At 43.0% G+C, this 205,494-nt stretch overlaps 1 protein-coding gene and 1 long non-coding RNA gene across 2 annotated transcripts; both read left to right on the top strand.

Annotated features, from left to right (window-relative positions):
• Positions 1 to 11,697: 11,697 nt before the first annotated feature.
• On the top strand, positions 11,698 to 143,419 carry TMTC1 (transmembrane O-mannosyltransferase targeting cadherins 1). Its single transcript, XM_029963566.1, has 19 exons — positions 11,698 to 11,877; positions 13,552 to 13,625; positions 14,683 to 14,859; positions 16,869 to 17,075; positions 55,331 to 55,412; positions 56,374 to 56,477; positions 67,882 to 68,071; positions 81,921 to 82,042; positions 96,219 to 96,383; positions 104,489 to 104,602; positions 120,465 to 120,608; positions 127,488 to 127,596; positions 132,427 to 132,529; positions 135,413 to 135,548; positions 136,300 to 136,444; positions 136,565 to 136,702; positions 137,087 to 137,209; positions 138,388 to 138,465; positions 139,218 to 143,419. The coding sequence occupies exons 1-19, from the start codon at positions 11,722 to 11,724 to the stop codon at positions 139,356 to 139,358; spliced, it is 2,508 nt and encodes an 835-aa protein (XP_029819426.1). The 5' UTR covers positions 11,698 to 11,721; the 3' UTR covers positions 139,359 to 143,419.
• A 39,979-nt stretch (positions 143,420 to 183,398) lies between these two features.
• LOC108641032 lies at positions 183,399 to 190,276 on the top strand. The gene is made up of 3 exons (XR_001921689.1): positions 183,399 to 183,491; positions 187,079 to 187,138; positions 190,156 to 190,276. It is a non-coding gene; the product is annotated as an uncharacterized LOC108641032 (long non-coding RNA).
• The last annotated feature ends 15,218 nt before the right edge of the window (positions 190,277 to 205,494 follow it).

Below are 205,494 nucleotides of genomic sequence, written 5' to 3'. Positions count from 1 at the left end.
GTGGGAGCCCGCCGCTCTCCCGGCAAGTGCCCCGCTTCCCTGGTGGTTTGGGAACAGGTGGCGCCTCTTCCCCGGGCTGCCGGGGGGATAAAAGTGAAAGCAGAGCGTTTTGGAAAGCGCTATTGACTGAGAAAGGTGTTCACATAATATCTTCGTGAGTTCCTCCTCTGCTTTATCTCCAGTACTTTTTCTCCGCAATTGAGTGATCGCGGCAGAAACTTCCCGCGTTCTGTTTTGAAGCAGACTCGTAGTCATCCCTACCTTTCTTCTTACCGCTAAGCGAGGGGTTCAGCCTCGCGGGCACCGCGCCGTTCTGTGCATCCCTCCTGGCAGCTCCCAGCCTCTCGTGTCAGTCGCGGAGTTCCCCGGCAGCCTCGCTGCTTCAGATGTTTCCTGTGTACCGGGCAGAGTTGTTGAGGAGGAGTTTCGGTTTTATAAGAATGAAGAGAAATTGAACAGCAACAAAGAGACAGTTACCATCGCTAATCCTAGAAAGAAAACCCTTGCTTGCCTCTCTCCACGAGGAAAAGAATTTGTTGCAGATCAGTTTAGCTACAATCCATACAGTTTGTCATTCTTTCCATTAGGTTTTTCTCTTTTTAATTTATTCTGATGAAGCCTTAATGATGGTGAATATTTAGCACGTGTTAGTATTTAAAAATGATACCTGTGTTTGCAGGGAGCTGTGCTGAAGAACTGGTGTAGTTGGGTAATGTTTAGTACTCTGGTCCTGTTTGCAGGTGGTCAGTAGATGCTCTTTACAAACTATGGTAGGCATAAGGAATAAACTATGTGGACAGTAGCAAGTATGCCAGGAGGGTGTGTTACTTGATCCTGGTTGACTCTGCTAATTGAGCAGTTCTTTAAAAGATCTGATATATAAATAGAATTTCACAAACTACGTGGAAATCACATGTGTCTGTGAAGCAAGAGTGGTTTTCGGGAATGAGACATTCCTTTGGGATTCCCAGGGAACACTTGCTGTCCTTCTGTTGTAAAGGTGGGCTTGGAGCCAAGAGCTATTGGTCTGGGGAAGCAGAGCTGGATGGGCACAGGGTGGCATATCCCTGATAAAGTAAAGCTGAACAGCACAAACGCTTTTAGACTGGATTGTTTAGAACAGGTTTTGTGCCTTCTCCTTGAGGGGTGTCTCAGCACGTTTCTGTAAGGAACGATGTGGGTGTAGGTTGCCACGGGCAGAGCTGTCTTTGTGCACACTGAGTGCCTTCTCCAGCATCTATCCAGCCAAACTGCTGAAGTTGGCGATCTGTCTAATTAATCCATTCGTCAAACAGTACATCTGGGGGTAATGTGAGATGCGAGCGAACCTGTGTGTGTCACCGCTGACCGCATGGCATGCAGTATTAGTGCTGGACTTGGCCTCCTAGGTCAGGTTGCAGGATCGAGGTTATGTTATGCTAATGAGCAAAAGAGTCTTCAAGTTTAATAATGGAATGCTTTCGTTCTGATTTGTCTGTATTTGAACTGGTTTTGCCTTTGCTGTTGAAAGGTGTGTGCATGTCTCAAAAAAGGATGAAGTGCTGTCTCTGTCTAGTCCTTTTTGGAAGGGAAGTGAGACTAATTTTGTGAGCGAGATTTCATCCTTAATGCTTATAATAACCATACAGCAAAGACATTGGGTCAAAGGCAGAATCATTTGTTCCCCATTTGGCATTGCATTTGGAATAGCGAAGGAATTGTTTATCTTCCCTGGCTGCAGAGGAAGATTATTTCCACAGTGTCCCAATTATCCTTTCAGCCATACCAGTTTCCACATTCTTCCCATTTAATTTCTACCAGTAGGGTGTCAGAGTGAGATGTTAAGAACTGGGTGGAGTGGATCCTCCAAACCTAGCGCTTCCAAAGAAGCCTCAGGGAGCTTTTGCCAAGAGGTACTGAGCCTGTGGTTGAGCCATGCTCTGCCTGCCTGAGCCATCCACCCCTGCCTTGCCCAGCAGGAGGTTGCTGGCTGCTCTCTCTCCTCCTGCAGAAGGAAAAAGGATTTTTACCCTGATGCTTGTAGAATGCTCAACAAAAATTGACTCCTAACTGAATGGAAAGGAATGTTGCTAATACTTTAGTTAGAATTTACTGCATCCACTTAGGATACTTGAGAAAACTCTGTGATGTGCTTTGCAGGATCTTGCTGAGGGAGGGGAGAAGGGACCAAAGTATTCTTGTATCTTTACTTTTTTAATTCACTTGTTTTATTTAATTTATTTCATTGTTGTACTACCTTGGTCAAATCCAAGGCATTTTAGTAGCAGCATGAATCTTTATACCTGCCTAGTGGCTCTGCTTCTCCTGCATGAAACTTTAATCTGTAAAGGCTTGTTTTGCATCTTGCTGTACTAAGATTAAAGAATCTGGGAGATCTCCAAACCGCATGCACAGAACAGATGTGAAGGGTGGGCTGAAATTTATATCTACAGATCCATCAATCTACAGAAACTTAGTCTCTTTTCTGCCTTTTGTGGCTGTGAAAGTAAGAGGAAGGACTCATGATGCCCTGTGGACTTTTCATTAGGCTGAACATAGCCTATGTATAAGCTACGTGTTCCTGAAATGATCTCAATTAAAAAAATTTATCACCCATCTGTCAGAAAAATCTGAAGCAGACATTGCTGAAATTGTGTAACAGTAGTTCAGTGTCCCTGATGAATTGGAAGTCATAAGTGACAGTCCTCATTCCAGTAGACGAATGCTCTGGAGCCAAACGGTGAAAAGAGCTCAAGTATTTGACATCATTCACACTGTATCTGACAGTATGAATGATCAGAGGAAAATAAGAGTGGTCTCTGTTACTGGAACCATTAAGCAAAACTTAAAATATTCATAGAACTGCTGCATTGTTTCGTGTAGGTTAGCATCAGAAGGGGGAAAAAAAGCCCGCATATGAACTGTTGAATTAAATAATGCTTGCCTTGTGTCTTTGAACTTCTCTTACCTTTTCTCTTGACTTGTATAAAGTAAAGGAGTGTTAAAACTAGTTGGTTCAGAAGCATTCCTATTACACCTGGGTAACTGTTAGGTGACAGGTCCAGCACAACTCCTCATCTGCACAGGAGGTGAGATGGTAGGCAATGGTTTTGCTTAGTCCTTAGGGAAAACTTACTTCATACTCTCTAGTTGCTGTCACTCAGAGGTGTTCACCTGCAGATATTTTCTTCTCCAAGCAGTGATTCAGTATAGTTCTTTCTAAAGAAGGTGACTTTTTTTGGACTTAGGATATACTATTTCTTGGTGTCTTCCTTATAGAATGTTAAGATGAAGGGTAGGAAAAAAAATAGAACTGCCAGTTCTGTAATTCACTCAGGATTTTATATTTAAACTGGGTGCTTTCTGTCTTACACCTTGTCTCCACTAACAGAAGTTCACTGAATCATTTATTCCCTCAGTAGCACTTAAGTTACTCCTTGGTTCCAGTGGTTTTGCAAAAATGTTTCTCAGCTGTTGAAGCAGAAGGTGCAATCCTCAGTGCTGTCTCACTCCCTCTTTCTCTTTTTGTCTGCCAGATCCCCATTTTGGTAGATTGTTCAACCCAGAAACAAACAGGTGATGAAGATTTGGTGTAGTCAGCAGCACAGTGGACTTGGCCTGAAGGTGTCCAGTGGTAGGGAATGGGGAGAGTGAAGCTTTTTGAAGCCCCCACGGATGCCAAGATTTAAAGACTTTAAATCAGATTTGAGCCTCCTGGTTTGCAGGTGGTTGAGAAGTGAAGGCCCTGCCCGCTCAACCTCGTTGGTGGTGCCAAGGCAGATGCTGGTGAGGGAGGTGCCTCAAGTAACAGTTCACCAGGGACAAAAGAGAATGGTAGTGACAGGTCTAGGACATGTAGCCATGACAAAAACTTGGGAGGATGGCATTGGGCAGAGAAGCACAGCAAATACCTGGTCTTCCTAGGAGGAGAAAGTGACTGTTCACATGGAATATGCTTGGCTCTGTGGGAAGGGTGTAAGAGTTATCTACTCCAGCTGCTGCTGGGTGACTCTGGTGGTTGAGGAGGAGAGGAGCTGTGGGAGATGAGCTGCAAAAGGGAATGCAGCTCTCCCACCAGGAAAGATGTGCACAATTTGTGCACAGAGCTATCCTACTAGTATTTCAGATGAGGAAAAAAGATGGGGGAAAAGATAAATTAAAAAGTCTGGGCTGTGTTCAGGTGCTGACTGCAGAATGGATAACACTCCAGATCTGCCCATCAAGGCTGCTGTCCAGTGATGGCTTGGGTATGTACCTTGCTGGGAAGTAAATGGGACCCTTCAGCAGCAGTTCAGTATTCTTGGTGGGCACCAAGAGCCTAATGTAAGACTACCAGTGGCTTCAGATCAAAGCCTTAAGTGACTGTAAGCTTGAGTTAGATGTGAATACATACCCAAAGAGAGAACTGATTCAATAATTCACTGCCAGCCTTCTGATCTATCTAGTTGTTTACAGCTGATCCTTCTGTTTTTTCAGCTGTATCAGTGGCATGAGTTTCAAGGACAGGGAGCTTAAGAAAACCCAAACAACCTGGGGAAGGAAAAAAGACCTTAGGTTTTCTTTGTTCTTGATTTAATGCTGTATTACAGTTTGACATCGCAGGGTAATATAGTGGAGCTATAATGTGTCAGGTTAAATACACAGTGCACAAGTATTTTCTTCACTCTGTACATCACAATGTTTAAGATTGTGCCAGTATTTCTCTTGTACAGCTTAGTCTTCTATTTCGACCCAAGCTGTGGCAATCACTCTCCACATCGATACTGTGATACCTGCCATGAAATTGATGTAGTACTGGTGTAGCCACACGGGGTGAGGTGCAGTTTGTAAAGAGAAGCAGATGCTTTTATTAGACTAGTTGTGTTGTAGTTGGAATATACCGACACATCTCTAAGCATGTAAGCTTTTCTTTTGACTCAGAGCAGAATGCCTTGCTGCCATTTCAGGTTTCTCCCAAAGCTTGGTGCCTCAAAGCTTAGGGGTTTTTTTCCAGGTGCACAGAAGTCTCCTACACAAATGAAATTTTCATAGCAGGTGTCTGATTCCTTTGGTTGCAGGTTGGGACTGTGTTTCTCTAGGGTTGCTTGCACTCCCTGGAAGGAGGACAAGACTGCTGGGGAGGGTCAGGGGAAGCTCCCTGCCCAGGGATGGGGGGCACAGGCCTGGCTGAGGGTCCATGCTGTCACGCTGCTTGCAGCCAAGCCCAGAGATGAGGATCTGCCCAGTAGGAGAGGTGTGTACAAAAAATTTAGGACTTCTGCCTAGTTACATTTTCTCACTCCTCAATAAAATTTACCTGTCTCTTGAATTAAAAGCCTTTTATGAGGGGAAGAGTTCACTAATTCTCCTGAATGACTTGGCTGAGGTGAGTTCAGCCACGGTTATTTTTGCTGCTTGCTTCAGGGGTGTTTTGTCTCTATTTAACACCTACCAGTTCCTGGGGATTTTCTCTCATTGGGCATTCTATTCCTCTTGCACCAATGTCACCCTTAATTTTCTTTGGTCATCTTTTACCTAAAAGGCTCAGCTTTCGACCAACCTTCTTACCCACAGGAGCATCCCTGTCAATACTCTTTAGAGTCCATGAAAATAAAGTGCTCTGGCTGCTGCTGGTGAGCTAAAGGCATTTCTCTGCATTTGCTTGCTCTGTTTCTGACTGCTTTCCTGGCCTTTCTCATTTATTGTCTCACGGATTTAAAGAAAGAAAGGGAAAAGAAAAAGGGCTGTTCTCTTTTCACTCACTATGCTTGGTTTTGTTTTGTTTCTCTTTGCTTCTGTATATTAAAACGGCAATTCCTTCATAGTCTGCAGCTTATTTCAAACTAATTTCAAATTTGGTGGAAATCTATTATACCTGGTTTGAAAAACTGTCTTTAGGCCTAATAACTTCATACTAGATTTCTGTTAGTGTTGCTTTCTGTTGTTGATGAGTGACTGTGCTAGCTTGGTTCTTAATCACGTCTCATCTCTCCCTGCACTGGGAAGAGGACTGCCTGACTGATGGCTGCTGAAGAGTTTCACGAGATGTGAGTTTCCGTCAGTGCATTGCTCTTGCTGAGATACTGATCGAGAATAATTTTGAAGACAAAACTTCCTTTTGTTCAGTATCTGGATAAAATGACACCTGGTTTGTCAGTTTGTAACTTGCTGTCATCTGTTTGTTTGGGTTTTTTTTAAGTTTTCCAAGTTTGTGGAGGCAGATCTAAAGTCGTGTGAATGATGCTCTCGTTATTCTTAACACAGGGATGATCATCACACCGCACTTTCTAGGGTTTCACTAGGAATTTTTGCCTTGGCATATTTGCTGCTTTCGAGGTGCTGCTTCTTCCCAGTCTAATTGTGATTTCTATTTTCTTTTCCTAACTCTGCTGGAAAGCAGTAACCTGCTTTGAATGCCAACACTTAACTAGTGCTCTTGTAAGTGATGACTGCTGTGCTCTAAGGGAGTTGCTGTAGCTTGGGAATTGATACCTCCTCTGTCTTCTCACCCGCCATTATAGCAAATCAAGGAACAAACCATTTAAGCCTTATTGTCCATTTAATTCTGAGGCATTGTACTGTACTATGGAAAGATTATCAGCACAAATCAGCACAAAGTGCTGTTGCACTGTGGTGGAAACTCTGCCCTGCTTGTGCTGGCTGTTGCACTAACACTTCTGCAAAGGCGCTTATTTTCTGTTTACTGCTACAGGTTTTTCATTAATCTTTTAGCTGTTTCCACAAAGAGCTTTAACCATTATTGCCACTGATGCAGCTGCACCTCTTTTGGAGTGCAAATGCTCATTTTCCTGGCACGCAGTACATGCATCTGTGGAGTTTATAAAGAGATTTCACCATACACTGAAATTGGGTATTACTTTGCATAAAGTTTGCCATATATAACACACAATTTCAACAGGAAAAGAAGATCACAGGAAACTTAATGCATTCTTATGTTAAGATTAATTTATATAAATCTACATGTGAGCTTTCCTTTATAAAAACTGTAGGAGTTTTATGAGGTGTAGGATGCTCTGAGACTTTCCATTAAGTGTTACTTGCTATAACAAATTACCATTATTATCCTGTGGATTTCTGTTTCATAACATGTTGTGTTTCTCTGTTAGTCTTTTGAAAATCATAAAACAGATTAAACTAAACAAGAGCTGCCCAGGGATAATAACAAAGTCTATAAAAAGAGAAACTTGCCAATTATAGTTTACAATATTATTAAATCATAAGAGGCCTTAAAAAGGGTTGAATGAGTCTTCGTGTGTACAAGTGGATGAAAAGCACTATATTAGAGCCCAGGAGTGCTGGTGATTATATACAGTCACTGCATATTTTTGGGATTTGTCTCTTGCATCATAGACCCCTCTGGTTCTGGGTCTGTGAGGATGAAGTCACTGAGTCCCACTCTATTTCCAGGCCCTCTCTATACGGAATTGCTTACCCAGATGTGTCCCTGTCTGATGACTTATCTAGAGGAGGTGTGAATTCCTGTGGCTTGAGGGTAGCATGGTCCCTGCTCTACAAATGCCATTCTTTGGGGTGGCTGTGCCAGTGGGATGGAGGGCTGGTGGTTAACTGTGGGTTCTGGTAGATGTCACTTTTCTTTTAAGAACCAGAATGATTTACCACTTCTGGAGAGCTGTTTTACAGGCTCTACTCAGTGAACCTTCAACAGCTGTGAAAGTCTCTTTCTGAGAGTGGAACTGTGTAATTCCTTTTCCTAGAATGGATGGTGAAGGAACGGAAAAGCTACTGTAGGTGGCAAAGCAAACTATGCTGCTGTTCCTGGAAAACATCCATTAGCCTTAACAAAATCAAGGGATTTTTATGTTAGATATATTTCTTATTTTGGTATACCTCCTGCTTGGGCAGGTAGTTTTGGCAGTGCTCTGTGTTGGGTGTGACATGCTGAACCACACATGCTGCAACACTTGGACACAAAGACAAGTGTTGGGATGAGAGTCTTGGCTTGTGTACATGTTTCAGTGCAGACTTCTCTCCCTGGTGAGGCTTGCAATTGATGCTGAGATTTCTGCTATCAGTTTTTATTTTGGTTGCAGCCTGGCTGATGCTCATCAGATCTTTTGGAAGATACCTGTCAATGTCACCTAGCATGGAGAGGCTGCTCTTTGGTATATGTGCTCTTCTCCTCTTTTCTCTTGTGCCTCTTGAGGGCCTTTGTGTCTGAACTGCCATTTGCCATTTCCCAGGAGGCTAAGTGCACTCTTTGACTCCAGGGCCTCTTCCAGCAGAGGTGTTGAAGCAATGAAAAACTCTTCTTCATGTATTTTGTGGGTGGCTCCCTTGAGGAAAGACCTCCTTGTCTGAGATGGTTGTGTCTCCTCTTTCAGATGCCTCTATTTCAAGGAGCACTATCACTTGCTCTATTCAGCCCCAGATCTTTAGAATGCTGTTTGCAAACAGGTCTCTGGTTTGACAAGCAATCAGTTCAAAAAGCCTGGCCAGCCCAGCCCAAAGCATCTGCTCTCCTAGCTGTGTGCTCTACCAAGCCTGTAACACATACCTTACAAGCTCAGACAGATGTTATGATCTTCATGCAGAAGTGGCTAAGGTCTTCCAGCCCACATGATCTGAATTTCCCCATTTCTGGGCCAGTTTAAATACGGAAATACAAGGACAATACCACCCTCACCCCCTCCAACAGAGTACGGTTGTTGCTTGCCAGAACTTTTGTTCATGAACATTATGTTGGAGAAAGACCGTTTCTTCCTTAATTTTGAGATTCATATCTCTGTTTTACTTCCTTTGTTTACTGAGCTGTGTGTTGTGTATAATTGCTACATGCTGCTGCCAGTAAACAAAGACAAGGGTATTAAAGTTTAAGAAGGGAGAAGTAATTTTTTGTTTACCCATCCTCTCCAGGTCCCTTGGCTAGAAGTTGCTCCATAGTTCCTCTGCCATGGAAAGCCAAATTTGCTCCACTGCAGGCTGCCCTTTTTTTCCCCATGGGTATGTGAGTGTACTGGGGAGTTCTTGTGACTTGAATTAGAGCTGTTTGGAGACCCAGATTTGCTCACCCATTTGACGTACAATAAATTCAACCACTGCTAATGTTTCAACATCATTCTGCTGGGACTGTTTCAAGACGAAAGAATGTTTCCTTTGTTGCCGTGTGGCCTAATTTCTTATGACAAAGAGCTTTGGCAGCAAAAAAACACTGGTGTGAATATAGCACCTGCACACACTCATGTTTAGTGTTCATGGACCACCAAAGATGGTGTTTAAACCATACACTGAAGTATGCTTGCAGTCTGATTTCGGTGTTTATTGGAAGGCTTATCTGAATAACACGGTATCGTTATGTCTGTGTTTTGTTCTGCTTTTATTTAGTTTATACAAAAAATACACTGGGGAACAGCCAAGCTGCTCAGCTGATGCTCTTACAGAGCTGTTTTCAATAATTTACATCAGGTAACTCACAGCTTACAAGCCTCATTGACTTGATGTGTTCACCCTAAGAAGGGGCATGAGGAACACACCCTGCCTTTGGGATAGGGAACCTGATGGGGGGCAGGAAGATTCCTTCCCTGTAAGGTTCTGCCTCTCCTGCCAGTAGAACTGTTTTGCAGGATGGGAAGTGATCAGGTGTGTTCCATGAAGACTAATGATAGATTTTTTCAAGGGTGTTGTCAGATGTCATGGGTTTAGTGATTAGTTTTCACAACTTGGCCAAATAAATAAATAAATGAGAATCTCTCACATTTTTGTCTATAGGTTCATATCACCTGATAGCCTGAGCACTTTGTCTTCACCGTCCTCACCTGCTGCACCTGCTTACTCCAGAAATCAGGTTACCAGAGCACACTTTGGCATTTGAGGGAGAACGATGGCGACAACTGTGCTCCGGCTGATTTACAGCCAGAAATGATTCACTGTTATAAAGAGCGTGTCCTGCAGGTGATCCCTGACATTGTGCACATCTGCAGGTGTCTCTGAGCAGGATCTTTGGCTCCTTTGGGACGGGGGGGCGCTGTACTGCCCCTTGTTCCCCTCTGTGCACTGAAAGCAAGGTTTAAGCCTGGGGGTTCCTGCTGCTGCAGTGTATTTGCAGCTGAAACTCTGGCTGGATGTCTGTTACTGCCATTCGTTGTGGTTTGTCATTCAGCGCTGGTAGAAATGAGGGAAAGTGATGGATGTTGCTGCCCTGAAGTGGCTTGCAGGAGAAATGGGATAAAAAAAGAAAAAGCCCCAACTCTTCATGTATTCTTGAACCACATAGTCTGATGCCTTGTCAAAATGTAACTGCATCAACCCATACTTCAAAGGGAAAGGTCAAGTCATTCTAAAAACCTCACTTTTTCCCAAACTTTCTGAGTTTCAGCTGTTGCCTCCACAAACACTCCAGTGGGAGCACAGCAGGAATGCACAAGTAAGGCTCCTGGTTCTGGTCAAGTTAGATTGGCCTGGAAAATGCAACCCAGGACAGCTAGCACTCTGTTGCTTATGAATAAGGAATGTAGAGAGTTATTTATAAAAAACATATGTTGTCTGGCCGTCGCAGACCTCTCCACACCTCCTCTGTCTCACAAAAAAAACTAAGGTGTTTGCACAGTAGCAACAGCTCAGTGGCTTTGCTGTTGCGTCGTGTATGTCATGGGAGACCTGGAGTCTCTGAGTAACGACAGGAAGGATTATTGACCCTATAGCATGTTTACATCTACATGCAAAATATTTAGATCGAGTTGTCTTTTCCCTGGGTATCTTGTAGTTTGTTTTTTTTTTAAATGCCCTTTAGCATTAGTTAAGGGGCATTTTCCCGAATTCCTTGTTCATATATGGAGTTTTCCCTAGCCATAGACTCCATGTGTGTGTGTGTATATATGTGTGAGTATATAATATGTGTCCAAATGTACAGATGCTGTTAATACTAGAGAGAATTATCTGCAACTGCATCTAAGTCAAACTTGTCAGCAGCTGTTAAGCAAGCTGGCTGTAAAAAACAGTGACCAGAAAAATGTGTTAATACATGCTGTCAAACAAATGTCATAACAGCTTGTTACATTTTATTTTTTGTTGTGATCGACACAAATAATGAACCCTAATTGTCTCATGGAATCTAGGGTCATGTTAGCTATCTTATCTTTACTGTCAATGTCCTTATAAAAATGATGGTCACTCTTAGATGAGCTTCTTTATGTAGTCCCCAAGTCAGTAAAGCATTTAAATAAATGCTTAAACTTCATTATGTGGAAGTATTCTGGAAGTTAAATGGGAATAAATGCCCCTGTAATGCTACGCAGATGCTCCAGTGCCTTACCAATCCCTGGCTGTTCCCAAGCACAAACATCTATTCCATAGTAGAAAATAACTACCTGTGTTGTAAAGCTGCCACATGTCCAACAGGACTGCAGAAGGTGCCAACAGGGAAATAGGACTAGTGCCATATTTCTGATGTTGGCCGGGGTTATTTGCTGCTAAGGAAGCACAGGCATTGTCTCACTACAGTAAACTGTGCTGGGAGGGCACAAGCCTCTCCTATCTCTGTGTAAAGAAGGTTGCCAAATGCAACAACATATTATAATAATTGGGGAAGTGATTTCTCTTTAATCAGATAAACCAGGAGTTTAGAGCAATTTTTCAGTAATTAGTTGAGTAGCATATATGTTACAAGACTGCAAATCGGGCAATAGGCATATTTTAGACTGTTTGAAAGACGTCCTACTATTACAAGACCTCTCCAATCTAGTAACGGTTTTGTTTCCTTACAGATTAAACATATTGCTGGCTGGTATGAACCCCTTCTATTTCCACGCAGTGAATGTAATTTTACACTGTCTGGTGACTGTTGTGCTGATGTACACTTGTGACAAAGCTGTGTTCAAGGACTGTCGACTTGCTTTTGTCACGGCGCTGTTCTTTGCTGTGCATCCCATTCACACCGAGGCTGTAAGTATGTGGCACAAAAGCTAAAAATAAACTCATTCTTTAAAATTTTAATTTTTTTTAAGGAAACCTCTGAGTCATACAAAATATGGTACTTGTGATTTTTGCTGTGGAGGAGCAGAAGTGAGAATGTACTATATTTAAAGTAATTTGCAGGAGTCATTAAGAAAAACGTGTATTCATACTTGCAGTCTTTCTGCTCTGGCACTAAATTCTAAATGATGGTCCTAATCAGCAATGGTGGGAATAAATGGACAGTCATGAGTCTTCTGAAACCAAAGACCTCAGTGAGGCCGTGCTCTCCTGCTGGGACATTGTTACATACCTTCAGTCATCTCCTGTAGTCATCAATTTAAGGGAGAAAAAGTGAAGGGAGCATTATTCTGGAGGAGCTCGCTCAGATAGAGGTGATCTGACCCATGGATTAATTTATATTGATTTCAGTTAAAAGCCAGGAGTATCATCTTAGGAAAAAACACAACTTGTTAGCTTAATGAACGTCGGGATAAGTTTACGGAGCAACGACTCATATTTTCTGTTCTTACAAGGAAACGTTTTAAGGCATAGTCATTCTAAAACTGCAGTCTATTAACATGAGGAGACACTCCTGCAGCTAAAATGAGTCTTGCTGCCTTTGAGAAGGAAAGGCAATGTCCAGCTATCCGCACTTAAAAAAAGGAATGCACTGGTTAGCTGAGATCCCACTGACATCACCTGCTCTCATTACAAGCCTTTGTAAACGAGTGAGGGGGAATGAGTGAGGGCTGCTGCACCGAGAACTTTTGAGGAGAGATTACCTTAATAACAGAAAGCCACAAGCTTTACAGTTACTCCTTGTGCTGTGTTGTGTGAACTAATCAGCTAGGCTGCTTTTGATAATACAGCTTTTATACCATAAGGGAGGTTTTAGAAGAGGCACTATTTGAATTTATTTTTGTCTGGGTCAGAACTTTAAAAGGTTAAAATAAATGCCAGAGCGCTGGATATGGCTTAATTATATAATCTCAAAAGGGGCGAAATTTCAAAGGGCCTTTTATTCGCTTTATGGGTGATTTTTAGATCTTTATGAAATAGGATATTGAAATAATTGTAAAAAAGAGTGTTTATACATTCTTCTTCATTATTCCCTTTTTTACGAAAAGATTTGGTTAATTAATATGTAGAAAAATCTCCCATAAACTCAGACTGTTCATAAAGAGAATAAATTATATATCACTGTATCCCTTTTTGGTGATAAAGTTCATTCAAATATTATTTATTAATTCATTCCTATATAATAAATCTTTTCCAAAGAGTTGCTGTTTCAGTAGTCTTTTTCTTTAACAAATATCAGTTCTTGGAATTGGATGCATTTCTCATCTGAGCCTTATTATACAAAATTAAAACTGATTCCTAACATTGGCATTCTCTATGCAACTTTATTAATATTTTAATAAGAAAGTAAGGAATGACTTAACTGTTGGCTTACTCATTTGTTTTACCAAGTGAGAAATGCAGCAGGCAAAACTGGACATATCCTACACTCTCCAAGTAACATTTTGCTGTAGTGAGGGAGGATAACACTGAAAGATAAAAAGCTTAAAATAGTAGCAGTTAGCATGGATTGTTGAGGCAGTCACTGAGTGTTCATGCCTTTTTATCTATGTGTTTTTACACCTGTGTGTCTTTTCCTTTCAGGTAACAGGTATAGTAGGCAGAGCAGATGTCCTGGCCTGTCTACTCTTTCTGTTGGCTTTTCTCTCCTATAATAGGTATGTGGTAACATTGTGAGATTCTCTAGTCTGAGGAGGGGACCAAAGGGAAACCTGTCAGGTTTTGGTTGTTGTTGGCTGAGGTACTTCCCCCAGCACTGCTGCATGGAAGTGTCCTGGCCCCTGCTTTCACTACAGTGATGCTTATGAGAACAAATAAACATAAACCCAGAAGTCAGCATTTGTAGTTCCCTTTTCCATTGACATTACAGCTGACCATACACCAGAGGATGGTGTGTAGAGCTAAAAATTATAAAGAAATGTTTTCAACAGAAGACAAATTGCCTGAATGTAGAGTGAAGAACAGACAAATGCTTGCCTACCCTTGAAATACATGCTATGACTGTAGGACTCTGAAATACCTGGTCTGGGAGAGATTGTGTCTAGACCATTAGTCATCCTTTTCAGATGAAAACTTGGCACTGTTTGCTGGTCTGTGTTCTAAAACTGTGACTGAACAAGTATAGATACAGAAATAGCTTACTTGGGTGGGGTTTCTGTGCCTTTTGCATTGTTTACGTTTAGAAATAACATTGTTTGCATTTGCAAATCTGCCTGTTGATTTCAGTTCTTTCTTACCTTCTCCCCTCTGACACAGACTTGCTGCCCTGTCTGTTAATGATTAGGACACATCTTTAATTCAGGGGATGTGGGTGGAATGGAGGAATCTTTGCTTGCCTAGTGCTCTTTGTCACATAAGGAAAATTAAGCATGTATGTTGTAGATGACAGAAAGCAGGTGTTTTTCTGCCCTCACTGTCTTTGTACTTACTCTGCCTTCCTCTGACTGTTTCAAGTCCATTTTATTTTTCTACTAGTCTTTTTTTCCCCCTCTTGTGCACCAAGAATTCGAGCAGCTCCATTATTTGTGTTTTACTTTCCTGTTCTGTGTCTAAACCTTTCTTCACTCATCAGCAAACAGTGTAGATTGTTCATGTCTTAACATGTTCATGTCAGCATCTCAGGAAATTACGGAAGTGTCTCAGTATTTGTGTGAATGTAGTAAACATGAAAATAACAGAGAAGTTGAGATAGTTTATGTCAATTCTATTTTTCAGGAGTGTGGATCAGCTTTATGTTGGGGAACATTTCCCTCCCACTGCCTCCCCATTCTTTTTGCTGCTTAGTTTATTCCTTGGGACGTGTGCAATGCTGGTGAAAGAAACTGGAGTCACTGTGTTTGGTGTGTGCTTGGTTTATGACTTCTTTTCCCTCTCCTACAATGGACTCAAACTGTAAGTAACCTGTTGTGCTCACTGTGCTTTTCAAGTGTTTCCACCTGTGAGTCCAAAGTATATATTATTATATATAGCACTGGGGAAGATGGACTTGCCCTGCTGAATTAAATGGCACACATCTGACAAATTTGGAGGCACCAAGGTTTCATTCTGTGGGTTTTTTTGGGTTTTTTTGAGGGGGAGGATGTTTGTTTTCTCTTTTTGTTTGTTGCTCTCTTGTGGCCTGAATAACTTCTTCTGGATAGATAGACCAGATGTGAAGAACTGATCCCTAAAATGCTCTGGCAAGACTAACATTTATTTTTTCTGTGGGAGTTCTGACTGAAGCATCAACATTTTTAGATATCTCTGGCTTAACTCCTTTCATTAGCAATGCCTGCTTGACTGTTCAATCACAGTGTCATGGGTTTAGAAATATTGTATGATGATTAGTAGTAAAATCAGGTTTGATTTTTTTTCTGTCCTTGCAGAACAGAAGAAGGGGGAAGATATCCATCCAGTTCAGGAATGGTTGGAATAATTAGCAGCCCTCAGCAGTTGCTGGAGAAAAATTAAAAACTTTGAAGTTTATACCCCTCACCCACTCAGTGTCACAAATAACTATGCTATTCGCTATCTCCATTAGAAGTCAGAAGTCCTTTGTTTTATAGACACTGAATTTTTTATCTGTTTCTCTGCCAGAACATCTCTGGTGCAGATCTGTCAATGAGTGAATGTAAGAGTTTACTGCCGCTGAGAATGGGAGGTCTTGTTCCTGCTATAACTTCTTGTGTTCCCACCGGTGCTGCCCCGTCAGCTCTGGAACCTGCACGTCCTTGCGTGTGCTCGTGTATCTGGGTTATAAAAAACCCAGGACACCATAAAAAAGGATACTGAAATCATGTTTTCTGCCACAGTGAATTGAATCAGCTCCTAGAGGTGTTTGGGGAATGCCAGAGTTGGCACAATGCGAGAGCAGCAAATGTAGGGAGGAGAAGGACTCTGTTCTTTCAGGACCATCTGGCTTCCCTCCCATTTCAACCCTTTCTCTAGATCCTAACAGGGTATAGACCATGTTTTAGGCTCCCGTGCCCTCCCTCTGGCCCCTCTAGCAGCAGTAGCAATCAGAGGGCAGGTATGATGGATCAGCAAAGGATTTCTCCTCTTTTGACTGCATAAGTAATTCATAATGGCGGGCAAGTAGCCAGGGAGATTTCTGGGGACTGGCAGCCAGCACGCTTGTTAACACTTGCATTTACAGTCTGACAGGCGTGTTCCAGGAGCTGCCTGGGTAAAGGGAACACAACTGTTAATTAATTGGTAGAAAATCTGTGCCTTCCCCCTTCCCTCAGTCTCCCCCTTCCAACAGGTTCACATTCCAGTGCCCTCTTCAAGTTATTTCTTTGCTTTAATGGCATCCAATTGCCCAGATGTGGCACTTACATAGCTTGTAGGAATGAAGTTCTGTAGTCCAGATGTGCTACATTTTCATATCTGCTCTGGTTCTGTGTATTGTGCACTCATTTGTTGTTTGTGCTGCTCAGGACATCTTTCCTGCATTTGACTTTAAGGGACAGCAGAAAACAAACAACCTTCTATGTGCTGCTCAAACTCAGCCCCTGCTCCTTCCTCCAACCTGTACAGATTTGTTTTCTGTTTAAAAGAGGTGGAACATCAATTATTTTCTGAAGCAAAAAATTAGGAAGGGCATCATATTCTTCCTCACAGTGCTTCCCATCTTACCAGAGTTTCAGAGAACAGCTTGATACAGGACTGCTCCTCTTCTGTTGCTGTTAAGTCTCTTCCTCTAGATCCAGTTTGGAGCTAATAAATCCTGCCTTCCCAGCATGCAAAGTCTTTGTCTTTTGGATTAAATAAAATGTCACCTCTTGTAGTTAGATATCTTGTTGTGCTGATTTCATAATGTTCAACCTTTTGATAAGTAAAAGTGGGAAAAGGAAAATCCTTAAATCCTTTTCTTTCCCCTTCCCCTTCTTGTTTTCCCTTTTCTCTGCATGTGTGATCAGGAGAAATGGAGGGATCCACCAGAGACCTGCCCGGCAGCCCGTGGCTTCTCCCTCTGCCCCGCTGCAGGTCCCCCTGGCCAGCCGGGAGAATGGGAAGCATCGCTTTGCTCACCGGGGCACCTGGAGCTCCTGCCATCCGGCGTCATCTGAGGAGCAGCGGAGCGGTGGCCTTTCTGTGCCCAGCAGAGCCATGTGGGCCATTCGGAGGTACTGCTGATCCTGCAGCTGATCCTACCTTAAAATGTCAAGTCACTTTGGTTTAGCCGATTTTATCCTGAAATGCGCTGCAATATTTCTTATGCTACCGGGGAAGGAAGAGAGGAGAAGGTAGAAGGAATGTCCAGGAAAGAAAGAGGAGAGTATCCAAGGACTTTCCGTGTCTAGGAACTCTCTGTCCTAATATGGTACTGGCAGGCAATGCTTTTCTTCCCAGCTTCTCCATGGAGAAAGCAAAAACTGTCATGTTGTTTTGAATGTGAAGAGGGAGGAGTATGCACATGTATACAATAATGCTTGAAGTGAGGTGAGTGCAGTGCAAGTAGCTTATTAAGGGATATTGCTGTGTATCTATATGTATGTTTGTGGATATAATTTCTGCACGTGTACACATACTTGTAGAATATGTCCATATTTATATATATATATATGAAAGCAGAGGTGATGTTTACTTCTGCTTTATGCCTTAGAATGTGCATGTAACAGTGAGAGCTGGGCTCAGGTAATAACAGAAGGATTTTCCACTGGTCTCGTCCAGCAGTTCTTGGCATCTTCTTTGGGAAGGAAGGACTCCAGGGCCATGCTCTGGCACAAGAATAGCACTTGATTCCTTTATTCCTGTGAAACGGAGTTAGCAAGAAGCATTTAAAGGGATATGACGCAGCAGCCACCCCATGGATCTGTGCCAGCATGTGAGGGTTTTTTTTCCTTTTAGCTTTGACCTTTGTACAATATCCCTGGTAGCCCTTGCCCAGCTTGCCCTTTGTTGCTGACTTTTGGTTCTAGCTATAAAGCACTCACAGTGTGATATAATTTGGAGACCTGTAATAATGTGTTGCCCTGCACTGCCTATTCCTTGGAGAAAGTGTTTTGTTCTTTATATAGATCAGGAATTACCTGCTGCGGTTCTCCCCATGTAGAACTCCTGAAACCTGGGAAAGGGAATGTTTTATTCCCATGTAACACCCCTTAGTATGCATTTCAGTAGGAGCTGTTTGTTTGTTGTTGGTTTTGTTTGTTTTAATTAATCTGGTTGCTGCATCAGTACTGATGGCATATAGGCGTTACAGGAGATCTGTCACTTCTCAAATCAGAGTGTTTCCTTCACCTGTATTTCAGATGTCCAACCCACTTTGGAGCTTCTGTCCTGCAGATATTTTTCCTGATTGGTGTGACCTGGGGATGGTTGGGTTTTTAGTTTTGTTTTTAACAAATAATGGCACAATGACACAATAATGGCAAGGAAGTAAAGACTTTTTGGAATGGGTAAGTGGTAGCTGCTCTGGCACAGAGGCTCTTCTGGATGTTGGGAACAGCTTTAAAGTTGTTTGTTTCTTCTGCTATATCCACAAATGAGTAGCAAAATTTGAAAGTGTGAGTGACCCTGGTGCCTTCTGATGTTCCAGACCAGAGTGGGCTGTCTAGAAGCCTCATTTAACATCTTGTCTCTGAAGTTTAAGACCTGGTGGGAAGGAGTAACCTGAGCACAATGCTGAAGTTGTGATCCCTCCACATTTCTCTCAGTGATTTTGTTCTCTTTGATACTTATATTTGTCTCTGTTTTCCCTGGTGTATACTATGATAGAATTGTTTAGGTTGGAAAAGACCTCTAGAATTATCGAGTCCAACTGTTACCCCAGTATTGCCAGGACAAACCCTAAACCATGTCCCCAAGTGCCACCTCTACACATCTTTTAAGCACCTCCAACGATGGTGACTCCACTGCTTCATTGGGCAGCCTGTTGACAACCCTTTCAGAGAAGAATTTTTTCCTAATATGCAATTTAAAACTTCCCTGGCACAACTTGAGGCCATTTCTTCTTGTCCTATTGCTTGTTAGTTGGGAGAATAGACTGACACCTACAATGGAGGGGGGTATCAAGTCAAAACCATCTCCTGTCTTGCTTCATCTTCTTGTTCCTTGCTTCTTTTACTCCTGTTTCTTCCTTTCTTCCTGCTGCTCCTTTCTCCCATCCTTTGCTTTGTACTTTTTTAAGATACCCTCCTCTGCCCCAGCTTTTGGGAAGGTCCCTTTCTCACACCAAGGGGAAAGCCTCTGGTTTTCCAGCCTCTTCAGGAGAGGGCGCAGAAGTTGTGTTGGAGAGACTGCACATGTGGGATGGCTTCAGAGAGAACTCATCCACGCTGCCAGTTGGCATTTGCTTTTCGGCAGCTGCCTCTTCAAGTGTTGTGAAGGGTGTCTGCACATGGCAAATCAAGCTTGGCATGTACATAGCTGCTTTCTTTTTAAAAAGGGGCTCTCATGGTGTAAGCTGCTCAGCTTCTTTTCTCAAGTGACTGACTGTGTACAACACACTTGCAACGACTTGTTGTGTGATGCTTTGTTGTGGAATGCCCAAAGTAGAGCTGGCTTGGTCCCAGTGGCTGAGAGGGAAACCTGCTGCCACACGTGTGTGAGAGTGGTGCTTGAGAGCCCTGTGAGAAAGCCTCATTGGGTTAATGGATACGACTTTGGAAGAAACTTCGCTAAAACACTGTTGGCAACCACTGGTTTTTCCCTTGCTCTGAATTCCTGCTTCCTCTGAAGGCAGAGTAATGCTGGCTAACTTCTTGCTGTATGGAATGACAGCCTCGTAGAGCCTAGGCAATTTGACCAGTGCCTGCTTGTCTGATGTCAGTGTTCACTGGTCACTGACAAATAAGTGTGCTGCTACAGCATTTGTAATTTCAAGTGATCTCAATTCTCACCACATGGACAGTGCTTGTGGTAGTGTGGAACAGTAAGGTTAAGTGTATCGCAGCTCACTGTCCACTATCTGTGGATCACTAAGCTATCATGTGACTGTGGTCTTCTTACTGAACTCTTTTCTGAGTCCTCGCAGGACAGATTAAAATAGTTGAAATACTTTCTGTACACAGTCTTTCTTCAGTGCTCTTGGCATATTATATGATAAGAAGTAGGAAGCACTCTTGCTGTAGATGAAAAAAGAAGAAAAAAAATGAAGTCACTCTCAAGTCTGTAAGATTAATGACACAATTTTTCCTTGTAATTCACATTTGTCTGACTTGTGTAGGTCTTTTTCCTTGGCAAAAGAGAGGGAGGGAAAGTTTTAAATATTTCAAAAGCTCCAAAGCTGGAGGGCAGGTTTGGCACAGTGAATTAGCTTCAAGTACCTTATTTAATACACCAGATTACTAATTGTAAGGTCTTAATTAGAATAAAATAGTAGTACACTGATTAATCTATACTTTTAAGTACTTATAAAGTGATCAATTTGGTTTCTATTTAATAATAATTTATTGTACACCTTACTAGAACTAACTGAAAAATGCAGGAAGATGTAATGGAGGAGTTAAGGGAATCAGTCTAATTAGCTGTAACTGGAGCTGGTTATGTAAATTCTTGGTGCAGAGAGGTTTTTGTTTTTTATTGTCACTTGCTCTTATCTTCAGCTATCCGGTGAATATGTGGGTTGCAGTCCTGGCTGCCTTGGGGAGTAAGGAATGAGTTAATCTGGATGAAATTGTAGGTTTTATCCCCACAATTCATTGCAATTTTGGGGAATGCTGGCATGTGCTACTGAAAGGAGGTAACTAGAATCTCTTTTGGGTTTGATCAACCTCCATGGGTTTTAAAATCTGAAAGAAGGTTGTGACCATATATGCCCTCCCATATGACAGAAATGGAGAAGGGCAGATGAGAACTTTCACATCAGGCTTGTACTTGTTTGGGATAAGGCCTCAGTGCTTTCACTGTGATGGTGCAATGTAAATATATGGGCCCTGTCAAAAAGCAGTATCAATACCAACACCTCATTGCTCACCACAGCAATACTCTGTCAGATCCATGATCACATTTGATAAGGATTATATATATGCATAAAAACCAAACTGTCACAGTGCCTTGTGGGAGTTGTGTCCATTGTTATTGTCACATTCTCTTTTTCATGATTTGTTGAACTCACTGAAAACGGAGATCTATTTTTTGACCTTTTCAGTTTTTTTAGTTAGTTGTAGTCCTGTCATGTCATATGTGCCTCACACTCAGCATTGCTAAATGCTGTCCAACCTATGAACACCCTCGTAGCACCTAATCACTCTGAGCATTTTGAGCTTTGCAAATGAGCCTGTGGTGGGCTCACAGTCTAAGCTTCTTGAAAAACAAGACTTCACAATAACTTGCATACTTTTGAAACTGAAATACGTTTCTCTTTGGTGTCCTATAAGCTCGTTTTTGTTGCATCTGCTTGCTGTTGGTGACTTAGCTGGAGAGACTCTTCCCTTGGAACGGACAATAGACGGTTTTTTAATGTTTTCTATGTATATGAACTGTTGCATTAGTTTTTTAAGGGTTACTTTTATGTATTTATTTTACTTGAAATTTTTTTGCTAGGTTACAGAAGAAGCAAGTGTACTTGGAGCTGTGCCCAACAGTATCACTTTAAATCTCTGTGTGTGTGCAAAAGAGAGTGAGGGAGCTCACTGCTCGTTAGCTCTGTGGGATCCAGGCTCAAGACCCCATTGATCCAAAATTCAATGAAATCCTTAAGGCTATAGCAGGGATAAATATTATCTGATCATTAAACCAGCAGCTAAACAACTAAACTGTTGTTTCCTTTTACAGTAGCAAGGGAAGAACAATATAAATGCTGTACAGAACGTGGTGCATTCCAGGGATGGCTGTGCTGGCCCAAGGATTGATAGACTATGAGGGAAAATATGTTGAGGTCATAATGTATCTTCCCTGAGTCCCTGCACAGCGTGCGTGGTCAGTGTTTGAGCTGAAACAGATGCTGTTCTTCGGGATGAAGGAAGAGCAAAGGGAGAGGGGCGGGAAAGCACTGGCACACAACATGTGACTACGTAGCAGTTCCCTGGTGCTGACTTGGCTTTTCCTCGCTGGGTGCTTCTATTTACAAGTCTTTTGCAGCAATGATTTTTAAATTTTTTTTTTAAACTAATGTGATAATTCATTTCTGCTTTAACATGAAGTTGCTGTTCAAAAAGCAGAAGCCTCAGCTGCATTTCTAATGCTTTCCCTTGCCACACAGTGTAGTGCTACATCCTAGATTTGTAACTGATATGGGCAGAGTAGTGTGACCAGTTTCCCAGATGTGGGATTTCATGTGTGCTAACTTTACTTTTTCTTGAATTTGTTAGAGGGTGTTTTATAGGAAGGTGTGGCTGAGGATATGAAGCTGCCTGGGTTATAGAAGTGCAAGGAAGACACTTTATGTTAAATGTGGTACAAGTTGTTTAAACTTTGGTAAATTGTTCATAGTTGCACTTACACGCTCTGGAAGTCAGTGGCGGTCGTGTTCATATGCAAAGCACAGCAGTAAAAAGCATTGTGTGCCTCTGAGTAAACAGTAAGGTAACTATTGTTTTATACATTTGCTCCTGACCAAAAGAAAAGCCTGGATGCTTGTCACTGGCCTGAAAAGTCTGTGCTGTGCAAGAGCAAAATAGCAAGGAAGTGATAAAAGGCTTTGCAAACGCAACAGCAATAGCTGGTGGAGAAATTCCAGGACAGTGTGGTATTCAGCCTGTGCTGAAAAAGGTTTGGGACCCTAGCAGTCAAAATGATTTTCTTCTCTAGGAAAGCAAAATGCCTAATCTGGAACATTAAACAGTGGAGTCATCCAGGGCTTTTCCCTTCCTCTTTTCTTGGTGGTCTCCTGAGAGTTGTGAGGTTTCAAAAATAAAGGATCAAGCTTCTAGTCCGTGATGCTCTGTGCAAAAGGAGAGAAAAGGAAGTGCTGAATTGTCACTGGCCTGGACTGATTTATTTTCCTTTTTTTTAATTGATATTTAAAACTGAACTGAGAATAGGACAACATAAACGAGTCTGAGCAATAGCTCTATCTACTGCTGTGTCCATGTCCTGTCTTGTTTAGGAAATGTTGAATGAATCTTCCTGAATTCCATGAACTTGCCTGCAGTCAGTGATGATACTTATTGTCATGCACAGATGACACTTGAGGCCACCAGAAGGCTCTGCTAAAGTCTAGAAACATGTGAGAGGTGGGTGCCCCTGTGCTTACAGCCTTGCATTCAGCCAAGGATTTACACGCTCTGGCCTGCAATTGTTGTCCAGAGAACCCTTGTGTAATCTTGGGAAAATAATTACATTTCTCTGCTCCCATGGTGTGTGCTGGAAGATGAGGTGCAGTAATACATGCTCCTTTCCCACTTCCATTTGTGTGATATGGTTGTTGTTTTAAGACTTCTCCCCCCCCTCCAAAAAAAAAGAAAAAAAAGGGAAACAAAGCCAAGGACTATCTCTTATGCATACTTGTGGCATTATGTGTCTTAATCTTTGAAATCTGCAAGTGCAGTTTCAGTGCAAGTAACTGAACTCATTGCTGGCTGACTAAAGTTTACTTAAAAACAGCACTGCTTTGGTATGGTGATGACTAACATCATGTTGCATGCACACACAAAAAGAAATGTTTAGACCTCATTATGCTGCACCAGGTAAGAAAGACCTGATTTAATTTTGGCCTCCTTGTGGGTGAATATTGTGATAGTCGTTAATTGCACTATCACATAGCAAATTTTTTGCTGCATGTTCCCTGCTTGATTCATTGCCCAGAATGGATGGTGCTCACTTAATGAGTAACCATTCAGTATTTTGTTTCTTCCTTGTCCAAAGCATGGCCCCATGCCCTATTTACTTCGAGTTATTCAAGTTCTGCTCTTGATACAGATTTACAGCTTCTAGATAATTTCTCTGTATACAGACTACTGAGTGCTGGTATTTCTTTGCAGTTTGTTGCTTCAGTCTGTAATCTTTTAAAGTACTTTTGACATAGTTTCTGGATGTGTAACTTCCTTACTATTCAGAACAAGTAAAGTGAATAGCCAGAAATTTTGTAGTCGGGTATTAACAGTTGGGTTGAAACCTTTGGATCTATCTCATCAACATCTGCCACTTGAGCAAGTAGACTAGCTGGTGGCAGCAGTAGATTGTGCTCTGTAGCGGTCAGTATTAAGAGATGAGGGACCTTTTCCTTTAGATATTTCCTCGCAGAGGAACATCATGTCCTCTTATGTTCCCTTCCAGTCTTGGAGAGGAACGAACCCCAGCATTGCAGTTTCTTCTGGCAGCCCCTTCCTCTCTCCCCAGTTTGTTGTCCTGCCTCATCTATTCCAGCCAGCCCTCATCTCTTCCCTTGCTTGCTTCTCCTTACTCATTTAATTGCTTCCAATCTTTGCTCCTCAGGTTTTGCCTTTTGGATCTTGCTGCTTTCCTCAAAAGCTACCGTGATAAAATCTGACTCCCAAGGTCCCTCCCATACTCCTGGCCCATAAGTGCTTGCCCAGCCAATTCAAGGGCCCCAACCTATGCCTTTGTACTGCCTGTTGCATCATTTATGTGCTCCCCACAGCTCCTATTTCTCCAGTTCAGTCTTCTGCTTGTAGGAGCTTTGTCCATCGAGGGAACGAGGGAACGAGATCCCTCTGGGCTTTTCCAGCTATCACCACTTGCTGTCTGTGCTTGTCTCCTCCTCCCCCCTTCTGCATGGGTTTCTGCTCCTTGGGCTGCCCAGTTTTTTTGACCTCATTTATCCAGCTTTGGGGTTTGGCTCTCCTCTGCCCTATAGCTGACTCAGGAGTTTTCCCTGTGCTTGCTACTTGGGTTTGAGGAGGACAGAGCTTGGAGAGCCAGGCAGAAACCAGGAACCTGCTCTACTCTGGAGCTTGAGGTGGTGTGGAACCACAGTTGCTCTCATTCTTTGAGGATGGAAAAACAGGCACTTGTACAAGCACTTGTTTGCACAGAAGAGGCTTAGTTTTAAATTGACACCTTTTATTGGATCTGTATTTCATCCATTGTTCTGGATAGGGTTGGGGTTTTTTTTTGTCTTGCAGTACAGAAAAACACCTCTCTCCCTCTTTTTAAATCCTTCTGAGAAAGAAGTGGAAAGTAAATAATATCCCCCAGACAGTGACAGTACCAAGAGAGCCTATTTTTGGTAAACAACAAATATACTGAAGTAGTTTGGCTTCATGTAGATTGAATGTCAGAAAAAAGGGACACGACTGAATCTGATGTTATTTTTCTTAGCTGTTGATGTCCCAACATGTTTTAATTTTTTTTGTTGCTTTTTTTGGGGAGGGTTTTTTAGGGAAGATTTTTTAATCTTTTAAAAATCTTTTAGACTTTCATTTAGTTTGTGAAAATCCGTTTTTGTGAATTCATGAGTGGAAACTGTGCCTGGGACAGAACCATGCTGCGCAAAATGGAATTGGGAGGAAAAGTTAGCGACTGGTTTTGTGGTTTTTTTGGGTTTTTTCCTGCATTTTCTGGAAGATGCTGATGGCTTATTCATTCGTGTGCAGAGGGAAAGGGGGTCTTTTTCTCTCATTAGCGGGAGTTGCGGTTTAAGCCCTGAAGTCGCAGTCACTTCATTGTATGTCGGCCTCTTCTGTTCCCTGTGCTGCTAATTGGAAATCCCCAATTTGTAGGTGCAGTCTGTGTGTCCCAGAGCTGACTCACAGGAGTCTCTGTTCATTCCCTTTACTTCACAGGACTGCCTTTCTATTCACAGTTCATGGCAGTCTCATTAAACCAGCGTTTGAAATAGCAGTGTGCCCATGTTCATTGGCTTTCTCTGAGAGCTCTGTAAACCAGTGTCAAGGAATTAACAGCAGCTGAGAAACAAGAAAAAACCCTAATGGCTTGCCAGGTCATTTTCCTTGCAGTAAATCTAGGTTAGTTTGACACAGAATTTCAGTCACCCAGGAAATAAAAAAAAAAAACAACAACCACAACACCTGAAGATAGATGATACCCATATTGTTGCAGGTATTTCCCTGGATAGCTAATCTGTTTGAACAATTTCTCTCTTACACTTTGACTCCCAGGCACATTTTTGGACATCTACTGGAAACTTTGAGGCTGTTCTCAGGAGTGAAGGATTCAGCTGTAACTGCCTACCTCATTAATGACTGATGCTTTCCAAGCTGATCCATGTCTCCTCTGTGAACCTGGCAATCACAGCATGTATTAAGTGAAGGACAGCAGGCTCTCAGGACTAAGTTATGTGGCTTTAGGTGTTCAAAGGCTGATAAAAGCAATTATTTGCTCAAAACCATGCGGATGCTAATCTCATCAAATGAGACTTCAGGTAGATGGCTTCAGTTCTGTGATGAGTGTTACTTTGATTTTTTTTTTTAATGTGAAGTAGCTGTTGAGATTTAATATTTGGTTAAAAAAGACCAAATCTACTAGCATGTTTAATGTTTCTCCCATCCTCCCTGTATGCTTTCCAAGATGAACAGATTCTTCTCTGACTAGAAATTTAATCTTCAACTTAATCTAAAGAAGAGTAGTAAATCCTCTTTCACATTTCTAATGCAGTTATCCCAATATTCTTTTCCAACTAGTGCATTAGAAACCTTAATCCTCTACTTGGCTTGGAAATGCTGGAACACACGTTTCTCTCCTGACTGCAGATCTTTGAAGTGCAGATTTTCTGTTTCTATTCTTTTAAGCAATTTCCAGAATGTGAATATCCAGGAAACTGCAGCGCAGAAGGGACTCTTGTAAATGCATTCCACATTCCCAAACATCCGTGCTGAAACTCAGATACTGTCCAAAGTAAGCCGTGAAAGACAAGGTTTGTGCTTGGGCTGTTGGAATGCTGCTGTTCAGTGTTTGCTTTCCAGGTCTGATAGGTCTCACAGCATCTGGTGATACTCTGCTTTGCCTTTTGAATTCTCATGCCCTGCCACAACTGGTCACGGAGTGACTTCAATGATAATCTTCCACTGAAATATGTTGTGGTTTGTATTTTTATTTATTTTTAACCTCCTTTCTTAAAGTTTGGTTTGGTTGTCTTAAGAAAGTATCATTCTTTTGCTGTGTGGATAATGCAGTTGATCCCTCTGTTTAAAGCTTTGCTTGGCAGCATGTTTGCTGTAGCTCCTCTGTTCAGGCTGGGGGCTGAAAGTCTGTTCAAATCTCTCCTTTTGTGATCTGTGAAGTCCCTTGGTTTTGCAAATGAACTCTAGAGTAAGGAAATATTAAATGTAAAATCAGTACTTTGAAACTAACTATGATTGCACTTTGGCTGTAGTAGTACAAAAAGCATGGAATAAAATAGTTTCATTTAATCTATGAAAGATGCCAGCAAACCCTCTGGGTGTTCATTTTAGCAGAGAAAAATTAGCAGGAAAAACTTGAGAAGAAAGTTTTCCATGGGTGCAAGGACTTCATTGATGGTTCAAAACGAAATTCAGGGAAAGAGTAGTTATCAGTTAGGGGTGGGAGAGGGAACATTACTGTTATTTCTCTGCCATAAAGTGCAATTTTATCTAATCACACAAAACAATTACACATACTGTTCTTACAAGACCATATTAGGAATTCCTGTAGAAGACAAAGCTGCTGTAATATGATGGTCTTGCTTCTCTTGGAATATTTTGACATGAGTTAATTTAATTGCATTTGCTGTAATCTCTGCCTAATCTCGTGGCAGCAGCTTGTATCACTGCTGCAGTCCCTGTGAGTTGTCTGTAAATGTTTGAAGCAGAGATGTTTCTTTTGTGTTCTGGTAGTAAGCTCAATTCATTTGTTGTTGTTGTTTTCCCTCTTCTCCCCTGTTCTCTGCACTGTTCATTATGTCACACATTTATTTCAGCAGATGAATTTCTTAGTCTACAAATGTTTTTGGTACACTTTCTAAAATTTTCATTTTAGAAAACTGTCGCCTGGTCTGTGATCTAAATGGCTGCTAATGCTGATCTTTCTAATCAATCTCTTATGATCAGCATTCCTTTGCTGATCTTGGCTGACATACTGTGGATTCACTATGATGACCCTGCTTATGATCCTGAATGGTGTCTCCATCATGGAATTACTCAGTGTGGAAAACCAAATTCCTTCATTCATTGCTGGTGTAAGCTTTCAGAAATGATGGATAGCTTTCCACCCAGAAAGCATTTGTTCATGCATTTAGTCTAGTGCTATGCATTAATATAAATAGAGGAATTTTTGCATGATATTTCTTTGGGGAAACAAACCCGAAGAACTCCTTTTACTTTCAATTAGGACTTGTCCATTAAACTCATATCAGTATATTTAACATAATAGAAGAACATTGTGGGAACACCATATCAAACCATTGGTCCATCTAGCTCTGGTATCAGTTTTCTGGCTGTGGTCATTACTAGATGCTTACAGAGAAGAAAAGAATGGGAACAGGGCCAGTACAGGGTTATCTCTCCTCACTGTGCCTGCTGAACGTGTGCCAGTCAGTGATTTAGAGTCTGTGGATCTCAGTGCTGTATCTAGAGCACTGTGTTTAAGACTCTCCATGGACCTGTCCTCTGTGGAGTTGCCTAATTTCCTTTTTAGAACCCTTCTCTCCTCCGACTTTGAGGGCATCTCGTCGCAATGAGTTCTGTGATTTTAATTACACACCTTATGAAGGAATCTTTTTGTTTCCTTGAAAACCGATAATTTCATTGGGAGCCCTTTGACTTTGTGTGATAAGAAGTAGAAAGTAATTTCTCTGGTTCACTTCCCCAAGCCCTTCATAATTTTATAGTATTTCTGTGTGTACTCCCTTTCCAGGGTGGAGAGCCCTGTTCTCTTGACTGTCTCCTCACGCAAACACCATTCCACGTGTCTGATGAGCCTTATTACCCTTTCGTGTACCTCTTCAATCTCTGTTGGATCCTCTGGGAATTGGGCAGAGGAAGGGGAGGTCTCAGAATAACATGCAGTACTCCAGATGCTGGGACTTGAGTTTTTATTCAGAGTATTATTGCTTGTTGTTTCTGTTATAAATGTGCTATTCAAAAGTTGCATTTTTTTCAGTGCTGATTTATGGCATCACACTTTTTTTTTCCTTTATTGTTTATTATTTTGCTCTGACTGCAGTATGTTTAGGTAATATGTACAGTAAAAATTTGAATGGAAAATCTGAGTATGTTTTATTACTGTGTTTTGAATTCTGTGTACTGGCTTTGGCTGAGGAGCATCCTCCAACTGCCTGGCCTGTTCCCCATTAGAGGGGAAAGGCTGGAGCAAGATGCTGAACTAAGCTAAGATGGGCCTGGATAATTTTGGGGCCAGAGATGACACCACTGAAATCTGTAGCTGCTGTATCTGGGGCTCAGTTACCTAGATATGGGTTTACAATATATCCTCCCCAGAGTCCTCTTCATTGCTTTTCCTTGGCTTCAGCAGTTTTCTTTTCTCCCCTGCAGTGTAGTTACAGTGCAGGGGAGCTGCAGCTGCTCTCTTAGCTGCCTGGGAACCAGGGTGTGCATGTCACAGAATGGGTAAGGCTGGAAGGGACCAGTGGTCAGTCACCTGCCCAGTAATGAAGTTCTTCCTCCTGTTCAGCTGAAACTTCCTTTGCATCAGTTTCTGCCTGTTGCCTCTTGTCCTATTACTCAGCAGCACCAAGAAGAGTATGGCTCCATCCTCTTGACAACCTCCCTTCAGATACTAACAGACATTGATATTCCCTCTCAGTCTTCTCTTCTTGAGGCTGAACAGGCCCAGCTCAGTCTTTCCTCATAAGAGGGATGCTCCAGCCCCCTCATCATCTTTGTTGCCCTCCACTGGACCCATTCCAGGAGCTTCGTGTCTCTCTTGTACTGGGGAACCCAGAACTGGACAGAGCACTCCAGATGTGGCCTCACCAGGGCTGAGTAGAGGGGCGGGATCACCTCTTGTCTATGCTCTGTCAGCTATAGAAGCGTTACCTCTATAAACCAAGGGGCAGAAAGTCTGAACATTTACCCAAATTCACAGACATAAAATCTGACATAAAGTAATCCATGACACAATCCAGGATTTCCCAAGTCTTAAGCAGATCTACCTCAACAAAAGTCTTCCTTCCACTAAATTGACAATTTCTTTCCTAAAATTTTCTGAAAGGATAGAGCCCCCCCTATCCTCCTCCGCTTTCCTAAAGCTGAAAACTTCAGCATTTGGATTTTTTTGAGTATGAAGCTCCAGACAGTGTGAATCATGATAGCTGCTGTCCCAGGGCTTTCATGTCACTATTTGTTGCATTATTTACTTTGATCTGATTTGGCCCCTTGACTCCATCAAAAGCGCCTTTCAATGCGAATTAATTAAGAGAACTGTATTTTCTTCTTTCAATTGCCTTTAAAAGAGAAATGCTCCCAGATGGCATTAGGGAAAGAGGGAGGTGGTTTTTTTTCTCTGCGTAAGCCTTGCTTTTGTCATGGACCAAAGGCTTTCTCTGCCCTCCCTTACACTTTGGGAGTCTGTTTTTATGGATTGAAGGTGCTTTTTCCCAGGAGTTTGGAAATACCAGAACCGAATGAGACCCCCTCAGTGGCATCCCAGCCCAAATGAGCAGCTTTCACATAACAAAGATGACTTTAATATTGCAGCAGAACACTCAGTTAATTATGAGGTGTGAATAAGGAATATGTTTCACAGTGCCTTGGCAATTTTCTGAGTTCACTGATCCGTAAACAAGATTATTCCCTAATAGTCCTCCATCTCTGCCATTATTACACAAGGATGTTCAACTTTAAATTAAATTAAAAATTATCATCGTTAAAGTTTGTTGAGCCATGGCTAATCTTTTGAAAATGTTTCCAGGATTAACTATTTTAAATTTGCTTGGTTATTTGCGAAAGAGAGAATTTTTTGTCATTCTTGCTATGCCATTTTTATAAAGACCACGCTGTAGCAACCCTCAGCTGGGAAATGTGAATTAGACCCGTTTTTCTTCCTTACTTTTCAAAGTCCCCGACACTTCAGGCAGCTGATGTTTTGGGGAGAAGCTGCTTAAAGGTACATGGTAGTTTTTTTTATAGTCCTTTGAGCTGCTGCTAACCCAAGAGCAAGGAACTAAATTTGATTCCCGACTGCCAGCTGTCCAGCCTGGCTGTGTCACTGGCCCTCAGCCAGTTTGTATGGGATGGAAGTGGCACAGGCTATTGGCACAGAACTGTCATGCATTTGCGATCTCTCGGGGTTGTGCAGAGCCACAACTCCTTGAAGACATTTTTACCATTACTCGAGTGTCATTGTAGATTTTTAAGGTCAAGAGGGACCATTTGTGGTCATCTAATTTGAGCTGGAGCGTGGTGCGAGAGACAGAGCTTTGTCTAAGAATTACTGTATGAAGCCTGCGTTTCTCTGTGAGCTGTGTGGCACATCTGTCAGCCGCCCTGACTTTAAAGACTTGACGTGATGGTATATGTGAAATATCCTAAGGTGGATGGTTGCAGCGGTTAAAAATGTGCCTATTTCTAGTCTGATTTATCTAATTTCAGCTTCCAAGCGCTGCATCTCATTATGTCTTTTTCCAGTAGATTAAACAGGGCTCTCCTTGCTGAAAGTTGTGCAGTCTCTGATCGTTGTTTTATCGTCCTTCCAGGCAGACTGAAAGGCTGGGCTTCCTCAGGGTATGTCTACTCAGCAGTTGCTGTTGTGATGCAGTTTATGTATTTGGATCTGAACAATCTCAGATTAGATAGTTGGGTCCTGCTAATGATATGTCTGCACTGGCATGGAGATCAGAGTGGGTGAAGCAAGCTTTCTAAGCGTTTGCCAAGCTTTGTTTGTTTTTTTTTTTTCATTTTTCCCACTGGATGTCATGCTAAACTGCTTCAAAACAGTAAAATACAGTCAAGTTTTGCAGCACAAAATTGACATATTGCAAAAGCCAGTGCTTTGCTGAGTAAAAACAAGTAGATTAGAGTAAAATTAGTGTATCTTTGATAGTAAATCCCTACGGAGCAAGAACAAGGTCTTCCCATGTGTTTGTTGTGTTTCTAGCACAACAGAGTTTCAATCTTAATTGGAAAATTAGTCATATGAGGAGGTGCACTTGATAGTGCATCTGCACACACAGATGACATTTGGATGGTGTGTGCTCCCGATCTTACGAGCATTGCCACGCATCAGCGAACGCAAGTGCTCGGAGTCTGGAGTTGACATTTTGTCTGGAAAGGCTGTGAGCGAACACGTGGTCTTTGAAATGCTGCACTGAGCCCCCGTTCACAGTGGTGAAGTTGGGGAAAAGAAAATGGAGAAAATTTGGAACGATCGTCATTTTTAACTCAAAATTTTTTCTCACAATGTGGTTCCTAGGAGGTTTTATATTGAATTTAGTTGTAGAAGCAAGAAAATATATAGCTTGATATCTTTATTTCACACTCAATATGTTTTATCATCAGGAAGTATAATTTCAGTGGGGGAAAATGCCTTCTGCTGAGTTGCTGGCAGCCTTACCTAGAATGCGTAGGAAGCTGTCAGGAAAGCAGGGATGTCGGGTGTTGACCTATGCCGGTGATGCTTCATTTGTGAGATTCAGTTAGATTAAAGCTCAAAGTAATATGATTAATTTGGCTTCAGGTTCAGTGTTTTAAGAATGCATAAGACGAAACATCAGCATTGTGCCTTTATACCAGCTGAGACCATGACCCAGCTGGCAGACTACTCTGTGGGTACCATTATCTTTTACATAACAAGTTTCATATTCTCATATTTGATTTTTTTAAGCATCTGTCATTACTTCTCCAGAAACCCCTTGCAAATTAAAGGTGCATCTTGCATAACTGAAGAGCAATTATTGTTCCATTACCAAGTAATGAAGTGCACACTTGTACGGAAAGAATGATGACTCCAAATTTGATAAAGTCCAGTAAGATTGCCAGTATAATTTCTGGAAGTGTTTTCTACCTTCAAAGCTTATGTTTTAGTAGGTGGCAGATCTTATGTTCTTTAAAAATCTATTAAGGAAGAAAACAGATGAAAAAGGGAGCTGTTTCCATATCAAAATCAAGGCAGATGTTTTGACAAAAGACATCTCCCTGCCATGGCCCAGAGTTTGGGGTTACTGACATTGAGTTAGTGTAGAGGTTCAGTGTGTTATTTGGCCCCTGGTAATTCTGTCAGGACATGAAGGAGGCTTCAGGGGAGGCAGGAGTCTTGGGAATTCAGTATGGTGTGGTTATCCCCCCAGTTACATTTGAAGAAGACTTTAGTTTTCATAGAATCATTGAGGTTGGAAAGGACCGCTAAGATCATGGAGGCCAACAGCACCACTCTGTTTACCATTAAACCATATCCCCAAGTGCTATAGCTACATGTCTTTCAAACCCTTCCAGGATTGGTGGTTCTACCACTTCCCTGGGCAGCCCATTCCAATGCCTGACCACACTTTTAGTGAAGAATTTTTTCCTACTATCCAATCTAAACCTCCTCTGTTGAAACTTTATGCCATTTCCTCTTGACCTGTGGTTTGTTACCTGAGAGAAGACATCAACCCCCAGTTCACTACAACCTCCTTTCAGCACTGCAGGGGGTTGTTGTGGCTCGAGTGCAGGACCTGCCACTTTGACTTGCTGACCCTCATACCATTGACTTTGGCCAATCAATCCAGCCTGTCCAGATCACTCTGCAGGGCCTTCCTGCCCTGCATCAGATCAACACTCCCACCCAACTTGGTGTCGTTTGCAAACTCACTGAGGGTGCACTTGATCCCCTTGTCCAGATTGTGAATAAAAGATATTTAACAGGACTGGCCTGGACACTGAGCCCTGGGGAGCATCACGGGTGACAGGCCACCAGTTGGATGGATCTTCTTTCCCCACTGCTCTCTGGGCCTGGCCATCCAGACAGTTTTTTAGCCAGCAAACAGTGCACCTGTTCAAGCCGTGAGCAGCCATCTTCTCCAGAGGAATGCTCCAGGGAGATGGTATCAAAGGATTTGCTAAAGCCTTTTCAACTGGATAACATTGCAGGGCTCTTGAGCGAGTCCAGATGGTGCTTCCAGGGCCTGCTTTTGAGATGTGGCATTCCCAGCGCAATCACTTGCAGCGGTAATGCTCTCTGCCAATTAGGAATTGTCTTCTTTTGGGCTCCCCAAACATTGAGGTACTTAAGCAGGAAATTATTTTGAATGTCTAGTCCTCATGTTTAATGCTTTTTTGAGTAGAGCTTAGTGTGATGATCACGATCTGCTAATCCCTCTAGCAGAGCCCTCCGGTAAGTGGGACACATAATCACAGTGATTACTGGGTCATTGCCGCCGAACAGCTGGTGTCGATCGCTGTAGTTCTGTTCTAGTTTTGTTCGTGTTCAGCACAGAAGAGGTTTCCACATCTCCTGTATCCTCGTGATAAGACTCAGGCCCCTGCAAGCTTAGTGAATGGGGTGGCCTACAGAGCAGATCTCACCAGCTTGCTAAGCCGGCCTGTGAGATTCTTCTCACCTTCTTAAACTAGGCTGAGTGAATTTTAGATCATTGATTTTAAAGGTCTTTTCCAATCTGTTAGTGCTTGTTTTCTTAGGTTGCTTCTCTGATGGGAGTTGCTGTGGCTTTAGCAAGAAGAGAGATACACTCTCTGGTTCAGTAAAAGAAAAAAAACCCCAAACCTAAAGAAACCAACACAATCCAGAAGATAGTCTGCAAATGGTCATTTCTGTCAAAGGACCATCAGATGATAAGGGACTGCTTGGCTTATCAGACATAGAACCTCTGTTATCGTGCATGGCCAGTTATCTAATCCCTTTCATAGACTAGCTCAGTGCTGCCTGTGTCCAGTCAGATTGTCTCCAAGGCTCCCCTTGAAAGGCTACTCTACAGAGTGCAAGTTTGCCTGGGAAGCTTTCGTTTCCTTGCCTAAATGCCTCGATGGCCAATTTTTGCCCACTTAACCCTTGTGTTTGTATATCACTTTTGTCTTCCTTCCTTTTCCTGCCTGTGTGTTAAGGTGTGAGCACACAAAACTAAAGGGACTGTCAAGTGAGGTACAAAACTGGGGTTAAAGTCTGAGAATCCAGAATGAACTCATTATTTCCTGGGGAGGGGAGACAGAGGATTGCCATTGCCATTACTAAATAACATAATAACCTTCTTACTGGCATTGTCTAGGCAGGCTTTGTGTAGTGACAATGGCTGAGACACTCCAGAGAAGCTGCCTTTACTTTTGCCAAGGAAAAACCTATGTTTGGAGTGCTTGTTTTTATTTTTATTTATTTACTTTGGTCAAGTGCCATGAGAATATCAGCAGTTTCAGAAACTTAAGCTTTTCATTCTGTCTTGCAGCCATTTTGAGAAAGCAAAGAACAAAAAACATCAGCAACTGCAAATGTGAGGGGTGAAAAAAATACCACCAGTGTACCCACCAGATATGTTTAAGATCCTTTTATAGGAGAGTGAAGCAGTAGAGAACCTCCTGCTTTATCTTGGCAACTGGCAAGCAGGAAAAATGAAGCTGAACTCTTTTGGATAGTGGCTTGTGCTTATGCCCTGTTGTACCCTACTGCGAAACACGTCTAAGTAAGGTGAGAACTGAAACTTAAAACTGGATCAAAAGTTTAGATATCAACATGTTCCTGACAAGTTATTGAAGAAACTTGCTGCTTCTTGCTTTCTTCTGGACTCCCAGAGGCGTTAGTTCTCATTCTGTCAGGCCTTTTGGAGACCCCAGTTCCCTTTTCATGAGTGTGTTGGATAGACGTCCTTTGCCATGCCAATGGGGTACTTCTTGCCCGTTGTACCAGAGCCTGAATGATTGTGAAAATAATTTAACCTGTAAGCAGAGATAATATGAATCATAGTTTAAGAAAAGGATGATTGTCTTTCTTTTCCTGGTAGTGTATTTCTACTTCTCAGAGGGATGTCTGGCTTTTTTGCTATCTTTGCCATGGATTTCCATCCACAAAGTCCAATAGAAAGACTGCCTTTTAATGGGCAATAGTGGTTTGCTCCTTTTTGGCCGTACAGTCTAAACAGGATGCTGAATCTCTGTGGGAGGGGTGTGCACCTCTATAATCTCTGTCCCCTTCGGAAGATGTGTAGACATGGTCATCCCCACACCTGGCACAACCACAGGCTGACTTTTCTTCAGCCATTGGGTGAAGCTGGGGTCTTCCCTTGGCTGCATCTGGCCTCTATGGACACATGAGACAATACAGTAGCTGCTGTTTGATGGGTTGTAGTTTAGGTTGGTGTTGGGTGAGGGAGGTCCTCTATGGGCTGGGTTGTTCTGTCTGTCAGCTGTTGAGCATCAGCTTCAGATGAATGGCTCTCCAACTCTTCACTAAGCAGCACCCATCACTCAGCAATGGTACCAACTCCTTTTTAGCTAATGCAAAAAAAAAAACTAGAGAGGAAATAACTAACTTGGAGCTGCATATAGTAGGGATCTGAAGTGTTTCTGGTTCAGAGGAGACAAAATAAACTTTCTGCATGAGCTTGGATGTGTGGTGCTCAGCTCCCTCACCATTCTCTGGCAGCAGTGTGATATGAAGGCATTTGACACCTTTCAGTATTGGCATCAGGAAGAGACTCATTCTTCTTAACACCTCCTAGCAGTTGGGTAACTAATTTCCTGAGAGCAGAGGAAGGAATGTTGTCCTCCCCTCTCCCTGGCAGGCTCTGGGAGGTGAATTCCTTTGTTTTGGAAACAAATTTGTTCTGAAAACAAATGTTCTGTAACAAAAATAGACTGTGTGTTAACCAGTCTCTAGTTCTGATGTGAAGACTGAACGTTTCTGTTGCAAAGTGGTGTCAAGCAGTAGATGACAATGCAGGGATGCCACACTATCTGCTCTGAGTAACAGCATGGTATCAGTTGTGTACCGGGGTACAAAGAGCTGAAAACGTATGAGTGTAAGGAGTTTCAGATTTCTTCTTTAGTCTTCTGGTTTTCTGGTTCAGTAAAATCTATTATATGGAGCTATTAATGTTAAGAAACAGAGCCTAAACAGCTCTGCTCCCCACTTTCACCTGCTTTACTCCTCCCTCCTGCCTCGTGCTGTCCTTGCTCTGGGTGCCTCAGGTGGATAGGACCTTTGCTCAGGATGTGTGAGAGCCTTTTGGATAGAGACCTACTGCAGTGTGTGATGAATTACAATGTTCCCTGACCTGCTGCCTTTGGGAAAGCATCGTCGTTCTCCTGCTGAACTCTCAGCTTTTCAGGTTGTCCTTTCTGTCTGCAGGAGTAGTGACCAGTTCCCAGTCCCCAAGAAGCTGCTTTTGTTTGTTATTTTTAAGGGAAATAACAATTACAAAAGCAGCAATTTACCTCTGATGTGATCGAGCTGCCTTTATTTTCCTTTCTAGCCCTGCCATGTTGGTAAGGATATATTAATGGTTTTCCTAACCTTAGTTGACTTTGATGGAATGGTGTTTATGTATTATAAGGTAATGAATGTGTACAATTCAATAGAAATTAAATTGTCCCTTTAGTTCTACTTTTCTTTTGTCCACAAAATTGTTAAGCAAATGGACGTATATTTATGGATTAGGTACCATCTTCCCAGAAGACAGTAAGAAATTAATACATACAGACCATGTTGCAAATTGCATTTAAATAGCTATTGCCTTCATTTTCTCACACTTGAGTGGGAAATCATGCTGCAGAGAGAAATAATGACTGTGTGATAAATCTCAAAAGAAGTATAGATGAGGCGTCCTTGTAATGAGAGACGATAATTAGCAACTGCTTTGTTTCGGATGGTGCAGATTTGTGTGGCAATTATGTAGGTGTGGTGAGAAAGCAGAGGAGGGCTGGGTTTAAAAAAACTGACTCTTGAATCCCCATTTTCAATCTCAGCCAACTTAATATTGCATAATAGGAGCACAGTCTAGTACAAGCAGTGCCAAGAGATAAAATGCTGGATTTTACTCTTCCTCCCCCACCTTCCTGCCCTCCCAGCATCCCCTCTGCTGTTCTCTGCAGCATGCTTTCTCTGAGATGCTTGGTATGTTGTCAAATCTTTTTGTCCTTTTTTTTTTTTTTGGTAGTGGTGTTTTCCTTGCTGTGAAATAAAAGATCCCGCCTTACCTCCCTTCTTCTTGCTGCCTGAGTTTTAATTAATGTTTTTGCAAAGCGTGTTAAGATCCTTGGATAGCAGTGTGGTTTTGGCAGTGGTTCAGTCTCCTGGAGAAAAGCGTATACCTTAGAGTCTAGGAAAAAAAAAAACCTAACAGGTTTTTAGTGTTAGAAATAGACAGGTTAAAAAAACCCAACTTAGTGGGGTAAAAAAATTGCTTTTATTAAACTCATGTAATCTCAGGTTTTAGTCGCATAACAGTGTGGGGTTTTTTTAGTAAATGGTGTGGGGTGTCTTTCCTCTTGGAGTTGGGAGTCATCCCTATTGAAATCTTAGGAACAATGTTCGTGGTTTATTTCCAACACACTATTTCCTTACACAGCCTTACTGTTCTCTATTCTCATGATAGAAATTAAAAGGAAACTTAGAAATGTGTCAGCTGTTGTCTTAACAAAGATGGAACCCATCCTTTTTTTAAGCAGTTAAAGGAATGGAAACCACAAAACCCTCTGGATTGCTGTCAGTCCACAGTGGGGTAAACATCCTGAACCTGTCCTACATAAAGTATGCCAGGTCTTTCTCAGTCTCCAATATTAATGCTTTGAAGCAGGTTTCCATTTCAGGTTGTTACCGCAGTGCTGAGATGTAAATCAGCAACAGGATAAAACTGGTGAAATCGTCACCCATTTCTCAGTGTTGATCCAAACGTAAGAATGGTGTTTGCAGTGTGTTACAGGGAGACTGTGGTGTCCCAGAGTCTCCAACAACCAAGGCTCTTGCAGTGCCCCAGCAGCATGAGCTGCTGAGTAAGAGTGGGTATGCATGCCACAGATGCTGCAGAGTCTGACAAATTCCCTGTGACTGCACGGATGGAGAAGTCCTGAAGAAACACCGATTAAGAGGGTTTTCTGGGGTTTTTTTAATGTTGTTTTTTATATGGGTTTTTTGTTGAAGCTATCATTCTGATAAGAGTGTTGGTTTGGGGATTTTTTTGGCATGATTGGCTTAAGTGGCTGCTTACAAAATACGATTAAGGAAACAAGTGTTATGAATGTTAGGAGTCACATCTGCAGTTCCTGTAAAATGGTTAGCTTCATTTTGGGAACAGTTCTACATTTTCCACATGCTTGTTCCGAAAAGTGGCCATGAAGCAGCTTGAGGACATCTGGAAGGCTGGATAACTGGTACTTCTGCAAAATACAGGGAAGCTATTTGGGATGGAAAGCTGTTTGTTACAAAAAGTTTACTTGCTGGTAAAGATGCATTATACCAAGCGCACTCCCTAGGTCCTTTTTTTTGAAAGCACAAGAATTTTTGTGTCCTCTGTCCTCCCATTTAATTTCCAGTGGTGGTGATGTTGCCATTTTTTCTGTGCTAGGCATTGCTGTGGATTTTTCCATTTAATCCACTCTGCCACTCTGGAGGTGAAGTCCTTGAAACTTTGATGGGAAGTATAACCATGACTGTGATACATTCCTGGAGAGCATTGGATGAGTACTGTGGTAGGCTCTGGGGTGGACAGCTTGCTTACATACAAAGAGACAGAGGTGATAGTTACCAAAATATGTCTCTGAGGAGAAGCCCAGCAGCGTGGCTCTGATGGACTTGACAGTGATTGAGGGATGGAGGCTCTGGTGGGATTCAGTACCTGTGGGGCAGTCAGATACTCCCCTCTCAGTCCCGAGGTGTGTGGTCCCAAAGAACCCGTCTGAGTTCAGCATCTTGGGAACTGTTTGGTCTCTGGATTTTGGCTGAAGCAGATGACTGAGGTATGACTGCATTGACACAGACAACCTGCAAGCCGTAAAGCAACTATTTCTACCTTGTTTTTCCAGAGTTGCCTCTGCCAAAGTTCTGTAAGACTGGCTGGCACTTGGGGCTCTGGATAAACTCTCCTCTGGCCTTCTCATTATTGATTTTAAGCATGTGTTCCCATATCAACGTTATTTGTAGTCATTTTTTTCCCTGTCAAGAGGCAGCCTTGTCTGTGTGCTGGTATTATGAGGTGACAGCAGCTTTTCCTTTTATGAATCTGTCTCTTTGATTGACCCACAGAGCAACAAAGGGAAAGCTAGCTCTTTACCTTTTGAGGCTCAGCAACATATTTTTCCATCAAAGCTGGCATCAGTTGCTGGAAACTCAAAGGCAGGGGTGCCAAGAAGGTGGAAGTATCCTGCACTCTTGTGCACAAGAAATACCAGACCCAAAAGGTGGTTTTTCTCCATTAGTAGCTCTTCATTATTTTTGTCAGAGCCTGAGCCATGTTTGGACAGTGAGTGGTTTGAGGGAACGTAGTCCATGGGAGGTGAGCTCTCTCTGTAGCCGATGGAGAGGAAGAGGGTCTCCAGGAGGTGACTCAGAGGGAAGGATGGCTCTGCATCCCCCATTCACTGCTGATCAAAAAAGGTGCATGGGGTGTTCGTTTCCCCTAACAAAAGTTACCCTTTCTGAATACCCCCTCTGCTGCCACTGTTCTTGCAGGGGTTTCTAACAGCTTTCACTAGGATTTTAGTGTGTGGCTTGGAGTGCTTTGTTTAGTGAGAGTAGACTGATCTGTCAAATTGCCAGTGCACGCTGTGCGAGGCAGAGCAAAGAGGACAGGAGAGGGATCATCCCTTCCTGGGTGGGGGTTGATGATCCTGAGCAGGCTTGTGCTTGCACAACCATTGTAAATCCTGAGCAGTGGGTTGATTAGCACCAGGAATGCTGGCAGGACACTGATGAATAGCACCCGGTGGCATTGTCCCATTCTTTATCAAGTGCTGGCTCTCTACCAAAAGTTGTTCTAAAAAATAATAATAAAGAAGGGGAAAGAAGTTATGATTCCTGCTGTGAAGTCAGCAAGAGCCAGCTGTTGACAGAAGTGAAAGTGTGATGGAGTCTGAAGGGTTTCAACTTCCGTTACCGTAACTTGGTGGATGCTGATATTATTTTTATCAGATCTGGCCTTGCAGAGTCAGGAAGACAGATCAGTTAGAGAGAAAGAGAAATTGAAATAAATGAGGTATCTGGCATGATTGATATTTTAAGTGAGCTTGTGTGTGATTGGGGCATGGTTGCTGAGGCAAGGAGCGTGATATGGTATAGTACAGTCCTTATTCTGGATATATTTCCAGAGGGACATATGCAGGATCCCAGTTACATGTTTGAAAGGCTTCCACAAACACCAATGTTTGCATCAGTTCAAAACCACACAGTCAGCTGTAAGCCTTGCTCTGTGCCCTGGCCACAGGAGAAAGGCATGGAGAGCCTCTGTGCAGGAGTGGTCTTGTAACATCTGCTGGAGGTGGCTGCTGATGTCCAGGCAGATGAACAGGCAGTGGGGGCAGCCTTGGGTTTGCAGTGTTCCAGCCAGCACAGGAGCTTCCAAAATCAGTGTGCAGCCTGTGCCAGCAAAGAACCAAAGCAGAGTGTGGCCTGCTGACCTTGGAGGAAGGAGGGAACAAGAATAAGCTCCTGTTGACTCCCAGCAGGGTGAAAAAACCAAACAAACACAAAACACTCCCACGTGGACATCCTATAAAGCTTTGCTTAGGTGAAATTGCTTTTTATTAACCCTAACCATCTACACAAAAAAAACGCAACCAAAATGCAAAAGGAAAAGCAAAAAAAAGCATTTCTCAGTGAACAACATGTTTTGTTTCTATTTTGGCCATTGTCTAAATAAGAAATGTAGAAAAAGAGCTACATTCAATAACAGTCACACTTTTCCCAGGGATGGAATAGAAAGAGGAGGCTATTAAGATGCTGCTCCTTGTCTCCACCAGCCTGGATTGCTGAAGGCTGGTCAATGCAACTCCACGTATTTTTCTTGTGGAGCTTACAAAAGTGCAGTGTGGGTCTGGCAAAGGTATTTGCAAATCTGGCTTGAAATAACCAAGAAGTTTCAACTCAAACACTCCCTTCCTCTGCAAGCATTTTAGAAATGTTACTGCTTCCCTGTGAAGCTATCAGTATGGCACATGTAATAGCTAAGCCCGTGTAATAAAACAGGAAAACCAAAAGAAAGCCAAAAGAATCAACCCCTGTTCTCTTTGGGAAGTGGTATTTCACTCAGCAGCAAAAGCCACCTTTTGAGCTGGAGCAGAGCGGGGTCAGTTCAGTGCTTTTCTGGGGAAGTCTGAATTTGCACCTGACTGCTTGCATGCCGTGGTCAAGGTGGAGCTCAGGGTGACTCCCATGGTCAGTGGAGCTCAGGGTGATCAGGAAGCTCAGGGGAACTCAAGTGTTGCCTCTGGTCCCTGTTTTGATTTTGCTCATTTGTGTAAGGTATTACTTAATCCATATTTTTCTATGGATGCACTAACTTCTGTTCCCACTCTGTATTCCTCCTTCCTCCTTCTGTTCCCATCTTTACGTTAACAGCTTGAGAATAAATCGGGAACTTCATGTGGTACCTACAGCACTCCTGGCTGACCTTCAGAAGTTTTTCCTTTTTTTCCCTTTCAATATGTTCATAAGGAAGCCAAATCATTTAAACTATCTGGAAGATCCCTGAACTGCTACAGTTCTATAATATTCTATAATCATTTTCCTCCCAGCTTATAAAACTGGCTCTTTCCAGTTTACTGCCAGGCCCTTTCATTGCAGATTGAAAAAATAAAGGTCTCGGAGGGCTGTCTGCTTCTCAAGTCTGTGAGAGATCGATCGGATCAATTTGCCTCTGTGTGTTTCGATGTCTCTGTCCTAATTCTGGAGACAGCTGCTCTGGTGTGCTGTCAGGTGGCTGTTTGCGAAAGGAGGGACTCCTGAATCTACCTAGGGCACTTAAACAAGCTCATTAGAGTTAAAAAACCCCAAGTAAACAAAAAAGGGAGCAGTGTGTTATTGCTCTGTAATAGGTACCGGTAAATTGGGCAGAATTTTTCGTTTTCCTTGAGGTGAGCAGCCCATGGGGTAACGCAGTGTGTATGGTTTGGTCAAGAATTTAAACTCTTGCAGATAATTTATAGTGATTTTTGTAATGTGAGTTTTATTAAGTTGCCTGAAGCACAGAATATTCAGCAAGGCTTTGCCTTGTTTCACTCCATCCATCTTGTAAAATCTGTTTCTTACCGGCCCTTGTGAAAAGTGCCCTTTTCTGTCTTCTCCATCATAGCCCTGAGCTATCAATTCAAGGAAACAAACCTGAAGCAGACAAAATAGCTTCGCTCAAGCAAAGTGCACTTGGGTGAGCTGATGCTTTCTGTGGAGGAAGCCTTGACAGGCAGCAGCCGCTTAGGTGAACTCCACGCTACTGCTTCCCCCCTCCCCAGAAAACACCACGGCAGCCCCCTGCTCCAGGCAGGGCAGGTTAGAGACTCCTCACCAGGGAGGGGAAGCTCTGAGCCAGGGCTGGTGTCTGGACCGTAGGTGCCCCCTGTGCTGAGCACCACCAGAGGGGCGTGATGGCCAAATTTAATAGCAAGTGCTGCTGGTTTGGAGGTTGCGCCTTTCTTATCCATGTGGATCCACAAGGCAGGTGTGATTTGAAATCTTGTGCTTGCTCTCAGAGTGGCTGTACTCTTCCAAAACACCTGGCTTGTTCCATCCAAGGGAGATGGCAGTGCACAGGCTCCCCATGCCCTTGGCTGGCCTGCGGCGTCTCCATGGAGCTGTCCCTGGTGTCCCCCCAGCATGGCTTCTGACTCTTTGCTCTTGGTGAGGATGTTGTTCTCTGTATTAGTTTCTGATACAATCAAACAGAGAGTGCTAGAACTGTACAATTGTTTGGCATTATTCTTACTCTCTTATTTTTCTCAGAATAACCTTCTTTCTTCAGGGTCTGAGGGCAAGAGTTTTACATGGTTAATTCAGGAATGTTTTTCTTCCCATCCGTTTCATCACTTAAAAAAACTTCAAAAGTAAACCAGGAAGCATAAGAAAGAAGGACAGTATTCTGGAATAAGTAAAGTGTTACTGTTTCACAAGATTTTTCCTACTGAGACATATTTTGGCAAAAGGCCCTTTTGCTTGTGTATAAGTAATACATATACGTGCAACCTCAAAGTTTTTTCAATGACTTACAAACAACAGTCTGTGTTGATACTTCCCATTTTTGAATTATGTTTTAAAAATCTTCCCTTTGTTTTCACTCCCCAGTTTAGGTTCCTGTGATTTGTTTTTGTTTGGCTTGTGGGTATATTGGATGCTTTACTTGTTTAATTGCATTTTAACCACAAGAGCGCATGTGATTGGCACTTGGAATAAGTCTCTGTTTCTCTGGGAATGTTTGTGGAATAGCAATTCTGATTGCTGCTTTGCGGATGTTACATTTAATCAATAACTCAAATACAGAAATAACGGCAGCTCTCTGTCTTCAGTCTTGGTTGCCAACATTACCCATGCTGGCTGGTACTTTTGGTTTTTCAACAAGGGCTACTTATTGTGTTTAATAATAGGATCAGATATATGCAGTGCAAATATTGAAGGGTATCAAGAAAAGAAAAAGAATTGATTAGTTTATTGCAAATACCTGTTTTCTGTGAGTAAATCTATGCAAGACTCTCTAGGTCAGTTTTGTTGCAGCGCTGCGTGTCCTGGGGCTTCTTTGCAAGTGATTTTTGGGAGAAAAGGTTCTCCTCCTTTAGCTGCAATGAGACTTCTGCTGTGCTGCAGAGCAGAGTCTGTGCTGCTGGTCTTCCACAGCAACTCTTCTGGTGGCCTTTGAGGTCCAGGTCCTGGTTGTGTCCACTGTACAGCAGTGGTCCTGCAAGAGCCACCACCATCCCTTAGGAATGAGTGGATGTGTTTGTGGTAGCACAGATACAGCTTTTGACCTTCACCCTCCTCCATGACCTTGTTGTCTGCACAGCTCTGTCATTTTGACCAGATCCCATCGCTGTTTGAAGTCCAGACAAACACAAACTGTGGGTCCTCTGAGGGTCCTACAACCTTTCCCATGATGTGTGGCTCCTTCAGGGCCTGCCTGCCCATACCCTTGCACTCTCCTTTTTGCTGGCTTGTGGGACAGCTGCAGTGCCAGAGGACGCGGTGCCAGAGCAGGTATCCCTTCAGCACTGCGGAGCTGCATTGCACAGTAGGGCTGTGGAAGGGACATTTGTTACCAATTGACCTTGTTAAAGTGATCTTGGTTATGGTCTACCAGAATGACCCAGAACACGGCTCGATTGGAGGGGAGCAAAGCCTTGAACAAAATTCCCGATGTGTTTCCATGGGTTTCCCTGTAGCCGAGCGGGTGACGTGCTTTTAGCCTGGGGTGCCTGGGGCAGAGAGGCTCTCAGTTAGGTGGAAAGGTGTGGTTACTCAGTGTCAGCTCCAGCCCCACCCTTTAAAAGTTTGATGTGGCTGGGGGTGTGTTACAGGCTGTGGGAAAATCCTCAAGGCAGAAGCTGCTCATATTTTTGGCTGAGTGCAATATCCCATAAACGTTCATGTGAGAAACTGTGCAGGATCTTTCATGCTTGCCAGGCTTTTAAATATCAGAATTTAAGCCTACTTCCGTGGAGATGGAGACTACAAAATTATGTTGTTTTCTTGCTACTGCTTATTTTTTGGAACTTGCCAATGCAGTTCAAAGCAAATATCTTAGTGACTTAAAGAAGACTGAAACATTTGTGGTTTTATTTTTCTGGCAGTAGATGAGACTGAATTGTGGTCGAAATAGGATAAAATGTAATTATTTTTTCTAATTCTGCCAAGTTCCAGAATTATTTTTTTATTGATGTGCTTTTGGCTTTTAGCATTTATTATCTGTTTAGATGAGATATAAAGAATAGCTTTGCAGAGGAAATCCATTTAAAGTAAGCCACTAATCTTTACTGGCTATTGCAGATTTTAATTTTTATTTTTTATGGATGAACCCTATCATAACTGAACCACAAGTGCCTGTGATGAAAGAGCTGGTCCATTTTTAATTTGAAGAATTTAAGGATTTGTAGATGTTTACATGGAAAAGTAACAGAGATAAAAGTTGTTGGAACTGTAGTGCTTGGTATTTCATGCCAACAGTAATAGCACAGGCACGATTTACTTACAGGGCTGCTGACAAAAGAAGTAATTTGCTGCCAATTTTCAAATTGTTTTCTTTCAGATTCTCTGTGTGTTGCAGTATAACTTTGGCATTGAGTTGCATTTGATTGCAAACATCAAAAAGTTTCTCTGAAGGGATATCAGCTCTGAAGAATGTTATTTTGATTCTTCACTATATTGCTAACAGACTCATGTCATTCATATTTAAAAAGAACAAGCTATTTTTGAGGATGTTAAAAATAACAGACCATTTTCTAAGGGAAAAGAGTGAGGAAGGCTGGGGTTTTTTTACTATTTATTTTGTCTTCAGAGATGGCTGTGACATATTTACAGATTGCGTTATTTAATCTGGCAGAAGCAAAGGGACATTGTAGAGCAAATGTCAAATTAAGAGTTTTCCAGAAAGGAAGTATCTTCTTCCTGAAGTGTTTAGCACTAACATGTAGTTAACTGTGTTTTAAGTAGGTGGAGGATGGGTTTCAATTTGAAGGAAAAGCTTGTGGCAAAGGGACCAAGCTTCAGTTTGAGGATGATGCAATTGAATTTAGTGTCTCTGCCACTTGTGGCTTGTAACAGAAATTCTGGATCCAAACAAGGACCATCTCTTACCTATCTATTGGGAATTTGGGAAGATTCTGCTATAAATGATTAGGTTATAGCCTTATTTAATTTAGTGGGCATCTTCAGAAGAAACCATGTGACCTTTTCCATCTTCCTTAATGCTTCAATAAGAAAACCATTGCTGTTGCAGTAGCACGTTTTTCACAGTACTTGCTCTCTCCCACTCTTGTAAAGTCTGTGCCAACATGGTCCTTTAGTCCACTTGGACCTCACTGTCTTAAGGCAGAGACAGCCAGGGGAGGAGGAGGAGGAAAGATGATTATCAAAAGCATGAATGTTCCTGCCTGAATTTTGCCTTTCACTTCTTTTTTTTTATTTTCTCATTTTCACTTGCTGTTTTTTAATCTATGTCCATAAATTGGTTATTGGACATTAGTGCTGGTGAACTCCCCAAACATACCCTGTTTGACTGTCCTGAAGGTCCACAGTCCCCCTCCCCCATCACAGCAATGTGATAACTGCTGCTCTTTTCATCCTCTTATCTCAAAGTCAAGGATTCAAATTGTAGATGCCTGACTTTTTTCCCCCTCCCCAGTTAAGTGCAAAATGTGGATTTAAATTGAATTTTAAGTGTAGTTTCAGATTACAAATAAATTACGTAAGAATTAAAAAAAACTCCTAACAAATAGGTTTTGGAATAAAGCAATGCTCTTCAGGCTACATTTACAGTAGGTTTGGGTGCTTATTTTCTCCCTGCATTTCTTTGCAAATTGTGCCCATGTTTCCCTCTGAAAACAGACTTTTGCTTACCACTTCTATTTGATTTACCAGAAATGCTCACAACTAAAATGTTATGTGTCTCTCCAAGCATTGCAGAAAGGATTTTTTCGAGCCAACCCTAAATGATGATTTATGAAGTATAACTCAGTTGAGCAATATATTTAAGGAAAAAACCCAACAACCCACAACTGAGAATTTGCCCTGATTGAGAACAGGTTCGCCTGTAAAAGTTCTCTTTCTTCTCCTCCTTCCTCAAGTCAAACTCTGTACCGGTAGAATGTTTTTAATTCCTTAAAAAGTTGTTTCAGGTTTGGGATTGGGACCAGTTGACCCTTGCCTACCCCTACACTTCTTATCAGTGCCTATCCCATTTTTAGAGTTGATGTGTGGAGGAGAAAGGAGGGTCACCAAAAATAGTGACAGTCTCACAGACAGTAATTTCTGTGCCCTTTTTCTGCTATTTTTTGTTGTTGATTTTTTTTTAAGTTTGCTCACTGGCATCCTTGTCAAAGACAAGCAAAAAGTTAGTCTTAATTCCCTAATTACACATACATAATTTTAAAGCCACCCTGGTTCCTTCTGTAAATTAGCAGACTAGTGGGATCAGTGTGTATTTAGTCACGTGAAACACTTTACAGAGAACACCAAGGCAGGGCAGCACACCTCCACATCTTTTATGGCTTGTTTGTAAATTTTTACTAGGACACTTGCTTCCCTGGGACGCCTCAATAATTTACAGCCATGATAACAGAGCCTTGTGCATGAGTGGAGGATAACCTCCTTCCTTCTCAACATAAAAGCTGCTGAGTAAGCTATTTTTTTGTGATTAGGGAGTGTGTTTTAGATACCTCACAGACCTCGTGCTCCCTGCCTGTGCAAGCAGCCTCCTCACCTAGTCTGGCCATGCAGAGTGAGTGTGGTCTGTGGATGTTGTGCTGTGTCTTGGGGACGGCTGTATTCGAGTGCTGCCTGATCTCTCCTGTGCAGCTGAAAAGGCAGCAGTCAGCCTGTAGGAGTCCTGGCTGTCCTCTGTGGTTTTGGGTCCATCTGCTTGTTCTAGGCTGGTTCGTCAACAGCACGGCTGCTTTCACAAGTGGAGCTGCTCTGGGGAAAGCAGGGGTTTTCCTCCTTCCTGTGCTGCAGTCCAGCTCCTGAGTGCTCACTGGGGACACCAGTGAATGGAGCTCCAGTGGCAGCAGATTTTTTGGATACTGCTGCTAGATCTCTGACAGCAGGAGAGGTCTGAATATCTCCATGTAACTCTATCTTTCTCCTCCTGGCTCATCTTTTTCCCTGTCCCTTTCCTCTTTGGGCCTACCTTCCTTTCTTGTCCCTTTATATCCCGTCTCTTCCTTGTAATACATGCTCAGGTAGCCTTCTCTTCAGACACAAATTTTCAGCCCTCTACAGTCCAAGCAAATGGTCTCCTCCAGGCTGGATACAGGCATTGCAGGAGAGTCTCCTATCAATGGCTTTGCAGGAGCAATGCAAAGAGAATCTGATGCTGTTCCTTCTGGAAGGTGTTTGGTAGGGCTGGAGACCCTGGAGAATTGCTACAGATCTCTAGTGAGTGTTGCAAACGGAGTTCTTTTCCCAGTGGCTTGTCACATGCCCAGAAGCAGAGTCAGTTGTCACTGAAATCAACAACAGCAGCATCTCTGCAGTCCCTCTACTAAACCTCAAATCCCTGCTCCAAAGTACAGAACCACTGAAGCTTTCCCAGTGAAGTGGTTGCACAATGTTGTTGATATGGACCAATCTCTCTAATTGCTTTTTCAGGAACAGCCTAACTATTTTACCGGATACTTTCGAGGAAGAACAGAGTTTCAGCTTGACACAAGCTCCTGGAATGCAAAATTTTCAGCCTGAATGAATAAAGCTTGTCAAAAGCACAAACAGCTGAAAATACGGATTTGTAGTTGAATGTGGGGAGCAGCCAAAGCTGCTATCAGTGCTGCTTATAATGCAGTTACTTGAAATACCCCTACACCAGCCCTTCACTGGGCTAGGACAGGGAATAATGAGCCTAGTGGAAGATTTCAATGCCTCAGGTGTGTGTGATGTGAGGGAAATAAAATGGCTGAAATCGATGGAAGCTTTAAATTGCAGGCACAGTGCTTTGGTTTCCTGAGATCTGGCAGAAGGTGACCATGCTTTGATGAAGTCTTATTTTTCCTGTTAGCCCTCCTCCACCTTGTCTCCTTGTCATGTCTGTGGAATGTCTGGTATGAAGAGAAACTCTTTTTCATCTTCTTGGTCACATCTTTGATCCGTTAAGTGCATTTTGCTACTTTCCTTTTTTCTCTTTCTATTCCTGATCCTTTACTGTGCCTCTCTCTCCTCCTTTCCCTGTTCCTCCCAGTTTTCTTCCTCTACTTTCATCCCACACAGAATGAGGTATGTATTACCTAAGAGAATAAGGAAAAGCCATGAGTTGGATCACCACCTCTGCTGTATATGCCAGTGCAGTTATGCCCTGCTTTTGCTTTCCCCAAAAATCCAGTAAACGGCAATAACTCCAAATATGGTCACAACTGAAAATGTACACAAAGAGCACATGACATTATCAGTGCAAATCAGTTAAAACATTTGTGACTTTTCATAAAATCTCTTCACGGCTCCCAAAAGAGTCTGTAAAACTGCTTCTGTTTGTGTGTGTTTACGCATCTGGGTCTGTGTGGGCAGTGGTAGCTGGGCTTCATAGCTCTCTTGGGAGATAAGGAGCAAAGATGCCACACACATGCTGTGAGGAATGTCAAGACTACTCATAAAGAAGGAAGCAGGAGGGCTTTTCTTCTTCCTTGCAAAACCTGTAGTTATGACTGGTATTTTATTTCCCTGCACTGACAGGTATTTTAAGCAAGTTAAATATCCAGACGTGTCTGGAATATATTGATTTTTCTTTTTTTTTTTTTTTACTTCAATTTTTTTACTCCATGATGGATTTTCATTCCTATTTTCTCCTTGGGATTTCACATACGTTTGCCCTTCAATGGTTGTCCTCAAGGAGAATGTAGGCTGAGCTAGGTGGAAAAGATATTTCTCCAATATAAGATGCAGCTGGCTGGACAGATGATAGGGAAGTCCTCTTTAAGAAGAAAAGGTAAGGTGGTCTCTATAGACAGAGTGTGGCTCCTGTAAAACTTGCTCATTCTCACCAGGAGAGTCTGTCAAACTGGTTTGGAATTAGGTGTGCATCTATCCATGACCTAAAGCTTTGACATGCACTTAAAATAACCCCCTCTGAGTTTAAAAATGTCTTGATTAGAGATGTCTTACTGTTATCAATAATTGAGAATAAGAGAACAGCCTTGCTTCTATGCTCATCCTTCCAATATCTTCTTTTATTATTAGGGTTTTGAAAGTGCTAGTTCAAAACTCTGGTGGTTGCTGGGAACTGGATCTGTTTCCTGAGAAGAATATAAATGGGAGCAATGATCCTCTCACAGTGGTGGGACCTGACCAAAACATGCTCTTGAAATGCCAAAGCTGATTCTACTGCATACTTATCATGGTGTTTTAGGTGTTCCTAATTGGGAGCATCTATCATAGATCTTAATTGCCTTCAAAGAGAACACAAAGCAAGTTCATGTTTTACACCAAAGCTGAGTCAGCTGCAGTGTGGGATAAATGTGTTGCCCATAGTGGTCTGCAATAGCTCACGCAGCCATGGCAATGAACAGCAGCAGAAGTGCTGCTCCACACTGTTCTGTAAACTCTGGATGCCTCCAATGGTACAGGCAAATTAAAAAAGCTGCCTGCTTCTTGGAGACGTTTGTTTTGATTAACACAGAGTCCATATGGTACCAGCAAAGTTTATGTTCCTGTAAAATGCATGGTATTGAATTTTACTAGGCCACCTACCCTGCTGTCTTCAATTATAAAACCTCGCAGTGCCCTGATGATGTAACTGATTTCAGGATGAGCCGTGCTTTTCAGGAAGCAGGAGCTGCCAAATATCTGTCCTGGCCTCCACTCGAACTTCACGAGAGAAGTCCCTGCATTATTAAGCTTTTCTTGGATTTATTGTTTGTTGTGATTCTGGTTGCTTTGGGGAGTATTCCTGAAAGGCTTTTAAAAGACAGCAAGTAGGCAATTACATGCTGGTTTACTTTGTGGGAAGGCTGGCACAAAGCAGAAGTGGAACCTCTGCCCAAATGGGCTCTTTTCGTACTCATTTAACGAAGCTGGCAGTCTGGATTTTCTCCTCAAATTTTATAAGTTTCTTAGGAAAATCTTGAAGAACCACACCTTGAAATGTTCACCTACTCTGGAGGTAGCATTTTCCTGTGTGGTGCTACTATCAGTACACTTTCCCTACCTGTGTCCCACACCCATTCTCCTGTGGGAATGAAGGCATGTGTGTGTCCTGGCACTGGGAGCTACACTGTGCTGGTTGGGGTGGAGCAGGTGATAGGGAGTGGTTCCCATGAACAGAGGGATGTTTGGCAGCCTAGAGAGGTTGTCAAATGCATGGAAATCTGACCTGTAAGTGACTTTTTACAAGGCAGCTGTTTAAAAAGGGTATAAAACAGTTTAGATGTTATAATGGTGATTTCTTTGCTTCTCCTGGCTAAAGGCAAATTAAGAACTTTTGCTGATCTTAAGGTTGCCTGAGCAAAGTTCAGTGTAACCTTAGATGTATTTGCAAGCTGCAATTTTACATGTAAAAAGCTACTTCATTATACTTGTTGTGTGTCACTGACATATAGCAAACTTCCTCATCCAGGTCCTGTTTGCAGTTCATTTTATTTTAAGACACAAACTGAGTGTTGTTCTTTGCCTGCACCAGACACGAGATGTTGTAATAGTTACCTTCCCTGACACAAGTAGTAGCTCTGTTAAGATGCTCTGGAAAACCACGTGGTTCTCATAAAGCTTTGAGGCATTGAGCATAACCTGTCCGTTTATGCCACTCCCACAGATCAATCTGATGGGTGGAGAGCAGGATTACTGAGCAATGAACCATGCTATCTTTTGGGATTTCCAGACAGACTTCAGGACAGCAGCCTTCTCAAAATGGAAGAGCTTAACTTCTTACCTGAATTATTGTGGAAAAAAAATTTCTTAACTGAAGCTGCGAAGTAGCAAAAGCATTTGGAGGAAGGATCAGAAAGCTCAGAGCTCTCTGAACTCTTCCTTCACCAGTTACCCACTGGTTCCATTCTGGTTCCTTCTTGTTGCTCCTTATCTCCTCTCTAGCACAGAGTGGTGATTTGCAGTTAGTGTCAATGCAGGTTTTTCTTTTTTCCTGGAGTTGTTACTGCTCCACAACATAAACTGAGAGGGCCCGTCAGGGTTTTCTGAAATGCTTTCAAAAGGCCTGCTCTGCAGTGGCCAGAGCTCCACTGCAATCTGATTGAACATTTCAGATAAACTTTGAGTTGCAGATAAGGATGTGGACCTGTTGGAGTGAGTCCAGAGGGAGGCCATGAAGATGGTCAGAGGGCTGGAGTGAGCACCTCTACTATGAAGACAGACTGAGGGAGTTTGGGTTCTTCAGGCTGGAGAACAGGGGACTCTGGGAGACCTTAGAGCACCTTCCAGTAGCTAAAGGGGGTCTATGAAATAGTTGGAGAGGGACTTTTTACAAGGGCATGTAGTCATAGGACAAGGACCTTTAGATTGAAGGAGGGACGGTTTAGATTAGATATTAGGAAGAAATTCTTTACTGTGAGGGTGGTGAGACACTGCAACAGGCTGGCCAGAGAAGTTGTGGATGCCACATCCCTGGAAATGTTCAAAGCTAGGTTGGATGGGGCTTTGAGCAACGTGATTCTAGTGGAAGGTGTCCTGTGGCAGGGAGGACAGGAACTTTGGATGATCTTTAGACAGATCATCTTTAAGCTGCCCTCAAACCCAAACCATTCTATGATTCTGTGACAGACTCATATCTTGAAACTGTGCTTGGTAGCCTGCATGGTCTTAGGCTTTCTGCAAGGAAGGTACAATATGTGGGCAGCATTTAGTTCCTCATAGGCAAACAAAAGAATTCAAAATCAAGACTTTTAAAGAGTAAGTATTCCTTCACCGTACTGCAAAGGATGAATGAGCAACAAGTGATGCAGTTTCTCAAGGATGAAGTTGTCAGACTCCTTGACACTGATAAAAGTGCTCCTTTGTCTCTAACTGAAGCCTTGGTGAAAGAGTTGAACTGTTCTAGTTGATCTTTTCCCAGAATAATTCCACCTAAAGCAAATATTTGTAATGGAAAATTCCTGCCTAAAGTGTTGCAGTGAGATAAAACTATGAGTGAGGTTCTTGAAAAGAGTCACACAGCGTGATAAATAGAGGGCTCTCCTCTCTCCACACATACAAATGTAAACAAAGTGCAACCAAGCACTTCTGTTCCTGCTGCAAATCATGAGGTGGTTGAGTTTCATAAAAGGTTCCAGTAGGGAACAAAAGACTGGGGTTTGGTCCAAATGCTATTAAAGTCAGTGAGAGGCTTTCCCTTTGGTTCCAGTGGGCTTTGGAGTAGGGCCATGGTGAACACTTGAAGGCCAACCTGACCTTTCATGGGGAGAGGAAGCTGAAGGCTTAGTTTCATCTCACTTGTACTTGCTGGAGCCTGATTAAAATCAGTGGGAGCTCGAGAAACTTTGCACTTTGAGGCGTTCAACCCTTGAAGATTAGTCTGACATTTAAGTCAGGTTTGGTGCTTAAATGTCAACATTTGACAATAAGTAGACACCAAAGACTGAAAGTCATCTGGTTTGCTTTACATTGTATGGTTTAGTTGCCTAGTTTTAAACATGACACTTACAGAAAGTTTTCTGAGGAGAGTTACTTTGTAGAGAGGACCCAGATGTACTTGTTTCCTCTTTTTAAATGCTGCCTCTGTGTCTTGCTGGCTTTACCCTGGTGCTTTTTTCTGCAGTATAATCTTTTTTTCATCTCACCATGGTGACCAGGCTTGCAAACTTCCTACTATAGAAAATTTGAACAAAAAGCCAGATATTAAAGGCTCTTGGCTGCATCAGGAAATGCTTCAATCTTGTTTTTTTCAAAGACTTGAAGGGTGGAAGCAATCAGATGATAGACTGTCTTGAGGAATTTGGAGAGGAAATAAGATACGTTTTACATGCCTAGATGTTCACAGGAGAAACATATGATGATTTCATGCTTGGAAAGGTAACTTGCTTGAAGGTGTTGCAATACAAGCTGCAGTTTTTGTAAATCATTTAAATAGAGTATCCTGGTACTGATTGTATGTTCCACAGAAGAATGTGTAATGTCTTCCTTCTGAATTTATTTTGTTTACTTGATATTTATAACTTCTTAAAATAACTTGTCATTTTTTCAATAGTTTTCTAGCTCCTATATGCCTAAAATATTCCTGTTGTCTCTTCTGTATTTCTTTTTGTCATTGTTTTATTACAATAACGATGCATCTGTAAGGTTCAATAGAAATGGAATTATCATGGAATTAATGTCATGGGTATGGCACTGTTTGTTATATTAAGAAAGCTCCTTAGACTTTGGCAAGTGCTTCTACTCTATATTAAAATAAATGTGTAGTTTTGGCTTCAGATACAGTTTAATTTTACTCATTGAGAAACAGGAAGGGTTTTATGAACATTCCTACAACAGTAAGCCACCTGTGTGTTTGTCTCTGTGCAATTAATTATCATACCACTTTGTCAGCAGACATATAATGAAACTTAGGCATGCAGAATACATTCCAAAAAAGTGCTTAAAATCAGTTCTCCCAGATAGTTATTTTCATCTCTAGGGACTGAGCGGAGAGCTGGGAACAAGGAGTTTTTGCATTTTAATCACGGTCTAAAATTGAATTGTTCTGTTTGGGTGACCTTTTAAAAATGTGTCTCGGTGTAGTCTTCTGGGAGTCTGAAGACAGCAATCTTACTGAGACACACATGGGATTTTTCTGAGGATTAAGGAGTTAATTGAAGATTTGAAGAAAAAAACCCCAAACCAACAAACAGACCCAAACCAGATTTTGATGGGAAAACTGCAGTGTATTATAGTGTGTATTACCTGAACTAGTCATTGTGTTTTACTTAAGTTATGTGGAAAGATCTTTGAAGAGTTGATGTCATTACTGCATCATTAGTTTAGGTTGGTTAAAATAATGTACAGTTTTTTCTCCATTTGAAAAACGAGTTATGGTTTCAAAAGCATTACAACAAATATTTGTTTCCTCATATTTCAGCTACCTGACTGCAAATAACAACCAGAATTTCTTGTATACCGCAAGGCCTTTTTTGAAGAGAGCTGCTTTGGTGATAAGCTATGTAAGTATGAATGGACTTGACCATGTATTTCTGTGTATTTGACAAGAATGAACAATGTGTAGTGGTATCCCAAAAGACTCAGAAACTCAAATGGTAGATCTTGATACAAAGTTAGTCTTGGAAATCAGCCTAGAAAATTTCAGCTGGTCAGAAACAAGAATATTACTGTGTTTTCAGTTCAAATTTTTTTTTGATTTACAGTGGTTGCCCTTACAACCATGTAATCACCTGCAAGTATTTCCTACCCTAAATACAGGGGACTCTCTGACACTGGACTGCCTTGTCAGTGGCATGCTGCTAATGCCAGTGCAGGGCTCAGTAAGAGTCATAAGGAAAAATTTTCCTGCAAATACCTGCTGCTTGATGGGCAGGGCTTGACATGTTGCAGGGGAGAAGACAAGCCCCACTGTGGGGGTGTGCTGAGTGTACAGCTCCCTGTGCTGCTCTAGGAGCTGGATCCCCTTGCTTGTCCTTTGATAAGGGTTACCAGAAAGGTGGAGGAGTGCCAGCTCACAGAAATCCTTCCAGGAATTAGGAGTACACATCATGAGAAGCACCAATGGAGCTTGTCCTTACACCTGTGCCAACATGAATGAATGATAAGAGCTTTTAAGAACATCAGCCATGATTTTCCCCTCTGTATTTAGGTAGAGGTCAATAGCAAAACTCTGCAGTCTGTGCTGCAGCAGGGTGACGGATTTGTCCTTCAAAATGCTGCCTTTGTGGTGGGTAGCCGAGATGTGCCAGTTGCTGTCAGTAAAGCAGACATGGAAGAGGGATACACAACATCACAGTGTGCTGTCTGTGCTGAGGGTTCGCAGGTTTGTCACCCTGCATAGGGGGGCAGACTTGAATTTTGCCCAAACTGCTGAGCTGCCTCGCTTTGCAGCGCAAAAATATTTGCTAGAGGCCTTAGTTCTTCTTAGTAGTGCATTGCTAACAGAGATGTTCTTCTTTGAAGGTGATTCTCCTGTTGTATTTCCGCCTCTGGATAATGGGAGGATCCATGCCGATGTTTTCAGAGCAGGACAATCCAGCTTCATTCTCACCGTATTTCCTGACGAGGTACAGTGCCAGTGACCAGACAGAAGTTTTCAAAAATGTAGTCTTGATGTTATTTTTTTCCTGCACTAAAATGGTTTACAAATGGCAATTGAGAAGACTTGTTTTGTTGTCTACTCCTTAATTGTTCTGTCTAGAATAGAAAGCAACCAAAGCACGCTCCTGGTCCTGCAGAGTTATATTAGAGATGCTTTCTTACTGAACTATGTGCACTTATTTTTATGCAAAGCTCAAAAAATGTAGTTTAATTGCCTGAGCACAGGACTGGAAAGCCCAGTGTCTGAAGTCTAATCCTAAACCTTAGATCTGGATGCTCCTGAGATACGGGATGCAAGCATTCAGAGTTTTGGCTTCAGCTGAAGTTTGTGTAAAAAAGGGATGACCATGGCTGTTGGTGGAATATCAGTGACTGATCAGTGAAGGTGGAAGGGCCATGTGCGTAAATGTTTGCTCTGGTTGGCTACTGGATCCTTCTGGAGGAATTTCCTGAAGTCTCAAATGAAAATGGGAGCAGTCCTCCTCTGTACCACTTTCTGACCTTTCTGACTCCTCATTCCAACAGTGGAATTGCAGCTGAGACACAGACTAAGATCAATCCTTATTCAACATCTGCTGCAGATTCGGGCGGGATCTCATTTGGGGATCTTTATGATAATGTGGCAACAGCTCCTTTTACCATCAAGGCTAAAAGTGCTTCCGGGAAGCACTTTGTCTGATTTGGAAAGCTCTGATGTGTTTGCAGTGTTTCTGGTGGAGTCATTAATATCAGACTCGGTGCAGCCCAGTCTGAAGGATTTGCTGCTGTCCCTTTTTCATATATTTGTGCTGAGATGGGGGTCATCAAGTCATAAATGGTCCTGGCTTGATTTCAGTTACCTGTTCTGTGCTGCATGTGTCTTTTGCATGTTTGTCTCTTTACATCTTGTAGTGACAGGGGAAGGTTTTTTTAAACCCAAAAGCTAAGTCATTCTTGAGGGATGAAAAAGTGACTATTTTTACCACTGGCACTGTGAATTTTATTAATAGCCTTGGGAAAAACAAGTCAGAGTGCTACTGGCTGAGGTCCTCCCTTGGCATCAGCAGCAGTCCTGGCTTCATCTACAGTCCAGCAACACCTACCTGCTCCAAACCTAATTAAGGAAATCCATGCCAGTAAAAAACAGTATTACTATTCTGAAGGGATTCTAAAACCCTGTAGATATCCCACTTCTTCCACTTCTGCTGAGCTTGTTCTTAATCCTCATTTTAGCCAATTTACCCAGAAACCTATATCTTCCATTCAGGAAACCCATCCTTCCAGCAGGCCTCAATGTCAGTCCTGCAGGTAGACAGAGATGCAGATGTCTCTGAACTGACAGCCCATGATGCACCCACTGACCACAGCCCTTATCTTGGCAACAAACCTTTTTCTTCCTCACCTCCTCTTTCAGACTCGACCTGTAACTTTACCTGAGACTTTATCATGCCATGGTCAGAGCTGAGCTATTGCTGCAGAACTGACATTGTGCCAGTCATCCTAAGTGCAGGGCTGGGATGTCAGATGGAGCTAGCAGGATTGAAGTGGCACAGGTGTGGTGTCGAGGAAGGTGATTCTGCCCCTCTGCTCTGTTTTTGTGAGACCCCTCCTGGCATGCTGTGTCCAGTTCTGGGATCTTTATCACAGAAAGACATGGACCTGTTGGAGTGAGTCCAGAGGAGGGCCATGAAAATGATTAGTGGGATGGAAAACCTCTGCTATCAGGAAAGGCTGAGAAAGTTGGGGTTGTTCAGCCTGGAGAAGAGAAGGATCTGGGGGGACCTTCAAGCATCTTCCAGTACCTAAACGGGGCTTAAAAGAAAGAAAGACAGACACAAACCTTTTAGCATGGCCTGTTGCAATAGGACAAGGGGTAATGGTTTTAAGCTGAAGGAGGATCGATTTAGAGTAGCTTTAAGGAAGAAATTCTTTATGATGAGTGTGGTGAGGCTCTGGAACAGGTTGTACAGAGAGGTGGTAGGTGCCACATCTCTAGATACACACAAGGTCAGGTTGGATGGGGCTTTAAGCAACCTAATCTAGTTGCAGATTTCCCTGCTTATCGCAGAAGGGTTGGACTGGATGGCCTTTAAAGGTGTTTTCCATCCCAAACTATTTGATGATTCCATGATCTGTGTGTCTGGCCAGCAGGATGGTGAGTCTGAGATGCAGGGTTGGTGTCCAGCTTAGGTGCAAGGAAGAGGGTGGCTGAAGAGATAATACTGTTTTTAAAGCCTGGCATTTCCACAGGGTGGAAATAAGACGTGGTATTAGCTGAGTAAACTGCTTGAGGGTGGTTTGGAAGTGATATAACTTACTGGCCCTGGTATTAGGAGTGACATTAGGTTAGGGTCTAGGACATCAGGTCTCGAGGATATTCAACATCCAAGTAGGTGCTAGTGTGTGTGATTGCTGCTCAACTGGTGGATCCCAGAGAGTTTGTGCTTATGGTTCAGCCTCAGAGAAGCTCCTAAACAGTATGTACTTCAACTGTGGACATCTACAGTAGCAGCAACATATGAGGAGCCATTGTGAGAAGCTTTTAACGAGGTTTTGAAGGCAGTAATTGGGATACAGCACTGAATTTAAAACCAGGATGTTATTTGCAATTTGGGTTGAGTTTGGAAGAAGAGAGTGGAAGAGCTAAGTTTGGTGCCAAGATCAGAAGGGAGAAGCCCTGTGAAACTAAAAGAAAGATCAGGTTTGGGTGGTGATGTCGAGGTGATTGCTAACACCGTAATTGTAGTTGAAGCAAGGGTTAGTGCTCAGGCAGCGGGTAGGTTGTTTTGTAACTCTGAAGATCATGCAGGTCACAAATGGGAGTTTCTGTTTTCAAGGAGTTGTCTTTGTTTGCACTGAACTGGAAATGTGGTTTTTGTGCATGTCTCCTCAGGGTAAATGTTATGGTTTTCAACAGAGTTGAACATTATTGTAAGACTTGGCCAGTTCTGTTGGACTAGGAGGAAGGCTGATAACAGTGGAATAAAAAAGGAAAACAGTAGTTTGGAAATGTGTGGCAGTCTTTGTGAAATGCATAAAGTTAGATCTGGAGTTGGGGGTTTGGCTGACACAGGATGAACCCAAAGGAGTATTGTTAACTTTTGTGAGGTTTATGTGTCAGCTGGTGAGGCGTCCCAAGGCTGGCAAGGGTTATTGGGACCAACATTAGGGGTAGGTGTAAGTTGTGGGTTTGAAAAAATAGTGAGTCATGAGGTCAGAGGGGAGCATAGAGAGCTTAGGGTGTATCAAATGAATCTAAGAGGAGACAGGCTCAAAGCAAGCCAAGGAGGTAGCTTGCAAGAGGTAGTTGAGTTGGGGAGCTTCTTCCTGCAGGACACTGGGAATGTGCTGAAAGTTTATGCAGGCTCAAAGAGAGATTTGCCAAGTTGAAAAAAGAAATCCATGCTACTAAATGTGCAGAAACCACATCCAACTGGGAGACATCATGCTAGCTAGAGATGGAGAGAAAAAAATTGTCATCTTCTTACATACTTTGCTTGGCATTAACTTTTGGTCACTGCTGGAGGGAGGATCCTGGTCTGGATAGATCTTTGGTGTGGCTTAGTTTGGCCTTAGAACATGCCTATATGTTCTGTGTAACCTGTCTCCAATCTTGGACAACACAAATGTATAAATCAAAGTGGACAGATAATGATTTATTTAACAACTGAAAGGCTAAATATGCTGAAAGAGTGACAGTTTTTCAGTCTTTAAAAACAGTCATTTGTCCATCATGTTTGCTAAATTACTGTCCTTAAAATTACAAGTGATATTCCCAAAACTTAGTGACATAAATGAAAGCCACATTTCCATGGCCTTCAGTGTGTTGCTTGGCAAAGGGGACCTGAGAAGATGAGATGTGTCCACCATTCCCTTTCTCAGCAGAGGCAGAAATGAAGGTATTGGGAATCCTGCTATTCGTAAGCCCTGCCATTAAAGCCTGTCCACACAGGCTGTTGTACACTGCAGGAAGGATGTACCTTCTCCAGTAGCCTACCTTAAAGAACACAGATTTTCATCTCAAAATCTGCTATGGGTAGGCGATATTTGAAATAGGAAAACCAATCCCAAACCTCTGTTCAAACGTTCTTGCTTGTATTAGACAGAATCTGGGGAAGAATGTAATTAGAAAGGTTTGGAGAATTACCCAGCTTTGGGTAAACACTGTACCGAAGTGCAGCTCAGGAGTTAGGAGGGTGTTGAACAGTGGGCTGACATGCTTCAAACGTTTTGCACAGTGTTTCTTTCTTCTGCCATTCTGGAGGGGAAAGAAGTAGGAGGCCTCTGGATAAACAGATTGTATTACTAACACTGTGGTGTGACAAAGGAAAAGTCCATTGTGCAGCATGTCTTAAGGTGTGTGAAACAGATTAAATGTTACCTGTAATTTCAAACTAAAAGTATGTTTTTTTTTTAAAAACCTACGTCTTTGGGAGTCAAGTTGTATTAATCTTTGCTGGCATTTGCCTTGTGACCTCCGTAGGCTGATCACTGAGCATGAAGCAGGTTTTATGTGGTGTTTCCTTAAATAGTTAATGCATTTCTACTAGGACTGCCTTGAGATAGAATTGTCCTATGGTTGAACTGCTCTCTCTGTAAGCTGGCTTTCTATATTTCTTTGCTGTTTCAATCAGGTAAATGAGAATTCAGTGCCGCAGAAAGCTGAAGAAGTACTTATACATAAAAACTGGCACATAATCCTTTTCACAGAGATTTGTGACTGTTTTCTGAGCGATGCATTTAATCATCCCAGTTGTAACTTCAAAGGGAATGAACTACCAAGAGGCAGACCGTGGACCTGTGCTGGAAAAATTGGTCCCTGTGCCAGCCAGTTCTGCCAAGGTAACGGAAGTCAAGCATAGCAGCTACTCTGGTATGGGGTTGTCACTGACCTTAGACTAGGAGCTGGTATTAAAATAGACCCCTGTGACATATCAGCTCTTAATCAGCCAGACTTGCACATGCTACTTGAGTGGTGGTCAAGTTCTGCTTGTTATGCCAGTGCTTTCTATCGTGTGCCCAAAGGTGCTTAACTTCAGCCCTACATGTAATCTCTGCAGGCACCCAGCATTCACTTCTAGGCAAAAGGGAGAACAACAGTATTGATAAGAATTGCTCTCGTGCCTTCCCAGGGGCCAGACAGGCCATACATTAAGTGCAAATATTTCAAGGGGGCTGGGGATAGGGAAGAACCTGTCCGGAAGATGATGCTCCAAAGCAAAGGCGACCCTACAGAGAAAATGGCTTTCCCAGAGCCACGTGAAAGATTTCAGCATCTCTCTCAGTTGAGTTTTCTTGGCTTGATGAATAGACCCTGATAGGTAGTGCTGCTCTGGAAATCAGTCTGATGGGCATTTTAATGGGTCATAGTGCTTGCTGCAAGTGCTGGTTACACAAAAAGCCTTTCCTACCAAAAAGCCGGCATATGGAATAGAGAGGGTGCAGCCAAAGCAGAGGCCATTGACTCCTATAGGCCATGCATTTTGCTTTCCAAAATACTTCCATACAGAAGGGGAAGGTTCTGAGGCAGTCTCTGAGGCAAAGCAGCGTGCCCAGGACATCCCTTTGGTTCCCATCAGTATGGGAACGCCCTGGAATACAATGGCCCATTTCCAGAAAGATTATCACAGTGGGTTTATGAGGTCTGGCTTTTAATTTCCTGAGGATCAGCCACCAGCATTTCAGTGGCTGTCTAGAGGACCCTCCATCTGCTGCTGCCTCTTCAGAAGCAGTTGCCCACCGGTGGCTGGGGGATTTGGGCTGTGTGACTTCTGGAGCGTGCTGCTGTCAGTGACGAGCAGAGGATCAGGTCTGATGGCAAGACGTGCCCTCACCCACAGCTCATGGGGGTTTGCAGAGGGAAAACAATATGAGATCAGTCCCAGGTTTTCCAGCATTGAGACCCTGACAGCAGGCTCGGGTTTCACTGGAAACTCACAGGCTCTTTGAAAGTCTTTACTCTTCAAGAATTCGATATTTTTCAGATTGTTAGACCCAGAGTTGAAACAACTGATAGAGAGCCATTCACCAGATTAAAGCTCTTGAGGCTGTGTAGCTACAGAAGACAACATAGGCTGCTTTTCTTCCTGTGCCCCTGGTTCCCCCAAGCCCCCCGTGCAGAAGAGTTACCTTGCTATTTATCAAGCTGCAGCTGTCTGTTTATCCCTGTCTTTGTCTTTCCTATTCCTATCTCCTGCTGACTGGCATCTCTTTTTCCCCTAAATGCAAAAGGTTTGATGAAAGGGAATACATAGGTACTTCCTTCAGTTACAAGTATTTTCTGTGTAGCTTATAGTCACATTTGGATGTTAAATGGAAGTAGTCTGTTGCTTGTTTGTATAGTCTTACTCCACCGTCACCAAGTGAGCTGGATAGATGGAGTGGGAATTTTTTTCTTCTAAGGCTCCGAAAAGCAAATGTTTAGGCTGACAATATACAGAGCAGGAAAATAAACTCATATGGGAAGGCATGACTGGACTGACAGTTCCCCAGGGGAAGTGCAAATATATACAATTTTAAGATTATATCCCTAAATGCCACCACCTGGTTATAATTGCAGCCACATGTGCCCTAGGAGGACATTATTGTGAAGTGACTTGTTAAACACACTTGGGTTTAGGGCTTCGTAGAGGATGAAGAGAGCCTTGGGCTGCAATCAATTCAGCTGTTAATACAAGAGAGAAAGAAGCTTTCCCTAATAAGAAAGCTTTTCTTACCCTTAATAGTGAACTGAAACCTCCCAGAGTGCCTGGCAACGTGGAGGTCTTCTCAGAAGAGCATAACCAAGGTCTGTGACTTCTGAAAGGGCAACAGCTATCTTCCTGCTGCTGTTTCAGATCCCCATCTGCTTTGTACATCCCCTTCTTTTTCCAAATACTAGTTAAGTGCACTGTTACCACCTGTCTTCTAGATAGGCCCATTTTTTTTTTGCAACCAGGAGAATGCTTTGCCTTTGCCTTCATAAAACTCCCAGTGCTGGAAAATATTCCACTTGCAAATGGATGCTTCCCACTGGGTCTTTGGGATTAGGGTTGTCTGTCAGGAATAGGACAGTTGTCCCAGAACTGGGTAGGCAGTAGGTTACACTGTTGTATGCACCTAGAAAAAATAGGATCACTGCCCCGACTTTTCCATGCAGCTTTGGTGGGACATGGTTGGACCTTTGTGATCACTTGTGTAGCACAGTTTTGAAAAGAAATCTGTAATCTTAGTCCCTGGAAGCTGGGGGGAAAAGCTTTAAATGCTCCAAAATCAGAAAACAAATGAAATGCCTCATAAATTTCTATAAATCTTGTGGTTTTTTCCCTAGTCTCACAATCTTTGTGGTCTAATTGCCTGGGTTTGGCAGTGCTGAGACGAGAGCTTTTCCAAGCTCAGCAAAAGGTCTGTTAGACAATTCCTCAAGTATTTTCCTGTCATATTGTTTATGGCTTTAAGTAGTATCTTTTACTTTCATTTTTGCAGCAGAAACAATAAGTTCAGATAGTTCTGCAACAGGTTCTAGGTATGAGTCATCAAAGCTCGCAACAGTACATTTAAACTAAAAAATTTAAAACTAAACAAACCAGATTGCCATGACAACTCCAGCTACCTACAGGAGGAGCTGTGTTTTTCTGAGCATGCCAGAGATAGTGAGAAGTGTAAAGGAACACTTGATACCTGCTCTAACTTGGATTTCCATGTTCAATTTGCAAATAAAAAATATATGCCGCAATGCAAATGCTTTTCCCCAGCCTGGGGAAAAACTGCCTGCTAAGAGGCAAATTCTTCCTGTCACCTCACTAATAATACTCTGTTTTGCATGGGATTAGCTGAGAGAGCAGGAGATGTTATAGGCAGGGATTTTTCTCCCTTAGAATTCCAGCAGACATGAGCAGCAATATAGAGAAGATCATTAATTTAAAATGTAATTCACTCAGTCAACTAATTAAAAGAAAACACTTTTGTCGCCATTTGCAGGTAGGCTGCTGAAATGTAATTAGCTCCTGGAATGATTTCATGAATCTTCAAGACTTTTAAAAATTTGCAAATTATTTCCTAGAGACGCCAGCTTTGGTGAGAGGTTTCTTCCAAAGTTTCTCCTGTGTTTATCTTTCTCTCGTGTTTATCTTTCTCCCGTGTTTATCTTTCTCCCTAGTTAGCCTTGTGACATGAGAACCGCATAGATGTAAAGGAATATCATGTGCTTTTGAGAGCCATAAATAAAAAGCAGCACTGAATTGTCAGTAACTATTATTAGCATCGTGTTATTTTTCTGTTCTAGTACATAGAATAGCAATAGTTTGTAGTGCTTTATTTTATGCAGCCATCCATCATGTTCAAGGACAGGTTACCAATGCTGAAAGCATAGCCAAACTTTTGCTGGAATCAGAGCTCACTCAAGGCTTTCTTGCAGCTTCCAAATGCCTCCTAAAATCAGGCAGTGCCTTCATGGATCTTACCACCATGTCTGCTAACAGCACGTGCATGTTCAATGAGGGTGCTCAGGCTTGGAAACGAGATATGGCCAAGGGTTCTCCACAAGGGTGTCTGGAGAGGTGAACCACTTGACTGTACTTCGATGTTAATGACTGTCACAGGCTTTAAAATACTTCACTGCTGCTGGAAGAGCATATTAAAAGACTACTTATTGCCATAGTGGAACAGAGCGATTGTCCATCTCCTTTGGGACCCACCTCTGGCAGCAAGTTGTGCACATGGTTCCCAAGGAAGACTGAAACCTCACAAGCACTTGAAAATAGACATTTGTTTACAAATTTCTCCTGATCAGTGTGGGTCCTGAAGAGGGACTTCTCATCTTCAACAGCAGCTTGTCCTAACCTTCCAGCAGAAATGCATTAATGCACACTGCTTTGGCTACCCTGAGTTCCTCTTAGATTGTTAAACTGACTCAATTTGTTGTGGTGGCAAACTGTGTTTATTTATTCTGTGCTGTGCAAGGATTTATCAGCTCCTGCCTTATCAGTGAAGATGCAGAAAAGCAACTAGTCTGTCTTTAACTGCAGTGCTGCAGTTTGCAAAGATCCCAAATGTCTTCTCATTCCTTCCTACCCAGCAACCCATCTGAGTAAGTAGGGGAGGGTTTCTGGTGTGTGCTGTGGTTTACGTACAATCTTCCATCCATATTGTGAAGCTTACTGAGAATATTAATATGCCACATCTTAAAAGGACACTCACTGCAAAAACTGGGCTCTCCTAAAGCATCAAGTGCAAAACTAACTCAACGCTTCTGAAAATCCTGTTCAATATATGCACTTGTAGTAACAGTATCGTATGTCATGACGTTATTCAGATTGACCTAAATAGACATGCTTTTTCTTTTAAAAGTAAAGCTAGAACTGGATCTCAGTTTGGCTTTTAAGCTGTAAATAAGTGCTGGCAGCCTTTTCTGAACTGATGCTGTGTTGAGGCTGATAGAGAAGTCTGTTTATGGCTGAGCAGAGGTGGGTCAGGCCACACATAACATAACAAGTGAATGCCTTGGCCTGATTAAACCCAACCAGATTTTGTGTTGCTGTGTTCCTCTGTAATGTGGTCCAGAAGAGATTGGATTGGTGACTGGAAAACACATTTGTTTCTTCAGAAAGAGTGAACAATCAAAATTGCAAGAAGAGTTTGAGTGAAATTAGTTCATGTTTTTGAGGGATGCTTTCTTAAATAGAAACTGGCTTTCTAATTGCTACCTCTGTTAAGAGAGAAAATGGATTTTGTTCTCACTTTTACCCTTGTTTAGTACCTCAGGATGGGGAAGGTGAGGAAAATGGAGGGATGGAAGAGAAGTTTACGACATGGCTGAAAACCTTAAAAACGTGGAAATATTCTACTTTCCACCAGAATTGGGAGCTTAGAAAGATTTGTGGGAAAATAAGAATGTGCCTCTTTGACTGTTTGCAATGAAACATTATTCCAACTCTGTAAGCCTCCCTGCTTTTGGGTCACTGTGCTGCTGGAGTCGTTTGTTTTTCGGATGAGAAGAGAAACTGATATCCCAGCAGTTTGTAGTTATTTAAAAACATTTTCACAGAAATTTAGGACCCAACACCCACCTGGGAATTTCCATCCTGCCTGCCTGGAGTCACATTTAGCTTCAGTGTCTTACTATTCTGCCACAAATGTAATATAATGTTATAAGTGCTATTGTAAGGGGCTACATTTTGACCCCAAAGAGGCATGTTTGTAAATGGCAAGTGAAACAATCCTCTGTCTACATGGCTTGACATCTCTGCCATCCTTTGTTATCATTTTAATAAAGCTGCTGAGGTACCATGGCAACTGGATGTGATAACAACTGCCAAAGCAGGCTCAGATGGAAGAAATCCTATGCAGAATAGAATATATTTTTATTTTATTTTTTTTTTTTAGTATTTGCCATTTTTGATGCTGTGCACAATGTGGATTTTCTCTTTGTGAGCCAAGGAAGAGTTTGTCTATTCAAAGGCTGTTGCAACTTTGCTTGGTTGATTTCATGATTGCTGGAATAATCTCCAGTCTCTTGCACTCAAAAGTATTTCAACTTCAGATGCACTTTTTGGCAAGTAGATGCCAAGAAGCAAAATCGTGGGGGGGAGAGGGATGTGGGTTTGATTTTTATTTTTTTCTTGTTTTCTTTAGCCCAGTCACACACATGCTGTTCTTGTTCAGTCTTCTGAAAGCCCTACATACTTCCCATTGGGCAGCATGCTCCCCATTTCCATTCCCCATTAATTTCCTCTCTATTGAGACTTAACAATTATTGGAGATTGCAACAATTTGAAAGGTTCCCTACTTCTTTATATTTCTGCAGCACATCTCATGCAATCTGTCCCCAGCCCTAATAAGCTGTGGTGGGATCAGCCAAAAATTACCTCTGCCTCCTTTCTTATGTATTTTCTCTCTGTGCCTCGGTTTGCAAAGAGAAAAGAGAGGAGAGTCTTTCTTTAGTTGCTCAATGTTGTGCATATAGAAGAAATCCTAAAGTTTAAGTCAAACCCAGCTAGAAGGATCTTTTGTATTGCAGCAGTGATGTAGTGAACAGTGTAAAAATTCAATACATGTGTGTACCTGCTTAGTTACTATTCATTTATTCTTGAAGCTGGCAGAAAGTCACTTCAAAAGTCCAACATTCAAATGGGAGATGAAGGTCTGTTAGTTTTCCAAAGGCTAGTGCATAGAAACTGTGTAAATATTGCTGATCTTATGTTATTTCTTAAAACAGTCTGTTAAAGTGCCTCTTGCCTATGTTGGCATCTCCTTGTTGACAGAGAGGTGTGGTGTCGCCTGTGTGTGCAGAGTGTTGCTGGCTGGTTGTTTTGTTTTTTTCTCCTCCCACACAGTATGTGGCAATTGCCAAAGGAAAATGTTTCCTGTGTTGGCAGTCATTCCATGTATTACATTACCTGTTTTCATTTGCAGGTTTTTAACTTATTCCTACCTTCTGGCCTTCAATGCGTGGCTTCTGCTGGCCCCAATCACCCTGTGCTACGACTGGCAGGTCGGCAGCATCCCTCTGGTCGAGTCCATCTGGGATGCAAGGAACTTAGCCACAGTGTTCCTGGTGCTGGTGCTGGCATTACTCAGCCTACACTGCATTGCTGCATTCAAGGTAACACCAAAACACATGCAGTGCAACATTTAAAAAAATAAAGATCTTTTGTTTCCTAATCTTATGGTTTTCATACTGCAGGTCAGCAACACAGCTTATCAGATCAGAGGTCTCCATGTCTCCTTTAGACACATCACCCCCAAAGGCCTCCAGGCTTCCTGATGCAACATTCATCCGGACATGTGTCTTTTTTGCTTCAGAGATGTTTTTAGGTGCTTGCGATTCCAGGTCTTCCATGCTTGCTGATGATTCTCATTTTCTCTTGCGGTCTTCGGTGCACTCTCCCATGACTGCATGATATGTCCAGAGAAGAGCAACAAGGCTGGTGAAGGGACTCGAGCACAAGTCCTGTGAGGAGAGGCTGAGGGAGCTGGGCTTGTTCAGCCTGGAGAAGAGGAGGCTCAGGGGAGACCTCATCACTCTCTACAACTCCCTGAAAGGAGGTTGTAGCCGGGTGGGGGTTGGTCTCTTCTGCCAGGCAACTATCAGCAAGACAAGAGGGCATGGTCTTAAGCTGTGCCAGGGGAGGTTTAGGTTAGATAATAGGAAGAAATTCTTTACAGAGAGGGTAATCAGGCATTGGAATGGGTTGCCCAGGGAAGTGGTGGATTCTCCATCCCTGGAGGTTTTTAAGATGACTGGATGTGGCATTTAGTGCCATGGTCTGGTAACCACAGTGGTGTTGGATCAAGGATTGGACTTGATGATCTCGGAGGTCTCTTCCAACCCAACTGATTCTATGATTCTATTCTATGATTCTATGATCTTCAGATGAAATGGTTGGTTAAGCACAAGTTTTCCTCTGGAATGCATTGGATTAAGATGAAAGAAACTTACCATTAATAACTGATGCAGGCAAGCTTAACAGATGAGAATATCTTTCTAGTTGAATGTCTCGGTCTCTAATTGGTCTGATTTGAGGGCAAAACTTGGCCCTGAATCCTGCATTCGATTACTGTTAATGATCCAAACCCCACTGAAGTTGTTAAGCATCTCTGCCTCTCCCATAGTCATTAGGCTTTTTGTCACTTACTTCAAACAGGGCTGGGAACTGTCATCTGCAGAGCCATTTGAAAATAAAATCAATTCTTGTATTTGCACTTCTGCTATGCTTCTAAAACCTAAACGTTGGATACATCTCGATGAGAAGATTTTTTTGTCAGCGGAGTAATGGAATGTGGGAAATCTGAAATGATCTGGAAATTGTTCTTTAGCGTAAATAAATAGTTGGTAAGCCATACTTTACAATTCAGCATCTCAGAGGCACCATTAATTGTATTGCAGACATGGAAGTGAGATTGTACTAGCCTTGTCAGAGATCAGATATGCACTTATATGGAAAGGGGGTTTTTTTGTGGATCATAGGAACTTACAAGCTGTTCCTCCTTCAGCTGTGTTGTGGAAGCTTCTTTAAGAAAGGTGTTGGTAGTCATTTTGGAAATAGTACAAAAGTTTCTCTCTTAAATATATGTATCACTGAAAAGCATAGTAGAAGAGTGACAGGTTTTTAATACCTATGTTATGCTGAAATGCACTGGTCATGTACATGCTTCCGTCTACCCTGGCAGTCTTCCTTGTGCTCCTGATAAGAGAAAGAAAATGAACCAAACAGTTTGAGGCTGCAGAGTCATTAATTTAGATAATACATTGGCGGATGCTGTGTAGGAAATATGGGAAAATACCCTATTAGGTATTCACTAGTTCTACCTGCAGGTTGTACATCATCTCGTATTCCTCCTGCTTTCATTATTCACTGCTAGCGATATTCAGAACTGTTTGTATTATACCTAATCCTATTCCCAGGAAAGTTAATGATAAAATTCTCATTAGCCCAGTACTGAAGACTTCTGAAAAATCTTACTCCATGTTCTTTGAAGCTTCATTTCATTTTTATTTCTTCTCCTGTTGTCAGAATTTGAACTATGTGTAAGAATAATATTGTTGGTTCGCTTGGAAAAAATATTTCAGAATTATCTGAAGACATTTTGTGTTACTTTATTTTGGGTAAAATAATAATCCAAAAGGATTCCTTTGGGTAAATGAGTCATTTGTCTTCTGTCAAACTGCAAAACAAAATACTTCAAAACATTTTGTGTATTAAATGTCTAGCTTTTATAATATTTTTATTATTTATTTTTTAAATCAAAACAAATCAATCTGGATTTAGAAATACCACTGTTTGATTTGAAACTACAACTTGTAATTTTTTGTGAGAAGTTCAGTTTTGCTCTTGACCACTGTTAATATTACTAAACAATATGAATTTCACTCTTTGGACATTTACTTACTGGATGCTTTGAAATTCATCTTACAAATTTCTTTGTGTTTATTCTTGAAAACCCCAAACACTGAATCAGTTGGATCTGAAGCAATCTGCTTTTGTATCTAGTTCAGTAAAACTAGAACCATCTTGACAGTCTCTGGTTGCAGCCTCCAACAAACCCACTGTGAACATGGAACTGGTAATGATTCCTGGGGATCACCTTGGACGTGCTTCCCCCAACCCTAGGTATAGAATCATAGAATCACATAATGGTTTGGTTGAGAGAGACCTTAAAGATCATCTAGTTCCAACCCCCCTGCCAGGGGCAGGGACACCTTCCACTAGACCAGGTTGCTCAGAGCTCCATCCAACCTGGCCTTGAACACTTCCAGGGATGGAGCATATTTATGCATATAATTAGAGGTATAATTGGAGAGAGCTGAAATATTTTGCTTTTCAGGAAATTCTAGATTTCTGATTTCTGAAGCTTTTTTCTGTTTTATTTTTAACAACTCACATAGTCACCCAGTTGTGATACTGCCTTTAAGTTGTATGAAAATTGTATGAAGATTGTGTTGTGCTGAGTAGTGTGCATTACTGAGGAAAGCAAACAGCAGGAAGTGCCCTTTTTCCTGGAAATAAATTATCCTGTTCGTCTTCAAACACTCCCTTTTACAATGGAGAGAGGGAAGTTCAGGACACATGAACTGCAGGCAAAACTGATTATATTAGGCTCTTAAGAAAGCACTTTTCTAGGTGCAACAGCAGTGGCCTTTTATATGACATTGCTTTCCTCGAGAAGGACCATCTTTCAGTTAAGCCCCAGACAGGCTATTTCTCTGTATTTTACAGCTTGTAGGCAGCACAAGACACATCTGTTGATTTTTCCCACTTCATAAAGTGTAAGATGTTCTGCTTTCTTTTAAAGCAAACACACAGAACTTTCTTAGAAGCCATTTTTCTCTCCTTTTTCATTGCAAACTCCAGCCTGGAAGAGATAGCTTGGAATTTTCCAAGGAATTATTTTCGAGTGAACAGATATGCAGTTTGTATGCCTTTTGTCTGAGAGTGTAGGTGTGCAGGGGTAAGAGAGGACAAAACCTCATTCATTCTCATTGGTACTGTCACTTTCCTTTCTGTGGCATGGAGAATGGAAGTGCTAGAAATTGTTTTGGCAGCAGTGAGGACATTTGTCCAGTGAACTCTGAACTGATTGTCTGTGGCAAGAGATGATGCGTGTGCATCCACAACACAAGCTCACAGGAGACTTGCAGAATGGATTGCATGGACTGTAATTAGGGAATACATGGATTGGATTTCTGCCGTTGGTGCCATTGAATTTTAAACAGGGCTAATTTGTTGTTGCTGTTTTGATTAGGGTAATAACTCTTGTTGGCATGTATGTGTAGGGCTGATAAAGGATGTCTAAGGCATGAAGCTTTCTTGTTCAGTTTCATTTTGTGAGCATTGTTATACCTCTGAAGGAGAAGAAACAGTGGAAGATTTCTGTCCATAGGTGCTTTTCTTGGAGCATGTCTGTTACTAGATACTGAAAACTGCAGAAATGCAGAAGGCAGCTCTCCAGTTTGTTTGGAGAGACAAGCATCCCTTCTTATCCTCCACGTGCACTTTCACTGTTGGCCTCCACCTTACTTAATGAGGAAGTCGCTTGAAAAAATTACTTTCTTAATATCTTGTATAGAATTTCCATTCTCTGGATCACTTCTTCTGTGTAGTGCGAATCCCTCTTGCCTTTTGGCCAGAGAGCTCCCTGTGAGCAGCTCCCCAAGTAGGACTTGTTGCCCTGCACAGTGTTGAGGTGCACAGCCATGCCTGTGTCTTGCTGCATCCATCCCTATCACATGTCACAATTAATGCCCATCTTCACGTGGTCTGGTGGGAGTAAAAAAAAAAAGGCCAGCTCCTTGTTGCATCTCCCACTGGGGGAGGAAAGGACCTTGCTGTCACCTCTGGCCAAGATTTTTCCATAGTGACTAATGTGGCAAAGTGGCAGTCCACCATTAAGCAGCTCTTTGAAACCTTTTGGGACTTGATTTTTCACCATGCAGATGCCCAGCATGCTCTGCAAATTGGCCTCTCTGGAGCTTTTTTAGCCAAGGTACCAGGAGTCACTGGTTTGTCTCAAAATCCTCAGGTTCTGTTCAGCTCTTTGCAGTGAATTTCCTCACACAGGCTTCAAGTAGTGTGCTGGGGATGTGACAAAGGCTGGGGATGTTATTGCAAACACCTGCACCCCGGAGATATATTAATAGCTGGGAAAAGAGAATGACATTTATTTATCATTCATTTTCAAAGACAGCCACAGCTGCGAGGAATGGATGTGGTCAGACTTCCAGCTTTGGGACTAGATGGGTTACAAAGGCACCAGGAAATGACTGACTCTCTTATTGCGTGTCAAGCATGCCAGTTGCAAGGTCAGAGAAATAATCTGGTGCTTCAAATGGCCACTGGCCTACCCAGGGGCCCACAGGGCTGCCTTCCTATCCTGGAAGAAGCGGCGAGCACCTGGAGAACTGAAGGGAGGACAACAATTCTTGGCATTATCATCAGGGTGACAGTTATTTCTTTGACATGTCATAATAGCTCAACGAGCATGAAAGGAAGACCCTTCAGGTGCCACTCTGCATGGCATTTTTAGGTCGCTGCTTAATTAGCAGTGTGATTAAAATGCAACTTGTCCTGTAGTTGTAGCCGTGAATGTGTATGTACAGAGTACATGATGGATGGGATTCCACTTTCCATTGGTACCTCATACGTGGAGGGCTGATAGTGGGATACCTCACGTGTGTGTGCCATGGGCTAGTTCAGAGCCAGCTGACCTGGAAAACTAATTTGAAACAGTAGCTTTTGTACCTGACCACTTTGGGGGAACGTATCGTGCCTCATATTGCTTGGCCATCATGCATCTGTGCTCATGACCAGCACTGTGGAGGGACCTCATGGTGGTTCACAGCACCTTGTACCTGTTCAGCAGGAACACATGATGATGTGCAGCAGTCTCATGTCTGAGGAGGGAGTGCTGCTTACGTTTCACGTCAATTAAATGATATGTCTAATGTCCTCTAGGATATACCTTTTCAAAGAACACACTCTTCTGCTCTGTGTGATGTGGCCACATATGGTACAGGAAGTTGTGATGGTTTTCAGGTTATGTTCATTAAATGCGACTGAGATACATATTATCCTGATCTTTCATATTCTACAGTTGGTAGTTTTTTACTTTGAGTCTAATTTTAAAGGTATTGCTGCCTCTTTAAATTTCCCTGCATAGTGCTTCTTAGCCAAGACAAGGCATTTTATACCAAATTATGATGACTTTAATTCGTGCTGTAATTGGCATCATACTGCCATTTTTCTGGTAGATTATATGTATGAATATCATCTGAGTATATTCTTCAGTCACTTGAAGGCTAAATTTCTTAGCTGACAATGTTCAATTCCATCAAGGAGAGGAATTCATTTGTATCTCTTCTTTGTGTGCGTGTTTCTGTTGTTTTTGCTAGCATCACTGTGTGTATTCTGTTATGCTATTTACTTTACCCTGCACTCTTGAGGCCCTTGCCTCATTTCCCAGGTTGGCATTTCATTAATAAATCACAGCTTATGGACCTTTCTGGGGAACAATTGCCTTTTATAATATTCTACAGTAGTACCAGCATAGTTAGAAAGTATGCCTAGCAAAATTTATATGCCACAACACTTCCAGAACAATACCTACGTCAAAGGCACAGCAAGGTGAATAAGGCTATTCACTGATGGAGTCTATCTGACGAGCTGGAAACCACAGTCATTTTCATAAAAGGTCCATTTAAAATAAATCCTGCTTTCATTTTCCTGAGGGCCACTTGAATTCCTTCCACAGAGAGAGAGAAGGTCAGGGCTGATGTTCTTAATCCTTAGCAGTGAGTTTTTTCTATGCTGCTTCTGTTGTTAATATTTGCTGCAGGGAGAGAGTAATAAGCCAGAAAGACTCTGTTTAGTGAAAGCTGGGGGAAGGGGAGGAGCCCCTTGCGGGCACCCCGAGTGCCTCTGTGGCTGCATTTCTGCTCTGTCAACTGCTGCAAACGGATCAGCTGTGTGCAGGTCCCTGGTGGGGCTGGAAGAAACAGGAAAGCCTTCCCAGGGTGCTTGTTGTGCCAGCTGACAGCCTCAAGTGAAAGGAAAATCCTTCCTTAGTATGTTTGTGACTGCTATTCTGTATTAAAAAAGCAAACACAAGAACTATCAAAACACCTTGCTCTTTTTCTTAGTAGATATTTGAAATAATGGGTTTGGAGTGTGATACACTCGTGAGTAATTATAACCATAGCTGTAGTACTTCTGATTTGGCTCACCATGAATATATTCAGCATCTCACCAAACAGGCTCTTAACACCTGCAGGAGTTTGTCACGCTAGGAGGGTCATTTTCATAGGGGCAGGTAGTTCTGCCATTTTCAGTATATTAACACTGAAATACTCCTTTTATTCTACCATTTTCTTCTTCTGATTTGAGTTAATGTTTCAAGGCCCACTCAGAGCTGAAAGGTTTGGAGTGGCACAGTAATAGGGGTGAGTAGGAGAGGGTAGGTGAAATGAGGACCAAGAAATTTATAGCTGGGGGAGGTAATGGTGCTCATCGTGGCAATTTGGCCTTAGTAAAACATTAGGGTGCCAAGCTATTGTGGCATAGTTGTTAGAATCCTCTTGTTCCTTGTTCCCTTCTTAAGAGCAAACTTGCCAAGAACAGAGTTGCTTTTCCAAAGATCATTCTTTTATGTACTGCAAGCAGTTTGCATTAAATTTTGCCTGTTTTGTTTTCCCCACTTGGTGAAGCAGCCTGCAGTCATAGAATGAAAGGGAAGAGGGAAAAACCACCAGAAGGTCAAAAGCATTATTTGAATTCCTGGAGCAATTTGTTGATTTTCTTATTTCCTTTTGGAATGTTTCACTTCTCTTTCAAAGATGTGTGTGCTCCTTCATCTTGCTCAAATTGGCTTGTCAAGTGGAATTAGAGGTTGCAGAGATTAAGGACTGGGAAAATGAGCTTATATCTTTAGGGAGTTTTAGAAACCTGGGTTAAAAAGACTGTAAACACACAGCTAAATGGATGGGTAGCTGACGTCTACAGGGGAAAAGAAAATAATAGATATCAAAATTTTACTATAAGACACTAAAGTAAAAAGTGAAATATTGTAGAATATACTTCTGTACCCTGCTGTTGGTTATGGGAGTGGGAAAGGACTATTTTCTGCTTTTATTCTATAATTGAAAGACTGATTTCCAGAGCTGTTGAGTGTCCACAGCTCCCATTGATGTAAACTTTTTAGGCACTTTCAGCACTTCTGAAAAAAATGCTGTTTTACCTAGTGGTACAGACCAGGACTTGATTCCTTCTGGAATTGGAAAGATCTTGTTATGGTGGTCTGACATACGTGCCAAGGATTCCTCTTCATATAATCCTGGGTTAGGAAGACGTGCTGCTTTCAAGGGTTTTTATTCAGATCCTGGCTGGTGTGTGTTTGCCTGTACACCAGTTCCTGAACAGGTGCTGCAGCTGGTGAACTGGAAAGTAGGTTTTGTTGTTGCCAAATACTTGAAATAGTATCAGTGTGTCAGGTAGTTAATAAGCAAACAGAAGTGACGGTCAAAATAGTGTTGTAAATCTCCACGGCTCTGGACTATCTGTGAAGTATAAAATGTGATTAATTCTAGTCAGTAGTAACTGTGAGTGATTTCTATCAAAACTAGATGATCACCAAGGAAAATTGAGTTATTTTAGGAAGTCGGTGACTTGATAAGCCTGGCATTCAAGCAGCTGGTGCTACTGAAGATGCTGATTTTTTAATTTTTTTAAATGAGATGAAAGAATAAAACTGATAAATTGTAGTGATTACAGAATTTGTGGCTCTATTTGTAGGAGCAAGCTGATTAAACCAGATGTCTGAGCCAGATTTGAAGCTGGGAAGTTACCTTTGCCTTACCAAATGTTTGAGTTTTTCAGACCATCTGTTGACACCTGACTTTTGGCATCATTCACTTAGAAATAGTGGCACAGGCAGCAGAGTGAAACAGCCTCAGCTCCACAGTGCCCACCTGTTTGGTCACAGAAGATAAAGATGTGCATATCTCATCCTGATTTCTGCTGGTGACCTAAAGGAGACCATACTGATGGTACATGGAGGATGGTACAGCTGTGCCATGACCTGTCTGTGCCTGCACCAGTGAGGTTGGATTGGGAGCACCCAGTGCTTGCTTCTGGGAGCTTTACAACCACAGGGAAATTTTTTTTTTCCTGTGAAGAAATGAATCCCTGGGGTTGATTCCTGATTAGCTTATGCTTTCTTTTTATCATCATGAATGCAGAGTGAATTTGATGTGCATCCTACACCATCCCTTTTATCTTTAATACTGTAGATGTGGAAAGTGCAAGAGTAGATGTTTGCAGATCCTGACCTCTTGCCAGGTGAGACACTGCCAGTGGTTTGATGCAGGCTGGTGAGGAGTTGTGTTGCCAAGCTACTTGTGGCTTCATGAGAGAGTGGTACAGCAGGAATACATGAACTAGGTTTATGTGCTGTCTGCACTAAGGGCTTGCACAAATGGCTGTTAGGAATAAACTGAAGAAGTGTCATCCTCTGTCTGTGGTCTACAGACCATCACATAGCCTCTTTGAATCTCTGAGTCTCTTTTGATGGATAATGCACTTACCTCCTAGGCCTGCAAGCATTTGAAAATGAGGAATAGCAATCATTGCTTTTATACAGCCATGCACTCCCAACTTTCCTGGATGCCAGCTTTTCTGTGCATGCAGTTAGATGTTCCAAGCACAACATCTCACTGGCTGCAATGGCCATCCAGAGCTGACTCTCTGAGGGTGATTGATGCATTTGGTAGAAGGAAGTCTTTATTCCATGGAGCTGTTGGTTCTAAATGGTGAAGAGGTGGCACTTGCCTCATTCTCAAAATAAACCGTTAGAGGAAGAAATTAAACCCATTTGATTGCTACCTTCCCATCAAACAGGCAAGCATGTATAAACACTTTTGGAAATACTCAGAGGTAGAACAGAATGGAATTTGCTTAGGTTTGTTTGCCCAGCTGCTGTCTTCCCTGAGGTGCAACTTAATCCAGCCAGAAGGAATGCTGTCCTCATGGCTCTGCTTTCCAATGCCTCGGCCCTTGGAGGTGCCAGGGGATGTGAACATCAGTCCTGTCATCACAGTCTAGACTTAATGGATCTGGGACGATGGATCTGGCACCTCAGACGATGTTTTCTCAAGGGAAGAAGTAAGGAATTTACAGTGGGCTTATGCAGGTCCACAGTTAGGACAGATATGTTGAAGTAATCTTTGCACCTCCTGCACTCATACTTTGAGGGCTCTGACTTGTAGAAGACTTGTGATTTAGCCATAGTCAGCAAATACTTATTTATGGCTCAGGAATGTCTTCTATGTAATATGGAAGGACTTCTTTCAGTTGTGAAATCAAGGGTTTCTTCGTTTTCTCCCAAGTTGCCAAGGAAGCAATTTTTGAGATTTATTGCTGTATTGATGATGTTTGACCTTGGAGTGATTCTTTGATATTTTGTTTGAGATAGTGTGACACTTTACTTGAGAGAAGTAGTGTTCTTTAGTTCTTTGATAAGTCTATGAAAAGTAATTTAAAAGGCTCTTTTCTTGATTGATTTTTGGTTTGGTTCATTGGTTTGTTGTTGGGTTTTTTTTGGTTACAGTATATTGAAGGCTTAATTGTAATGAGTTAGATGTGAATTTGAAAACTCCTCCCTCCCACCAAGCTATTTACTATAAGAAATGCTATTTTGATTTGAAGTCAGCTTGTCCTTAACAGGAGGAATTGTTCTAAGGTTAATTCAAAGGTGTTCATTGATTATTTTTTTTCCCTCCCAGAGAGAGACCTCTCTGACAGAAAGATAAGTTTTGTATTTCCAAAAGAAAGCACTTCCTTTAAGATAAAGGAATTGTCTCTCTGTAAAAGGAATGAAGTGATCTGTAATTTCTAGTCCTAGCTTTTTTTGTCCAAAGGAAAAAGGAAGACAAACAAAATTGCCTATTACTCTTTAAAAGCTTTTACTACTGCTCTGGGTACCTGAAAGATGCTGATTCTGACACCTTTAGCTCAGCTGTTTCAGGTGGGCTCATATGACCAAAGTAGTTAAACCAAATATATGGTCCCAATATTTCTTTTATTTCCTTGCCTGGAAAATGTAACAGGCTACATACAGATTGAGTCTGTTCTATATAAAAGACACGTGAAAAGCATCTCCTCTGGCTTGAGTTGCATGGGAGATCCTGCTGTCCTCTGTTCCTGCAACCCTACAGTACCACTCCCTGACAATCTTGTGCCATTCTGTCCTGCTTACTTACTTATTTATAAATCTGTCAGTCCCTCCAGGGAAAAGGGGAATAGAAGGGGAATCCTAAGTAAATTTGTTGGGAAAAAGGATAAAGGAGAATATGGTATCTTATGACTTGTGCTGTTAGCTTTTAGCTGTCTACAGTTATCACCCCTGGCACATACAATCCTTTCAACACACTGTGGTTGCGTTTCTGTCCTTTCTTCTGTTTTCCCTGAGCTGCCCAGGTTGGCAGATGTTAGCCCTTGCTGGAAAGGCAGGGACAGGTAGCTCTGCTGTGCCCTGGCAAGGCTGGGATAGAAGAATGTGCAGCTCTCTGGTCAGGGCAAAGGCCAGTTTTGTCAGTATCTAACTGGTCAGTAGAAACTGTTTAGGGAAGTGAGAGATGAGATCTGGCCGTGAACAGGGGAGCTTTGTCCTCCAGTATGAATTCCAAACTGTGGGCAGCCAGTCATTTGGAAGTTGCTTGAGCCAGAGGCTGCATCCAGACTGTGTTGCTGATGGCCACAGATGAGTTTCACATGCCCACCAACCACACCTATTTGTCCTGCCCTGCCTGGAGGCTCTCCCCAGCCTCTCCTCCCAGGCAGGACCAGCCACAGGGCCAGGATGTCATACACGAAGTCCCTGGACAAATTTTGGAGATGTTACTATCTGAGCAGAGGAGAGAAGCCCAGAGTGAGCTCTGGGATGACCACAGCAGTTTGACCTGTTGGCTCACAGGCAGGACCACGCGTAGCACAAAACCAGCTGCAGCTTGGCCTTCGAGGACCAGCTCTTCACAAAAGCCTCTGCCTCAATGGAAGGCTTCAGAAAGGCCACTGCCAGTTATTTTTTGTTTCAGAAATCAGTAGCACCGTGGAGGGTTCTGCTGCTTCATGAGGCTGGTTTGTGAGTGCTGGTCTGCTGTCTTTGAGCCCTGCCCAAGGGACTGAGCTGGCAGCCCTCAATGGCGTTAACCCAGAGTTGTGACGTGTTGTGCAGACAAAAAGGGCATCCAGTACTGTTTTTTCCTTCAGCTGAGCTAATTCTCACATTTTCCTCTTTCCCATTTGATGTACAAGTTTTGTCTTTCTCTAGCATTCAGTTTCCTTTGCTTATCTACAGTGTTGCAGCCTTGAGTAACACCATGTCCTTCCTAGAGATTTTTAACTAGAGGTTGTTTTCCCAATTATTGATTTAATGAACAATAACTGGAGAAGTATTCGATAACTGGTTTATTTGAAAGCAAGTTCATATCTTGGTGGCAGAGAACATTTTATGCCTTAGCAGTGCACTCCCTTTGGCCCAACATACCTTCTTGTGCCTCTGGGTCTTTGTGGCTAAACCCCTGGGGTAGAGTAGTGGCAGAAAATGGGCACCATAATTAAGTCAGACAAGGTGGGAAGGAAGTGCCAAATGGCAGGAGAAAATGGAGTATATTTCCAGAGCTGAATAGGAGGAAAGTTGGAGTTGAGCTGAGGACTGATAATTTGCATTCAGAGTTGAGAAATAATTTTTAATCCTTTTTTTTTCTGTTCGATTTTCTATTGTAATTAGAAGCCAAAATGACCATTACTGGGCAGCTCTGCTCATCAGCTTTATGGATTGGTGTCAGCTTCAGCTCTGAGAACAATATATTTTAGGTGCTCTTGTGACTGCATGTAGGCACTAGTAACTGTGATTCCAAGACACTGAAAAAGTGGATACTAGAAGCACCACAGGTAATTGTGGTGCTGTTTAAAGCAGATATTGATAAAGAAGTCTGGGGACATCAATTCTAGTCCTCTCTCTGTCTCATCTTTCCTCTTTGAGACGGGAAACTAGTGCACTTTTTTGTGATCCTAGGGTTCAGCTCCTCTAAAGCAACATCAGAGCCTCCTGACTTGGACCTGTGCATTTGGTACCCATAGAAAATGTTCATTGTCTTTCCCATAGAATAGAATGAATATATTTTAATAGTAAGGCTTCTGAATTTCAGCCACTGTCTAGACCAGTGGTAACTGGTGTTGCAGTCTGTAGCTTTGCAAAAGCAAGACAGGTTGTACTGCTTGGCCCAGCATCATTGATTGGTCTCCCTTTCTCTGCTCAAAAATCTTGTTCAGCGATCCTAAATTTAGCTCCCTCCAGCAGAGAAGTCAATTTACTCTCCAAAGTTGAGAAATTGCCCACAACAATTAGAAAGTACCGCAACCATTAAGTGATTCTGGTTGCATCTGTTTCTAAGCGTGACAAAGCTCCTTCATCGGGCGGCTGATGAGGAGCGGTATCGCGGGGCATGAAAGCACAGATGTCTGCCTGAGTGACTGAGCAGGCCTAAAGCTACACTTCTGTTAGCCTGATGTCATTCTTTGACAACATCAGAAGAAAGCAAGAGCTGTTTCGCCCTCTTGTTGTGGAGCTAAATCTGAAATTCAACTCGCCCAAGGAGGCTTGGGTCTCTCCATGGTGGGATCAGTGGCCGCTGCTGATCGCGGCATCCTGAGACACTTGTGTTGGCCACACAGATCACAGTTGTTTTGAATTGCATGTGGTAATTTGATTTCTGTTCAAAGAGTGAACTAACATTGAAGTGAGCACAAGTGAAGGGCATTAACTGAGCTCAAGTGAAAAACATTAATTTTAGCATACAGCATGTCTCAGATTTCTGACTCTGTGTGAGTATGGAGACCTTGTGTGCAAAAGTATCATTTCAAGTTTAGATATTTCCTTGAAAGGGATAAAATGACTGCATTAATGTGTCATTTGGGGCTAGTTTTCTTTACACAAAATGTGGCTGACTGAACGGTTTTTTCTCTGTTATAAACATTTAGGATTGAACACAGCACTCTGTGTGTATGTGATATGCATTTGTGTATTTACATACAGTCACATTGCTATAGACATGCTAATGTATATATTTACACTGTTCTATACTTATATATTACCATTGTGGATTATATCCTCAGTACTGGCTATGCCATGCATATGGGAGAGCTGACCTTGGAAAAGATACCAAGGGTAATAATAGACACTGTGGGTAGTGTTTGTGCACTTTCTGGGCATATTAAATGCACAAACAGTGCATAAATATCAAAGAACAGTGTTTTGGAATAATTTCTTTTAAATGCAAAACATATCAAACGTTAATCTAAGTTGCTTTTTTTATGACTCCCAAAAGGAAAGGGGAAAGTTAGTGGTGAATTAAGTGGATTTTTTTTAGTTGATTCTTGTTTCATTTTGTATTATTGCAGAAACTGGAACACAAAGAAGTTTTGGTTGGCTTATTGTTCCTGGTTTTCCCTTTCATCCCAGCCAGCAACCTCTTCTTCAGGGTGGGATTTGTTGTGGCAGAGCGAGTCCTTTACATGCCAAGGTAACTATTGCAATTGAATTTGTTTCTGATGAGACCACTATCTCATTTTCTAAAAGCAGGCATAATTGCTTCTTCACTTTTAAATACTTCAAACATTATACTGCTAGTTAGTGTATTCTCTGCCTTTTAGTTTTGGTGTGATAGCATGAGAGATTTTACAATCAGCTGAGAGCAGATTGCTTGGCAGGAGCAAAGCTACCTAAAATCCCTTCTTTTTTTTTTTGAAACATGGATTTTTTTTTGGTATACTTGTCACAACTCAATACAGAGATGAGGTAGTCTTTCTTGGGCATTGTCCCCGAAGATTTTCTTTCTTGGTAGCATTATCAAATTAAATTGTTTGATGTCTTTACTTAAGGACAGTAGCTGAAAAGTTAACCTGTGATATTGTTATTGTGGTATTGTTCAGCTTTCCCACTACATTAGGTGGTCAGGAGCCTATTGCTTAAAAGGCTGCTGGCTTCAGTTGTGGAATAGGAGCATGAACTCCTGCTTGTAAGCTATTGACTGCATATCTAAGAGTGGAGGATTTGCAGCTGTTGAACAGGGTGAGGAAAATCCAACCATGTCTCCATTCCTTGGCCAGTGCCCTAAAATTTCCCACAGCTTTCAGCCTCTAACAATTCAGCAGTCTGGTTGCTTCCAGTTGCATTTACTCAAGGACAACTTTGAGGTGTTACTTCTGACATCTCCAAAGTATCCAGACCAGAGGATGCAGTGGCAGTCAGAGGCCATGCATCCAAGAGGCACCAGACCATTGCCCATTTCACAGAAACACAGACTGGTTGAGGTTGGAAAGGACCTCGGGATCTGACAGAAATCCCGTGTGCAAGCAGATCCCGTTGCCTGGGACATGTACAAACAGCTCTGAGTATGTCCAAAGAGGGAGACTCCACAGCCTCTCTGAGCAACATCTGCCACTGCAGTTTGTTCCATCCATGATCATAAACGGATGCTGCATCTTGGGTGCTGCAAGTCAGAAAGCCAACTTCTACCCTTGGATGCAGAGGGCCAACATGAGTTATATCTAATGGGAACTGCCACTGTGGAGCTGTTGACCAGCACAAGTACCCCATTTCACTCTGGATTTGTGACAACTGAAACAAAAGTTTTATTCCACAAGATGTTTAAATTGTATTCCTCAGAAATTGTGGATCCAAACGTCCTAAGAAAAATGCTTATAGATGGTCTTTTGCAAAACTGTATATATTCTGATTGTCGTTGGTATAAGCACTACCACAAAAGGGCTGCTCACTAGTGTAAAACTCAGGCTGTGTAGGAGCTATTACATTTATTACAAGCTTCTTATGCAGTTAGGCTGTATTCCTGTGCCTCTATATACTGACATCCTTTTTAGGTCAAATCCTGCTGACTTTATTCACATCACTAGCCCTTCCTTTGTTTGCTGGGAGTGTACCTGAAAGTATAGTGAGTGAAAGTTGTCCCTCAGAGTTAGTTTGCAGATGATACCCTCAACTAATGGATCTTGCATCATTTCAAATTAACTTGGAAATCAGATTGCTTTAAATTCATGTAACAGAAAATGAGGAAACACATGAAAGCGCAAGGCTATTAAGGAAACAGTCAGCTGAGCACAGGGCTGTGTTGAGTGGTTGCTTTTCTGAATCTCAAAAGAACAACTGCGGGGAAATACTTCAGCTGTCAGCAGTTCCTTGTCCTCCTCCAGATGAGACTGCTGATATAATGAGAGGAGGGGCAATGAAGAAGAAAAAAGGGTATGTTTGCACAGAGAAAATTAATCAGCGTTAACATGTGTGCATATAGTTTGTATAATGCTTTTCATTTCCCTGAGGGCTTTGCAAATATATGATCTACAAAGTAGGTAATTGATAGTTGCTACTTTTTTTTTCTTTTTTCCAGTTAGGAAAACTGAGGCAGCAGGATTAAATGATTACTCTGGAGTAATTCTGTGTCAGAGTCCCTGAATCTCATACTTTACTCGGATCACTCCTGTCCTGCTTTGCAATATTTGGTTTTTGCTCTTAGCTCAGGCTGGCAGATACCTGGCATGAAAAGGGAAGGCAAACCCTGGCAGTGGATGGGAGAGGTGGGCAGTTTCCAGCCAAAGGATCTGGAGAGAGCTGAGCATCCTCCAGGTGCAAAATGGCATGAGTGATGGGGGGGACTTCTGTGAACATTCATGACTATGGCAGCACAAAAATAATGTGATTTTGTTTTGTTTGGTTTTTCCCCTTGGGAACATGGCAGTTTAGTAACGCTGGCTTTGGGAAGTGCTTGTATTCTTTATTTAGAACAGCCTTTAACAATTTTCTCATATTACATCTTGAAAAGGGATTTTCCTATCCTTCACCATTCCTTCTCTAAAACTCAGCAAATCAGAGGTTGTCATTCAGCTTTATTTACACAAAAGTCCTCAGTCAGATGGAGAGGACTCTGTGATTTATGTTTTTGGGCTTATGCTGGAAGGTGCTTTTCTATCTCTGTTTCGAGTAATAGCCTTTTATTAATATTTATGGATGTGACACGGGTATTATGGATGTGACAGTTGTCTATGTGTGTCACAGCCTTAAATCCTAGTTCAGTATTTCTCAGTCGTTACCTGGGGAAAATGTCAATCATTTTCTTTTCAATAAAAGTTAAGTAAGGACCCAAGAATTTATGTAAAAGATGTAAATAGAAAGAAGCAAGAAGTAAGCCTTTTACTTGATGTGTAATTATATGGCTGGGTCTTGTCTTCTGGGGATTGATGGGTATTTGGAACAATTCCTCTTCTGTATGCTGCCCTGCCTCGGGGGAGAGACATATAAGCTATGCCAAAATGGTTCAATGTTTTCTTTAATTGAGTTTAGCTAAACAGAAATATTTGGAGAAAATATTTCTTGTATTTATTTTTCATTTCAGGGTTACAAGCACTTACTTGTTTAAATCAGGAATTTTTAATAATAGTATTGCTTTAGCTTGAAAAATTTAATTGGAAAACAACTTGTTGTCTTTTAACTTTAAAATTTTTCTGTTGTTGTTTTATTGCCCATAAGAGGGGAAGGCTTGTTTTCAGGAGGGCAAGGGGTGTGAAATACTTGCCTTGGGAGTGGTGGACAGGATACAACTCTCTACAATTTTTCAAAGAGGCATCACAATAAATAGCTAGATCAGTGAAAGTCTTAAACCAGAGGTTTTCCCGTCTTCAAAGTGTCCATGTTAACTCCGCTCAGAACACCACAGGCAGCCTAATTGTTTGAAAATCCAGAACAACTGTGCATCCAGTTATTGTGAGCAATTTGTCTGTACTTACACAGGAGCACCAGCTCTTCCTCTGTGTAGCCCTTCACCATGCAGAAACAAGGAGAGGCAATGCAAACTCTTGGGCTGTCTAGGAGCTGCATCCCTCCTGATGGACCAACAGAGCTGAGCTTGCTCTCACCTTGTGGGATCACACCTTGCCTACCACAGCAATTTCTGTGTTTTCTTCATCTTCCACTGCTAGCCTGATAGCAGTGGCTCCTGGCTGAGCTGCTGTATCATAACTGGACAGCATAAACTGTTTTCCCAACCTCATGTGAACCAACAAATCAACCAAAACATTGCTACATGGGTTATTTCCAATTTGCTGACAGCAATAGGCAATCCAGTGGTACCTGCACCATTGTTATGGCAACTCGTTTGTGGTAGGTAATGCAGTGAGTGGGTTGCAGAGTGCACAGTTACTCTTTCCTAGCACAGGCAATTATGGGTTGCTGTCATTTTTTTTACCAGCTCCTCTCTATATCAAGAGTTGATGTTGCAACCTTAATTGTCAATAGCAGAAGATGAGATCACTGCTATATACAGGATAGCATTTGCTTCACCATCCATCTCAAAATCTGCAAGAAAGCCAGTATTCAGGAAAAAAGCACACTTGTATTTTTCAGTAACTCAACACATCATGTTAAAGCTTTCCCCACGCCATAGCAGAGACCATATGAATTTTTGCCTTTGCATGGAGCATGTTTTCAATTCTTTGTGATAATGCATTTTTACCAGTTAGTGTAATTCTGTACATTATTAACTTTTGTGATTGGAGATTAGAAAAATAATGTGGTAGGTAATGGAATTGTCTGTAACTTTTATGAACCCTGTAATTCCTGAGCAGAAGTCCCCATTGCTTACAAGGCAGCCAGTTGAGGATGGGATTTACTGCTGCTTTTTTTTGTTGGGAGCATGTTATGTTCTCTACATTATTGTCCTTTTCTTAAAGACCAGCTGTGCAATGGAGTGGTGATGTATTTTCAGTTTCCTTTGCTGCTCTTTCTGAGTGGCTTTCTCTTTGCCAATCTTTACTGTTATTTGAAGCTACAAGTTCACCAGGAGCTGAATTTCTGCTTGCCTTTCAGAATTCCTTCAGTATTAGATCAGATCCTGTAAGGGATCATCTGATTTACAGAAGAAGCTTCTCTTTTCAATTGGAGTCAAACACTGACCCCAGCAAAGTCAGCAGTGAAAGTCCCATTGGCTCCATGGAGCCTGTTTATCTTCTCCCTGATCTCAATTCAGCAACATAATTAAGCTTTTTACCAGTTTTCAAGTTAAGTCCACGATTCATTTGGGATTTGTATATGGAATGTAAGCTACACCTGTTCCATTTACTTAAAACAAACATGATTTCATCTATGTACTCTGTTGCTGCTGTTCTTGCAAGGGCCATGGAGCAGCTGAAGTTCAAAAGCAGTGGATTGGATTATATTCCCTGTAATTCAGCTATGGACCTGAGGGCATTGGGAGTGAAAGGGTGGGAATTATGTGAAGGCAATCAGACCCCAGACCCAGCTGAGTCCCTCTTTACTGTGAGGGGGTGCCTGTTCCTGCCCCAGGGTATCAATTTGAGCAGCAGTCTGGAAAATGGCTCGTGGCTGGAGGTGAGGTGGTCAGGACTTGAGCTGACAGAAGTGATTCTGGTTCTGCTTCCCCATCTATGAAACAGAGATAATAACTCCACTCTGCCTTTCAGAAGGGGGCAAAGAGAGTTCTCATTAATTAATGAGAAATAACTCCTTATAGGAAGGCTAAATGCTATGAGCAGCTACCATGCAGATGCATATCCAAACTTTGCTTCTAGTTTTGGAAGGCTTGCCCGATCCCTATTGAACATTTCAAGGAGAAATCAAAGCAGCCATCCCCTGTTAATGCAGGCAAGAAATGCTGAGATGCTAGTGCCATATATTTTGGCAAAAGGCAGTAAAGTTGTAGGAATAAAAACTGAACTTATTCTGCAAAGCAGAAAAAGATTAGCTCATGGCACATTTGGTCTAGACTGTGATATTGCGTTATTTTAACTAAATTTGAAACATGCTTTTGAGAAATGTGTTGCCTTTCGGACAGGTACAATCGATTCAGGGGAAGGCTAAATTTGTGTGGAGTTATGGACATTAGTGGCTATACTGGAAAGATTTCTGGTTTTGCTGTGATAGATTAAGTTAAAGGAAAACCTTCAAATTCATTTATTCTGCTATTGAAAATTATACAGATAGCTAAAGATTGATTTTAAAAATAATAAATTAAGTTAATGTCATCTCGTAGAAGTATTCTACTTGGTCATGTTGATTAAAAGAAGAGTTCTTATTTACAAGGGCCTTAAGAAGATGCCTTGTGAAATTAAATAGAAAATACTCTTACATGGAGTTTTTAGAGATTTCTGATGGAATTGAATTAAAAATTATGTCCCTACTACAGAATTCCAGAAGTTATTACAGAATTTAAATTAAAACTGTATCATACAGACCCTTCCCCATTAAAGCATATAAGATTTAGGGAAATTTCTGTGGAATTCCCATGGCATTGTGTAGGATTTTTCCTACACAATGTTTTCTTTCCATAATTCATATAGTAATGAAAAACCTCAAAGGTTTCTGTATTACCTGTAAATATTTCAGATAGAAATCTGTTGGAAGTGAAATCTTGGACTCAAAGACTCTGATGAAGGGGGCTTGTTTATCACGTGACTTTTTGGAAGGAAAGGAAGGGAAATGTGTCCAAATGCTGGAATAGCCATTCAAGGGTTAGCGGAATCATTAATTTCTAGTGCATATTTTCTCTCTAATAAGGAAGAGTTCCTGCATTTCCTCTAATTACATCACATTCTGCCTAGAGGACCACATTGCTTCTGGAGGTAAATCATTTTGATGACTTAGCTGATCACGTCTAAGTGTCTTTAATACAGGCCTGCATAGCTTTTAATTTAGAGCCAATGACAAAGTCTTAACACTAACTCATAAGGTACCCTTCCAAATTAGCTGTATTCTGCCAGTGCTTGTGGTTCTCTCTGTCTTTGTATTACAACCTGCAGCCTATTCCAGGAAAAGCCTGCTTAATTGCAGTGAAAATTTGACATTCTATTCAGCAGACTCAGTAGTAAGTTAAGTACACTGCCAGCTCCTTGGTGTCACACTGATATTTCTGAGCTGTAAAGCTGGTTTTTTTCCAATGGGATTTTTTTTTGTATGTTAAATATTATACCTTGATGGTGTTCCTTAAGTTTTTTAAAACCTCTAGTAACCAAGAAAAACTTTATCAATTCCAGGTCATCATTACCAAGAGATAGGCAATTTGTCCCCAAAACTCAGTACCAGTGAATGCTGCTAATTGTCTGCATGTGACAGAGACACATCCTGCATCCTCTTTGCCTTTGGACATTTAGTCTAAAACCTGACTGTTAAAACAGGTTTTTCACTGGTAGTACTATCTGATTGAGAAAGTTTTGGTACAACATTTTCCCATGAAAAATATGACATTTCACTTAATGCAAAACTTTTTGCCAAGGTTTGCGGACTATAATGAAACTTTAGGTAAAAAGGTTGGAAACCAAAAGATTTCTCCAGGCCAAGATGGAGTTTACAGTCAAAAGGAGATGAACAACAGAAATGGACAGTTGGGTAGAGTGGCCCAGAATTGCCTCTTTGGGGACACACAACGCTCATCTGAGAGCTGGGACATCAGGGTTCATCTGCCACACACCAGCATTCCTTCAGGACTGTTGGTGCTGATCTACACCGTGCTGGACCACTCCATGGTGGCAGTTTAATGTAGACCAGTTCTAGGCCCATGATTGCACTCTTGTCCAATTAGCCAGCTTGTGACTTAGACTAGCCTTGTACCAGCTGTGAGGGAAAGTCTTGATCTAGCAGTAAGTTTGGCAGTGCAAAGTAAACTTTTTAAAAATTCTGGAAAACATTTGCAGCTGTGGAGTGTGGTTATTTCAGATCAGCACACAGGCTTTCATGGCTGGGGAATTTTGTGCACCCCAAGCTCAAAACTCTGCATGTGCACCCACTGCTCCCCCAGCTCTGGGCCTCACCTGGCACAGTGTTTTGAACACAGGTGATCCAATTTGCAGGGAGTGCACCAGCTTCTGAGCTTCTGGCTTTTGTGTGTGACTCAGGAAATGTTTTTGTTTGTTGAAAGGTTGGACTTTATGACCTTGGAGGTCTTTTCCAAATTTAATGATTCTATGATTTTATGACTCAAGTGCAAGCTAGCATGCACATACAAATACACTTTTTTTCTAGATGGAAAGGATTTTTTTTTTTTTAAAGTGCAGATTTTATCCTGGCCCAAACAGCTCCAGCTTTGAAAAACTTGACATTTTTCATAAAACAGCATCTTTGCTACTCTGCCAGCACAGCTCATCGCTGGAGCTGCATGCCTGAGACTGCTTTTTGGGGCAGAAAGAGCCACCCTGGCCATGCTTATTTTTGCCAGTGCTCCTTTCCACATCTGACTGCTCTGGTGAGGCAGGAGCAGCCCACAGGGCATGCCAAGCGTGCTTTTTGCAATCAATTACTCTCCATTAGAGAAGTGTGAGCAGAGCCCATGAGTTTAACAGGGATGAACTGCCTTTTCCCCTGCAGCAACAGCCCTGCCTGCAAGCTGCATTTCAGCTGACTTTGGCTCTTCCTCTCAGTGTGTTTCCTCTGCTCAGGCTGCAGAGCTGGAATGGCTGGGACTAGGAGCACATAAAGCGTGTTGTGCCAGGTAATATATGTGTGGGACTGGGGCTCGGAAGCTTGTGGGGAGCTATAAAACTGAGAGAATAAAATGTTTGTGTTCAGCATTTGGACCTGGCAGCAGACAGGCTGCGCTCGACTCTGAAGGGCAGCAGCAGGGTATGTATTTAGTCATGAACACAAGGGTTAAACTTGCTTCAGAGCAGCTTCAAAGTGAGGGTTGGTTTTTATGGAGGGAAAGGGAGTCATCTTAAATAAGTGCTGGAAATCAAGAAGGAGTTTTGCAGCCCAGAAAGAGCCTCCGGGGTGAAATGTCAAAGCCAAGTGCATTTTCTGGTCTCAGTATAATTTTGAGATAATCCCTTTTGTTGCATTAGCAGCCCCTGAACAGGGCAGTGTTTCTTCCATGGTTGTTGACAGGCTGCTTAGAGGCAAATCTTTTCCAAACTGATAGGTATGCATCTATGCACCTGGATTCTTCTCTGGGCTGAGCTCTGAAATCTGCAGTGTGATGAGATCAGTGGATTTACTCTGAGTTTACATGTGTGTAGTTGAGATTAAATCAGTTTTAAATAACCCACAAACAACTACTTCGCAAGTTTTGATATTCACAAAATTACCATTAAGAACTGTAAGGAAGGCATCTTTTCTGCATAGTTTCTCCCACCTGTTTTGACTCCTGAGGTTACAGCTCTATCTGTCTGAGTTAGAAAAGGCTGGAGCTGCACTGCTGGTTTACAGGCCTGTTCCCTCAGAACTGCAGCTCTCAACCTGTTCTGCCCATGCAGTCCTCCATGGAGTGGAAACCTGCGCTGTGCAAAGTCACAACTTGGAAAATACAATAGAATGCCTGACTAGAACATGGTTTTTCAGGAGCTTTGTGCAGCAGTATGTCTCCAAGCAATTTATGGAGGGGGTAAGATGGTTTCTGATGCAGGCAGATTGCTGTAGCAGAACATCCTGATAATCTTGGGCTACAGCACTAGCAACACATGTCTTTAATTAGATGCCATCACCAAGAGCCAAATGCAGTGAGAACTGTTCCTGACTTTTAGTAAAACGTGAGAGAAACGTGATCCACAGAGTGAGAGCAGAACTGTGTGTAAGCATTGTCAGTAACAGCCTTGCCTTGGGAAAGGAGCCATAATGGCCAAAGGAAAAGTTGAATTTGTAATCTAATTACCCAAGTGTTTGCAAATATTAAATATCTGCTGGTTTGGCTCTAGTTTTAATTGGGTGATACATGTAGAGTCCCACGGAAAATGGGGTCTGTGTGCCACCTCGTTGCCATCTGCTTGTGCCTCCTATCACTTTGCTTCTTTGCAGGTGGAACAATATTAACCCAAAGAAATTACAGACAAAAATCTGTCATTGTACAGCTCCCTGTGTGCAATCTGCCAAAAAACACATGGCAGTGGCGCAGAGGGTTTCCCTGCTGCGTGCATCCCTGCCCTCACTGCAATTCAGGGCATGCCTAAGGTACCACTTTAGTACCTCAGGAGCCTGAAACGTGAGGAAGCATGAAACCATTGGCCTGCTGACCCATCTGTGCAGCTTTCCTGCTGCATCATTGAATTTCTGAAGCCACAGGTTCTCCCTTAATAAGTGTGCTCATTGTGAGCTCACAGAAAAAAATATTATCATGTTCACCTGCTGGGCTGTTCCTCAGGTCCTGCATTGCAGGACCCTCAGACCAAGCTTGCATGGACTTTTCGCAGTGAGGAACAGTTGCTGTAGCAGGTTGTTGCTTATCCTATGGAAGAAAAGAAAAGGGCAAAAAAAAAGCTTAGCAGTTTTACAGTAATCCAGTGGAAAATAGACTTAAAAGAAGAAAAGTGGGTTGGGGATTTTGCTTGTTTCCCATTGTTTTGGTTTTGCTACAAAGTATTTCAGAAAAGTGCTTGCATGACAATGCCAAGACAGAAGCCCTTCAGGAGAAATGGTTCCCTCCCTAGGAAATGCTAGAGTTAACTAAAAAACCAAACAAACCCCAAACCCACAACCTTGCAGCCTCAATACATATGCAGATAGCTACAAAGATGTCTGGAATGTAGTACTTAAGGACAGGTTTTTCGAGTGGCAAACAGGTCTTTGATGAAAGGTCCTTTTGAGACATTTTCATTTTTTCCTGTAAATGTCTGCAAGTAAAAACTGCTTTCCTGGTGAGCCAGCGGTAAGGTTTGATATGCAGTTGACTCCCTATCACCCTGAGAAAAAAAAAAGATGACATATTTGAAATGTTCTTTGTGTTTGTGGGTGATGGCAGGGTCATGGCAGAATTAACCACATAGGAAACATTACCTGGCAAGTTTCCTTCTTGAATTAACTGCAGCCTCACCTGTGTGGCCCTTTCCACCAGGGTACCACAGCTTGGGCAGCTGCTGACTTGCTGACACTCAGAGCAGCTTCCAAGGGCTTACCTGAAGCCTGATGAGGTGGGGATCAAGGGAAGTGGGATGAACTTGCATCTGGGGGGTGAAACATGATGGTGGAGGGTGCTCTCCAGTGACTGTCAGGGAATGTTGCTGCTGCAGCAGCTCCATCTTTGCAAGCTTGGTGCTTCACTGGTTCAAAACTACATGGTCTCTGTACTAAACCTAATTTCTGTACTGGAACTGCTGAGTCTAGTGTGAAACACGTGTGTTTTAAGGTATGAGGGATTATGTGGTTTTGGAACTAGGAAACAATAGTAATATAATTATGGGATATTTTTTGACAGAGGCTATAATACATTGGTGTAGACATTTGTTTTGTTTAGAGCAGACCATGAGATCTGGAGGAGTCTGGATTTGCCCTGATTTCATCATAGCTATTTGGCCTTAAGGTAGAAATGTAAAAAGAGATGCAAAAATTACTAAGGATTATGGCTTTGGGGGTGTTGCAGGGAATTGTTTTGCAAACTGTTTGTGGCATGGAATCACAAATGCACATTCTTTCCTGGCAGCAAAGGACATGTGAGTGCTTTCTGTGCTTCTGGAAGTCCTTGGCCTGCAAAAGACCTGTAGTCAGGAATGTAACATCTGCCCTCGGCCAGGGGATGGGCTTGAACTGACCATGTCATTAAAAAGGCCATGCAAAAAGATGGGGCTCCACCTGACATCTGCACTGAAAGGTCCTAGCACGGGTGTGTCCTCCCCACCCTTTCCTTGATGATCTGTGACAGGAAATGGTCTGAAGTTTTAAGCCAAACTCACCAGGTTCTGAAAATGAAAATATTCATCTAGTTCATGCTATCTGATCCTTCCCCTTCTTTTCCTTTCTTTTGGGTTCCCGTGCACTTTACAGTGCAGGGATATCGACTGTAGGATAGTTAGACTCTAATTGTGGCAGAATTCAGTCCTAACTCAGTCCTAACATTATCAAAGTTATCTCTCTCTTATTGAATTGTAAATCATGCTTCAGCCTTGCCCTTTAACCTTACAAGTGGCAGCTTTGTGGTTTGAAATGCTGGTGCTTTATGAGCTACACATTCCCACTCAGCAGCCATTTGGGAACCCATTCTCCTCTGTTTGGACTGTATGTTTGGACTTACTGCTGAACCCTATAGTCTTGTTGCCTTGCTGAGTGTGCAGCCTGCTTTTGGGTTACTTACCTGTTTATCTGTTGATTACCTGTGCTCTGTTGAGCAAGATATCTTGGTTTCCATGGCATACTCCCCGTGTTATGGGTAAGAGTCCTGGACTGCAGCTTCACTGCCGTGTTTGCCAGTTCCCTTTCAACAGAGCAAATCACTTTATTGCCATGTTACAGGTTCCTGCTCCCTAAGAGAAAGGTTGCAGCAGACCTCCCTTACAAAGTGCTTTAGGAGGCTCTGATGGGAAGTGCTATGTGGAGCTGGGCACTGCTACAAACCTGCACTGTGTCACTGCCAGGGCAGCTGGGATGGGAGCTGCCATCTGAACTGAACTCTTCTCCTCACCATCTCTCTGTAACTGTTCTGGCAATGCACTGCAGATGTTGGAGAACAACCCCTGGAAGCAGCACCTTTCCCAGTGGCTGTGTAAGGTGTAACGTGATGCTGGCTGTGCCTCAGACAAGCAGACTGAGTACTGCTGCTACGGCAGGAATTCCCAACAGCTGGGACAGGATTTGACATAAATACCAAGACATTGACGTTTGCATTTTTTGTTTTCTGGGTGTGTTCACAATTCTGTACAAAGGGCCTGTTCTTGAATATGTGAAGGTGTAGGGAAATTACTTTGAAAATGGTCTTGTGGTAAAGCAATTAAATAATATTTATGTCAGATAATTAATTCCAAGGGAAGGATAAAATTGCAGAAAGGCAAAATAACAGAGTGAAAACTTGTCTGCAGTCTTTTTGAGGCATTTTTTTGTTGGAAAGGGAAGGATTATTACAGAGATCAGCTTTTCAGAGGTTTTAAAGTAGGGTTCAATAGGTATGAAGGCTGGAATGTTTGGCACCAGCATCTCTGTTTGTAGCTCTAAATGCTTGCAGTTAATGTAGGTGCAATAAACATATATGTGTAAAAGAGTTAGTGGAAAAAAACAGTGCAAGTGACACAGAAATGTGTTGCAGTGAAGTGCAAGCATACTTAAGTGAAGAAAATATATAGATAACCACTTCTGAAAAATGGGAGAACTCAAAAACAACAATGAAGGAGTTTTGAATGATCACCAGATCTGATGTTGTCTCTGGATTTGCCCCCTATGTCTATACTTCTCTGTGTTCCATAAGGGACCTGTACTGTGCCAGTGACAATGCTGGTGTATCACAGTACATACTTTTTTCCTCAGTGAAAGGAAGAATTCTTGTCCCTCTCCATCCTTAGGAAGACTAAACAATAGCAATGTGCCCTTCTCTCCTAGAGGGCAGAAAAACTATGCTAAGAAGCAGGCACACAGCTCCTCAAATATGGAACGTTTTCCCGATTTCCACATTGACTTTCACCATATCGTGTGCTTCCTTGCAAGGTCACCTCTGATGGGGGAATTGTGTTCTTAGTTTTTCTTACCTCGTAACCTCGTAGCAGTCTCACAGGGAAATTGCTCAGATGTTTAAGTACAGGCCAGGAAAGACTATGGATCTCTGACTGGAGTGTGGGTGGGTGTAATTATCTCTCTGCCTCCTGCCTACCTTCATTCAAGTGTAGGATTCAGCTGGGGTTCAAGGTGTGCTGGTTTGGGGAGGGGTGCTCTTTTGTCCCTATATATAGATCGTCCCCAAGTGTTATTCCAGAGCCTTCTGCTCCTTTTTTTATCAGGGGGAGCTCCCTGGGCTAAGATAGGTTTTAACTCTAACACTAAATCAGGTGCTAAGTAATTTGAAGAGTTGTAGATAAGCTAATGAAATTCGTTGAGCAACAGAAATTGAAATTCCTTTTAAAAAATGCCAAGTAGAATTAGTGGCTTACTAAGTATGGCAACCGAAAGCACTGGATTTCCAACTCAGAGGGGCATCACTGGAAGAATTAGCATAACTCTTGAATTCAGGTAAATAATTATGGAATTTATTTAAAGTTATACAGGAATAAGACTTCAGTCCAAATGTGGTTTGTAAAAATGCTGCTGTAGTTATTCCCGGAGAGCCATGGAAGTGCCTGGGGGCTGGGTACTGGAGAACACTCGTGTGTTGATTCTTGGAAGGGCAGTAAGGAAGGTCTGCTAGGGCATCTCAGCTGGGCTGGGCACTAGAAGGGATGGGCTGGCCTTCATGCAGAAGGGGAAGACCCAGATGGACTCCTGCCTTTTGACATGGTCTCTGTCACCCGCTCCTGCTGCGGCACTGACTACAACACTTGCTCCCCTGCCTCAGCTTCGCAATCTGTAGACTGGAATTAAAAGCTGCCACCACTGGGATTGTTTAGAGACTTCCCTCTGTTAAAATGCTTTTCATTTCCACACTGCTCCAGTAGTGCTCAGTATTACTGTTATTACATGATGCTTTCTTAGCTCGCTGTTCAGAAAAGCAGCTGCCTTCCGCGGGCTGGTGTAAGCTGCCATTACGCTGGGTGGTATTATGTACGCTACTGTACTTCTGGCATCCGGGTCTATCATTTAGATTAATTTGGAAATTGCGTAGTAACTTGAGGAAATCTGCTGTTGAATTGAAGTTTATTAGCCCAGAAAAATATCATTAGTCCAAAAGCCCCTGTAATTGCATAATAAACGCGATACTGAATGTTGTTGCGTATAAAACAGACTCCTGAAATATAACTTTTGGTACATTTTCCCTTTCCTTTTTTTTTTTTTTTTCCCAGTATGGGGTACTGCATCCTTTTTGTCCACGGTCTAAAAAAGCTGTCTACATGGTTAAATAAATGGAGAATTACTGTTCTGACCCTCTTTGCTTTACTGCTGCTGCTCTTCACTTGGAAGACGGTGAAACAGAACGAAATCTGGCTGTCACGAGAATCCCTTTTCAGGTATGACTGACCACGAGAGAATACTTACATTTTTATATTGTTTAAAATAAGTTTGTTGCATGGAATAGTTTTCTTTACCACAAGTCCTGCTACTGATGCATCAATATAATTAATATTTTTATTATCATAAGATAACACCTACTTTCTGTTTTTTTCGTAGTTGTACAGAAACTGGTGTCAGCACTTCATATGCTTATGCACAAACTTTGGTTCTGAAAATCACATTTTTAATACATGCTGGTTTTAAATAATTTTGATTCTGTAGATTTAACAATAGTGCAACACTTTTCTTTTTAAAGACATAGCAAAAGTTTGTTGCAACCCTCCAGAACACCATAGTAACGCTACTGAATATATTGAATTTTCTATAGCAATGTTCTAATGACAAAAATGAAATGCCATGAAGTACTGAACCTAATGTACCATATTTCATTTTATTTGATTACTCTTTGCCAAACAGCTCTCTTTACAACCTCATTTATGTATTTTCTTGCACTGAAACAGACTGTTTCATTTTGTGTTTTGCTAGAAAATGTACTGCATTTGCCTCCAGCTGCTTTCAGCAGTTGTCTAATTGTGAAGTAATTGCAGAAACACAGGTGATCTGCACATGGGTTGCTTAGCTTTATTTTCTAACTTATTAGCCAGAGCAAAGTTTAATTTATGCAGCACTGAAAGTATGAAATTTTTTTTATGTGTAACCTTTGGTCTTCAGGAAACACTACTGAAGTCATTGGAGCTCTGTAAGTGGGACTTTTTCAAAAAAATCTGGAATAGAGGTTTCTTCCCTCTGCCACGATTCACTACTTGTCTCCCTGAAACACTCTTTGCTGTTCAAACAGCAGCCATGGTGACCAATCTGGGCTCACACAGCAATCCACATGAGACGCACCTCCAGTCCAAACCTTCTGGCTAACAGTGGCCACTTGGAGGAAAGTGGGATGATTTCCAAGTTGGACAACCCTCTTACTGAAAGGGAGACAGGAATATGACAGTTTCATGTGCTGATTTGCAGGCATCATATGGTATTGTGTGTTGCATATGGCCATGGTCACCCATGTTTAACAAGGATGAGGTCAAACTGGAGCAGATGACAGGAGGACATCTCCTCCTGCTAAGGAGCACTCTTGGGATGATATGGGGTGCCAGGGGCTCTGTCGTAGAAGACAAGGGTAAGATTTTGTTTGCTTAGTTGGGTGCAAATGGATTTCTGTCCTTCCTACTGCCATTCAAAGCAGGGTGACCATCCACAGCCAGTTCAAATTCCAAAGCCATGCTTCAATGCAGCACTGAACTGGGGCTAACACGCCTTGCCTCAAGGGAGGGATCTGGGGTAGCTCAGGGGCTTGGGTTGAGCAGGCTCACTCTTCAGCTCAGGTCTTTTGGGGACACTTGCAGGAGAGAGATCTGCCCTGGTCTTTTGAGAAGACAACGACATTGTAGATGCTGGGTCACCTCATATTTTGGCTTGCCCCTGAGAGCAATCAGCAGCAGCTTCTGAGAAAAGCAATGTAAGAACAGGGCCAGCAACAATGACGCTTCTCTCCAGTTCTTTCCCAGCTTGCAGTAATCTGCAGTTTAAAGACTTCCTGAGTCAGGAGTTACTTGCTATTTTTGCTTTTAACAGCCACTGATGGACTTTTCTTCCATAATGTCTCTGACTGCTTTTTCAAATCTATTTATAGTTTTGGCTTCTACAGCATCCTGTGCGCTGGGCTCTGTCGTTAAATTACACAGTGTGCACACGAAGATTTCCCTTCTGTGTGCTCTGAGCCTTCCGCCTGATTATCTGGTTTGTTGTCCCCTAGTTCTGGTGTGTACTCTGAATGAGTAGTGAGTAACTATCAGCTTGTCACTTAGGATAAAGGCACTTCTGTGCCTTCAACCCCCATGTCCTCACCTAAGGCTGTCTCCTTTTCATGCTAGAATCTGCTGGATTTGAACTCTCCTCATATGGAAGCTGTGCATTTCTGATCCCTCTTGTCAGTCTTCGCTGGATACTTTCAAACTCTCATCCATCCTTTTGAGAAGGAGACCAGAATCTCCTTTCAAGAGATATGTGCAGCACAGAAACGTAGGAATGCTTTCTTGTTTGTATTCTCTTCTCCTACTAAATCCTGATCTTCTATTTGCCTTGGGTGATAATTTCACAGCACTGTCCATACAAACCTCCAAGACACCTATTGTGATTGGAAATATTTGATTTATAGACATCAGTCTGTGTACACACTCTCTGATACTTGTGTCTGTACCAGAATTGCATTTCATGTGCCGTCTTCTTGCCCAGGCTTCAATACTGTGGGATCCTTCTGCGACAAAGTGTAGTTAGTTTTAATTACTGTGGTGTGATTCATGTCGGTGTCACCAGCAAACATGTTGCCTCCCTGTTTGCTCCCTTTTCAAGATCCTTTGTGAACATGGGAAGCAGCTGAGATGCCATCACATGTCCCTGGAGAGCCCTGCTTGCAGTCTTCTCCAGTTGTAAAACCTGTTCTCATGCTCTTTCCTTGCTGTCTTCCAGTTAGGTATTGTTTCAGGAGTGGACCTTCCCTCTTACCCCATGATGCCTTGAAGAAATTGGAAGTCTTCAAGTGAGGCATTTTATCAAAAAAACCCTCTTTGAACATTTAAGTGCACAACATTGATGTTTTTGATTTTGATTGACTTGGGCTATATTTAAATATTCATAAAAGCTTTCTATAGTTTCAGTACCAGGTACCTGTTGAATCTATCAAAGAACAACAGATCCGCCCAACAAATTTCTTTCTGCAATATACAAGGCTAATTCTTCCCTGTTGGACTGTAGTTACCCAGAAGTTTGCTAAAACTAGGCTTAATTATGGGTTTTCCCAAATAACCTGGAGTGGAAATCAGACTTGCTGCTCTGTTTTCCCCCCAAGATCCCTTCCCTGGAGCCAAATGATATCATGTTCATCACCTCCCATTCCTCTAGCACCAGTCTCATTTAAATTACAGGCTACCTACCGCAGCTAGTAGCTCCATGCTTGATTTCCTTTGGATGCATACTACCAGGCCCAATGGATTTATAACTGTTCTTGGTGTTGATTTGTTTAAAAGCCTCTTTTACTGCCACTTCAGTTTCAGACAGTGCTTCAGTCTTGCTCCTGTGAGGAAAGGCTCCTGTGTGGCAACCTCCTTCGGTTTCCCTGTAGTGAGCACTGGTGCAGAGAATCCATTTAGCTTTTCTGCTGTAGTCTTTTCTTCTTCAAGCACTACTTTTAGACCTCCATCATCTATTTGCCTTAGGGGATCTTTGGCAGGTTTCCTCTGTCTTATGTATTCCATTATTAGCTTTGATGGCTTTAGCAAGTTTTTCTTTAAATCTCCCTTGGTCTGCCTAATTATGGTTTATGTTAACTGGCTGACGTTTATGCTCTTTTTTTCCTTTTTCATTCTTTAGCTCTGTGTTCACTTTTTAAATGGTGTTTTTCATTTCTCATTTCTCACAGCTTTATTTACTGTTCTGTTTACCCTTATTGGCCTTTTTGTTGTCCTTTTAAGATCTTCTTTGATAGGAGTTACACATCTCTCCGAGTCTCTATTGTGGTAGGACACTTCTTGTTGATGGGAAGGAAATGCAAAAGAAGAATGGTATAGCAAGAAGATAATGTCACCCCAGGAGTAAGAGATCTCCTCTTTGGGGCAGAAGGAGGAGGCTGTATATAGCTGATGAGTAGAGGAGGGAGAAGTGGGCGGAGACGCATGAAACAGGAGTAGATTTAAATGGACAGAAGCGGAAGAGGAGATAAGGAACAGTAAAAGAGGTATGAGGGAAAATAATAACAAAACAGAGCAAATCTGTAGATGTGGGAAAGGAGACATAAATCAACCTACTTGGTAGTCTCTGTGTGTTGAAGTTGTTTTTTTTTCAAGAAGTATGTGCTGAGAGAATCTTTACTCACATTCCTAGTTCTTCATTCCTCTTTCTGTTCTGCTTTAATTAATTACTGCTTTTTCCCTCCACTTAGTTTTTTTCCTTCACCTCTACTTTTCATTCCTCCATTTGCTTGGATGTATTTCTTCAGAGTCAATCTGTCTTGATTCCCTTCGCTGGGGCCTGTTCTGTTAAATATGCTTTTCCTGTGCTGGTCCAGGAGATGTTTTTGTACTCAGTGTGTTACTAGTTTTGTGATTGTACCCCACTCTGTCCCTTTCTTAAGACTTGCCCTGATTTGACATTGTGTGGCAGCACTGTTGCCACTCTCAATCTCTAGCCCAGAGACCAAGTTTTCTGGATACAGAAATCCTGCCAGGTCCTGTCTGAAAGCAGTAGTATGGGGAAGGATGCTGATGTCTCAGGAAATGATGCGTCTCCACATAGGTGCACAAGCATATGTACAAGGGCTAAACAAGAAGCAAATAAACCACAAGTATAAAAAGTGGCTAAATATGTAGAGATCTAAATATTTGAGACGTATTATTCTAAGACATCTCCAGAAGCCCCAAGCAATTTTTCTTACTGTATTGGCAGGTGGGCAGAGAGGACTTATTTGTTAATTATTTAAGGGACTACCCTATTGAGTGAATGCACAGGCTAGAAGGTCAGTCTCCACAGACTCCAGCTGCGGTCAGTGTTAATGTCTGAAGCCAAGGAAAGGGAGGTGAGGGCTGTGGGCTGACCTCTGTGTCCACTATACTGACCTTTTCAAGGTTTGTCGAGCTGCCATGTTTCCTGTTGCTCCTGGAAAGTATCTGCACGCACTGCTCACGTTTGTGACAGAACCTGGAAACACGCCAGGCTCGCTTGTAACCAGCAAAGGAACTGTATAAAAGTGACACTTTCTTAGTCACCAGTTCTCCTTCCCAAGCCAGGTCTGGTGACTTCAGTAATTTACAAAAACTGCCCCAGCCCCGAATGTGACATAAACTGCTGTGTTTTGTTAATTCTGAAAGCTCACTCAGCTGAGGAGAGCAAGTCCCAGTGCATTTTGGACATCTTCTATAGGACAGTTTAATATGGCCCAACATCGATATCTGTGAAATCAATAAAAGGGTAGGAGGCCAAGGAAAGTGATTGTGTCATCCAGAGAATAATTTGCTATAGAAAACATTTATGGATGATAATGATTCCCAAAGCAGAGGAGATCCCATCGGTTTTCCAGGGCTCCTGCTGAGGCAGGAGTGGCCTCATTTCCCTGCAAAATGAGCACTTTTCATATGGAAATCACAGAAAATCAGTGAAGCCTCTGCCTGCACCCAGTCACTTTGAAGAGCAGAACATGCACTTAGGAAAACATCAGAGGGGATCACAGGAGACTTTTCCCAACCGAAGTGGAATTTGGATAATGCTGGTATTTGAGGTTGGAAAGTATCAGTGGTATTTTTTTTCTCTGATTTATGGCTAATAGGTTTTTACCTTTCCATGGAGAGGAAGTGTTACGTAAAAAGGTTTGCCTATTGTTTATTTTTCTTTTATGTCACTTACTGCTGTCGTAGAAGTCAAAAGGGAAGGAAATCCTCTGGAGAAGTGATGTCCCATCTCAGTGGGCTTGTTTCTGGCTGGAGCCAGATCAGTGCCATGGGTTTTCAGAAAGGCATGTGTGTGCTGGGCTGGGGAACAGGGAAATAGGAGGGTTTGGAAAAGCACGTTGGAAAGTTATATTGGAATTGTGAGAGACTGGGGGCTTGTGGGAAGAGAAATGGAAAAAACATAGTGTTCTACTTTGTTATTTATACTCCACCCTTTCCTTCTTGGCTTTCACTGTGGACATTATTGTTTCCTCTGTCAATGAGCAAACAGTGTTCTTAACTGGTCAAGAGTCAGTTAGCAGGAGTGTTTGCCTAAACTCTCCTGAAAATTCCCCTCTGGGTCCGACACTGTATTTGCTGCTACCTCCCACAGTGCAGAGACTCCAAGCAGCCTCAGTCATTGCTATGTGCATTTGCAAAATGAAACACCCCCCTCCCCGCCTGTGCAAGGAGAATAAATAGGTCAGGGAGTGTGATGCAGAAGACAGCATCTTAAGAACCCAAACCCACTTCTGCCTTTCCTATGTCACCCCCACCACCAGCAGAAGCACGCAGATGAAAGAAGCTTTATTAGTGATGTTTTAATAAGTGGGACCAGCAGAATTAAAAATAAATTCTACTTAAAGGGAAACAGTCCAGAATTAAAATATTCAAACATATGCATCTTACTGTTAAAGCTGTATCTCATTAGAACTGAAGTGCTTGTGCATATGCAATGTACTCCTCACTGTTAACTCAGTCTGCTCTGTTTCAGCAGAGGCTGTAGCAGAGCCAGCAACTCATTTCATGTAGCTCTGAGAGAGCAGCAGTTTTGAGTGCTGTGTCTCTGCCTGTAATGCTGGCATTGATGTAATGAAACCCTCTTTGTATAAGAATTAATATTCCAGTAATGCCCAGAGGTTGTAAGCTTGTAGTTAATAGCTCCCAAGGCCAGTGAAAATTAACACAGCCATAGCAGTCACACATTACTTGCTGCTGGTGCAGTATATCTTTGTGAAAACTAATATAGAAAATCATTCTCTTAAGAATAGCATCAATTAACTGATTTAATTCAACGATTAGTCACAAAATGTCTTATTCCTGTAGTGCTCCCAGTAAGTAATTTGGAAATACCTGACGATTAGGAAGCCAAATGCAAGGTGTATTGTTAATTTCAGCAGGCAAACCGGGGCTGTGATGGGTGGAACTCCATAAGGCTGCTGTGGGCAAAGCTTTGGAAGCTCTCACAAGTGGGCCTTAGCGATGCTTGATACCACTGGCTGCTAATAACCAAAGGGATTTGCCACTGCAATTCCTCAGCACCTTTTACAATGAAATCCCTGGCAAAGGGTTTCTGCAGCTCTGGGTGCGTTCTTTCCATGGGAGAGGGTGTGCACCCTGCTGTAGGGGCTGTGTGTGACCCTGTCTCATTATGATTAACTTCCATGCTCACCGAAGTTAAACAGGCGAGACAGACAAGGCAAAGCAACAAGACTTGGGAATTTTCTAATCCTTGCTTTTCCTACCTGAAGTAGCAGGGTTAGAGATGCTGAGTGTTGAAAAGCGAGCAGCTGGCAGGAATCTGCTTGTGAGCAAGAAACACCTCTTTGTCTGCTTTTACATGAACAAATTTATCCGTCCTTATTTCCTGTTACCTCAGAGAGCCCCCATTTATGTGCTGGAAAGGATTTCCCCATTAAACAGAGGACTGACTTCTCTGGATTCTTGCAGGGGAAATGTTTCCATGGTGTACATGCTCCTGTGATTTCTTTCTCTCTTTAACCTTGAAACAGCATTTCCTCTAGCTGTGCAAGGTGTACCTTGCTTTCTGTGCTCTCAATTAAGTAAATAAGCATATGCTTGCTCTTCTTCTTTTGTCTTTGTGCTCTCATTATTAATTCCAAATGTTGAGTTCAGTCTACATGTGTCAGGGGAGATGAAGGGGAGGGATGGGGTGACTGTGCAGCCAGATATCCTTGGTCATATATTTTAATGCCAGAGTGTTAGGACTTGCCCCGTAGGGGTGAGAGTCCCATTAGCCCTCACCTCCCAGCCATACTCTGCTCAGTGCTAAGTGGTGCATAAGTGCTGGCTGGCTATTGGACTATGCCATGCCTCCCCTCTAGTGGCTGATGCATATGGAAAAGATACCTTCTTTTTGGTATCTGCAGCTGGCATGTTTAAATCAAGATTTTCGTAAGGGGCTTCATGACACTCAAGTTTTAACAGGGACCCTGTTATTAGAAGGTACTACATGCTTTCCCTCTAAATATTAGCTTTTTTGGGGGGGAGGGAGATTGTCTTTCAGTTGAATAATTCAGATTTTAAAATACAACAGCGTCTGGCCACGGGGAGTGTTGCAGTGTTGGTGCTAGAGGTGCCTGTGGTGACAGCAGCCAGGAGAAGTTGAATTGCTGCCACGTATTTATGTCTGCCCGGGGCACTCGCTATACCAGCGCGGGGGACAAGCTTGGGTTATAACATGAGTTGTGTTGACAAAAGTGCACAGGAGGTGACAAGGTGCTCAAATTATGAGCAAGGTTTTCAGGGAAAGGGACCATGAGAAGAAGGTGGGCCTAGGGGAAGGTGGGGTAACGTGGCTGCTAACACTGTGCTGCTTCTGTTCCTCTCCGCAGCTCAGGAGTGAAGACCCTGCCCCACAATGCCAAGGTGCACTACAACTATGCCAATTTTCTGAAGGACCAGGGCCGTAACATCGAGGCGATCTACCACTACAAAACTGCTCTCAAGTAAGTCCCCTGGGGACCTGCTGGGGCTCTGTGTGTGCAGTGCAGCCTGCTGTTAACCCATCCTGTTCCTGACAGACATGGGGCAAATTGCCTGCTCCTCAGCCCTGGCTCTGGGGAGCAGCTTGGCTTTCAGAGCCTGGGAAAGTTCTCTGACTCGGTGTTTGTGTGTAATTAAATGAGGTAACCTGGCTTCCCTCCAGCTCCACGTGTGTGTATGTATGTGTGTGTATGTGTGTGTGCGTGCACTTCAATATATGAGATAGAAATGTTACCATAGCTACACATTGAGCAATGAGGTGTCATTTACGCAGCTGAAGGTATGCTGGTAAGCAGGAGGTAGTTGTCCTAAATACATTTTCAGGTTCCTGGGCCATTTATCTTTGTAAATTGTTAATGGTGCATGCCTGGAAAATGTCAGTGCGGTAGCCATCTGAAGTGCAGTAACAATAATAGTGCTCAGTACTTGTATTGAGGCTTCTGTCCACAGAGCTTTGCATGAACACTAAACTAATTGATCCTGAAAATGCTCCTGTGCAGTCATAGGGCAAATATCATTGCTGTGGTTCTGTACACAGGGAAGCTGAAGCAGGAGGATGAATTACCTTGCCTAGAGATGAATGGTAAATCAAGGACCAGGGCTGGGCTTGTAATATGGGACATATCCTGTGGTATCTCTGAAGGACCCTTCCTTCACTCACAGATGGGGTCATTCCCTGTCAGCAGCTTCCCTCTGCTTGCCATTCCTGCCAGTGCTGTTGGTGCAGCTCAGCTGGGGCATCAGCTGTTCTCTGCTTCCCAGGCACCACTCACTGCACTGAACAGGTCACCTCAGTTCCCCAAACCTCTCCACTTTGCTCCTTGGGGCCTGAGAGAAGGGACAGCCCCTCTGGGGAATGAGTGCAGGGAAAACGGTGCGGGGAATGGGGTGGTAGCAAATGAAATAGTGTGCAGATAATGTTTTCAGGAATAGAAGCATATTTGGGAAGGACAGACAAAGTGAAGAGTAGCTCTAATGGACAGCAAGGGCAAAGCTCAGCTCCAATAGGGCATGTCAGGAGGTGCAAGAAAGGTTCTTTCCTGACATGTGGTGTGACAGAAAACTCTAGAAATTACATGTATGTTTTGTCTTTTGGCCAGATGACAGGGTTATGATAAAGGCTTTCTGAGAGCTCCTAACCCACCCAGGTTAAGCTGGGAGGACTGGAGTTAATTGTCACTGATGAGAGCCTGAACCTGGGTGAGGGTGATTTTTAGCTTTTTTGAGCAGCATCCTGTTCTGTGTTACCATGCTGGGCATTTAGGAAGCCATTTAGAAAAAACTCCTATTTTTTTAATGTTTCCAGGAATGGAAAATCCAGCACAACCATCAATAAACTGTACTGAAGGTTAATTACCTTGGCTGTTGAAAATGTCCTCCTTTATTTTTAGACTGATTTGTGTAACACCAGCTTCCAGTCATTGAATTTGTTTACACCTTTCAATGCCGCACTGAATATCCCATTGCTAAAAGTCTGTTTTCCATAGAATGATCCCTTAACATCTCTTAACCTGCTGCTGGTGTTTTCAGTGTTATGTGAGCTTCTGCAGTCCTCCAGTCCGTCTTCTAGCTAGTATCTCACCTTTCTCCAAGACACCAGAAAAGCCCATTTCAAGTTAAAAAGAAAGAGGGACTAACAAAAATTATCCAAGCCCTGCAATGAATGTGCTAGTACACAGAGTAATGTAACTGCTCCTGCCAACATTGCCTCTGCTTGTGTAAATGGGATTTGCTGACAAAAGATTTTGCCCTTCTCTAACTCAGCAGCACCCATTTATTATAATTATAATGCTGTTTTCTGCTCTGCAGTATTTCAATTATGAATGAGTCTGGTTTGAGAACTGATTGCAAACATTTTCTCAACTGTATTACATAGCACAGTTTGTGTTGATGGTATTGTTTATAGAGCATCTGAAGCCTGGGCAGGGCTTGGAGCCACACAGACCCAGCCGTGCTCAGTGTCTCAGTGGCACCAGTGCTAGTGCTTCACTTGCTTCAGTAATTTCAGGATTAGTTGGCACTTAGGAAAAGCAAAGCTCTGCCTCCACCTGGCACATTTGCTTTCTGACCCAATAGTGCAGACCAGGAGTTGAGAGCCTCCTGCTGGCTCCATCACTGGGAAGCTGCACTGCTTGTTCCTATCACCTTGTATCTCTGCACTTACACTTTCCTTATTCTGACCCCTTCTTCCTCCCACCTCTGTCACAGGGAAGTTATTTGGAGCCTGTGTAATAAGAAATAGAACAGTGTAAGTAAAAAGTGTAGCAAGTTCTCCTGTTGAGAATTACATTCTATGTTTTCCCCTCAGACAGACATATCTGAAATGCCTGTTGTGTGTGGGCCTTGCAGCCTCCACTGGGTTCCTACATGTTATGGCTGTGTCGAAGTGCTGGAGAAGGTGCTGAGTGTGGGACAGGCAGCATGTTGATGGATATAGTGGAAGACCTTAGACAGGTATCACAGAAAGCAGATGTCATGTCCAAGCTGTTTATCCATCCTCACAGACACCAGCTCTTCAATTGCTACTCTGATTGTAGACCAATTTCTACATTTAGAGAGAAGGAAGTAGTATCTGTAATACCCTGATCAAATTTTGATGATTTAGGGTATTTTGGCTTGAGCTGGGAAGCTGAATTACCATGCTGTAAATTTCCTCATCAGGGAGTAGGCAGACCAGCAGCTGAGGTATTTGCACAACAAGCTTCCATGATTTCCCCCAGGTACCCCTCACTGTGTGTCTGCTCTCCAAGTGAGTCCAGGTGGTTACATACTTCCCAGGTTACAGTTGACCCAAGCTACTCAAGAGGCTTCACAACCCAGTGGTGGCACCATCAGAAGTACAGAAGATAAAAATATTATATCTGCCTAGTGCTCAGTGAGCAGATCAAAAGGGAATTAATAAGGAAATGGAGTCGATAAGGACATGGGCTCTTGCTGCCTGGAAGCTCCTGGGAGGTAGGAAAGGTAGGTAGGAAAGGGAGAGCGGTATTGCCTCATACCGGCTCCATCTGAGGCATGTGGGGGATGGCTCATCCACTATTCCAGCTTGCTTCTAAAGCTTGTGCCAAACGACAGACCAGGTCTGCTTGATCTCTGGTGAATGAGTTAATTGTTTGCTAAACAAAAGTGATCTTGTCAGTGGGCACCCCGCTGCTTGAACCGAATGCAATTACCATTCCACCAACATAAGGATGCAGCTTCCACGCATTGCTGCTCTGCCAGAAGTGCTGATTGCCATGTGGCTGTTCAGCAGAGCAACCCATTGCTCCTGTGAAATTGTAGCTATATCTGTTGGAAAAGATGTTGAAGTGGGCACAGGCTACCTAATGAAATAATAAGAATTGATACTAAATCCTGGGAAAGTTGATCCCCAGTGCTTTAATTGCTTGCTCCCATTCCTGCTTTCAAAGGCAGGTGGGATCCTCTGCTGGCATATGTTGATGTAACTCTGTTAGCTTCAGGACAGATAAGTGGTGGAGAAGAAGCATGTGTTTTCTCTCATAGTGAAACTGCAGGGCAGGTTTCCAAGGCAAACATGGCAATCAATCCCAACAACCACTCATTGATGCCATTGCAGGTGGCCCATCAGAAAACTCATTCCTCACCCCAGCCCAGGGGCCAGTGACACAACACCCTGACCTAGCCAGACTTAGGTAATTAGTGCAATCTAGTTATGCTGTCCAAGAGTGGAGGAAACGAAAACTGAAATGAAATGGAAAAATGGAGAATGACATTTGATTTGGAGATGGCAAGAATGAAAAGAAAAAAATTCCGCGTATGTAGAAAGAGCTCCTCCTATATATGTAGTTCCTAAAAGAGAGCCCTTCAGAGATGCAAGATGAGTTACCCATAAAACAGACCTGATGAACAGCTGGCATTCTGCAATTGGAGAGTGGGTTATAAACCTTTCAGCTTACCTGCAGTAAACCAAGAAAAACACAGTGCTGGATTAGACTGCTTCACTGGTTTGCCAGACATAAGGTAGTGACCCCAGGAGATACTTGCTGTTTCTTTTCCTGCAGAAAGTAAAGGCCAGAAATACTCTGTCTGAGGCGTGTGTTGACCATGGCTGCTCTGAAAGCTGACCTTAACATTCTTGCTGCTGCTTCTGCTGCAGGTTTGAGGCTGCTGTTAGGAATTTCGGAGAACCTCTGCTCCTGGAGATCAAACAGTGATGATCTTATCTGAAATAAAACTTGTCTTGCCACTCTCCCATTTATGAGTGGGAATATGAGGTCGTGCAACCTCATGCAAACAGGAAGAACAACTCTGATGTGCTAATGAAGACGTTTTTGCCACTGTTGATAGTAAGCAAGCTTTTGTCCTGCTTCTCCCCAGCCTTGACATTACTGTTGAGACTGTTTTCTCTCTCCTCAGGAACGCACATGGGCTGACATGCAGAGAGAGAAAAACAGCAGAGCCTTAAAACCTGTGTGATAAACATTCATTATCAATCAAATCAATCTCCTTTTAACAATGGAGAGGGAAAAAATAATTCACCTTCCCTCCTACGGTTGCACTTCAACATTTTAATTCCCAGAGCAGTTCTGTCTTACCATCCTTCTCCGTGTTTGTTGCCAGGGTTGTGCTTCCCATGGATGGCAGATCAATGTGAGCAACAGCAGGTGGGGCTGATGGAGGTTGCTGAGTTTCTTGCAGGAGTTGGATGAATAACCATGCTAATAATAGTTCTGTGCTATCCAAGCTACGTTTCTGTGTCTGGAAAAAGGTCAACACCTAAAAATTCATGTTTGCTCTTCTGGACATTCAGGTTTGCCCTTAATTAAAACGTGACTGTAGAGTATTGTGTTTAGGTTAATAGTGGGGGAGAAAGAGCTATCTTTGTGTGAAGGCAGATACAAAATGGTTGAATCATAACTGAATTATTTCTTCATAACTGATTTTTTTCTTGATGAAAGTCACAGAAATGAAGTGGGATTGGGCAACTAAAAAAGAAAAAGTACCGGAAAGAAAGATACACAGACAGTAAAGCTGGAGGCAGGAGAGAGGGAGAGAGACACACAAACTGGCCCTGAAAGCTTTAGGTGCATTGGGGTAACCCAGGGCTGCTCTCTGGGGTGCTGCTCTTTCCCAAGGGAGGCACAGGCAAGTGTGTGTGAACTGACCCTTAACATCAGTACAGAGTCCTGCAGGAGGTGTCCACCACATGTGTAATACTGTGATATAAATATGTACATAAATGCACTGGTGTGTGTACCTGAGAGTCCACACACTTCTGCAGTGTGCCTGGGTGCCTGGGTGTGTGTACACATCCACCACCAAGTTCATAGCCACAAGCTCCTTTTAGGCTTCCCCTGCCAAACAGTGCTGGCCAAACAGAGCAGGAAGGGGACCAGCATGCTATGCAGAAACCTTAGTTCTCCCTTGTGGTGTCTGCCAGGGAAGGGAGCCTTTGGATAGCAAGTAGGAACCTTTGGACTGGCTTTCTTTGCAGGTCAGGGAGCTGTCCTGCTGCTCAGCCTTGAGAGAGGGGAGAGAGTGAGCAAAGAGGCAGAGGAACCTATAGGAAAATACTTGGTGCCGCAACATGTGTGGTCTGGCTCTTGCAGAGCTTGCAAATAATGTATCTGAGAGCATTGCTCAGAGCAATAAGCATCATGAAATTAAGGTTAAGTATCTTTGGTACTCAAACACAGGCTAGATGGAGGAGAAGGAAGGAGAAAACAGTGTGAGTAGCTTATCTGTATCCCTCACTGAGGGAGTAAAATTTGTTCATAGCATCACTGGAATGGGTAGAAAAGGAACAAACGAGGCTGCTCTTTCTCCTCACTCCACTTTAGAAATAAAGCCCTGATGCTGTAAGGGCGACTCAGGTTTCTTCCTAAGCTTTCCCACATACCTTCCTGCTGGGTTTTTATATATCTTAAATCAACAGTATCTGAGATTGTTTAAATTCAGTTAAATTGCACTCTCCATGCAGTAAAAAAAACTATGTTCTTACAGCCCTTTATGTGTGTGTGTCTGTGTGTGTGCCTTGAAAATGCCTCTCAGCATGGACTGCAGGTGGCCTTGGATACCATCTGTGATTTATTTCTGGGAAGAATTAAAATACCAGCACCATTTGTTAGCCTGTTTTTACAGTGAGTAAAAAAATGTGCAGCGCTGCTTTACTGTGACTGCCAGGGCTGCGTTTGCTCCTGAAACCGTGAGTGCCCTTCTGACACTTAATGTTACTTAGGTCAGGCCCTTGGAGCAGGCCCTCTGGTTAGGCATTTGATGAAACATCTTCATGGAGACCTCACGTAATACCCTGTGTTAGTGGATGTTACAGGCTTGAGACAGATCACGTCCAAGCGGTCGGAAGCATCTTTGTGCGGTGTTCTTCTGAATCGCGCTTTGACAGTAGGCTTAAGGGGTAATTGGTGCTCTTGTGTAGGTGTATGGTGCCTGTCCTGGAGCTGGACAGAATTGTTGAATAATTTAATGGTAATTGATGGCTGAAAAGGCTGCCTGATAATTTGAATCAGAGGCTTAATGGCCTTTACAACATATTGCGTGGGGCGATGGCCAAATTACTTCAGCCGGTGTAATTTGTTATTGAACCTGTTTTCTATAAAAGTGCTAATCCCTGACTGTTTTGGGGTGTGCTCCGCCTCTGCTAAGTTTTTCTGCTTTTTAGTGATCAAATAACAATCAGTCCAGACACAGGCTTTTATTTACTCAAAAACTGAACTGGTGTAAGTACAACCATGAGCCCTGATGCAGAGGCAGTACGTGTGCAGAGTAACTGCATTGACAGTGATGGAAGATGGATGTGCCTGCTGAGATGGACACATGTTTATAACTCAGCCCTGGACACCTGGGCTCTATAGCCTTCCTTGGCCACTGCATTATGGCCATGCCTACTTACATATTGGGAACTGATACAAAAAATCTGGGGAATGAAGAATGCTTCCCTAATGAAAAGCTGTTTTCTTATTAGGACAAGGCATCTATTTTTATTTTTATGTGGGCTATGCAGAGCTGTATTTTGCACATGTTCAAGTCTTACCTTCCACTTTTGGCTAATGATAACTTCAAATCCAAGGATTAGTTACTCATTGCCACAGCCATTCCTTTTTTCTTAGCCTGATTTCCTTGTCTTTATTAAAACTTAGCTCGAAAAATGACCAGATAGCACTGATTATTGTTATGCTACATCATGAGAGATGATTTCTCTGGTCCTTACGAAGGCTTAGCTGAAAAGTTGGTTCCCAACGCATGACTGTCAAGGATAACCTTGAGATTTCCTGTGAAGGCTTCACAGAAGTGGTTGAGGCACTCTGCTTATCCCCAGACTTTCTAATGGCCCCTTTGAGGAATTTGGGCAGTGCTGGAATGGGACTGTTCTGATTTACACCGAATTCTGAGGCAACTCCCAGACATCTCGGAGACAGCCGTGATCACGGGTGGCAGAATGGGGCTGTACAACTTCCTCTGGCGCCTGTGAGCCTCAGGAGATGGCAGTTGTGATTTCACCCCCACCTGCTTAGGTGGGAGCATGTTGTTATTTTATCCTCTTGTGTAATGTTTGATTGAAGAACTCACAAGATGGTCTCTTGTTTGCTATGGGATCCCTCAAGAACCTGTGAGCTCTGTGGAGGCGCCTGCACTGTTCACACTGTCTGTAAGTCAGGCGTGTTGTGAATTATTAGTCCTTTGTTGGACTTGAGTGGTTTCTGGGATTTTCAGGACTTATGTGGATCCTGCATGAATTCTTTACAAGAAGAATTTTCTCTCTGCATAAATGCAAGAGAGTAGCAAACAGCCCAGTTTGATAACCTCATGTTGCCTTGACACTGCAGGTAGCATGTGAGTTTAGCATGAAAGGTTTTATTTATTTATATTCAAGTGTGACATTGTTTGACTTAAAATCCTCTTTTTCTCCTCAACTCTATCTCTTAGGCTTCTATCCCTGCCCAAGTTTGAAAATTTAATGAAAATTCATAAATTTGTAATATTGTTTAAGGTGCCACATGTTGGTTATTTAAATTGCATGCTTCTGAATATTGTTGTGGGTTGTTTTTTTTTTTTCTCTTAACGGACATCAAGCTCAAAGAATTCACAAGGCTTTTGTCAATTTACAAATTAAACCTATTCAGCTTCTCTGTTTTTTATTTGAATTTCTGTCCTGGAGAGGTTTTCCTTGATATCAGGGTACAGCATGGCTGCCATTCCCTGTACTCTGTCCTTCAGCCTTGGAGGCTCACCATGGTGGAAGGGTTTGCAGGGCACCTGTGGGCTGCTGTTCCTGCCAGCTGGGCTGCTGGGCAGGGGGAGAAGCCATACAGCCAGGACCTTTCTTCCTTCCACTGATATCTGGCTGCGATTCAGCACTTGCTATTTATACCAAATTGCCCTCTGGAGATCCCAGGTTAGATCAAGATCCTGCTGTGCCAGCCACTGACTCTAGCTGGAGATTGTCATCACCACAGAGTGCTTGGGCTGTGAGGAGAGGCAATTGTACAGGGCAGGGAGGTTTTGTTGTTGTCACTTGGGTGACAGGATATGGAGCTCCTGAGAGACAGAGTTGTCCTAGGCCACAGGGAAAACGTGGCAGAGATGAGCACTGTTTCTCAGTATCCACATTGCAGGTACTCAGTGCCATAATGTGGGTGACTTCTGTCTGCAGGAAGGTAGAAGACATTTGAGATGGGCTGGGATACCCAAAGCATCGGTGTGGGACCCCCTCACACACACCCTTTGGCAGCAGCAGGGGAAAGATACCCTGTGTGGGTGTCTCTGAAAGACTTGTAGACACTGTTTGATCAGGCATGCTGACTTCTTGAACAGGACCTCTATCGGGGCCTGAGTTGGCCCATGTAACAGCTATGAGGACCCTAATAGGGCACACAGAGCTCCTCAAGGATGCTCTGACAGCCTCCAGCACCAGACTGGGATGTGATCACTCCCTGTCTTATTCCTAGCCTTGTGTCAGGCCCTGAGCTGGATCACCTCACAGCTGAGTGTGTGGAAATGGGTGTGATGTAATGCCCTACTCCGGGCTGTGCTGTGTGCAGCCAGGAGTCTGACTGCTTTGTCACGCTTCCACTGAAGAAGATTATGCCTGAGGCTTTCAAAGGAACCTAAAAGCATTAGATCTCTCACTTGCCTGACTTTCAACAGGATTTCCAGGTGCCTTTTTTTTTAAATACAAAAAATCCCAGCCTGCCACAAACCATCTGCCAAGCTGAAGGGTGTTACCTTTTAGGAAATATTGATGCAACTGCTGAAACTCGTCAAGAGAAAACCAGATGCTGCTTGATATTGCAGGATCACCTCTCCCTCTATAAAAGGAATTCAAAGGTTGCAAATTGAAGATCTTTTTGAGAAAGGCAGAGGATCTGCCTCCATGACCTACACATGTCCACATCGTGTAGAGCAGCTCTTGGAACAAGGTGCCACAGTATCACGAGGCCATGACCCAAGTTGTTGCTGGTGCAGGATTGCATCCCTGGTGGGGATCCGACTGGTCTTGGAATTACATCAAATCAAGTTTTAATTCAACCTGACATAGAGCTTTATTGAGAATTATATAAATACATGAAAATGAGTGTGATGTAATATTGAAATTGGAAAATTGGCTTGAAATAGTATACTGGAGTAAATATAAAATGGGCAGTATTAGAACTTGGCACAGATAGAAACATTATTCATGTAACATTCTTACTTTTGTTGGCAAAACTATGCCAATAATTACAGTATGTGTTGGAATGGGGCAAAACGTGCCTTAAAAACAAGTTGCCATGCTGCCAGCAAGTAATTGGGTTTGGGTAATTAAGGCCTGACTCCATGTGCTTAATCTGGCTGAAGCCAGCCTTGTGGATGCTGAATGTTGCAGTAGGGATGCGTGGGCACAGGGAGAGGCAAAGAGTGTGTATCAGGGAGGTGTCCTGGATACCTGGACTGGTGAGAGGAGGTCTGTCCCAGGGCTCTTCAGCCTGTCCTCTCCTCTTGACACAGGGAGGTAACACAACCTGTTTTGTCAGGGCAGTGCAGAGGGGTAATCTATCAGAGCTGCTTCAAAGGTGGAGCTGTCCCTGCAAGTGCTAAGTTTAAATGCATTATTTAATCAAAAGGTACATTTAAAAAAACAGGCACACTGGATGTCCCCAGCTAAATCAGTTGTTGATTTTAATTTCTAGGAGTCCCTTTGAATATTATGCAAGATAATGCGGGCAGGTTTTTTCTTTCTGCTGCTGCTGCCGTGGCGTGGCCGTGAGGTTAATGATGGCTGTTGTTGCTTACAATTTTTATAATGGCTTTAAGAACTCATATTTGAAGTCACTGGGAATGTGTTTTCGACAAGTTTATCATCAGCACTTGGAGGGTGGTGAGGGGCTGGGCACTGGGCTGAGGTATGAGGGAGAGCCACCCTCATGCATGACATCTTGGGGCCATCCCAGCTCTGGGAAGCTGGGCTGGTTTCAGTAACCTCTCTTATCATGCAGTGGCTGCAGGGGGCTGCCCAGACCCCTGAAAAACGTTATTACAGCCTTTTGCGTGCTGTCTGTGGTAGTTTCCCAGACTAATTGCATGTTAGTCTGGCCCCATCCCCTGCTGCTCACTGCCCACACAGCGATGACTGGGCAGGAACCACAGAGCGCTCTTAAGAGCAAGTGGGGAGTTGTCAGGCTAATGCCTTTCTCCCCCTGAATACCTCTGGCACCAGACCAGGGGCCTTTTAAAGGCAGGACCACAAGCAGAGCTTGCCAGTTGTTTAAGTGGTCTCTCTCGATCTGAATTAAAAGAATTAAAATTCTTGGTGGGTTATACGTTGCAGTCATGACAACAAATTCCCTCCCTTTCTCTTCTTTCTGGAATTGGCTTGTGGTTCAGATATGGTGCTAAACAAAGTCCCTCACATTTTTTTTTTAAAAAACTAATGGTTCAGGTAGTAGAGGCATTACATTAAAAAGCAGAATAAATGGTCATCCGAATTTTGGTGACTGTATATGTTTTATACCTGTTATCTTCTTGTGAAACTGGAAATCTCTTGACTGTGCAAGTCTCAGTCTTTTGTTCAGTGGTATTAGAGGCAATTTTGGTAGCCTAAAAGAAGAGGAGATAATTACTAACAGGAGTTTTTGTGCAGTGCATACCTGTAATAGTTAAAGGGAAAGCTGCTGAAATTTATTCTGACAATTGCAGATACAGCACTGGAGGAGTCATTTGAATTATTCATTCTGCAACAAGGAAACATCCCACTTGTCTTCTCTTTAGAAATGAAATCTCAACCTGATTTAAAATATACTTTTATGGGTTGCTTTCCTTTAATTTAAAGTAATTTTGCCATTTCAAGACTTCTATTATAATTATCCTTGAATGTAGATTTTTAAAGAAAATTATTCTGATTTCTAAAAAAAAGGATAAACTGATTTTTTTACATGAACTGCTACTTGTAGAGTAAGTTTAATGAAATTCAGCTTGCTTTCATAAATAATGCAGTACTTGCATTTGATTAGGTGAAGCCTAGAGGAATTTCTGCCTAATCAGATGCATAGCAAAAAGGATATTGCCTGCAGACTGTTACCATTATCAATGGTGGTGGTGAGGAAAATACAGCTCCATGTGTGTCCAGATAGAAGGCTTTGTTTCTCAAGAGAAGTGCAAGACAAGCTGTATATGTTCTAACAGCTGACTCCTTGCACCTCAGATTGTCCTGACAGTTTGTAAAACAAAGTCTGGATTCTGACTGTGTCATTATTATGGTATGAAGGAACTCCAGGTTAAATGGAGACCTCCGTGTCCTGGCAATGTGTTTCTAACCCTTTTAAGAAATAAATACGTGTGGGGAAGAGACAATGTTTGCATTAGAGAGCTCACGATCAAAATAATCAAAGTAGGTATCAGGAATCATTGAGAGCAATTCCAAAAGCCTTGAAAATCAGCACAAACCTCCTGATAACTTAAAAATAAGAAAAGTGCATATGCCTCCATCCCTTACAGCAACAGACCACAAACAGCAAAAAGCAAACAGGTTTGCAAATGGTGTATCTGCAAGTTTTCAGAAACATTTTGATAGTTCCTGAGTAAATGTTGCTTTAATTAGTAATTCGTGGTCAAGCTTTATGCTTTTCTTTAAATCCAGCCACAAGACTTTGTTCTGCTCTGATTTTATTCCCAGGGAGCTGTTATTGACAGCAGTGGGTGTGCCTGAACAGAGGGTAGTTTGAATGGGGCCATTAGTCCTTTATTCAACATCCTTATTAAGAAATAAAATAATAGTCTGGTCCCCATTCTCTAGCCCTGAGGCCAACTGGCATAAACTGACCTGGAAGTATTCAGTGTTTATGTCCTCTGAGAGACAGTGGGCAAGTCCAGGATGGCTTTTGGGTCCCAACCCTGATGTGGGCTTAGGGCTGGACAGCTCCTGGGACAGAACTATGTGAGGGTGGTGTGAAACTGCTAGGGATCATTTCAACAGTATAAACTGAAAGAGGGCAGGTTTAGATTAGATATTAGGAAGAAATTCTTTACTGTGAAGGTGGTGAGGCACTGGAACAGGTTGCTCATAGAAGCTGTGGATGCCCCATTCCTGGAAGCATTCAAGGTCAGGTTGGATGGGGCTTTGAACAACCTGGTCTAATGGAAGGTGTCCCTACCCATAGTGGATAGGGGTTGGAACAGATGGTCTTTAAGGTCCCTTATATCCCAAACCATTCAGCATGGATGGTCATGGGCTCAGACTCTGACTCTGGCTACTTTACCAGAGGTGATGCTCTCTTAGGACCTGGTTATACTTTCATCTGAACTCAGTTGAGTGGCAGCTTGCTCTACCACTATAATAAAGTAATATTCCCAATAAAATATTTGGACAGGAAAAAAAAGAACTGAACCCTAATGGCAAACCCCAACACCACTGCCTTACCTCGCTGTGTTCAGATTTTTCTCTTAATGTTTGTTCAGATGTGTAAAATTGCAAATGTCTTAAGTTCTTCAGGCCAGATAATAATCAGATTTAAGCTGACAATTTGTGCTAGCTGAGGTTCTGGGTTTTCAGCTGTATTTCTTGGAAAGGGCAATGAGATGTAATGAATAAATGTAAAACACAAGAAATAAAGCCCAGGATACATGGGAAAGGTGTTTGCGTCCTGTGATTTGCTGGTGAGAGGTTTTAGCACTGAACTCAGAAGTGTATTTATGGAGCTGCTGGTCAGGACTGTGCAATTTAAAGGTGAAATCAGTTCTCTTTTTTAATCTTGAGTTTTCATTCTGCTCCAAATTGGTGCAAGCAAATCTCCTGAGCCTAAAATGCCATGGGATCACTAAAGGCCAAGAACAGAATTAATTTCTGAAAGTTTGAGAGCAAAACCATCGGGTTTAGGGCTGTAAAATGTTAAATCTGTTTCTGACTTTCCCAAGGATTGTCAGAAATACTTTTACCCACTCATAAGTCAAGTAACTTCATGTCAGATATTAGAGCTGTTTTATGTGTGAGTACTGACAGTAGTAGTGCACAGCTTTTATCATAGCCAACTGTTAAAAAAGCCTCAAAAATGTAACTCCCAGACCTTTTTCTGGGTCCAAAATGATGTTAAAAAATCCACGGGAAAGTAGGAAACAAAACTGAGCCCTTGGTCACTTGCTGTAAGACATTCTTTGCTCAAGATTCTGGTCAAGGTGTCACACACAACTGCCTCCCAGTTGCTAAAGTGCAAGCAAGCTTGATCCTTTCCTTTCCTCCCCTGCTGTTGCTATGGAAAGCATTTTTCCCAGCCTGCTTCAACTGGGGAGACTTAGCCTTGATGACCAGTGGATTTTAGGGCCAAGGCTAAGACTCAACACTACACCTTCATCACTGTCTTGTCTTTTGCTGCTGCTTCTCCAAGTGGAGGAAGCCTCACACCCCAAAATGCATCAGACCCACTGGGTAGCTCCAGTGCTGGAAAGTGATGCTATTTCTGTGTCAACTACAGTCTCGCCACAGATTTCCTACTCTTTGCTACTCTGTGACAAGATCAGTCAGGGATTTCTTTAATAGTCACTCGAGCAGCAAATGCAGGTAGTGTGGGTGAATGGGGACACTGGGCAATGCACTCAAAGGCTTGCACCAGGAGAACTGGTTATTTCTGAGACGGGATGCTCATCTGTATGGGAAGGATGTTGACAGTCTGCAGTCATTAGTTACTATGAGTAGTGATCACTGTGTTTGTCTTTCGTTACTGTAACAGGCCAAGTTATGAAAAACAGATGTGGCTGCATCCCTGAAGGATCTCTCCTCAAATATGTGGCTTTGCAGTCCTTGTCTGCTAGGCTTGGTACTGTGTGGAAAAAGAACTTTGTGCTCTTTTCTTACTTAATTGTAGGAAGCATCCTGGGTTTGTTACTGGTGCATGTCCATTTCTCCCCCAGTTCCCTCGAATGTTCCCAGCTTCACCCCCAAATAAGACCTTGCCAAAATCACTTATGTGCTGTGCAGTGAAAATGTGACTGATACAAATGTTGCAGCAGTGTAAAAAATGCTAAATTATTCATGGTACTTAAGCACGGAAAATCCCAGGGCTGACCTGACATAGTGAAAAACTCCAGGCAAAAAAAAATCCCTCACCGTGGAAAGTCTGGGATTGAAAACAGTTGCAAACTTTAGAGTCAGGCTATATTATGGAGTCTTAATCCCATCGTCCTTTAAATGCCCCTCCTCATGCTGTACCTTGTGCTATCATAGCCGACTACTTTTAATGTCATTATCCACATCACTTTCCCATGAACAGGGACCAAAGGCAAGAAACGTCAGATAACTTGTCCTCATCCAAAATAGAAGGTCTGCAGTGGCAGCAGGATTTGTGACTGGGGATCTTCTTGAACTCAAGACTTGACCACCTTAACCTGCTTCCTCCCTATCACAAATGAAATGAACATCTGGAGGTGTTCTGTGGTGTTTCACACCAGAGCATCAGACCTCTCCCGGCTTCCCAGGGATCTTTGTGGGCTATCGTCAGAAATTTATTTCTTTATTATAATGAGCCTTAGTTTTCACCTATCTATCATACAAAGGGTCCAGAATACTTAAATCTTGCCCTGGATCACTTTCACCCCTGGAGTTTTCTGATGAAAGGCCAATATTAATGTAGGAGCACAACTGTGAGAATTCAGGCTGCTGAATGGACCATGATGTGCTGCTTAATTCACGGAGCATTTTAACAGAGACGCATTGGGCCCAATATGTCATCTTCAACTGAAACAGGCAGATGTAAAGATCAACAGGTCAAATAAAAGGAGAACTGTCCTGAACCAAATGCTACAGGAAGCTTAGAAAATTCATACTGTTAAGCAGTCTTTTTCCAGATTCCTTTACCATTTTGCTTGGTCCTGAAAGCATTGTTCAAGAGCTGATTTCAGGTTTCCTTTTGCACTTTATTATCACTTTTATTGTGGAAAAATGATTTTAAAAACCCCAGCAAATCAATTTAAACAGAGTTGTGTTGGCTTCTGTATATGTCATAACATATTTCCATTGGAAACATTTTTTGACAAAGCATTCTTGCTTGTTTGAAAAACATTTTGAATGAAAGCATTCAGGCTGCTTTAGTGACTTTGCCTTTTACTTAGAGGGTAAAATAAGCTTTCAAAGCTGCTCAGTGCTCCCTTTTGCCCTGGAGATATATAGGAACTGTAGGAGAAGATCTGATTTGCAATCTCTTTGGGAGTTGAAAAGGTTGCTCAGGATCCCATCCGACCTGCAGCAAATGAAGGGAAAACAGGGTTTTCTAGCAGACATCCTTCCCTTTACTGAGTGCCAAACAGCAGTGGTGGCAGCATTAGTGAACTTGTTTTATTTGTCTATTAATGAGCGTCTGTAACTTGATATTTCATTTTTCCTAGACTGTACCCTCGTCACGCAAGTGCTCTCAACAACTTGGGGACGTTGACCAAAGATGTGGTGGAGGCAAAGGACTACTACAGACGGGCCCTTCAGTTAAACCCTCAGCACAATCGAGCTCTCTTCAATCTTGGCAACCTACTCAAGTAAGTTGACTGCAGAACTGGCACCAAGAAAATTCACATTCCCTTTACACACATCACCAAAGTAGTTTTTGCTGCCAACTCATGAAGGAATGGTGGTATTTCTTATTGATGTCCAGGAGTGCCAGCACATAGGTGAGGCTTAGTCTGGATATCCTTATGCTATCTGCCACATCCCTTCAGGTGCTGTTCACGAGCGTCTTTCAATTGTAGGGAATTCACTTTTTCCAAATCAGGCATCAAAAATGAGTTGCCTAAACCCAAATAGTCACCTGAGATTCCCATCTTTGTCGAGATGTGTAAGCCTTTCCAGTGGAGGAAGTTATATTGTTCAAAGACAGGCATCAGATGCAGAGATAATAAATAACACAGATCCAACAAATCCCTCTCTGCAAGTTCCCACTTCTCCTCATTAGCTACATGGAAGGTTGTTTAGGCATAAGCACTGAACACTGAGATGCTCAGAGCAGCAGAAAGTTCATTCTATTGCACAGCATGTCTGGATTTGAGGGGGAAGCTGGTTTGTATCCCTGCACGATTACTCTGCTGAGCAAGAAAACAAGTTAATCAGATCAGTATTTCGCTTGTCGTTATTTAGAGTGTCAGCCATTAGCAAGGAGAATAGCAAACAACCATAATCATGCAAATTCATTTGACTAACCATATCTAAAGACTGAACTTAGATCAGTACAGGAAGCCAGTGTGATAAAATCTGCTAAGGGTTCAATGAAAAAAAGTAAAATATCTCTATTTAGCAGCAGCAAAAACGTCCTTGTTTTTGTGAGGGTGTAGTATTATTTGCTGACAGAACAGCAGAAACTACAGCTGTAAAAATACATTTTTGCTGATATAAACTGCCCTTATTTTGCTGATAGTAGATCTCCAGTAGATCTTTTAGAGCAGACTGGGCTTTGTGCTGGTTAAACCATGACAGGCTTTAGTGTTGGACTGGTTTTAAAGTGGCACTGTGTTATTAAAACTTACTTGATCTTTCTGGTTCTAAAATGTTGCTTTGACTGTGAGTTTTTATAAAGGATATTAAGTGGGTTGCTGAAGTTCTGCCTGGTGTGTTCAATAGTGGAGAAATTATCAGAATAATATTACAAGTAAACAATCTTAAATAGAAAATAGGAAAGTGTTTTACTGGAAATAGAAGGAGGAAAATAGTAGAGTCTTATGACAAGAGAAATGAAAGGTCTTTGTATTATTCATCAGATTTGGTTGATTGAAATTAATCTTAGGTGGCAATGGTGTTTAAAAATACATGTTTTCCTTTTAATCCACCATGTTTGCCTTAGTTATTATTCTCTGTTATGTTTTTCTAATATAAAATATTAATACAAAAGAATGTATGACAGAAGAAGCACCAGGACATCCCATGTCAGTTATGCTTAAATCTGGACTGCCAGTGGGCTCTTATGACCCAGCAGATGGGTAAAAACTGGATTTTTTGCACTGGAAAAGCACAAAGGAGGCATGTGGGAAAAATCTCTTAGAACTGCTGTTTGTCTTCTGTGCAATATGTCATGTGTTTTTCCCAATGTGATAGTTAAGATATTTTGTGTCCTGTTGGATTGTATGTGCTCTGCATCCTTCTGTGGTGCCATATTTTGCAGTATGTTAAATGTGTGTGATGCTTGTGCTAAACTTGTCCAAAGAATGTGTTAAGGTTCCACCTGCCCTATTCCCACATCCATTTGCTCCCATTTTCTAAACTTTCTTTAGGCTTCCAGTGTCCAGTGCATCTGGACAAAGCAATGGAATTAATTATTGTGGAAACTGGGTGCCCTCATCTCCCTGTTCAGCTTTAAAAATCCTGCAGAAAATAGGTAGAGTTCACGGTGGAGGGATTAGCACATACATAAAGCAGATACTGTGTGGGCAGATCCCATGTGATTGTCTCCCCTAAAATGCTAGCCCATATCTCTTTGCCAGCACCTTTCCTAGATCATCCATCAGCTTGGCAGAGAGCATCAGCCATGCTGGAGCATGAAGTGACTTGTGAGATGACCAGACAGGTATGAGGCAGAGATTTCAAGTTCCTCCTTCCTACAACTTTGTCTTTATCCATGTTTTCTACCTTGGTCTCCAAATTATCCTTTCATATATATATGTATATATATATATATGGCAAGCAGCATTCTGCAGACACTAAATGCTAGTATAATCTAGGTAATAAATGAAATAAAATGAAAATCTGCAGAATATTACAGACAGATATTACTTTCTGGCTGTGTTATGAGACATTATGAAGAGTGTTTTGATTTTTAAACATGTGTCAGAGAGAAGATAAATAATCAAACCATAAAAGCATTTTCTACCCTCTTTGCAGAGGCTTCAGTCCATGGTACAGCTCAGGAAGAGCCAGAGCTTCAACACTTAAGGCATGTCCAGTAACAGCACTGCTTGTGCTGGGGCATGTAATGAAACTTCTGGCATGGGGAATTCCCACTTGAATTCTGCTGAGATTCTTATACCCACTCCTGCTCATAAGGTGGAAATCTGATGGCAGATATCAGATTTCATCTCCTCTGGAGTACTGAAAAGGTGAACTCCAGGATTTTTGAAGGATGGGTATGTTATTTCCGTGTGGCAATCTGCCTTTCATTGTTCCATGTAAATAAGCCATTTAAGTATCCATTGCTTGTGCTTTAAACTTAAGGCAAAAACTGTTTTGATGACAACGGGGTGGAATTTTTAAGTTCTTTTCTGTGGAAGTCCTAGATGATAAAGGATGTTTCCATTTTCTGTTTGCACATAATGAAGACAGCTATGTGCCAGAAGATGAATGTTCTCAGGAAGCATTACAGGGTAGTGGCTGAATAAGCCTCTAGTTTTGTTTATATATCCTAAAATAAAGTTGCATGTCATCATTTTCTTGCCTTATATAAATATTAGAGAGTAGATAATTCAACAGCGCCAACAGATTTCTTACTTAAAATAGACCCAAAAGATGGCCTGTCTAAAAGTCAGAAATCTCTTTGCTTGCATGATCTGTGATCAGTGACATAGAGCAGCCTGATGCTTTCTTGTGTTTTGAATACTTAACTCCCCTATATAAGTTCAGTTTTGTTGGGATACAGATAAATATCATTCAAAATACCTCACAAACTTATAGCCTGTGGATTATTCTGTAAAGGGATAAGAAATAAAATATCATGAACATTTGAAGTAAATATTTATCTCAGCTTTCTGTTGCAGGAAGAATGGACAAGAACTTATTGGCAGTAGTGTATCAATCCATTACCTAAAGCACTGCAATATTCAGTACACTATTTCTTATGAATAAAGGCCTCAGAACTCTTACGTGCTTTGAGAGCGTTATGGCTTCATTTTCAAGGGGAAAGTGACATGCCTAGAAACAATCTCCACTGAATCTTGAGTTTACCCAAAGGACTGATTCTGTTCTGAATGTAGAGTAACACACAACTTGTCCTGAGTGTTTGCTGTTGTGATCTAGTCCAAGTTTAGCAAACCCATCTATTCTGAGAAAGGAGGACTGTGTGCCCTCTCTGATACAGGCTTCTGGATGTGTGTGAATGTGCTGACACAGATCTGTGTAACTGTCTGAAGATGCTGAAAAACATCAGACAGATATTACGTGTATTGAGATTTAAGGTATTTTAGCTAGTGAATGTTCCCTGCTTTCATTCAGAGAAGCAAACCAAGTGATAATGTTCAGTGATACTGCATCTGGCTTTCTGGATGGTCTCTGGTTAGCATAGTCTGTGTGGCATGAAGTACTGTACTTTTTTGTTTACATACACATTGTAGCCTGTTGTTAAAAAAACCCACAAACTCTGGCAGTGAAATTCACAATAGATTAAAAAATAACTTATATTGGAACAGCTCTTTGAAGATCATTTGGAGATCAAGCCAGCTGCTCAGAGCAAGTCTGATTGGATCAGGTTGCTCAGGGCTGCGTCCAGCTGAATCTTGAACACTTCCAAGGACAGAGATGCCACAATCCCTCCATGTAACCTGTTCTACTGTTTGACCACCGCTGGGGTGAAAAATATTTTTCCTTCTCTCTAATCAGAATGTCCCATGTTCCTACTCGTGTCTTTTGCCTCTTGTCCTGTCACTGTGTACCTCTGAGAAGAGTTTGTCTCTGGCTTTTCTGTGTTGTTTGACCAGGGAGTAGCCAGCAACACTGAAGTCACCCTGACCCTTCTCTTCTCTTCTTTGGGCTGCACAGACATGGCTTACCTGTCCTCAGCACAATGGGTACTCTAGCTCTGACCTTCTTTACTGGCCCTCTGATTTGCTTTCTCCAGTAACTCCATGCCTTTCTTGCAGCTCTGGACAGATGTTGCTTCAGATGTCGTCCCACAAGTATCATGTAAAGTGGAAGAATCACTTCCCTGGACCCACTCCTGACTTTCTTTGCCATACAGAGTATGTTGCTGGCCCATAGTCAACTTGTTTTCCAACAGGACCCCATGGGCAGGGATACCTTCCACTAGACCAGGTTGCTCAGGATCCCATCCAACATGGCCTTGAACATTTCCAGGGATGGGGCATCCTCAGCTTCTCTGGGAAACCTAATCCAGTGCCTCACCACCCTCACAGTAAGGAATGTCTTTCTAACATCCAATCTAAACCTACTCTCTTTCAGTTTAAAGCCATTCCCCTTGTCCTGTCACTACATTCCGTCGTAAAAATTTGTCAGAACAGTTGTGGAACCTTTGTTGAGTTCTGTCTTTCTGGTTTTAATACAGTCTAACTAACTGCACAAAAAATCCCAAATTTTGAAAGTTGCAAAGTCCTCTAGAGCAGCTAACTCTTGTTCTCCAGTGCTAATAGCCCTGCGTGTCGTCCGACTTTGGCAGGATGGTTCAACCTGGTGCTTCTCCAACTGTGGGACACTTGCAAAAATATGGAAGAGATGGTCCTAATGGAAAGAGCTGTTCCTTGCTCTCAGCTTGATCATGCTCATTGTAGAGGGGAGGCTGGGAGCTTGAGTAGAAGAGATCTCGTTTATAAGGTGCAAATTTTGCTCTTGGAGAGTGCCTTTTATAAGGCAAGGTAATTGAGGTAAAAATTGGATTAAGTGATCACAGTTGAATTTGTTCTTCTCTCTGTCATAATGAAGGGATACATTTCTTAGGTACTCCTACTCCAGATCCCCAGTTTATGATAAATTAGTGTATTGGACTGTTCTCCAATGTTTTGTGCTCTCCCAAATTGCAGGAGATTTATATAAGCGATGGCCTTGATCCTGCAAAGTGTTGGCCTTGATCCAGGAAAGCACTTCAACTAGTAATTAATTTTCAACTTGCATACATAAAAGTTAAGTGCATGTTTAAGTGCTTGGCCAGAGCACTTGGTATTTTGCAGGCCTTAAGCCCTCTGAGAAACTACTAGATCTGCTTTTTTTAATGTAATTCAGTCTGTCACATAAAAAGATGCCATAATCTTTCCCTCTTTACCCCCACTTTAGGGAGACAAACATTGTTCTTGGATCAAATGGAGAAAAAAAAGAGGCCATTTGGAAAAAAAAGAGTAATTAAGAGGGCTGCCCCGTGTTCAGAGTGCATGCTTGTGGTTAATGGGAACTTCTACTGCTGCTGAGTGGATCACTTAATCCTTTTATTTCTGTAGCAGGCATTTCCTAAGTTTCTTTGCCAAACATCAATACCTTTATAAAACAGGCATCTGTTTTTGATTTATAAAAATGTGTCATGAAACTCCAGCCAAAGGATCCAAAAGTTTTATAAATTGACAAGCTAGCTAGTCTTTAATTAGTGTAGGAGAAAAGTGGTTCTTTATTTGTTTTTGCTTGATTCGTATAATTTATGGAACACCACTGGAAGAAGAAAAAGACTAGCACAACTGGTTTTACTTAGCTTAATTCACAAGCAAAACATTCTTCCAGTTACACAACTAGAAAGAGAAAATATCTGCAAAGCCACATATGTTATCAGCTGAAATTTGCACCTTATAAACAAGATCTGGTTACTTGACCATGTCCCTCAGATGAAATCTAAGGCCAAAGCAGCAAGGTGTTCATGTATTTTCTGTTTCCCCTGAGCCCTCTGTTTCTTTTTGTAAGCCCTGCTATTCATATTCTTTGTAGACCCTGCACAAGGAAAATGTTGTTTCAGTCCAGCTAAACATCCTTAGATGTTTGTTCAGGAAACCTTCTCATTTATCAAAGGAGAGAAATACAGAGTCATACCGAAGAAGTTGTAGCTCAAATAAATAAACATCCCAAGATTTTTGTTAGGGAAACTATTTCCATTTTCCATGGCAATAAAAGCAGAGCAGTGCTGGGCAAAAAACAGGCTCATCAGTGTCTCTCAACTATCTCTGCTCAAAATCCTTAGGATCTGAAGAGCAGACTCCTGTAGCCTAATGATTGACTTGCTAAGGAATTATTTAGAGATCCCAGGCAGATTTAACATAGAGATATTTTAATTTCAAAGTTTTAATTTAACAAAGTCATAAATGGATCTATAACAGTACTTATTGTCTAGGAACATGCAGAGACTCTGCAGGGGTTTTTTAAAGGAAGTGAAGTGTTCTGGTGTCTCCAATCTACTGATGTGAGAGCAGAGTTTTTGAGAGCAAATGTCCTGTTTCCAGGTCATAGTACCTCCATCCTCTTGGCACCCTCCCTTCGATGCTTATATACATTGATTCATTAAAGCCCATATCCTCCCAGCTCTTGAGAACAGCACACGGAAACAGCAATGAGCTGAGGACATGCTGGGTGTGCACACTGAGGAGAGGAGACGCGAGTGAATCATTCAGTCTTTGCTGAAAAGGTCAAGCTGGGGACTTCCATGTCTCTTTAAAGTAGTTATTCAGTGGGATAACCTAAACGTGTGCTTACAGGAATACTCCTTTCTGGTTTTTTCCTCCTTCTCTGTCCTGCAGGTCCCAAGGGAAGAAGGAGGAAGCTGTAATCTTACTGCGGGACTCCATTAAATATGGCCCCGAGTTTGCAGATGCTTACTCAAGCCTGGCCTCACTGCTGGCTGAACAGGTAACAGGCATCACTCAAGCTCTCATGCCTTCTGTGCATTGTGTATGCACTGCTGCCACAGCACCTCCTGCACATCCCAGTGGAGCACCCTTGCCTTGCACACATGTGGTGGCAGGAGTGGGTCCATGGCTCTCTGCAGAGAGCTCCCAGGCTGCTTCACAGATGGCTTTTTCAGGATGGGAGGCAACTCATTCACAGTGAGTAATTACACCCACACAGTGTGGCTCTGAATTAAATCACTGCTGAAGTTGTGAGTAAATCCCCTCTCTGCAACTCCTGGTGTCTATGGGCAAAGTCCATTGCACCTTGGATGTTGTGACAGCAGGATAAGGAAGCACTTCCCCCTCAGACACACACACCTCCATAGATAACCTTGAGATTCCATAATAAATCACTTGAAAGCTGGGAAATATCAGAAACCAGTTGGCCTCTGCAGCCCAAATTCTGCCCCTTGCATGCACCCATTGGGGTACAGCCCTTAATTACCATGGTAGGTGACCACACGTAGGGAGTGGGAAGGCTCACTGGCTTTACATTGCTCTTAATGAGCAATTTTATTTAACCTCATTGTTCATGTGCCTCCAGACCTTATTTACTGTTCATGGCCCAGACTGAGCTCTGGAGGCAGGATTACTCATTTCCTTTCGGGCTTGTTCTCCACGCTCATTACTCGGGCTCTCCCTACTCTCTGTGGTTAGGTAATTTATTTCTTCAACATCCCTGTGAGGTGAAATATTGTCCCCATAGAGAAAAAGAGAAGTTGAGGCACAAAATCCTTGAGTTCAGAAGAAGCCAGGAAGCATGGGTGCCCATGTTGAGACCACCAAGCCCTGCAGCAGCAGATGAGGGATGCTGTGCTTTGGGCATTGTGCCCATGGACTGTGGCCACTAACCAGTGGGCAACAAGGGCAGATGACAAGGTCCCCCTAACTCACAGCTCCAGCACACCTCTGCAGAACCTTTTGGAAACTGATTTTTTTCTCCTTCAATTTTCAGATCTAACTGTTCCACAGCATGGTGTGCTAAAGCTTTCTTAAAAGGTTGCCAAATATAAATACAGGCAAAGCAAAACAGTATCATCTTTTGCTGTTTTCCATTGATCTGGTTAGTGAAATCTTCTCTCTGTAAGGGAAGTGTATAAATTTCAGTGGAGGTCTTGTTCTGGTTTAGCCTTCTTTAATGATGTGGACTCTGCAAAACTCACCTATGATATATGTGGATTACTGAAAGATATTATGTTTTATTTTCCCTTTTAAGTGAATTCCAAATATTATCAGTATTACCTGCATGGATCTAGAAATATAATCTATGAATTGAAAGACAAGCCTTTTTGAATGGGAACCGTGTTTTGAATAAGCCTATCAATGAAGAGTCTCCTGCAAGTATAGGAAACGAGTCCTCTGCAGTAATACCTGGTTTTAATATTAATTGAAATTATTAATTAGAACCATCGATTGTAAGGTCAGCAGAGCAATAAAACCATTATAGATTCCTGAGACCTTCTGCCCAAAGCAAGTGCCATTAGTAAGTCCAGCAATTATTCATCTCTCTTATGTATAGGTTGTTCATCCTCTTGTGACTTGAGTAAGTGGTAGGGAAAAAAGATAGTAAAATTTCCTCAGCAAACAGCAATTTTCTGCAGGCTTTTAACACCTTCTCATGTTAAGCCACAGCAAATGACTGTGCACCTCCTGCCTTGCTCACCCATCCTAGTGACCACAGTAGGTTCTGCCCTACAAATACATGCTGCTGCCTGTGGCTGTGAGCTGCAGAGTCTTACCCTCTAGGGGTACAGGCAGAAGTTTTGGCATCTTCAGCCCAAAAGATAATGACAGGAGCCCATTTTTCAGTTTTGAGTTTTCCTCTTTGCTAAAGCAATAGTCTTGAAAATGGCTAAAAGTTACAAACCTGTTTTTTTTGTCTACTTGTGGCCCAGAGCCTGTCTCACAGCTATAGGGGTTTCTGTGAAATAGCGCCAGGATTGCCTTGACTGGTCCCACACAGCACATTCCCCATCTTAAAGGAGATGAATCTGAAATAGGGCTTTATGGTTTGTTTCCTTCTGCACCTGTAAAGAGTGCTGCAAAGAGGAATGTCTCGTGTGCCAGAGAATTAACCTGTAACTTGGTGTAATTGCCCTCTGCTCTCCTTGGTAACTGATTCTGAAGGCAGAGACATGGAAGACATGGAAGAACAACTACTGCATTGTGTAAAAGCTTTTGGCTTGTTTGTGCCTTTTATAAATGCTTGCTCTTCTGACTGCTCTTTCTGCTGGGAATCGTAACTCAGTTGCAACATATTGTGGTTTTCCTTATTTTCCATGATCACTGCAGTGGTGCTGATAACAGAAATCAAACATTTTTGCTGGTTGTTTTTACAACATTCCTGTGACACTGGTTCTTCAGGATTTACTCTGATGCACTTGAACAGCACCTTAGTCCCAGCTCTTGCTGTTTCATCCACCATTTCGTGCTACTTGATGACTCTCTTCAGGTCCTGGTTTCAACTGATTTTCTCTGCGTGTTTCTTAGAAAAAGAAACTTTTTAACCCAGAAGAGAGCCTACTCAGTCATAACCAGACTGAAAAACTGAGCTGTATGAAAACCAGACTTAAAACCCTGGAGCTCAACTGAAAGATTCTCATATGCATAATTTTTTTAATATCGTAAAAATCTCATACATTTTATAAGCCAATCTTATGAATTTCGTGAGGTTGATGAATGTTTCATGAAGGTCTGGGAGTGGAATTATTAAGTGTTAATGAGAATCAAGCCTTGATGAACTTAGAGCATTTCTCCTAAGAAGAGGAGAGGTTGTAAGGAGGGAAAGCTCTGGCACAAGAAGCTGGTTCCATCCTTCCCACTTTCTGACTGTGCTTAATGCAAACAGTTTGTGAGAGAAATCATCCCAGACTGGGCGCTGAGCCCAAGGCGTGCAGGGTCAGGATGTGAGGTGCCAAAAAAGCAATGCAACCGTGCTGAAAGTGCTAAAAGTGCTCAATATTGGTGCATGTGAACGTTTTGACGTGGAACACTGCTAATCCAGTTTAACACAGCCCTTCCTTGCGGGTTTATGATCGGTAAATAAAATGAACAAACTGACATGCGTGCACCCAAAGCCTCATTCCTTGGCTGAAAATTAAAATCAGAGGAAAAGAAACTAATACATCAATTCTGGAAAATATACTCAAAAAATTGCTCTTCATTTTAGTCAATTCTGACGATCATTACACTTCTCCTGACTCTGCAGGACAATGTTGTCAAAGTCATGTCAGTATATCCAAAATGTCCAAACTTAAGCACTTTTTAAAAACATTATTCTGTGTTTTATTGCACACCATCTTTTTTGCTGGCTGACCTTTATCATGTAAATGTGAAAGGACTTAGCTGTGCAAACTGTGTGATTCTGTGATCAAATCATACTCTTCCTATGTTCTTCAAATTAATTCCAGCTCTCCAGTTCTGAAATCGGAGGTGAGAAAAGAGTCCTCACATTAAGCATCTATAGAGCCAAAAGCTCCTGTCAGGTACACCCTTTAAATTCAGAGAAAGCCCAGGAGGCTCCACTATTTGCAGGACTTGAGGAGAGTCTATAGCTGGGAATAGACCAACCTCATATTTCGATGTGGATTCAACTCCTGAGCAGGAATTCTGCACTGGGAGCTCCAGGCTCTCCTCAGCAGAGACCTGGTTGGCTGATTTTACTTGGGAGCATTGTCGGGAGGCTGTGGAGTTGGTTGCTGTAGGGTTGTGCTGCTCCGTGGAAGAGGAAGAATTGAAAAAAGCATCTTTGGTGCTGGAGGCTTGCCTGCCACCCCTCTGCACTGTGCTTGTCTCTGCTGTTCACAGCCTCCTTCCATAAATACACCTGACAGCAAAGCTCTGAGGGTAGGGGGAAAGGCAGACTGCAGTAACTCATTTTAGAGAGCATGCAGGCGATGGGCACGCACTGTCTGACTAGAGGGAAAGGGAAACCTTGTTAAGTTGCTATTTGATCCAAACAAGACTCTCTGTTTTTGTTTCAGGACTGGGCTACCTGTAGCTCAGGCTAGACAGAGCCCAGCCAGTGGGATGCTTTCTGTAGATGGGGTGTTCCCAAAGAAAGATGTGTATTTTCTAGAAATGCTCAGCACCAACAAACCTCCTTGAAATCTGTGCAAAATGTAAAGGCTCAGTGCATGTGGGAATCAGCAAGGTGGCATGTGTCATCAATCCCACTGAACTACACCTCAGACATTGACAAGGCTTCATTTTAATCTGAATCTGTCAGATTTTCCTCACTCTTTCATTGCCCTCCACCCTTCTCCATCTTCCTTTATTCCCCTGTGCTTGCTCCCTGCCCCCCAGCTATCACACACACCCCCCAAGCTTTCATTCCTTGTGTCTTCCCCACTGCTTAGAGAATGAACAGCAGAGCTCCTGAGGGGAAAAGTTAGCCAGTGAGATGCTCATTAAACAAATAAATCAAAAGACATCACCTCCCAGATACAGATATTCCTCAACAGAACAAACACAATCCCTGGCTCTGTGTTTTTCCTGGCCGGGTGTGTGCCCAGCTGGGGGGGCTCACTGATGTTGCATGGGAGCCACCTTTTCACAGGTAGCTACAATTGCAAAGGTAGGGGGGAAAGCTGTCTGCATTGCTCTGGGGTACCAGACAGCAGCTATATCACACCCATGCTATGGGGTAAAATTTTGCCCTCCTAGAAGGTGGGTTGGGCTGGTGGCCCAAGCTCCCAGCTCAGGAGGGAGTTGTCACAGACTGCAGGTGTGCAGCAAATGGTGCTGACAGCCTTTCTGTCGTGGCTAAGAAATCTCCTTCTCTTTTAAGGAACGGCTTAAGGAAGCGGAGGAGGTCTATAGGGCTGGCATAGAGAATTGTCCAGAGAGCTCCGATCTGCATAACAACTATGGGGTTTTCTTGGTTGATACAGGTAAGTGAGAAGGAGCAAGGGATTTTCCCCTCTCTGCTTTCTCTGCTTTGATTTATTATATTCAGCAGTACACATATAAAAGGGTGTCAAAAGCTTCCAAGTAATAGATGTGCCTCCACGGTAGCTTGGAAATAAGTATCCCTGTGCTGCTGAGATGGCACAGCATAATGAAATTTGTAATCAGAGCAGGCACTGTGTGGCAGTGGCATCCAGCCTGGCTGTCTCCTTCGGTGTTTCTCACCATCTTCGCACAGGCACTTTTCCTCTTCAGTGAGAGCTGGGCAGCACCCTGACAATACTGCCATTTCTCCAGGAAGGCATGGCCACATCAAACCAAATCACAGGCACACAAATGGATCATGACAGTCTTTGGGGCACGTGCAGCCCTACTTGGTGACGAAGCAGCTCTTTGACTGTAAGGGTTGAATGCCATTGCTATAAAAATGAACCTGGCTTTTAAACAACAATCATCTGTGAAAACAAAACCTTATATACTGTGGGGCGAACTGATTTTTCGAGAGCTCTGTAATGGCATCCTTTATTTTCTAGACTCCTGGTTCCCATCCAACTTCCTTGGCACTTTATGGCATTCACATAACACCAACAAAAATGTCAGTGTACTTGCCACCTTTTATTGACAGATTTATAAGCAAGGGCGAGTTTGACAAATGACTGGTGGAAACGGACTACTGTCTCACTTTGGTCCCTCCAGAAAGGGGCTAGGAAGTGAAGAAATAGTGTAGCTTAAACTGTCTGGTTGCTACCTGTTCTGCCCCTTTCACACTGTGTCCAGCTCCGTGGTGCTTGGGAAGAAAGGATGATGGTGTCTGTCAGTCTGCAGCTGGCTGTTCTACCTCTGAGCTGATGCTTAGCCATCACTCTTCTGTAGTACCAGAACCAAAAGTACAGAACCAAAATGAGCATTCATAATCAAAAAAGGCATCATGGCATTAGCAACAGAGGTTGAGGTTCTGAATTTGTGCCCCGGCAAAATTCAAGCTTGCAAATAATAAAAATTCCCGAGTAATTTCACTCTGATGTTGTACTCATCTTTGCTTGCCAACCATGATAAACTGTCCCATTCCTGCCAAAATTTGTGATTCAAATGTAGTGCAGAGCACTTTCTGTTTTTTGCACTTGTGTACTCTGCCAAAGTCAAAACTAACATTTCCTGGTTTACTCCTACGCTTTCCTACACACAAACAACAGGGAAAAAAAATCCCACTGACTTTTGGTACTTCAGGCATGATGTGTCAATAACCCTCCTAGAGACGTGACAAGGCATGAAGGAAGTGGCTGGTAGTGAGCCCGTCACAGGCTGTGCTCTTCCCCAGCGGCACAGGGAGATGCTGTGAAGCACCACACCAATTAACTTGCAGGGTTTTGTGCAACAAGCCTCCAGCAAGTGTCAGCTCTGGGGAGCCACAACTCTAGACAGCTCTGCAGTGGTCACAGACACTTGACGTGTCTCCCTTAATGATGCACATTACTCCCGTGTGCTGAGCAGACCGAGGTGTGTGCCCAGCTGCTTCCCAGGGAATTTTGTAGATATAATTTTCAGAAACATCTGCCTGCTCACTGGTGGGGAAAGACTGAGGCTGCTGCTGGATGTTTTCAAAAAGTCATACCTTGAACGGTACGTTGTCAGCCTTGGGTGAATCTTAAGCACTTCTAAATCTCCCTACAGATGTTCCTCCTCTCTACTGTAAAGAAGATGCTGAGAAGTGTCCATGCAACTTTGAAGTTGCACAGATGGACTCAGAAAAACAAACTAGATCTGAAAAGCTATGAAAATAAAATCCTCACAGTAGCATATGTACAATGCTTCAACATGCGCAGGCTGTTTTGCAGATCTGCTTTCCAGCTAGAAATACATTGTGAAGTGATTTGGTTTAAAAAAAAGCCAACACTCAAAAGCTTTGTTTGTGGACAAAGCTCCATGAGTATTGGTTTCCATCAGATTACCTGGTCTGGAGTTTGCAAACCAATTAAATGAGCCCTGGGTTTAAATGCATTGCTGAAATGCTGAAACCGGTTTTTACCTAAACACTAAAACCAGAACTTTGGGCTTTGGGCTAGTGGTCTCTCACCGTTCTTTTTGCATTGTATTTTGTTGTGGTGCTCGGTGATGTCATGGGCTGCAGGACCTTGCATTGGTAGACGTTTTCACACAGCGAAGCAGTGCCACCCAATGGCTCCTCTGCAGCACAGAGATGGTGCCTTTGTGCTCCAAAATAGGCACCTGAACACCTCTGGTCTGGGATTTATTGCCCCCAGGTGGGAATTAGCTGGTCACTGGCAGCTACTCCCAGTCTTGTTGAGCAATGCACGGAGACTGAGCTGGAGCTCACAGCAACACAGCAGAGGTGGAGGAAATAGTCTCTGTTTGGAAAGAGCTGAAAGCATTTGTGGCTCTGGTGGTGGTGTGGGAAATACTGGGTGGCTTGTTCTCTGTTCACTGCTACCTGTCTCTCCAGTGGGCCTGGTGGAAGAATGCTCTACCAGGAGATGGCACACATGCCCCAGTCCCTTCTCTGGGGTGGGCTCTGTCCTTAGTACAGTGAGTACATCCCCCCTGCAGCATGGTCAGAGGGTGCTTTCAGTCAGGAGTCATCTTCTGGTGACTGTACCCTTGACTTGCAAAACCGCATCCCTAGAAAATCTGTTTCTCGGGATCATCTCTGAATATTGCAGTCTGAATCTTAGTTTGGACAGCAGTTTTTTCTTACACTTAGTTTCAAAAGGCTGAGGTAGGATTTCTTTCTCAAAATGTTTCCCATGCATAGAGCAATAGGTGAATGAAAACCCAGAGCATTACTGTGTGCTGAATTAGTGACAGGATTTTTCTGATGCACCAGTTTAATAAACTGTTTTCCTCTCCAGGGTCTCCCGAGCGAGCCATGTCCCACTACAGGCAGGCCATCCGTCTGAGCCCCACTCACCACGTGGCCATGGTGAACCTGGGCAGGCTTCACCGCTCCCTGGGGCAGAACAAAGAGGCTGAGGTGTGGTACAAGAGGTAAGGATTTGGGATGGGTGACAGAGGTTTTCCTCCTCCCCCCATATGGCTGTCTCTGCTAAAGAGTTTCTGATACATGAATCTATCAGAGCATTTGGGGTTTCCTCTCTTCATTCTCTATCTGTTTGAAACTAGATTTGGCTGTTTTTGAGGAGTGCTTGGAGAGGCAGCCCGGCTTCAGGCAGTGTTGACTTTCCTGGACCATTCCCAAGCCCCCAGGATGGATACTGCTGCTTTTAGCTGGGGGATGCTCTAATGATAAAGTTGGAGCAGATTGTGAGCACAACTCCTAGCCTGCTGGAAGCTAATCTGTGGGTGTTGCACCAGTAACAGCCATAAACACTGCTCAGTCCAGCACCAAACCCTTGGCACCATCAGGAACTCTGGCTCTTCCCAGCAATGTGCCAGCAGGCAGGCTCTGACTCGCAGTATGCAGTAGAGCAGACTGGTGGGGTTTTTTTGCCTCCTTTTTGTCACATAGATTTATGCTCTCAGTCCCCAGGTTCCACCGCCATCAGCCATCCCCACCCCTGCTGCATGGTCATGTGCACTTTGGAGGTGGCCCTTTCCCCTTCTCAAGTGGCCAGAGGGATTGCTGCTGTGTCCCTTCCTGGGACCTTAAATTTGTCCTTCCCAGATTGGGATGAGCGGGGCGCAGAGCTTCGCTGCTCCATCCCAGCGCAAGCAACACCTCGCTCTTCCGCTTTGATCCCCACACCACTTGGAATCATCTCTTTTTCCCAAATTCCAGGGCCCTGAAGGTATCCCGGAAGGCCGAAATCCTTTCCCCGCTGGGGGCTCTGTATTACAACACGGGGCGCTACGAGGAAGCGCTGCAGGTTTACAGAGAGGCGGCATCGTTGCAGCCTTCGAACAGAGAGATCCGACTGGCGCTGGTGAGTGTGGGGCCAGGGCAGGGCTGCAAAAGGGGAGCACCAGCCACTGGGTGCAGCATCATGTATTAGCTGAGCGTTGAGCTTTTTAAGATCATGATCCTTTATAATGTGTCTCCGTAGGCTCAGGTTTTAGCAATGATGGGGCGGACGAAGGAAGCCGAAAAGATGATGAACCATATACTCAGTGAGGACGTGGAATGTCTGGAGTGCTACCGCCTTCTGTCAGCCATCTACAGCAAGCAGGAGCACTATGCCAAGGTACCATGGCCGTGGGGTACCCTTGTCCCTAGGACGTGCAAACAGAGGTTGAATTTTACACTCCGTCTCTCCAGAGACACATCACGTGTCTTAGTGCACATCCAGTAGATTATTTTTTCACTAAAACCTTCTGTGTATCTATGTGCTGGCACTGAGGCTAAGTCATGTAGTTTTCTTGTCGCTCACAACTCCTGCTGCTGTGAGCCCCACTGCCCATCAGCCCCAGGCATATAAAAAAATCATTTCCACATGTGTTAACGATGTGGGGCAAACAAGGGAAGGAGGAAGAAGACTCTTATGCTGGGATTCCTCAGTGATGAGGAGAGAATGAGATGTGGAAAGGCACTGAATATGGTAACGCAGTGTCTTCTTGCTTTTTCACAGGCACTTGAAGCTATAGAAAAAGCGCTTCAGCTAAAACCAAAGGATCCAAAAGTCATATCAGAGCTTTTTTTCACAAAAGGAAACCAACTAAGAGAACAGAACCTCCTTGACAAGGCTTTTGAGGTATGACTGCTCTAAGACCTATGGATAGTTTTGTAAAAGGTAGAGTTAGCTCATTGCATTTAATACTTGCTGGTGCATACACCTTGGCTATTGGCTGTAGGAGCTCAGAGTTCATCACTGGTACAAGGGAAAGCTATGGGCCAGCTAACTTTACCAGACTTAATTGCACCTTTTCTCCTCATTCCTGTATGGAAATACAGCTCCCTGCTCTGGGATGTGTAAGTACAGAGTTGTGGTGGGGTTATGGAGGAGCCTTTTCTCATTGATCAGACCCTTAATCGATCCAGCCCCAGCCCCTTTTGCTGTCTATGACCAACTCCATGTAACTCAACTGGAAACTTGGGGACCTGTGAGTATTCACCATGCTGTTAAATCTCATCTCATTAACTATTAGCTGAGAGATGGGCCTTAACTGTGGAACAGGAAGTTTGGTAGCTCAGAAATTATGTTAGTATTAAATAATAGTACATAAACAACCTGGGCAAGTGGAAGGCGTCCCTGCCCATGGCAAGGGAGCTGGAACTAGATGATCTTTAAGGTTCCTTCCAACCCAAACCATTCTATTATTCTCTTATTCAGAGAATATTAGGACAGTTCTGAATAGTCTCAATATCCTGGAGATGTTTAGTCCTCGTTTGAATCCCTTCCTGTTGTGAGACTGTAAAAACAGTGCTGTTTGACAGTGTCCAGAAGGTCCTTGCTGCTTCTTCTCCCGCAATGGCAGAAGCAATGGCACTGCCCTCAGGGCCTTGTGAAACCTCCACGCAAGTGGCTGTACCGTAGTCTGCTGCCAGCTCCAAATTAAAGCCTTGCAGATAAAGAGCAACCACGTGGCTTGTGGTTGGCAGGCATTGTGGTTGTCACTGCCCAAGGAAATGACCCTGATGTGTGGGAGACCCCAGTGGTGCAAGGGGCAGGGAGAGAGCAGCAGGTACAGCTCCCCACACAGTGCTGTTGGCAGGAAAAACTCGTGAGATGAACTCAGCCTTGAAGCAGTAAATTGTATTGCCTCTGCTGTAAAGAAACTGAAATTCAGTTTGTGCATTTTATATGAGAAGAATTTGAAATTACATTTTAAATGGCTTCAGGAGAGGAAACTTTGTTTCTCTTTCCCCTCCAGCACTGGTTTTGTTTGAAGAGTCAGACTCTTAACCTAAAAATGTTTCATGTTTATGTAGAGCTATAAACGGGCTGTGGAGCTCAACCCAGACCAAGCACAGGCCTGGATGAATATGGGAGGCATCGAGCACATCAAGGTATGATGATTTTGCTTTTCCTTAAGCTGTCAAGTGCAGAGACTACTACTCAGGATAGAAAGCTAAATTGGTTTCAGACTGCCAAGAGTTGCATGTTTGTGAACAGCGAGTGTCCCTGACATTTTTTATCCAAAAAGGAGGAAAGTCTCTCCACCCCAACTAGGATTTCCCAACCAGGCTGCTTGTTAATATGCATCCTGTAATGTAAATCTCACATTTTAGAAGGGCAGGCTGCAAGGAACAACCTGCCCATCTCTAAAACTTTCCTGCTTCAGTTGTTGACCTACCTGAGAAAAATGTCACCATGAGTTGACTTTTAACGTTCCTCTCTCCCTAATTAATTTAGTAAAGTTGTCTAATGCAGAATACTGGCATAAAATTATGGAAATAGACAGCCTGCCCTGTGGTTGCTTATTTTTTTGAATACTTTAGCATATCATTATGATTTGGGTCTTAAGGAGTCACATTGTGTGATGTCCTTAAGCTATCCTGTTGCTGGGTAAAATTAACTCTCCTGGTACAACATAACAGAAAAATGTAAATCTCCTTCTTACCGACTGTGTTTCATCAAGTTTAAGCTAACAAACAGCACTCAATGATCTATTTCATAATGAAGAAGTATTCTCGTAAACCTAACAGTGTCAAGTTTTAGAAACCCTGTTTCCCCTGTATTATGGTCTTCACCTTTCCCTAGAAATGAATTTTCTGTGTCAGGGAATGCAAATGAGATCTGTCACTCATTTTCTTTGTAGGGGAGCTACGTTACTGCCCGTGACTACTATGAGAAAGCCTTACAGCTGGTTCCAAACAGCAAGCTGCTGAAGGAGAATCTGGCCAAACTGGATCGCTTGGAGAAACGGTTTCAGGAAGTCCAGGAAAAAGACCAAACATAGCATTTAGTCACCAGTGGAAAGACACTCGTGCCCCTTGGAGAAGAGTATGGTGGAAACCTGTTGCTCAGAGTGATACTGGAGGAACTTTGATAGGACTCAGAATTATGGAAGGCAGATTTTGAGTGCATGCTTATGTTTGACCAAAGTTACAGGAGACACTCGACTCCTGTGGGACATGCTGGAGAATTAATGAAAACCTTCCTTTAATCAAGATTTATGTTTAGGCTGAACCCATTTTAATCACGCTGGGAGTGTGGGTGGGACATGTACCTTCAATATCTTGGTTATCACTGGGGAAACCATGGAGACAAAGCACTCATCCATTGCAGCAGGGGTGAAGTAGCACCTCCTCTTACTCAACACAGGCTCACCTTGTCCATGTAGGGTACTACTGATGGACCTCATTGCAAGTGCTGCCAGGTCCTGCTGCAGACAGGAAAGATGGTCATAATGGTCACATAAAAAGGTTCCAAGGGGTTAATGCTGAGGAAATGGTGGCCACTTTTATAGCTCTAAATGAGACTTGAAAAAATATCCTATAGAAAGGGAAACTATCTAAATATCGCCCTGGAAGGATGATTCCACAAGTAGGGCAAAAGATCCTTTGAGGGAAAACCTAACCTGAATGTTTTACTCATTAATTTTGTAGTAATTCAGGTTCATGATAACAGTTTTGTCAAATATCATGTGGCTTTATCCTTTGCCCTCTCCCTCCAGGCAAATAGTTATTACTCTGAAAAAAATGGAAGCATCTAGGAAGCTCTAGGATTATTTATCCTCCTGCTCAGTCCCCAGTATGAAAAACAAACAACATATCAGATCAATACAGGAGGTAAAATAAAGCCACAGAGAGATTAGGGAAGATTTCCTAGCCTGGAAAGGTACTAAGGAGGCTCTTCTATGGGTATGCAGGGACAAAACCCACTTATCATGGTGATAACGCTGACAAAACACTTTGTCAAAGTGTTCTCACCCCCTCCCCTGAGAGATACAGAAAATGACCTATAGCAAATTAGTCATAAATCTATATTTTTAAATACTGAAGTGGGAAAACAAATTCTCTTCAAAACCGGGGCTTATATTGTTGAGCTTTATTTATTTAACTTAAAATAATCAAATAATTAATATATTTTCTCTGTTTTATATGAATTGGGCAATATCCTTCACAGCTGGCCACATGGCTGGGCTTTGTGACTTGTATTGTCTGAAGTTATTAAAACGCAGTACCACTGGGGCGTGCTCGAATAATTCCATCTAAGGATTCCAAGGTAAATGGCTGCAGAGCACATTGGACCACACTGTCCCTGCAATAACAGCACTTCTGCTGCTTCTACCAGGGTTTGTACCAGTTTGCAGACAGTGTTAGTGGGACTGTGCTTGGCGCCTTTGGGTTTGGACATCAGGGTAGGTCATCAGTTTGTTCCTCTTGCAGCAGGAAACTGCTATAAAAGTTGTTTTATTTGAGCTTGACTGTGGCCAGTCCCTGCAGAAAAGCAGCCCAGGATTTGGCATTATTAGTAAAGGACAGTTGAGATTAGGTATGCCATGCCTTAAAACACATCTGTCAGGAAAAGCCTGTGTGGCAGGTACCCATGTGGTGCCTGGATTTAACTGGTGCTGGCCATGGCACCTCAGCAAGCTCCAGGTTCACTCAGTGTGATGGGACAGATGTGCTGGTGGCTTCACTGGTTTAATTTTCAAAGCTTGGTGTCTAGCTGCTACTGGTGGTCAAAGTACTGACAAGTTATTGATGTGACTCCAGCTGTGTTTGGAGCTCAGAGGGAGTCCAGACTGATGCAGTTGTCTGCCCTGCCAGGGCTTGGAGAGCCAAGGAGACCAGCCAGTGCCTGCAGCTGGGCAGAGGTGGGAGGGAGAGACCACTGTGGGAGAAGAGGCAGTAACATGTTTCTGGGCTCTCTCCCACCAAACCAGCTTTCCAGGGGATCAGCTGCGACCAGAATAAGCAAGTCTTTTGCTGGCAAATTTTCTCTTCTGCCCCAGCCCAAGCAGCCTACTTTGCTTTGCATGGCCAAGGGCAGGTTTGAGCTCCTGGAGCTGGGTCAGCAACCCTCTCTTGTCTTTTCACACGACTTTTGTGGCCATGGACTTGCTGAACTGATGTCTCTGCAGGTCCCTAGTGCAGGTACTCTGCTGGATACCATCCACAAATAGCTTTGCACAGCCCTGGGCTACCAAGATGTCCAGGAGGAGATGGGGTCATTCATTGCGAGGCTGTTGCCAGTTCTTTACTGGGATATTCAGAGATACCTGGACCATAAAGCTCTCTGCCTCTCCCCAAGGTGAGCCTGCCTTCAGGGCAGCTTCCCCAAAGCCCCATGATCCCAGGCTGGCCGGCTGCCTGCGGTTCCACCGCGTGGCAGTGAGTTTGGGGGCTGGCAGAACAGTGTTTGGTGCAGCCCCAAACAGTGGTACCATGCAAAGCCCCCCCTGGAGCATCTGCAGAGTGCTCCAACAGCCAGCCAAAGCATGGGGGATAGGGGTGGGGGGAGATATGCCTCCTTGAAAAATGCGTATCAACTATAAACTTTGCCTCATAAAGATATATTAAATAAATACTGTATATTCTACAAGCCTCACTGCAGTGTGTGGCTTTAAAATTGTGGCCAATGAAACGTATTTTTTCAAATACAGAAGAAGTTGTATTTTTTTATAGCAATGCTTTGTGAGAGGGAAGACTTAGTTTTATGTTTTTAACTTCAGCTTAAATATTAGTTTGTCTTTCCTGAGAGACCTGGTAGAAATTATTGTCTCCTTCTTGTCCTAGAACCTGATCAAAGCCATCTTGACCTCTTAAAACTGGTGCATGTATAGAACTATAGTATAGCTTTGGGTGCCCCTCTCCCAGATCCTGGAGAAGGATTACCATTTGTGCAACACTGTTTTACTTGCAGAATAATGGAGAAAAATGAGACCATTTTCCCAGTAAGGGAGGTGGTTTGGTTGGAAAGCATGGCTTGTGTTCATCCACTTGCCTGAATTAGACAGATAACAGATCCATAGACTTTAATCCCAGGTGGACCAGTTTTTATATGCTGAAAGGGTGACTCTCCACGTTTTGGAGCTGGGTTTATGGTAGTTATGGAGAGAGGGGGGCTCACTAATGAACCCCACTTTCTTGAACCAGCACTTTATACCCCATCTATGCAGGATGACAGTCTGCAAACTGGCAGCGTATTTGGAGAATGGCACAGATCGTGAGCTACCAAAGCAGCTAAACCCTTGTGAAGTTCTGAGCTGACTCCCTGTCTTGTTGGTGCCCGTGCTGAAACGCTGTGTTTGTTCAGGGCATTAATCATGTGAAAGGTTTATTGCAGTCAAAGAAGAATAATGGAGTATGATATGAAATGGGTTACCTCCACCAAAATGGAATGCTATTGTGAAAGATAAATGGAGCGACTTACCTTGTGATAAACTGTATGTTATCTTAATTAATCATAGGAAATGTCCTCTTCCTCTAGCATTGCACAGCTTCTAAAATAATGAGTTACAAATACATTGTTTTCTGCCAAGTCCAGTGCTCAGCATGGTTAGCAGAGATTGCAAATTAATAAATGGCTGAAGCTCTGCCTGGTGGGGGAGAGTTCATGCTCTCTGCAAGTTGCATTGGCTAAACCTCAGTGCTCACCAATATTAAAGCAGAGAATTAATGGAAAGCTGGTTAGACAGGACTCTCATGTACTCACTGTGCATTTTAATTCTAAATAAGAAACATAATAATTTTGTTGCTTTTTCCTTTCTCCATGAATAATATTTGCAGCTGATGGATTTTGTTTTATTTTATTTCTCATTTAAATTCCAACATTCTTTGCTTCCATCCTTTTTCTGTCCCCCAGGATAAATTATGCAGTGGGGGGGTATTTTCTCTCTCTCATAGAATCCTTGTACTAGATTTTCCAACAAATGTGTAGGCAATTTGTTTTGGCCAAACAGTAAGTGAATGCAGCAGTGCAAATGGCCTTCATTCCAGAGATCTTGATGAGGACAGGGGGCTGTGCATGCGTGTAGGTGGAAAGAAGTCTAAGTAAAAAAAAAAAAAAAAAATTCAAAATAAAGAGCCTAACTTGCAGGGGAGGCTGGATACCCCTAAAATTATCTAAAAACTTTGAAAGCTTCTCAGCAGTTATAGAAGCCAGGCCAGATACGGTGTACAATATTTGGTGAAAGAAGATAATTGTCATTCTGATTTAATAATTTGGCAATTCAGAATATCATTGTATGGTCTTTTGCCCCACTTGTCCTCCAATTCAGTGAAGCAGTTGGCGTATGCTTAAATCTCCTCAATCTTTTTGTGATTAAGTTTACCAAGTGCTCAATTTCTATCTTTCATATATGCAATTATGCACAATCTTTGGACAAAATTAGCCCTTAGAGGGTTTTTTCCCCCAACCTTCAGTCTCTTGCAGCAAAATGCACCGTTTTGCTTTCATGTGTATTTAAACCCAGCAGCAAAAAAAAAAAAAAAAAAAATAGAAAAAAAGGAAAAGAGAAAAAAAAGCGCTTGGCATTCACTAGTGTTTTATGGTGGCAAAATTGCTTCAGGTAACCTTGATAACTTTGTGCAAAAGTTCATTGCCATGCTTGTACTGACTTGCTGAAAATTTTTTCTTCTGGAAAATACCTCCAGTGGTATCCTCTGTAAAAGTTATGGCTTCTACAACTGTATTACTGTAGAAATCTCTGCCTGAAGTGGATGTCACTCTGTGTGTTCCTCTCATGCAGGAGTCGTTTGCATTGCCTGCTGTTCATATGGTTCTTATTTCTGTATCTAATTTTTTTTAAATTAGTCGTGCATATCTTTTAAAAAAAAGAAAAGCAAAAATAAGAAAGCAGCCCATGGAATAGAAATATTTTAAAAATAAATTCGCACTTAGCTGGATGTATGTCAGCGATACAGGAATTTGCGAAGTCTTTGCTTTTTTCACTGTGGGATTAATGGCTAGATTTCACATAAAGGAGTTATGCTCAAAGTCTTTGCAAAAGAAAATGTATGTAAATGTCTATTTTATATAAAAAGTAAGAAAAGTAAGTGCTGTGCCTGGTTTTGTTCTCTTTCTTTAGGACCAACCATGAACAAGTTCTTCTGGAGGTGGAAGGGCCAGAGTTTCTTACTCCACTTACCTTTTACTGCCCCTGGAGTGCCAGTTATTGGTCATAAAGGAGCAACTGTGCAGCATGTGTATTTGACTGTGGGCATATAAAAATATTGGAGGAGGCATTTTTTTGGAGCCTGAGCATGAGAAAAGATGTGGGCTGGTGCTTACATGGTCTTGATGGTTGGACATGTTATTCTGACATAAGCTCTTCATGTCAGGCTTTATGCCTGTGTAAGGAGTGTGTCAAACTGGTCTAAAGAGTGTGAAGAGAAAAAAAAAATAGAAGTTAAAAAGAAACTAATTTGCCTGTGCCAACCCTCATCTGCAAGGGCTGAGGCAGCTCAGGTCTGGCAGCACTGGTGAGGGGGGGTGTTAGATCCTGCTGCTGTCCATGGAAGGAGGCAGCAAACTGCAAACAGGTGAGCCAAGGGAGCTGGAAATCCCCAGTGAGACATGGCTGCAGAGCCTCCAAACCCACCTGTGTTGCAGCCCTGACTGACACCTCATCTACTAAAGGGGCTAGTTAGCTGGGACCTGAGTTGTTTCTCCTGTGTGAAGCACAGCCTGGGCTCCAGCACTGGGTACTTTTCCTGGGCTGTGGTGAGAGCAGGGCTCCTCTCACTGCTCTTGTCCCTTCTTGCTCTATGTGGTGAGTCTTGTGTGTGGTCTGTGAGGAGATGTGCCCGGTGAGGGGGCTACAGCAGCAAGCACTGGTATCGTCTGACACTTTTCAGGTATGAAACAAGTGATTGTAACCACTCAGTTTTCACAAGTCATGCTTGGTTGTGCTTGCCACTGATGGGTAATTTTTGGGCTGCCCTTTCTGTAGCTCTGCTGAGACTGGAAGCCTTTCATACCCTCTCCATCCAGGTGCTGCTCACCACAGCCCTCTCCTTGGCTGCTGTGGCAGGTGAGCCATTCCCTGTGCAGGCTGCTCAGCTGCCACGTGGTCCTTTGGCTGTGCAAGAAAGAGAAATAGCTTGGTCCCACTGCATTTGCTAACTGGTCTCCCTGGGGCACTAGGTCAGAGCAGTGCCTGGGAGAGCAATGGATGGCAGTATGATCTCAAATCCTTGCACATCCTTCTGCAGCGGCTAATGTATTTCTAAATCCCTGTCTGGCCTGCTCCCACATCCATATGAAAATTTATGCCCCAAGGCTGTTTATAGGTAAGAGAGGGAAACAAGCACAAGGCAGGCTGTGAAGTGGGTCAAGCTGGGCAGAAGAATGGTGATCTTGAGAGTAACTTCCTTCTGGTAATGAAGACAATGCTAAAAACACCAGATCTTCGGGGACAAGAGAAGGGATAACCAGCTCATTGCCAGCCTTCCCACGCTGCTCCAATATGATGCTGGTCCTTCTGCTGTTGCTAATGTTATTTCTCTCACTACCTAAGGGAATGGTATTTTCTCCATCATTTACCACCCTGATAAAGTCTATTTATTTTCTACTTCACTAGTGGACTCGCTGCTATAGCAATAATCACCACAGTCTCCTGTTGGAAAGGCTAGTCAGCACCAAGGGCTAGGGAGAGCTTGGTCCAGGTCAGTGGCTTAGAAAATTGTGCCTGAGCTTTGCAGTAGTCAAGTGCTTTGGGGCCAGAAAGTGAACTGGGAATATGATAAAATTCTATTTAAAAAGGAGGAGAGAGAGATGCTGGGCTGAACAGGGCAGCAAGTAGCTGAGTCTCTCTACAGCCTGGAGTGCTGCAGGAGTTGTGCAAGGATCCCCACAACCTTGTGGGTGATTGCCACTTTTTACTGCTGAGGTCTTGGGGTGGATGGCCACCTGGGTAGAGGAGAAAGACATGGGCTCCTCAGTGCACTGGCACTCTCATAAAGTAGTGTGAGAAACTGGTGAGCTTTCTAATGCCTGTCAACTTTATCAAGTAGCATCACCTTCAAGCCTACACAGAGGACAGACCCAAAGTTATAGAGAGGGCTCAAGTGGTGTAATCCAGTTTCAGTCTCCTGGTGACTCCAGTGAATTATTTCAGGCTCTGACCAGGACAAGCACAGTTCAGGTGCCTCCTAAATCATGAGCATTGTATTGCTTATATTTGCATGGCTGGGAACTTATCCCAGCCTTGGCTTGGGAGAGGCAGGGGACCCCTCCTGTTGGCATGAGAAACACATTGGACAGGAGTGATTAACAGAGTGATTTTTAGCTGGTGCAGACACAGGCCAGCTGAAAGGAATGGAGGAAGAGCTGCTGTCCTCTTCTCAACAAGAGAGACAGAGACCTGATGCTACCCCTTTCCCACAACTACCCAGCCTGGAGAAGCAGACCTCCAGCTGGTGTGAGAAGTTGCAGTCAGTTCCTTTTCTTTGCATCCCAGGCATTTGAGATCCCTCCTCCTGTGTGATCTTCGGTGTGATGGCTGTGTTCTGGAGCTGGGCCAGGGGAACAGCACACCCCTTCCTCCTCCACCTAGCATGGTCCCTGGCAGGCCTATCACCGTGCACATCACTCCCTGCTGGCTGAGGACTGGTGGGGTTTTCCACAGAAAACATAAATGGGATCACCATGGATTTATCTCAAACTGTACAGTTCAAGATAGCACTTAAGACTTAACCAGACCCAGCCATCCCTGAGTCAAAATATCTCTGTGCTCACTGCCCACATCTCTAAGGCACAGTCGGTGCCAGAAGCCCTGTGAGAAAGCTGTGTCTCTGGTGTGTTCCAGACCAAAGTCAAGACTGAGTGCAGGGCCAGCTCAGTTCAGAGACAACATCTTTCATTATGACTTTACTGGCACAGGTTAAGTGTCCCGGGCCACTTAAAGTATGGAAGCTTTTAAAAATAACCTTTGAGTAGTCTGGTGGTATCATTACAACCTGTTGCGTTTGTTACTTAATTTTGTAAGTCCCAGTTGCATTTCATTAAGAATAATTAGGCTACTGGATGAAATCTAAATTTGCTTTTTTATGGCTGTGCACACACCCCATGAAAGCACGTCACAGGAGACCTCAGCTTTGCACACATCAGATTCTTACAAAAAAAAAAATGCAATTTCTGTGTGTTTCATTTATCTCCATATAATTGCCTTCAGCATGGAGCTCAGACTGGAGTCAGGAAAGCTATGGCACCTGGGATTTGTCCCATTAATTCACTACCTGCCAGAAGAGTCTGAGTTGATGCATTTGAGCATGTGGGGTCTTGTCTCACTGAAAAAACACTCTTTTTTCAGGTCTTCTATGTAGGCCTGAAGTGTGGAGTTTGTCCCATTGACCTGAGGAGCCCAGAGGATACTCTGCAGCTGAGATTAGTTGTTGGAAGACGGAGCCTGGAGGGCAGCCCTGTCAGGTCCATGTTGTGGCATACTGCCCACCTGTCTGGGACTGGGGAGGAGAGGAAGAAGCCATCTCTCCTTCATCCTCAAGTCATTGAATGCTGGTCACTCAGGAATAGAAGTTGGACTAACAGTCCTTCTTGTTCAGCTTTCCAGTCTGGTCCAAGAAGATGTGGCTATTACTGCTGCCCACTGCATGGCCACCTGAAGCAGTAAGTCAGTCTCACCTCCTCACTCACTCTTAAACCTCGTGCAACAAAAAATCCCCTTAGGACACAGGTTGTTCCCAGGCCCAGGTATGTGGTCCCAGTTAGGGAGGGAAATGGCCTCTGCGGCGCTGAGCAAGGCCAGTGCTCTGCCACAGTCAGGTCCATGGGATGTGTCACTCCAGAGCCATGGGGCTGAAGTGCAACCCCAGTGCCCTGCTTGCTCCTGTTGTGTCTCTGCATTGTTCTCTCCAAAGCCTGGGAAGCTCTGTGCTGTGTGGGCAGTCTTGGGGCAGAAATCAGGGTGTGGAAATCCCCATGCTACCATGGTTTTCTAAACGTCTAAATCGCTAATTCTATGTGGTTTTGTCTTTAAAAGACCCTGCTGACCTAAGCAAGCATCCAGAGAAGCATATCTGAGGCAGGAGGAGAAGTACTGCAGCTTCCTGGTAAAAGCAGCCCTGGCAACTATCCCATCACTCAGCAGTCACGTTGTCTTCTGTACTTTTAATGCAAGACCAGCTTCACAGGCCATGCTAAAGACCTCTTAATGGGCAGGGACAATGATATAAGTGGCCCCTTTGCCAGCCCTTTTATAATCCATTATAATGTAATTGCAGACCAGTCATCTTCACATCTGTTTCTTGCTCAATTCCAGCATCATTTTTGAGGACTAATGTTGAATAATGAGAAAGTTGCTACGGTATAAAAATTTCAATGCGCAAGATTAACCTTGATAATGAGGAACCTCCTTGTTTCTCTATTCTGTGCAAAACTAGTCAGTGCTTTTACTCTCCATTGTTATGCTGCCAGTGCTGTTCCTCTGTTCCCATTACTGCAGCATTTGCATTGCCAGGCAATCCTGGTGTCAGACTTTGCTGGGAAGTGTGGGAAATTTCCATTTCCAGTAAACAGCCTCTTGGGGATTAAAGCTGAGCTGTGCTCTTAGTGGGTCTGTTGCTCATGGCTGGAAGTGATTATAAAATGAAAGTAAGGGTTTCCCTGAGTGGGAAAATAAAATAAATCTTGATTTACTAGAAAACATTGAAGCAAAGGCTCATGTTGAACCCTTGATATCTTGATTCAAAATGCTTGGGGCCACACTTCAGGGGCAGAGAGTGTGTGCCTGCCAGGCTACCTGGACTTGCCATCTCCAAAGGCTGTGTGGGTGAAATAGCGTGGTGGTAATTTGCACCAGTTGGACTTTCCTGAAGGGGTGCAATCTCATAGAAAAGCGGTGTTAAAAAAACAAAACAAAACCCTATAAATCTACTAGAAATCAGTGATAAACAGGTTTCAAAGCTCTTGTTTGAGTACTGGGGTTTCTTGGACTCTCGAGAGAAGGTAGTCTGGAGAGAAAGGGCAGCTGCTTCAAATCTGGGTTTTGTCCTGTTCTGGCAATAATTCAGCAGAGCTTTCATCTGCCCTAATTGCAAAGATCTCAAAATGAGCTCACTGCTGTGTTTCACACTGTGATGTGAGAGATGGTGATGGAAAACACAGATAGATGAAACCCAGGCAAGTTTCCACTCCTGTGAGTATTTCTCACAATGACAGGTATCAGAGAGATCAATGAACCCAATGCATGTCTCACTGAGTGCAAAAGTGTCCCACCCTGCACCCTAGAGCACTTGCTGCAATCCCTAGAGAAGGGCTAAAGATCCGGTTTGCCAAAGATGGGATCTACTGCTCATCTATTTATTGGGTAACTGCTCTGATAGTGGGTCTATCTACCTAATTGCTAAAAGAAGTACTGAATGTTGTTTTGACTCTGCTGGAGTTGATTGCTCTGAGTTTAACTGTGACATTATACTGCTTATAAAATATGCAGAAAACCCATAGTGGGCATATGCTTGTGTAGTGTTAATTCAAACTACATGTAGCTGCTTAAAGTCATCATAAAGCTCTCTGATCTAGGCCTCTGCTCATCTCCTTAAATGCACTGAAAACAAAATTAGAAAGGAGGATCTATGGGGTCAAAATGACTTAGCAATCAGTTCCCGTTGTTTTTAAGGCTTCTTCTATCCCCTTTAGGATCCCAGACTGCAGGTAACAAGGTCTGAGCTTGATGTTTCAAGGTCAAAAATGGAGGGCTCTGTGAGTCACAAGGTGAAGAATAAATTGTCTTCTTCCCTGTACCAAGCTGGCTGCAGTGAAATCTGCTGGCACCTCTCCTGGCAGCTCTGTGCTTCCCAAATATGAACAGTGCCTTGATGGATAGCAGATGAAACAAGAAACCTATCTATCCATTTGAAAGAAAGTCCAGTTTTTCCAGCTGGAAGTCAGGAAACTTCTGTATTGCTGCTGATGTGAAATCAGCCTGGCCAAAAGTCCTGTTTCTGAAGGCCAGCCCCAGATCTCAGGGCAGGACCAGACCGTAGGGTTGCAGATTCCATGTCCCCTCAGTTATACCTTTACTTCTTATCACAATTGGGTTAATTCTTGTCCTAGGCTTTGATTAATTGTCCCAGAAGCTTATCCCTGAGGGTTTGTTCTCTGGCTATGCCTGTGCTTGCTTTGTGAGATTCCTGTGTGCCTTTCTGTTGCCCTTGTACAATTGTTTCCTTCTCCACCAGCTGCTGGAAAGCCATTGGCTTCCCCCTGACATAGCCCTGGGCTAGCACCCAGCAGTGGGCTGCAAGGGTCCTGCCCACCAAGAAGCATTAACACCTGGATTAGGACCTGCTTGCTCTGAGTACTCCTGCCGGCAAAAGCAAAGCCTCTGGAGGCAACTGGAGGGTGTCAGAGTTAAGGAAGGGGCACAAATCTTTTCAAAGGCAATATCTGGTATTGTGTAGAGATATGATGGGTTACAGCCATCATACAGGCCATGACTGCCTGTGACCATCAGATGGCAGATCAGCCAACACAAAATAACCTTCTGTCACTGTCATGTCTCAAAACACTGGCTCGGTCAGTGATAGCCTTACGGTTTGCCCATAATGGAAAGAATAAGGGAAATAAGACCAAAGAAATGTTTGTTTCTGAGCTCAGACATCCTGGCAGGCAGCATGAGGAAGGCTGCTTGAGGGCTGCCTATGTGCCTGTACTCTGTGGTTAAACAGATATATATATCCAGGTGTGAACTGAGCTTGACAACATCTGAGGAAAATTCAGGGGTCCCTACTTTGCTCTGAAGGCTGGGCACTGCCAGTGCCCCATTGAAACTGCCAAGGAGAACTATGATGCATTTTTCTCCCAATATCAAAGAAAAGCAAACCAATATGACTCTAGATTGAACTTGAGTTTTGCATGTCCTACATAACTCCTTTGATCTGATAAACACTGGTCTTTGGGGAGAAAGATGTAAAGAGTTTCTCACAAACACAGAATCATTCCCACAGTATGTGAGATGGATTGAGGCAATCCAGTCTCCTTGTCTCTGCTAGGCTGTTCCACCTCCTTGTCCTCTTCCCAAGCATCCATGTGCTTATGTTAACATTCAGTCTTCCTGATTCCTTCCTCTCAATTTGGCATGTCTATATTCAATTTAATGTGGCTAACTTTGGTTTGTATTCTCATTTTATAAATACCCATAGGGGACTATGATGTTTTGGGAAGGGAATCATCGAAACAGTATGACTTGAAGGCAGTTTGTGCCTGTAAATCAGAAAGGTTACTGGAAGGATGTGGTTCCTGCACTCGTTTGTGTACCCTTTCCTCTGCAGGGGATGAGGTTAAGGGATGAAGACTTCTGTGCTGGGACACTGCGTGTGACTAGTGGCTGGGGCAAGGTGTTTGAGGGAGAGTCAAATGGCAGAGTCTTCTGGTCACAGTTGCAGGAACAGAGTAATGGATAAGGGAAAGGAGACACTTCCTTTCAGAAATACAAATGCAAGAGAAGGTGACTCCTGCCATATGGAATATTCAAGTACCCTTTGCTCATTGGGTCTCCTCTGCTTGTCAGAGGACCAGCCCCTGTAGGGATGTGCAGATCAGCATTTTCCTGCAGCGTGGGACCTTGGAGCACATTAGGGAAGGTTGCACTTTGCTGCTGTGCATATTCATGTGTGCATATTGGAGCCTGTGGAAGCAGAGCCATCCTTACAAGGTGGCAGCACTGGCTCCTGTCCTGCAGGAGGTGGAGCTGCCCCTCATCGACAACCAGACCCACAGCATGGTGCTGAGAGCAGGTCTCTTTGCTGTGCACTGGATTTGCTGATGGTGTGCAAGGTAACAGCTCGTCTGCCCTGACTCCTGCTGGGCAGCAGGCTGTTCCTGTCCACCCACAAACCTTCTCTCCTGAGGAGAGAGGGAAGCAACAGCACTGAAAGTGCTGTCAGCACTTCTCTGAGTAAGGGCTTTACAAGGAGCTTCAGGATAAGGAAGGCAGGAGCAGTCTTTTACAGGTGGGAGTATGGATGTGAGCAGGAGACTGAAGCATGATTGGCCCCTTGCCTAGACCTGCCCTGGGCATTGCTAAAAGCAGGACCTCCATCTCTGCACACAAGTGCCACCATCTCTACTGAACCCGGGGGTGACCCTCAGTGGTGGGACTGCAGGCAGGGGCAAGGGAACCTGGTGTGGGCAATGCTACCAGGAGGTTGTAAAGAAGGCAGTTCCCACCTCCCACCTGAGCTCACAGAATAAGCTAGGTTGAAAGGGACCCACAGGGATCATTGAGTCCAACTCTTAGCCCTGCACAGGACCATCCCCAGGAGTCAGACCGTGCGCCTGAGGGTATTGTCCAAATGCATCTTGAACTCCATCAGGCTTGGTGCTGTGACCACTTCCTCTTACACACACTCAAGGCTTCTAATACCCTTGCTCAGACAGTCCCACTGGGCAATGGGCTACAATAGAGGAGTTTGGAGGAATAAATGTTACAATTTTTCCCCAGTGAAGTTTGGACAGGGTGACTCTGGAGGCCCCTTTGTGTGTCTGAGATCTGGTGCCACTTGAACTCTGACCAGTGTGGTGTCCTGGGGGGTTGGTTGTGCTACAGGATTGGTTACCCTCATGAGAAGCACCATGGCCCAGAGCTCATCAGGCATCTTCTCACAAGTGGCTGTTTGTGACTTCATTGCCCAGCACATGACACAGGGCAGGTGTGAGTACTGAGAGGGTTTTTTCCACTCCTACCTGTTTAGCACCATAGGAATACAAATTGCCGTGCTATTGCTGCCTCCCTCCTCTCCACCCACAGCACTTCTGTTTGGTTTCCAGACACTGCATCAGCAGCAAAGGTGTATTATCTTTTAATTTGGGATGGCAAAACAAAAGGTTTAAACATATAAGTCCCCCTTCAGAAACCATAATAGCAAGTCTGACCCCTGCGTCCCCTGAAGGAGAAGCAGAAGGCTACTCAAGCTGCCCTTTTTCTGGCTGAATGCAGCCCTTCCAGCTCAGTGAGGTGTCCCTTGAGTGCTGCATACCAGCCTTGCTCTATTAAAAGTCTGCTTTGAATGCTTGCCAGCTTGAAATCTGAACTGCTGTTGTGCTCCTGAAACAGCGTGCAGGATTGATCAGGGGTTATCTCCTCATCAAATACAACTTTGAGCATGAAAGGGAAGAGGGGTATGGAATTAAGTGCCGCAGTTTTCTTGGCGTATTGGAAGTGCCTTTTATAGCTAGGCACAGGTCTAGTGACTCCCCACCGGCCACTTGTATTTTTCTGTGCAGGTAATTACAGGGCTAATACAAGTTATTAAAGAGATAGTGTTATTTCTGTCATAGCCATCAAAGTTGAGGTGTTGCTACTAACTAATACCCAACCTGTTATGGCTTTGCTAGGGATCCGTAATGATTATGCTTTCAAAGGGGGACCGTCTGCAGACAAGGTGTCTCTTAATGGGGTGCAGCAACTGCAAGGAGCAGAAGCCATGTGGCTGCAAAGTGGGTGTATTACCCCTTGCAAAGCAGAGCTGCCGGGATTCACACAGACCAAATGCCCAGAGGAGACGAAGGGGAGGCTGACATAAAAGTCGTGTTTCATCAAAAATGAGCTTGGACTAGCCATGTCAGCTCTTAGCAGGCTGGACAAATGCAAGCCCACGGTGTCAGTGGGACAAATGGAAGTTTGGAGATTTTTAAGTAGGACTTTGGGATGGAAATCGTGTGTTCTCATCTGAGGCATCTCTCAGCTGCATGTCAAGCACTTTGTGTTTGAAACAACTGCAGTACTGTAGCCTGTGGCTTAATCAGTTGTGCCTGTACTGCAATAACCCTTTTCTCTCTCTAGCTGCTGTGCCAAGCCCTCTCCCTGCACCAGCAGAGTGCAGTTCCCGAGGCATCCTGCTCTTTGGAGGAAATCGTCTCACTCTGTACCCCCGGGCTCTGGAGCATAATGTCCCTCACAACAGGTAACTGGAGTTTGGCTGTAGTAGCCAAACACTGAATTTTCCTCATGGCACCCACCAAAGTGTTTCCCTGGGCTTGGAAGCCCCAACCACTGCCAGACCAGGCACCAGTCTCAGTAGTGTCTGGATGAACAGCAGCTGTGTGTTCCCTGCAATGCAAATCTCCAGCTGTGCTTGCTGGGCAGGATAACGCTGCGGGGGAAGGCAGTAAGACAAAAAGTCTATTTGTAATACAGATCCTGTACAAGCCACTCTCACGAAATGGCTGTGACTGGCTAGAGATCTGTTGTACCCTTTATCCTTTGGTCTGCCCATATCAATCTCAGCTCACACAAAGAAGCTTTCAACTCCTGCAGGAGGCAGAGGAACAAGATGGACTGGGCTGGTGGTGCATCAGTCACATGGCACAAAACTGTTGCTGCTGTAAGGAAGCATCAGTCCCCACCTGATGCTGATCAAATTCATGGCAGTCCTCTGCTGTTGGTAACTCTCTCCCCCGATGGCTTATGCTGAGAGGGAAGATCATAAAATTTAACAGGTGGAGCTGGTGACATTGGTTTTCAGCTTCTGGTGAGACTCCCAGCTCATGGTGGGACTGACAAGGGCAAAGCTCAGCCATGCAGAAACATGCCTTTACTATTGCTTGCTTCTAGCCTGTGCACCTGGAATATAACAGTACCAGAGGACAAAATCATCTTGATGTGCTTCACTAAATTAGATGTAGATACCAACTTGGATGTGACCCTGACCATGCATCTCTCTATTTGAATGGAAGAGAACTAATCAGTAAGTCTGGGTGCCTTGGAGGTGCGAGGGTTATTGGGTATAATTTCTTGTCATTCATTGTCATGAAGAGCAGCAAATCCAGCTGACCTTTGAAAGCAATTTGTATTTTCCACCGTGAATTTAAAGAACTAGAGAAAACACCCAAATGGAGCAGGGCAGGTAGGACTGAGGGTCATGTTCATATTTGTGCTGGCTCCTAGTGCAGTGTGATGGGTGTCTGGAAAATGTCTTTCAACTGTGCATAATTCTATGCCCCCTCTGCCTTGTCTCCAATATACCCGTTTTACTCCTATGAACCTTGGGTAGCAGAAGAAACTGCGTGCTTGGCCCTGCTTAGCTGGTGTGTGTCCAGGTGGACTTCTGATGTGTTAGTGTAGCCAGTAATGTGTTGAAGACACAACTCACAGACTGGTTCTTAGCTCGAAATCATGTTATATGGTATAACAAGCACACAGTTAACTGGGTAACCATGCAGATGAGACAAAGAAATGTGGCCCATTTTCCCTCTGAAACGATAATAAATGTTTCCTGCAAATACTCACTGCCTCTGCACTTTAACTTAGTAATGGTGATGTGTTGGTAATAATGTTGATCCTTAGTCATGCAATTCATCCACTGGGAATATTTTGTTGTTCATGTGGTTGTTTTGGATGAAGTCCAATTGCCTCAATTTCTTTGTACTGCCTCTAAATATTTTAGAGGTAATGAAAGTCAAATAGTTCCTCCACTTGGTCTGAGACGAGACCTTCCTGATGGGATCTAGCCTAGTGAACCACTCTGAGATCTGCCTGAATAAATGTATGTTCAGCCCACCCTTACAACTACTTGTCTTCCTCAGGTAAATCCTGCAGGGATGTCTTCCCAGCCCCTCTGCTGGCAGAGTCAGACCAGGCCACGGTTATATTTTTTTCTGGTGGGAGCAATGCTGGCTGTGGCTGTGGGCTCACCTTCATGGCCATCCATAAGGACTCTGAAGTAAGTGATCTTGCTGATGCTGTTAGAAACTCCTTTCCTCTCCTTCCTGACCCATTTAAAACAACAACTACCCTTAGTGTGCCTGGTTTCTTTAAAAATCAAGTTGTTGATTTGTGTTTATTGAAAGTACTGTCTAATCCCATGTGTTAAATTGTCTCCTTTCCCATCTGAGTACTGCAGGCTCCGGCTGTGGCAGTGTCGCAGTGTTAGTGGAAGAGTGGAAGATTGATACTGCTAATTAGCCTGGCTTGTATCCCAGGGACATGAAGTGCCACTGGCTCATTGAAGGTCCAGCAGAGTATGTCGTAAAGGTAATAAAAAGAGAAACTGCTCTTAAACCTCTGCACTGAGAACTGTTCAGGGGAGCAATTCAATAAAATCCTGTCAGAAACATCTGTGACGCACAAGACTGCAAATTGTAAAGTTTCCAGGTCACTGATTCTTTGCAGGGCATATTTTGTCAATTAGACATCACCTCTGAACTCCTGTGTGAAGGGGCTGTGACTGTTATAAGGGCTTGAAATCTATAGGCACCGGCCTCATCCCAGGATAGCTTTATCTTGAAGTCCAGCACAGATTTGAGGACAAAGGGAAGGCAGAGAGCATGTTGCAGAGAGTCAGCTCTTTTCTCAAGGCAGTGTCAACCTCTTGCTACTCCTTAGTCCATACCAAAGTGTCTGCTTCTCATTGTGCATGGGCTGTCTGATAATAGTCCTCACTCCTACTACCAGCACCTCTCTTATTTTTTATTGCCTGCTGCATCTTGTGTGCAGCAAGCATGCCACCAAGCTTAGGATGAGTCCTATTGCCACCTACTTTGTTTAAAGCAGAAACATGTCTCCTCCCCTGTTGCCTTGGCTAAGGGGTGGAAAATGGTGTGTCCTGGTTTTGTCCTGGTTTTGTCTAGGACAGAGTTAATTTCTTTCCAGCAGTTGGTGCTGTGTTTTGGGTTTAGTATGTGAATAGTGTTGATAACACACTGATGTCTTAGTTGTTGCTAAAGTAGCGCTTACCCTGTCAAGGACATGCTCTGCCAGTGAGGATACGCACAAGAAGGTGTCAGGGAGCGTGGCCAGGACAGCTGATGTGAACTGACCAAAGGGATATTCCATATCGTAGAATGTTGAGCCCGGTGTATAAACTGGGGGGGTTTTGGCTGGGAGCCACAGAGCAGTGCTGGGAAATGGGCTGGGCATTGGTCAGTGGGTGGTGAGCAATTGCATTGTGCAACTCTTGTCTGTCTGGGGTTTTATTCCTCTCTGTCTCTTTTTGCTGTATCCCGTTTCATTGCAATTATTATTGATAATATTATTATTATTATTATTAAATTTTATTTCAACTGTTAAACTGTTCTTAACTCAAGCCTATAGGTTTTATCTTTATTATTAGCAATTCCCTTCCTCATCCCACCAGGAGTGAGGAGGGATGGGGATGTGAGCATGTGACTCCATGGTTCTTAGACGCCAACTGTGGTTAAACCATGACACAGTGATAAACCTAGGGATGACTGAGGATATGCAGACCTGTTGCTTGGTTTGCTGCTGCTCTGCTGGTGTGAGAACTTGCAGTCTGGATGAAAAACAAAACAAATGAAAAATCACCCACTTCCCATGCTTGAAGGAAAAGCTCTTGAAAGGGCAATCCATACGGGGCACAGTCCTTTCAGAAGTACAAGGCATTGAGTGCTGCAGTAAAGATGACAGCTGAAATGCCTTCAGACAAAGTTTAGGCCACCTTCATCCTCTGCAGACCTGTCGGTAGCCCCGCACAGGAAGGAGCAGCCAGGCCAATATTCCCTAGAGACTCTTTTGATGCAAAACGTGACACGATCACCAAGGGAAGTCATGCCCAAATTCTTCCTAGAATTCCCAAAATCTAGCTTTTCTCCAGAGGTTCAGAAGTTTGTTTCAATCTTGACGATTCCCTCTTGTTTGTCCACTTTGCAGCTGGAGTTTGAAGACTTTGCCATGGGGCTTAACCCAGGCTGCATTTATGATGCAGTTACTATTTATGGTGATGAAGAAGAAAACCAGCTGTGTGAGCACTAATTATTTCAGACTTAAATTAGAAATCCTGTGGAAACAGGCATGTTTTATCAGCAAAATATGCTCTCTCTGGTAACATGGTATTTGGTACCACTGAAAGGGCTTCTGCAGTAGCTTTGAGGCCCATCTGTCTTGCCCATCATGATGGCCAAACATGCCATTGGCACAGGAGATCCCACATCCTGGTCCAAAGTCTCGCTGCTGTTGCAGGGCTGAATATAAGACCATGGCTCATGTTCTGCTGCAGAGACAGTGGAGTGCACAAGTGTGAGCTGCTGGATTTGGCCTCTGCTCTTCATCACTCTCCCAAAGGAGAGAGCAAGAGCAACTTGGCTCTAAGTGTCATTGTAAAAGACAAATGTTCAAAGTAAGGCAGAGTGAAAGAACAGTTGTTAGTGCATGTTTAATTCTACTGAAATGGATGTGAATTCTTAATACCTTGAACTAGTACCTTTGGAAATTCATTAATGAAAAATTGCTAACCTGAGGCATCTCTTTCCCACACTTTCAGAAGCAAATATTTTTTAATTTCTCACTTTAAATCTGCTTCAGTTTCATCAATATAAAAATCTTTAACTTTAGTGAAAGAAATGTTTTTAACTTTCCCTTTTTTTTTTTTTAATTTCTATGTTTCCAGATGTTATCCCTACCTGGATGAAAAAAAAACACGTTGTAACAGCCTGTCATTTTCAAAAAAACAGCTTCCAGACACCATGCTCACTTTTGCAGAGCTTGGTATTTATTCTTAAAGTGAAAAGCAATCTGGTGCTCAGAAGGGAAGATATTTGATTGAATTCTAGCTACTTCTTTACAGACCTCTGTGTCAACCAAAAGACAGTAGAGTGGTCAGGGGCTGGCACTCTTTTCTTTGCAGTAAGGAATCTGGGTAAACGGCTTGAGTTGTTCAGGGTTTGTCATTGACAAGTGATCTTTGGCAAATGCTTCTATTTTTTCCCCATCTATTTTGTGGTGGTAATTTAGTTGCATGTGTTTACCAAATGCTGCATAAGTATTAACACTGCAGTTCATGAAAAGAAATCTGGTTTCCATTGGAAAAGAGTATTTAAGCAGGAGGAAGAAGGCTGACAAATTTGGGTCTGGAATCTTTCAGGGCAGAGCTTTCAGCATCCTGGAGAGTTCCACTCGATGCTTTCCAGAACAGCTTTGCCATAAAAAATTCAGATTCTTACAGGAAAGCTCATCTGGAGTAAAGTTCAAGCTTCCTATCCAGCTGCAATTATGGGCCTTCCAGCTGTTATGTAAACTGAATGCTCTCAATAGGAAGAAAAGTCTAGGAGCTGCTCTCTAGGTCCTCAACCTGTACACAGACCGTTCAAGAGAGACTTTGCTTGCAGCCCTCAGTGGTGGCAGACACAATTCTCAGGTATGATTTGGTGGTTTGGAGTTTTGGTTTATGCAATGGAGGGCATTTAAATTGTCTGTTGAAGATTACTTGTAATTCCACTATGAGAAAATTAGGATTACTTTCATGTTCATGTAACGTAACTACAGTAGATTAATTCTGGCTACTATTGCTTGCTCTTGCTTACTGATATCGCTGATTATCATTGCTTTGTTGGCAAAAGTTAGATCAAAAGTTCTTATTCTCATTAGAAAGTCATCAAGTCTTTATGGTTTGTTTTTTTAGGAGCCTAGATTAGCTAAAGCCACAAGCCCTTACAGGATGCCATCCTAAAAGTATGGATTCTTGTTCACTCCCACAACTAATCTCTGTGAATTCTCAGCTCCCAAGCCGGGGCCGAGTTCAGGAAATACCATGCTGGTACATTTTGAAAGTGATGGGGAGAACAGCTTCAGAGGGTTTAGAGCCCAGCTCACTTTGGTTCATTCAGGTTAGTAGAGAGATGCTTGCTGTGTCTAACAATTTCCTTACCATCTGCAGCTATTCTTAGATACCTGAGCTTACTTTTTAGGCTAATCCTGCTGCATTCTGTCGAGGTAACTTTAAAAAAGAATAGCTACTTGTAGCAGAGCTCCCTTTGCTAAATAAGGGAGATGAATCAAATGTGCTTTTTTATTTTCACTGAGAAATTACTGACTTCTGCTACCTGAAACAAGCAGCCTTGTTAATTCTGTCAGTCTGATATTTCCCTTGAAGACCTCATTATAGAGGAGAGTCTTGATCCTGGGGACTAGTCTGTTGTTGTTGTTTTCTACTTTCATGAGTGTGTGCCAGCTACTGCTTGAGGCAGATGAATAACTTTTACCTTCCAGAGTGGAGACTTTGAGGGGACAAACCAGAGCTGTTGGCCCAAGTCAGAGCTAACTCTTATTTTCTTCTCTTGCAGAGGAGGCAGGAAGAAAAGATTTGGCATTAACTGCACCAATGTTGCCTTTGAAGGATGTCCCCTTAGGTAAAGACATTAAATTCTGCTCAGTTGATCTAGTCTGAGGAGCTTTCCTCTCACATATAAGAGGCTTATGCAGTGAGGTAGATGCTTTCTGACCTCAAGTCTCCTTTTGTGAACTTTCATGTGTGAAAAGTGATAGGCAGGTGCTCCACCACTCATTATCCATACTTGTGGTACATCCTCTCCTTTTCAGTTGCATGCACTTCCTACTGGGAGCAGAGACAAAGCAGAGAATGGGAGAGAAATGCTTTCAGTGCCTGAGCCTCACTTGCTCCCTGAAGGGCTCACCTCCTTAGGATTCAAGCTTTCATGTATCTGTTTTTCCTACCCCCACCACTTCCAGACAGAGCAGACAGATTTTCTCTCTCCTGCATCTTTGGCCTTGCTGTATATCCACGGTATGAGGTTATCTAGGAAAACAGGAAACTTGCCTGTGGAAGTATGGCTAGTTTTCTGGCTCTGGCAGACACCTGTGGTTTTCCCCCAGTTACTTCCCAGTGGCTGTTCAAGCATGTTAGTGGGGCTGAGGAGGCCTGTCCTCACTGCTGGCCATGGCACACCTCCCTGAAGCTCCTTGGAAACGCTCCCAGTGCAGTGGGACTGTCATCAGCCCTACATGGCTGCTGACAGCCGCCCACTGTGTGTAGCTGTGAGTGTGACCTGCATGTTCCCAGGCACACTCTCCTCCTCTCCCCATGCTGTGAACTCCCCCTGCTCCTCCAGACTGGGTGCACAGCTATAAATTATATTCACACCCTCTTGTCCTCTAAAAAAACCTTTCTTCTGCCCTTCCACCATGAACACTGATTTTAGAGATGGGAACAGTTTGGTCTTCCTTGTAGGAGATCCATTAAAGTTAATTGAAGTATCTGCTATCAGAGCCAGAACTGATGCAACACACTTGTCGTGGTGAGAAGCTCTCGCTCAGCAGTCCTAGGAATAAGTGACTAATTAGAGAAGACCCAGAAGGGATGTATGACTGCTGAATTAGGAATCTGTATGACTGACTGTAAGTAGTTCCAATATGTTTGCTTTTATTCTACAGATCCAATAAACCCTTGCACTGAACTATGACAGCAAGAGACCATGATAGAGCCCTAAGAAGGTCAACACAACAGGTAAAACCCAAGCAGTACCATTAGAAATGTTTACTTTGGTGTATTTGACCCTACAATATTTCTCAAAATTGTAGACTTATATGCACAGATAAAACAGCATTGACAACAAGGCAAAATGACTGATATGTAGCCCAGGTTGAAGAATGAGAAAGGAAATCCATTAACTCTGGTCTCATTCAAGTAACTTGCAGTGTAAGGAAGCATGTTTTATACCTGGTTCTTACTACCAGCAGTAAAAAGTCTTAAAATCTAGCAGAGACGACTGAGTGTCCTCAGCATCTTACTCCCTTGGTGCTGAGCAATATAGCTGTCTATAAAAAGCTTGCTGACTCTTCCTTCCCAATGGGACAAAAGGAAAAGAAGCTCAAGTAACTCACACTAGTCTCCTGCAAAACCTTGAGGCTTGTATTTGCACAGTGAAGTAGTCAGCCTTCACCTTAGCCTTAGGAGGTCCACATAAACTATCCCAGCAATTTTCTTAACTGAGTGGCAAGGTAGGGAATCTGTTTTTCAAAGTCCTTGCACCTTTTTTACTTCTCTTCATGACCTATTTTGAGCTCAATCATAACTTGTCATTTTTACCCTCTTCCTTTACAAATACCCTTTCAGCATGTACTTCTCTGCCCTAGTCACATCATGGTGCATCTGCACTTTGGAATGTTGAGCTATTGTCCTGATGCAGCTCAACATCTCTCTGGAGTACAACACTGCTGTCAGGCCAGTGTACCTGCCCAGCAGCACAGAGACATTATCCTTCTCTTCCCTCTATGCTGTGTCTGGATGGGCATCATCAAAGAAGGTGGGTCTTCTGATTTTGCACGTTTGCTCTTTATGAGCAGAACTTACATCTCCATCAGAACTATGTTATTCTTCTGCCCAGACCTAACCTCAAATTTATTTTCCAACCAGATGGGAGCCAAGCCAGAGCTGCAGCAGACATGAGTACCTGTACTTGAGAATGAAATATGTGAGGTAAATTGCTACTTCAGTTACCCTGGAGGGATCACTGCCAGGATGTTTTGTGCAGGCTTTGTTTCCGTGGGAGGCCAGGACTCTTGTCAGGTGAAGTAAAATTAAAGGTGAGCACTCTTGAAAGTGTTTGCATATATATGTCTGTGGATCACTTAGGGAAAGGGACTGGGAAGGACAGAAGGGAGAACAGCAGGTGACAGTTAAGAGCTCCAATAACATGCTGTCCCTGGAGTGGATGCACTTACAGGAGTCAACACAGTCGATCTGTGTGGGAGATGTAAGTAGCGTGCAGTGTTGCTTAAGTGGGACCACAGAGTTTAGAAAACTTTCTTTGAATGGTAATTTCTATGAGACCTGTGGAGGAGAGATGTTCTTCCCTTGCACTTCCCAAGACCCATTTATGATCCCATTGAAACATTTCCCATTGGAGCTTGCTTGGAACTCTTTTTCATGGCACTCTTTTGTCAAGATAAACTACGACTTCTGTTGTTTCTATAGAACTCTTATATTCAGAGCAGTGTTCAAGAACTGACTAATGTCTCCAAAATCACAAGGCAAGCAGGTAAGGACAGCTGAGTAAATAGAAGGCAAAGTAATTCTGACTGAGGCATTGTCAAGCTAAAATGTGAGTTCTGCTCAATAATGCAATCCAATGGCAGGCAAATAAATGATATGTAACACTAAGGAGGACTATTGAGTCATATTTTGTCTGCAGCCTGTGCTCAGTCTTCACTTTATGCTGATAAGCAAGCCTTTAAATCAGTCTCTTCTTTGCAGACTGGGGCTGAGTCGTGCCAGTGGCTGTGTTCCCAGTTCCTGCAGGAGGGCTTTTCTGGGCAAATCTGATTCCAAAAGCTCTCTTTTAGCTGCAGCAGTGCAGAGGCCAAATGAGACCCCTGTGAGTCCTCTATCTTTTGGTTTCAGGATGGTTCTGGTGGCCCCTTGGTTTGCAACCCTGAAAATGGATCATTTATGCTTTACAGCATTGTCGGCTGGGCTGTTTGCTGTGCCAGCCCAAAGAAACCAAGGTTCTTTGGTTTCAAGGGTGAGGATTTTCATGGACTGGATAGGACTGCTGATGAAAGGTGAATTTTCTTTGTCTAAGGGAGGTGAGTCCTGAATATCATACCTTTGTATAAAATATCCCAAGTGCATTGAGGTTTTGTCTAATAGGCTTTTCAGGGCAGCTTAAGATGAAGGAAAAAAAGTCCAGGTGACTTACTGCAGAAAGTCTCCACTTCCTCCTCTTCCTCATGCCTCCCCCCTAAATAAAGCTTACTAGAAATTAGAATGGAAGGTCCAGAAGTGTAAGACTTGAATTTAACACTTTGACTCTCAAATCAATCATAATCTTTGAACAGATACTTCTATCAGTAAAAAGCAGCTGCTTGTGAAAATGCCTACCAGCCCCATGCTTTGATGGGCAGAATAGTTTGGGAAATGCAGTAAACTGAACTTGTGTATCTATGGATCTAGATATAATTAGCATCGTATTCAGAAGTCTGGAGGATAAATTTTGCCAGAGAAAGAGTAGCATATGCTAGTGAATAAGGACTGATTGCATGAAAGTGATGGCATCTTACAAAAAGAAGAAGCCCCTGTTCTTAAGCTGGAGGGGCTCTCATGCAAAGAAATGAGGGGAGCAAACCTATTTGAAGTGCCCCACGTGAACTCAGCATTGTCATACTACTTTCCCTGAACCAACTCTCTCTCTCCTTCTTTCCCAGATGTTTCTTTCCTGCTGAGGCTCCTCAGGTCAAGGTGAATTTGGCTTTATAGTTTCATTGGCAAATGGAGAAATCCACCACTTCATCTTGTTTAATCTGATGGAATTTGAGAGATTTCAAAGAGACACCAGATAGCTTCAAGTCTTTTTTTTCCCCATGTTAAATAAATAGATTTGTCATCCTACAGAAATGTTTCACTTTGGCTTGAAGTAGTAGCACTAGGATACTGCTGATGCAAAACCTTTGTATTCCAGAGCTTTATCACTCCTCCTTCCCTGCGTGTGCACACATACAGCCAAGTATGTTAGTGAATAGCTGTGATTGTCCCACAGCATTTCTTAAGAGGAAAAACCTAATCCTGGACAGAGTTTTTGTGTATTTGCCGGTCCTACATTTTATCCTTTTGCTGCCAGCAGAAAATAGAAGACTTCTGCTCACAGGAATAAATTTAATCTCCTTTCCCTGTATACTGAATAAAGTGTGCTGCACTTATGAGCAGGAAATTAAAGTATATATTAAAGAAAAGGGCATGTTGTGAATAATGCTCTATTCTCAGGTCAGATGAGCACTTGGATTCTCCTGCTTTATGCTGCAGCACCCAGTCTTTCTCCCTTGTGGCATCGTTCATAATCCCACGCTGACCTAACAGAAATGCTACTACAGGTGCTGCTAAGAGAGAACTTTCTTCTAAACTAAAACCAGGTGACAAAACAAGTCATCATTTGTATGGTGACCATCAGCCAGACCAGCCCCACAGATAAGCTGGGAGCTAGCTAGATATCTTCCATACCCTTGGATCTGACACAACTGGCTGCTGACCACTGGCTCTGAAGGCAGTAATGGCTTTCATGGCCAGGCAGTTGATGCAGGGAATTGCTCAGCTCTGTAGTATAAATCTTTCTCAGAGGTGGAGCCTGTAGTGTTGCATGCAGCTCTCACATACACTTTCATGCAAAAGGTTCAAAGCCCTGAGGGCTCTTTGAGCCAGATACTGACTCAAAGTATCAGTACACTGGTACTTGCCTCCTTTATCTGACCTTCATGTCATTGTCTTCCTATTGTGGGAAGTGCTTGGCCATGCTGACTATTCTGAGTTCTGTGTTAAGCTGCCTCTAAGCGTGCTGTGCCTCTCCTCAGATGCTGAGCAGAGCATGCTGCAGGGAAGTGGCAGTGCACCAGAGACCTCAGCACAGGAGCCCTCAAAGCTAACGGGAGAGGCGTGCAGGCAGGGGGACTGCAGAGCTGTGGGGAGCTCCTGTGTGCCACGGGAGACAGTGCTTGGTTTGCAGAAGGCAATGGAGCTGGTTCAGTTCAGGATCAGCTCTGGGTGGTAACTGCTAACAGGTCTGAGTTTCCTAACATCTCTGTGCAAGTGGATACTGCTCTCTGGATTTTGTCCTGGGAAGTGTGTGTGTACACAGGGAGAGGGGAGGGAGGGAGGCTGGTGAGCAGAGGCAAGAGAAGGAAGACCCTCTTGTAGCTAGAAGCAGGGGGCTTGCATAGTGGAGCAAGGATCCATTACCACTGATGCTGCAGGATTCCTTGGATATGTTGCTAAATCTACTCTCTCTCTCCCTTACCATTCCCTTACCTGGAATAAGGTACTGCTTTTTCATCTTCCATGTTTTAGACTGAATTTCTCAGGGCAGAGAGAACTACTTAATTTCTTATGCATCTACTTTGCTTAAACAGAGCTATGGTCTTGGGTGAGACATTGTCAGCTTGCTGCTGCTTTTGAAGCACAACAGAGAGCCCTGTCCTACTAATGTGGCTCCTCCTGGCTAGTAAGCATTTAAATGTTTCTCCACATCTGACACTGTGTTGGAGGAAGAATGATGAAAAGGCTAAAGTACCCTCAGTTACTGGGTGACACTAGCTTTGGCAACAAATTGGAGAATTCATTTGCTCATGAATTTAAAAAGCAATCTGTTCAGGAGGGGACGTGCTACCAGTACTGCTCACAGACTTGTGCAGTAGCCAGGCTGCTGGCATGCAGCGTGTGCTTTCCTCCTCTTCCCATTGGCATCCTTGCTGGTGCTCCACAACATCACACTACTGAGATAAAAATAGGTCCCCCAAAGTGGTAAGCAACAGGAGGTGGGCATGGTTTCTCTCCACAGGGAAGTGCAGCACAACCAAAAACTCTGGGGGTATCATTAGCACAGCAGCTCCAGGGCCGGTTAGGAGAGGCTGGAAAGGTGCATAAGGCTCTTGCCCACCCTGCAGCAGGCTTGGCTCAGCTGAGCTGCTCATCTCTGGGTGAGCTCAAAGCCATGGCAAGCGCACAGTGCTGCAATGACCTGAATTGGGTGTTGACCTGAATCGAGTGTTTACCTGAATTTGGTGTCAACCTGAATGAAAAAACAGATTTTAAAATGGACCTAGAGACAAGCCCTTGTGACTCAGCCTGTTGGGCTTTACCCTCTTCCAGGATGCAGCACCTGCACTACACTGGCATTCCCTGCTGTCCCCTGATGCCAGCACAGGGCCCTCACCCTTCAACAGTGCTGGGTATGTGCAGGAGCCCTTGTGCAAAACTGTGTGATTAACTCATTGCATTTAACTTAGACCGTGGTGGAAGAGGTTTGGATTTCTTTAGAGCCAGATCTCCTGGGGGAAGGGTACTCTCCTTGTGCTCTCTTCCACTGAGAGTTAAGGCAAGTCACTCTTCCCTACACGTGCCCTCTCACAAGCACTGCTATGTAAAGCTGTTCACAACACAGCACCTTCCTCAGGAGGCAAATGTTCTTCATCTCCCTTTTGGATTTGAAGGATTTCTACTCAGCAGGAGGGCTCAGCTCCTCCCCTCTGTGCTCTCAGTATCCCGTGCAGGTACGCAGAGACACGGCGTGGTGTCAGCATCCCATCTGAGCAGAAAGCCCATAAAGCATTGGTGTGGGAGGAAGCACACTTAAACAGAATTCAAGCTGCTCTACAGAGGGTATGACTTTAAAAATTGCTGCCTTGGGAGACAAACAACCCTATTATGCTTGGTACTAAAGGGACATGCAGTTCTCATTAGTGATCTTGTTCCCCTCCTCCTGCTCTGTTATAACCACTCAGATGCTTCCAAATATTTCCCTGTTGATTTGGTCTCTTATTTAACGAGTGCTGAATCTGACTGCACTGTGTGTGCATGCAGCTCCAGGCTAGGCCTGCTCTCCTCCTGTGTTTCTGGAGAACCAGGGAGTTCATAGACAAAAGCATAATATTTCATAACTCTTGTCAAGAGCTGATCACAAGGTCAATTTAAAAAAAAAAATAATTGCATTTCTTCCTCAGTAGTGAGCGAGTATTTGAGGTTGGTAGGTCTGTTAGCCCAGCTACGTGACCAACTTGGTATCTGTTTATCTCTTTTCCAGGCATTGATTCAAAGCACAGCTCAAAGCAAATTTGCAAGCAAGTCTGCTTTCCCCTAAGGCCTGGCAGCTCACTCCTTTGTGCTGCCTAGCCTGTGTCTCTGCCTGGTTCTTCAAGGTTAAGGCAAGAGGGCTGCCTTATGATCATGTACACTTTGAGAGCTCCTTCAGGCTTGTACCAGCTCGAATGCTGGACCCTAAGAAATGATCCAACTGATAGGAATGCGTTTTAAATATTTATACACATAGATAGAGAGATGCCCTACAGAGGTTAAGCCTTTTATCACTGTAGCCTTTGCAGTGACTGCAATATCTATGCCCTTGCTAGTGATATCAGGATCTTCAGACTTCCAGAAAGTCCAGTAATACTGGGGTATGGGAGGAACAGGTTTAAAAAAATTAGAAAACTAAATATTGGAAAACCATTTCCCACTAACTTTATTGACCTGCTAGACTCTCTTTGATCATGGGCAGGACTGCCAGGTTTTGTGGAAAGCTCTTACTGTCTTGTCTTAATGCTTTTATCACTGAAGTGCACATTTATCCACAGAATGTGCATCAGAAGTGGAGTTAGAAGAGCCTGGGGATTTATATCTGCTCCTTCTTCATCACGTTATGTGGGAAGCACAGAGTGCTCTTGGATACTCCGACTCTCTCTGAAGGGCATGGCAAAGATTATATTACTATAATCTGTCAATAACATCATCACTGAACCGCCAAGAGGAGTTTCTTGGGATTTATGAAGAGAATCAGAGAGCAAGAAAAGTGCAAGGTAACAATAAATGATGCAGCTGAGGACACTCAGTCCTAGAAATTTCACTCATTCACTTGGGCCAGTTTCAGAAAGCCCCAGCTGCATGGCTTCGACATGTTGGCAGCCTTAAGTTAAGCTTCAGAGCCCAGGCTGTAAGGTTGGCTGAAGACCTTAATCCCTGTGTCAGTGTGCTGCATTGATCCAGTAGGAGAACAGCCCTCTTAGTACCCTAGAGACCAGTAAAAGGGACTGCATAGAAATAAGCTGTGATGTTTGAGCAAACCCTCAGGGACACCTGCCTATATAAGTGACTCCTGACTTCCTATATTGTCAGCTTAGTTTTCAAAGTCGAGCCCCCTTCCTCCACATCCTCTGAGACAATCATGTGAGATGTAGTGATGGTACATATGATTTGACTCTTGGAGTTGGAATAAACGACACTGAGGCATCAGGGGCTGGGAAATAGGTGTGACTCTTCATACCAAAAAATGCATTAACTTCTATGCAGAAGGTATAGTTTTGCTAACCATGACCCTGCTGAGGTGCAATCCCATCAAGCATCTAGCAGTCTAGATGAACAAAATCCACAGAATTAAAAGAAAGCTAAATAAAAAAGAAAGGGAGGACTTCAATGTTGTTTACTTGGAAGTTTAAGTTTCTGGAGGCCCCTCTGTCTGCATGTGTACAGCATGCTGTGCAGAGAAGCAAAATCTTGTTGGAAGTGCAGCCTGGCAAGGAGATGGAGAACATCACAGGAATTCCATTTCAAAATGCATGGAGGAAATGCTTTTTTGTCTCCTGTTGAAGAGTCTGTACACAGAGTAGGGGAAAAGGAAGAAATGGAGGAAGTGCTGTATCAGGCAGAAACTTGGAAGCAAAAGGAATTAACTGGAAATTATTGGCACAAAATGTAAATGGGGAGGGGGAAGTAGTAGGAAATGAGTGGGGGAAAACTCAAGAAACTAGATCTTGAAAAGGTTTTATTGAGTGTGCTGAAGGATCTCTATTCCTTCCCCCACCTTCTCCTCCCAGCCTTTCACTGTGGGTTTTTTCCTTCTCCTCCTTTATGCTGCCCCTGTATAGGTTTAATTTATTGTGGTTGCAGATGTTATACAGAAGAACTTCTTCTTGGTAGATACTCACACTTATTTACTGGTAGACAGTGTGGTGGAGAAATACACTGTGAGCTTTTGGAAGTCCTGTGGATAAGTTTTAGTGTACATGTTCCCCAAATATTTCCAAAATTAAGTGATGCCTTTGGAGAAAGTTTTTAGATAATAGCTATTGTGTGTAGACCTACATCCTCTTAACATCACACTAGTGGTGATGGCTAATGCTCAAGAGAAGAGGCCCTATTTGACTTGTCTTGGTGTAGATGAGGGCTAAAGGGAAAATAAGCTGTTCTTCCATGACACTTGAACAAGAACACTCTTTTGTTACCAAATACAGTAGTAATGCTTCCAAGTGAAGGCTGTTAGAGCAAGGGAACATGCTAGGAATGTTTTTGTCATTAAGGAACAAAACCAAAACCCAACAAATCTACAGTTTAGTATGTCAGTTAACTCTGAGTTGGGAGTGAAAGCACAGAAGAGGAGAAAGATAGAGGATATGCTAAGGAGCTCTTGGAGCACTCCACAGCTATTTTCTTCTAAGAACTAATTTATAGAAGGCAATTAAAAAAATCTAAACCTGTGTCTATTACAGCTGAGAATAGCAGTTTAACTATCATAACTATTTACATGGAGGACAGAGGAAAATACTATCAGAAATGGGGCCATCAGTCAAACTTCTCCCTGAATAGGAGTCTCACAGATAGCTCCCTGGAGCGTCCTCCAGCACACAGGCTCACTGCTATGTAATAGCATTTGTTATGGCTGGCAGTTTTTCAAGACTGGGTATATTAAACTAGATTCCTATGACTATTTATATGCCAACATATTGAAACAGCCTGTTTTCTCCCCCCCCCCTTCTCTGGAGTTGGTGAATAACAGAAGTTTGTGGGTGCCTGTCTCTAAACCAAATTATTTTTAACCAAGGAACTAAAACACAGAATGAGGCTTTAATGTCAGTATGAGCTGGAACTCTAAGATGATGTTGTGATAGGGGAGAAAGAGGCTGGAAAATTCAGAGAGCCAGTAAGTAACCAGAAAATAATTTAGTGTGCTTAACAACGGAAAGTACCTATCAGTGGAGATGGAGTAATGGCAGAAATTCCCTGTCTCATCCAATTTTCAATTTAAGCCCAAGAACAAACCCATGTGTAGTCGAGCAATTTTTCAGGACAGATAAAGAAAATAAAATGCCTAGACTTGTAGGTAGACTTGAGGCAGCTGATACTGTGCAGTAAACTGAGCAAACCCTTGCTGGCCAGCAGTAAGTCACCTAGAGCAGGACAGGGACCAGAGGTGCTGCCTTGTCAAGAGGGGACTGCCATGTTACTGGAGCTGAACTTCTTTTAAATGTGAATAGTTCCTTGCTTTTTCACCATTCCACAGAGTAACTTGTATGACTGTGGCCTACATTTCTCAAACGGTGTTTTTATAGGGATGTTGTGCTTGGATTTGCTTCTATCTGTTCTGTGCAGTACTGTGCAGTCTCCTGTGGTTCTCCCAAATCCCAGACCTGGGATGAAGATGGTGCTCTGCTTCAGGATCCAAGGTACAGTCAAGCTGTACAAACACTTCTCTCTAAAGATTAACTGACATGTTTGATTGAAGCTTTGGGAACACACTTGTTTTCAAGATGCATTTATGGGCTTTCCAGAGACTTCACAGACAGATGTTCTCCAAACGCATGAAAAAACAGAGCTCTCTGAAACTCTAGCCTGTGTAAAACTGTCTGATATGCACAATGCTGAATCTTGAAACCACTTTTGTAGGATTATAATGAACGAGATCTGGCCTGGTAGAATGGGAATGTAGAAGTTTTTGTGATTGGTTTGACCTCTAATTGAACACATCTCTTTTTCCAGATGAACTTTCAAAAGGAGTATTTCAAGGTTTTGCTCTTCAGATTGTATCTCAACCATAATCTATGCTTTTCCATGAGGGTCACATAGGAATTCTTCTAGTTACTGATGCAAGTCCTTCTAAAACTTAAAGCTGAATTTAATGCTCTACATTCTTATTCTTTCAAGGCCAAAAACTGTCAATGCTCCAAAATGGCCAAGCAGATGAGCTCAGAGTTGTCACAAGGCATAGATGTCACTCTTACAGATTGGGAAGGAATGATTCAGCCATTGGGATACCGCGTGAGATACACAAATGCCACCAGGTGAGCACCCAAGTTCTTCTGGCTTCTGTAACTCCCATGAAATATGCAAACATCTGTGATGTGTTTTTTAATGAATCCAGGGGTGCTTCAGTTCATGTTAGAAAACTGGGCAAGTTTCTCAAAGAGAGTTGGGAAAGCTGGTCGGTGCCAGTATTTTGTTTGCAGCAAAGAGCAGACAAACCTGACACCTCTGGGAAAAGCTCTGACCATGTCAGAGGCCTGAATGTGGCATAACTGAAGGGCTAAAAAAGGGGACAATAAACTATTTCACTAAAAATCTTTTGGCACTTTCATCCATTTCCTTTTCTTCCTCCCTTATCGTGCTTAGTTAAGGTAAGAGATAACTTTCCATTCAGGTGGCAATACCACAGACTTCTAAAGCATTTGAAAGGTTAACTTCAGAAGTAATAAATCATATGACCAAAATAGATTTGGACCAATATCCCGCCTTTGATTTTTTTATTTCTTTTCTTTTTTTAATGGGCATTACAATCCCTTTTGCCTTTGCTCACATTTTGATCGCTATCCCTAGGAGATCAGAGCCAATTGTTAAATATGCCAACATTGTGACTTTGTTCTTTGCTTTGTGCTGCAGCTGCCACAGGAGAATTGTGGCCCCATTAAAATCCACTATTCGCCTTGAAGTCCTGGACTTTCTGGACTGAAAGAAATCTGTCTAATTGTCACAGCCAGCTGGTGGTGTGTGAAGGATTTGGACTAACGAAAGAGTTAGTCAGTAAAAGAGAGCTCATCTTAATTCTGGGGTGAGAGAAATGGAGGAGCTTAACCAAGTTTCTTTTGCTGACAGACAAGGGATTTTTACATGGCACACTTCCATGCTCCAGGAAGGATTTCTGATACTTGGAGTTACTTCAGCTAGCCTAGTATCTTTCCCATCCTATAAGTATTTTTGCAATCAAACTTGTTGGATATAAGGTCCTTATAATGGCATGGCTGTGCCTTGGAACTATGTGAGTCTGTGTAGGATGCTCTTTCCCAGACTTTAACTGGAAGCATGAAAGTTGCTGTGTGTGTCTGAAGCTGTGTGCCAAAGACAAGGCAGCAGGTCAAAGTGATGGGGCCAAAGGGAGGGAAGCTTTTCCTACAGCCCTGCTAAGTGAGGGAAGGTACCTACCTCACTAAGGAGCTATTGGCTTATGTAGGACATTTTCAGGGAAGCGAAGCTGTGTAAGTTATCTTCTGTACATGGAAGAAAAAGCACAGACTGGAAATTTGAACTGTTAAGAGCACTTATTGATACAAGGTTCTTCAGTGCCAGATTTTAGTTATGTGAGACGCTCCAAGTGGCTTATTCCCCAGAGGATATGGATGTCCTGCAGCCTTGTGAGCATTGCACGGTGTCTTGCACAAAAGAGCATGAGGGAGGTGTTGCCTGTCAGGGCAGGGATTTCTTCTGACCAGAGTAGTCCAGGCAGTGGGCATTTGCCACTAGTGATTTGTAGTGGTTACAGTGAGTGTCTCTAACTATTTGTCTGTTTGAAGGAAGTCACCATTCTGGTTACAAGTATAGCAAGTTTTCTTCTGGCCATGTTTGTAGACTAATGCATGAGCTCAAAGCTGAATGACATCAGGATTTTGCGTTAATAAGCTTTTAGAAAGTGAAATCTTTTCTGACACTGCATTTTGAAAGACTATGACTTGCAGCTCTCAGGAGAAAAAGGCTCACAACCCATTCTGGTCTATTTTGCAGGCAACTTCAGTGGTGACACTTCTATCTATCCCATAAAATCTTGAGGTTCAGTAGTGACAGCGACTTTCCCTTCCAGGACTTCAGCAGCCATGAAAGGCTTTCTCTCAACTTCCTCTACTCAGGAAACATCATCGGATAAGTCTATTATGATTTTGTAGGGAGGGTGGAGAAGTAGAACCTAAAGTATGGCTGTTATATATATTAAAAAAAAATCTGTTCTGAAGAGAAATGGTGGTTATTAATAACAAATCTATTAGAGACCTTGAGTGTTGATTGAATGCACAAGTAGTGATCTAATTACTGTGCTCATTTCCTGCTATAAACCTGTAAAAAAGAGATCCTGTCTTATCTGTTGCTCTCTATCTGCCCCTTTCCATTCTGCTCTATAAAACCAGAATCCCCTCTCCCTGTGGTCTGTCTGTTATTCCTTCTAAAATCTCTCTTCTGCTTCTCCACCTAGCAGGCAACAATGCTGCCAGGTGCTGCTGTTACCACTGCTTACCTCCCCAGACTTCACCTCTGCCCCACACCCAGGGAGCTACACAGTTAATTGGGCTCTAAGCTTAAAGACCAAAGGAAACCTCCCTCACATTCTTATTTCCCAGGCAGGGACAGAGCTGGTGACATGGGTGGACAGTTTTCTCTGTGAACAGCACTGCCCTGGCACCATTAAGCAAATCAGTACTTTGATCCCTCAGATCAGAGAAACTTGGAGCTGGAGAGATGTGTCCAATCTGACTCTTCTGTTTGTGGAAGCAAACTATTTTGCCTTTCCAGCAACCTGAGCCACATCTAATCCTCTCCCATGCCCCTTTCTTCTGTCCTACCTGTGCTCCTCACCGCTGTGTGAATGAGCACATCTGCTTGGGCAAGTGTGTTGGGCTTCAGAAGTAAATCACAGCAATTAAATTTCTCTTATTAAAATGCATCAGTCTTACAGCAGCGTCACCAGAGATCTGTTTGCTCTTTCATGCAAACATGCACTTTTCCAAGATGAACTTCAAACCCTAGCTCTGAAAATGAGGAGATGCCTTTTCCATTCACCTGCAGCCTAGCTAAAAACTCCTCTTGGCTCAGACTCCCCTCCACAGAATAGTCTGTAATCTCTTTGTATTTGTGGACCTCAGGTAAGATAGCACTCTCCTTTCAGGTCAGGAAACTGGAAACATGGAGGTTGCTGACAAAGGTAAAACTGGTTTTAACTTTCCATAAAACTGATGAGAGGGAAGTAGTAGAAAGCCTATATAAAAAAAAAAAATCCTTCTCTTCTTTTTGTGCATATTTTATATATATGCCTTGGGAGTTAATCTCTGTCATGGGTAAGTGTCAACATTTGGGTATGAAATGGTCACCAACAACATTAGCCACGTCAGTACTAAATGTACTTTCTTAATTCTTCACATCCCTATTTTACTGTATTCACTTTCAGTTCTTGCTACCAAGGCTGCTATGTATGTTTGAAGAAATGCATGGATACTTGAAAGAAAAAACAACTCCAAACAACAAAACAAAACCTCACCAGAAAAGTCCCAAACCTTAGCTAAATCAAAAAATCTTAAATATGTTGAATCTAAGAACTCTGCGCTTTGTATGAAGGCTTGAACTTTAGCCAGGTTGACCAGTCTGCCTGAAGCATGTTCTCAGCTGTCAGCCAGAGGGATCCCCAAGGTGAAAGTTTAAAATCCTCATCAAGCTTCTACAACTTTCATGTTTCCAGCAAGTTCAGTTTCCTTTCCCTCATCACCCCAAAAAGTATGCTGTCAGACCCACTCTCCTTTCACCCCAGTAAACCAGGGTGTGATGGTAGTCAATTAATTTTTTTTTGAATTCCTGAAAACAATGTAGACTATTCCACCAAATCATGTAATAAAATGTTCACATCTCTAGAACATTGTATTCTGCATTTTAATCAGCTTTGTGGCAACTATAAATGCAAGGCAAAAGCATCATAGAATCATAGAATGGTTTGGGTTGGAAGGACCTTAAAGATGATACAGTTCCAAACACCCTGCCATGGGCAGGAACACCTTCCCCTAGACCAAGTTGCTCAAAGCCCCATCCAACCTGGCCTTGAACACAGCCAATTTATTTTGTCAGAAAAATCTTTCAGCATGTTTTCTGTGTTAAAGCAGCTTCCTGACCCTGCATTTCAAAACTGATGAAACTGTAGGATACAGAGGCCTCAAAATCCTTCTTGTAGAGTTGTATGAGCAGCCAACACAAAGTGAACTGGAAGGCAGCAGCCAGTGTTAAGTGAGACTCTGGGTCTTTCCCTGCATATGTCACTGTGCTGGTTTGGGCTGGGGCAGAGTTAATTTTCTTGAAAGTAGCTGGTGTGAGGCTGTGTTCTGGATTTGTGCTGAAAAGGGTGTTGGGTAATAGAGATGTTTTTTATTACTGCTAAGCAGTGCTTATACAGAGTCAAGGCATTTTCTGCTTCTCATATTGCCCTGCCAGTGAGGAAGCTGGGGGTGCACAAGGAGTTATGAGGGGAGACAGCCAGGACAGCTGACCAAAGGAATATCCCATACCATATGGCATCATGCTCAGCATATAAAGCTGGTGGAAGAAGGAGGAAGTGGGAGGGAACATTTGGAGTTGTGGTGTTTGTCTTCCCAACTACCTGTTACCCGTGATGGAACCCTGCTTTCCTGGGGATGGCAGAACACCTGCCTGCCAGCGGGAAGTGGTGAATTAATTCCTTGTTTTGCTTTGCTTGGATGCATGGCATTTGCTTCACCTATTAAACTGTCTTTATCTCAACCCACAAGTTTTCTCACTTTTACTCTTCCAGTTCTCTCCCTGATCCTGCTGGTGGGGAAGTGAGCGAGTGGCTGCATGGGGCTTAGTTGCCAGCTGGGGTTAAACTGTGACAGACACAAAGCAGTGCTGTTGTTATCACACTGTTTATTTGCTGTATGTGCTTTCCCTTCAGCTGCTGTCTGAGATCATTTCAAGATACTCTTCCATGCTCTGATGAATTCAAAACTGCAGAGAGTTAATTCAGTGCTCACCCCAGGCACCCGACACTGGGTGGTAGTCCCTGTATCTCTGCAGTTCACACTGCCACTGAAGCAAGTAGAGAAACATCCCTGAGGAATGAGGGATTATTTAAACTAGTTTTTGGATTGACTTGCTTTTGTTTAAAGCAGATGCTTATTGGGAGGAACGATTGGTCTCAGCATGTAACTGACCTCAGATTAATTAATAACCACTGTCTGGAACCCGACACTACAAACGGGAAGCAGAAAACAAACAGTTTAAGCCATCTGTGCTAACTTTTGCTTGAGAGCTTGGCTGCTCTTATTAGAGGGTTGTGCCTTTTCCTGTGGCACACAGAAAGGAGAGGGGGAGTCCATTATAAAAAGGTTAGTTCCCATAGTGTGATCCACCAAAAGAGGGGAAATAGGGGGATGTGTTGTACCTCAGCCCTCAAAATTCTCAGTAGGTTTCTCTGTACCAGTTCTACCACTGACAAGATTTTAATGGATTTATTTTCTGTTAAACCTTTTTCTCCCCCCTAGGTTCATCTTCTATTTTACTAGTTTCTGAGGAAAGTAAATGCTCTTCCCTTCCAGTTTCATTCCTTTCCTTTCTTGTGCTGACATTTCTTGTGATCAGTGGAAGCTGGTAGTTGTGGGATACAGGTTGTTTATGTGCTCTTTAATTTGCTGTTACTGGAGATGGTTGGGAACGCTGTAGCAAGCTGATTTTGGAAAATGAAGACTTACTGTAGTGGAAACACTTCATAAATACTGTTTCAGCTAAAAAGGTCAGGAAATCATTCTCATGTGCGGAATATGTTTTCCTGAAAAATGTGTGGAGAGCTGTTCACCCAGGACACGTTGCCAGCCTGTACACATCTTGCTAGCCTCCAGACAGGGCCATTACTATTGCCATCTTGTCAATCCTGGAAAAGAGAGATGGGCTTGCTGTCTCCCACGTGTCGATGTACATGCAGAGCTGCCCTCCAGCAGCTTAAACCTTCCTGTGTAGTATCCCATGCTGCTTGCAATGGTGGCAGTGGAGATGGAGTATGGACTTTGATGTGTACCTGGTAATTAATGTATGCATGCAGTCCTGGGAGAGCTTGTCCTCTGCCCCCCCCAAACATGCTGATGGCTGTATTAGGTACTTCCTGGCCTCAGTTAGGCAGAGGTACCACATCCTTCTGTTGAACCTGCATCTCTGTTTTATGTGGATTCCTATGATGGTGGCATAGGTCTCAGATGTTTCATCAAGATCCGTAGCTTCAACGTAAGCTCCATCTGCACTGGGGTCTGGTGCCTGAGAAAGTGAGTGACTCACACGCCTCTGGACTCCCACTGTTAATTGTAACAGCAGCAAAACTTTAGAGGTACAAGTCAAGGTTCTCTGGCAGCACAGCACCCAAAGCACTGAGACCTCCACTTGGATTCCCAAAGGTGCCTCTGTGAGGTAAGGTTATAAGTTTCGAAGTGTGAGTGTTGTTCAGCAGTAGATGCTGCAAGTGAACTGTGAACTCTTCCTGTTGCCTGAACTGTAGGGTTTTTTAGACTGAAATAATGTATTTGCTTTCCTTTTTCCTTGCCCAATGCTCAGACAGAACAGTTGTGGGGAAGTAAATACTTGTTGCCAGATGTGAATGATGTCAGTCCTCTGCTTGTGAAAGCCACGTGTGGCTGTGGTCTTGGGGGGTTTCCTCTCAGAAGTGACCTGGCACTCCTGGAGCTGCAGAAACACATCGATCCAGGTACCATTTGTAGTCCCACCACATTCAGCTGTGCCAGGGTTAATGATTATAACAGGTTTCAGACACGGGGCACAGTGTTTAGTATGTGTGTGGGAAGGGGGTTGGGAAGACATCTGTGTGTCTTGCACAGTGAAGGATGTGAAATGAACAGCAAGGGTGAAATGAACAGCAAGCCTTCAGGCAGGATTGATTCCTCTTATCTGGCTAAAATAGGGTTAGGAATGTGACTTTAAGGTAAAAGTACAGGCTAGACATGACCTAGAGAATAGAAAAGATCACCTATTCTACCTGTCTTCCCAACCTGTTACCGCTGTACTATGACATCATTAAAGTTAATGAGCCAAAAATAAGCAGGCATGTCCCAAGAGAGCTGTTCTTTTTTTTTTTTCTTCATAAAGACTGGTATGTACAGGACTAACATAATATGCACCTCTGTGCTGGTAGCAAAGTAATGTTTGAGATAGCAGGAAGTGAAATTTAAAAGAAAGATGTCAGGTTGCCTATACCCTTTGTCTAAACCCCAGAATATTCTTGTTAGAGGAATATTTTGCTGCAGTATATAATTTAGATTTTTATAAAAAAAGTGCCAAGCTTGGACAGAGCTGAGAGAAGTTACTCCTTCCAGTTTGCTGTGTACAGCTTGGGGCAGAACCTGGGGGAAGGAAAGGATAAAAACAGAAGACAAATGTTAAGTGTTAGGGAAATGTAATGTAAATAGAGCCAGTGCACAAGCACAGAGCATGTGAATAAGGAGGCTTTATAGCATATGGATCTTGCCATGTCCTCTTAATAGTATCCACAAAGAAAATGCCACAGTTCTTCAAAGAACTGTCTAACTATGTTCACTGATGATGGGAGGCTTCTGCACTAAAGGAGTGAAGTCCTGGGTCAAAGTGGCTTGAGGAAAGTGTCTTTCTTCAAGGCCCTGGATCCATGTCACTTTGGAGGGCCTCCTCTCTCATCTTCTTAGAAACAGCCTTCAAAATATGTTCAGTTTGACTGTGCTGTGGCCTCAAATAGGGGTATCAGGAGAAAGCCTGATCTGACTCATTAAAACAGTGCTCTTGGGCATCCAGCGAGTACAGCAAGGGAACATATACATTATTAAAGCTCTGTCTCATCTGTTCTGCAGTCTTGTTGTGGGATATTTGGGAGGAGGGGGGAGATGAAGCAACGAGTTAAAAAGCAAGAAAAGCAGAGGGCTGACAGAAGTAAGAGCAGGAAAGATGTACCTGGTGTTGATGAGAATTTGCTTTCCAACACAGACAGTTCAACAGGAACAATCAGCTGCTGGCACACTGTGGAGAGGAACAAACACTGCTGCAGGATCTTAACAACAGGATGGGGAGAGACAGGAGCTGACAGTGAGTACAGGTTACTCTGACATCAAAGGGCATCATGACCAATCAAGGGCAGTGCCAGCTCAGACTGAGAGCAGTGCCAAGAGAGATTTCCCCTCCTCCCTAAGTGTTGCCTGCAGTGTATGAAACATTTTCCACCTAGGAGCCAGGCTGTCTCTTCTGTTGGCAAGCCGGGAAGCTTTGGGAAAGGCAAAGCCAAGATGGAAGCTAAGCAAAGGGGAATGAACTCAAGGGAGATGAAATCACACTCACAGTGAGTGTCCAGGGTCTCTGGCCCATGTCACCACTGCTGCTTGGCAGTGTGGTCATATACCTCATGTCTCCTTGGGACATCTCAGTGTCTGGGGAGGAGAAACTGCTCCCCCATTTGCAAACAGGAGAGCTGTACCACCCCCTCATTCCAAGCAGCCACTGACCCTCTTCCGAGAAATGTGGGATACACGTACCTGGCTGCAGCTGGCACAGAGCTGGTCTGTGTCCTGTCTGACTGGCCCCTGTGCCAAAGTCCAGCACAGATAGTGGTAAGGAATCACCCCGCTTACCTGGCTGGAGGTAACCTGGAACAGCTGGTGAGTTCATGACAGACTTGAGGATGCTGTCAGAAGATTTGTGCGTGCTCATCTGTGCCCTGCAAAGAGGCATCCACCCCTGGTGGCGTGCTACCTTTGCTCTCTCTTAGGGGCTTGGCCCAACATCTCTGGTATTTTGGTGACCCATGCAAGAGGCAAGGATGAGTTATGGGGACTACAGGCCTTAACATATCATGCACACTTTCCACTGTTGACTGACACCCTATTACTGCTCCTGGCTGATGGGCTTAGCTCCCTTTGATCCAAGCAACACAACAGCAAAAGCCAAGGTGGCTCCATACAACTGTCTGGAGAGTGACTCCTCCTGAAGCACATGAAATATGTAAAATACATGAAATACATGAATAACACAGATGCAAAGGGATGTAGACCCCAGGCTGGGGTCTGCCCCCAACAGTGTGTTAATTGCCTCCCAGGAGCAGTTAAAGGGCTGAGACTCCTTACCCCTGTAAACTCCCTGATGATGTTGGGTTTTCCAGGGAAAGAACTGGTTGCCAGGCTCTAACAAGTGGAGATCTCTCTCCTTTCCCATGAGGCCTGTGCTATGGGAGACTCCTGGGGACAAAATATTGAAGAGACTAACATCTGTGAGAGAGTTACAGGGGCAACTTTTAGCACAGTGTGTAGCTGAGAGTGTGGAATGCGCTGCAGACAACCTCGACACAAAGCCATGTCCCTCCCTGGCTTCCTGGATGTGGATGCTTTTGACACTACTGACAGGTGATAACCCCTTGCTTTCTCCTTCTCTCTTCTTCCCCTTTTCCTTTTTTTCAGGGAGATTCTGGGTGGCCACAGATCTGTTTGTTTGACAGACACAACAAAGTGGTCAGTACTGCAATCTGAGGCAGTGACAAGTGTCATCCAGGGTCCCTAACAGTCTGCATCAGGGTTTCTGCCTTCAGACACTGGATTTCACCAGTCACAAAACAAAATATTTGATTAACTAGAACAGAAGCTTTTCAGGCTTTTGTGCATTTTTACTCAGTAAAGAGGTTGTCATGTATACCAGGTTTGTAACTGGGATCATGTCCCTCCAAACCCTTCCTCTTTGGAAGTTCAGACTTGAGTGCTCTGTTTCAGAAATCCTCTTTTCTACTGCAGTAAACCTTGTGGTGCTGTGGCACTGATATCAATTCAGTTCCTGAAAGGTGCCTAGGAAATATTATCCTTCAGCGTCTGGGTGCATGGCCAGTGTCAAGTCCTTTACACAGCTGGTATTCATCTGTCAGAATTGGTATCCCTGTTCCTCTTGGATAATCTGATTTACCAGAGGGAAGTAACTGCTGCAGCAGCATGGGTAGAGAAGATGGACTGCTTTGGCTGCAGTGTTGCTTTGCTGGAAAGGAAGTGATCTGAAACTTGGTGTGAAAGCTCATCCATTGTAAATATACCTTCAGGTTTCAGAGAGATTTATCTATGCCAAGCTTTTAGTCTTGTCTCTCCTATTAGGAAGACCATACTGACATGATTCCATTTGCTAGAAGGTTGTTTTTTCTTTTAAATATACCTTCTTGGGGGTGAAAAGATAGTGTCTGACTTACCTAAATTTTCCTGTGAGCTGGTAGCTCAAAATCAGACTTGGAAGTGAAATGTGCTTGTGAAGAAGGATTTTAATGCTCAGCCCTATCACATGTATGAATAAATTACAAGCCAGGAAACCTCTGCCTGCATCCATCTCCTCTGATTTCAGCACTACTGTGTACTACATACACATCCATTCTTTAAACAGAAGATAGGAAGCTCTTTTCCATCTCTGTGCTGTATATTGTAATCCACTTAAATATGGAAATATAAACAGAGGAGTTTATGTGATGAAGCAACATGATGTCATGTAAACAACTGAACTTAGAACCATCTGCTGCTAAATGGCTGAAAAACTGCAGCCTGCCCTTACACCAGGTCATTCAGGTACATAGTTCATAGTTAATACATACATACATACATACAATACTTAAAAAATCATGTGTGTAACTTTTGATTTAGTAGACGTACCAAATACCAGTGTCTCTGTTGCTTAAATGAAGCCTTTCTTTCTCTTTTCCACATCCCATGTTACTTTTGCAAAGAAAACCTCATATTCTAGCACAATTCAGAAAACATCAGTCAATCTGTACAAAAATAATAGTTCCCCTGAACTAGCAGAGCTGTAAATTGCAGTATTTTGTCAGGCTGCTGTTGCTGATGACTGACTTGTTGTGTTATAACTAACTTTAAAAAACTGCTCTGCCATCGTGACAGCAAATATGTTGTGGTTTTGGCTTAAAGATGTGATTTCCACAATGTGTCTTCAGCTGTGCAAATAGAGCAGCTTAGGGTTTGTAATTTAGTGCTGTATCACAGACCAGAGAGGCTTCCTATCGTGAAAATAAGTGTGGCCTTTGAAGGTTTCAGTCAGTATGTTATTCCCCTAAGATGTGGAGGCAGGATGGGTCACCATGCCTGCTCCTGGTGGCAGGGAGGTAGGCAGAAGGAAACCTGTCCCCAGGGTTCCTGATGTGCCAGTCAACACTTCTTATATCTGGAAAGAGGATGTGCTTCCCAGTGAAGTGACAGCCTTGTCCTAGGAATAGTCCTGTCTATGCCCTGGGAGATTGACGGAGCTGCAGGGTGAAACCAGGCTCTGGGACATGCCTGTGGTGGCAGCAGAACCCCCTGGCCTGCCACACAGGACTTTATACCTTAAATTTCACTGGGAGAAGAGTGTTAGGAAAGCTTCTGGCAAACCTGAAGGAGAGAAATTAATACTCCTCTGAACATATTTTTTTTATGACATAGAAAGGGGCAGCCAGGTGCTGAGGGGTGTAACTGCTAAACTGCTAAGGAAAGTGTCACCATGTAAAATAATTTGGACTTCCAGTGCAGAGCTAACATTGAAATGAATATGCAGGATATCTGCTCTTTATGTTGTCCCTCAAGATCTGCTGCCTGGTCTCCTTTTGGACCACCTATTTGATGCAGAGGCATTTGGTAAGAGAAGAGACACAATCCATGTTGAGGTGCAGCACTTTGTACAGAGGAGCTTTCCCTTTCCAGCTTTCTACAAGCAAGTCTGGATCTTATATTATAGATTTACCTCTGAGGGAAAGGGAACAGCAGATCCAAGAATTATTTGCATCTTTTGAAGGAAGAGGCACTGCAATATTGAAGAAGGAGGCATAGATGTTGGGGAAGGGTTGCATAATTAAAGCATGACAAGTAATTCCCATAAGTGTGGACTCTAATGAGCTCTTTTCTCTAGTTCTAGACTTGTTTGAAGCAAGGGTAGATCATAAATTAATCTATACAGCATTGAGGTGTGATTTTTTTTTTTTTTTTTTTTTTTTTCAGAATAACTCTTCACTGCAGGACAGCAGCTTTACCACACTCCAAATGCTATTCCTGATTCATCCTTTCAGAAATATGCACAAATCCCACAGCACTGATGCTTTTATGCTTAAAGAGGGCACAGTAAGTATTTGCTGCACCAGCTTTAACTCTTCTATGCCATTTGGCTACAATATCAACACAGGAATTTAAAATCAAGAGAAGGTTCTCCTGACCACCAACTCCTCCACCAGCCCAAGCTGCAGTTCAAACTAACCTGGCTTTTTGGTTCCTTGGGCTCCAGGGGTTGTATATTAAAGTCTGGGGAGAGAAGGAGGGCTTCTGCCTGGCATTAGCTGGATGTGCTTGAATGGTGTGTGTGAGCTTTTTATGGCACAAGGAATGGGACTACGAAATCCCAAACAGATTTCTCATTACAATTTCTCAAGTAGCTGGGAATGCAGCACATCCTGATGCTGCTATAAATGTCCTTCTCTTTGCTGCTGCACAAAGTTGATTGTCCTATCAAAGAGGGATGTTCTATGTAATTGCAATGAAGATGTTCTCCTGATTCATTGCTCTCGCTTTGTGGATTTTTTTGTCTTTCCTTAAAAGTAGCTTAACAAGAAACGACAAGCTGCTGGTTTTATAAGCAGAGATTTTTAAAATTTTAGCAAGCGCTGGATTAAGATGAGTGGCGTGAAATTTTGATTACTTTTTTCTCCCAGAAAAGATTGTGCTTAATGTTGGTGCTCAGATACCCTCCTTTTCATACTCTAAGTAACCTGTCACATTTTTACATGGACTGAGAGGCCTCCAAGAAGAATCCGTAACTTTTGACGTGACTAAACGCTTACAAACTCAAAAGCAGATCCGTATATCCTTGAAGCAAAACAGCCTGAACTGGCTGGAAGCTGTTGTTTTAGCATCTACTTTTCATTGCAAGAGCCAGTTCTTCATATGTATATTTCCTTTGCGTGCAGAATGAATGCACTCACATACTAATAAGGATCAGTTGCTATTTTCTTCTCAAGACACATACAGGATTTGATCTATGCTTGCTGTACTCTCTGCTCTCCCCTAATTTAGTGGCACTGTTTATGTAATTGCTGCTTTTCTGATTAAACTGCATGAGTACAAGCTGAAGGTTTGACACAAGGCAGCCAAAGCTTTTTAATTGCCTTTAGCTTGCCTGTAGCTGCAGCACAGCTCTTTGAATGCAGCTGACTCGTGAGAAAGTCTGGGAGAGAAATTATGCACTTTTTATTTATGCTTTTTCTTTGGCAAAATTGCTCTGTGAATTTTTATCACCTAATGGTTTCTCTGACACTTTTAAAAACTGTGCAGCTTCTCACCAAGAGACTATTTTATATGAGACTTGGGCCAGTAAACCATTTCTGTGATCTGGGAAGTGCTATGCTTCCTTCACAGAGCAATTCATTTTGAAATTAGCTGGGCCTGCCTGCTCAAGAGGAACTCACAGTTGCTTGGCTGGTAGTCCTGAATGGACCTATTAAATGCCATATTTCTGCAAAAAAACCCCAGCAAAAATCTATTGCTGACTAGCAGGTCCTGAAATTCATGCATATCAAGGGTAGCATAAATAGTTTCAGTGTGTGATTTTGGAGAGAAAAGTGGTCTCTGGCTCAGTAAATACTAACTTCTACCCAGTCTATTGAAAAAGGTGGTTATATAAGGTAGAAGTCAGCTGGGGCTTCAGCAGAGTTTGGAGGAACTGGCTTCCATTCAAAATGCCTTTTAAAATTCACAGCATTTAGTGATATGGTTGCTAACTTACTTACCCTGTACTAAGGTATGGCCAGCCTTGTGTTTCTCCCATGTGGTTCCAAAGTACAGTCTGAAGCTCCAGGTCCTTTCTCTCCCCTGTCTAAGGTATTTTACAGAAATGATATCACCCTATATCACCCCCACTGATGTACAAGGGAGGTTTGGTCCAAGGCAGTTTAAATGGGTCACTGCTGCTGCCTCTGACCAGCAAGGTGGAGTTGTGTCAGATTCAAGCACTTTGAATTCGTGTGTGTGAAAATCAGTGTGTTATGGGTAGATGTCTGCTCACTACAGCGAATTGTAATGGCAGGCTCCTATCAAGTGATGTGCTGCTTTCCACTGTTTTCGGACAAAAGTTTCCAGCATGAATCCTAAACTGTATTTAACTTGCCTTTGCATGTGAGATTTAGTACTTAGAAGGGGACAGGAGACCTGGAACACTACAAGATACAGTGAATAGAAGAGGTGTAAGGAATGTGCGCCATAGGCAGAGGACGGGGACTCGTATGTAAAGGCATGACAGCAGGAGCACACCATGCTCTAAAATCATGACAGACTCCATGTTTAGACTTGCAAGAAAGAGAGCAGGTTCCAGAAGGAGAGAGCACAGATGTTTTATTCGGGAGTGAGGGCTCTTCAGTCCTAGCAGGAAGCTAGAGAGTGAAACTAGGTCCTGAAGACTTGTGGTTGGTCACCAGTGAAGACAGTCCATGACAGATTTCCCAGGGTCCCTAACCACTGCTATTTGCTCACTTTCTTTCACCTGACCATGGAGAAGAATCCTAGTTAATGGAAACTGCAGGCAGTGCTCAAACTGGGTTTTGAATTTTCATGATATAGAGCTACCCTAAACACTAATGTTGGTGCTCAGCCCCCATCCTTAACAACAAACTACATTTGTCTTGTCCTGTGCCCTGGGGACACATTCTGTGTGTGTATATTTTCTTTTGATGCAGAATGATTGCACTCACACACTAATAAGGATTAGTTGCTTTGTGTTCCCCTGTTGTATGTGAAGGTACCACCAACAGACACCATTTCTTGAGGAACTGGCAGCACTGGCTACTGCTGATGCTGTGTGGGTTGGAAAAAGGACCTTGTTCTGCTGTGAGCACAGCATTGCTTGGGATATCTGGTAATGAGACCAGTTGGGAGGGAGCTATTCTCACTATGTGATCAAGAAATTAAAACACTTCAGTGGGGGCAGTTTAAGTTGAATTCCTCAGTAATTGTCCCTCTCCTTTCACAGAAGTTGCTCAGGAAATACAGTTCCTGTGAAAAGCCCAAGGAGCATCTTACTCTATCACTTCCTTCTCTAGCTCGGCTGGAATTCAGTACATTCTTTTTCCTCCAAAGTAAAAGTATGAAATTTAGCAAAAGTGTGTGCTGTGTCCTGGTCCTGCCTTGTAATTCCCTGGGAGTTTTGCCTAGAGGTGACTGGGTTGTGTATATCCACATGGTTCCGTACCAGTTAGGAGTCTGGAGAGTGCTGGGAGCCTTGTCCAGCTATGTGAGCCTTTCAGAGTGGTGATGCAGAAGGAAGAATACAGTCACCTGGCTTGCAAGAGGCAAAGCAGAGTTAACTGTTTAAAAAATAAAACAGACTCAATTATACCGCACGTTTCTCAGAGTAGAAAACCATGATTTAGTTGCTTGAGGGTTTTTCTTGTCCACCTCTTTTTTATTAAGCTCATTTTTCTTTATTCCTGACTTGTGACAGCTGAATTAGTTTTCTTGAGAGGGAGATGAGTGTGTGTGTGCCAGGTGACCACGTTTGTTTATTGTGATGGTGATTGAGTCTTCCGGCTGGATTAGAGTAGTCACAGATGCTCAGCACGTTGGATCACAGCCCTAATTTTGAACATGCATGCTTTTAAGTATGCACTTAACTAAGAAATGCTTCAGATCAGGTTACTAATGTTTTATCTTCGGGCTTCCCGTAGGTATTTCCTCACTTTCCTCCTCTGCTGCCACCACGTGGACATATCTCAGTGTTCATTAAGGTTTGCATTAATCTTTGAGAAGCATATCCCCTATCCTTGATTGTACTGCAGTTTTTAACCGTACACAACACGTTTCTTCATTTGCCATGAAATTCAGCTGGGAAGAATCTGACATATTAAAATAACAAAGCAAGGAGAGAGAATCTCCATCATGTTTTACTTTCCCATTTTTCTACTGAAAAAGTTCCAGAAGGTGTGCATTTTTCACACTCTGGAAAAGGTTATGCAGAGTAACTGAGTGTGCATAGCAAGTTACAAACATCAGACAGAAGCTTCACAGGCATCTCAATCAAAAGTCAGGCTCAAGCCTGAGCACAATTTTTCCTCTGCAATGAAATGTTGAAAGCAATGAAATGTTGGGGTGGAGGACTGATCTTGTCCCCTGTCCCCTTTCAGTCCAGGATGCAGTTTAGGGGTAGTTGCTGGAAGGAAATCCCTTGAGAGTGCTTTCTCCTCACTTTGTATCAGAGAACACCCTTCTGAATGGCTGGAGTGGAGCAGTCTTGTTTGATCAATTTACAGCCTTGTTAGAGGAAAAAAGTTTAAATGAAACACAGACTTTAATGCATCAAATGCTGCTCTAGGTGTATGGGAAACTTGTTCAAAGTGATAAGTCAGCTACCAGGACAGATTACAGCTGGGTTCAGTCCTTGATATTAGCCACATAGCAGGTTGTTCCATGTGGTTACAATACCTACAAGAATAACTAAATCTCATGTGGTTTTATGCATTACAATAGCTCTGACAGAGCAAGTTTGGCCCTGGGGCTGTGAAGTCCTAGTGCCAATATGATAGAGAATTGCTATTCAGTCTCAGAGAATCAAGAATGACTTTCTATTTTCTCTCTCTTTCCTCCCTCTACTGGCCGACAGAATAAGATCAGAACACATTCAGAATTTTCTTTTGCTCTTCAGAGACATCCTAATCCAGAATTCAGCAAAACTTCCAACTTCGACTCATCTTGAAGGTAGAATTGAATGAGCTGAAACAGATGCATCAAAGACCTACATGGGGTTTCTGTGCTGCTCTGGGGCTGTCTTTGGTTTCAGCCCTGGGCTACCATCTGTCACAGGAATGTTCTAAAAAGGCTGATGTCCATGAGTGCCTTAGACAGAAAATGCCCTGAGAGAGGGCCTGGTGCACCTGGCTGCCTGGGGCCAGGCTGACCATTATCACTCCAAAACTGCAGAATGGCCACGGGGTCAAGGCACCTCTGGAAGTCTCCAGTCCAACCCCTGCCCAGAGCAGGGTCACCTAGAGCAGGTGGTAAAGGGCTGTTTCTAGTGAGGTTTGAATATCTCCAAAGATGGAAACTCCACAACTCGGGGCAACCTATTCCAGTATCTGGCCACTCTCACGGAAAAAAAAGGTTTTTCTTTCATTTCATTGGAATTTCCTGTATTTCAGTTTTGTCCCTGTTGCTTCTCATCCTTCCATGGGGCATCACTGATAAGTGACTAGTTCTGTCTTTACTCCTTCCTACCAGGTGCTTATACATATGGATAAGATCCCACTGAGTCTTCTCTTCTCCAGCCTGTACTGGTGTATGGGGTTGTTTCTCCTCTCAATTTTGGACCATCTGAGGATGCACTTTGCCTTCTTGTCTGGGTCATTTATGAAGATGTTAAGAAGTATTGGTCCCACCATTAACCCCTGGGGTCTACTGTTGGGGACTGGCCTTCAGCTGGAGGGGAAAAAGAAAACACATCTCTCTCAGAAGCCACGTCTTGGTCTCATGTAGTGCACAGATCTAGGACAATAAAATAAGTTTCCTGGTGGCATCTCTACATGCAGTGAGGTGCATTTATTGACCTGTGCAACAGGGATGAAGCCTTCTGAGTGACAAACAGTGCCAGTGCTTCCTATTGGAGAGGAAAATTCGGGCACAAAAACTTTTAACCAAGCTGGTGTGGGAGAACCTGATGAACTCTTTCCCTCTCTGTTTTCCTCAGATCTTGAGATCTCACTGTGCAATGTATTGACAACATTGCTTGGAAGGACACCATAGCCTTTACTAGATGTTTCCACCTCTGCAATCTGTATCATACCTGTTCCCTTGATAAAATAGCTTTTGGACCAGAGGAGTCAGTGTTCACAGGAACGCAGCCTGCATCATTCTGTTCCATCTAGAAGCTTTTGGGGATGCTAATATCCAGATGCAAATATCCAGGATTGGTGTTAAATACTTTTGCACCTCAGAGTTTTAGACTTTTCCTTCTAGATTGTTTACTGGTTTATATTTTCTGAAAAGCAATCTCTGAGTATAAAATGAGATGATATAGCAACAAACACTTTTCAAAGTCTGCTTCTGCTGAAAGAAAGCCCGTCCAGCTGCATTAAGAGAAATATGAGCCTCTTAAATCTGCTCACCACCCCAACAGAGGGAAGTTATATTCTGTTCTGCCTTAGACAATTTAGTAGCAGCCATTTCAAAAACACCGTTCAGCATCTTAAAAGCAAACATGCTTTTGACAAGACTTCTAACAAAAAAAAGGACCCCCATAAAAGTCATGAGTAATAAAAATTATTCTCTTAAATATAAGAGAATAACTGGTGAAATAATGGGGGATATACTGGACTAAAGTTAAATTTTGCTATCTTTTTGACTACTATCACCTCAACGTGTGGGTAAAAAAACTCTCTCCTGGTCTGTATGAGAGTTATTTGGAACAGACCTACTTTAGATTTAATACACTTCTTAGACTGATGGTGAGAAAGGCCATTTTTAACCGTCTCTTTTTTCCTTAGGAGAACTCTTGGTCTTTCTTCCCAGCTTCTTCGAAGTTTTTCATCTATGGTAGATTAACTGTTTCACAGCTTTTCTTCTGAGAGTCTCAGAAGTATCCCGTGTATTGTGTTAAGGTGCACTTCTTATAAGACTTTTTGGGATCCTCCATCTTGTAGGTTCACCCCGCTACTGAAAGCAGTTTTGAAGATGTAACCTACAATACCTTTGGCAATGTTTTATATGGTGATTCTAATAAAACACTTAGTCTCTACCTCTCCTCCTCCTGCAGTTTTTCACAGGACAATAGCCCTGCCTCCATAGATCACAAGTGATCCTGTATACTAAGGAGAAATCCAGGACACACAACTGTTTGGAATTGCCATAATTTTCACCATCAAAATCCTTGTTGCTCTGAGGTATTTTTTAAATTTCTGCAGAAGTCTGTGAGGACACAGTTCAATCATCACCTTGACAAGATAAAAATTAAATATCTCAGTTCTAATCTGAAGTTTTTGCAGTGAAGTGGTGCCAGTAGCATGTTTACTCAGAGCAAATTAATGTGGATAGTCATAAGCAGTGGTAACAAATTTGTTGGCCTTTTTTTCCTGGATAAGTATGTAGTGTAACAGCAATGCAGAGGGCCCCTGAAACACTGGTATCCTGCAGTGTCTGTTGTGGCTTCATATAGTTGAATCCTTTGGAAACTTTCTGCAGAAAAAGGAATATAAAGGATTTTGAGATGCATTGGTGTCTGTGAGATGACATGTGATGAAAAATGCCCATGTTCTATCCAAAGCTTTCAGGTTTATTTCTTGCCAAGCACATCATCCATCAGATGATGAGCTCAGAAGTTATGGATTGCCACGTTAAACACTGGGGAAGTAATCCCTGGAGGACGAAACAAAAGCCATGACTATTTCTTACTCATATAGGAGAATTTGAAATACTGTGTTTTCCAGTTGTAGGGCTGGTGTGTTTCCATTACTTACTTCCCAAGAGATCCAGGGGTGTAATGAATTGTACTGGAAAAGCACATTTGGCATTTTGTTGGAATATCCAGGTGCAAAGTCTGGAATACTAAATTTTGCTGGGAAGAGTGATGGAAACCTCCCTGTTTCTGGAAAGCATCGTATCTGAGTGTTGCAGCCATGGGAAATACCCTCCCATGTATGGAATTTAGGAAGTCATTCCAATCAGCTCAGCAATAACCACTGCCTTCTCTCCTTTCTGCTTATAGAGGAACAACTCTTTCAGCCGAGTAAACACGCCTGAGTGTTTTGTACTGGTATGAGTGATTTGTATTTCTTCAGGGTAAAAGCTCTTTGCTCCCCCAGTCCCCATCCTGCTGTCCATCCACTCAAGAGATTTGCCTGAAGACAGGCAAAAAAGTTGTTGAGTACCTCGTGAGTACCTCAGCCTTCTCCTCATCCATTGTTACCAGTTTTCCAGCATTGTTTATTGGTGGGGGTGTGGTGTGTGAACAGTTGTCCATAAACTTACTCAATAGTTCCTTTGGATTTATATGCTTTCAGATGATCCCTTTTCTTAAAAAGACAGAGAACCTCTTTTTCTTAAAAAAAACTCAAATCAACCAAGACACCCAACTTCTCATAAACAATTTCCCAAGCCTTCTGGGAGTACGAGGTAGCTGGACCTTCAAGACTGCTGCATATTCTTCTGTGAGAGCTGCAGTTAGCTCTGGTAGGTAAACACTGCTAACACACCCACGTAGCAAGAAGTATTGTGGGTTGTAAAATACCTCTGTATATTGCATTTTCAAGTGCTGTAAAATTGCTTTACAGCATTAGCTTTGACTTAGTTATTAGTAGCAAAGGGGTGAATGAGGTGTTTGAGCATTTTGTTTGAGGGCTTGTTTATAATTCTTCTAATCCTAATGGCACCATAATTCTGAGACTTGCAAAAAAGGGGCCTGCCTAAGTAGTGGCATCTCAGTCTTCCATCTTTGCATTTGTATGACAAGCTCAGCTTAGGGAAGCTTAGGAAGAGTTAGACAGAGCTGCTACTGCTGCTGTGATGGTCTGAGAACTGGCTAACCCAGCCCACCATTGTACATCCATATCTGAAACAGTATTTCTGTTCCTCTTCAGATTTATTGGTGCCATCTAGGGACAGAACTGTGAGAGCCCTGCTCCTGTCTGTCCTTTTTCAAGACCTTATGGTTTCTTGCAAAAAAAAAGCACTTGTCCTTCCAGCAATATCAGCTTTGTAATGCATTTTCTTTAGCAGTGACACGTTTAACCTTTCTCAGAACCGTTGCTGTTATAAATATATGGTGCTTTTCAGATACACAGAAAAATCACCCTATAAAACGTGATTTATTAACCACGTGTGGAGGCCCAGTATTTCACAATAGCATTTTACTCTCTAGTTATCCAGAACTCTTCTCATCTGAGCAAGAATAGCACTCAGCTGCATACAACACACCTGGGAGCGTGAGGGTCAACACTCGGCTCTCAGCAACTCAGAGGCCAAAAATCTGCCAGGCACAGGAACAGAAACCTAGGTCCACCAAAGAAGGCAAGATCCAAGACCTTCTGAGGGTTGTTACCTTCGAAGTACAAAATAAGAGTGCCAGCTGGATGGACTCTGGTAGGGAGATGTAAATGGGGACAGGTGTGATTATCAAGACAGGATACATTGCACCAGCTTTTTGCTGTAAGGCTGCTACAGAGGACCATGTTTAAAGCTTTACTACAGACAAGGAAACAGCATCAACCACACTCTGCATCCAAAGAAGCCAATCACTGCATCATCACCAGCAGTCACAGACATGGCCAGGCTGTGGTAAGTCCATGCTGGTTGTTTCTAATCACCCTGTTATTCATTTACTGGGATTTCCTTTGCAACCTTCCCAGGGACAGAGGTTGGCTGACTGATCTGTCTGTCCCTGGATCATTCTTCCTGCTCGCATTGGTGAGGACTGTGATAGTCTTTCCAGTCACCAGGGACTTCCCCAATTTCCAAGACATTTGAAGGTGATGAAGTGGCCTCATAAAGATGCTGGGTACCTCCCTTCTTGTCCTGGGAAGCAGATCTTCCTTTTCTCCTCTTCTACTCATTTTCTGCCTCCATTTTTTTATTGTTTTCCTACGTAAAATACTCTCCTGGGGACTTTTTCCTCCTGCATCTCCACAATTTCCCTCTCTGTAATTTCCTTTTTTTTTTTTTAATTTAATTTTATTTTTTTTATTTATCTTCACACTGGGCACTACACTCAAATAGCTGCTCTTCAATATGACCCCTCTCCAAAGAACCATAACATGAGAAGATGCTTAAACAAACAGGCACTCACCTAAGCACCATTAACCTGGGCTTATCTCCCCACATCATACTTATTTTTTAATGAAAAACTGCTGGCTGCCTCAAAAGATATTGTCTAAACAAGCACAGAACAGCTCCTTAGAGAGATGATCTCTCCAGTTTTATACACTCCAATTTATTACCACATCATATTTCTAAGAAAATGGTTTTACTTATGCTTTTCTGCAAAGCACTCTTCTCACATATTATTTTTAAACTTTCATTACAAAAATGAAAAAAATCTATAAAACTTAAGTAGTAAAATGAGATGATCCTGATTTAGTAATGTTAAAGGGTGTACCTAAGCTAAGTGGAATGCGATCTGGAATGTCTCCCCATGGTGAGAAGACTGAAGGAGATCACATAAAGACAGAAGAAGCAAAAAGAGGTTGAGAGGACATGTGAGAGGACATGTGGGGAAACGCCGCCATCCCAGGGAGACATCGGCTGAGCCGGCTGGGGGCTCACACCTTGCCCCTGGTTTGAATGGATGACAGCGTTTTTCTTAAGCTTCGTTGCTCTCAGGGTAAGTTTTGGGGATTCACACCCACCCACACTATTTTTGTAGCATCTTCCCCCGCCCATACTAGTGCACTGCACCCAGAAGCTGCCTGTAACCTTGGGAGGCGAATTTGCCCCGTCTCCAGCAGCGTTTTTCAACCTTATGCAGGCAGATGTGCACTAAAGCCGATCCCAGAAACATCTCTGCTCTCCCCCCCTGGAATGCATTAATTATGCAAGCATCCAGACAGCTCCTCCTGCCAAACCCACCCGATGTCCTTATCTTAGGACAAAGCACGTTGCCCGTGAGAGGTGAGGAAAGGAGCGAGGGAGGACACCTGTGAAGACCCGACTATCTTTCCTCCCGGTCACAGGCGCTTTAGGTGGAAAATCAGCACTAAATCTTTCCTCACCTTTAAACCAGTTCATCCCTTCATTGTCTCCAGATGCAGACAGCTTTATGCCTAGCCAGGAAAAAGAACTGGGGGTATCAAGTATCTGCACTTTTAAATGTTATCAGCCACTTCCCTTAATTTATTACAATAAATTGCTGATGGAGGAAAAGAACAGGATTTACCCGCATACACATAAAGAATATTTCTGCTACTACTTTTTTCAGACCTCTGAAGATTTGACTTTCTTCCCTCTCTCTCCCTCCATCATTTATGTGAAATCTGCCTTATATTTCCCTGCGTTAGCTTTGGTGTCTAGACTCTCTTCCATTTTTCATTAAAACAGTGTTGTTTTTGCTCACCTGCTGGTTATTTCTTTTAACTTCCCTACTGCAGAGAAGAAAGTGACTTTCATTTGGAACTAACTTCAGCACTGAGACATCCAGGAGCTCCTAATCGTTAGGATCTACAACCCAGGTTTTTAGGTTTTTCTCCCACTTCATCTAAAGACTTGCACCCTCCAAAAAGAAACTGCTTTTATATGGGAATGCAACTCACTCAAACGTCATACTTCACTATGCCACACCACTGAGAGCTCCTAGGTAAATTAGAGACTGGATTAGTGTGTATCTACTGCCTTGTACTGAGAGAGCCATAAATACAAGAGGTAAAGAGCTGAGACAGATTATGTTTGGGTAGTGCCACCTTGGGTATTACTTAGTCGTTAATAATGTTTCTATTCATTTTTTAGAAATATATTAGAGTTTTTTTGTTGGCACAAAAATGTTCCCACTTTGTGGGAGCATTGGGCACCCACAACCCCTTCTCTCATGGTGCCTCCAGGAGGAGGAATGGATCCTGTCCCTGAATAACAGAGAAGCCTCTTTGCAATGCAGCAATGGTTGTGCATGCCAGAGATAAGTCCTGCAAAAGGGTTTGTTATGATCCCTTCTCCTCACTGGGAGGAGAGAGAGGACGCAGGAGTGAAGAAAGGGTAATGATACTGAACTGCAGGGCTTCTGTGAAGGTACCACAAATGCTCTTCTGCTGGGTATATTTCCTTGCTATAGTCTCTTGGCCTGCTTTTCCCCATGACCATGGTCTGTGAGCTGTCACAGACCTTCTCCTTTGCTCAAGGAGAAGACCTCAGTTCCAGTTCCTCAGACTCCCTCACTGCTGCAGCACTGTGGGCATGCACATGCCCTCATGCTGACCTCCTCCTGTGGCCTGTGTTTTGTTTTGTTCATCTCTCCTGTGGCTCATCTTCATGTTGGGTGCTGCTGTGAGAGGTGTTGGACTTGACATCTTTGTAGAAGACATTTCCTGGGAGACCATACAGCTCCGTGGCATCACCACAGGGCACCAGGCAACACAGCATGGCAGCTCTGGGATTGCCCCATGCTTTCCAAGTAAATTCCTCTTCTATTCAGCAGCACTCACCAGGTATGCATTCACCCCTCCTCTTGCTCTGTTCTCCAATAGGCCTTGTGTCCTCTCCTCCCTCCTGAGACTCACTGTTTTTTGATGTATTCCATGTGATCCATATCACTTTGAGGATGCAAGGGCAGTAGGATGGGTCCTGCCACCTGCAGTCACAGGGCAAAGACATCTGTATCCCTGGAGAGATCCAATGTGCCGTGTAGTTGTAGCAGAGCACAGAGGATAGTCAGCAAAGTGGTGGGATGTCACGGTCAATCAGGAGCTTGATTACAGATGCACAGCAGGGAATTGCCCAGAGAGATTGTGGATGCTCCATGTTCAAGGCCAGGATGGGTGGGCCCTGAGCAACCTGATCTAGTGAGTGGCATCCCTGCCCATAGCAGGGGTTTAGAACTAGTTGATCTTTAAGGTCCCTTCCAACCCAAGCCATTCTATGAGTCTGTGAAGGACGTTGTTCTTCCACTGCTTTCTTTCCACAGAGTAAGTGCTGGAAAGCTGGATGTAGCTCTTGTTCAGCGTGATGCAAAGGCAGAGGAGGTATAAGTGTGTTTTTAGCATCGTAAGATATTGCCATACAGCAGTGCTTTGCATGGCACTGCACATGGTAACTGGGTACAGAGCTGCTGTTAGCACTGGAACAGCACCTGGGGATGGGTTTGTCATCTTGGGTGTGAACCCAGACTTAGGGTGCTTGTAACATAAAGCTGTGCTCCAGAGTTGTTTGGGATCCCTGTTCAGACACAGCAGTCATGATCTAAATTGTGGATGGTTTCAGTGTGCCTTGGCCAGGATCTCAGAAAGTTGAACGTGCGTGTGCTTCTCTGTTTAGGACCAGGATTAATACGGTGAACACTCTAATTTAGATTCCAGGAACGAAGTTCAAGAATCTACGCTTGCACAGCCAGGAGGGCTATTTGAGGCAAAAGTGAAATTGATTTTGGTTTAAAAGGGCTGTAAAAGAAGATAGGAGTAAATATGGAGAAAAATAATCTAAAATTGATTAGAAAGCAGCTATTACCCAGCAGGCAATAAACCACTGAAGATAGACCATTGAATAACCATGAAAAGAAAATGAGAATGCTGTGGTATATACAAATAAGAATCGAACACTGCGCTCCTGCAATGATATTTTTTTGCTTCAATCAGTGTGTCACTCCGACTGAAGAGTGTTTTAAGATTAGAAACTGTTGTGAAAGACTAAAGATGTGTGCCCTAGACCTTGGAAAAAACTTTGAATCAGGATTGGTAACTATCAGGGGGATTTATACCAAAGTTTACCCTAGAAACTCAGCACTGGGGACATACTCTGGGAGTGGACTGCAAGCAGAACCTGTGGGTCAAATTAAGTCACAGATACCAAACTGAAGGAAAAAAAGATGGATTTCATACCTGATGCTGGCATGGAAAAGGACAATCTGGCTGCACACTTGCAATATCTGGAACATGAAACTGTGGCAGTGGTTTTAATTACACAGATGGGACTTACTGAATACACCAGTCTGGAGACTGTAGAGAGATTCCCAATGAATGGCTGTATCACAGACATCATTACTGTACAAATTTCAACTACATTTTTACAACCACACAGTGAACTTTGCACACCTAGAGATGTGCTCAGGGCATTTTTACTTCTAGTTCTCTCTTCAGCCCAGACTTGATGCTGTATGTAAGGCATATCTAACGTTAATGAGAAAATAAAATTATACATTCCACTTTGTCCTTGGGAATTTATAGAGGTTCTATTACCCAATATACCTGTGAACTCCTTAGACTTATGGATTAGTTCCAAGTGAATGAAATAATTAATGTCTCACCAAGCTATATATGGCACAATTAAATATTTTAAGAGTAAGAGCCTAAGTGTTAGTTCAACCATTCAAGTTGGTATGAGTTCAGATTTAGAATATCATGTGCAATCTTAAATATCATTCACAAAATTCTTGACGTGAAGTGCTTTTAGGATAGTCCTTGTAACAGCTAGGACATTAAGCTTAATCTTGCACCCAGCTGTAATAATACCTATGTTTTGAATAATTATATTAATGTCAACTATTGTATTGATAAATGAGAATTACTGTTTCTTTGAGATAAAGGTTTATGCAAACTCGTGCTTGTGATACTGCCTCTCTACCCAAGGGGTGGGTATGGCTCAGTGTTAGCTTGGACCCTGTCTGGTTAGACAGTCACCTAAGGGGCAGGAACCAGAAATGGTCCAAAAGTCAAGGTTTTTTACATGCCTCTTCAACAGACCTTCCCACAACATTGCAGTGTAGTGCCTTGGATGTTGTAAGTGGTCCACGTGAGCATCTGTGACTTCTGTCTTCAGGAAAGTGAATTTTCCATCAGCACAAGTCAAAGACTGAACCTTTCTCCGACACTGGTGACTTCCGTGGCATTCCTGCTGCTGCTTTATAGAAACGAGCCACAGGCACCTGCCATATGTCTCACTGCATTGTAATAATTAAGCATGAGTGTCACAATCTTAATGTGTGATTATAAACCTATATTCATAACTGCTGTTTGTCTCCAAAATCAGCAATCTGGCTTGTGTCTGGATCCAGCCCCTGCACCTCCTCTGTCCTGTGTGTGCCTAGATTGGTCTTCTTCTGTCCATGGAGTTATGGTAAGCCTCTGAGGGGACCAGCTTTCCCTATATAAAGTAACGTGCTGCAGGGGGATCAGACTGAAGGAAATGATGGCACTACAAGCAGCTGGTGGAGTGGGATGGAGAAGCAGTGCTTCTGTCTTTTGGGACTCTTTTTTTTCTTTTGAGACCTTAGGTTTCCCTTCAGTCTTCTGTGTCTAAAAGCTTGTGATTTTACACAAGAATCCCAGCCTCCAGAAAAGAGAGAATTACATTTGTATCAAAAGTATATAGAGGGGCAGAGGAGGGAGTTTTGAAGGGCCTTAATTTCCTGCCAGTGTTGGGGTCGAAGAGAGTAAAAGGACTGTAAAGAAGAAGACATTGCATCTTTCAGAGGAGCAATGAAAGCAGGTCTAAGCAAGCTGGGCACAGACATATACTTCCTCTGGTTTACACTCTTTGTTGTATATTTAGTTTATTATAGCTGCTGGAAAGAAAGAGCCGATATTAGGTTTGAAAACATGACTTATATAAGATAAAGGAACCCAGAAATACAATGCACATAAATATGAGAAGAGGGAATAGGTTGCTCTCAGAAATGTGGAATAAATTTGCAGAGGCACAGTAAAAGATGAGAGATTGTAAAAAGGCATTAGGGCTGTCACTGTAAAGGAGTCAGGGAATTACACAGCAAGCTCACATTACCAATTCAAACTGGAGGTTGCTTTAAAGAATGGCCTGGTCGTTAGAGGTAACGGAAGAGCAGTGCAAAGTGCATTGAAATCTGATATTCTTTTGGAGAATTCAGCAGGCTCATATGGGTATAGAAAAATGTAAATGGTAAGCATAAGCTATGTACATGTAACAGCATCATAAAAACTCAGAGATAAAGGAAATTGTTGAAAACGAGCTATTTCTTCAAAACACCAACTTAGAAAACAATAGAACTCACGCTGATAGATCAGGAGACACTACAGCCATGGTTTCAAGTGCAGATATATTTATACTTTGCTTTTTTGCCAGAGACTACATGGCAGTGTTGGCTCATTGTTTGCATTTCCCTGTGGTTTTGCTATGGGGAATCCAGCACTAGAGCATCTCGTAACGCCCTTCATATCTGCATTTGCCAGGCACAGAACCACAGAAGGGGGCTGAGTAATGAGCTGTGCTTCAAAGAACAGAATATTCAGCCATTTTCAAGGGCTGCCAGAGAAATTCCACAGTGTAACATCCGCTCCCAGATATCCTGTATTGAAAGGTCTACTGAAAAATGGAATTAGGATGATTTAGATTTTTTTTTTTTAAAAGCTACCAGATCTTAAAGAGATTCTTCTGCTGAGCTCAAGAGACTGCCTTTAAAACACAGTTAGTCTCCCTTTATTTTAAGAGGTAATTGAGAACCAGACTTACTAGTACAGAACTAATCTGAGTGCTTATAAATACCATTGAAAATATGCAAGAGTCATACTCTTTCATGGGGAACAAGGATACTAAAATGCAAGGAAGATGCAGCCTGCATACACAAACAAGACTTCGTGGTCTCTGTCTGACAAGGAGATTGCTTCTTTCTCCTTCAGAATACAAACGCCTGAAGGACAGGCTTTGGGAAGACAAGGAGAATATGGAGATGAAGCCTGGGGAAATAGCATCTGAAAAGATTTTACTGAAGTCAAGCAGAGATCAGTAAGAGCTCCTGAAAGACATTTTGCATGCTTTTAGAGCAGCTAGTGCTGGTTTTTTTTTTATAAGAACCACATCAGGGGGAAAAAAAGGATTTGTAATATATGGTATTATCAAGAAGATCAGTGAGAACTGGCCTGAAAGGATCAGACTGGAGACTAACTGGAGCAGAGAGACCCATTTTTGTACCTATACCTGCCTACTGTATTATACAAATTATTAACTTTCCCTACCATATACCCTAATTAAGGTTTGCCTGCCAAGGTGCCAAGACTACTGAAATGGCATTTTGAACTCTTGTATGGCTAGGTGCTTTTGGTCTGGGTGGGTTTTTTTGTTTGGTTGGTTTTTGTTTGGTTTTGGTGGTTTGGTTTGGTTTGGTGGGTTTTTTGTTTGTTATTTTTGTTTGGTGGGTTTGGGTTTTTTTTGGAGGGAGGTGAGGAGTTTAAACTGTGATTCAAAGGTTTAAAGGGCAGCTAAAAGTAACTTTGCAAGTGTTCCCAACCTGTAACTTTCCATTTGTGTTGCAGTCACAGATGCATCTAAAGCAGCAGCTGGCACAAGCACTGTCTCACCAGAGCTCCTGCCCTACCAGGTGGAGGACAACAACTCCCAGGTGTCTGTCCCAGTGGAATTGTGACTGACTATAAACCCCATATCTCCAGCTGGAGTTTCACCACTCTTGTGAGCTCACGTGGAGTCACGAGCAAATGTCCCAGACCTTTGAGAGTCACTGGTTTAGGCTGACTGGGTACCCTCTGGTGCTCCCCACTGCCTGTTGTAGGGAAAGACACATTGATCTCTCCTGCCCAGAAGTGGGGGGTAGTTGTCTTGCAAATCCTTCAGTCACCCCCCAGCCACACCCCTCTGCCATGGCCATCACCTGCTTCACCACCTCTGGCTCCTCTTCTCTTCCCTGGCTGTTCTCACTTCCAGGGCTCCCATCTCTCTGCCCATGAAGCTCAAGGACTGATGCAGCTCTCCCACAAGGACAAGTCACTGCTGGGGAGGTGCTGAAACAATCAAACATGGCGAGTTGGCAAGTTCTGAAAGGAGCAGGTAAGATTTTGGTCGGGTTGTGTGCAGCACAGTATTTCATCCTGGTAAAATAAAAGGACCAATATTTTAGATTCTGTGGCAAAGTGTCAGTGAACAAAAGCCTTAGTAAACAATCTGCTCACTGCAATACTTGGAATACATTTAAATTTAGCCTCATTTCGTTTTTTCAGTTTTGGCTGTGTTTATAGCAACTGTTTTTGTGTTCCAGTGAATCACCTCATGCAGAGGTGGTGTTCAAGAAATAAAAGATGAGTCTTTCTGGATGGGGGTGGGGGCAGCAGGAATTTGATGGGTATTTTTGTTGTCAGAAAACTTAATACTGAGTGTGTATTGAACCTGCTGAGAATTCAGCATCTTATTTCACTTTGGAGAACCTCTACAAAGAAAAGAAACTATGTCTACTTGTACCAGACTGTACTCCAGGGAAATACACTCAAAGGGTGCCTTTATTTGAGAGTGCTGAGATGAACTCTGTGGCCACTGTGTTCTACTGGAACAATGGGGGATAAATGAGGTGTTCGACTTCCCCTTCCATCTTGTGGCTTCTCTTCCTTTAGCTTTGGAGTGGTTATGCTGCAGTGCTGAAGATACTCCATGTGGGGCTCCAGGACCTCATTCCTGCCTGCTTGCCATTTGTTTGTAAGCTACTCTAGGACAGCTGCACCTCACAGAAGTGAATACTCCAAAAGAAAGCATTTTTTTTTCTGTCTTCCCTACTGCCCTCTTGTACTTAATACTCTACTGTGATACCTTTAGAAGACTTACAGCATGCACCAGTGTGTGTCATATTCCTCCTACCAACAGTTACTGAAGGCTTGCAACAGGCAACGTGCTTGGTGAGGTGGACATTTGTGTTTGAGACTTGACCTCGCACCTTTTTACCCTTGTCTTAAAATGAAAGAAGACAAAAATAATTTTGCAGGTTGCAGTTACACGTGAATATGAAACACGGGCCCCTGAGCTCACTGCTTTCATGCAGACAGGCTGCCTTTCAGCACCATTTTCTCCCACCTCCCTCCACGATTTCAGAGCCATGCATGTAGGTACTGCATCCAGGAGGAACTGGCTGCAGATACCTGTATAATAAGGGTCCATGGTCACTGAGCAGCAGAATATGAATGTTGCATAGAGAAATCAGAGGTTTACTTTTCTATTACTTGGGAATGTAATAAGACTCCTCAGGACCACAAACGGAAGTTAGGAAAAGCAAGCTTGATTATTTAAGGTTATAGAAAAATAACCCAACCTTTCTCCCAGTTCTCAAAGCATTGCTCTGGGAAGGGAGTAAGGTACTTTGGAGACTTTTTACTCAGTATTTCAGAATGTTTTGTTGTCTTTGAAAGTTACCAGCAAATAAACCAATTTCTTGTTGCTTCTTCCACATATCTCTCGGTTTTCTAAAAATCCCTCAAGTAACATACCTGTAATTACAAAGTCAGCTCTTGTTTGTTTTGAAAGCTTTGCCTAATGGGAAAATAAGTAATTAAAATCTCCAGCCAGCTGTAGCCAACTTTAGCCACAAAACTGTTCATTTCAGAGGGAGCTGGAATAACTGACTCAACTTGAAAATTTAAATAGTTGTTTCAGAATACTGGCAAAAAAAAAAAAAAATTAAATTGGACTCACTGAACTGAGAATTGCTGATTCTGACTAATGTTTGAGTTTTCAGAGTTATTTAAGGTATTCTTTTTTAATACATAGTGGGCTGGGCTTTTTCACCTCAAATTAACAAAGCAGATTTTTTTAAAGACTGAGTCCTTAACTGAAGGAATATGCTCTTGAGATCCATGATACTGCCAAAGATCACAACCACCACTGAAACTAGAAAATAGTGACCCTATTAACACTGAGATTAAAAAGAAAATGAGGGTGAGGACTTGTATTGCTAGACTGTGAAATGCAATCTGATGAGACTGACCCGGACATTTCTGTACAGCCATGAAGAAGCAAAGCAAAGCTTGTTAACCTCCTTCACCGATTCCAGTTTCCTTTTTGTTTAAATTGAAATGTCTAATGTTTCGTGTTTTTTTCATTACTACATAGTGTAATACAGTTGCTGCTGCTATTAACCTTCAGGCAGACAGAAAATCAGTGAAGGTTGATGTGTGATACACTTTTATCTGGAACTAATAGCCCTTGCACTCAGTTACAGAGAAAATATTGTAACACCTGATTTGTGATAAAGATAGTGGGAATAAGAGCTAGTGCAGCTCAGAAAAGCCATTTGTTGTTGTCTGATGGTGAACTCTGCTTCTTTTGGCCACAGGTGTCTCACAGTGCAGAGGAAGGAGTCACAGAGAACAGAGATCATTAACCCTCTACAAAAGCTTAATATTCCATAAATGGCACATGGAGAAAGTGCAATGGTAGCTGCTCTTGAATCCCCAGTGAAGAAAATCTCTGCCTGGTGCAACAAGCTGCTACCTGTGCAGGGGATGGAGCAGCAGAAAATTGCTAAAGATTTCATGAAACCTGCTTTGTTGGGCTGCACTCTGGTGGGGGCTGCAGTTATGTGACTGCACTGGGACTGCTGCCGGAAATTGTGTTGAAAAGATGTGGAAGCATCCTCTGCTCAAACAGGTGATGAAATTCTTATGAGTTTGGTGGGTCTTAACATTCATTTGTAGACAGCAGCATCTGTGGGGAAGGAGATGGGGTTTCATGGGGTGAGTGAGTGGGATGACTTGGATTTTCACGATTTCTGCTTTCATGTATGCCTGCAGTGCTGTTCATGTCATATGCATAGTTTCTGTGGAAGCGACACAATATGCTGGGCTGCTGAAGATACAGCTGCCAAAAAAATGGTGCAACTGATTTAGTATGAAACCAAGTTTACATGTGCACTTGGGCAACAGGTGAACAGTAAGAGGCAGGACCATCAGGTCTTTATTTTGTTTAAAAATGGAGGTTTTCTGACTGGTGATTAAACTAGTCAAGGACATTCAGCTAATACCCTGGTAGAACTTTGAAAAATTCAGCTGACAGTTCTACTTCAGAAGCAAGGCAGTCAGGTACAAGATATTCACTGAGGTGTGCTCCCACGAGGCAAAAAACAACATGCAGACAGGGTGCAAGATTGCAGTAGAGGCCATAGGTGATAACTGGGCTTGGGCTCATAAATCACATGGCAGACTCTGATAATACCGATGCTTTTACTGTGGAATACTGATTAGGGCCAAGTAATAAGTGACAATTTGGCTCTTTCATAATTTGCTTTTGAAACAAAGTTCTGTTGAAATATTTTTCTCATGTCTCTTCAAGTTTGTTATCAGAGCTGTGCTGCATTTGGGCTTTTGCAGCACTGTCTAAAATAAAAGGCAGGGGAGATTTCACTCTGCCTACCTGTAAGAAATTACTTCACTCCCCTTCTCTCCTCCACCTCTCGCTGTTTGGACCCATCCTTTGATAATGGGACTTTTGCACAAGTAGTTTGTTTTTTGCTACCAGTGGTATTAATCTAACTTGTCTGTCCTACAAGGGACATCTCCTACAAGCATCTTCTTCAAAAGAAAGGAGGAGAGAGATGGGGCATTGTTCAGGAGAAAGAATGTGTAATCTATGCAAAGTCCTCCCCTCTGAAAAAGGAAGGCTGCAAAGTCTAGATTGCTGTCTAATTCCTTTGGAATCTGCAACTGCTCAGTCCAGACTTTGTATTTAGGAATAACCGCACTCTCTCTGTCTCTGGAAATGTTGTTATCCACAAGTAGGAAGGGGAGATAGTTGGGTTCTTACCAAGGTGGAGACAAGAATCCTATTTTGTGTTGCTGAGGGCAATTAGAATAAGGAAGTGGCCCAGTATTTACCAAGTTCCTGAATCATAATGTTAATTTTCCTGAAATCACCTAAGTAGCATGCGATTGTCCTTCTTTGCTGGTGTGACTACTGCTTTTCTATCTCCCAAGATTAGAGACTTTTACAGGAGTGGATGAACTGCGAAGTCAGTTGCTCCCTGAAAAATGATAACATTTTTCCTCAGCTGCATGTGTGGAGGTCTTGGTGAACAACACTTTCCCAACATTCTCCTGGAAAGCCCAGTGAAAATATTTCAGTCATTGCCAGAAACTGAATGCCACATACTTCAGCCCCTTACTTACTGCTGTACCTCAATCAAAGGGAACAGCCATTCCTGCATTCCCTGGTGAAAAAGTAACTGTCTGAGCACCTGTGCACCAGCAGCACTTGCAGGCTGTATTGCAAGGGGTAAGTTTTGCCTGTGGTGGATGGATAGATCCTTTCCCGTGGCATAAGCTATACATGTGTAGGTCCTGGGATATATTATGCTGTACCTGCACAGCAGAAGCTGCAGTAGTGACCAGACTCAGAAAACCTTTAGGAACAGCAGGAGGGAAGTGGAGGGCAGCCTGGAACTAAGTGTTCCCGGGGAAGAAAACACCATGCTGTCACCCACAGAAAAGCAGCTCTAGGCTTCAGCAGTGATGCTTCCCTACCCGCCGGGGCCTGCAGGCTAGGTAAAACACAGCCAGCGCTGGGAATCGAGAGCAAGGAGCACTGGAAACCCAGCCTGTGTGGTTCCTTGAGAACTGTGTCCGGTTGTTGACTACCGTGTGTGTGGGCAGGTACGAGCTGTGACTGGGGCTCCTCCCGCACGGGAGCGAGCTCCGGTACCCACCAGGATGCAAAGCCGCGCCCA

Source organism: Manacus vitellinus, unplaced genomic scaffold (assembly GCF_001715985.3).
Source record: "Manacus vitellinus isolate BGI_N305 unplaced genomic scaffold, ASM171598v3 scaffold_5_pilon, whole genome shotgun sequence".
NCBI classification, from domain to species: Eukaryota; Metazoa; Chordata; class Aves; order Passeriformes; family Pipridae; genus Manacus; species Manacus vitellinus.
Note: the sequence above shows the minus strand (reverse complement) of the source record. Positions and strands in the feature narration are given on the sequence as shown.

Bases quoted from the DNA above. Each gene is read 5' to 3' on its own strand.
- TMTC1 (XM_029963566.1), top strand. From the start codon at position 11,722: ATGAACCCCTTCTATTTCCACGCAGTGAATGTAATTTTACACTGTCTG. The intron at 56,478-67,881 runs GTACAGTGCCAG...TTTCATTTGCAG, and splicing joins TCACCGTATTTCCTGACGAG to GTTTTTAACTTATTCCTACC. The intron at 120,609-127,487 runs GTAAGTTGACTG...TCTGTCCTGCAG, and splicing joins AATCTTGGCAACCTACTCAA to GTCCCAAGGGAAGAAGGAGG.